The following is a 288,358-nucleotide window of genomic DNA, read 5'->3' on the forward strand; positions in this document are numbered from 1 at the left end:
ACAGTCTGCTCACCAACTTGAATCTAGTCCTGAACGCAAATAAGACTGAACTCCTAATCATCTCCTCGGACCACTCGGCCGTAATCAATCCACCAGCAGGCAACACCCAGATCACGCAAGTAAGGGACCTTGGAGTAATCATTGATAACCGTCTGAATCTTAAGAAAGCCATCAATAACACTACCAAGGACTGCTTTTATAAATTACAAGTCATGAAAAGGCTCAAACCCCTCCTCCACTTCCAAGATTTCAGGACAGTGCTCCAAGTCACACTCTTTTCCAAAACAGATTACTGTAACTCTCTTCTCCTCGGGCTCCCTACTTCATCTATCAAACCACTACAGATGCTCCAAAATGCTGCGGCAAGAATCCTGACTAATACCAACAGAGGAACACACATCACCCCCATACTACAGAACCTGCACTGGCTGCCAATCAAATATAGAATATTACACAAGGCTATCACTATAATTCACAAAGTCATTCACAACCAACAACAACTAGACCTCCAGATTCCCCTCAAATTATACACATCAGACAGACCGATTCGAGAAGCATATAAAGGCACCCTGCAACCCCCTACAACGAAATCTACCCGCCTATCATCTACCAAAGAACGAACCTTCTCTACAGCTGGCCCAGCCATCTGGAACAAGATGCCCACAGAACTCAGATTAGAACCATGCCCGTCTACCTTCCGCAAAAAACTTAAGACATGGCTCTTCATCCAGGCCTTCACTTAACCAACAGTTCCAGCAATTCCTCACTAATTCAGACACTGACTCCTAGCTAAACTCTATGACAAGTGTAGCCTATACACTTACGCCTCTTCTCATCATATTATTGTATTATCTAATTTGTTCAGTTATGCCTTCTATCGCTCCGGCTATTCTAGCCATCCAGGTTAATACCCCCTGTTATATGTAACTTTCATTTCTTGTTATATGATTGACTTTGTTATTCCCCTCATGTTATTTGTAAACCGATCTGATATGAATTTCTTTCATGAAGGTCGGTATATAAAAATGTTAAATAAATAAATAAAATAAACACCGGTTGTCTTTGCCCGGTGGATACGTGGCATGCGATTTTGCTTTTTTGAATCTTTGCATTGCCGACTATCACAATTGAAGCATGTGGTAATTGTGGTATAGAGTAGGGCGATGTTTTCCGCGTACGAAATTTTATATCCGTTTTCTTGGAAACCGCCGATAGAGAATAAGGCGTTTCCCATGACTTCTGTAAGACAGAATGTAATAATTCATGTGGTGGGAGAGATGTTGGTTCTCCCGGAGCATCGAAAATCTTTAGGAGACCAAAGGTTTCTGACCTAGGGTCTGTCTCCTTTTCGACCTCCAGATGTAGTATTGTGCCCAATTTTTCTAAAACTTTTGGGTATGTCAGGCCCTCTGAAGGAGAATATGGTTCCTGTGGTTGTTCCTGTGGATCCGATGGGAATCCAGTAGATGACAATGGGGACGTTTGTGCAGATAGAGAATCTATAGGGGTATCTTGCTGTTGAATTGGTAAAATTGGTCGTTTCGTCATTGGGGAGCCGGAGGCTCCACCGACGGCTCTCTAGAGGTATGTATATTGTGTTCCGGAGAACTCACAGATCGTTAGACATCTTAAAAGATGATTGAAGAGTTTCATAAAACCCTGCCAATGATTGGGATAATTGAAGAAATGCCTCTTTTGTTTGAGGAGGCATTGCTGTACGACCAGATTGTTTTGGTAGTTCACCTGTTTTAGGTGATACTGTAGGAATTTTAGCGGAAGCAGCTGGTACATCATACTTGTTCCTCATCTTGCCCTCTGTGGTCTTAACAGAATTATCTGAGGACGAAGATGCAGCAGAGGAAGTGATTTTATTAATTGTCTACGAGATAAGGAATCTACACTTCGTGGGCGAGATGACCTAGAAGTGGAAGGGCTCACTGTCCATGTATCTCTCATCTTCACAGCTTTTTGATGTGAGTGAAGTGATCACCTATGGTGATGGTGTGACGATGATCCTGTATGGGTTCCATCTCCCGACAGTGATCGTCTGATTCGTTTTGACTTCACATCTGTAGAATTAGAGTCTGAAGAGGTGGAATGAGGTACATCTGGAGACTGATGTCTTCGTTTTACCCCATGTGGTATTGAATGATATATTTGTTTGGACTTTTGTAGTCCACTGTGCGTCGATCTGTGTGTTGTCGAGTACGCCAATGCCTTCGGCGCCATGTGCGCCGATGTTTTTTGTAAGTTATGCGCATATACTGACTTATGCACATAAGTCATCGACGCCGTGCGCTCAGATGGTTTTGGTGCCGAGCTCGCTTCAGACTGCTCTAGCGCTGTACATGCAGAAGTCTTTGGCGCCTTATGCGCATATGCTTCTTGCGTTGTGCATGCCGGTGTCTTGTGCGCCGATGTCGATTCAGGCGCAGAAGTATTATGCGCCAATGGTGATTTGGGCACAGAAGGTACTTCAGGCACATATGTCGTCGGCACCGAAGATTTAGGCGCCGTTGATTCCTGTGCCGATCGCCGAGGCTCTTTCAGTCCTCTTGGATACAAAGGCCTATGTCGGCTCGGTAAGTCCTTACCTCCAAGCCTGGAGGGTTGAGGATCCCACAACGACGCTCTTTTTTATGACGGAGCCGCCGTCAAGGGACCCGGTGAAGAATGAGCCTCCGATGGCTCGGAAAACGTGAAAAGTTCAAACATTTTGTAGGCCCGTTGTTTTTGGGCTCTTGGGGACATTCGAGCACAAAAATCACAATTTTGTGAATTATGCTCTGGTCCCAGGCATCGGTAACATCAGTCATGGCCATCCATGACTGACATTACCTTGCCACAGGCACAGGGTTTAAAACCCGGCTTTTTTGACATTTCAATAAAATAAGAAATGCTGAGGAGAAGTCAGCTCTGCGTGCGATCCCGCTCGTGGAAAAAAATAGACTGAGGAGAATCTGTTACTTTCCTGCGCGGGAACACACGCGCAGCCGCAGAGAGCTAAAATCTAAATCTCTGCTTTGTAAAGCTCCGCCTCCCGGACCTGATTGACAGATCCCAAGACAGCATGGCTAATTCATCCTGCTATTGATGGAAAAAAGCTGTATCTTGCTGTTTGCGTATTTAACCTCCTGTGATTTGTGGAGATTTCATAATTACAGGCTGAGGCCGATCACGATACTGGCCATTAGCACCCAACCTGTGCGTTCTCTCTGCAAGTTTCACCTATTCAGCTACCAACACTTGCAATGCCTCTGGGAACCATTTTTTGCAAAAAGTAAGAAGCTCCTCACCCTGGATCAATTCTGGGACGCCCATAACAGAAAAGTGTGTTTGCAAGAAACTAGCTAAACTTAAAGCGATGGGACCAGATGGGATACATCCAAGAGGTTTAAGGGAACTTAGAAAAGTTCTGGTAGTTCATCTGGCTGACCTTTTCAATGCTTCTTTAGAGTCAAGAGTAATTTGGAGGACCGGAAACAAACAGATGTGGACGCTGTGAACTACAGGTTGGTTACTCTGACCTTCGTGGTAAGAGGATAGTGCAATTTCTGAAATCCAATGGATTACAAGATCTGAGGCAGCATGGTTTTACCAGAGGTAAGTCTGATCATAGAAACATAGAAACATAGAAATGACGGCAGAAGAAGACCAAATGGCCCATCCAGTCTGCCCAGCAAGCTTCACACATTTTTTCTCTCATACTTATCTGTTTCTCTTAGCTCTTGGTTCTATTTCCCTTCCACCCCCAGTTTTAATGTAGAGAGCAGTGATGGAGCTGCATCCAAGTGAAATATCTAGCTTGATTAGTTAGGGGTAGTAGCCGCCGCAATAAGCAAGCTACACCCATGCTTATTTGTTTTACCCAGCCTATGTTATACAGCCCTTATTGGTTGTTTTTCTTCTCCCCTGCCGTTGAAGCAGGGAGCTATGCTGGATACGCGTGAAGTATCAGTCTTCTCCCATGCTGTTGAAGCAGAGAGCCATGCTGGATGTGCATTGAAAGTGAAGTATCAGGCACATTTGGTTTGGGGTAGTAACCGCCGTAACAAGCCAGCTACTCCCTGTTTTGTGAGTGCGAACCCTCATTTTCTCCCCTGCCGTTGAAGCAGAGAGCTCTGCTGGATGTGTGAAGTATCGGTTTTTCTTCTCCCCTGCCGTTGAAGCAGAGAACTATGCTGTATATGCATTGAAAGTGAAGTATCAGACTTATTTGATTTGGGGTAGTAACCGCCGTAACAAGCCAGCTACTCCCCTCTTTGTGAGTGTGAATCCTTTTTTCCACATTTCCTCTTGCTGTTGAAGCTTAGAGCGATGTTGGAGTCACAGTAAGCATGTGTATGTTTATTTAATAAGGGTATTGACTCCAGGCAGTAGCCCTCATTCTGGCGAGTCACCCACTCTTCATTGGCGGCCTCTTGACTTTATGGATCCACAGTGTTTATCCCACGCCCCTTTGAAGTCCTTCACAGTTCTGGTCTTCACCACATCCTCAGGAAGGGCATTCCAGGCATCCACCACCCTCTCCGTGAAGAAATACTTCCTGACATTGGTTCTGAATCTTCCTCCCTGGAGCTTCAAATTGTGACCCCTGGTTCTGGTGATTTTTTTCCTACGGAAAAGGTTTGTCGTTGTCTTTTGATCATTAACACCTTTCAAGTATCTGAAAGTCTGTATCATGTCACCTCTGCTCCTCCTTTCCTCCAGGGTGTACATATTTAGATTCTTCAATCTCTCCTCGTACGTCATCCAATGAAGATCCTCCACCTTCCTGGTTGCCCTTCTCTGTACCGCCTCCATCTTGTCTTTGTCTTTTTGAAGATACGGTCTCCAGAACTGAACACAGTACTCCAGGTGAGGCCTCACCAAGGACCTGTACAAGGGAATATTCACTTCCCTTTTCTTACTCGATATTCCTCTCTCTATGCAACCCAGCATTCTTCTGGCTTTAGCTATCGCCTTGTCGCATTGTTTCGCCGATTTCAGATCATTAGACACCATCACCCCAAGGTCCCTCTCCTGCTCCGTGCACATCAGCCTTTCCCCGCCCATCGAATACAGTTCATTCGGATTTCCACTCCCCATATGCATGACTTTGCACTTCTTGGCATTGAATCTCAGCTGCCATATCTTCGACCAATCTTCCAGTTTCCTTAGATCTCGTCTCATTCTCTCCACTCCTTCCGGCGTGTCCACTCTGTTGCAGATCTTTGTGTCATCCGCAAAAAGACAAACCTTACCTTCTATCCCGTCCGCAATGTCGCTCACAAAGATATTGAACAGGACCGGTCCCAACACCGATCCTTGCGGTACACCACTTAAAACCGCTCTCTCTTCAGAGAAGGTTCCATTTACCATCACACATTGTCTTCTGTCCGTCAACCAATTTGCAATCCAGGTCACCACCTCAGCACTCACTCCCAAGCTTCTCGTTTTATTCACCAGTCTCCTGTGCGGAACCTCGATCCAATTCCTTGGTTACCCAGTCAAAAAAGTCAATCAGGTTTGTCTGACAGGATCTTCCTCTGGTGAATCCATGCTGCCTCTGGTCCATCAATTCTCCCGACTGTAGATAGTTCACTATTCTCTCTTTCAACAGTGACTCCATTACTTTTCCCACCACTGAAGTGACGACTGAAGTGATCACTGAAGTGATCCATTACTTTTCCCACCACTGAAGTGACCACTGAAGTGATCACCACTGAAGTGATCAGTTTCTTTGATTGGATGATCAGAGAGTTGGATAAGGAGAGAGTGTTTGATGTAGTGCACTTGGATTTCAGTAAGGCCTTTGACAAGGTTCACATAGATGACATATAAATAAACTGACCACCCTTGGTGTGGGACTAAAGTGACTGAATTAAAAACTGGATGAGAGGGAGGCAACAAAAGCTAGTGGTAAATGGAGCTCACTCCAAGAAAAAGGCATTACTAGTGGTGTTCAGCAGGGATCGGTCCTTGGACTGGTTCTTTTCAACATTTTCTAAATTGATATTATTAAAGGACTATCAAGAAAGGTTTGTCTTTTTGCGGATAACATATCTTCAACAGGATGGACAACCAGAATGGTGTGCAATACATGAGGAGAGATCTAGAGAAACTTGAGGAATGGTCTAGAGTCTGGCAGCTAAAATGTAATTCTAAAAAATGCAGAGTTATGCATTTGGGCTGCAAAAACCCAAGGGAGCAGTTCAATCTAGTGAGTAAAATTCTTCTATGAATGAAACCAAGAGCAGGATTTAAGGGTGATCAATTTTGATGATCTCAAAGTGGCAAAACAGGTGTATAAGGTGTTGATAAAAGTCAGAAAGATGCTTAGCTGTATAGGGAGAGGTCAACAGAGACATGGAGGTGATATTGCTTTGTATAAGTCATTGGTGAGACTTTATTTGGAATACTGTGTACAGTTCTGGACACCCACCTTCAAAACAATATAAACTAGATGGAGTCAATCCAGAGGGGCTACTAAAATGGACAGTGATCTTCACTGTAAAAAATATGGGGACAGAGTTCAAGATCTAAGGATGTGTACCCTAGAAGAAAGGCGAGATAGGGGAGAGATGATAGAGACATTTAAATATCTCATAGATATAAATGCACAGGAGATGGGTATCTTCCAACAGAAAGAAGATTCTGGAACGAGGAGTCATGGGATGGATGGAATAAATGATAGCTTTATGGAGCAATTGGTTCAGGAACCGACAAGAGAGGGAGCAATTTTAGATCTAATTCTCAGTGGAGCACAGGACTTGGTGAGAGAGGTAACGGTGGTGGGGCCGCTTGGCAATAGTGATCATAATATGATCAAATTTGATTTAATGACTGGAAAAGGAACAGTGTGCAAATCCAAGGCTCTCGTGCTAAACTTTCAAAAGGGAAACTTTGATAAAATGAGAAAAATTGTTAGAAAAAAACTGAAAGGAGCAGCTACAAAAGTAAAAAATGTCCAAGAGGCGTGGTCAATGTTAAAAAATACCATTCTAGAAGCACAGTCCAGATGTATTCCACACATTAAGAAAGGTGGAAAGAAGGCAAAACGATTACCGGCATGGTTAAAAGGGGAGGTGAAAGAAGCTATTTTAGCCAAAAGATCTTCATTCAAAAATTGGAAGAAGGATCCAACAGAAGAAAATAGAATAAAGCATAAACATTGGCAAGTTAAATGTAAGACATTGATAAGACAGGCTAAGAGAGAATTTGAAAAGAAGTTGGCTGTAGAGGCAAAAACTCACAGTAAAAACTTTTTAAAATATATCCGAAACAGAAAGCCTGTGAGGGAGTCAGTTGGACCGTTAGATGATCGAGGGGTTAAAGGGGCACTTAGAGAAGATAAGGCCATCGCGGAAAGATTAAATGATTTCTTTGTTTCGGTGTTTACTGAAGAGGATGTTGGGGAGGTACCCATAATGGAGAAGGTTTCATGGGTAATGATTCAGATGGACTGAATCAAATCACGGTGAACCTAGAAGATGTGGTAGGCCTGATTGACAAACTGAAGAGTAGTAAATCACCTGGATCGGATGGTATACACCCCAGAGTTCTGAAGGAACTAAAAAATGAAATTTCAGACCTATTAGTAAAAATTTGTAACTTATCATTAAAATCATCCATTGTACCTGAAGACTGGAGGATAGCAAATGTAACCCCAATATTTAAGAAGGGCTCCAGGGGCGATCCGGGAAACTACAGACCGGTTAGCCTGACTTCAGTGCCAGGAAAAATAGTGGAAAGTGTTCTAAACATCAAAATCACAGAACATATAGAAAGACATGGTTTAATGGAACAAAGTCAGCATGGCTTTACCCAGGGCAAGTCTTGCCTCACAAATCTGCTTCACTTTTTTGAAGGAGTTAATAAACATGTGGATAAAGGTGAACCAGTAGATATAGTATACTTGGATTTTCAGAAGGCGATTGACAAAGTTCCTCATGAGAGGCTTCTAGGAAAAGTAAAAAGTCATGGGATAGGTGGCGATGTCCTTTCGTGGATTGCAAACTGGCTAAAAGACAGGAAACAGAGAGTAGGATTAAATGGGCAATTTTCTCAGTGGAAGGGAGTGGACAGTGGAGTGCCTCAGGGATCTGTATTGGGACCCTTACTTTTCAATATATTTATAAATGATCTGGAAAGAAATACGACGAGTGAGATAATCAAATTTGCAGATGACACAAAATTGTTCAGATTGTGAAATTGGAAAATTGGGCATCCAAATGGCAGATGAAATTTAATGTGGATAAGTGCAAGGTGATGCATATAGGGAAAAATAACCCATGCTATAATTACACAATGTTGGGTTCCATATTAGGTGCTACAACCCAAGAAAGAGATCTAGGTGTCATAGTGGATAACACATTGAAATCGTCGGTACAGTGTGCTGCGGCAGTCAAAAAAGCAAACAGAATGTTGGGAATTATTAGAAAGGGAAAGGTGAATAAAACGGAAAATGTCATAATGCCTCTGTATTGCTCCATGGTGAGACCGCACCTTGAATACTGTGTACAATTCTGGTCGCCGCATCTCAAAAAAGATATAATTGCGATGGAGAAGGTACAGAGAAGGGCTACCAAAATGATAAGGGGAATGGAACAACTCCCCTATGAGGAAAGACTAAAGAGGTTAGGACTTTTCAGCTTGGAGAAGAGACGACTGAGGGGGGATATGATAGAGGTGTTTAAAATCATGAGAGGTCTAGAACGGGTAGATGTGAATCGGTTATTTACTCTTTCGGATAGTAGAAAGACTAGGGGGCACTCCATGAAGTTAGCATGGGGCACATTTAAAACTAATCGGAGAAAGTTCTTTTTTACTCAACGCACAATTAAACTCTGGAATTTGTTGCCAGAGGATGTGGTTAGTGCAGTTAATGTAGCTGTGTTTAAAAAAGGATTGGATAAGTTCTTGGAGGAGAAGTCCATTACCTGCTATTAAGTTCACTTAGAGAATAGCCACTGCCATTAGCAATGGTAACATGGAATAGACTTAGTTTTTGGGTACTTGCCAGGTTCTTATGGCCTGGATTGGCCACTGTTGGAAACAGGATGCTGGGCTTGATGGACCCTTGGTCTGACCCAGTATGGCATTTTCTTATGTTCTTATGGGATGAGGGTGAAGAGTATTCTAAGGAAGGTTTTTTTTTTTACAAAAAGGGTGATGATGAATGGAACAGCCTCCCATTAGAGTTGGTGGAGATGAGGGTAATATTCAAATTCAAGAAAGCATGGGGGAAGCACAAGGAACCTCTGATTGTACAGCTGAGCAGCTGTGTGGATGGGCAGATTAGATTGATTGCATAACCTTTTTGCCATCATTTTTGTTCAGTGGAGGGAGTGCTTTGCTAGAATCCAGGTTATGTTTCCCTGTGTTAACTCTGATCATGAAAACAGAGCTGAATGATTCACTTCAACAACTTCTTACTTTAATATGCCATGATAGTGATCTGGAATTCAACCCAGAAACAAGGCGTTGAAGGTCCTGTATAGAAACCAGCATCAAAAGATCAAGAATAAAAATTGGGTTTGGCAGGCCAGCCCCACCCCCCCACCCTTCTCCCCCAGTAAGTAACAAAAGTAAAATAGATCAAGTGACTTCCAAGAGTTCTATATTAAAAGATAAGTAACATTAGCCATGGAACTGTCAGCCCCCCCATGAGAAATAATGGAAACTGCTGACAGTTCCAGCTTTACCCAGCTTGACAACCTTACTAAACGTTTGAGTCCTGGCTCAGGGAAAGATGTGTCTCTTGCTAGAAAACCCACTGATGTGATTTACTATTTTTTTTTCATAAAGAAAACATCTTTTGATCACTATTTTTAATTTCTCATGAGGAAATGCAAGACATGTTTTAAACACGTATTTTGGCATGCTGTATTTCTCTATGTGCCTCCTAGGGATGAGGAGTAAGCTAAGGTTAGAACATGAAGCTATAAATCACAAGAACTCATGTCATGAGACTTAACTTCACGTTCCCTCTACTACCGCTTCCCCATCTGACCCTGATTAAGTTATTGGATATCCATGTGGCTCAGGCTGGCCCACTGTAATTTGCTATTGTAAACCTTGTGACTTAAAACAAAAGGAAATCTTGCATTCTAATTGGCTGACACCGAGCATTGCTTCAGAGGTCCATCCTCTCACAGGTAAGAACCTGGAAGTAAACAGAAAGCTTGCTGTGTCAGTCCAGGACAGTTTTTAATATGAAATAATGTGGGGAAAGTGAACCTCAAACCAGTCGATAGATTATTAGTAGCTGGCTTTTGTCCAGAAGAGAGAGAGAGAAAGAGAGTGGCCAGTAGATTAGGAAGGACAAGGACAACTGCTTTTCATGATTCAGACTGATGCGTTTGCAGTTTTAGACAAATAGTTAGAGATGACTCTGAAACAATACTGAATTCAAAATCCCATCCAAAATCCAGGCCTCGCGGTCAGATGGGGTTACATGGATAATAATCTGAGACTGTATAGAAATCAGGGTATAAATAAGTGCCTGATATAATCAATACAATTAAATGGGAGTTCTTAGCATATTCATTTGCTGTATTATATATATTCATTTTTTCTGTATCTAAATTTTGATGTTTTCTCAGTGTAATCATATCAGTGGATATATGAATTCCAATAGTACAAAATTGCATTATATAAAGTTATTTACATATTTGTATAGAAATGAACAGTAATGAAGGTGCCAGATGCATTCTTAGAATGGAACCCAATAAATTCCATCTATACTCTCTAACAGGATTGCTTCCTTTGGAGATAGCTGGCAATGTGGCAAATTTTTCACATCACGTATAATGCACTTGAAAGAAACCACAAACTATTGTCAATTTAGCAGGAGTATTTTTTAATCAGTTTAACCTCCAAGGAACTGATTTTTTTTTTTTTTTTTATAAACAAACATTGTTCCAGTTCCTTGCTTTGAAAATTAAGCAGTTATCTGGAAGGTAAATATCCTTTCACATCCACAGCACAGAGCTCTAATGGAATTCAGCTTTGCAAATGTCAGCTCACACACATCATGGGTTTCAGCACTCATATCTAAATGAGATCTTCAAGTGACAGAGCTCACAGACATGAGACTGGTGACATAGACGATGAATGTATTAGAGGCTTGATATTTAAAAATACAGTGGAAAATTTTTAGAGATTAAGGAGCCTATGCAATAAAATTTAGCATGCATATTAAAGCCCTTGTATGCATGTTAAAATGTAAGGCAGAGTTCATGGATCAGTGCAGAATATATTTTATTTTTCCTTTTTGTTTTCAACTATATCTCTTCATACCAGGTAGGATCTCCACTACTCAAGTGCCACAAACAGGCTTGATTGTCAGAATATCTATGTTGAATATGAATGAGATATACTTGCATGCACTGTCTCCATTGTATGCAAAAATATTGCATGCATACTCATTGTGAATATCCTGAAATCCAGACCTGTTTGTGGCACCCAAGGACTGCAGTTGCCTACCCCTGTTCTATATCAGTGCTTCTCAACCTTTTATTTCATGGCACACTTTCAAGTTTACTCAATCCTCATGGCACACCAAACCAAATTTTGCATGATTGTTACTTCCCCCTTCCATCAGTCGGAAGAGTGCAATACTTTTTATCTGTGTGTGCCTCATTCTGCAGACTTCAGTTTAACATATGAATGTATGGAACCAGTCGGTCCAACAGATTACAGGGCCCCAAACGTTTAAACATCAAATTGAAGCTGGCAGACACCAAATATCAGCTTCACTCGCTGAACTTTACCCACTCTCTCTAGAGCAGTGGCACCCAAGCTGGGGGACCATGGTCCCCCCAGGGATCTGCAAGACCATCCCAGGAAGTCCTCCAGAAAAGATGCCAAAATGTTTAACTAGGGAGAAAATGAGCAGACTGCTGCTACTTGTGATTAGTTGAGCTGTTGCCAGAGGACAGGAGGGTGAGAATGGGCCCTATTATGGCCCCGAAAACTTTAACTGCAGACCAGGAGGAGGAGGAGGGTCAAAAAAAGGGGTTGTTCGCACCCATTAAAGGCCTCAAACTACACGGTACGTATGGAAAAGAGGGGCCAATAGCAGCCCTCAAGAATCATAAACCCCACTGCTGCACTTTGGGAGGATGTGGGGAAGAGAGGGGTTGATTGCAGTTGTTGGAACCTTTGCAGCCTCTGCTGCACACTGAGGAAAGCAGAGGAAAGCTGGGTTATCACAGTGGTGAGACATATTTTCCACTACTGCCACTGGCCTTACATAGAGAGAAGCGGAGAGCTGCACCAAAACATTGAGCAGAATGGCGCAAAGGGAGAAAGGAGAAAATGTGACTGGGGTTAATAGTATGAGGGGAAAGACAGAGAGGAGAAGGAATGAAACAAGAATGGAGGGAGAAATGGATGATAAAGAGGGAGACAGGAATGCATGATTGACCTGGTTAAGGGGAGTGAGCGTGGATACATATGAACATAAGATATGCCATACTGGGTCAGGCCAAGGGTCCATCAAGCCCAGCATCTTGTTTCCAACAGTGACCAATCCAAGTCACAAGTACCTGGCAAGTACCCAAACATTAGATAGATCACAAGCTATTATTGCTTATTAATTACTGTCATAACAGTTTATAGATTTATCCTCTAGGAACTTATCCAAACCTTTTTGGATAAGTCAAAGATAAGTCAAAGAAATTGATCAGATTTGTTTGACACAATCTACCTTTGGTAAAACCATGCTGTCTTGGATTACAGTAGCTGCGCTATCTTCTCTTTTACTTATATCTTTATTTACAGCATTTCTATTTCATTGATACTAATTTCTAATCTCAGTGGATTACTAGCAAAAGGAACATAAAAACAATATAGTTAAAACAAGCAAGCATACAAGCAATAGAATAAAAACAAATCTTGTTAAAATTTAGTTTGCTGAAAAGGCAGGCAAGCAATAAAATGCTTTAAATTTCTTATAAAAAGCCAAATAGTTCTCTTGAGTTTATATTTCAAGATTCCACAAAATAGGTCTCATCTCAAAAAAGCAGTGTTTTAGCAGTGAATTCCATGAATTTACTCAACTAAGCAGTGAATTCCATGACTTTACTCAACTAAGTAGCCTATAGTGCCCAGGCTCCTCCTCCTACATTCATAAACAGGAACCACATCAGCCTGTCTCCAATGCTTTGGAACCATGCTTGACTCTAATGCTTTTTTTTTTTTTTTTTTAAGGTCATATAGTGTAGCTACCTTAACTTCTTTAAGATCCCTCAATACCTTTGGATGTATCCTGTTTGGCCCCATAGCATTATCTGCTTTCACTTTTGCTAGTTTCCCTTGGAACACAGTCTTCTGATAATTTATCTGTAAAGATAAAAATGGATTCTAGAGTACTGCAAGGATCCTCATTATCAGCTAGGCAATTTAATATATATACTATATACACTATATCTATGCTGATGATGTGCAACTGTTAGTGCCTATAAAGGATTTCATTGAGGATACCTTGAAATTAGTTGATGTTTACTTGTCTGCCATTAGGCAACTCTTGACTCATATGAGATTGGTCTTAATAATCAAAAAACTGAGATTGTTCTACTTAACAGAAAATCTTCGTTAAATATGGCAATTTCTTGTAAAACAGATGTTTAACTATTTCAATTTGCATTACAAATGTGTGATCTTGGCAGAATTATTGATAGCGAATTTAATATCTAAACAGAAATTAGTCATAAAATTAGAAATGATTACCGCAAATTACACGTTAAAATGTTTGAAGCCTTTTCTAGGTCATGATGACTTTCGTGCTGACTCCAAATCCTGATTTTTTCTAACCTTGATTATTGCAATGCACTCTTTCTTGGTCTGTCTGTGAGCTTATTGAGAACATTACAACTATTACAGAATGTGACCACCAGAGTTCTACTATAAAATCTTATGTTTATTGCATAAATCAATTAATAACAAAAACATAGAAAGGTTAAATGCCTCCTTATATTTACATATCCCAGAAAGGAATTTAAGATCCGCTATTAAAGGCTTGTTATCTGTTCCATCGGTCAAATCTGCACATTTGACTGAAGTGAGAGAAAGAGCTGTCTCGATTGCAGGCCATAAACTGTGGAACTCTCTCCCTGCTGAGCTGAGATTGCAAAAGGATTTCCCAATTTTCAAGAAAAATTTAAAGACCTGGCTGTTCAAGCAAGCATACGAGAGTTAACTATAACTATTGAAACTGGAGTAAGGCTCACAGTTTACGATGAAGCAGAAATATCATCACTTTATCATTGTTTCTTTTAGAAGCTTCTTTTAATTTTTTTTAGAATTTTAATTTTTAATTGTATTTATATTTGTGTATAGTTGTTGGATTTTGTTTTGTTGTTTATTTTGTAACTGTAAACTGTTATGATTGAGTACAGAATGACAGTATAGAAATTAAATAAATAAATAATTTTTTGAGGTCTACTCACTTCCATTCCTGTTTGCGGCAGTTTTCTGTGATTCTGCTTCAAGCCTTTCCTCCGAGTATGCTGAACAGAAATATTTGTAAGCAGTTCCACTTTCTATGCCTCAGTCTCTGCATATTACCCCTTTTCACTTTTGAGCCTTACAAACCCATTTTTGCACTTCTACCCATCACTAATATATCTAAAAAAAAAAAATCTTGTCCCTCTGTTTAACTGTATTTGCTTTTTATTCTTCCATTGGCTCCTTTGCTTTTCTGATTACTTTCTCTGCTTCTCTCAGCTTTCCTGTCTTCCTTTTTTTTTTTTTTTGCAACCTCTTGTAGTTTCTGAATGCTAACCTTTCCAGCCACTTCTTTTGAAAACCACAATGGCCTCTTCTTTCTCTTACCTCTATTTGCTTTCCTAACAAAACATTTTGGTACCCGTATTTAAAACATGTGAACAGTAGACAAAAAAAAAAAAGAATCTGACAAATAAATCTTTAGCATGTTCTCTTTTCTGGCTACTATAATATTTGGATGTGCCCCTGATGCCAAGGCATCAACATCTTTACGTTTGCTGAAATATTTAGCTAGCGGGCAGGTTTCATCTGGCTACTGCTCTGTTCAAGACCTGAGAATTCATTCTCGGGGTTCTGGAAATGGCAAGGATCTTATGTTTCATTCACTCATCTGTTCATGCCATATTGCATAATGTAAAATGTTATTCAGGTGACTGTTGATGTGACATGGGTATATTCTTAACTGGTAGTGAGATATATATATATATATATCTCACCTGCTCACCTACCTCCAGCAAAGGTGAGCCGCGCAGGGGGGGACAAACAGAGCCAAAACAATACTTAAAAAAAAAATCCAACCCGCACGAGGCCCTGAGAGCCTCGCGAGAAGGGAACCGTGCCCCTAAAAGGAACAACGGGCCAATCAGAGGGCGGCAACAGCCCTTTAAATACCCGGAACTCACCGGCGGCATCGCGCGCACGAAGGAGCGCGACCTAAGGGGCCTGCCCCTTAGTGCGCCCCTTGGTGAGCCCCAGGAAATAGAAATAAGGCCCCCTTCAACAGCCTACCTCACCACAACAGAGACACACTAGAATCACAGCCAACATCCTCGCACCCATCCAGCCTCCTGCAACATCCATCCAGCACCCATTCAGCCTCCTGCAACATCCATCCAGCACCCATCCAGCCTCCTGCAACTTCCATCCAGCACCCTCCAGCATCAACAGTCATCCATCCAGCACCCATTCAGCCTCCTGCAACATCCATCCAGCACCCATTCAGCCTCCTGCAACTTCCATCCAGCACCCTCCAGCATCAACAGTCATCCATCCAGCACCCATTCAGCCTCCTGCAACATCCATCCAGCACCCATTCAGCCTCCTGCAACATCCATCCAGCACCCTCCAGCATCAACAGTCATCCATCCAGCACCCATTCAGCCTCCTGCAACATCCATCCAGCACCCATCCAGCCTCCTGCAACATCCATCCAGCACCCATCCAGCCTCCTGCAACTTCCATCCAGCACCCTCCAGCATCAACAGTCATCCATCCAGCACCCATTCAGCCTCCTGCAACATCCATCCAGCACCCATCCAGCCTCCTGCAACATCCATCCAGCACCCATCCAGCCTCCTGCAACTTCCATCCAGCACCCTCCAGCATCAACAGTCATCCATCCAGCACCCATCCAGCCTCTGCCAATCTACATCCAGCATCCATCCCGTCATTGATAGCACAACTAGACCACCATGCCACCAGAATTCTCAATCCCTATTCTTCACCACAGCTTCCGCAACACAGATAAAGCAACAATGCAACCGCAGCCACGCTCCTCCAAAACCCTCATTCCGATCTTACTCACCCCTTTCAGCCAACTACTAGGTCTCTCGCTATTCACCCTAACTCTCTTCAACGCACAATCTATCACTAAGAAAACTCTGATACTCAATGACTATCTCTTAGACAACAAACCGGACATCTGTGCCATAACAGAAACTTGGCTTAAACCAACAGATATAACCCTAATAAATCAACTACCCACACAGATGTACGACTTCTTCTCCCTCCCCCGATTAAAGAAAAGGGGAGGAGGCCTACTGCTAGCAACCAAAAAAGAACTGAGAGCCTCCCAACTCCCAATAAAATCAGACTCAAAATTGGAAATAGGCCTATTCAAAACCAACGAACTCCAAATCCTCTTAGTCTATGCCCCTCCTGGACTCCTAGACGCAGATGCCTCCATCATAATAGAAGTAATTGCAAAACACATAAACCTGGACTCCCCCGCCTTGATCCTAGGAGATTTCAACCTTCATGTCAATAACACCACACTCACAACCAACTGTGAAACCCTCCTCTCCACACTCTCAGCCTTGGGCTTCCAACAGATTATCAATAAGCCCACCCACAAGGCAGGCCACACTCTGGACCTCATTTTCACAAACTCCGGCATCAAGCACTCATCCCATCCCATTTGCACTCCAGTCCCATGGTCAGATCACTCATTAATCTCCGCCACCTTCTTAATGACAGAAACCCACAAACCTCAATCCCCTCAATCTCCATTCCCTTACAGAAGATCTTGCTCTTCCGATGACCTTAACTTCCACCTGGCTAAAGAACTTCCAAACTTAAACCTTGCAGACCCCAACGCAGCCATATCATCCTGGAGCAATATCACAGAGGAAATAGCAAATAAATTATGTCCTCTTTCAACAAAAACACTCAACCTGAATTCACATAAGAGACAACCATGGTTCACCAAGGACCTATGGAAACTCAAACAAACCCTCAGAAAAAAGGAAAGCCTATGGCGCAAAACCCCTTGTGCCAGTACCCTGTCTACTTACAAATCTGCCCTCAACCATTACAGGAACAACACTCTAAAGGCAAAAAGAGATTTCCACGCTCTCAAGATCCACGACATTATCTTTGACGCAAGAGCCCTCTTCTCCTACGTATCCGAACTCAACCTAACTCTCATTCCTTCCCTAGTGAACAAGCACAAGCTAAAGCAAATGAACTAGCCCTATTTTTCCAAAATAAAATCTCCAATCTCTTAACCCTCCTCCCACCTAACCCCACCCCTCTGACTAACCCCCTACACATCCCCAACAAGACAATCTCACTGGACACGTTTGAACCTACCACCGCCTTAGAGATCCAATCCCTGCTAAAGAAAATGAAACCTTCATCGCATCCCTTCGATCTAATACCGTCAAAACTTCTTCTGTTAATACCCGAAACCATCTCTAAACCACTTGCGGACATTATAAACTGCTCCTTAACACAGGGAATCTTCCCAGAGGCACTAAAAACAGCTTCTCTTAAACCTCTACTAAAGAAACCAGATCTGGACCCCATGAACCCAAACAACTTCCGCCCAATCTCAAATCTACCCTTTGTAGCAAAGATCCTGGAAAAACTGGTCAATTCACAACTCTCTACCTACCTCGAAGATCATGAAATACTTCACCCCACACAATACGGGTTCCGCAAGACCTTAAGCACTGAAACTCTTCTCTTATCACTAACTGACCATCTCACCATGGGCTTGGACAAAGGACAATCGTTCCTACTAATTCTACTGGACTTGTCGGCAGCCTTCGATACGGTCAATCATGCCACCCTCCTCAACCGCCTTTCAGACATTGGAATTACAGGCTCTGCTTACACTTGGTTCAAGTCTTTCCTCTGTAACAGAGGCTACAAAGTTAAAATCAATAATAAAGAATCTCCCCGCTACAATTCCTCACAAGGAGTTCCTCAAGGCTCCTCACTATCCCCAACCCTTTTCAACATATACCTTCTTCCTCTATGCCAACTGTTAACCAACCTACAACTAAAACATTTCTTATACGCCGACGACATACAAATCTTGATACCCATCAAAGAAACCATCTCTAAAACCCTCAAATACTGGGAAAACTGCCTACAAGAGATCAACCAACTCCTCGCTAACCTAAACCTGATTCTAAACTCGGCCAAAACAGAACTCCTCCTCATCTCCCCTGAAAATAGCAACTCCCCACACTCTGCAACAGTTAACACCATTGCTACACATGCAAGAGACCTAGGGGTAGTAATAGACAAACACCTGAACCTAAAAGCATTTATAAACAATACAACCAGGAACTGCTTCTACAAGCTGCAGGTAATCAAGAGAATGAAACCACTACTACACTTTCATGACTTCAGAACAGTCTTGCAATCAGTAATTTTCTCCAAGATGGACTACTGCAATTCAATATTGCTAGGTCTCCCAGCCTCATACATAAAACCACTTCAGATGTTACAGAACGCGGCAGCCAGAATTCTGACAAATTCCAGAAGAAGAGACCACATCTCTCCAATTCTATCTAATCTTCACTGGCTGCCAATACACTACAGAATCCTACACAAGTCCATCACCATCATCCACAAATCCATCCACTCACAGGCCCCTCTCAACCTCCAAATCCCCCTCAGAATGCACTCATCATCCAGACCTATCAGAGACGCCTACAAAGGCTCCCTGACCGTTCCTCCAACTAAATCTACACTCCATAAGGCACTCAGAGACCGGGCCTTTTCTACAGCGGGCCCCTCTCTTTGGAATACCTTACCACCGGACCTTAGACTTGAACCCTGCTTACCAACATTAAAAAAAAAACTTAAGACTTGGCTATTCAGGCAAGCCTTTCCGGAGTCAAATATCCATTGAGAGACCTCACTGCACAATGTTAATATCCATAAAGAGACATCACTGCACAATGTAAATAAGTTACCTCTGTAAATTTTTACGCTACTATCCTTATTTCCTTCCTCTCCCAGTTCTACAACCTTGTTTTATTGTAACTTTTGCTTCCGTTGCACTTGTTAAAAGAACAGTTTTTGCACCCCCTGTTATATGTAAACCGGCATGATATGATCTTATCATGAATGCCGGTATAGAAAAACCTTAAATAAATAAAAAATAAATAAAATATTTTTTTTTTTCCCCCTGTTTTCCTAAGTTATACAAGTTGAAGGCCATTTGAAAAATCCGTTAATGAAGGCAATCTCCCTGTTTGGTACTGGATGGATACCAAAGCAGACTGTGAGCTGTAACGGCTTGCAAGGACACATTTTGAAAAATATAAGGACTTTCACCTCAACACATGGAGCCATTCTATCAGGATAAAAATACGGCAAGCAGAGCCCATTGCTTACCGTCCCTAAAAAAGATCTTCAAAGTTTTTCTGTTTCATTTTCTTTGCTGCGAGTTATTCTTTACAGTGATTTCTGTCCTTTTCCTTTCACTGTCCTCTCATTACTCGCTCTCTTACAGTTCACTTATTGATGTCATTTCTCCTCCTTCCCGCCTCCATCCTTCCTCTGACAGCTTCATGTATTTCAGCCTCCAGTAGTTCCCTGGAATCTGTTATCCTCAGCTCCATCACTCTGCTTTAAGTCAGTACTATGGGTATATTCTCTATCTAAAATCCAGCTAATGTACATGAGATCGAAAGCAAAAACATGACAATAATCTCCAGCAGGAAAGCAAAGCCATTGAAGAATATCCTCTCCCTTCATTACCCCCTCATCTGGCTAGTCATTTCTCTTTTCCTCTAATTTCTACTTGTTCTCCCATTTCTTCCTTCCTATTAGTTGTCTCTTAGCTTCGTGTTGGTCCTCCATCTGCTTTGTTACCCCTTGTCGCTCTCTTATCACTCTCTCCCTGTAGACAGTCCCCTCCATTCTATCATACTGGGAACAAAGGGATTTGCTAGTCCCATGGATCCAGGTTTGCCTTCTGCTTTGGGCTGAGAAAGGAGGGAAGGGTCCCCCTGCTCCTGTATGCCCCTCCATTAGTTGCTGATTCTCTGCTTGAGATTGGTTGAGTTATGCTGGGAGAGAGGATTTATAGGGCAGTACTGGTGATGTGCAGGAATTAGATGTGCTTCAGTAAGGGATTGCTCGATGTGAAAGTTAGCAGCACTCCTAACCTTTCAAATGAGAGACATTTCAGCTCTTTACAAGCTATGGAGTTTTAGTTACCTTGAATTTGTTCCTATATTAAATACAACATTCTTTTACATATAGATAGATGATAGACATGCACACACAGACACACACACATATATATATATATATATATATATATATATATATATATATATATATATATATCTATCTCAGCATCAACAAGTAGGTCACTAAGGAGATGGTTGCAGATTCAGCTCTACACACTCTAGATAATGATGGATGACCTGCCACATACAACTGGTCCCAAGCAGAAATGAAGTAATTGTTGCCTAACATCAGCAGAATCCTGATATTCTAGTACAGCTCTGTAGCATAAAGCAGCTCCGTCATTTATCTTGTTTGACTTTTAATGTGTTTTATTATTAGATCAAAAACCGGGAAAACCGGCACACCAAAACAACCCCTAAACCCACCCCGGCCCTTTAAAACTGATCCCTTACCTTCCCAAACCCCCCCAAAACATTTTAAAATCACCTGGTAGTCCAGTGGAAGCCCCGGGACTGATCGCCCGCTCTTGGGCTGTCGGCTGCCACTAATAAAAATGGCGCCGATGGGTTGGGAGGGTGGAGGAGGCTAAGGGGTCAGTTTTAAAGGGTCAGGGTGGGTTTTTTGTTTATCGGATCAGGTGCAGCCGATAAACAAAAAACCAATCGGGCCGGACAATAAAAATTATAAGATTTGAATCGGAACCGGAACCGAACCGATTCCGGTTCCGATTCACATCTCTAGAATCTACCCCCTTTCACTCTGATCTCATGATCCCTCATTCTAGAGCCTACTTTCCAATGAAAAAGGTTCACCTGCTGTGCATGGAAACCTGTGAGATATTTGAATGTCTCTATCATATCTCCCCTATCTCATCTTTCCTCTAGGGTATACATGTTTAGATCTTTAATTCTACTCTCATATGACTTAGAACAAAGACCACTGAGCATTTTAGTAGCCACCCTCTGGATTGACTCCTTACTATTTATATCCTTTTGAAGATGTGGTCTCCAACATTGTATACAGTATTCCATCTTTAAAAATGGCGCGGGCCATCCAGTGCACCTACCATGTGACAGGGGCCGACCAATGGCACCGATAGCCCCTGTCACATGGTAAGAGCAAAGGGCCATCGGCACCATTTTGATTAGTGGCAGCCGACAGCCCAAGCGCGGGAGAATGCTCCCGGCACCCCCGCTGGACCACCAGGTATTTAAAATTTTTTGGGGGGGTCCGGAGGGTGGAGGGGATACTAACAAACTCATTTTAAAGGGTCAGATTGTGTTTTTAGGTTGTGTCCTTTCTTCCCGCCCCCCCCCCCCCCCCCCATAACAATAAGAAAACCCACTAAATTAATCGTGGGGTTTCCTATCGCTATCGGGGACCCCCTGATATCGGACGATATTTTCAATCGTCAGATAAACGATTCACATCCCTATCAGATACAATCGCACCTAGATCCCACTCTTCCTTTGTGCTTAGAAGAATGTCACCTCTAATACTGTTGTAAAATCACTCCTTGCTTTTTTCCAATCAACGAAATCACCAAAATATTGTAAATTGTACGTCAACTTTTCTTATTTTCGAGAGATCAAAACATTGGCACTATGCAATATATTATACAAGTGATTTATTGACCTTCATAACATCCCGCGATCTCTTTGGGCATCTCTGCTCTTTGTTAAGCCACTACTGGGATCATCTTTAATCATAGGTCATGAATTCACTTGTATGCAAATTAATTTTTTTGTTTTTGCTTTTGCTGTTTTTTCACATTTTCCTTTTGAATAAAACGATTTTACATTTCATTTTTAAGGTGAATAATTAAAAAATACTTTCCTTCCAGGGATAGCGGCGTACAGTTCATGGAGGGTTCTACCCTTCCAATGATGACAGAGTACAGTTCGATGTGTCCATGTTTCGCGTGAAAAGCTGCCTCAGGAACTCCTCTGACTGTATATTACTTCGGTTACACTTTGGTTTATACTTGCGAATGTATACATTGTGTTGTCGCGGTGTGGGAGATGCGATGGGACTCGCTCTCCGCAAATCTAGCTACTCTGCCTCCTCGGACTTCACTAGAGGTACCCGCTCCTCGGGGGCCTCTCTCTCTCTTTTTCATTTCAGGTCACAGTCCGGAACCGGTACTCGCTCCTCGAGGGCCCACGTACCGGATCCGCTCCTGAATACCACTTCTGCTAAGAAGTCGTCGCTGCTTACAACATTAGTGAGTTTCCATCTATCTCTCAGAGCTTTCCCTGGGACCAGAGGGCCTACTGCATTCCAACTCCTGGGCTGCCTCAAGAGACTATTGTGTGAGTGTTACCATCTAGGACTTGTTCCAGAACTCTGAATATCCTATCTACTCACTTTCTTAGTTTCTCTACAGCTCAGCCACCTTGGGATCGCTGTTCCAATACCTGAGGGACTACAGCCCAGCCGGGCGCTTCCATCTCACTACTGCCACCTCTGGTGGTTTAACATATTGTCTAATAAAAGAACTAGTGTGTGTCTGTCTCCTACACTAAGCCTGACCAGTGGTCCCTCTCGGGATTTCCCCGGAGGGCATGGTCACCTGCCACTGGTCCAAGGATCCACCCACAACTATTCTAAATAATAACAGATTGCTATATCCAGCAACTCCGTTAATTTTATTTATTTTATTTATTTATTTTTAATTTTTATATACCGAAGTTCTTGTGGGAATTACAAATCACTCCGGTTTACATAAAACGATGAACTGCCCAACAGCGGATGGGGGCTTTACATAGAACTGTAGAACATAAGGAACAATAAAACCGGATGTCAATTTAACATAGTAATAATAAATATAATATAATATAATATGTACATACAATTTAACTATTTAACGTAGTAGAGATGACCTGTCAAATCTACCATATAGATACAATAAGAGTAATATAGTGAACTTATGGATTCAAAAATTGATTGAGCAGTTGTGGAGTCCTGATAGTAGGAATTGGTGAGATGTCGATAATTTAGGGACAGATAGCAATCTGTTATTAACAGATAGCAATCTGTTAATAACAGATTGCTATCTCTCAGCTTAACAACAGAGCTCTAATAACAAACTGCTAATTTCCAGCTTTAACAACAGAGCTTTAAAAACACATGTCAAGGTGCTGGCACCGATGCATTGGCTGCACTGATGGTGCTGAGAGACCAGTCCAGTTGGGGCACTTCTGCGCCAATGGAGACTGTCAATGGCATTTTGTGCAATGATGGCACCAGATGATCCTGTGACAATGGCGCTTTCTGTGATGTCAGATGCTTGCGCATTGATTGTACTTGTATCAATGGCACCAAAGTTGCCTATGTTGATGATACCAGCAGTTAAAACAACATCAAAACATTTTCTGTTACTGGTCTAACATCTGTCATCTGTTGCTATTTTATGTGTAAGATTAGACAAGCAATTGCTACATGTACACTAAATCTTCCTATAGCGAGATCCTCTTTGCACTGACAGAGGGAAAACATATGCAAAGAATGCAAATATTAGACCAGTGGTACCCAAATCTGTCCTGAGGGACCCCCAGCTAGTCAGGTTTTCAGGATTTTCATATAGAATATACATGAGATAAATTTGCATGCACTGCCTCCATTGTATGCAAATTTATCTCACACATATTCATTGCAGACATCCTGAAAACCTGACTGCCTGGTGGTCTTCCAAGACAGATTTAGGAACCACTGTACTAGACCTTGGAAAATGGTTGATATTATATTACACAAAACTGTGCAGTCTTTCATCAGCATTATCTTATTTTTATGTCTTTATTGCAAAATACATTCTTTACACTTCACTGGAATAAAATTATCTTTATCAGGGCATTTCTGAGCACAGAGTTCACTTTGCAGGTAATGTTGCAACAGTAATCACAAAGTATGAGTTCCAAATCTAAATTACATGGAATGGCATGTTATTCTACCTTATAAATCCAGGCTAGTCTTTAACAAATCAATAGTCATGTGGAGTAAGTTGAATAAATTATTCATGTTTTTCATTAACAGAGAATTTCATTGCTGGATTTGCACCACATACTGTTTCTTTGATGAGACCTGTACTATCGTATGTAAGGTTACCTGAAAATCAAGCAACAGGTCAATGAACCTCAGGACATTTAAAAATGTATTACAGCAGAAATTAAAAGTTTCTAATAATCATTAGAGCAAAGGGAAAGCCTGTCCAGTGAATGTTTTATGCAGAAAGCTTATCTCAAAGTTAATGAATGTGTGGTATAGCATTTGGGACACTGAATTATATGTCTGGAGAGCTCCTGGGATGAAAGTTCAGATCTCCTCAAAAAAAAGTTTTCAATATCAAGCTATTTTATTTCTGATGACTCATTTTACCCAATTCTAATTAACATTTTTCCTTTCTGCCTCTCCCCATTGGAATCTCTTATGTAGAACAGGCATTAGCGTATGATTCTAGGCTAGCAAACAGAGATGGCCGCATCTATGTTTCGGACAAGTTTATTTGTATAAAAGCTATGTAAAAATGAATTATGATTTGTATTTTTCCACAAGTTTTGAGGGCACAGCTATAAGGTAACAGAATCAGTCTATGAGGGTTTAAGTCAGTGTTTCATAAGCAACACTACACAGGATTTGGGGTTTTATTACTTTCTGATAACTTGGAGCAGAATCATAGCAGTCTGTAATGGGTGAAGACTGAGTAGGCAAGATGCAGGCTCTCGAGACTCAGTCTTTATTGCTATTAGATGGAAAGTGAGAGTCATGCTAGAGCAATGCTTGGGAAACTCTCAAAACTGGGAACAGTTTTATTGAATATATATGTACTCTACCATGAGACATCTTTTAATACTTGTCTTAGCTGTGCCAAGATAAAGATATTTAAGCAGCATTATAAATGAGACATTAAATATTTACTTGCCTTGGATGGGGAAACTTGCATGGAGCTCAATATCAATGATCATAGGGAGGCCTTTATTCTTCAAGATTCTCTAATGTCGGTGGTCTTAGAATTATTACAAATCTTGGTAATAAGACATTGGGGATGGGGGAGGGATCTGGGCTTTTAGTTAAAACACTGGTTTCATAAGAAGCAAGCTGATGATGGCAAGGACTGAAATAGCCTACTAGCAGAGGAGGTGAAAGCCTTATTGTAACATATTTTGGGCATGCTTGAAACAAATATGGAAGGTGGCATGGGGAAGGGGCTTCAGAGGCCAGGTAAAAGCCATGGGAGAGGGGTAGTTGGTTTTGAGTTGCATAGGGAATGTATATGCCCATCTACCCAAAGAGGACAAATCTCAACTGGGCAGACTGGATGCATCATTTCATCTTTATCTGACTTCATTTACTATGCAACGCTTGCTTTCTGTTTTAGTCTTATTCACTGATATTTGTCTGAATCTATTTTCAAATTTTGGATTAATAGGTGTACTTTTATAAAGGATAGTCATCCTGGGGGAGTGAGGATTTACTCTTCAGTTGTCTTGATGAGTGTGTATTTACATAGATCAGGGCAATGAAGAACTGAAATAATCCACAAAGCAGCACTCAATAAGGATAGGCATGGCTATGTAGAAGGAACTTTCAAATATTAAGGAGATTAATATCACCTTTATGAATTAAATAAAAAATAATAATTTAAAACAACTTTTCTAGTATTGGTGCTCTAATTCGGGTTGCTTTTAACAGTAAAATTATGATTAATTAATGGACCAGGTTGTGCTGTTAACTTTATAAAACTGTTAAGTTTAAAATAGACAGCAATTACTTATATTTATTTATTTATTTAGGGCTTTTTTTATACCGACACTCATGATACCAATCATATCGTATCGGTTTACAATAAACATTTGTGCAATAACATTAACATCAACGTGAACAATAGGCGAAGAGCGAGAAAGTGAATGAAAGTTACAATAAAACAGGGGCACTTGAACTGGGAGGAGGAAAAGCCAAAGTCATGGCTAACATAGAAATAAATAATATCTAGTCTCAGAAATAAATAATATCTAATCATATACTTAGGACTATAATAATCACTTGTACTCAGGACTGAATATTATCAAATGTGTACTTAGTCTCCTATACTTAGGGCTGTAGACTATCAAATGTTCCTGACTAAAAAAGTATTAGTTCATAAACCTCAGGACTGATTAATATAACGTCAGAAGTCATGTCAGGGATGGGGAGCGTCGACTGGCGGACCAAGGCGAGTTGTATCAGTTGGGGAGGTCATAGATCAGGGAAGGCTTGTAGAAATAGCCAAGTCTTGAGTTTCTTTCTGAATGTCTGCGTGCAAGGTTCCTGTCTAAGGTCTGTGGCCATGTTGTTCCAGATGGTTGGCGCTGCTGTCGAGAAGGCTCGATCTTTGGTGGATGAGAGGTGTGTGAATTTGGCTGGGGGTGTGTGTAGCGTACCTTTGTATGCTTCTCTGATGGGTCTGGAAGAGAAGTGTAGCGTGAGTGGGTAGTGTAAATCGATGGGTGTTCTGTTGTAGATAGCTTTGATACCTGAGTTCTAATGAATCATTGAAAAGCAGAATTCTTGGATAAAATGGTTTGCCAATAAAAATATAAAAAGTTAGATCATCTTCTGAATTTTCAAATGAAAACATAATAAAGACATCCCCATGATCATTGACCTTCAGTTTTCAACCTACTTTTCGCGGACTACAGTATAGTATGCAGCTATCCTTCCTTAAAAAATACAGGTTAAAAAACACAAACACTATGCACATTTGCCAAACCTAAAAAAGGACTTATTGTACACCAAGCAGAAAATGAATTACAAACTCCTACATTTTTCCTTTTCTTTTCTTGCAAAAAGTTTTATCAGGGCATCTAGAACTGCCATAGCTGGAAGGCATTTTTTAAGTTATTCTTGTGTGGCCAGCTGCTTTGCTTTTTCAGAGATTTCATATTGATTTTTTTTAGTACTTCAAATGATCAAAAATGAGGAACAACTCAGTCTTTCTTAAATTCTGTGCTGTACACAGAAATCCAGAGTTCACCCAATCCTCCCCCACATTAAATCATAGCTTTCCAAATCTATCCAAAACCTCCTGGATGCCATTTGTCAGATATCTGCTCTGGATACTTGTTCAAAATGAGTGATAAAGCGAAGTTGCTTACCTCTAATAGGTGCTCTTCATGGACAGAAGAAAAGCCCCACACAATGGGCGATATCTTCCAGTGTGGCCAAGTTGATCATCACTCTCTCCTAGCTCAAAAACCTTTTGTACATCTTCTGAGCATGTGCAGGAGTTCCCATACTAACATTGCCACATGCCTCTTCCTCAACCTATTTGCTAGCCTAACACTGTTAAAAACCTTGGAGTCACATTAGACAACCACCTTAATTTTAAAAAACATATCAACAACATTATTAAAGATGGGTTCTTCAAACTACACACTCTAAAAAAAATTAAGACCATTGCTCTACCAACATGATTTCCGTACTGTACTGCAATCCCTCATTTTTTCGAAAGTTGATTATTGTAATGCCCTTCTCCTAGGCCTGTCCAAAACTACCATTCTACCACTACAAATGCTTCAGAATGCAGCAGCACGCATTCTCACAAACACCAGAAAATCGGAACATATTACTCCCATACTCAGAGATCTGCACTGGCTCCCCATTGCGCAGAGAATCATGTTCAAAACCCTATCTCTAATACACAAGACCCTACACAATGAAAACATGACATGGTTCAATAATGAACTTTACTTCCACAAACACTCCAGAACCCCTAGAATACAACATGCAGCCACCCTACACACCCCCACACATAAAACCACCACTCTTGAGTCAACTAGGAAGCGTGCGATAACCATAGCCGGAACGAACTGTTGGAACAATATGACACCGGAGTTACGGCAAGAAACATGCCCAATAAAATTTAAGCAAAAACTGAAAACATGGCTTTTCCTACAGGCTTATACTTAATCCTTACGCTCTCCTCTCTCCCTTACTCCTACAGCCTTGCCCACTAATGTACTTAAATATACATCCCCTTTTTCTTTCTCACCACACCTAACTTTTTGTTGGCAATTATTCATATCGATTGTATATCGATCGTATATAAAAGACTTCTATCCCATTTCTTTCTCTCATACCCAGCTTTTCTCTTTTCCAATTGTGTTTTATAAAATTCATTCTATTTATTTATAGACTCATAAATTCATTCTATTTATTTATAGACTTATAAATTCAGTGAGATAACAATTTGCTTTGTACCACTATATTATTTTTCCCTTTCATTGTTCTACTGTTCTCTCCCTTCCTCCCCAGTTAACAAGTTTATTGTAAAGCACTATTGCATATGTTCGTTAACAAGTTTATTGTAAAGTTTGTTTATTGTAAAGCACTGTTGCACATGTTCGTTCTATTTGGCACAGCTGCAATGTTTCTGTTAATTGTGAACAGATGTGAGGTTACTAAACAAATGTCGGTATATAAAAACTGCAAATAAATAAAAATAAATAAATAAAATAAATGTATATTTTGTCATAGAACCAGATTCTTTTTGTCCACCAAGTTAGTGAGTCTAGTAGTTCCTCTGTTATTTGTATCTTGATATGGAGTAGTTGGACGATTGATTCAAATTGTTTTTCAGGTGCCACTGTGCATGTCTCATCATGAGCCTTGCTAGGGGTGTTATTTGTTCTGTTGAAGCTATATGTCCTAATACTCTCATATATCTTTGAGCTGTTATCCATTTCTTTTCAAATAATGATTGAGGCAATGTCTATTTTGTTTGCTCTTCGAAATGGAAGATAGGCCTTTCTCTTGACCATATCTAATTTTGCACATTTGATTTCTAGCTTTTGACTTGGAACCAAGCTCGATTTTTTGAAATTCATTATGAATCAGAAATTGTGTTGAGTTTATACCTTCATTTATATATATTTTTTTATAAGTTTTGTATGAGGTATTCTATATTAACCAGTTGTCTAGGTATGGAAACACAAGCAAATTTTGCTTCCTTATGTGAGCAGCTACTATTGCTAGATACTTTGTAAAAACTTTTGGAACTGCCGCTAGACCAAAGGGTAGCATTCTGTACTAATAATCTGATCTTGTAGGGTAAACCTTATGTATTTCCTGTGTTTTTTGTTGATTTGGATATCAGACATATAATCAAAGGAATCTGGAGAATCCTCTCAATTCAAAAGTTAAATATGAAGGTGATAAAATGACAATCTTCTTCTGAAGGCTCCTCAATGCCTTCTTCTAATGTTTTTTTTTTAATATAAAATAAAATGCTGGGAGCTTAGATTGTAGTTGTTTTCTTAAACACTCCAAAATGGGTTTTTTAGAATGTTGGCTTTTTATCAGATATTTCCTTTAAATAAGTTCTTACATAGAAACATGATGGCAGAAAAAGACCATATGGCCCATCCAGTCTGCCCATAAAAAAAAAAAAAAACCTGTCCAGAGTTTTTGGATTACATGACAATCAGGGAGTGGAAACTGAAGTTTTTGGTTCCTTTTTACTGTTTGAAGTAAGCCTTTCTGGCTACAAACATGGGTGTTAATGACATGACATGTCTAGAAACAGATGAATGTGAAATGTCTATGCATTTTTTTTTTTAATTTCACTGAATTTCTTCAGCATGGATTTCTTTGTGCCATTTTCCTTCAGTGCCGATTCTGCATCATGTCCTCTCAGAGGCGCCTGTACCAACACTTTTTGGCATCAATGGCACTGCACCTTTTTTGTACAGCATATATAACCTTGACCTGGGAATTCTTGGCATCAATATTGCTCTTGGCACTAGGAATCTTGTACATTGATCCTTCTGCACTGAAGACCTACCTCATGATCTTTTTGAACCCGAAGAGTCCATTGATGGGGGATCGACTGTTTTTAATGTTTAGATCTTCTCTGCTTTGATGAGCTTTTAAACTCATACCGTAGCTTGATATCTTGTTATACAAGGGTCGTCAGGGACATTCTGCCACAGGAGTCACAAGTTGTCCTGCTGTGATCTGGCCCTAGACAATGAAAGCATAGGCTGTGCTGAGCTGCCAAAACCATTTTATGCCGACATTTTTCACAAGGTTTAAAAGGGTTTTCCCCTGTCTGAAGATCTTCTTGAAACTATTAGAACAGTATTTCCCAACCCTCTCTTGGAGGCACATCTACTCAGTTGGGTTTTCAGGATATCCATAATGAATATGCATAAGACAAATTTACAGATGCGGGGTCTCCAATCTCATGTATATTTATTGTGGTAATCCTGAAAACTCAACTGGTTAGGTGAACTTCCAGGAAAAAGTTGGGAAACATTGATTTAGAAGATGTTCAAACTGACTTCCCAACCTTGTGCTGCTTCATTTTTTTTAATCTAAACATTCACGACTGATGTGAAAGGAGAGAGAAAATTTGATTGTTTGCGAAATAGACTAAATAAGACTAAGGGAGAGGCATGCGGAAACATTAGCATAGGAACTCCCACACATGCTCAGATGATGTACAAAAGGTTTCTGGACTAGGAGAGTCATGACTATGTTGTCAGCCATCTTGTTATGCTTGCTCACAGAGAAACCATATGAACCTGCCACCTTTTCAGCTTTGATTGTTAAAAGGGTTGTTTTAAGGTAGTTTAATGGTTCATAGAACTCAGCTGCTGTCAGTCATGACTATGCCAATCCCAGCATCTCAGGTCTCCTTATGTAATCGCCACCTCTGGCATAGGGCAACCTTTTAAAAATGCAATGGGGAAAAAATGTTTTGTTATTGTATATAGTATGGCACTCAGCTGCATAGTTACTGTTACATTCATAACGAGGGGCCCTTCCCATTGACGTGCTCCTTTAACAAGCTCTCATGTCAGCACTGATTTGGTATTTCATGTATACCTAGATTATTAGATCAATATTGCAAATAATCTCACAAATGATATCTTGTATTACATACTCATTCCACCTCAGGGGACCGAGTTATTTTTAACACCGCTCTCTCTATAATAGTAGCTGCAATTGGAATAGAAGAGTTGGTTAAAAGGTATGGTCCCAAACTACAGATCACAACAGCAAAAGTCTTTACCATTCATTTTATCTCTCAGGCAATATGACAATCTTTTGATGACAAAATAGGAACAGGAAGGTAGTCATTTTGTTTCTAAGAATCTCCAACTCTTCATTGCAGGCGATTATGTCACACTGCACAGAGCTATGGTCAACTTAATACTCCTGGGAGAATTCTACACTACTGTGGAGTACAGAATTTGTATTTTTTGCACAGAATTTGAAGAAAGGCCTGCAGGTTGTTACAGAGCCCATCCCATTCACGGTAAAAGAAGCGAGAAGCCAGCAGGCCCATTCCACTCGTGACAGAAGACAGAGACCCAAGTGGGCTGCAAGTGGAGCCCATCCCATTCGCAGCTGAAGGGAAGCCCCAGTGGGCCATGAGTGGAACCCTTTCCAAGTGCAGCAGAAGAGGGAAGCTGGTGGCTGCAAGTGGAGCCCATCTGGCTCGTGGAAAAAGAGCAGAGAAGCAAGAAAGCCTGGCTTTAGCTATCGCCTTGTCACAATGTTTCGCCGACTTCAGATCATTAGACACTATCACCCCAAGGTCTCTCTCCTGCCCCGTGCACGTCAGCCCTTCTCCCCCCATTGAATACAGTTCTTTCAGATTTCCACACCCCATATGAATGACTCTGCACTTCTTGGCATTGAATCTCAGCTGCCATATCTTCGATCACTCTTCCAGGTTCTTAAATCTCGTCTCATTCTCTCCACTCCTTCCGGTGTGTCCACTCTGTTCCAAATCTTAGTGACATCCGCAAAAAGACAAACCTTACCTTCTATCCCGTCCGCAATGTCGCTCACAAAGATATTGAACAGGACTGGTCCCAACACAGACCCCTGCGGCACTCCGCTCAACACTGCTCTTTCTTCAGAGGAAGTTCCATTTACCATCACACATTGTCTTCTGTCCGTCAACCAGTTTGCAATCCAGGTCACCACCTTGGCACTGACTCCTAAGCTTCTTATTTTATTCACCAGTCTTCCATGTGGAACCGTATCAAAAGCTTTGCTGAAGTCCAAGTAGATGACATTGAGTGCTCTTCCTTGATCCAATTCCTTGGTTACCCAATCGAAAAAGTCAATCAGATTTGTCTGACAGGATCTTCCCCTGGTAAATCCATGCTGCCTTTGGTCCAGAAATTCTTCCGACTGTAGATAGTTCACTATTCCTTCTTTTAACAGTGACTCCATTACTTTTCCCACCACAGAGGTGAGGCTAACTGGTCTGTAGTTACCACCCTCTTCTCTGTTTCCACTCTTGTGAAGCGGGATCACCACCGCTCTTCTCCAATCACTCGGCACCACTCCAGTTTCTAGGGATCTATTGAACAGGTCACACAGTGGACCCGCCAGCACATCTCTGAGCTCCCTCAGTATCCTGGGATGAACCTCATCAGGCCTCATGGCTTTGTCTACTTTCAGTTTCCCCAGCTCTTCCCATACATTCTCTACTGTAAATGGAGTTAAATCTACTCCATTCCCCTCTAGTTTCTTGTTAACTAGTGACCGTCTTCGCCAGGGTCTTCTTTAGTGAATACAGAACTGAAGTATTCGTTTAATATTTCTGCCATTTCTTCGTCTCTCTCCAAACATTGATCCTTTTCACCTTTCAATTTCACTATACCACTTTGAACTTTTCTCCTTTCACTGATGTATCTGAAAAATGTTTTGTCACCTCTCTTTACCTCTTTGGCAATCCTTTCTTCTGCTTGACTTTTTGCCATCTTGATTACTTTCTTTGTCTCCCTCAGTTCTACCAGATATTCTTCTTTGTGCTCCTCCCTTTGGGATCCTTTATACTTCTTGAACACTGTTCTTTTAGCCTTTATTTTGTCAGCCACCTCCTTGGAGAACCAGATAGAAAAGTAAAGAAAAGCAAAAGCTAACATATAGATTAGTTGCCTTGGTAATTGCTCCTTTTAGTTTGGTCCACTGCTCCACATCTCTCTCGTTCTCCCAGCCTACTAGTTCTTCCTCCAGGTACTTCCCCATTTCATCAAAGTCTGTGTTTTTGAACTGCAAAACTCGGGTCCGTGTGCTTCTTTTCCATATCCTTTTTGTGATATTAAACCATACCGTTTGATAATCACTGATGCTGAGGTGGGTGCCCACCTGGACATCAGAGACATTATCTCCATTAGTGAGCACTAAATCGAGTATAGCTCCCTCTCTTGAGGTTTCCATTACCATTTGTTTGAACAAAGCTCCTTGCAGAGCATCCACTATTTCTCTACTATTGTTAAATTCTGCAGATGGGATTCTCCAGTCTACATCAGGCAAATTAAAGTCTCCAACAATCACCACTTCTCCCGTCTTTCCCATCTTTTGGATGTCTTCAACAAGATCTCTGTCAAGCTCTTCCTTTTGGTTTGGAGGCCTGTAAACCACTCCAATAAAAATGGATGTCCCATCTTTTTTTTAGGTTGGCCCATAGTGCTTCTTCATTGCCCTTCATTTATGAGAGAGAAAGAAAGAGCGACCGAGCGCAATATGTCATGGAGGCAGGCTACTTTTCCATGGGCCACCCTGTACCACTGTAAGAGGAGACACTTAACTCAGTGTGGGGTTTGGGGTAGGTTTGTGGGGGCATTTTTACATACACAGTAGGAGGTACGAACAGCAAAGTTGACATCACTGAAGATTTTCTGCTGTTTGAATCGAGGTAAACCCCACACCGAGTTAAAAGTACCCCCTCTTACAATGGTATAAATAATAAAGTGACACATTAGTCTCTCTTTCTCTCTGCAATAAATTTATCACGCCTTGAGGAAATTACTTATGCGATACGGGAGCAGGGAAATTAGCCTAATCACGCCTTTTTTTTTTTTTTTTTTTTTTATTGTGGGCACTATTTCTGCTATAAATATAGCATTTTGATAAATCTAGGGGTCTGTCAGTTGATTTAACCTCATACATAAACATAATCACTAGCTGTATGGAATCAGCCATATTTTCACTTTTCACCTAAGCACCATGCAATCATTACTTATTAGCACAATAAAAAAAAAATAAATAAAATAAAATCAGACTCATTGACACAACCCCCCATATCTTTTTGCTTTAATGCCTTTCTTAATACATCTACTTTAATGCATGTACATTAATGCCCCTCATTTGCATCTCATTATCACAGGCTGTTAACATCAATTGTTAATGTGATATTTATGTGTGCATTAACATTTGTTGGTAATATAACTAAGGGGCTAATGTATGATCTAGTTCTTTAGTCTCCTCCTTTTACATATGTGCAAAAAAAATGCAGCATTCCTGGAACAGTCAATATTCAGTTTTAACAAGAGTGAGGGACAATACACTAAGAACTGCTCCCTGCCAAAAAAAAATCTCTTAGTGGAAAGGGCATGGCCCCACTTGAAATTACTAGTAATCATATTTAGCATAGAGCTTTCCAGTCTAACAATTTTATTGCAAATTGCATGATAGAAAGGACTACTACCCAAGCTTTTAAATATTACTGCAAATGAAGTTAGCACTTACCATAACAGGCAGCAATTTTGGAAAGTATCTTTTTTTTTTTTTTTTTAACAGTCCTTTTTAAAAATATAGTATTGAGATAGTGGGAACTTGGCTTTTAATGTTACTGTATGCCCAAGGCCCTTCACTTTCAGTTTTTATTTTTCCTGAGAATTTATTAGTTTTATTAAAGGAACAAAAATATTTGCCCAGAAAAGCAAGTCATTTTTTTGTTTTTGTTGTAATAAACACTAATAAATTCCTGAGAAAATAATAATAAACTGAAAAGAAATGGTCCCTAAATATGCATGAAATTCTTTGCTGCCACTCCACTTTAGGAACTGGGAATGCATTATCACTAAAAGTCAGGTTTCCACTATCATAGTGTCACATTAAAAAATATAAAAATGTTACTTAAATCAATACAATAATACAAGCAATGTCTGGAGGCACATTTATTTCTTATACCCCTCCTCCCCTCATGATAAACTGTCTCCAACATTTAATATTTCATAAGTATATTACTTTATATCACTGTCTATAGTTCAACATACCCCACAACTATAACAAATTCCTCCCCATAATATCTGTAGCATGTAAAAAAAAAAACAAAAAAACAAAAACCACCCCAAAAAAAAAAAACTTCTTACATTTTTACAAAACCAAACAAATATTTCCCAATGGAGTTTTCATATAATGAAATACTCAGTAGACAAGTAGAAATCTCAGAACAGTTCACCCCAATAACCAAGTTACCTTTAGGGGATTAAAAAAAAAAATTAACATCAGTTGCCAATAACTATGCATACAAGTTACATAAATTTTCAAAGCAGAATTATACGCAGAAATCTACTATGAAAAATTATGCTGGCAAAACTCTGCACACATAGCTACACCTATTTGGTGCGCATACTTTTTTTTTTTTTTTTTAAATCAAAAAAGTATTCATTTAAGTCCCACCCTCGCCCAAATTCCACCCCCTGAAATGTCTCTCATCTATGTATGTAAAAGTATATGTATAGAGTGAGCATGTATGCAATTTTACAGACATCAGTCGCACAATTTTCTAAAGGCTATTTCTGCGAGTAAAGCAATAGTTAACCTGCAGAAGCCCCTTTGAAAATTACCCTTTTAAATGAATACCAGGTACTTCTGACAAAGCTAGAAACTTATGCTTTTGGTACTGTTCTGTTCAAGTAGAAATAGTTGCTCACATAGGCCTAGATTCATCATTTTGCTATAAATACAGCAAAAATAGCACCTATGATTAAAAAAAAAAAAAAGGGTGGGGGTGTGGTTAGGCTAGTTTTTCTGGTACCACATCACATAGCTATTTTTTCACAATGCCATCACACCCACATTATTTTCACATCACAAACTGAGGTCCATCGTATGCTAAGAGAGAGAGAGAGAAAGAGAACCTCTGTAGAGGCTCACAAAAAGTTAACTATTTATACCATTGTAAGAGGGGCCACTAGTAACTTGGGGTGAGTCTTGTGGGATGGAGTGGGTTCTGGGGGCAGTTTTACATGCACAGTCATACATATGAATAAGAAAATTATTCCTTACCTGCTAATTTTCGTTTCTGTAGTACCACGGATCAGTCCAGACAGTGGGTTATGTCCCCCTTCCAGCAGGTGGAGTCAGAGCAAAATTCAAAGGCTGGCCTCTTATAAGCTGGACCACCAGCGTGCACCCCTGAACTCACTCCAGAAGAAAAAGCTGGACCTGAAAGTAATAAAAAGGAACAGCACTTACCCCCAGAAAGAAAAGAAAAGAACTACTGGCTCCACTTGCAAGTTGGAGCCTAGAGCTGAGGGAGAGAATCCCTGAAAATTTGCTGAGTAAAATTTGTTATAAAGTTTTGTTTTTGTTTTTTAATTAAAGAGATCCATCCAAAAAAGAAATACTTCAAGAGAAATAAGAAGGAAAAAAGAGAAGTTCCCCTTTGTAAGCAAGATGGAGGACCAAAGGGACTGCTATCTTTCACCTGCTAGAGTCAGAGAAATACTGGAGGGACAGAGAGGGTGCTCCAGCTTATAAGAAGCCAGCCTTTGAGTTTTGCTTTGACTCCACATGCTGGAAGGGGGGCATAACCCACTGTCTGGACTGATCCGGGTACGTACAGGGAAAGAACAGTTACCATCAGTGAAGATTTAATTTGATTTGGAGGGATGAAAGGTAAAAGAGTAGATTTGTACCATGTCCTCTCTACCTAGCTTGACTAGAGTACTCACCTCACCCAGAGTTCATAAAGCCCCCTCTTACAGTGGTATAAAAAGTTCAAATACAAATGAGCCTCCACAGAGGCTCTCTCTCTCCTTTCTCTCTCTTGGGGATTTGCAATAAATCCCATAATGCACAGCTATTGCAGGCATAACACACAGAAAAAAGGTGGTTACTTCTGGCATTAAATCCTGCAAGTGTGCATTACTTTATCACACGCCACCTTAACTAGCCCTTATTGTCATTTACTCCGCTCAAACTCCTCCCAAATACTAATTTTAAATTTGCATATGCATTTCACGATGCGGTATATCACAGGCCCTAACGTGTGTGATAATGCCGTAACACATTTTGATAAATGACCCTGTTAATTATATACACATCGCATTCCTTCAACTATCTAAGCATAGAGGTGAATTTTAAAAGCCCGGTGAGCGTTATTAGGGGATGCACAAAGAAGTCAGGCTTGCATGTGCCAAGTGGATTTTAAATGCTGCGGAGATACACACATATCTCCCCCAGCGAACACATCTCGAAAGTTTTTTTTAAAAAGGGGGCGGAGTGTGAACCTGAGATGTGCTTGTAAATACTTACAAGCCCTGGGGTGTGCCAAGGTCCCCTGCCGCATAACTTTACTTCTGCTATGAATGACATGCAAGTTAAAAAATAAAGAAAACTGGGCTGATCTGAAGGGTTTTAAGGGTCAGGGCTAACTAGGGGGAGTGAAAGCTATTAAACTAGGGGGGTTTGGATGATCTCTCTTAACTTGGCGAACTGGGGATGAACAGGTAAAACTGGGAATGGTATCAGCCTGTGCCTTTTAAAATCCGATTTACATGGTAGAAGTGGGATTTACGTGCACATGCATACTCCCACTTATAATTATGCACACAGCCAGGCTGTTTGTTAAAATGGCCACCTCCCTAGGTGCAGGCCAATATGTGTGCACAAGCGCCAGTTTGAAAGTTACTGTCATTTATTTATTTATTTATTAATTTCTATACCGGCTTTCACGACCAAAGGTTGCATCAAGTCGGTTTACATTTAACAAGTCGTGTAATAAACATAGAACTAGGGTAATTGAACTGGTGCAGAAAATAATAGTTACAATGAACAAGGAAATTACCAACTGGGATAGGAGGAGAAAAGAGAAAAGGGACAGGAATATTTGCATAGTAAAACGCATTTACAGTGAATATTTACATAGTAAGCAATAAAGGATCTGTGTCAAGAGGATCTGTGTCATAGATTTTACTTAATGTTCCTCTTATCCCTGTCTTCTAGTTTCCCCTTAAAAAATTCTATTATTTTCCAATTGGTCTTGAAATCCTGGCAGAATATACCACAAAAAACTTAGTTTCAACATTTGAAAGAAAAACTAATTTGTAGTTATTTTATTGTAATTATTACCAGCAATTAGAAATGTCTGAGCTATGTACCAATTTTTTACTTCATGCGTTTTGAAAGGCTTCTAACTGCAAGTGACTTATGTTTTTCTTAGATGATATACATGGAAACACTGTACCGCCAAAGCTGTCCCCCCTATTACCACTTCTACTGCTGTTGAGATGCCCTGACCCAGTGAGGAAGTGACTCAGTGTGAAAGATGTCTGCAGATCAACTTCCATAGGAAACAGGTGGCGGAACTGAAGAGAAGAGGTGGCGAGACCGAGAACTACATCAATAAAATGCTTAACGAGGCATCAAAGACTGAGATCTCAAGCAGAAGGAAAGATGTAACTGAACCACAAGATCACAGCTGGCCCAAGATTACTAAAGCTACTAGATCCTACACTCTGACTCCGATTTCCTTTAAACTGAAAAAACAGCATACAGCCTTGGAAGACGAGAAACCATCCCAGGATGAAGAACCAAAACATGCAGACCCCAAAGCTGCGGGCTCAGCAACCATGCACCTAGGAGGTGGAGGGTACTGGTTGTTGGTAATTCGCTTCTGAGGGGGAAGGAAGCATCCATCTGCTGACCAGGAAGTATGCTTCTGCCGGGTCCCAAATTCCAAGACGTTACAGAGAGATTACTGAAAATCCTCAAGCCTACTGACTCCTATCCAATGTTGCTCATATATGTTGACACGAATGATACTGCCAGGTACTACACCAATCATATAAAAAGTGACTTCATGGCTCTGGGAAAAGGTAAAACAGATAGGTGCACAGATATTATTCTCCATCCTCCCAGTCAAGGATAAATACCCAGGCAGGGAAGCTCACATTCTGGAGATAAACGAATGGCTGCACAGACTGTGTCAAAGAGAGCATTTTGGCTTCTTGGCCCAGGGGATGAAGTTTCAAGGACTACAGAGTACAGATGGGGTCCATATGTTGAAAAAGGGGCTCAGCATCTTCCAGCAGACTGGCAAACCTCCTGCATAGGACTTTAAATTAGAATCTTCGGGGATTCTAATGGGGATGGGTGAATAAAAGCCTAAGGTAAGTAAAACACTAAATACTTGTATAGAAATGGGAAAAAATGGCAATATCTGAAAAGCTATGTACATTAATGCTCATAGTATGGGAAATAAAGTCCCAGATCTAGAGGCAATCATTGAAGAAGCTGATTCAGATAGAGTGCCTGTCACAGAGACTTGGTACACAGAAAACTGTCACAGAGACTTGGTACACAGAGACTTGGTACACAGAAAACTGTAGAAGACTGAAAAGACTGTACCAGGCTACAATCTATTCAGGAAGAACCAAATAAGAAGGGAGGAGATGTGACAATATATTTAAAAAATAATATTAAAGCAACAGAATTGCAGGGCTTATGAGGTAAGGAGGCACTATGGATCAATTTAGGAAGAGGAAATGGAACATCTATTTATACTGATGTACTATACAGACATCCATCACAGACAGGAAAGGTGCTATTGTTAGGGAATTTCAATCTGCCAGATGTTGACTGGAACATCCCAGCTGCAGTGCCTTCTAGAAGCAAGGAGATCCTGGATTTTCCACGAGAATTGTTCTGTCAACTGGTAACAGAACCCACATGGGAGGGGGAAATACTGGACCTAGTGCTTACCAATGGGGACAGTATTTCTGATGTTGTGGTTGATCATCTGGGATCTAGTGATCACCGCATAGTGTGGTTCAGTAAGAGCACAAGAAATGAAAATTAATTCAAAGGCAAGGGTCCTAGACTTCAGGAAAACAAGGAGTAGTACCTCAACGAATAGTTAATTGGTTGGGAAACTCTAGGGGAAATAGAAGATCAGTGGGCAAAAGTAAAACGGAGAAATTACTTACCTGATAAATTCGTTTTCCTTAGTGTAGACAGATGGACTCAGGACCAATGGGTATAGTGTGCTACTGATAGCAGTTGGAGACTGAGTCAGATTTCAATCTGACATCAGCCCTAGTACATATACCCCAGCAGGAAGCTCTGCTCTTCAGTATTCTCTTCGAAAAGCAATTGTGGATATATGTGTGACTGAATAACTTGATTAACATGATTAACTTGAACTGGTTGCTGTGGTTATAGCTGGAGACCACCAGTGCACTCAACCAAGAAACATCGGCACCCGGTAAGTATGGGTGTCTTAATTAGAGGGAAGCTTGGCTTACCCATGTTTGTCTTGCTCTCGGGGATTGTCCCTCAAGGTTTCCATGTTTGTCAGCAGCCGTGGGCGGGATGCTGAGTCCATCTGTCTACACTAAGGAAAACAAAATTATCAGGTAAGTAATTTCTCCATTTCCTAGCATGTAGCAGATGGACTCAGGACCAATGGGATGTACAAAAGCTACTCCCGAACTGGGTGGGAGGCTGCCCGTGGCCCACTTATTACTGCCCTTGCGAATGCTGTGTCCTCCTGAGCCTGAACATCCAGGCAGTAGAACCTAGAGGTGTGGATGGAGGACCATGTCGCCGCCCGACAGATCTCGGCGAGTGACAGTATCTTGGTTTCCGCCCAGGACACTGCCTGGGCTCTAGTGGAATAGGCTTTGACTTGTAGAGGTGGAGGCTTGCTGGCCTCTACGTAGGCCATCTTGATAACTTCTTTGATCCAGCGGGTGATGGTTGCCCGTGAGGCCGCTTCCCCTTGTTTCTTCCTGCTGTGAAGGACGAATAGGTGGTCCGTCTTTCGTACGGATTCCGACCTTTCCAGGTATTGGACTAGGAGTCTGCCGACCTTAAGATGGCGAAGGCAGCGAGATTCTTCAGAGTCTTTATGCTCGTCTGGCGATGAAGGCAAGATGGGTTGTTTAGATGAAAGTGGGAAACCACTTTTGGGAGGAAGGAGGGGACCGTGCGTAGCTGTATGGATCCGAGTGTGAACCTGAGGAACGGTTCTCGACAGGACAGGATAGCGCTTGAAGTTCAGAGATAAGATGGACCGAACAGACTGCCACTAGAAAGGCAGTCTTCAATGTTAATAGTCGGAGGGACAGACCGCAGGTGGGTCTGAAGGAGGCACCTGCTAGGAAGTCTAGGACTAGATTGAGATTCCATAAAGGTACCGGATAGAGTCCCGAACTGCTCTATACTGAAGAGCAGAGCTTCCTGCAGGGGTATATGTACTAGGGCTGACGTCAGATTCAAATCTGACTCAGTCTCCATCTGCTATCAGGAGCACACTATACCCATTGGTCCTGAGTCCATCTGCTACACGGTAGGAAAGGAGATATTATAAGAGTAACTTTTTGTTAGGAAAGTAAATAAAGGAAAGAAGAGGCCACTATGGTTTTCTAAAGTAGCAGCTGAAAATGTAAGGGAGAAAAGGTTAGCATTCATAAACTTCAAGAGATCATAGAAAGTTGAAGACAGGCAACAATATTTGGAAAAGTAGTTAGGAATGCAAAAATTAAAATGGAAGAAAACAGCAAATACAGTAAAACAGGAGGACAAGACTTTTTTTTAGATGTGTTAGTGAGACTCAGAGGTGAAGGGGGAATATTTAGAGGCTGATGAGGAAAAAGCAAAATTTAAATATTTGTGAAGTGTTCACTGTGGAAGGACCTGGAACAGAACCAAATAATGCAGCACAAAGGCGGGAAGTGAGGTAAACCTCAATCAGTTTTCAGAACGGTATGTTTGTGAGAAGTTAGCTAAACTTAAAGCAGATAAGGCAATGTGGCTGGATGGGATACAACAGAGGGAATTGAGGGAACTTAGAAAAGTCCTGGCAGCTCCACTGGCTGACCTTTTCAATGTTTCTTTAGTATCAGGAGTATTTCTGGAGGACTGGAGAAAAGTGGATGTGGTTCCTATTTATAAAAATGGAAATATAGGCTAGTTAGTCTGATCTTTGTGGTGAACAAATTAATGCACTCATTGCTAAGAGAGAGGATAATGCAGTTTCTGGAATACATTGGATTGCATGATCTGAGGCAGCATGGTTTTACTAGAAATAAATCTTGTCAGACGAATATGATCAATTTCTTTGATTGGGTGACCAGATAGCTGGATCAAAGGAGAGCACTTAATGTAGTATACTTGGATTTCAATAAGACATTTGACACTGTTCCGCACAGAAGACTTATAATTTGAGTGCCCTCGGTATGGAACCTAGAATAACTGAGTTAGAAACTGGCTGAAAGGGAAGCAACAAAGGGTAGTGGTAAATGGAGTTTACTGTGAGGAGGAAGGTATAGGTTGTTTTCAACATTTTTATGAGCAATATAGTGAAAGGCTTGTAAAGAAATGATCATGTTTGTTGATGATGCCAAAATGTACAACAGAGTAGACCGCTAGGAAAGTGTGGAAAATATGAGGAGGGATCTAGTGAAGCTCGAGGAATAGCTAGACTAGTAACTAAGATGTAATGCTAAAAAAAAATTGCAGAGTAATGCATTTAAGCTGCAAAAACCCAAGGGACAGGTACAGTATTGGAGGTAAAATTGTTCTAAATACAAAAGTGTGGGATCTGGGGGTGACTGTATCTGATAATCGTAAGGTGGCCAAACAGATAAATAAAGTGATGGCAAAAGCCAAAAAGATGCTTGGCTACATAGGGAAAGGAATAGTCAGCAGAAAAAGGAAAGTGATATTGCCCCCGTTTGGTCCCTGGCGATACCTCATTTGGAATATTGTGTACTGTTCTGAAAACCACACCTTCAAAAGGATATAAACTGGTTGGAGTCAGTCCAGAGAGTGGCTATTAAAATGGTCAGTTGTCTTCATTCTAAACCATATGGGGATAGACTTATGGATCTAAACATGTATATTATAAAGGAAAGGCAAGACATGATAGAGACATTTAAATATTTCAAAGGGTTTCATGCACAGAAGGCTAGTCTCTTTCAATGGAAAGGAGGCACTAGGACAAGGTGTCATATGATGAGGGTGAAAGGGGGTAGACTCAGGAATAATCTTAGGAAATATTTCTTTACAGAGAGAGTGGTGGATATGTGGAACAGCCTCCCAAAGGAAGTGATGGAGACAAAAATGGCATCTGAATTCAGGAAAAAGCAAAATTGCTTACCTTGTAATAGGTGTTATCCCAGGACAGCAGGATGTAGTCCTCACATATGGGTGACGTCACTGAACGGAGCCCAGGCGGGAAAGCTTTCTGTCAAAGTTTCTAGAAACTTTTGACTGGCCCTGTGAGGCTACTGAGCATGCCCAGCATGCTATGATATTCTCTGCCACAGGTGTCTCTCTTCAGTCTGGTATATAGCATAAAGCGTTAGCAAAAATAAAATAATAAAGGTCTGAGGCCCAACTCCGCGGGGTGGCAGGTGGGTTCTGTGAGGACTACATCCTGCTGTCCTGGGATAACACCTATTACAAGGTAAGCAATTTTGCTTTATCCCAGGACAAGCAGGATGCTAGTCCTCACATATGGGTGAATAGCGAGCTAGAGGCTGAGTCATGTTGTATTGAGGCAACAGTGAAGTATTGTTGTTGAAATGAGTCAGCCGAAGATCACAGAACATTGGATGTAGAAGGAGTTGGGTTTAAACTGGAAACAAGTTCTTTAAGACAGATTGTCCATAGGCTGAATCTTGTCTTCCTTCTTTGTCCAAGCAGTAGTGGGCTGCAAAAGTGTGAAGAGAACTCCATGTTGCTGCTTTGCATATGTCTAGGATTGGCGCTGAACGAAAATGTGCTACTGAAGTTGACATTGCTCTTACTGAATGTGCCTTTACTCGCCCTTGAAGAGGAAGGCCTGCTTGTTCATAGCAGAACTCTATGCAATCTGCTATCCAATTGGATAGGGTATGTTTACCCACTGCTTTACCCGCTTTGTTTGGATCATAAGAAACAAAAAGCTGAGTGGATTTCCTATGGACTGCAGTACGGTTTAAATAGAAAGCAAGTGTACGTTTACAGTCCAGGGTGTGTAAGGCTGTTTCTCCTGGATGGGAATGAGGCCTTGGAAAAAATGTGGGTAAATTTATGGATTGATTCAAGTGGAATTCCGTAACTACCTTGGGAAGGAATTTTGGATGTGTACGGAGAACCACTCTGTCATGTAGGAACTTTATATAAGGTTCGTATGTGACAAGTGCTTGTAACTCACTAACCCTTCTAGCTGAAGTAATGGCTATGAGGAAGATAGTCTTCCATGTGAGAAATTTAAGATTACAAGAGTCGATGGGTTCGAAAGGAGAGCGCATGAGTCTTGTTAGTACCAAATTCAGGTCCCAGCTTGGGACAGGTTTCCGAATTGGTGGTTTAAGGTGAGTTAAACCTCTCATAAATCTGCTTACGAAAGGTTGTGTGGAAATAGGTGCATCTCCTATCTTGTTGTGGTAAGCAGAGATTGCACTTAAATGTACTCTTACAGATGAAGTCTGGAGACCAGATTCCAAAAGATGGTATAAGTAGTCCAGAAGAGAAGTTGTGGGGCAAGTGAAAGGATTTATATCCTTTGCTGAGCACCACAAAGTGAATCTCTTCCATTTAGAAGAATAGATTTTTTGTGTGGAAGGTTTACGTGAAGCTATAAGCACTTGAGATATATGAGAGGAAAGATTGAGTGGTTGTAATATCAAGCTTTCAACATCCATGCTGTCAGGGATAGGGACTGAAGGTTGGGATGGCGCAACCGACCCTGATCCTGAGTTATGAGAGTGGGAGCTACTCCCAGACGAATTGGATCCCTGACTGAGAGGTCTAGCAGTGTGGGGAACCATACTTGTCGAGGCCAGTATGGGGCTATGAGTATCATGGACCCTTTGTCCTGTTGTAGCTTCACTAGAATTTTGGTTATGAGCGGTATTGGAGGATACGCGTATAGTAGGCCTGAGTTCCAAGGGCGAGCAAAGGCGTCCTTGGCTGGCTGATTGTTCTGTTTGTGTAGAGAACAGAACTTGTCTACTTTGTGGTTCAGATGTGACACAAAGAGGTCTATTGTTGGTTGACCCCAACGTTGAAATATCCTGGTTGCTACTGCAGGATCCAGGGACCATTCGTGTGGTTGGAATTGACGACTGAGTCGATCCGCCATTATATTGTGAATGCCTGCCAGATAAGTGGCTCGTAGGGACATTGAGTGGTTCAGGCCCCATATCTGTGCAGCTTCTTGACAAAGGAGATACGAGCCCGTACCTCCCTGTTTGTTGATGTACCACATGGCTACTGTATTGTCTGTTTGGATGAGAACAGTCTTGTGTGAAAGGCAGTCCTGGAATGCATGCAGTGCATAACGTATCGCTCGAAGCTCCAGAAAATTGATTTGATATGTTGCTTCGAGTTTTGTCCAAGTTCCTTGAGTGTGGAGATGGTCTACATGAGCTCCCCATCCTAAGGTGGATGCATCTGTAGTTAAAGTAATCTCTGGGACTGGTTGTTGGAAAGGTAGGCCTTTGCACAGGTTGTCCTTGTTGGTCCACCAAATTAGAGATGATCTTAGTTGGTGGGTCACTTGAATTGGATAGTGAAGTGGTTGAATGGCTTGAATCCATTGTGATCTTAAAAGTCCATTGGGCAACTCACATGGCTAGCCTTGCCATAGGAGTAACGAACTGTGGAGGCCATGTGATCTAGCAGTATCAGAAACTGGTGAGCTGTGGTTTGAGTCCGTCAGGAAATGGACTTTGCTAGTAGAATGAGGGCCTCTGCCCATTCTATAGGTAGAACGGCCTTTGCTAGGTTTGTGTTCAACTCTGCTCCTATGAATTGAAGCAGATGAGTTGGAGTGAGATGGGATTTTTGATAATTGATGAGAAACCCCATGGAGTGAAGTAGAGCAATTGTCCGGTTGAGAGAAGTTATTGCTCCTTTTTGAGATGGACTCTTTATGAGCCAGTCATCTAGATATGGAAACACATGGACACCTTCCTTGTGTAGTTGTCCTGCTATTACTGCTAGACATTTGGTGAATACTCTGGGAGCAGACGCCAGTCCAAATGGTAGAACCCTGTATTGGAAATGTTGATGGCCTACTGTGAAACACAGGTACTTGCGATGAGGAGGGTATATTGGAATGTGAGCATAAGCATCTTGAAGATCCAGAGAACAAAGCCAATCCCTTGCTTGAAGAAGTGGAAGCATGGTGCCTAGAGAAACCATTCTGAATTTTTCTTTCTTTAGAAATTTGTTGAGATTTCTGAGGTCTAAGATAACATTAACATCAACGTGAATAGGCAAAGGGAGAAAAAGTGAATGAAAGTTACAATAAACAAGGGCACTTGAACTGGGAGGAGGAAAAGCCAGAGTAATGGCTAACATAGTAATAAATAATATTTAGTCTCAGAAATAAATAATATCTAGATATATACTTAGGACTATAATAATCACTTGTACTCAGGACTGAATATTATCAAATATATACACGATATCCTATACCTAGGGCTGTGGAATATCGTATGATTCCTGACTAAATAGTATTAGTTCATAAAACTCAGGACTGATTAATATAACGTCAGAAGCCATGTCGGGGATGGGGAACGTCGACTGGCGGACCAAGGTGAGTTGTAGCAGTAGGGGATGTCATAGATCAGGGAAGGCTTGTAGAAATAGCCAAGTCTTGAGTTTCTTTCTGAATGTCTGCGTGCAAGGTTCTTGTCTAAGGTCTGGGGGCATGTTATTCCAGATGGTTGGTGCTGCTGCCGAGAAGGCTCGATCTTTAGTGGATGAGAGGTGTGTGAATTTGGCTGGGGGCGTGTGTAGCGTACCTTTGTATGCGTCTCTGATGGGTCTGGTAGAGAAGTGTAGCATGAGAGGGTTGTGTAAATCGATGGGTGTTCTGTTGTAGATAGCTTTATGGATGATGGTGAGACACTTGTGTAGAATTCTGAAGTTTACTGGGAGCCAATGTAGGTTTTTCAGGATAGGTGTGATGCCCTTCTATTTGAGTTTGTTAAAATTCTGGCAGCCGAATTTTGTAGCATCTGAAGCGGTTTGGTGGAGGAAGCGGGAAGGCCTAGCAGAATGGAATTGCAGTAATTTAATTTGGAGAATATAATGGCCTGGAGTACCGATCTGAAGTCTTGAAAATACAGTAGCGGTTTGAGTCTTTTTAGTACCTGAAGTTTGAAGAAGCAGTCTTTGGTTGTGTTGGTGATGAACTTTTTTAGATTTAGCTGGTTATCAATTATAACTCTGAGGTCTCTTGCTTGGTTGACCAGGGTGTTGGTGTGACTTGTGTGTAGGCTATCTTTGTGGTTGAGAGATATAAGGAGCATTTCTGTCTTGGACGTGTTGAGCACAAGGTTTAAGGTAGTAAGGAGGTCGTTGATTACTTGGAGGCAGTTGTCCCAGAATTTCAGTGTTTTTGTAAGGGATTCGGTTATAGGGATCAGGATTTGGACATAGTCGGCGTAAAGATAGTGTTTGAGTTTAAGATTCGTAAGCAGCTGGCAAAGGGGGAGAAGGTATAGGTTGAATAGTGTAGGAGACAGAGAAGAGCCCTGTGGAACACCTCTTGTAGTGTTGATGAGCGGAGATTCCTTGTTGTTGATCTTTACTTTGTAGCCTCTGTTCGTGAGAAAGGAGTCGAACCATTTGAAAGCCATACCTGTTATCCCGATGTCCGAAAGTCATTTAAGTAGAGTGGAATGATTCACCGTGTCGAATGCTGCCGAGATGTCGAGGAGTATTAGCAGGAAGGAGTGCCCGGAGTATGGACATGGACCCATGATGAGATGGTCTGTGAGGGAGATGAGGAGGGATTCGGTGCTTAGAGCTTTGCGAAATCCATATTGCGATGAATGAAGAATGTTGTGATCTTCCAGGTATTCTGATAATTGGGTGTTGACTATTTTTTCTATGATCTTTGCTAGAAAAGGTAGGTTGGAAATAGGCCAGAAGTTGTTGGGTTCTCTAGGATCTAGATTTGCTTTCTTAAGAAGGGGTTTGAGGGTGGCAATTTTTAGGACATCCGGGAAGATTCCTTGTGATAGTGAGCAGTTTGTGTCAGCTAGGTACTTGGAGATGCAGTCTGGCACCGACAGAAGGAGCTTGGTTGGGATTTGGTCCAGTGGGTGGTATGAAGGTTTCATTTTCTTTATAAGGGATTCGATTTCGAGGGAGGAGGTGGGTTCAAATGACTCCAGTGAGGGTCCGGAAGTTGAGGGGGGGGGGGGGGGCCTAGAGATGTGAGTGGAGGTAGAATTGACAGGCAGGCCTGTTAGTAAGTTAGAAATTTTGTTGTGGAAAAAAATTGCCAATTCATTTGCCTTTGCTTGTGCCTGTTCGTCTGGGATGCATGGGGTAGTGGTTTTAGTGAGCTCTGTTACATAGGAGAAAAGAGCCTTAGGATCAAAGACGAGGTCATGTATTCTGTGACTGTAGAAATCTTTTTTTTGCTCGGTGGTGAGTGGCGTTTCTGTAAATGTGTAAGGTCGATTTGTAAGCATTTAGTGTGCTCAGGCACGGGGTCTTGCGCCATTTGTTTTCTCTTTGTCTGAGGTTTCGCTTAAGTTCTCTGAGTTCGTCAGAGAACCATGGTTGTTTCCTGTTAGGCGTCCGTTTGATTCTTCTGGTTGCCTGAGGGCATACTTTGTTCGCTATTGATTCTGTGATACTAATCCATGAGCGGAGTGCCGTGTTGGGGTCGGAGACTTCTATATTATGGAGTTCCTTTGTTAGGTGCTAGCTGAGGACTTCTGAGGAGCAGGATCTCTTGTATTGAATTGTTGATTGAGTGGGTTGAGTTTTGGGGTTTTCCTTGCTTGTGAGGGAGATGGTAATCAGGGAGTGGTCGGACCAGGGAACTGGAGTGCATTCCGGGGGGGGTAGAAGGTGAAAAACTGGAGTTGATGAAGATCAGGTCAAGAATATGCCCTGCTTTGTGGGTGGGTTTGTTGATGATTTGTGTGAAGCCCATAGCCTTGAGAGAGGTGAGGAATGCTTCACAGTTAGTAGAGAGCGAGGTCGAATTGACATGGAGGTTGAAGTCCCCTAATATCAATGCGGGGGCATCTAGGTTGATATGTTTGGCTATGGTTTCAATTATGGGAGAGGCATCTGAGTCTAGAAGACCAGGTGGGGCGTATGTAAGGAGGATTTGCAGATGGTCAGATTTAAACAGGCCTAGTTCTAGTTTAGAGGCTGACTTAATTGGTTGGAGGGTAAGTTTAAGTTCCTTTTTGGCTGCTAAAAGCAATCTGCCGCCTTTTTTTTCTGTCTGGGAAGAGAGAAGATGTCATATTGATGAGTGGGTAGTTGGTTAACCAGGGCTGCATCTGTCGGTTTAAGCCAAGTTTCTGTTATGGCGCAGATGTCTGGGTTTGCGTCGAGGAGACAATCATTTAGAATGTGTGATTTTTTTGTGATTTATTAAAAAGGGATACTGAGACTAGTGCAAGACCCAGTAGTTGGGTTAAAGGTGAGACCATGATCGGGATAAGGGATCTGGTGGTGCGTGTCCGGAGAAGTGTGAGAGGTTTTTCCCTGGTAATGGTGCTGTGGTGGAGGATGGGAATTGGGTATCCTTGAGTCATGTTCTGCTTGTGTTCAGACTAGTCCGGGCTTTGGATGGGCATCTGTTTGTAGGAAGGGTGTTTGTTGCTGAAGGGTGAGTGCCTGTCTGCTGATTAAGGGAGGTGAGTGATGGGTGGATGTCAGTCAGTCTATGTTATCTGTCAGTTTGTAGAAAGAGTCCGTTGAGTGCTGGTCTGTAGGGTGAGTCCGTTGAGTGCTGGTCTGTGGAGTGAGTCCGTTGAGTGCTGGTCTGTGGAGTGAGTCCGTTGAGTGCTGGTCTGTGGCGTGTTGATCAGCTGGGTGAAGGAGCACGGATGAATGAATGCAGAATGGTTGTTTGATGGTAAGGTATGGAGTGGCAGAGTCTGGGTGCAAGACTGTGCTGCCGGTTTGAAAAGAAAGGTGCCTAGCTTGGTGTTACTCCGGTGCGCACAAAGGGGCAGGCCCCTTTGTCGCGCTCCTTAGGCGCGCGATGCCTAGCACTGTCAAGCCCTTTAAAGGGCTCCAGGCGCCTGGCTGACATCGGCTTGGGGGCGGGCTTACCGCGGCATTTTCTTTTTTTTTGTTTGTTTAAGTTCCTGCCGGCTCGGGGATTCCAGCGCGGTGTGGCCACTCTCCCTGCCTCAGGTCCACCTCCCCTGACCCCGATGGGTCAGCGCCGAGAGCGCGGGGAGGGCCGACCTGGGTTGCAGCGAGCAGGGAGAGCCGGAAGCGAAAAGGGCGCGTCTCTTCCCGTCGAGACGGGGAGAGACACAATCCCAAGCCAAATCTTCCTCCTACTGGAAGATTTGGCTTGGGATTGCAAGGTTGAATCTGTTCTCTGGTGTTGTCCTCAAAAGCCTGTTGCAGGCCCTGTCTGTGCAGGAGGTTGTGGATGGGCAGGTCTGGATTGTCTGGCCTGAGATCGTTGTGTTGGCCTGGTAGATCTACCCCTAGTTGTTTGTTGGTAGTATCTGCGTGGCCTGTAGTAAGAACGCCTCACCTCTCTACGTGGAGGACGACGAGAAGGTTGATTAGCAGATTCTTGAGGGGTTTGAGACAGTTGTTTGAGTGTCTCAGTGTGATCCTTGAGTTGTTGCACAGCCTCTTGAATTTTATCTCCGAAGAGATTGTCACCCAGACAGGGAAGGTCAACAAGTTTATCTTGTGCCTGAGGTCAGATGCCTTGAGCCAGGCCCACCGGCGAGCAGTGATTCCAGCTGCTGCTGTTCTTGAAGCAGTTTCGAAGTTATCATAAACTGCTCTTACTTCGTGTTTTCCTGCCTCCAGACCTTTTGATATAATTGCTTGAGCAGGCTCTTGGAATTGAGTGGGCAAGGAAGTGATGAATTGTTCCATCTCTTTCCAGAGGTTTCTCTGGTGTTGAGTGATATAGAGTTGATATGCAGAGATTTTTGTGCTCAGCATGGAACTCTGGTAGATCTTCTTACCCATTGTGTCCAGGAACCTGTGCTCCCTGCCTGGTGGGATGGAGGAATGTGGGCGCACACGTTTGACATGAACTCCTCTGAGGAAAATTGAGAGGGTTCATCATCCCAGGAGTCTTCTGAATCTTCTCTGTAAGTTGTTTGAGTTGCTGGTGGGACATGAAGCCCTGAAGGTCCAGGTTGTGGATCATCGATGAAAATATCAGTAGATGTTGTTCTTTGTGGAATAGGTGGCAAATTGTCGATGACATTCTGGTACCTTTGTAGGAGGCGTCGGTAAAAAGCCTCATCTTGTACTTTTGGTGGTTGACCAGGTGGTGGCAGGGATGCTGTCGTTGGGATCATCAATGGAATTTGAGATAACATCGATGTAGATTGTGTTTGTAGCCTCGGTGTGGTGGTTATGAAACCAGTTGAGGATCTCGGAAGGAAAGATGTTGTTGTCATCGGTGTTATCACCGGCAGCGATGTTGAAGGAAAAAACATCGGCATCGATACTGAAGGCATCAATATTGACAGTGGAGGTATCGGCATCGATGTTAGAGTCATCGGCATCGATACGGAGGGTATCGGCATCGACCCGGAGGTCGGCATCGACAGGCCTATCGGAACTTGTTGCTCCTGTAGAGCTTGTAAAACAGCTTGTCTAATAAGCGTAGACAATTCTGGCTGTGGTATGAGTGAAGACACCGATGGTGTATGCGGTGGCGGTGCTGCGATGTCCATCAATGACGTCGTAGGTACTGGTGACTGCGAATGCCCAACCACCGGCATGTCTTGATTTTTAGTCCGCTTCGGCATCGACTCGTCCTGGGACACCGATGCGGACGATGATCGATGTCGGTGTTTAGTTTTAGAACACTCTGCTGACTTTGTGGAGATCACAGACGATGGCGAGGACGGACGATCACCGGATCCATCCGGACGCGGTTTTTTGAGTAAGACCCTTTTTGTTGCTCCAGCCGGAGATGACCTCGGTGCTTTCGAGGGAGAAGGGATTAGCTGAAGAGAAAATAGGTGTTCCATCTTCTCTTGCCTGGCTTTTCGTCCCTTTACAGTCATCTCTGCACATTTGGTGCATGTACTGACATCGTGTTGTTCACTGAGGCACAGTACACACTCCAAATGCGGATTGGTGATAGACATATTTCGGTTGCAGACTGGGCATTTTTTGAAACCCGTCACCATGTTTGAATCGACGGCCGTCGATGAACGAGCGTTGTGTGAGAAAAAAATTTTCGTCCGAAATTTTTAAAAGTACAGTACTCACCAGCCGGCAAGGTAGAGATTTCCTATGATAGAGAATATTCAATTTTTTGACTTTTCAGTCAAGAGAGAGATTCCCAAACGGTAGGGCTATCGGTCTGCGGTGCAAACGGCAGCGCGGAAAAGTGAAGACTGAAGAGAGACACCTGTGGCAGAGAATATCATAGCATGCTGGGCATGCTCAGTGGCCTCACAGGGCCAGTCAAAAGTTTCTAGAAACTTTGACAGAAAGCTTTCCCGCCTGGGCTCCGTTCAGTGACGTCACCCATGTGAGGACTAGCATCCTGCTTGTCCTGGGATAATAGGTGTTATCCCAGGACAGCAGTATGTAGTCCTCACATATGGGTGACATCGGTAATGGGGCTCCATTACCAACGTCACCCATATGTGAGGACTAGCATCCTGCTTGTCCTGGGATAACATGAGATCCCTGAGGGAATGGTGGGAATTGTAAAGGCGAGATAAATTGGATGAAAGGGCAAACTAGATATGCCATATGGTCCCTTTTTCTACTGTCATGTTTCTAAGTATCTATGCATGGTTCAAGCAGAAACATCTAAAATAAGTTGAGCTGGTAGCTTTAGCTGACATTTAGCATTAATGGGAAAACAAACATAAGAACATAAAAGTATGCCATACTGGGTCTGACCAAGGGTCCATCAAGCCCTGCATCCTGTTTCCAACAGTGGCCAACCAAGTCACAAGTACCTGGCAATAACCCAAACATTAAATGAATAGATCCCAAGCTACTATTCCTTATTGATTAATAACAGTTTATGGACTTGCTGTGGTTACACGATGCTCGGCCCCGCATCAGGAATCACCACCCAGGAAAGAGATCCAGGTGCCACAGTGGCCAACACATTGAAATCGTCTGCTCTAGGAACTTATCCAAAACATTTTAAACTCATTTACACTAACTGCCATAACCAAATCCTAGGGCAATGAATTCCAGAGCTTAATTATACACTGAATGAAAAAGAATTTTCTCAGATTTATTTTAAATGAGCTACTTGCTACCTTCATGGACTGCCCCTTAGTCCTTTTATTATCCAAAAGAGTAAATAACTGAGCAACACTTACCTGTTCAAGTCCTTTATGATTTTGTAGACCTCTGTCATATCCCCCCTCAGCAGTCTCTCCTCCAAGCTGAACAGCCCTAACGTCTTTAGCCTTACCTCATAGGGAACCATTTTATCCCCTATACCATTTTGGCCGCCCTTCTCTGCAGCCTATATATAGACTTTATGCTAGCAGCTGGCTGTATTTGCAGCTGAAATAGTTTAATGGGAGTTTTTCAAGGGAACTCATCTCATTCTGCTTTGTGCACTTCAGCAGATGGATCACGAAAGAATAAAATACAATAGTACTATTTAGACAACTCTAAATATTAACTTACCTGTTTTAGATCTATTGAATCCCCTTTTCATCATAATCTGTTTTCCTTTTTTGTCTAATATATTCTTACAGATAGAGATAGGGTCAAACATGAAGCACTGCCCTAAACACAAGGATCTTCTATCACACAAAGTTTATCCAATTGCACTAGGAACCTTTAAAATCATGAGAAAAACAGTGAAGAGCATGAATTGAGGAGACTATAGCATTTTCCCTACTTATTTTAAAGGCTATTTTTAATGAAAGATACTTAAGTACCATGTACCCCTCCTCCCCCAAAATGTTTTTTTTTAGGAAATAATGTGAAATCACAATTTTCCAGCCACTCTCTTATTTTTATACTTGTTCAGAAGAATATATGCCCACTTTATTATGGCAGAAAATGTTCATTCCAAATTTACTCTATTTTTTATGCTATTTGTGATAGTTGTATGGGTTTCTAATGCAAAACCTCAGAGCAGTACCCTACATAATGGTGGTAGAAGCCAAGTAATGCCTTCAATAGCAATAAGATAAAACCTCTTTAAAAAGGTATTGCCTTTAGATTACACTAGAAGTTTCACACTAAACAAATGCAGATTGCATTCCAGAATACATGTATACTATGTGAACATAAATTTGGAAAAAAAAGACCCATGACGGATCCCTTTGACATTTCTTGAATATTCAGTGTGCATTGTACGTGAAATCAAGTCATTCATGTTATATGTGAATCCCCCCCCCCCCCCCAAAAAAAGGTCTTTGTCATGATTTTCGTAAACTCCCTGACATATCCTAAAAATTTAGAGTGCATTTAATAGAAGACCAAAAGATGCTATGTGGCGTAATGAAGGGCAAGTATTTATGAATCTTCCAAATAAATTCCCATTATGATTCGTCTGTATTCCGGCATTTTCTGCAAATTTGGCGTGGATCAGATACAAAACCCAAAAGATAATAGTGTGCAACAAGTATACGTGCATATTCATTGAATACATGGATACAAAAAAATTACCTGTCAGAATCTTCAGTGTGTCCCCCCCCCCAATATGCCCTGAAAATTTGGTATGGAAAGTTATCAGTGGAGGAGACAGACAGATATGTAATCAGGGTGATTGCATAAGCCTTCTTCTCTTTAGAAAGTAGGCTAAAAACCCATTTAAAAAAACCCAGCAAGATCAGTAAAGGAAGTCTTACTGAATGTTTTAACTGCCAACTGAATTATTAAAAAACATAGCTGCTAATATTGCTGCTTTCAGGGATCTCTACACTGTGGTATTACATTTTCTAAAAAAGGCCACTCTGGCAGCAGAAGGGAACCTGTTCTTGAGATTTTAACTATGTGGCTAAACGGAGGCAAACTAATTACTGAAGATCATGAGTACAAACAGGATCAGCTTAACAATTCCATTTTCACTAAGCAGCAACTGAGGTTAAAAATGTATCTGATAATTAATGATCTAAGGAGGGATAAAATAAATGCCATAAAGATAGCAAATATATCACCCAAAAAATGTTTGTAAAGAATATAGAGAATTTAAAACATTGTTTGAATGATTATTATTTTAATAGATCTGGAAAAAAATCATACACAACCTTAGTGAAAACTACCAATTGCCTGATCATTGTGAGGGTACATTTATAATTGCCTACAATGATGAAAAACCTGTGGGTACTTTTACCTGAAGACTTTATGCTAATTTATTCTTTGAAAATTAATCAGAAAAATTACCTGCTTATATGTGTGGATAGATTTTCCAAGAAAAACTAAATGTGTACTTTTGAAAATACAAACACACATGCATAAATGCAAACCCTTCCCCAGTCTTGCTCCCAGGAACACTTCTTCACACTGCAGGCAAAAGAATGCAGAGGCCCCAGATGCATATTTTTTACTGGCGTAGGATGGGCAACTTTCAAAAAGCCCATTTTCATGGATCAAGCATTGTTTTACTGGCAGAAATAATTTTTTAAGTTACTACCCTCTATGCAAAATTTCAGGATGAGGGAAAATCATGAGCTAGAGAAAGCTACGTAACAGAAGGATGTGCCATAGAAAATTGTTAGTGTTTGCTGTAGTGGAGTCATTCACATATTTCTGTAATTTGCACTAATTTTTCTTCTTGCTGTACAATTAAAAACAAGTTATTTCACTGGCCATGTTTTATTTTTCTTTTTTGTTTTGGTTTAAATAGGGGAACCAATGATACAGAGAGTATCCAAATTCAAAGGCAAAACAAACTTTTCAGAAGACTTGAGATGCTACATGCTACATTTAACCTAATTTTATTCATGCTGGCTTGGAAAAAATATCATTCGGTAAAAACATACAGTAAAAACAAAAAGAAAAAGTCTTACCACATACAACTTGTAACCTACAGTAATGTTGTACCTTAATTACTTCCATGCACACAATTCTAACATTACAAAAATGTTTAAAAAATGAACACAATTAAGACTTCTAGGAGCATTTTGTATTAAAGCAGTTCCTAATTTATCTTTGTAGAGAGAGATAGGTCAAGCACCTCCAAAATACAAATTCCTATACACAGTGAGTACTTTCCTTGAAATGAAAGTTTAAAAAAATAAAATAAAAATAAAAATTATTAAGTGGAAAGCCTCCAAAATAAGCTGATGTTATATTCAGCAATGTAGGTAAGAAACCATAGTGCTAGACAAGTTATGTCAATGTATTTCAAAATCAAGTTGACTTTAATTAAATACAGAACATATTTCCTATAATAAATAAAAATACTGCATATTAACACTTCACTACAAAAGAATGCATTACCAGAACATTTGCAAATATTGAGTGATTTTTCTCAAATAGGATTTACTACTACAGTAATGCTGGCTTAACAGAAGTGCATGATGCAAAGCACTATAGGTGGCTAATGGTCTGCCACATACTGCTGTTACCTTGAGGTAGATAACACATGCATACCAAATTCTGCATTCTTCAGTTGCTGCTGGTATCATGTGTCTTAAGAAATGCATCCACTATGAAAACTCCTACAATGCTTGTTGAAAAATGTTTCTACTTATTGGGGGAGGGAAAATAGACACTTTCATGCAATTATGTACTGTCTCACTGTGTAAATTTCAAGGCAAGATTCATTTTGTCTGCAAAACATGGACAAGTGTTTTGAAGATAGAATGTTTTTACTTGGTTTAGTGCATTTTTTTTTCTTTTCCTGTCTCCACCTGCATTGCATTATTTTACTAGATTCTTCAATTTTTGTGTGCAAACGACATGCCAGTTTAAAACAAAAGACTTACTCGTTCTGTATACAAAGTAATTCTGAATCGTAAAAACAATGTAAACTGAAAACTAAATGAAATATGTACTAAAATTACACTGTTTGATTCAAGTAAAAAAAATTACTTACACTCATAGTAAAAAAAAAAAAAAAAAAATCATGAATACAAAAGGAACGGTCTGCTGAGTGTTTTAATTTAGATGTTTCAGAATGCTGCTGTAGGTTTTATGGGGGATCTGCGGGGAAGATTTCATAGCCGAAGGTGTTAATGTGGCTTGAATTGATTTAAGGGGTGAACCAACAGGACTGTGAAACTGAGGAATCCCTATAGACTCCAGCTGCTTGTTGAAGATGATGTCCCCACTAAAACTAATTAAGCCTTCGTCTTTCTCCTTTTCCCCCAGCTTCCTATCTTCTGCTGGCTCTGTTTCTAACATTTCAACATCCTCCTTCTTACTAAAAAATTTATCTAGGTAACTGGTGTATGTGTTTTCCTTCTCTATTTGCTCATCTTTTCTTACTTCACAACAAAATTGATCTATGAGGAAGCACTCATCCCCACTACTTACAAATTGACTATCCCAAGAATTTTGGTTTCGAGCTCCCAATTGTGCCAAATTGGCCATTCCTTTCTCCTGTTTTTCCTGGCTTACTGACTTTGATATCAAACTTTTCAATTCAATTTGAGATACTGAGCTATTCAAGTCATTTAGTTTGTCAATATCAGAAGACTCGTGTTGTAAACTAAGCTGAATGGTGCCTGCTATAAATGAGTCAAAATCAAAGCCTGGATTTTTCTCCCTTTCCTTTTCAACTAGCTGCTGCGAGGCCTCTTCTAGGGCTATTTGAGCTTTCACTAATCCATTCCTTTCACATTTTGACTTGCCCTTCTTATCTGCCTTCTCTTTACTTTGCTCTTTCCAGTTTGAAAGGTCTATGATAAGTTTCGGCTCATAGTAATGGTTAACTTCACTCTCTCTCCAAACTAAATTATCTAGGTAAGAAGTAGATCTCATTTTGTAATTGCAAGTGTGGCTACATTCCAGATCACAGTATTTGTTTTCATGGTGATCTGGATATTGCCAGCAAGGCTCAGTAGAGAAGTGCGGGTCAAAAGCAGGGTCCTCCAGATACTTTTCACGGTCTCCATCCAAGTATTTGCGAGGGTCGACTTGCACTTCCTCCTCTTCTGTGACATCAGAAAGAGCCCTTGGATCACGCTGAACTTCATCAACTTCAAAATTATTATGTATCGACCAGTCATGGTCTGACAATTGGCTTTCTTGATATCTGCAAGAGTTTGTTTGAAAGTATTAATAATAATGCAAAAAAGCAGTTACATGAAAAAGATTCTTTCCCTAACATCACCATAGGACTATAGACAAAAAAACCCAAAAATAAAATAGCTTCACACCTGACTATAATCAAAAGTATATTTAAAACAAATATTTGTTTTATATAAGCTTTGTGTGGTGTGAAAAAGTAAGACTTTTAGCACTGCCACAGCCTTCACCATAAGTCTTATGAGGCTTAGGGACCCAAATATATATATGCCCAAAAGGAAAGGAGGGGGATATGATAAAGACGTTCAAATACCAAAAATATAAATAAAGTATAAGAGGCAAGCATGTTTCAGTGAGAAAATAGTTCTAGAACTACTGGGGCACAGTATGAGATTGATAAACCAGGAGTAAAGGAAATATTTCTTCACAAAATGGTAGTGGATGCATGGATCAACCTCCTAACAGAAGTAGTAGAAGCACAAACATCAGAATTCAAGAAAATATGGGATGAATGCAAGGAATCCCCTTAGTTGCAGGAAAGTGTCAATAATAGTTGACTCCACTTGATCACCAGTCTTATCACACAAAGGAAAAATTGGCAGAATACACATGAGCCTTGTGGTCTTTATCTGTCAGGGGCAGGCAACACTGGTCCTAATCTGGTTTTTAGAACATCCATAATGAATATGCATGAAATATATTTGCATATAACAGAAGCAATGTATGCAAATATACCTCATGCATACTCACTGTGAATATCTGGAAAACCAGACCTATTTGAGATACTCCAGGACTGGAGTTGCTTAACCCTGTTCTAGGTTTCTCTGACTACAGTCACGCATCAGACACTAAAATATGGGCCATTCCCTATTTATTGCAATTCTGCAAGATGTACTGATGTACTTGCCTAAAAGTATTAAAAATATCTTCAAAATCATTTCCTGAATGCGGCAACCTACAATACTGTACAGAAACCCTGAAAAAAAAATCTAAAATCAAGTGTCAGTCCAAACCTATTCAATCCTAATCATCCATTTGCATCTATTGGTAAAAAAAAGAACAAAAAAAAAACCCCTCAAAGCCTAACATGCATATTTATACTAGAAAAATATTACCCAGTTAAAAGGGAGAGTGACCTTCAGAGGTACTATTTCTTCCAGGTTATCCTTTATGCTATGTCTGTTTAGTATTTTAAAATAACTTTGTATATTACTGCCATTACAACTGAAAAGTGCTTCAACACAAATATACTGGATTTCAAACGTCAAAAAAAATATTTCAGAAGGCATTATTTTGGTTGATACATTATTTTAATCAATAAGTTGCTTGGGTACTTGATTAGTTAACTGAATTTTTCATGAACCTTTGATAGCAGAAAGTATATTGAAAATGTCATCCCTATCATAAAAGCACCGTTTGCCATTAAAACAATAGGGTACTTAGGACTCAACCAGAACAAGTCATTTAAACTTAAAAAAAATGTATCAATATGTGAGGCAGCAAATTAAAAAAAAAAAAAAAAAAAAAAAAAGGCCTTTTCTTGGTGGTGTTTTCTAGAGTCAAAATCGCTACTTATCCGGTTAAGTTAACCAGATGAGTAGTGCCATCCTGATCTGCCCACTGCCCACCCACTTTCTAAGCAGCTAAAAGAAAGCTGGATAAGTGACTTATCCGGCTATCTAGCAGCTGCTGAATATATATCCAACTATGAAGAACACTAAGATCAGATCCCAAGTCGGAACCGGAAACCACAGCAGAGGTCTAATATGCTTAATGCTGTGCAAAAACCAAGACACATTTGGATGAGAAGACAGCAGTTTGCCTTGAATGTACCTATAACAAGAGAGAGCAGCAATATGTACCTTTATGATATTAAAAGCGAAGCCCTTAGAAAGGCCTTCCTGCAAAAAATTCAGAAATCAATGGTACTGATATGCTCCCAGAAGCACAATGATGCCCAGAACAACAATCTTCAAAAACTCTTCAAATGCACACATAAGCCCAGGAAGTGGAAAATGTTCTAGCCTTCAGGAACATAGCCACCGTGATCTGAGAGTAGCCTTTCTTCACCAGACATGTCCTCTCTCTCAAGGGCAAAATTGTAAGACAAAATTGATCAGGATCTTCGTGAAACATCAGACCCTGAAACAGTAACTCCTTGTGTAGTGGAAGCTTCAGAGAGCTGTCACACAGCAGACACTTGAAATCCACATACTACAGATGGCAAGGTCAATCCAGAGCCATTAGCTGCACTAAACCTGGGATGATTGGCAATCCGCTGAAATATTCTGCCTATCATGGGCCAAGGAGGAAACACAAAGAATCTCCCCAGCCAATTAGACTTAAACTAGAGAACTGATTCCAGAAGAGCAACAGTGTCATTTTCTATTTAAAAACCTGGATGACTTTGCATTCTGGTTGATTGCCATCAGATTCATCTCTGGCCAACCCCCATCTGGTGACAATGCTAACAAAGGCCCTCTGTGGTACCAGTCCCCTGTGTCCACGACATCGCAACTGACATAATCCGCCTAAACATTGTCCACTCCTGCTACATGAGTCACAGACAAAGCCTGCAAAATTTCTTTTGTCTCAAGGAAGACACAGATCAATCTCTAATGACAACTGAGGACTGCAGGGCCTTCCTTGATTTATGCATGCCACTGTCGTGGCATTGTCAGAGATTACACCGACTGCCTGCCCTACTAACAGAGATGCAAACTGAAGGAAAGCCAGTCAAATTGCCCTGGCTTCCAGCCAGTTGATGGACCAGCTCACCTCCTTGGAAGACCACTGTTCCTGAGCAAGTAGCTCCTACAATGTGCTCCCCCAGCCCGACAGACTGGCATCCAACATTACTATGACCCAGACAGTGATCACCAAATCCACTCCCGATTCCAGATGCTTACAATCCAACTATCATCACAAGCTCTGTCTCGCTGCAAGCAGCAAGGGCAGACTCAAAGGGAATGGGGATTCCAACTGAAAAGCAAGGCTTTTTGAAGAGGATGCATATGTGCCCTTGCCCAGGCACAAGATCCAAAATTGCTGACATGGATTCAGGGGCATGGAGGTAGTATCAGACTGTTGGATTCTTGGTTGCTGCCAAAGCTTGGATATGACTGCATAACTTCTGAACTCTTTGTTATGTCAGATATATCCATCTTATCTTTGTATTGAATCAAGCTCCCAAGTAATAAAGTATCTGGGATGTCTGAAGATTGCTTTTGGGAAAATTGACAATCCATCCCAATTCCTGCAACAGCTGGATCACTTGCTGAGAGGCCAATACACTCTCCTGAACGGACTTCACTCTTACCAGCCAACTGTCCAGATAAGAATGCACCAGAATATCTTTCTTGCGCAGAGTTGCTGCCACCACCAGTTTCACTTTTCAAAAGGTCCTTGGAGCTGTTGCTAATCCAAATGGCAGAGCTTGAAATTGAAAATGACAGCCCCGCACTGAAAACCACAAGAAGTGTTGATGATCCATTCTGTCTGGAATGTGAAGATAAGCTTCCATTACGTGCAAAAAAGGTTAGAAATTCTCTTTTCCACACAGCCATAATCACTGACGTCAGTATTTCCATCCTGAAATGGGTCACGTTTAAGAAGTCACTGATCCATTTCACGTCCAGGATAGGCTGGAATTACCATTCTTTTCTTAGAACCATGAAATAAACAGAGTAGCACCTAGACCTTCCTTATCCTTCAGAACCAGAATTACTGTCTTCAGATCAAGTAGCCTTTGTATAGTTAACAATATAGTCTCTCTTTTGGAGGCCAAGCAACAAGGAGAAACCATAAAGCACTGGATGAATGAATTCCAGAGCATAACCATTTTTTTACAATCTCTAGGATGTACTGGTCCATTGTAATTTTGGCCCACCTCTGATAAAACTGAGACAGATGGCTATCTTTGGTACTGGAGATAGGGCCCTCAAGCACTTATTTTCATTATAGAGGAGCTGGAATAAGGTCTAGACCTCTGCCCTGAAGAGCTCCGATCTTGCCTGAATCTTGATACCTCCCATGAGAACAGTAACTCAGAGATAGGGCCTTGGACTTGTCCTTCGGGAGCCTCAGCACCTTCGAGTCACCCCATTTCTTAGACATTTTTTCTAGCTCTTTGCCAAACAAGAGCCAACCCCTAAATGGCAGCTGAGTCAAATTAGTTTTAGAAATAGTCTGCTGACCAGTTATGCATCTAGAGAAGCCTCTGAGCTGCTATTATGAATGCAATCTCAAGTGGCTGAGGTGCATACCAAATCATAGCCTGCAGATGCAGATAAACCGCTCCCAGTTCTAAAAGGCGGGGAATCCTTCCCCAATTCCTCCTGAGGATCCTGTGCAATGCAAAGCCCAGATCTCACCACGATACAACAGCACACAGATTTGCAGAGCTATGCTCATAGCATCAAAGGCCTGCTTAGGCTCAGATTCTGTCCTGTGTGTCCTTAAGTGCTGCCCCACCTTCCACTGGAATGGTGGTCTTTTTAGTCATCGAGCACACCAAGATGCCAACCCTAGCAAAATGAAACTTTTCTTTCACTTACAGATCCAATGGATACAATTTGGCCAGCGAGAGGATCCCCTTTCAAATTAGACTCTAGGGCCACCCATTCTAAATCAATCAAATCTTGCACTGCCTGGTGAAAAGGGAAGAAAGGCCATGACTTCTACAGTCTGACCATAATAAGATCCATAATATGCAATGCGCATAGAGTGTGAGATATCAGGGACGTCAGCTTGTTCCTATGAAAGAGATGCAGCATTGAAGCATGATACTTGCCCTCAGGAGGAACCTCACTACTTTCTAAATCCCACTCATTATCTCCCAGAGGGATTCTCCTAAAATCCTATAAGGAATCATCCAAAGAAGAAAAATCCCCATCCATCCCTCTGTTATCCACTACTACCTTTTCCCTCTTCTTTCCTCGAAGCTCTGGCAGAGAGGGTGCTGGAAGGGCAGGCATAAAGGGCACAGGAGGGCAAAGAGTCTCTGGAGCTGCACCTTGTCCCCTGTAAAAGGCTTGCAGTCCCTTCAAGATCTCCTGAGAAATCATAGCCTAGGGCAGGGAGACAATATCCAGCAAGGGGGAAGTCACTGCTGCAACATCAGCAGCTTCTCTTGGGCCTCCTGCAGCCTCAAAAGGCTGCTCAGGACTGAGAAGAGGGGTCCCAAACTGCATTTCACTATCCCGCAGCAGTAACATGGATGCCGGGACTGCTACAGCAGGTCTTACTGCAACCTCCCCAGAAAGAGCTCCCCCTGATGCAGATAATGTTACCAGAAAATTCCCCTGGGCCAAGGAAAACACCCAGTACACTAACAGCAATTCTGGCCTGCAACTTGGGAATATGGCAGGCAGAGCATGGTTTTTCTCCTGAGCTCTCCTGCTGGCACCATCTTGTGCTGAGTCCTGCTGCATTGAGCAACACAGCAGTAGCGGCAATCTCCCCCAAAATGTATTCAAGCACTACCCGAATTTGCCATGGCATACAGCTTCCAAAATAACTCCTCTGATCCCCCGAGCTTCTCTATTGAGATTTTTCTTTTTTTTGCTTTATTGAGAATCAGCAAGAGAAGTTTAAAGAAACAGTCCTCTGTAGAGCAGTGAGGTTAAAAAGGAGGAGAATAAGACTCAAGAGGGGCAAGAGGAGAGAGGGGAGAACTCCATCACCCCCTCTGGAAGCCCCCTGAATTTGGCCTGCTCCACAGAGGGAGGGAATGAAGGCTGTCACTTCTGGAGCTGTTTGTCCTCTTTGTGCGCTGCTATTTCCTGGGTAGCAAGGGGCAGTACTCCACTGAGGAAGAGAGAGACCAGTCTTTCACCTCTAAATTTCCAAAAGCTTCCTGTTCAGCCTATTAGATCTGAGTCCACAGCACAGGATATATGCCTACCATCTTCTGGAGAAAGGGAATACTAACAGACTGGTATCAGCATGGAAGTATATAAGAAGTGACATCGGCAAACCTGTTGACCTCTGTCTCCACTTGCTGGTTGGCATACATAAGCCATTCGTCTGGACTAGCTTGACTGGATAAAGAGGAATAAACTCTTTGCCAAATCTGCAATTTGGTTGAACAACTAATGTATCCTCTGGTCTTGCGAAGGTGGTGGGACATCCTCTTCCAAGAACAGGATAGGTTCCTACATGAGAATGGGAGGCCTGTTAGAAGTATAGAGGATACTGGTTTTCTAGTCTTTAGGCAAAGTCCTTCTGCTACTAGTCTAGGTAGGGTGAATGCTCTAGTTAGGACAGGGGCCACCTTACCCTCTTCTCCTAGAGATCTAGGATGGGCTGTGTAAAGCTCTGTTGACAAAGCAGTCTAATAAATCAAAGCCTGAAGTGGATGTGTCAATGGTTTCGATGGCGTAGAATGTTTGGATGCCTTGGATATCTTGGTTTCTTCAACAGATCTTTGGAGAAGTGCATTAAGGAATCTGGTAAAGGTTGATATTATGTCGATTGCAGCAGAGCTGTGTCATGTGTCCTTGCACTGTGCATCATGGGATCATGTACTATAGGATCATGAGCAACACCACAAACCCCTTACTTATCCAAGTTCATTTCTCCCTGGTTCCCCCCCTTTTCCCTCACTCTGATTCACTCCCTCTCCCTGCCACGAGCCCCTCACTCACCCTGGTTGCTTCCCTCCCTCACCTCACTTTTCCAAGTTCATTCATTCCCTGCCCCCCTCCAGAGATCCCCATTATTCCCCTTCCCCAGCAATCCTCAGTTCACTCCCTCACTGCTCCTTTCATATCTCTCTCTCAACTGACTCCTATCATTTTGAAACAGAAAGACGGCAGCTGTGCAACTGCTCTGGCACATACTCCTCCCTCCTCCCCTGCCTGGGGCCCAAGCATCATATATTGAACCATGGGGTTCAAAGCGTGCATTTCAAGCCCCAGCAGGGGAGGCAAGGGGACACTAGAGCAGCTGCAAGGCTACCATTCTGTTCCTCCTGTTTTGAAATGATAGGAACTAGTGAAAAGGGAATACAAGTGGGATGCAAGGAAGGTAGAATGCATCTTCCACTGCCACTAATGTTTTTCTACCTGGGCAAGCAGGCAGGAGAGGGAAAATGTGCCATCCACTGTCACAACTGCTTTCATTTTGAAAGGGTGCCCAGTCTCCTGTAGCAATTTGGCCAAAACTGGCCAATTCTACAGCAAGGGCCAAATTTTGCGGCCCTTACTGTGGCCACACAATTGCAACAGACCGGGGGCCCTGATCAATGTTTCCTCTATCATAATAACATATAGTAACATAGTAATGACGGCAGAAAAGGACGGAATGGTCCATCCAGTCTGCCCAGCAAGTTTCTTATGGAGGTATCTGCCACGCTGTGCAGGTTACTCCCATGTTTCTCTTAAGGGTAAAAACTGTTGTTTCGTGCAGTTATTCCCAAATCTTATGATAACCCATAAAAAATGTATTGATAACATTTTTACTGGGTGATGAGTCTTCTTGAAAATTCAGACAATGCCAACATGGTTTGCTTTTGGACTTGGCTTTTGAAGCAGTTCTATGCTTTTTCACTTATGTCTGCGTATCAGTACCCCAGACCATAAAAGTCAGGACCCGTGTTGGTTGTTGTCTGAATCCAATTCCTCTTCCACCCTCTGCTATGTGCGCAAAAATGTTTCTTCTGTGCAGCTTTTTATAAGCAGAGATCAAATTTGTGCACTTAGGGTCAGTAAAATGCAAATAATATTAAGATTTCTTGTGCACTCTGGGACGGATTTTAGAAGGGCTTACGCGCGCCGGTCTTATTTTCAAAAGGCCCGGCGATGCGCGTAAAGCCCCGGGACGTGTGTAAGTCCCGGGGCCAGAGGTTCCCAGCATAGCGGGAACTGCCGCTGTGCGGGGGATCGCGCACCAGCAGTTGGAAAGGGCAGGGGAGGTAGGGGAAGGGAAGGTGGGGTAGGGAGCGGGGGAAGGCAGCGCAACTCGGAGTGGGCTCGACGCGCGCAAGGTGCACAATTGTGCACCACCTTGGCGCCCAGACCCCCGATTTTATAACATGCGTGCGCCTGCAAGTTATAAAATTGGGCGTACATGTGTGCGTGCCGGGTAGCGAGCGCACATGTACACCCGCGCTCACCTTTTAAAATCTACCCCTCTATATGTTGCCATGTGCATGCGGTTCACAACCTGTATGCATGCGCACAGCTTAGAAGGAACAAAAGCCTTGATAATATATATACATTCTTCATGATGGAGCTATGTATATAACTTAAAATACATTTTTACTATATTTAGAATAACCACGTCTCCTCTTATTCTGGACCTAAAAATTGCCATAATTTACATAAAAACTTCAAAACATAAAAACCTGCCAGTTCTTAATTAGTTTACTGGCTGTGCTTCTCGGTTACCTTTCACAATTATAGATGTGGCTGTGATTTTCATCCATCAACAAAATATCATCAACTTCATCTTCAATGTGAAAGGGATGACTGGAAATGGGTTCATCAAGTGGGAAGGAATAGATACTCATATAGGGATGGGACAAAGCTTCTTCTGCTGTCAATCTGTCCATGGGATTAAAGGTCAAAATTTGTTCCAGGAAGTCCAGTGCTAGAAGAAGAAATCAATTAACAGTAATGATTTATAAAGGCTTTAAAATATGTCCCTTCCATCAGAGAATATAAAATATAAAGCAAAAAAGTATACATAGCAATGCAGTAATTTTAATACTAAAAAGATGTCATGAAAATATTACAATCCAAATCCAGAATTGAAAATGAAAAACTCAGTAGTTTTGTGTTCATTATCGATTAATAATTGAACACTGGAAATATCACCAGGGAAAGTAATTTTCAAAAGAGTCTTTGTAAAGCAGGGCTTTACCCACAGAAATGCCCCTTTAGAAAGCTGTGTGACCAATATACATATACTTTTACGTGCATGGGGGAATATGTTCCAGGAGTGGAGGTTGGATGAGGGCGGGACTTATGTGTATACTTTTTGCTTTTAAAAAATATGCATGTAAATTCTTTTTGAAAAATTATATGCACCAAAAAGCAGGTACAATTGTGTGCCCGTAATTTTGCCAGGATAATTTTTAATGCAGAATTTTGCATACAAGTCCACTTTGAAAACTGGTGTAACTTATGCATATGTTTGCTGGCTAAATTATGTGCAATGTTACAAAATTACCCTCTAAAAGGGTGGTGTAAACACATAAAAAGCAAAATTGCTTACCTTGTAATAGGTGTTATCCCAGGACAGCAGGATGTAGTCCTCACATATGGGTGACATCGGTAATGGAGCCCTATGTACGGAAAACTTCTGTAAAAGTTTCTATGAAACTTTTGACTGGCACCAGAGTGCCTACTGAGCATGCCCAGCATGTCATGATATTCCCTGCCACAGGGGTCTCCCTTTAGTCTTTGTTTGTAGCAAATAGCGTTAGCCAAAAATAAAACAATAAAACGTATCGGACCCAACTCCGCGGGGTGGCGGGTGGGTTTCGTGAGGACTACATCCTGCTGTCCTGGGATAACACCTATTACAAGGTAAGCAATTTTGCTTTATCCCAGGACAAGCAGGATGCTAGTCCTCACATATGGGTGATTAGCAAGCTAGAGGCTGATTCATTTTGTGCTGAAATGACCGTAAGGTATTGTTATTGAAATGAATCAGTCGAAATCACAGCAGGTTGGATGTAGAAGGAGTTGGGATTAAACTGGAAACAAGTTCTTTAAGACGGATTGTCCATATGCTGAATCTTGTCTTCCCTCTTTGTCTAGACAGTAGTGAGCTGCAAAGGTGTGAAGAGAACTCCATGTTGCTGCTTTACAAATGTCCAGAATAGGTACAGAACGAAGGTGTGCTACTGAGGTTGACATTGCTCTGACTGAATGTGCGTTTACTCGCCCTTGGAGAGTAAGGCCTGCTTTTTCATAACAAAATTGTATGCAATCTGCTAGCCAGGTTGACAGAGTATGCTTACCCACTGCTTTACCTGGTTTGTTTGGATCATAGGACACAAACAGCTGATTTGATTTTCTTTGGGCTGCAGTGCGGTTTAAATAGAAAGATAACGCACGCTTACAGTCCAAAGTGTGTAAGGCTCTCTCTCCCTGGTGAGAGTGAGGCCTAGGAAAGAATGTAGGTAAAACTATGGTTTGGTTCAAATGAAATTCCGTGACAACCTTAGGAAGGAATTTTGGATGTGTACGGAGGACTACTCTGTCATGAAGGAACTTCGTGAAGGGTTCGTAAGTTACTAGTGCTTGTAGTTCACTGACCCTTCTAGCTGATGTAATGGCTATAAGAAATACCGTTTTCCAAGTAAGGAATTTAAGGTCACAGGTATTTATGGGTTCAAATGGAGAACGCATAAGCTTGGTTAAAACTACGTTCAGGTCCCATTGAATGCTTGGGGAATGAATTGGAGGTTTAATGTGAGTTAGGCCTCTCATGAATTTACTGACGAGAGGCTGCGTGGAGATCGATGTATCTCCTAGCTTGTTATGATAAGCTGAGATTGCACTTAAGTGTACCCTTACAGATGACGTCTTAAGACCAGAGTCTGAGAGATGGTAAAGGTAATCTAGTAGCGAGGTAGTGGGGCAAGTGAAAGGATCTAAATCTTTCTGAGTGCACCATAAAGTAAACCGTTTCCATTTGTAGGAATAATTCTTTCTAGTGGAAGGTTTACGTGCAGCTATAAGTACCTGAGATATATTAGTTGAAAGGTTGAATGGTTGTAAGATCAGGCTTTCAACATCCATGCTGTCAGGGACAGGGATTGAAGGTTGGGATGGCGCAACTGACCCTGTTCCTGAGTTATGAGATTGGGAGCTACTCCCAGGCGAATTGGATCCCTGACTGAGAGATCTAGCAGTGTGGGGAACCATACTTGTCGAGGCCAATATGGGGCTATGAGTATCATTGTCCCCTTGTCCTGTTGTAGCTTTACTAAGGTTTTGGTTATGAGCGGTATTGGTGGATACGCGTATAACAGGCCTGAGTTCCAATGGCGGGCAAACGCGTCCTTTGGTAAGCTGTTCTGCCGGAAGAGGAGAGAGCAGTAATTGTTCACTTTGTAGTTCAGATGTGACGCAAAGAGATCTATTGTTGGTTGACCCCAGCGTTGAAATATCTTGATTGCTAACGCTGGGTCGAGGGACCACTCGTGTGGTTGAAAGTGACGGCTGAGGCGATCCGCTACTGTGTTGTGGATGCCTGCTAGGTAGGTGGCCCGTAGTAGAATTGAGTGTGCTAGGGCCCAGTCCCATATTTGAGCCGCTTCCTGGCAAAGGAGGTACGAGCCCGTACCACCCTGTTTGTTGATGTACCACATGGCTACTGTATTGTCCGTTTGGATCAGAACAGTCTTGTGTGAAAGGCAGTCCTTGAATGCATATAGAGCATAGCGTATAGCTCGAAGCTCCAGGAAATTTATCTGAAAGGAAGCTTCTTGCTTTGTCCACTTGCCCTGTGTTTTCAGATGAGCAATGTGCGCTCCCCATCCCAAGGTGGACGCATCTGTAGTTAAAGTCACTTGTGAAACTGGTTGTTGAAAAGGTAGGCCTTTGAGCAAGTTGAGTGGTGATGTCCACCAGAGAAGGGAATACTTCAGCTCTGGTGTTATCTGGATGTGAGTGGACAGTGGTTGAATGGCTTGAATCCATTGAGATTTGAGTGTCCATTGCATTAGTCGCATGGTCAGTCTGGCCATGGGAGTGACGTGAACTGTTGAGGCCATGTGTCCGAGTAGGATGAGGCACTGATGAGCTGTGACTGTATATTGATTGCGAATAGAATGTACTAGGAGAACGAGCGATTGAGCCCGGTCTTTCGGAAGAAAAGCCTTTGCTGTGATGGTGTTGAGATCTGCACCTATGAACTGCAACTGGTGAGATGGTGTGAGCTGGGATTTGTCGTAATTGATGAGAAATCCCAAGGAGTGAAGCAATCTTATTGTGAGATGGAGAGAAGTGACAGCTCCGCTCTGTGTATGACTCTTGATGAGCCAATCGTCCAAGTAGGGGAACACATGTACTTGTTGCTTGTGAAGATGTGCCACCGCTACTGCTAGACACTTTGTGAACACTCGAGGTGCTGAGGCAAGGCCGAAAGGTAGCACCCTGTATTGGAAGTGTTGACCTTGTACCAGAAATCGTAGGAACTGTCGATGAGGTGGAAATATGGGAATGTGAGCGTAAGCGTCTTGAAGATCCAGAGAGCAGAGCCAATCTCCTTTTTGAAGAAGAGGTAGCATGGTGCCTAAGGACACCATCCTGAATTTTTCCTTCTTTAAAAATTTGTTGAGATTTCTTAGGTCCAGGATAGGACGTAGACCCCCGGTTTTCTTTGGAATGAGGAAATATCGGGAGTAGAATCCTGTGCCCCACTGAGGCCTGGGAACTCTTTCGATGGCCCTGGCAGTCAGGAGGGTAGATAATTCTGCTTGCAGGATTGTGTAATGATGAGACACTGTCCAAGACGGAATAGGGGGATTGTCTTTTGGTACAGTGAGGAAGTCCAAGTGGTACCCCTGAGATATGATTGAGAGTACCCATTGGTCTGTAGTGATGGAGGTCCAAGTTTGAAGATGGTGAGCAACTCGGCCTCCAACCGGTACTTGTGGATAGGGATTTTGATAATGACTCATGCCCTCTGGTTGAACTTCAAAATCCGGAAGTGGACGCCGCAGGCGGAGGTTGTTGAGGCCTAGCAGGTCTTTGGCGAGGCTGAGGCCGTTGAGCAGGTCTTTGTTGTCTGGGCCTGGCTACTGGCGGATAATACCGCCTAGGGCGGTAATATGGCTTTCTTTGTTCCCTTCTTGGAGGCCTCCTAGAAGGTTGATGTACCTCTTGTGGCAGCTGAGAAAGCTGTTTGAGGGTTTCTGTATGGTCCTTGATGGTGGCTACTGCCTCCTTGACCTTATCGCCAAAGAGGTTCTCCCCTAAGCAGGGCAGGTCCGCCAAGCGCTCCTGTACCTCTGGTCTCAGCTCTGAAGATTTAAGCCAGGCCCATCTTCTCGCTGTTATTCCAGCTGCAGACAATCTGGAGGTTGTCTCGAATGAATCATACGTGGCCCGAACCTCGTGTTTCCCCGCCTCTAGGCCCTTATGTACTAGGTTTTGAAAACCTTCCTGAAGATGGTCAGGTAACTGCTGAGACAGGGATTCAACTTGCTTCCATAGGTCACGCTGGTACTGGTTCATAAAAAGCTGGTATGAATTTATTCTAGCTACCAGCATAGCAGCTTGGAAGATTTTTCGACCAAGATTGTCCAAGAACCTATTATCCTTTCCAGGAGGTATGGAGGCATGTTGCTTTAATCTTTTGGCCTTCTTTTGGGCCGACTCGACCACCACTGACTGATGCGGTAGTTGAGTTTTTTGGAACCCCGGGATGGGTTGTACTAGGTAAGTGGCATCCGCCCGCTTATTAACAGCTGCCACCGACCCAGGGTGTTCCCATATCCTGTACATAAGTTCTTGTAAAACTTCATGAACAGGAATAGCAAGAATTTCCTTGGGAGGGTCTACGAATTGAAGCACCTCCAAGGTTTTTTGTCTGCTGTCCACTTCAGAGATGAGAGAAAAGGGAATTGTTTGAGACATCTCCTTAATAAAGTTGGAGAAAGAGAGATCCTCCGGTGGTGACTTTCTTCTATCTTCTGGGGGAGAAGGCTCAGAAAGGAGGTCTTCATCCGAGGAGAATTCTTCGTCACTATCATCCAGAGGGAGCTCCAACGGCCTAGTAGGCTTAGTTGGCATTTCAGAAAGTGGAGTCTGAGGTCTGAGGGGTGGTGGGACACCCGAAGGACCTGGTATTGGCTCTTGACTGTCATCTACATCTATAGGATGTGGTAGAGATGAGAAGCAATGTATTAATGAGTCCAGTTTGTCCATCAATGGTTGAAAAATGGACTCTTGAGAAGGCATCGAAGGTGCCATCGGGATCGATGGCCGTGGTGGAATCGATGGTACTCGGGGAATCGGCAATGCTGAATCCGGTGGCTGCGGCCTAGGTAGAACCGGCAATGGAATCGGCGCCATCGAGGAGAGCGGTGATTTCCTTGGCATCGGTAGTGAAGGAATCGGTGATGGAACCGGAGATCCTCCTATGACCGGTGTCGATGGCAGAATCGGAGTGGCAGGCCGTGGCATCGCCTCGATAAAGGCATCCTTAACCGCTTGACGTATGTAACTGTCAAGTTCCGCCCGCATGGATGATGTGAACAGAGCACCCATGGGGGGAGGCGGTGGTGGCGACAGTAGTACGACCTCAGGGCCCTGAGGAGGTACGATTCCTTCCGCCGGAATCGGCGAGGGTTGGCCTGTCGGTGGCTCGGAAGCCTTACTTTGGAGCCGGGCTTTCTTACTCGGTGCCCCGTCTTCCGCCGATGGCTCGCCGGGTATCGGAGCGATGGTTGCTGGTTGCGGCCTGCGATGCCGATGGCGATGTTTATCTTTTTCGCGCCCTTTTTCGCTACTCGATGTGGACGCTCTGGACGATGGTGAGGGGGAGGAAAAAGGAGCGTCTCCCGAGTCACCGGAGTGACGTTTCTTCAAGACTACTTTCCTAATCGCCCCAGCCGGAGACGATTGTGTGGAAGTAGATGGAGCAGTAATCAGTTGAATTTTGAATAATTGCTCCATCTTGTCCATCCGTAGACGTCGACCTTTCGAGGTCATCGTAGCGCATAAGGGACAATTTTTTACATCATGACCTTCACCAAGGCAAAGTACACAGTCTTGGTGAGGGTCTGTAATAGACATATTTCTCGCGCATTTCGGACATTTTTTAAAACCTGTAGCCATTTTGTGGCCGGGCAGCCGTCGACGGCCTAAGGCTCAGGTAAATTTTGTTTTTAGTCAAAAAACGGCACGGAACCGCGAGAACGGGAAAAACTCACCGCGATGATCAAACTAAGGGAGACCCTCTGCGTTTGAAGTTTTTTAAAGCTTTCCGTAAGGAAAATATGTGGAGAATCCCACAGGACTCCTGATAACCGCGAGGCTAATTGCTTCGCGGAAAAAAGAAGACTAAAGGGAGACCCCTGTGGCAGGGAATATCATGACATGCTGGGCATGCTCAGTAGGCACTCTGGTGCCAGTCAAAAGTTTCATAGAAACTTTTACAGAAGTTTTCCGTACATAGGGCTCCATTACCGATGTCACCCATATGTGAGGACTAGCATCCTGCTTGTCCTGGGATAATATGCAAAATGTTTTTGGTTTTTTTTTAATTGCAAGAGTTTTGTATATAAAAAGCACTTGCACCAAAATCATTTTTTAAATAGCTGCATTTCTCTAATCAAGGCACTGGTACAGCTGGCAGATAAAAGCGCAAGGATATAGAAGAGAATCAATATGATACATTATTCACGTGAAGCCCCTGCACTGGGATATAAACAGCCAGTTTCGTTCTGTATTCTTCCCTTTGTCAACCTTACCCTTGGGTTATCTTCTTTTTCTTAAAAGATTTAAGGCTCAATTCACTAAAGCTTTTCCCCCTTCTGCGTCAATGGGGAAGAAACCTTGATGAACGAGACCTTTGGAACAAAGAGAAAGAGAGGCCCTTTTTTTTTTATTATTATTATTTTTTTTTTTTTTACAGTCACATCCTTTACTAATGTGTTTTGGGGTTTTTTTATGCCACTCTCCTGCTTATTTATGGTGTGCTTGTGCTTTGCATGTAATCTAGGAGGTACCAAAAATATTCCAGTTGATGAACACCACAACAGAACCTTGACTTCCACAAATACAGAACTGTGGTAGAGACCAAATACGGAGTTGCTTTCAAAACTCGTTATATGCCGCAAGAATGAAATAAAAATCAGAAAGAAAAATGATAAATTTACTTTTGTTTTATATGAAGAATATTAATGTGTGACAGCTTTGTTTTCAGCTATTAACCAATAAATCATTCTGTTTCTGTGTAATCCTTAAAAGCTAGAGGCCTGAAGTACACAGAGGCCTAATGAGTTTTTACAGCAACAGCAGATTTAACAGATGGTAAATTAAGGACAGCCCTAGGTTATCAAAATAAAACTTCTCTCAGAAATCAGGTCTGTATGTGTCAGAGATTTCAAAAGCACTGCCTAAATCTCAGCAAAGCAATTAAGATCAACATAATCAACATAATTCTTAAAGAATGAATATATTAAATACTTTTAGTATCGCTATATTGAAAAACTTGTAAATATTAAAAGAGCTTACATACAACCTTTCAAAGTATATTACACAAAATGGAGTATATATGCCATGAAATGGCACAAATGAGATTACTCTTGTAAGTGTGTATTAACATTTACATGTTAAGTACACAGAACTGTAGGTACCATATCCTTTTCCTAAAGAACTTATAAGCTAGGCTTGAATATAGGGTAGATAAATACATTTAATGTAAACAATGTTTTCCGTAGATAGCAGGATGAATTAGGCATTACATGTGGATGTCATCTGGTGGCACTGGATTTGTCTCTCCAAGCTTTGAGATCTACCAAGTATGTGCAAGAGTACTTGCATGGGCAGTGCCTTGTGAGTTATGTAGCTGACTCTCCAGGGAGGTGGGCAGGTATTCCATGACTAATTCATCTGCTATCTATGGAAAACACTGTTTATGGTAAGAAAACTTGCTTTTTCCGTCAATAAGCAGGCTAAATGGGGAGTCCTAAGCTGAGGGCTGCAGTGAGGTGTTTATTTAGTAGGCAACTTGGCTCACACTGTGGAGAGTGGATCACAGTGAGAACAGATTTTGCAAAACTGCTTGCCCAAATTTACTCTGTCTTTGAGAGATTATCAAAACAGTAGTGGTACATAAAGGTATGAACAGAAGACCATGTTGCAGCTTTGCAGATATCTTCAACAGATACTTCTTAAAGATGAGCAAACTGAAGCAGCCATAGCTCTCACTTGCAGGCCGATACAGTAAGGACTGTAAGAAAGAGTGCGGCAGTGCCGGGCACACCCTCGTTTGCCACGCGCACAGTTTGGATCACATACCGCTCAATACAGTATTCAAATGAGACGCAAATGCAAGCCGCATCCAAAACGGGTCCATGAAGCGGTAGGCGTGCGCAATCCATTTTACTGTATAGAGTACTATACAGCGCCTATACAGTATCCTGGGTGCGCTGGTACCTGTCATTTCAAATGTCATTTGAAATGTCATTCCACCAGGAAAGTGGATGGTTCTCCTACAGACCCCGCTGCCATGAAGGCCCGGCGCCAGCAAGCCCCAGCAGTCGGCGATCGGCAGCAGGGAGCGCAACAAAGCACCTGTATGCGCAGCTCCAATTTTCCACCTCCTTTGGACGGGCAAGAGAGATGAAATTTCACAGGCAAACTTTCCTCCAGCCCCCGCTCACCTGCCCTGGCCGCAGCCATGCAAGCCCCCAGCAGCAGCAGCAGCAGAAGGGCGTCCATGGGTGCCGGTCTCCCATGCGGGCGTGCTGACAGCTCCGGAGCAGCCTCAGTCCTCTCTCCCCTCCTCCCGAGGCGCGCACCGCGGCTTCCCTGCCTCCCGGGGGTAGCCGGCGGTGAGAGCGGCTTCAGCAGCCCCCGCCGGCGAAGGTGCATGAACGCCCGCCTGTACGCCCAATTTTGGCGCTCAAGGCAGCGAAGGTGCATGAACACACGCGGCGACCTGAGCGCCCGGCTGGACGTCCGAGGTCACGGCGTGCGTTCATGCACCTTCGCTGCCTTGAGAGCCCAAATTGGATGTACAGGCGGGCACTCACGGCAGCAGGAAGGTGTTCTGTTTTGGTGCTGTGTTTCAGGCCGAGTGCGTGAGCGAGCCGAAGTCCGGGCTGTAGGCGCCCAGCTGCGGGGAGGGCTGCAGCCTGCTGGCCGGGCTCTGCACCTCCAGCCAGGGCCCCGCCACTGCCTGACCGTGCACATCCCACCAGGAGGAGGCGCCGTTCGCCACCTTCCCCGACAGGCCTGAGTGGAAGCCCGACTTGTATCAGGACTCGTAGGGGTGCACCATGCCCACGCGTGGCTACAGGCCCTCAGCCACCGAGCTGAACACCTTGGAGATGAAGGCCAACTGGCCGTCGGCGTCCTGCAACGAGGAGGTGGAGGAGGAGGCGGCGGCGGCCACCCCGCCGCGTTGGAGAAGAGGCCGTAGTCGCTGCTGAAGGCAGACGACGTGGGCGAGGTGGAGGGCAGGCAAAAGGCGCTGTTGGTGGAGCCTGCCGCGCCCCCGGCCAGTCCGCTGGAGGCCCGGCTGCTGGCCACGGAGAAGCCCCCCAAGCTGGAGCCCAGGTTGCAGCTGGACGTGGAGCGTTTACGGGGACGTCCGTGACCTCGGACGTCCAGCCGAGCGCTCAGGTCGCAGCGTGCGTTCATGCACCTTCGCTGCCTTGAGCGCCCAAATTGGGCATACAGGTGGGCGCTCATGCACCTTCGCCGGCAGGGGCTGCAGGAAGCCGCCTCGCATGGGGAGCGCCCGATCCGCCCCGAGCTGCTTAAGCCACTCTCACCGCCGGCTGCCCCCAGGAGGCAGGGGGGCCCACGGTGCGCGCCTCGGGAGGAGGGGAGAGAGGACTGAGGCTGCTCCGGAGCTGTCAGCGTGCCCACACGGGAGACCGGCACCCATGGACGCCCTTCTGCTGCTGGGGGCTTGCGTGGCCGCGGCCAGGGCAGGTGAGCGGGGGCTGGGGGAAAGTTTGCCCATGAAATTTTGTCTCTCTCTTGCCCGTCCGAAGGAGGCGGAAAATCGGAGCTGCGCGCACAGGTGCTTTGTTGCACTCCCTGCCACCGATCGCCGGCTCCTGGGGCTTGCCTGACTTGTCAAGCTGGCAATCCCCGATGCCCGAGCATAATACAGAAACAATTTTTGCCCTGCGCCTTGCTTTATTTTTTGTAATAATTTTTCCCCCTTGTGCGAGAAGCATTTTTTTCTGTGGATTAGGTTGGTTTGGGACTGGGCGGCTAAGTTCACTCCACTAACGCCAGGGTAAATTTGCAGGTTAAAGACGTGGCAAAATAGCTGGTTAAAAAGGTGATAATCTGGGCGCACGTTACTGTATCGGAGGGAATAGCTAATCCGATCATTAACATATCATATACATGCCGCGGGCGGAAAGGGATACACATCGATTTCAAGAAGCGGTAAGGACGCGTAAAACCGGATACTGAATCACGGGTTAGACATACGCGTCCAAATTGTGAGTACAACGCGGGTTAGAAACAGGGTAACCGCGGCCGCGCTTTACTGTATTGGCCTGTTGGTGAGCTTTCACAAATCTGTGACTTGCAGTCCTGTTAAGGTGTAGCAGTGGTGAATTTACTAAGCCACTTAGCGACCGCTATTCCTAGCCTGCTGGGATCATATAAGATGAACGGTTGGAAGGTTCTATGATGTGGCTGAGTTTGTTTCTTGTAATATGCTATAGACTTTTTGTAGTCCAAACAGGTAGGGCTTTTTCACCTTCATGCGCATGGGACCTAGGAAAGAAGGTAGGCAATATGATGGATTGATTGATATAAAAAGCAGAGACTATCTTCAGCAGAAACTTTGGGTGAATATACAGTTGTGAAAGAACTACAAGTATGGAGGATAGAGGACAAGAGCTTGGAGTTCACAGACTTCTAGCTGAAGTCACTGTGATGAGGAACACCACCTTCCATGTCAATTACTTTTGAGAAGCTGACTCCAATGGCTCAAAGGGAAACTTCATTAGTTGGGAAAGGACCACATTCCAGTCCCACAGAACAGATGGCTTTGATACCAGGGGCTTGACATGCCATAGAATTTTCATGCAACTAGTATCAGTGGATGAGTAGAGATCAGTTTGCTATCAAGTTGAATATGGTAAAGCCACTATAGCGCTGAGGTACAAACACACTGCAGAGGTGGCGAGATCCGAGTGAGAAAGGTGGAGCAAGTATTTCAACAGATGCTTGAATTTGCAAGAAAATGGGTCCAAAGCATTTTGATACCACCATTTGGAGTATCTATCCAAGAAGAAGCTGGTCACCTACAAACATCTCAATGGGCTTAAGAATGGCTGTCTCTGTCCTGGCCTACAGTACCCAACTCTTTCACTGTCATACGTGAGAAAAGCCCGATTCAGACAAATGAAACACTATCCTTAGAAGAAGGAAAATACTGGATGCAGAGATACATTTTCCTTTAATGTTACTAAAGGCCACCAAAGAGACAAACATGATTCAGAGACATTATATGAAACTTGAGCGGAAAGGAGGTCAGATCCTTTCAAATAAAAGCTCAGATTCCAAATCAAGGAGACTTCCTACAGCAGAGGACTTGCGTTCTTGATTCCATGGAAGAAACTATCCCATACGAGCGAGTAGCAGAGAGCTTCCATGACTCTGTCCCTTGCAGCAAGCTAGAGAGGCAGCAAGCTCTGCTTCTGCAAGATTTATGGGTTATGCCTTCACCCCAATCTCTTCTGGTGGAATGACAAGATTGAAGGAATGGATCCCTCAAAGGAAATATCTCTTATGTAAACTGACCTCACAGAGAATACAAATTAAGTCAAGTCTACTATGTGATCCTCTTGTGCCACTGAAGCCTGTAATCCCCAATACTAAGTATCCTTACTATGTAACCTGGTTCTCTCAATAGCCAAGGTTGTAAAAGAGAATGGAAGGGAAAGTTCTTCCAGGGATTAATCCTCAAAACAGGGGAAAGGGTGAAGAAGCACTCCTGCTTGCACTTTCAGAACTTGGTCCAGAGAATTTCCAGTCTCCTAGCTGGAACACATGCACAAGACTAGATGCCAGTCATGGTTTTACCAGGATATCCAAAACCCCAGGCTCCTGTTTGCCTATAAGAACATAAGAAATTGCCATGCTGGGTCAGACCAAGGGTCCATCAAGCCCAGCATCCTGTTTCCAACAGAGGCCAAACCAGGCCACAAGAACCTGGCAATTACCCAAACACTAAGTAGATCCCATGCTACTGATGCAATTAATAGCAGTGGTTATTCCCTAAGTAAACTTGATTAATAGCAGTTAATGGTCTTCTCCAAGAACTTATCCAAACCTTTTTTGAACACAGCTCAAGACCTCTCATGATCTTAAAGACTTCTATCATATCCCCCCTCAGCCGTCTCTTCTCCAAGCTGAACAACCCTAACCTCTTCAGCCTTTCCTCATAAGGGAGCTGTTCCATCCCCTTTATCATTTTGGTTGCCCTTCTCTGTACCTTCTCCATCGCAACTATATATTTTTTGAGATGCAGCAACCGAATTGTACACAGTATTCAAGGTGCGGTCTCACCATGGAGCGATAGAGGCATTATGACATTTTCCGTTTTATTAACCATTCCCTTCCTAATAATTCCTAACATTCTGTTTGCTTTTTTGACTGCTGCAGCACACTGAGCCGACAATTTTAAAGTATTATCCACTATGATGCCTAGATCTTTTTCCTGGGTGGTAGCTCCTAATATGGAACCTAACATCGTGTAACTACAGCAAGGGTTATTTTTCCCTATATGCAACACCTTGCATTTGTCCACATTAAATTTCATCTGCCAATTGGATGCCCAATGTTCTAGTCTTGCAAGGTCCTCCTGTAATGTATCACAATCTGCTTGTGATTTAACTACTCTGAATAATTTTGTGTCATCCGCAAATTTGATAACCTCACTCATCGTAATCCTTTCCAGATCATTTATATATATATATATTGAAAAGTACAGATCCCTGAGGCACTCCACTTTTTACCTTTTCCACTAAGAAAATTGACCATTTAATCCTACTCTCTGTTTCCTGTCTTTTAACCAGTTTGTAATCCACGAAAGGACATCACCTCCTATCTCATGACTTTTTAGTTTTCTTAGAAGCCTCTCATGAGGGACTTTGTCAAACGCCTTCTGAAAATCCAAATACACTACATCTACCGGTTCACCTTTATCCAAATGTTTATTAACCCCTTTAAAAAAAAATGAAGCAGATTTGTTAGGCAAGACTTCCCTTGAGTAAATCCATGTTGACTGTGTTCCATTAAACTATATCTTTCTATATACTCTACGATTTGGATCTTCAGAATAGTTTCCACTATTTTTCCCAGCACTGAAGTCAGACTCACTGGTCTATAGTTACCCGGATCGCCCCTGGAGCCTTTTTTAAATATTGGGGTTACATTGGCCACTCTCCAGTCTTCAGGTACAACGGATGATTTTAATGATAGGTTACAAATTTTAACTAATAGATCAGAAATTTCATTTTTTAGTTCCTTCAGTACCCTAAGATGCATACCATCCGGTCCAGGTGATTTGCTACTCATTTGTTTGTCAATCTGGCCTACTACATCTTCCAGGTTCACAGTGATTTCGTTCAGTTCGTCTGACTCATCACCCCTGAAAACCATCTCCAGAACTGGTATCTCCCCAACATCCTCATTAGTAAACACTGAAGCAAAGAATTCATTTAGTCTTTCTGCAATGGCATTATCTTCCCTAAGAGCCCCTTTAACCCCTCTGTCATTTAATGGTCCAACAGACTCCCTCACAGGTTTCTTGCTTCAGATATATTTTAAAAAGTTTTTATTATGAGTTTTTGCCTCTATGGCCAACTTCATTTCAAATTCTCTCTTCGCCTGTCTTATCAATGTTTTACACTTAGCTTGACAATGCTTATGTTTTATCCTATTTTCTTCAGATAGATCCTTCTTCCAAATTTTGAAGGATTTTTTTTGGCTAAAATCGCCTCTTTCACCTCACCTTTTAACCATGACGGTAATCGTTTTCCTTCCTTCCACCTTTCTTAATGTGTGGAATACATATGGACTGCGCCTCTAGGAGTGTATTTTTAAACAATGTCCATGCCTCTTGAACACTTTTAACCTTTGCAGCTGCACCTTTCAGTTTTTTTCTAACTATTTTCCTCATTTTATCAAAGTTTTCCTTTTGAAAGTTTAGTGTTAGAGCTGCAGATTTACTTATTGTCCCCCTTCCAGTTATTAGCTTAAATTTGATCATGTTATGATCACTGTTGCCAAGTGGCTCCACCACCGTTACCTCTCTCACCAAATCCTGCGTTCCACTAAGAATTAAATCTAAAATAGCTCCCTCTCTTGTTGGCTCCTGAACCAATTGCTCCATGAAGCAGTCATTTATTACATCCAGGAATGTTATGTCCTGATGTTACATCTGAACTGAAGAACTTGTTTAACTTGGATTTTTCTCGGGGCGATCTGTGTTATGGAAATGCGGGTAGCGGTTCCATCTCTGATGTTTTCGTGTGCCCCTAGGCCCCGATACAGCTGCAGAGGAGCTCCAGCAAGCACAGAGGCAGGTGAGAGGTGCCCCAGCATGGGCTGAAGATGCAGAGTGATGACCTCAACCACAGCCACACCTGTACGCAGCAGAAAGAGACCCAAACAACGCAATGTTGGTCTCATGAGTGGTCCTCAGACTACTCCAAGCTTTTTCAGACCTGCCGCACGGAGCAGCAACTGCGACAGGGCGGAAAGTGGTCAGAGGATGAGGACATCAAAGACGAAGACGTGAACACATGAAGAATGCAATCTGGATACGTGGAGTGAAAAGGAACTCTGGTCACGTATAAGAAGAAACTCTGGAAAGGCCATAAGTTGCTTGAAGAAGTCTTGGTCAGTACTGGACGTCACACGCCCTACACAACCTAGCCAGACTGGTCTAAGACCATGCAGGCAGCACGCCGTACACAGCCGGGGTAGGCTGGTCACAGACCACGCTAGTGGTTCCCCACACAAGTTGGCAGAGCTGAGTCGGTACTGCACATCACGCTCCCATATACTCAGCCAATGAAGACAGGTCACGGACAACACTGGTGGTTCCCCACACACAAAAGATGGAGATGAAGTGAAGACTCCGACGAAGCCTGTTCCAAATGCAACCTGCACAGCTGATAAACACCAGGCAGGGCCACGCCGGAACGGATCGGATAGTTTATTCGTGAAGAAAAGGCAGGGTGCAGACTCTGAGGATCCAGACAAGGTTTAGGGTTCGAGAGGATGCCTCTACGATGAAGGTTAAAATAAGAAGCTGGAACCTCTTGGAGACTTGCGCTGTACCGGATAAAGGAGACATCAAGACGAGACATCTGGAGACCTTAAGACGATGAAGACGAAAACGTAGTGTGAGGACATCACGAAGACACAGGATCCTACATATAACAAAGTGCCTTGAGAAGCAGATGATGAGAAGTCCTAAGGAGGAATGGCTCCTTGCGAAGGCAAGGAAGGAATGAAAGCTGGGCCTTTTTATACTGCAGAAGAGGCGGATCCATCGATGACATCAGAGCTGGACTTCCTCCCACGCTGTCCCTTTAAGAAGGGAGAAGAGGCATGGCTTTGCCCCCTAGGAGAGGGGGCAGGACCACGGACAGCGGCCCTGCTGCGATGCAGAGGTGCAGGGCAGGAACCAGGCCGCAAACCAGACCCCAGTGACACAGGCGGCCTCCTGCCGCTGAGGGTGAAGGAAGGACAGCTTCTCGCCGCAAGAGAGCTCAAGGCTTTAGGCCCTCTTTCCCCGGAGGACTCAGGTAAGGTTCGTGGCCTCCGGGCCACATGGAAATGTAGAAGCACGGCTCCTGCCGCTTAGAGCAGTTTCACAGCACGGCTGGTGCCGCACTGTGAGAGCATCAGCGGCCTCCTAGCCAGAGGGGCTATCCGGGTGCAGCTCCTGCAGCGTGTGCAGTCTCGGCACGGCACAAGCAGTGCTGAAAAACGTCAGCAGCCTCCGGGCTGCTGAAGGAGGCAGGGGAAAAAGGGTGGAGAAGCTGCCTGGGAGGGCAGAATCGTAACAATCTGAAATCCACTCTCAAAAGTTCCTCACTTAACCCCTAGTAGGTCAAAGGTTGCTTCTGTCGGTCCTTACACTTGTGGGGTCATAAATGCTGTCTGAAAACATTTGTCTGTACAATGATGGTGTCAGTCATAACAGCTGCTGCTAGGTCCTGAAAAGGAACTCTGTACCAGGCCAAATCAGACTCTCTAGGGTACCTGAGGGCTACTAGATTCCTTCACTTTGTTCACATTTATTTATTTAAAATTGCATGGTACATAAATATATTTTATAAAACACCACCACAGCTAATGACGTCACACTGATACCACCACCCAGGCTGCCTTCTCTCAAGGTAGAGACTAGAATTTCTGGAGGGCTAGACAGCTGACTCTGGCCCTCAGCCTAGACTTGGATCAGTTGCTTCTCCACTAGGAATCCTGTCCGTGCTCCAGCTGTCAAAGATAACTACTCTCTTTAACCTATAAGGCTTACGCCTACTTTGTGGAATCACCATGAAGTAAACTCCAGATATATTCCCTGAAAGAAAAACTATGAAAAGATACCTGCTCAGGCTCCTCCTAATCTCCCAAACAGAGGAAAAGAAGCCTTGCAACACTGGACTACTGGATTTCACCCTGAGAGGAGTGCGATTTGACTGAGACAAATGCGGGTCTACACCCAAGGTACCTGCAGAACAGACCATGTTCAGGATGGACATGGAAACAGGAGATCTGGACACTGGGAGTAAAACTGAGTTCTAAGACCATAAGAACACTTTCTTTGGATATGGAGGGTTTTCCCTATACTCCAAAGACTGTGAAGGTCTAATTGCTATTTGAAATAATCATCGGTAAGAAACTGTAACTTACCTGCAGTGCTGCCCCTCCTATCTTTTTACAGCTATACTAGAAGCAAGCAGAGGGAGAGTCATCACCTCAACTCCCTGACCAAATCCAAATCTGGCACAGCACCATAGAACAGGAGGTAATCCAGGGAAAAGGCTGTGCTGCAAGTCTTTTTTTTTTTCTTTAACTTTACTGCCTCTCTATTGGTCTCCAAGAAGGAGAGTGTGTGCTGTCAGTAGCTCCTGCTGCCGGACCCACCAAGAGAACAAAATCACCTGGGAGCATCTGAAGCTTGACTCATCAGTGTGGGAACTCAGACCCCAATGGAGACTCTCTGCCTATGTGCCTCCAGGAATCTGGGCCTAAAGCCTTTCTGTGAGTGGTCTACTCCTAGCTGCAGTAACCAGGCCACAAGTCTGCACTGTCTTTTGGAGATAGAGAAATACTGAAGAGATGAAGGCAGCACCAGCCTCCTATAGGAGAAATTAAGTCAGCTTTGAGCTTTTTTCTCTCCATCTGCTGGCAGTGGGACATAACCCACTAGTCAGGCATGGGTGATAAGGTGCAATGGTAAGGGTTGGCAAGCGCCAGCTAAAGTGGGATCCCGCTGCATCCAGGGGTGGGTGCATCACTAGCCGATTTCATCCGCTCTAATTTGAACAGTCTTCCCATGGAGGTGGTGGGGACAAGGCCAGTATCCAAATTCAGCAAAGCATAGGATAAACACACAGGATCTCTGAGGTAGCGGTAGGGATTGTACAGCTGAACAGTAGGTGTGATGGGCAGACTAGAGAGGCCATTTGATCTTTCTCTGCCATCATGTTTCTAATTGCTCTTTTCTATTCCAAAAGTTACTGTTTCTGAGTATAAGGGAAAAGTTTTAATTATTTCATACTTATTCCGGGGACTTCCTTTTTTATTTTCAATTTCCAATTATTTAATTTCCTGGAAATTCACCAGTATATTTCAATTTAAAAACCTGAAGGAAAAGATTGGAGCTGGGCAAAGTATTGAAATGAAGAAAGCTGGAATTTTTCATTAATTGTCAGACAGCTCAAGTCCAATGAGAAATGAGCAGAGTCTACCAAGCATCTTATTTAGAAACTGGTATCAAAGGCAAAATACTATCCCAGAGGTGAAGCAGTGCTTTTATCACTTTGAAGTAGTAGTTCCCAAACTTTTTTCACAAAGGATGCTTTTGGTACATGACAATATCTGGGACCCCTTTCATTTTTAAATGGTAGAGGCAGCAGCAGTGGGATCCCTCACACCACCCATGGAGAACACCCAAAAGTCCTGGGACCATCCTTTGGAAAGCACAACTTGAAGGAAAATGTTTGATGTTACCATTAAGCTTCAAGAGAAGTTAGAATCTTAAAGAATGTGGACTTTCTACACAATGTATCTGTTCTAAAGAAATGCAGAAGTAACTTTTTCAGTGGAAACAGCACATTACATTCCCATACAGTCTTTGATAAATTATCAATCCAGAATTATAATGCTAAAATAAAGCATTAGAAGACCTTTAAAAGAATAGAAGTTTTAAATTACACATTTGCTTTACAATTTTGGGGTTTTGCTCAGGATGCCAAGTAGCCAATCTGTCTTTCAGCTATTGCTGAGTAACAAGGCTGCTATGGAAGCACAGAGTAAACAAACAGGCTCAAGAAAATATTGTAATATCATTAGAAATGGAATCCAGTTCACTGAACAAGTACCAATATAGAGAAAGTAATTTTCTATTAACTTGGTGTATAGTGCTTGTCTGAAATACACTTGTAAAAGCTTATATAATACAAATACCATTATTGCAGACACGTACATATTTCAAGCAATGGAGAAAATGTAAAGTGTAGACACAGTGAAAATGCATCAGAAGTAGCAACAATGAAGGCGTTGAAAGTTACAGATTTGTTAGGACAAAAAAGGTTACTGCCAACTGCTATCCAATGCATAGGATTCTTTTAAATTTAACCAGTATACTCAGTTACACATCACATCCTCTTTTGCGTTTCCTAGTCCAGAGCTATTTTAAGCCTCTCCAACTTGTCCATCTGAAGAAGGACCTGTGTATAGTGACAAGAGTTTATGGTGAAACCTCTGATAGCAATTCATGCGAGATTTCAAGAGGGGAAATGTGAGTATGGTGGAAAACTCTAGAAGAATCCAGAAATACTATTACTGGAGCAAATACTGCACTTAACAGTGTTGATATACACACGACAAGTTTTTTTTAAAAATTGTATATTTACATGTGGAGTTGCCAATTTAGAATAATACAATAAATATTTTTAACAGATCAACAAAAAAAAACTTTCTCTGCACTTGTCGTGGTTATAGGAAAACTCTAGAAGGCCATATTCTTATCTGTGTGTCAGGTGACATGCAAAAACCCAGCACTGGGGCAGGCATGTGCATAATGTCAGCACATATAGAGAGCTACAATTACCATAAAAAGGCATTCAGGATGTAATGAGTGGATAACAAAGAAAGATATAAAATAGTAATAAGAGAGGAAATAAAGGACTTGGAATTTTCAATTTGTTATGACAGGCAGAGTTCTCAGTCCCGCAGAAAAAAAAATGCTTTCTAAGCCAATTTTTCTTTTGCTTCCTTACTTCTAATGCAGTTGATACTTCGGATTTAATGGATAAACTGTCTAGGGTATACCCAGATTTGACATCACTTGAAGAAGGAGAACCTAAGGCAGGGAGATTATATCTCAAGGGACAAATAGAGGCAGATTTAGTTTGTGCTGTAGCAGATTTAAAGGATAAGTTGCAGAATATCAGTGATGATGAGGAGGATTCCTCTCGGGTGGGTTCATTTAAGGATGATTCCCTTATTCCCTCTATAAAAACCGAAAAGGTAAAAACGCTAGTACATCATTTCCAAATAATTATTTTGTTGGTCCAATGAAAGGCCTCACAGCTGCAAAAAAATCCAGTACAGTTCTAGAATTCTGCACTACTTGCCCAAGGTCATCATTGTGGGTCTGCATAAAACTGAGGGCTGTACTGTTAGTAATCAAAAATATATGTGTAAATGTAAACTCCACCTTAACTCAACCCCTCCCCAAACACCTTGCATATGTATGTATGTATGTATGTGCAGAATTGGGTCTCATACATACTTTCACGTGCACAATCTCTAGTTAATTTTATAACAAGTCATTTTTGCTCATACACCCATGTTGTATGCTCATAAATGGCTTTGAAAAACCGCCCCTAAAAGGCTAACACACTTTTCCTATTAAATTCTGTATACCTTAAGAGACCTTCTCATAATATTTAACATCCACTCTCTCCCTTACACCAGAAATAGTGGGCAGATAATGTTCTTATTTTTGTATAATTACATTCTCATTTTAGAAGTCTTCTGGAAAGCCTAAGGCTGTCAAATCATTTAAGTTATAAATATTATTTTTGCATTTGGCATCTTTTCATCCAGTTCCAGTTTCCTATACCTTCAGGGCTGATGCCTGGAAGTAGTTGCGTTAAAGGCTTGTGTGGCTCAGACATATCATTTTTGATGTAAACAGGGATTACACTAAGAAGTTCCTGACGGTCTTCCTCATGCACCACTGGGATGGACTCCAGAATCAGCTGCATCTGTTCAAGTTCATGTGCACCTGCACAATTAAAAGGTAGAAAACTGTTAAAAAAGAGGAAAAGTGTGCATGATCCAAAATGTTTAAAAGACATCCTTAATACAAGCATTATAAAACAAATGAATTAAATTCTTCACGCCAGCGCATATAAAGCTTTCAGGCATAAGGAAAAATCAAAAGGACACATACTAGTAAAAATAATTAAATACATAAATTCATTGATTTGATTTATTAGAAGGCAGTTGCTTCAAACCCTAGTGGAATGGGTACAGCACTCAAATGACTAACACTACAAATAATAGTGGTATTGCACAAACTGAATAAAGATTGGTATTTACTGAATATAGCCACAAAAGGCACCACAGCTAAGGGTCAGGAATCAAATTTCTCTTCTTATAGGAACTTTAAAACAGAGTGAGCTCATTTGGGCTGTATAGAAATTGTAAAATTTCTTCACAATTCATAAAGCTTAGGAAATATACACACACAAGAGTGGGAGCAAGATGGCAATCAAGGAACGGGTTGCTCTGACACTAGTTCTTCCCCCCCCCCCCCCCCCATCTTTTTACCGCATTATCATATTCTTTTATCCTGTGTGTGCCGCATTCCTTGAGCTGCCTTCCCCTCTTTTAGCCAATGCCAAAGCATAAACGCTGTGGATGTGTCTTTCTAGCAAAGGTTGCCATGAGCCTAATGGTGTCGGACCCAATGGATACTTTTGTTCATTTGGTTCGGGGCACCTTAGTGGCGTATGAGTCAGAAGACGCAAAATGTTACAGCACCGCCAGCATCTTCAATAGGCTCTAAGGTATCCCTTAGCAAAATGCCGCAGAGATGTCATCTCCTGAAGGAGTGAGTAATAAACAGCTGCAGTGGGTTCCAAGGATATCGCTGGAAGAGGGAACTCTGAAGCAAACATTGTGAAGTGCTGCCGTTTCTGTTATAGACTTGAGAGGTTCCATCCAAAGTAACTGTGGACTGCTGTTATAGATATTAAAAAGGCTCTTGCTGTTTCTATCAGAGAGGTTAAGTTTCTAGATGCCATAAATTATAGTTTCATAATGCAGCTGGTCCTAGAATAGAAAAGAGGGGATGCTACTCTAGATCTAGTCCTCAGTGGAACATAGGACCTGGTACGAGGGGTTATTGTGGTGGAAATGCTAAGCAATAGCGATCACAATGTAATCAAATTTAAAATAATCTGCCCAGAACAGTTGACCTGGCAATAGGCAGAATATCATTTAAATAATCACTGGAGGAAGTACATTAAATGAAATTACTATATTAGCATATAAATTTAAAAAGGAAGACTATGATAGAATGAGGAAATTAGTTTAAAAAAACCTAAAAGGAGCAATTGTTAGGGTTAAAAGTTTACATAAAGGCATGGACATTGTTTAAAAATACCATTTTGAAAGCCCAGATAAAATATATTCCTTGCATTATAAGAGGTCGAAGGAAGACCAAACGACTGCCAGCGTTTTTTTAATAGTGAGGTAAAGGAGGCAGTTAAAGCTAAAAGGGCATCATTCAAAAAATGGAAAACAAACCCAAACAATGAAAATCGGCAATAGCATAAACACTGGCAAGTTAGATGCAAAACAATAGCTAGACAGGCCAAGAGAGACTTTGAGAAAAAGCTTGCCAGTAAAACAAAAACTAATAAAAACTTTTTCACATACATTCAAAGCAAAAAGCCTGTGAGAAACTCAGTTGGGCCACTAGATGACAGAGGCAAAAGGGATATTCAGGGAGGACAAGGAAATAGCAGAAAAACTGAATGAACTTTTTGCCTCAGTCTTCACATAGGAGGATGTACAAAACATACCTGTAACTGAAACATTCTTTAATGGTGGAGATTCAGACTGGCAAACTAACGAGTAATCAATCACTGGGATAAGATGGCATCGACCCCAGTGTTCTAAAAGAACTAAAACATGGAATCACTAACCTGTTACTAAGTAATCTATAACCTATTGTTTAAAACTTCCACAATTTCTGAAGACTGGAAGGTGGCCAATCTGACACTAATTTTTAAAAAGGGCTTCAAGAGTGATATGGGAAACTATAGACCAGTAAAGTTTAATGTCAGTGCCCAGTAAAATGGTAGAAGCTGTTCTTAAAAACAAAATCACTGGCCATATACCGTAGTTAGGCATGGCTTAATGGAGAAGAGTCAATATGGTTTTAGCAAAGGGAAGTCTTGTCTTACCAATCTTCTAGAATTTTTTAAAAGTGTACATAACACATAGATAAAGATGAGCCAATTGATATAATCTATTTGGATTTTCAGAAGGCATTTGACAAAGTCTACCATGAGATTCCTCAGGAAATTACCAAGTCATGGGACAGGAGGCAGTGTTAAAATGTGGACTGATCTCTAGTTATAAGGCTGGAAACAGAGGGTAGGACTAAATGGTCCATTTTCAAAATGGAGAAAGGTTGTTAGAGTGCCACGGCAATCAGTGTTATTTATTTATTTTATTTTTATTCTGCCTTTCAGTTACTTCAAAGTGGTGTAACATTCATAAATGATCTGGAAAAGGGAACGAGTGCAGTAATTAAAGTCTGAGATGACACAAAAGTATTCAAAGTTATTAAAAACATCAGTGAATTGCGAGGAACTGCAGAAGGATCTTGTGAGACTAGAAGACTGGGTAACTGAATGGCAGATGAAATTTAACGTGCAAAGTGATGCAGCTAGGGAAAATAATCCCAACTACGGGTATACAATACTGAGTTCTGTACTGGGATTCACCAACCAGGATAAGGAGTCCTTGCGGAAAATACTTTGAAATCCTCAGTTCAGTATCCAGCAGTGGTCAAACAAGCAAACAGAATGTTAGGAATGATCCAAAAAGGAATGCAAAATGAAAAGGAAAATACCATATTATTAAGCCAGGGTGCAACTGCACCTTATTTTATTTATATATTTTTTTTTAATTCCACTTTTTGGCCTTTCAGAGCGGATTACATTCAGGTACTGTAAGTATTCCCCTATCTCCATTGGACTTATTATCTATTCAGTATTATATGCAAGTATGGTCGCCCCATCTTAATAAATACAAAGCAGAAGAGGTGCAGAGGAGGGCAACAGCAATGATAAAGGGGATGGAACCTCACTCCTATGAGAAGCTACACAGGCTAGGGCTCTTCAGCTTGGAAAAGAGACAGCTAAAGGGACATCATAGACATTTATAAAATCATGAGTGAGGTTGAATGGGTAAAAAAATGATAGTTATTTACCCTTTCGCATAATACTAAAGCAAAGGGATACTCAAGTAGATTCAAAAGACTACAGAAAGTACTTTTTCACTCAGCGCACTATTAAGCCCTGGAATATGTTGCTAGAGGATGTGATGAAGGTGACTAGCATAGCGAGGTTTAAAAGAAGTTTGGACAAATTCTTGGAGGAAAGTCCACAACAGATTATTAACCAGGTAGATTAAAGATAACTCTTGCTATCTCTGGAATTAGACCACTTTATGGGATCTTCCAGGTACTTGCAATTTGGGATTAACCACTGATGGAGACAGGATGATGGGCTCAAATGGACTTTGGTATCACCCAGCATGGCAATTCTTATATTCTAAGTTTTAAGCCCTGAAGAAGAAAGGCAAAACAAACACTGGAGCAAATTCCTTGGGCTACAGGAAAAGATGTCCAGAGAGCTAAACTAAATAAATAAAGAGACTGAAACCAGGATAACCTCTTCCACTTCGAGCTGTAGAACCATACAGTTGAAGGTTTTCCGACCAAAACAGAGGGCATCTTTCATACCTTTTGGAAGGAACAGAGAAAAGATCATCACACAATCAACATCCATGCCACAGATTTGGGAGGCAGAACCTAACCAGTGAGGGACTGAGAAGTCCCCAATGAAACTGGAGACCATACTGATAATCATATGAGGTATGGAAATCACATTTGCCAAGGCCATGCTGGAGCAATGAGGATCATCTGTGCACGATCCCAAAGTACCTTCTGAACTGTTCTTGCAATTAACAGGATCCATGGACATTCATAAAGTAGACAGATGTCCACGTTTAACAGATAAGCATCAGGATCTGAACTGTACTTGCTCAGAGGCATGGATCAAAACATCCTGAATTTTCTGTTGCTTTTTAAAGCAAGTAGATCAATTATAGGGTGTCCCGAGAAATCGAATAAATTGTCTGCCACTCTGCTAAGAAGGTCCATTAGTGTATTTATGGATTTTGGAAGGAAGTTCGCATTCAGATGTGACAGAGCTCACAGCAAATCCAGACAGACTCCTGGCACAGAATGAAGGGGCCTGTGCCTCTTGCTTTTTTTATGTAGAACATGGCCATCTGATTATCCATCTGGATCAAGATTCTCTTTCCTACAGCAGGTGGGAAAAGGCTTTTAAAATGTAGTAAACGGCATACAGCTCTAGTAGGTTGTTCTGAAGGCAAATCTCTGTAAAGAACCATGCTACCTGGTATGAGCCCCCCACCCCAGGTTGGAAGCGTCAAGAGAGTCATCTGATGAGGCAGATTCTGCAGAGGAGGGCCTATACTCATGACAGATAACTCCAAACACTACTGCCGGGACGATTTCATTGCAACAATCATCGATATCAGGTAGGACACTGATATTGCTGGAGTTCAGTCCTGCTGCAGTAGGGTCCCCTGCACTGCGGCCCCTTCATCTGTGAGGAATGTTTGCTCCTCTATTGAGCCTATACATGCTCCTATTAAATTAAACCTCTCAACAGAGGTTAGGTTCAACTTGGCAAAGTTGATCAGAGACCCAAGGGATTAAAGGAGCCAAAACATTCTTCTCAAGGGACTCCGGAACTCCAGACTGGGCAGAGAAGGCTGGTCTCCTCCAACAATCATAATGATGTTCCTTAATTTGAACCTCCATCTCCTTAAACTTTGTCTCCAAACAAGTCTTCCCCATTACATAGGATATCCATGAGATGATCATGCACAGCTTCACACAGACTTCTAGCCCACAACCAAGCTAGTCCTCATACTCTAAAGGCCACCACTGAAGTCCTGGTCACAATACCTAACATTTTATAAACTGAGTGGATTAGATATTTCTCACATTCTTCCATAGTCTTACGAACATTAACCTGCTTCATGATTAGAAACTCCATCAAGGGCTTCAGATTTTTTAAGCATTTTTGCGGATATTGTATACGATACAACTAAGATGCCAAAATCAGAGCACTCAACATAGAACTCTGGAAAACATTTTTGTTAAATGTATCCAGGAGATTTTGGATCTTTCCCCAATGGTGTACTAGGGTACTCCCAAGTCCTTTAGGTGTGCTTGAGGGCTTCCTCTACCACCACAGAGTGATGAGGAAGCTGAGCTATTCTAAATTCAGGAGCCAGGTGCACTCCATACTTCAAGTCAGGCTTTTTAGAAGGCATAAGGTAGGAGACTGCTACATTCTTGAGATAAAATTGCGCACCAGGATTTCTGCAGAGTCACCTGGAGGTTGTAGGAGTTGTAGAAGATCAATGACCTCCTTTCTTGGATTAGCTAACTTGTCCAGAAATCGGAGTAGCAGAGATTCTCTGGAGATAAGTCAGGAAAGGGGTCCGATGAAATCCCCATTGAATCCTCCTCTGCCCCTAACCAAGGTAGAATGCTGACCCATGACCCTGATGTTGAAGATGGCAACCTAGAGACCTCTGGTATCCCAGATGGGACATGCCCAGGAAGGAAGATGACTGAGCCAAAGCTCCTTCCTCATCCTCTGATCTCATGGTGGGACTCCCCCGGCAGGGGAGAAATCTTGCCAGACTGCTGGGAACAGAAGTCTATAGCCAGCAACTCTTGTGGTAAGGTGCGACCTGTTATTGGAACTAGGCAGAACTCCACTCTGCAGGAACACTTCCCTGATCTTGGGTGAGTGGGGGGAGGCTCCAGTGCTCCTCTCTCCTGTCCTCAGGAGTGAAAGAGAAAAATTCTTCATCATCAACTCCATGAGCTGGTCCATAGATGAAGGTGCCTTCTGAGCCAGGGTTGAAGAAGATCCTTTTCAGAGACCCAAAATGAAAAGAATCCACAACAAATGTATTTATGAGACCATCAAAGAACAAAGCCCACTCATGTTCACTTAATAGTGGTTAACCAGTGTTTTAAGTAACACACCACCAAAAAATGATAATAATCTCTGTAGCGGGCCCTATCCTGTGGAATTCATTGCCAGACTTTCTCCGTCTTATACCATCTAAACAACAATTAAAGACATCATTAAAAACATATTTATTCCAGAAAGCTTTCAATTCCCTTGCTAGTACTGGTTCTTAATTATTGCTGTGTCTCCCATCCTAACCTACTCACCTAGTGGCACTTTCTGTATTTCTTTTGTAGCAGAGTTGTGTTTTGTGTTATTTCTGTTTTAGCCCTATGTTTTATGCCTTTTATTATTTTACAAAGATTACTGTATTTTTCGCTCCATAAGACGCACTTTTTTTCCCCAAAAGTGGGGGGAAAATGTCTGTGCGTCTTATGGAGCGAATAAAAAAAACAACAACAAAAAAACTAACTACAACCCCCCACCCTCCTGGACCTCCCCCCCCCCCAAGACCTGCCTAAAGTCCCCGGTGGTCCAGGAGAGATCTCCTACACGTGGGCCGTCAGCTGCCAGTAATCAAAATGGCGCAGACGGCCCTTTGCCCTTACTATGTCACAGGGGTTACCGGTACCATTGGTCGGCCCCTGTGACATAGTAAGGGCAAAGGGCCGTCGGCGCCATTTTGATTACTGGCAGCCGCCAGCCCAAGTGCAGGAAATCGCTCCCGGACCCCCGCTGGACCACCAGGGACTTTTGGCAGGTCTTGGGGGGGGGGGGGGGGGGTCAGGAGGGTGGGGGGTTGTAGTTAATTAAATTTAAAGGGTTGGGATGGGTTCCCACAGAAAGAGAACGATAAAAAAGTTTTCTGATCTGGGGAGTGGACCGACATGGCCCTCCCCAGACCCAAAAACGAAATGGGGACCAAAAAAATTTTTATGCACTCCCCTAATTTGCTCCATAAGACGCACAGGCGCCCAGGAACAGAGCCGGTTTAGCACACCATTTTTTTTTTTTGGTTAATTTTCCCCCTCTGAATCCTAGGTGCGTCTTATGGAGCGAAAAATACGGTATGTATGTTTTAATATTGTGAACCATTTTGATTAATTTTCAATTGTAAAAGCGGTATACAAACACTTAAATAAATAAATAAATAGGGCTTTAACATTTAATCATAGGTGTCTAGAATATTGGAAATGTTTTTCAAAACTTTTTTGTGAATGTTGGCATACAAAAATGTCTGTTAGTTGAAAAAAAAAAAGTCACTTATCTTTTAAAGTATTGCATCAAAGGTTCATGAAGAAAACCAAATGCAAATGCCCATACTGAACCCTACACGATTGGTGTTTCGTTTAACGTCTTCCTCGGGGGAGATCTATTCAGGCAGTCGTAACGCTCTAAAAGTCAAAAAGCTCTTTCAGTAACTTATGCATAATAACCGTATGAAGTCAGAAGGATTAACTGCTCTGGCAAAAAGTTACTGAAAGAGCTTTTTAGAGCATTACGACTGCCTGAATAGATCTCCCCTGAGGAAGAAGTTTAAATGAAACAACAATCGTGTAGGGTTCGGTATGGGCATTTGCATTAGGTTTTCTTCATGAACTTTTGATGCAATACTTTAAAAGATAAGTGACTTTTTCAACTAACGCAAAGACATTTTTATACGCAAACATTCACAAACAAAAGTTTTGAAAATGTTTCCAATGTTCTAGAGACCTATGATTAAATGTTTGAGTCTTGTATCATTTAAGTGGTAGTGAGTTACTTGAAATGTTGGTTATATTAAGTGAACATGAGTGGGCTTTGTTCTATGAGGTCTCATAAATATACTGGTTGTGGTTGCTTTTCATTTTGGTGTTTGTGTGAAGTACATTGTGTTTATAAACCATTTGTTAGGGTTTTTTTGAAGTCTGATTTTAAAAATACCTATAGAACCCTGTCATAGTATTCAAAGTAACCAGTTTTACTAGGACTATTGTACATGTAGCTTTTCCAGCAATTCCATCACACAAGAAGGAAACAGCCATCTCATGTGAAATCACTTTCCCCACAAACAGAATGCTATACCTATGTATATCTGACTTTCTGGCCCTTAACCAGGGTGCACAAAAGCATTGCATAATTAAATACCTCTTTATTGAGTTTATAAAATAACCTTAAGCAATTCATATAATCTATTCCCCAAAAGTTTGTAAAATATGAAATGTCATATAATGGACAGAAAAGGTATCTTGGAGCAAAACCAAAAGTAGCAGCAGCAAAGCCAAGAAAGAAAAAAGTTGATATTTGAAGGAATCTAGACAGTACTACCGCTTTAAGTTTTTATGTCTCTCAACCTAGTTTGACTTGCTCTTCACACTGTTCTATTGAGTTTCTTCCCTTTAGGAAACTTGCTTTTCATGATCAGGATTCCCAAGGGACAACTCAGCACCAGCAGCACTCAGGGACGTAAGAGAGGGCACAGCTAAGGGGCACATTAGAAACAAACAACATGTATATATAATGCAAGTGGTATAAACCCTTACACTACAGCATGGATTTCATAAAAGCATGCATCAGACTATTTGGCTATCAAATTTCTCAACACCTTTTTGAAGGATTAGAAGTTTACCTGTCCTCTTATCCAGGAAATTAAGCTGATAATAAATTTATGTCCTTGGTTGGGTTTCAAATTGTGAATCAGTTCGCTCGTTTCCTCTGTGTCCAAGGCGACAGTTGATCTCAGTCCACAGCCTTGATCTTAGGATAGCCACTAAAACTGATCAAAATCTCTGAAAATCTGGATGATAAACATAACTTCCAGATGTGCATGCATAAGAATCTAGCCCTGTGTTCAAACATCGCATGCCAAGAAAATTTATCCTCAATAGTAGATATAGTTTCAGACATGAAAATAAAGATATCCAAAACCACAAAGGAAAGGCAAAAGCTAGCGCTCATTATGAGACAACACTCACATATATACATACATTTTAACATTAAAATATTAAAAATATATCTAAATTTGCAAATAAAAATGTAATTATATTTAAAATGTTTTAAAAAGTGGAAACCTATAAACATGCAACATATAACCTAATAAGTATTCTAAACATAAAGAAAGGTACAACAACACTTATTTTCATCTCTATAACAATGTTCCTTCTATTGAGCCTACATGTGCAGTCTAGCCCACAGTGCAATACAAGGTGGTTTTAAAATATTTTTTCAAACAATAGCTTTAGTCAGTTTTGCTTTATGTCAGCTGTAGTAGCTTATTTCCTCTATTTTACCTTAAAAAACTGCAAATTTTTGTAATGTGTAGTTAGTCAATTTTTTCTCTTTCATTTTGCTTTTTTTTTTTTTTTTTTTTTTTTTTTAACTATTTCTATCACTGTTTTTTTGTGTTTTATCTCATTTTCCCTTAACTCCCAGAACCTTTTACTCCCATTTTTAAACATATTATCCAATTCTCCTGCATTTGGTCATGTCTGACATTTTAAGCATCTTCACCACTCCAACTCTCCTCTCTTGCCATCTTCCTCCCTAAACCTCTCTAATGCTTCCCCTTGCACTCAACTTATTTTCCCTTCCCACCATGCTTCAATTAACTTTTATATCACTGTACATTTATTTCATATTTCTATTCCACTTTTTGAGGCCAGGTAGCCACTTCAAGGGCAATTATTTATGAATAGTATTAGTCACTTATGTGCATCTCTATAGAAAAGTGCTTAACAAGAACACATCTCTGAAACTTTTTATATCTGCTAGATTCACTGGCATTCGTAATGACTCAAATCTGCCACGTTCCATGAAAACAGTCCCAGAGGTTTCATCGTCTGAGAAAAATGATGAAATGATAATATCTCTCCCACAACTCCCATATATACACATTTTGGACAATGGCTTGCATCTAGTTTCTCTGCTTTCAGGAGTAAAAAGACCAAAGATCAAGCACTCATGACCTGGAAGAATGTTTTTTTCTGTGCCTATTCTTTGAGAATTTAGAACAGAGTTTATCTCTGGTTTTACATCATTTTAATTCTGATACTTTTGAGAAGAATGTTGAAATTTCCTCTCAAACTATTAAGACTAAATATAAATACCTTTTATTTACAATTTTTGCATAGAATTCTCCAAATGTTCTTGTTGCAGGATGAACATTTTTCTGAATATTTAGTTATTTATAAGCTAATATTTTATGAAAACCTGATCAAGATGTTAAAAGTTAAATACTGATAAAAGGTATGATTTTTAATAGTTTAAGCACAATCTGATACATTAAGCTCCAATGTATTTTATATACTTTATGCTGGTATGAAGTTGATCCCCATGATTTTTTTTTTTTTTAAGATTGTCATATACACCTTGCTGTTTTTGTCACTGTATAAGGAGGTACATTTCAAAGGCATTTATGTGCATAAAATCCAGTTTTATGCACATAAATGGCTTTTTGAAAACAGCCCCAGCAGGTATGTATATAAAAGTATATACAGAACACAATTCTGCATGTTGTTTTAGGCACATACTTAATGGGCGTTCCAGGGGCAGAGTTGGAAAGGGATCAGGAATGACGTGCATAGTTTTACAAAGGATGTGTGTAAATCCACATATAAACACCTGTGCTCGAGCAGGTATAAAGCAAGTCTGCTTACCATAAACGTTTTCCGTATACAGCAGGATGAATTAGCCATTACATGTGTGTGATGTCATCCAGTGGCACTCAATATACTCATTTCTCCTAACTAGTAGAGCTTTGAGCTGTATTGTGCATGTGCAGTAGTTCCCACATGGGCGTTGACTCATAAGCCTCCTCAGTCGATATCAGAGCTAATTCCAAAAAGCAGTCAACTCTCCAGGGAGGCGGGTGGGCATTCCATGACTGCTATCTATGGAAAACACAGTTTAGGGTAAGCAAACTTGCTTTTTCTGTCCATAAGCAGGCTGAATTAGCTATTACATGAGGGGAGTCCCAAGCTGAGGGTTAAAGCGAAGTGTTTACAGAGTCACAACTGGACAGTAGACTACTGTGGACAGTAGACTACTGTGAGAACAGGTTGAACAAAACTGCTTGCCTAAATTTTCAGTACTTGGGAGTCCGTCCAGACAGTAATGGGATATAAAGGTGTGAACAGACGATCAAGTTGCAACTTTGCAGACGTCTTCAAGGAGAAGGTCTCGCAAATGGGCAATGGAAGAGGCCATACCTCTCACTTGATGAGCTTTGACAGCATCTCTGATTTGCAAGCCTGCTATATAATAGCAGTGCTGAATGCATTCTGATATCCAATTGGACAATGAATGTTTGGCGACTGCTGCTCCAAGTCTGTTTGGGTCATATGAGACAAAGTTGTGACGTTTTACGATGTGGTCGAGTTCTCTTCTTGTAATAGGCAAGAGCTCTTTTGCAATCTAAGGTGTGGGGAGTTTTTCATTTTCATGTGCATGCAGTTACGAAAAGAATGTAGGCAATACCATAGACTGATTGATATGGAAGGCAGAGACCATCTTTGGGAGAAACTTTGGGTCAATGCGAAGGACCACCCCGAAATGGAAGAATTGTATATACAGTGGGCAATGAATGAGAGCTTGATATTCACTGACTCTTCCAGCAAAAGTTACTGCCACCAGAAAAACTACTTTCCACATCAAGAACTTAAGAGAAGCCATTTCTAAAGATGCAAAAGGCAGCTTCATTAATTGAGAAAGGATGTTCAGTTCCCATGGAACTGGAGGTTTCTGCATCAGAGATTTACATGCCATAAACCTTTCATAACTAGATACCAGTCGATGAGTAGAGATGGGCTTGCTGTCTATTGTGACATAAGCCCTTATTTATTTATTAAAATATTTATCATTCATCTAAAACATAATTGAGCTAAGCGATGTACAGCAAATTGCAATGGCACAGAGATGAACTCTGAGGGCATAGCAAGGCTGAATCAAAAAGGAAAATCAAGTAGGACAACAAATGCTTGGGTTTGCAAATGAAATGATCCAAGGCATTCCAACACCACCACCTGGAATATCTATTCCATTGAAAAGCATAGTTTCACCTAGTTGAGGGTTTCCTAGCCAAAAGCACTATATCTTCAATGTCTCTGGGCAAAGAAAGATCTGCGATTAATGCATGTTCAACATCCATCCATCAGTTTGAGGGATGGATGATTTGGATGATATGGCACTCCTCCATCCTGAATTAGCAATGCAGGGTCTGCCCTGAGATGTATTGGAGGACTGCTGAACGAGATACGCAAACCTCACTTTTCTGGGCCATGCTGAAGCTAAAAGGATTAAGCTGGCACGATCTTGTAGCAGCTTCTGTACTGTTTTGGCGATCAGTGGTATTGGCAGAAACATGTACATGAGGCTTGCTCCCAATTGAGCAGAAAAGCATCCTAAGCTAATCTCCAATTACTGGATAGAACTCAGCAAAACTGGTTGAGCTTTCTGTTCTCCTACAATGCAAATAGGTTGACTGATAGCAGACCCCATAAGTTGAAGAACCTGGCAGCTGTGGACTGCTGTAGATATCACTCATGTGGGCGAAATACCTGGCTGATGCAATTTGCCAGTGTGTTGGATATCACTGGAAAATATATGGCCTGTAGAACAGCTCAGTTCTTGACCATCCACTGCCAAATCGTTAACACTTCCTAGCAGAGGGCCCACAACCCGATGCCTTTCTGTTTGTTGACGTAAAACATTGTGACTTTGTTGACGGTTGGAATCAAGATCTTCTTCCCTTGAAGAAAATGTATGAATGGCAGAGTGTAGGGATGTGAATCGTTTTTTGACGATTTAAAACAATCGTCAGATATATTTTAAATCGTCAAAAATCGTTAGAGCCGCGATACAACAACAATTCCCCCGATTTATCGTCAAAAATCGTAAATCGGGGGAGGGCGGGAAAACCGGCACACCAAAACAACCCTAAAACCCACCCCGACCCTTTAAAAGAAAAATACCCCACCCTCCCGAACCTCCCCAAAATGTTTTAAATTACCTGGGGTCCAGTGGGGGGGTCCCGGCGCGATCTCCCACTCTCGGGCCACGGCTGCGTTAAGAGAAATGGCGCCGGTGGCCCTTTGCCCTTATCATATCACAGGGCAAAAGGTAGCGCCGGCGCCATTTTGGTTCCTGTGACCCGACGTCACGAGTGCAGGAGATCGCTCCCGGACCCCCGCTGGACCCCCAAGGACTTTTGGCCAGCTTGGGGGGGGCCTCCTGACCCCCACAAGAACATAAGAACATAAGAAATTGCCATGCTGGGTCAGACCAAGGGTCCATCAAGCCCAGCATCCTGTTTCCAACAGAGGCCAAACCAGGCTACAAGAACCTGGCAAGTACCCAAACACTAAGAAGATCTCATGCTACTGATACAAACTTGATTAATAGCAGTTAATGGACTTCTCCTCTAAGAACTTATCTAAACCTTTTTTGAACCCAGCTACACTAACTGCACTAACCACATCCTCTGGCAACAAATTCTAGAGCTTTATTGTGCGTTGAGTGAAAAAGAATTTTCTCCGATTAGTCTTAAATGTGCTACTTGCTAACTTCATGGAATACCCCCTAGTCCTTCTATTATTTGAAAGTGTAAATAACCGATTCACATCTACTCGTTCAAGACCTCTCATTATCTTAAAGATCTCTGTCATATCCCCCCTCAGTCATCTCTTCTCCAAGCTTAACAGCCCCAACCTCTTCAGCCTTTCCTCATAGGGGAGCCGTTCCATCCCCTTTATCATTTTGGTTGCCAAAAGTCCAGCGGGGGTCCGGGAGCGACCTTCTGCACTCGGGCCATATTGCCCATATTCAAAATGGCGCCGGTGCTACCTTTGCCCTCACTATGTCGACATAGTGAGGGCAAAGGTAGCACCGGCGCCATTTTGAATATGGGCAATATGGCCCGAGTGCAGAAGGTAAATAAATAATTCACATCTACCCGTTCCAGACCTCTCATAATTTTAAACATATCTATCATATCCCCCCTCAGCCGTCTCTTCTCCAAGCTGAAAAGTCCTAACCTCTTTAGTCTTTCCTCATAGGGGAGTTGTTCCATTCCCCTTATCATTTTGGTAGCCCTTCTCTGTACCTTCTCCATCGCAATTATATCTTTTTTGAGATGCAGCGACCAGAATTGTACACAGTATTCAAGGAGCGGTCTCACCATGGAGTGATACAGAGGCATTATGACATTTTCCGTTTTATTCACCATTCCCTTTCTAATAATTCCCAACATTCTGTTTGCTTTTTTGACTGCCGCAGCACACTGAACTGACGATTTCAATGTGTTATCCACTATGACGCCTAGATCTCTTTCTTGGGTTGTAGCACCTAATATGGAACCCAACACTGTGTAATTATAGCATGGGTTATTTTTCCCTATATGCATCACCTTGCACTTATCCACATTAAATTTCATCTGCCATTTGGATGCCCAATTTTCCAGTCTCACAAGGTCTTCCTGCAATTTATCACAATCTGCTTGTGATTTAACTACTCTGAACAATTTTGTATCATCTGTAAATATGATTACCTCACTCGTCGTATTTCTTTCCAGATCATTTATAAATATATTGAAAAGTAAGGGTCCCAATACAGATCCCTGAGGCACTCCACTGTCCACTCCCTTCCACTGAGAAAATTGTCCATTTAATCCTACTCTCTGTTTCCTGTCTTTTAGCCAGTTTGCAATCCACAAAAGGACATCGCCACCTATCCCATAACTTTTTACTTTTCCTAGAAGCCTCTCATGAGGAACTTTGTCAAACGCCTTCTGAAAATCCAAGTATACTATATCTACCAGTTCACCTTTATCCACATGTTTATTAACTCCTTCAAAAAATGAAGCAGATCTGTGAGGCAAGACTTACCTTGGGTAAAGCCATGCTGACTTTGTTCCATTAAACCATGTCTTTCTATATGTTCTGTGATTTTGATGTTTAGAATACTTTCCACTATTTTTCCTGGCACTGAAGTCAGGCTAACCGGTCTGTAGTTTCCCGGATCGCCCCTGGAGCCCTTTTTAAATATTGGGGTTACATTTGCTATTCTCCAGTCTTCAGGTACAATGGATGATTTTAATGATAGGTTACAAATTTTTACTAATAGGTCTGAAATTTCATTTTTTAGTTCCTTCAGAACTCTGGGGTGTATACCATCCAGTCCAGGTGATTTACTACTCTTCAGTTTGTCAATCAGGCCTACCACATCTTCTAGGTTTACCGTGATTTGATTCAGTCCATCTGAATCATTACCCATGAAAACCTTCTCCATTACGGGTACCTCCCCAACCTCCTCTTCAGTAAACACCGAAGCAAAGAAATCATTTAATCTTTCTGCGATGGCCTTATCTTCTCTAAGTGCCCCTTTAAACCCTCGCTCATCTAACGGTCCAACTGACTCCCTCACAGGCTTTCTGCTTCGGATACATTTTAAAAAGTTTTTACTGTGAGTTTTTGCCTCTACAGCCAACTTCTTTTCAAATTCTCTCTTAGCCTGTCTTATCAATGTCTTACATTTAACTTGCCAACATTTATGCTTTATCCTATTTTCTTCAATTGGATCCTTCTTCCAATTTTTGAATGAAGATCTTTTGGCTAAAATAGCTTCTTTCACCGCCCCTTTTAACCATGCCGGTAATCGTTTTGCCTTCTTTCCAAAGAGAAAGGTTGCTGAGGTGTCATCGAAAAAGAATGAACAGCCTCATTCTGTTCCTTTATTTGAGTAACCTTTTCTCTGAGTTTTTCGCCAAACAAGTTGTCTCCTAGATAAGAGAGATCTGCTAAATTGTCCTATACATCCTCTCGGATGCTTCTTGTCCTAAGCCTTGCCATGCAACAAGATACAATGGAAGCTGCTGAGGTACAAGATACGGAACTCAACAATTCATAGACAGAACACAGAAGCAGGCCGAACCAGAACGGTACGCTCAGCCGAGCGCACTGTTTACCACACAATTGGCTGCGCGTTTCTGACCCTTACTATAAGGGGTAATAGCACGTCGAAAATGTGCAGCCAACCCTCAGAAAACTAATAGTGCTCATCACATGCAAATGCATGTTAATGAGCCTATTAGTTAGTTGCCTGGGATACTGAAAGTAAAAGGTGGCACATCCTCTTCAGAGACCAAAAATAGGAGATCTATTGGTCAGTGGTGCTAAGGAGCTTATCTGATCTGGAGCCTCTAAACAGAAACTCTCCACCAGTAATCTTGAAGGAGTGAGGGCTCTTGTAATTGGAGAGGGCAGGGATAAATCCCATTCTGCAACTGTTCAAAGGCGACTGGCATGCAGCTGTGTATGTAACAAGAATCTGCTCTGAGGCTGGACACATTGATTGAGGCTGTAGAGAGGCCCGGTGCTTCAATGGAGTTGAATGCCTGGAAGCTGTGGTGGAATGATTCTTCCAAGTGCTTTGTGGGACAGGAGGTGAGTCGAAGATGGCGGCAGAGAGTTGTGATGTCTCTTCGATGTAAGTGGGAGCATTAAGAAGGTTCGTGTTCTGTGCTGATGGGTTGTGTGGTGCACTGCGAACATATGTTAAATACATTGACACATCATGCATCAATGATTGCTGTGTCAACAATGCTGAAGTGCCATACATTGACTGTCCAATGCACCTTGCTTCAACATAGGCTCAGACAGTTCCAGGGAGTGATGCCACTTGGTCTTCGATGCAGGGTGGCTCATTCCACTTAACGTTGAAGCTTTGGCTTGTGCCAACTGGGGAGTTTTGGAGGAGCACCTACTCAACTCCTTATCTGGTGAGGCAGACGACATTGCACAACAGGAATAGGATTTGCTGAGACACTGACATTTATGCAATTCCTCAATTTTACTGGCTCTTGAACACTGGGATTGCAGGGACATCCATCCACAAATGTTGCAGCTTGCCTGATTTGTTCCCAGGTATCAATAGCACAGCTCATGACCATTAGTGAGGGACATTATCTTACTAGAGATGCAGCTCTTGAAGCCACTGACGGTAGATTTTTTTTTGACAGACATGTTGAGGAGGGGGTTTTTTTCCCCCTTTTTAGCACTTTAAAGTATTGTTGTGGGTGCTGCAAAAGCAGCAAAGCAACTAAACAAATATGAAGAAAATGTAGAAAAGAAAGAGAAAAATCAAAGATTTAAGATTTTAGAGCAAAAATATCTGGAAAAACTGAGTACACATCATGCTTAGCTCAGAATTTAAGCCAAAAAAAAAAAGGGGGGACCAAGGAGGCTCAAGAGGCAACTTACGCATATGTTCAGTAAAGCTCAAAGCTCTACTAGCTAAGAGAGATGAGTCCATTCTGTGCTGCCGAATGACGTCACCCACATGTAATGGCTAATTCAGCCTGCTTATTGATGGAAAACAATGTATATGCCACAGGGGGTTTCATGCATATCCACGAATATTCACAACAGATCTACATATATAAATCTGGTTTGAAAATTCTGGCTAATGTTTGAGGGGAAAAAAGTACCCACAGACTTTAGCTTATGCAGGCTATTTAAAAATTACTCTTTAAATGTCTTCACTTACAAATGGAAAAATTACTTACCTGATAATTTTGTTTTCCTTAGTGTAGACAAATGGACTCAGGACCAATGGGTTATGCTCCCCTGCCAGCAGATGGAGACAGAGTCAGATTTCAAAGCTGATGTCATCCTACATACACCCCTGCAATGACCTCAGCCCTCCAGTATTCTCTTCAAAAGCCACTGTGGACCTACTAGTGAAAAAAAACGATAACCTTAACTGTACTCAACCAATCATAAATACTGAACCCCAGTAAGAATATAGGTGCCCTGATCTAGGAAGTGGATGAAGGCTTACCGTAATCTCTTGGATTCGATATCCACTCCACGGGCAAATTCTTGGCACAGTTCTTGGGCAGATGAGGGCAGGATGCTGATTCCATCTGTCTACATTAAGGAAAATGAAATTGTCAGGTAAGTAATTTCTCCATTTCCTAGCATGTAGCCAGATGGCCTCAGGACCAATGGGATGTACATAAGCTACTCCCGATTGGGGCAGGAGGCTGCCCGCGATCTGGTTAACATCGTCCTTGCAAAGGCTGCGTCCTCTCGGGCCTATACATCCAGGTGATAGAACCTGGAGGAGGTGTGCAAGGAGAAGTATGTTGCTGCTCTACAGATGTCGACGGGAGACAGCAGTCTAATTTCCGCCCGAGCTCTAGTGGAATGAGCTTTAACCTAAGAAGGTTATGGCTTTCCTGCCACCACATAGTCTCCCGAGCCCATCTCCTTAATCCAGCGAGCTATGGTAGCCCGTGAAGCTGGTTCGCCCTGCTTCCTTCCACTATGAAGGACAAACAGGCAGTCCGTCTTCCGAACTGGTTCTGAAACATCCAGATACTGCACCAAAAGTCTACTGACATTCAAATGACGGAGGAGACGGGATTCCTCCACGTCCTTGTGCTTATCTAAGGATGGCAACGAAATGGACAGATTCAAATGAAACTCAAGAGACTGTCTTGGGCAAGAAGGATGGAACGGTACGAAGCTATAACGTTCCTGGAGTCATCCAGAGGAATGGTTCCAGACAAGGCAATACCTGCAGTTTAGAGATGTGATGTGCCGAGCTTACAGCCACCAGAAACACTGGTTTTCAAGGTTAATAAACGCAAGGAAAGACTGTGCAGCGGTCAAAAGGAAGGCCCTGCCAAAAATTCCAATACTAGATTAAGATTCCACACGGGAACCGGGCATCATAGGGATGGCTGAGAAGGTGCTTCACCCCTTTCAGAAAATGGGCAATGTCTGGACAGGAGGGTTACGTTCACCTCGTCCCTGAAACAGGAGAGACCCGCTACCTGCACCTTCAAGGAGTTAAGGGCCAAACCTTTATTCAGGCCGCCTGTAAAAATTCCAGAATTAGTGGGATTTTGACCACCAGAGGGGGAACACCACATTCCTCACATCAGGCCTCAAATACTCTCCAGGCCCACACATATGCTAGGGATGTAGAGAACACCTGAGTAAGGTGGCAATTACCACTGCAGAATATCTTCACTTCAATAGGCGAGCCCTCTCAAGGGCCAGACCATAAGACAGAATAGAGTCAGATCCTCTTGAAGGACTGGTCCCTGCTGTATCAGTGGGAGGCAGAGGCAGGGGGATCTCCACCAGTCTCCCATATCCACATACCATGGATGCCTGGGCCAATCTGGAGCTACTAGTAGGACTAATCCTCTGTGGTGCTCGATTCTGCGAATGACCCTGCCCAGCAGGGGCCACGGAGGGAAGGCATGTAGCAACTCTTCTTCTGGCCAGGTCTGAACAAGAGCATTGATCCCCAAGGACCACGGATCTCTTCTGTGACTGAACAAACGGGGAACCTTCGCATTGTGAGATGTGGCCAGCAGGTCAATGAATGGGAGGCTTCAGCGATCTACTATCAGTTGAAAAGCTTTGGCTGGCAACACCCACTCTCCCTGCTTAGAAAGTCTTCTCTGACATTGTCTTTTCCTGCGATGTGGGAAGCTGAAATATCTGTGATGAATTTCTGCCCATTCCATAAGGAGGTCTATCTCCTGTGACACTTGCTGGCTCTTGGTTCCATTCTGGCGGTTGATGTAGGCTACCATTGTTGCATTGCCCGACATCACGCGGACTGCTCGACTGCATCACTGGCAGTCGGATTGGCTGAATTGTAGACACGCCAATCCGACTGCCTGGGTTTCCAGGTAGTTGATGTTCCAGAGGGGATCTTCTTCAGTTCAATGACCCTGGGCCAACAGTTCCCGACAACGAGCTCCCCAGCCTCGGAGACTCGCGTCTGTAGTGAGGACCAGCCAGTTCGGTGAGGACAGGGGCACACCCTGCTCAGATGAGCTTCCTCAGCCACCACTGGAGTCGAGAGCACACACCCATTGGCAAGTGGAGGTGAATCGAAGCGTCTTGAGACTGCGGGTTCCAAAATGAAGTAGTGAGCGTTGAAGTGGTCGCATGTGTGCCCTAGCCCATGGCACCACTTCCAGGGTTGCCGCCATCATACCGAGAACTTGGAGATAGCTCCACACCGTCAGCGTATCGAGCTCATCAACTGATGCCCCTGGGACATCAACTTCCTTCTCTGCGTGGTCGGAAGGAAGACCTTGCCCTGTTTGGTGTCGAACCAGACTCCCATATATTCCGAGGACTGGGAAGGCTTGAGACTGCTCTTGTCCAGGTTAACTACCCAACTGAGTACTTGAAGAAAGGAGGTTACTCTGCTGGTCACCCGGAGACTCTCTTCCATGAATATGGCCCAGATCAACCAGCTGTCCAAGTACAGGTGCACCAGGATTCCCTCTTTTCTCAATGCTGCCGCTACGATCTTGGAACATGTTCTGGGTGCGGTGGCTAGGCCACAGGGCAGAGCCTGGAACTGATAATGGTGACCCAGTACCGCAAAACGTAGGAAACATTGGTGTTCTTGATGGACTGGAACATGTAGGTAGGTCCAGGGAGGTTAAGAACTCTCCCGATTGTACAGCCATTATCACGGAGCGTTAATATTTCCATGCGGAAATGATTTACTCATAGATGTCGGTTAACACTCTTGAGGTCCAGGATGGGATGAAAGGAACCTTCCTTCTTGGGTACGATGAAATAAATGGAATAACACCCCATATTTTCCAGGGGCACAGATACTGGGATTATAGCCCTCATCCTGAAGAGCCTTAAAATAATAATCTCCACTGCCTGCTTCTTGTGCTGGTAGTGGCTAGGAGACATGAATACATCCTGAAGAGTGCTGTGAAATTCTAGCACATATCCTTCTCATTGAATCTCGTATGACTTCCAGTACCCATGTCCGAAGTTGTGTCGACCCATCACTAGTAGAAAAGGGACAGTTTACCCCCTATCTCCTCGTTCCGAGGGTGGGTCGGCAAAATTTCATTGGGGGGTTTGGGATGAACCTGAACCCAAGCCTGCCCCTCTCTTGGGCCAACTATTATGAAAGGTCAGAGACCTCTGAAATGTCAAGTTTCTGTAGGGGCAAAAACGTTGGGAGCCCCTGGATCGGCCCCTCATAGGTGAGAGATGTTGTAACTGCTTCCTCTTTTCTTCCAGTAGCCGGGGGACCGGAGATTCACCCATTTAACTGGCCAGCTTTTCCAATTTGCTTCCGAAAAGGAGAGATCCTTTAAAGGGCATCTTTGTAAGACTGGCCTTGGACGTTGCATCTGCTGACCAATTCCGCAGCCATAGCTGTCTTTTGGCCACCATCACTGAGGCCGCTCCTCTGGCTGAAGTACAAACTAGATCTGAGCCCGCGTCCGCTAAAAAGGCAGTGGCGGGTTCCATAACCACTCTGGAATTCACCCCCAAGTCATCCACCTCCTGAGAGAGAAGTAGGCACAAATGAGCTACCTGGGCACAACAAGAAGCAATCTGCAAGGTCATTGCTACCGTGTCAAATGCTTGTTTAAAGATGGGCTCCATCCATCTATTTTGTGCATCCTTTAAGACCACTCCTCCCTCCACTGGGATAGATGTTCGCTTGGATATAGCACAGACCAGCGCATCAGTTTATGGAAACACAAATGCTCTCTTCACTGCCAGATCCAGTGGGTATAGAGCTTCTAACATTTGCGCCCTCCCCCCCCCCTAAAACTTGCTTCCAGGGCATCCCATTCCAGGTCAATCAACTCCTGGATGGCTTCCAGTACTGGAAAGTAGCAAGAGGCTTTCTGTAGGGAGATCAAAATAGGATTCTTCTTTGGTTCCATCTTAGAATCCTATCCAGGGACTCCCAGCGTCTTCAGGGTCTGGGAAATCAAGGCCAGCAATTTGTCTCTATGAAAAAATAAATCGCAACCCAGGGGGAAATTCCCCTTCTTCCAAGGGGTCTGGATCATCCTCTTTGTCTGAGCCATATGAGGCCCTACCAAGGGTGCCCTTGGTAAGGCAAGGCCAACTCTCCTTGGTCTTCCTCACAGTGCTAATATAAGTTGGAATCCTGAAGCCCTAATATGACACGCAGCAGAGAGAAAGGTGTATGTTTCTTGGATGCCAGAGCCATTGGTGGCAGTAACTGTGTGTTCTATCGGCTCGCGTCTAAAAATTTCTATGTGCACAGATTTCATGCACCTAGGTGGGGTGCGGCGAGGCGCACGCACATCCTGTGCGCTTGGCTGTTCCTGGTTCTGCGCTTAGAAGTTGTGCGCGTATGTACGCACGCAGAGCCGACACACTACACGTACCGACGTTCTATGAGTGCGATACGGTATGCACAAAGATGTGCGCAAGATGGCGCTGCCACGGCGTACCACTAGGTGTGCTGACCAAGCCTAAAGCGGGGCCTAGCCCACTCAGAAGCCCACTTCCTCTTATCCCAATGAGATCGGGAAAGACATTGGTACTGCACTCCAAGCAAGAAGACCGAAAGGAATCTTACCGAACTCCTCCAAACGTCTCTGAAATCGGGAGGTAAATCCTCTTCTTCTCTTTCTTTTTTTTGTTTAAACCTACCTGGACTCCGCGTTTACCAGCTGAGTACAGAGATGGTCTCCGGCTGTGGGGGGGGGGGGGGAGAGAGCTTTGGCAGTCACCGCCATGCTCGGCTTTCTGCACCCGCTGCCTTTCAGATGCTTAAGAAGCAAAGTCCGCACTGGAAACCAGCTACCGAACCAAGGTACACCTCTTAAGGGATCTCGGAAATTGCCTCAGGAATTCTCAACTGGGGAAAGGACCTTCAGGTATCACCGCAGGAGAGCAGGGCTCAATGTTCCTTCAACTGAAATGTAGGATTTCTCCTTCCAAAAAGTATAGCAATCTCATAGGGATAGGCATGTCCACTATCTGCTGGAGAAAACTAGAATGAGGTCACACTGAGGGGTGTATGTAAGGTGATGTCAGCTTTGAAATCTGACTTCACCTCCATCTGCCGATAGGGTAGCATAATCCATTGAGCCCATCTGGCTACACGTTAGGAAACTGTACTTGTTAAATGATCCCCATTCATCATTGCAAATATGCATTCTCCTCCCCCCATAATCCGGATATGAATAGTTAAGATGGATTTCCTTAGTCACCACATGTTGCAAAACAATTTAAAAAAAAAATTTCAAGAAAACTGCTTTAAAATCTATCTGTAACATAATATATGATTGTGGCATTTCAATTATTACAAAACACAGCTGCACGTTTAATCATCAGGTCAATTTTTAAAGTGTTATTCATGCAAAAATGGCCACATATGTGCATATTTTGAATGCACACAAGTGACACATTTTTAAAAAAACTACAAAATATGTATATTTACTTGTACACGCATGAAGAATAAGGGGGTAGAAAAGGGGCAGGGTATGAGCATTCCGGAGTGAGGCCAAGACTTATGCGCATAACTCCGCATTTTAAAAACGGAACCCCCAGCTCGCATATGCTAGAAATCCGTGTAACTTTACTGCTGCTCCTGAGGAGAAGTCTACAGATCAAGTTTTATGGCTTATTAGATAGGGTGAGGGGTCCAGGTCAATTGGGCAGCATTCAGAATGAAGAACCAGAGGGTCTGAAAGACCTAGCTATTAAATGTAGAAACTGGTGGACTAATTGGAAAACTAGGAATGTCCCTCGCACAAGCATATTTTAAAATTTGCTGACATACACGCATAAAAACCGACATGGTCCTATTGAAATCATATGCGCACTAGGTGTGCTTGAGTAACCTCTTAAAATTAGGAGCATACTTATGTGCAGTTGGTGCATTTTAAAACTGACACATATAACTGCGTGCATGATTAAAACTTCTAGTGTATCCTCGCTTATGTGCCGATTCGCACGTGTATGAGTACACGCGCACTCGTTATAAAATCAACGCCTTAGGGAGCATATCTCCCCTGCACTCTGCCAAGCTCATTGGCTTCCTGTTAAATGCAGGATTCATCAAGAAAGATGAACAGCCCCCTTATGTAACGTCCGAAATAGAGCAATCTCCCTTGCAGGCCCCAAAATTTGGAATTCACTACCATTATGTCTGCGTACTCAACCCAATTCCAAACTATTCAGATCAAATCTAAAAACTTGGCTATTTACTAAAGCCTTTGAGGAAGCACTACAAGACAAAAATTAACTCTATTTACCCCCCTTTCTCTTAATTGATCATTTTTAGCCATATTTTAATTCTATGCAAATGTTTTCATTTTCTATTTTGTTTTACAAATGTATCTTTTTTCATTATTTTATTACTATTTATGAATGTATCTTTTAGCACTGTAAATTTGAAAACTTGTGATGGTTTGACCGATTGACGGTATATAAAAATCAATCAATAAATAAAATAAATAAATTTTAAGGTCATGACCTTGTCTATAAAGCCCTGTATGCCGAAGGTCCTGCCTTTTTGGCTAACAAATTGGTGAGGTAGGTTTCCCAACGTTTAAGATCTGCAGACTCTAAGGCCTACTTATTGTGCCCCACTGTGGAGACCTGTCTTCTCCAGACCGTTTGTACTAGGGTTTTTGCTGTCACTGGTTCCTCTCAGTGGAACAAGCTACCCATGGAGCTGAGAAATCTCACTGATTAAAAATTCCTTCAGAAAGCAGCTTAAAGAGCACTTCATTTGGCCTTTTACTGAAGTTCTAGGTTTTATTCTTTTTACAGATGGACATGTGTTATTTTGTCTTATGTGATGATGCTTGTTGTACTTTGACATTGTATTACACGTGTTAACCACTTAGTTTTTCTGCTATAAGCAGAATATAAAAGCCTTTGATCCACAAAAGAGATTCAACACCAAGTGAACACTTCAATCCTACAACAAATACTTGGTGATAATGTTTAAATTAGATGTTCACTGAAAAGCAATTCAATTTTTTTTATATATATTTTATAATTTAATAAAAAAAATTTGTAGGAGATGGGAATGGTTTCATACAATGTATACGGCAACCCCCTTGGTGCCTTTAACTCTTTAATCATAAACACATCCTCCAACCTCCATTTTTTATTTTATTTTAACAAATTGTGTTCAAAAAAATTTTTAGAATTAGATTTCAGTGAAAATCACTTTTTTTATATATGTTATTAGTTATTATTAATTTTTTTCATCTTCTTCTCTCTGTACATACGTACTATTGAATACTCATGCAAACCGTCAGAAGTAACTATGCTGTACTTAGCTTTAGGAAAGTTCTGAATTAATCCCGACTTGCGCAAGTTTCGACATAAAAATGTCTTCATCAGGGTTCATTCATGTCCTTTTTCTTTTTGCCAAGACTCTCTGTCCATTATATTCTCCGGTGCTCCAACAAGCCTCCGTCTAACGCTCTTCCCGACGGCGTTCTGCGTTACTCAACTTCCGGTCAAAATTTAAAACCCTTCCCTGGATACCAATTAGTTTTACTATTAGATTTTAAGTTAAAGAGAACCAATCTAGCTGATCATTCAATCCTGCAGGTTGTTCAGACCTTAATCTGAAGATCCATGCTTGCTCGCGATAATTTAACAAAGACTGATTGTCCTGTTTATCCTCTAAACTATCTATTACTGTCCATTGCAACTGTGCAAATGTATGGCTTTGTTCCATGCAGTGTTGTACAATTGGCGCAGATATAGTAGCATTGTTGATACGAGATCGATGTTCTGCTATTCGTATCTTAATGGCTCTCTTTGTACGGCCAACATATACCTTCGGACAAGGACAAACTATAACGTATATGACTAATTTAGATGTACAATCCGTGATCTTCTTCCTATATATTTGATATCTCGTTACTGGGTCCATCCAAACATTCCCTTCGATCGTATTGTGATATACTGAGCAATGCCCGCATTTGTTGTGAGAACCCTCGTTATTATTTTCTCTTTTTTTATTATTTGTTTGCTTTGCATGTACTACTTGATCTTTCACATTCCTTCCTCTTCTAGTCACTATGAGGGGGTTCTTCTGCCAACGTACTATGAAGGGCTACTATGTGCCAATGTTTTTTAATAGAAGATCGAATGACTGTTGTGGATGTACTTTGAGGCAAAATGCATACTAGTTGTTTTTCTTCTTTAAGCGGAAAGCCTATAAGAGGGCTCGGTACAGCGAGAGGGAATCCTTACTCCAATACAGACCTGCTAAAGAAGAAAAACAACTAGTATGCATTTTGCCTCAAAGTACATCCACAACAGTCATTCGATCTTCTATTAAAAAACATTGGCACATAGTAGCCCTTCATAGTACGTTGGCAGAAGAACCCCTCATAGTGACTAGAAGAGGAAGGAATGTGAAAGATCAAGTAGTACATGCAAAGCAAACAAATAATAAAAAAAGAGAAAATAATAACGAGGGTTCTCACAACAAATGCGGGCATTGCTCAGTATGTCACAATACGATCGAAGGGAATGTTTGGATGGACCCAGTAACGAGATATCAAATATATAGGAAGAAGATCACGGATTGTACATCTAAATTAGTCATATACGTTATAGTTTGTCCTTGTCCGAAGGTATATGTTGGCCGTACAAAGAGAGCCATTTAGATACGAATAGCAGAACATCGATCTCGCATCAACAATGCTACTATATCTGCGCCAATTGTACAACACTGCATGGAACAAAGCCATACATTTGCACAGTTGCAATGGACAGTAATAGATAGTTTAGAGGATAAACAGGACAATCAGTCTTTGTTAAATTATCGCGAGCAAGCATGGATCTTCAGATTAAGGTCGGAACAACCTGCAGGATTGAATGATCAGCTAGATTGGTTCTCTTTAACTTAAAATCTAATAGTAAAACTAATTGGTATCCAGGGAAGGGTTTTAAATTTTGACCGGAAGTTGAGTAACGCAGAACGCCGTCGGGAAGAGCGTTAGACGGAGGCTTGTTGGAGCACCGGAGAATATAATGGACAGAGAGTCTTGGCAAAAAGAAAAAGGACATGAATGAACCCTGATGAAGACATTTTTATGTCGAAACTTGCGCAAGTCGGGATTAATTCAGAACTTTCCTAAAGCTAAGTACAGCATAGTTACTTCTGACGGTTTGCATGAGTATTCAATAGTACGTATGTACAGAGAGAAGAAGATGAAAAAAATTAATAATAACTAATAACATATATAAAAAAAGTGATTTTCACTGAAATCTAATTCTAAAAATTTTTTTAAACACAATTTGTTAAAATAAAATAAAAAATGGAGGTTGGAGGATGTGTTTATGATTAAAGAGTTAAAGGCACCAAGGGGGTTGCCGTATACATTGTATGAAACCATTCCCATCTCCTACAAAAATTTTTTATTAAATTATAAAATATATATAAAAAAAATTGAATTGCTTTTCAGTGAACATCTAATTTAAACATTATCACCAAGTATTTGTTGTAGGATTAGAATATAAAAGCCAGCAAATAAATAATTAATTAAATAGAGCTGATAAAATCCTGGATGTACACATTGCAAAATTTACAAAAAATTTTCCCCAACTATTTTATTGCAACATATGATCACCACAAAGAAAACCTTGATAGTCCACCAATACACAATCTGGAACAGCAGCACTCGATTTACAGATGTCTTCTGTTAGTGTGCATGGTGTTTTGGATTGTAATCATTATTAGCAATATTTCTGTTCCATTCCATTACATACTAAACATAAATAAATAAAACACATATGCAAATTTTAAATGTCTATTACCTTGCCCACACAACAATGTGCTATCAGGGGCAGACTTTAGGCTGAATGCTTAGTATTTTGTTGACAGGTGAGAGATTTGGATTCTGTTGCTGATTTACCAGGTATCTTTCCCAGCCCTTTAACGTAGGACTGAGCTAAGTACTGCCCCTATGACAAAAAAAACCCAAACACAAAAAGCATAGCAGAGCATAGCATGTGCGAGAATACAAAGGAAATGGAGGTCTTTATACACCATGATTGTAATGAGACCCCAAAGGGAAAATGAAAGAATCGCTTTGCATGGAAGGAAATACTGTTATCAGCATTCTTAACATTTATTTTTTCACTAACCTGCAAAAAGAGTTTTCCCAGTAAGCATTTCGGCAAAGATGCAACCTGCAGCCCACATGTCAATGGCTTTAGTATAGTTATTCGGAGAAAGTAAAAGGCGAGGAGATCTGTACCATTTGGTAACCAGTCCTTCAGAAAGATGGCCCTGGAGATGAAAATAATTAATAATGAAAAACAAAACACCACAAAAATCTAAGCATAAACCAACTTTATTATAGTATTTGAACAAAAGCAAAAAAAAAAAAAAAAAAGGCATTCCTGGCAGAATAGTTGACCAGGAAAATCATTTATATGCATATTTTCGATTTTCAGAAAAGTATAAAAGTGTAAATATTTAATGAATATTTACCCTTGCTCACTAGCAGGTGTAAATGTGCCTATGTTGTGCAAAGGCATGCATAGTCCTGTTAATTTTCACTTTGAAAATTCAAGCTGAAGTCAGTACACACTGACTTCAATCCTAGCATTTTCACACTGAAAACTGGGTTTTGCATGTGTAAATGCACTTTACCTATGTCAGTGGGCTTTTGAAAATTGCTACAATATATGCCATTGAATTCTCCATAGGATATTTACACGTAAGTGCACCTTTTTAAAATTGCTACTTATATGCCATTTATATGTGTAATTCCTTTTAAAATTATCTCCTAAGTGCACTGTTATAAAATTGGGCTCAAATGAGTTACAGAGATACTATTAAACATAAATATTGATCAAAATAATCTTAGTCAAGCTTAAAACAGAGCACATAACTGGATTAATTACTTTCTAACAGAACATTGTATAAGTTATGGATTACACTTACAACTAAATACAGTTATCGGCATAACAGTAATTGTATGGCAAGCTGTGGCTGCTAAAGGTTACTCAATTTCAAACCGTCAAATTAAGAGAAGACATAAAGTAAATCCCAATGGAGGTGTTCCATTAAGTGATGTGCAAAACAGGAAGAGCACACTGCTGCTAATAAATCCCAGAGGATTACATCTGTTCTCTGGTAAGGTACAGAAAAGCATAACTTTGTATCTTAAGGTAATCTTGAAAAAAGTTCTGCCATTGGCTAGGTTACTCCACCTGGATTTATAGAAATAAAGGTCAATAAACAAGTTGTGGATGACATCTTTTTCTTGGACTAACTTAACACGTCTGACTAGCTTTCAAGAGCTATGCTCATTTCATTACGTCAAAGCAAAAAAAAAAAAGCAGGTTAATGCAAAAGAATGATGTTGCCCAAATATAGATAAGTAAACAAGTATGGAAAATCTCGACTTTAGGAACCAGTCAAATTTTTGGAGTCAGGAAAATATACTTTATTTTGTGCGTATCTCTTTATTTTAACAAATTCATTTTAGCTTTTCTTTTTTCCTCCACTCCTTATAACGCCTTCCTCCTGATGCAAGTCAGCGGAAGGGTTTTCCTTTAGGTCATGGAGACAACTCCTCCTATGTGCATTCCAGCAAAATAGGGCTCACCATGACCACGGCTACTCCTCTGTGCAACCCAATGGCAAGGGGCTGCTGTAGCAGCAACTCCTTTGTTCAGCATGGAGCTGACCCAAATCCCGTGCAAGAGAATTTGGTGCCCCAGGCCAAATTTCGGTCAAGCACCCGCCTACTATTGACAACTCCAGCACAGCACTCCCTTCTTTGGTAGTATTGTGCTGGTGAGATTTTGGTGCTCTAGGTAACCACCTAGTTTGCCTAATGGAAGCACCAGTCCTGAGCTGATCCCGGGCTGCAGCTTCTCCTCCATGCAGCCTGGTAGCAGTGGACTGGTCCTGGCTGTGCCTCCCTCCTCCATGCTGCCTGGCTTCTGTGGCAGACTAATCCCACCTACAACTCCTCCACTGTGTAACCTGGCAGCAGGGGGCCAATCCCAGGTGAAGCTCTTCCTCTATGCAGTTCAGTGGCAAGGGACAGATTTGTTGTAGCTCCTTTTGTGTGGCCCAGCAGCGGGGGTGGGAGGGGGTTGCTGCAGCACCTGGTAGCAGCCCATTGCCACATGGCCCACCAGCATGGGGTTAACCAAGGCTATGGCAGCTCTTCCAAGCCGCTTAGCGGCAGAAGGCTGATCAAGCTGAGGTAGGTCCACTTGAGCTCAGGCCAGTGCAGCATCTTCTTTCAGCCCAGGCTTCAGTTAGCAGTGGCTTCGGCTCTAGTTGAGTGCGTTTTAATTGAATAGGCAATCTAACACCCGAGACTTTTCCATCCCTGCGAGCAAATCACAGGTTGCTGTATAATGGTGGTGGAAGGGAAAGGGGATTTTTACCCTTCCCACCATTTCAATATAATCTTTGATTTGCTTACATATTTGGACATCATCATCCTTTGCATTAATCTGCTCATTCAACTGTGAACTGAAGTACAGCTATTTCTAAGTTATCCTAATAAAAAAGTATCACAACTTTTGTTTGCCTTTATTTCTACGTATTTAAAGTAATCTTAAAATCTAACAGACATCTGAACACTGACTTTTAAAATGAAATGATAGTATTTCTTTGAGTCACTGTCCAAGAGACTGATTCACTAAAGCGTGGTAACCATTAATGCAGGTTAATGTCTTATTTAATGAATCATGCCCACTGCAAATAATGGGGCCCACGCCAATTAATATGCACAATAACCCATGTTAACAGTAACATGGGTTACCGTGCTTTAGTGAATTAGTCTCTAAAGCCTGTTTTCAAGAATAAAAATCTACCCTTATTTTTATCAAAAAAGGAAAAAACATTTTAAATTACTTAGTATGTTTCATAAATCTCATTGTACATGTTCAGAGTTCGATATTAAATTATTATGAATCAGCCCAATACATGCTAAAATGTGCTATTTATATTAGGTATCTGATATGGATTAGCTCTTGGATTTCCACAAATTAGCTATGTCAAAAGCAGATATGCCTAGCCTCCTAAGGGAAAAAGCACAGCACATACAAGATCATCCTTCGGTAGCTATTTTTAGAAACACAGACTTTTCATATGAAAATGCTAGTTCTCTAGGTCACCAAATGCAGTATGTGTGCCTAGAATAAATGAAGAAAAAGAGTCAGATAAGAGAAATATATGTTGTTGTATTTACGTTGTTACACAATAAAAAATATCAAATTAAAAAAAAAAAAAAAAAGAGAATGGTGACATATTTAAATCAAGAATTAATGATTCATAGCCCATACTCAGACTGACACTAAATGTCTAGAGCACTGGTTTACAGAAGGGAGGGTCCACCTTACGACAGGTTGAACATAGATATGAATAATCAAAATAATAATTCTGGATTTTTAAGCTCGCCTTTCCAAATGATGTTTAAGGCAGTTTACAGTATTATTAGAATACAATAAGTCCTTTCCCCAAAGAGCTTACAATATAAGTAGGTATCTGAGGTAATGGGAGAAAGAGTGACTTATCCAGGGTCAGAGGGTGTGTCAATGGGGGAAGTGGGATTTGAACCACTAGTGGGCTAGTGGTTAGAGCCCACTGCTCTAACCACTAGCCCACTGCTCTAACCACTAGCCCACTGCTCCCCAGATGCATTGATTCCCTGAAGTAAAAAGATACGTTTGGAAAGTGAAAACCACCGCTGGGTATTTAGAGAAAAATAGTATATTAAAAAAAGTGGAAAGTAATAAAGTGAAACATAAAAAAGGGATTATATAGCACACATTGCCACGGTTGTGCACGCCAGTTTTGGGCACCCCTGGTCAAACACTATGTTTCAATTAATTATTAAGTCAATAGCCCGTAGAGGTAATTTTCAAAGGAATTTCACGAGTAAATGTAATTACCATTGTAGCAATTTTCAAAAGCCATTTATGTGCGTAAAGTGCACTTACATGCGAATATCCTATGGACAATTCAATGGCATATATTATAGCAATTTTCAAAAGCCCACTTGCAGGTGTAAAGTGCATTTACATTTGTAAAATCCATTTTTAAGTGTGTAAATAAACCCTTTTGAAAATTAACCCCTATATATATATAACAAAGTTAAAACATCTTTCTGCAATTTTTATTGCAAACTTGCTATTTGTTGATTTTAATGGACTGAAAATAAAACAGCAAATATGGTAGATGCAGAAATTTGGTAACCCTTCTAGTTGACTCATTATTACATTTTTTGGAAATAAGACCCAAAAGACTGATTGACTCATTAGGCCTTCAAGTAGTCAGATGAAGGCAATCCCACAGCTAAACAAATACTCTTGACCTGTCTAACCTCTCAGGTTGTGTCTATTATTCTGTCAACTTTAACAACCATTGGCTCCTCTAAGCTGCAGCTGTTAAAAATCAAAAAATATAGTAATTTACATTAAAAATTGCAGAAAAAAGTTTAACTCTTCAACATGTAGAGATTGTGTTAGCTTCCATTTATGTAGAGATTTATTAAAATGCAAATTTTGATCAGGGGTGCATAAACCTTTGTTTACAACTGTAACTGACTTGTATCCCCGGGTGCCAACACTTTCCTTAAGTCTGAAAAAATAAAAAATAAAATCATTGTGAATCGGTTATTTACTCTTTCGCATAATAGAAAAACTGGGAGGCACTCCATGAAGTTAGCATGGAGCACATTTAAAACTAATCGGAGAAAGTTCTTTTTTACTCACCGCACAATTAAACTCTGGAATTTGTTGCCAGAGGATGTGGTTCGTGCAGTTAGTATAGCTGTGTTTAAAAAAGGATTGGACAAGTTCTTGGAGGAGAAGTCCATTACCTGCTATTAAGTTCACTTAGAGAATAGCCACTGCCATTAGCAATGGGTACTTGCCTGGATTGGCCACTGTTGGAAACAGGATGCTGGGCTTGATGGACCCATGGTCTGACCCAGTATGGCATTTTCTTATGTTCTTATCAAGAAATATACAGTTCTAAGAATTAATAGGCACACTTGTTTTATACATGACCCCCTCTACATCAAAATTATAACAGCAATTTATGCTATTTTTGTTGTTTGTTCCATGCTGGAAAATCTTATGATCATCTGTCTCATGGTCCTATGGTTAATGCTCCAAAGAGAAACGTGAAAATGAGAAGATTAAAAAAACATGAGCAAACGTAATCATGCCCCAAAATGCATGTCATTCAGCTCCTTTCATACCTTATGTGAATAGTGGGGATCCATAATACGTGCAAGACCAAAGTCACCAATTTTCACCACGAGGTCTTCAGTGTTAATGAACAGATTGGCTGGTTTGAGATCTCTGTGTAGGACATTTGCAGAATGGATATACTTGAGCCCACGCAGCAGCTGGTACATGAAAAGCCTGGCATGTTCTTCTCGTAAAGGCCCTTGTTCTAGCAGGTTAGCCAGATCTGTCTCCATGTACTCCTGAACAATGTAAACACAGTTCAGCTCTGTTAGAGAGCCCACATCTTCTGTTAACAGGCTTCCACTGGGACCAAGGATTTCAAATACTTTTACAATGTTATCATGGTCAAGTCTTCGGATAATTTTGATCTCCCGAAGTGCATGTTTTACACTTTGAGGGTCAGTAAGGACAATTTTCTTAACAGCTACTCTCTTGTCACAGTCATTGTCAACAGCAGAAAAAACTAAGCCATTTCCACCATAACCAAGTGGTTTTAAGTCCATGTACCGAGAGCCCAAATCAAAACCATGAATGTTCATGAGACTTTCAAATTTTTCAGCCATTCTGAAATCTGTATGCTTTCTTTTTCTCTTAAATTTTTAGAATGAAATAAGGACTTGGAGTTGCTCCTTAGCTGGTATATGAAGAAAAGAGCTTTCATAAAGAGAGAAGAAAACTTCTGCCTTCAGTAAGAGATGGTTTCTTGACACTCATTGCATAAATCAGCCTGCCAGGCCTGGTGTGTCCCATTCACGAAAGAGCCTAAAAGCTCTAGAATGCAACAAACTGAATCTCATACAGTGATATTACAGTACTCATAGTTCACAAAAGGTGCAGCATCCCTGCAGACATCAAAGAAAACAAAAACTGAAAAGGATGAAATGGCATACTATGCACTTGGCTCTAGTGTGTGAAACTGGTTAACATTTAACAAAAATGTGAATAAATATGCACATAATAGGCTTCTATTAACATCCTCCTCACAGTGCAGATACATTCAGTGTTGGACTGGTCCTGAGCAGCAACATCCTATGGTGTTCATAGACAAAATAATTTTATCTCTTCTTTGTTTTGAGTATAGTTAAATGGGAAACTGGGGCAGCTCTCAATTTACAGAAGATTTCTTCTGTTAATGATCAGGTGGCTCCAGCTCACCACAATCACAATCAAAGCTACCATCCATTTTATTCCTCGACAATCTGAAAAAAGGAGAGAAAGAACAGGTCAGTAGATCTAAGCAGCAAGCTTATTTCACTCTACAAATAATTTCAATTCCTTATTACATCAAAAGATTCTAAGAAAAGAAAGAAATGAAAAGAAATTCATATTAATCTTCACTTTTGTGCTCCAATGCATAACAGCAGACAACTGACCTCCCAGTTCTCAGCAGGTGTTAAGTAGGACTATAAATTAGTAAGTACTTTTGTGAGGTGCCTTTAATAGTAGAGTGAAAAAAAAATTAAGTAACAATCATGAAGTAATTCTGTTGCTCCATACTGCATTTAATATCATAAAGGGGTAGCCAACAATAATATCTCATGAGGGGAGATGTGTGCCAGAAAAAAAATTAATTGGCTAATCAAAATAGCAAAATCAGCTTCTTCATGTTTGTATCTCCCCTCTCTTTAGTGGGAAGTACGCACTGACAGATGGAATCTGTACCAAACTGAATAGCAACTAATTTATTCTAATAATAGAAGTCCAAGCAGAAATGCAGGATCTCCCGTAGCTAGGTCTGTCTGGCAGGCTTCTGGTGTGGTAATAATTATAAATCTTAGTAGAAATGCGGCACTTCCATTGCTGTGTCTAACAGCCTACTGTTCCTCATGGTGACTTGGTCAATGGTAATGGGATGGGAGCCATCCAAAGAGGCCATTGGACCTTTGCGTATCAGATGTTCGGGAAGCAGAAATGCTAGTGTTTATGGCTGGATTGCTATGGGACCCTGTGCTTGGATATGGGAGGGGTGCTGGTGTAAACTAAAAGGAAGCTCTTGTACTTTACCTTTTCAGGTAGCTGGGCATGCAATGGAAGAAGTTGATAAAAACTAATCTTGAATAAAAAGCAATATCCTACAGGCAGTGATGCTCTATGTGGTTGGTAGCTGAGATAACACTCTGGCAGTGTGAACAAGAATACTGGACAGACTAGAAGGATCAGTTGGTCTTTTTCTGCTGTCATCAACTATGTTACTGCTAGAACTTTGCTGCTGAAAGTGGTTAGAAAAAAGTAGTAACAAAAATTACAACTCACTTTTTAATCCATGTTTTAAAGGCGATTGTCCCCTCGGTGATGCGCTCTACTGCCTTAAAATTACCCTGAGCCTTCAGTAGATACCCTTGATTTGGGTCAACCCCAGCTCAGGTCACTGACAAGTATCAGACAACAGAATTGCTACCAAGGAGACTATTACTCCAACTCTAACAAAGCACCTATAAAATGTTATAGTCACACCTGCTTTTCAATCCATTTCTGATCTAATTTATGAAAAACAAAATCCCCCACATAGTAGGATAGGCTATTGCTGTTCTAATGCAAGTTGAGTACAAAGAGTAAAAGAAACAGAATCTTTAGGTAATGAAGTACGCTAAGCAGATGACATCCAGTAGTAAAAGTTAAAAAGTTTATTTTTGATATACCACTTTTCACTAAAATCAAAGCAGTGCACAGCATAAAACATCAAATACATAACTAAGCACATAATCACATGCAACGACCAATAACCAACAAAATAAAAATAAAGTCATACAACCATAAAATAAAAATGAAAATATCAAAATATAATAAAAACCCTCAATTAAAAGCCCGAGTAAAAAGTCATATCTTTTGACATACTTCCTAAATTCTATATAAATTTGCTTCTAAGGGTACAGCATTCCACAGCGCAGGTGTCTGATATTTAAATATGGACTGTCTAGTACATTCCAACCTTATTTCATGAGAAGAAGGAAGTCTCAGTAGATCTTGTTGTAAAGATCACAGTACTACAAAACTTCATGTTTACAATCTTCCTGCTAAAAGAACTTATACTGTAAGTTTGCATACAAGAAGATTAAAAGAGTATTTTAACATAAAGTATCTATTCTAAAATATGTGAGTGAAGCCTCTATACAAGATAGTTCAGTACTAGATTGCATAATAACAGTATTGAAAAAGACTTCTGGAAGAGAAAAAAACAAAAAACAGTTGACAAACAATGTTTCAGTTTGGGGTTAGTTACAGGGAGAGAGTTACCCATACCCTTTTCTAAAGAAAAAAGTGTCAGCCAATTTTATAAGCAATAGCACAACAACTTTTAACAAGATTTTCAATAGCTACATATTTAGAAAGTCACACATCAACATGAAGTGTTATTTTTTCAAGGTCAAAGAAAGCAGAGTTGCTTACCTGTAACAGGTGTTCTCCTAAGACAGCAGGATGTTAGTCCTCACAAGTGGGTGACATCATCAGATGGAGCCAGGCAAGGAAAACTTTTGTCTAAAGTTTCTAGAAACTTTGACTGGCACACTGAGCATGCCAATATCCACAAGTCCACGTGGGGTACCTCTTCAGTCTTGTAATATAGAATTAAAAAAAATAAAATAAACTAGGAAAAAAAATCCAACTCTGCGGTGTGGTGGGCAGGTTTCCTGAGGACTAACATCCTGCTATCCTAGGAGAACACCTGTTACAGGTAAGCAACTCTGCTTTCTCCTAGGACAAGCAGGATGGTAGTCTTTACAAGTGGGTGAATTCCTAGCTACAGGCTGTTCCTGAACAAGGGGACCAACAATCACCTAACCAGGTGCCAACGGGCACAACTGAGGTGCTGTTGATAACACAGGGAGACAGCCTGAACCCGAATAAAGGGCCTGAGGTAGGAAGAGTTGGGTTTCACAGCTGAAAGATATTCTGGAGGAGAGACTAGCCGAAATTGCTGTCATGTGACACGAACTCCATGTTGCAGCTTTACAGATCTCATCCATGGAGACTACTCACAAGTGGGCCACTGAAGCTGCCATGGCTCTGATAGAATGAGTTAATATGGCCCCCAAGCTGCAGTCCCGCCTGAGCATAGCAGGAGATAAAATCTGCTAACCAGTTGGACAGAGTCTGCTTAGCAACCTCGACTCCCAATCTGTTCCTGTCAAAAGAAATGAAGAGTTGCATGGGCTGCCTATGGAAGAAGGCTAAGGCTCTCTTACAATCCATACTGTGCAGAGCCCGTTTGCCCTGGTGCGAATGAGGCTTTGGAAAAAAGGTGGGTAGGACGATTGAATGGTTTAGACGGAAATCCGTCATCTCCTTAGGTTGGAACTTAGGATGTATGCAGAGGACCACTATTGTCGAAGAATTTCATGTAAGGTGGGTACGACACCAAGGCCTGAAGTTCGCCAACCCAGCGCGCCGATGTGACTGCCACTAAGAAGATAACCTTCCAGGTAAGGTACTTCAGGTCACAGGAGCGCAAAGGCTCAAAGGGAGCCTTCATAAGCTGGGCAAGACCACAGTGAGGGGCCTTAGGGGAGGCTTCAGCTGAAGCAGACCCTCATAAAAGCACCCTTCTATGAGCTGCATTGAGATGGGTGAACCATTCACCTCTTGGTGTTAGACCCCAATAGCACTGAGATGCACCCGGATGAGATTGGTCTTTAGGCCAGGCTCCAAGAGGTGCAGGAGGTAATCAAGTAGTTTCGGAGTGGAGCAAGTGAACAGATCCAAGCTGTGATGCTCAAACCAAACTGAAAACATCCTCCACTTCAGGCCATAAGACTTCCTAGAGGAAGGCTTCTTGGACAACACCAGATCCCAAGACACATCATCCGAGAGGTCTAGGGGCTGCAAAATCACCCTCTCAACATACAAGCCATTAGGGACAAGGCCTAAGGGTTGGGATGGCACAGTCTGCCCTGATCCTGCATGATGATATCTGGGGAGATTCCCAGACTGATCGGCTCCCGAAGGGAGAGATCCTGCAGGAGGGAGAACCAGATCTGCCACAGTCAATACAAAACGATAAGGATCATGGTTCCCTGGTCCTGTTGGAGCTTCAGAAGAGAGTCTTCGACACTAGCGGAAGCAGAGGATACGCATACAGGAGACCCGTGCCCCAATGTCAGGCGAAGGCAGACGATGCTGTTTTGCCGTTCTCTCTGAACAGGGTGCAGAACCGATCTACCTTCCTGTTGCAGGGGGAAGTGAATAGGTCCATGTCTAGGGTTCCCCAAAGACAGAAGATCCAATCCGCAACCTCCTGCTTCAGGGACCACTCATGGCGGTGGAAGGAACAACTCAGGTCGTCTGCCACCACATTCTCCATCCCTGGCAGGTACATGGCTCATGGAAGAATGCCCTGAGACAGAGCCCAAGACCAGATCTGGACCGCTTCCTGGCAGAGGATGAATGATCTCATGCCTCGCTGCTTGCTGAGGTACCACATCGCCACCTGATTGTTGGATGAGGACCACCTCTCATTGGCCAGGCGATCTCGAAACGCCCAAACAATGTATTGGATCGCACGGATTTCCAGGAAGTTTCTCTCACACCTTGCTTCTGAACGGACCATCGACCCTGGGTGCGGAGATCCTCCATATGGGCACTCCAACCCAGGTTGGAAGCATTCGTGGTGAGCACAATTTGAGCAGGGGAAGCCTGGAAGGGCACCCCAATCACCAAATTAGACAGATTCTCCCAACACAAAAAGGAGTCCCGGAATAGTGCAATAATACAGATGCATACCCTAAGGTCTTGGAAGGCCTGGTGCCAATGGGACTGCAGAATCCACTTTGCCTTGCACATGTGCAGACAAGCGAAGGGAGTGACATGGATGGTTGCAGCCATTTGACCCAACAGGCGAAGCATATGGTGCGCCAAAACCTGGCGACTACGAGATCACTCTCACCAGGAACACTATGGTGTGTGCTTGATCCCGTGGCAGAAAAGCCCTGGCTTGAGCTGTGTCAAATCTGGCACCAATAAACTCCAGCTGAGGCGACGGGATGAGCTGTGACTTTGGGTAGTTGACCAGAAACCCCAAGGTCTCCAACACCTGAATGGTGTAGTGCAGGGACCGCCTCCTAGGTGGCGCTCTTGTTAAGCCAGTTTTCCAGGTAGGGAAAAACTTGCACTCGCAGCTGCTACAGGGAGGCCCTTACCATGGTCAGGCACTTGGTGCAGACTCCAGGCTGAAAGGAAGCACCCTGTACTGGAAGTGTTTCTCACCCACTATGAAGCGAAGATATTCCCTGTGTGCTTGGGAAATCTCGATGTGGATGTAGGCGTCTTTTAGATTGAGGGAGCAAAGCCAATCCCCTATTCATAGGAGAGGAACTAGGGATGCCCAGTGAGACCATCTTGAACTTTTCCCGCTTCAAGAATTTGTTCAAGGCTCTCAGGTCCAGCATAAGCTGGAGTCCCCCTCTTCTCTTTGGAATCAGGAAATACCTGCTCCCCCACTGTGGCGGGATGGACTCAAAAGCCCTGGCTATTATGAGGACCGAGAGCTCTGTCAAGAGTACCTCCTGATTCACTGAAGGGCCCCAAAAGGGACATGGGGGAGAGTCCAGAGGGATGCTTCAAATGTTCAACCTGTACCCGCAACAAATTTATTTATTTATTTATTTAACACTTTTTTATACCGACCTTCATAGTAGATAAACCATATCGGATCGGTTTACATAAAACAAGGGTATAACAGAAGCAATAAATAAAAGTAATTAACAAGAGAAGAGAATAAGATAAAGTTACATTTAACAAGGAGTAAAAAACTTGGGAAGCTTAAGAGCTGGAAGGAAGTTAAAGGCCAAAAAATAATTAAAGAAGCATAGTCCAAAAGGAATTTGGATTAAAGCAAATGATGCTTTAATCAGTAAGTGCCAGAGTTCTTCGTTTGAATGGTTGTAAGACTTTAATCTTCTATGTCCAAGAGTGGATAAAGAAGACTAAGGGTTGTCTGGAGGATCATCGAAGGCTTGGTGGAACAGCCACGTCTTAAGTTTTTTTCTGAATGTAATGAGACAGGGTTCTAGTCGGAGGCTTGAAGGAATGTTGTTCCAAATAGATGGACCTGTTATTGAAAAAGCTCGGTCATCAGTCCGAGGTGACAGACGGCCAGCGGTCTGTAAAGAATTGCAGCCAACCTCTGACCGGAGGGCCTCCCGTCGAAGGCACAAGCGGCTGGTTTACACTCCCTCTCAGTCAGTCAAAACCCCATGGTGGGGCTTTGCTGGGGCGCCAGCTGAGTTCTTGGGGCCCATTGTTGCCTTAGGTGAGCCCTGGGGTCAGCCCACTGAGACCTCGCCCTGGTCGCCAGCGGGTAGTACCTGAGCGGCTGGTAAAAGGAGTGCCTCGGCCCCTGCCATGAGGGCTTCTTCCTGAGGAATGTGGGTCAGAGGTGCTGGCCAAAAGATGCTGGAGGTTCTCATGATGATTCTTCAGCTGTGCTATTGCCTCCTTAATCCTCTCCCCGAAGAGATTCTCTTCAATACAGGGCAAGTCCGCAAGGCGCTCCTGAACCTTTGGACAGAGGTCAGAGGCTCACAGCAAGGCCATGTAGCGGGCTCCAATGCCCGCTACGGCCACTCTCGCCAACATCTCACAAATGTCGTATGTGGACCGGACCTCATGCTTATCACATTCCAATCCTTGTTGAAGCACTTTCAAGAAGTCCTCCTGCAGTTGCTGAGACAGGCCCTCAACCAGATCTTGAACCTGCTTCCAGAGGTTCCTGGAATACCAGCTCATATACAACCGGTAGCAGGCAACGCAGGCCACCAGCATGGCACCCTGGAAGACTTTCCTCCCCCAGGGAATCCAGAGACCTGTGTTCCTGCCCCAGGGGAGCCGAGGCATGGGTGCAAGAACGCTTTGCCTTCCATAAGGCAGACTCCACCACGGACTGGGGCGGCAGCTGACGGCATTCAAACTCTGTTGTAGGCTAAACGAGATACACCACATCAGTCTTCCTGTTCACAGGAGGTACCGAGATAGGGTGCTCCCAGAGCCAGATACATTCTCTGAAAATGTCATGGACTGGGTCAGCCACCACCTCCTTAGGTGTATCCATGAACTGGAGGACTTCCAGCATCTTGTGCCTGGAGTCCACCTCAGTCAGGAGCTGGAAGGGGATGTATTCCACCTTGGCCTGCACAAAGCCCACAAACGTCAAGTCCTTGGGATGGGGGATTTACACCTCTCCGGAGGAGGAGATGGCTCAGAGTGTAAGTCCTCAGATTCAGCAGAAGACGACTCAGAGACATCATCATCCCATGGGTCGAATGAGGCATCCTCCTCACAGAGATCGCCCGGGGACACTGGTGGGGGGAACCCTCACTACGCTGTTGGTGCTGAGGGCACCGGGAGCCCGAAAGACACTGAGGGCACCAGAGGTCTTCGATGGCCCCAATAGGGGCTCAGGTAATGCCGGCCACAGAGTCGGCCACGGAAGAGGTGCCACCGGGCCCGACGTTACTCACTCATCCGAAGAATCAGCGATGGGAATGATCTCAGTCAGAGGCAGCTTCATGCTCTTCCCCCACCCCCCACCCCCCGAGGCATCAAGGGTGCCAGGGGCACCGGCAGCAGTTGCATTGGCAGGGCTCCGAGGAGCATATCCAAGTCCGAGGAGCATATCCAAGTGTTCCAGCAATGGTGCCAGCATCGACAGCGCTGGCTCTTGGCTTCAGTGGTGGCCCCAACAGGACCGGCGGCTCGATGCCTTGTAGGGCTCGGCCGATCACCAACAGTACTCTACGTTTTAACTCCTTCTCGAACGCTACCGAAGCCAGGAAGCTGAAGGAGGAGGAAGAGTTATGTGGTCTCCACTCGGAGCCCCAAGAAAGACCAATGTCTGGCACCGGTATCAGTAGGGACCACCTTGGGCCCTCGGCCTCGATGGAGGACAATGTCTCCTCAGCCCGGGGCTGCTTAGGGGCATCTCGGACGATGCCAGTGCCTTCCCGAGCTTGGTCTTGTGCGAAGACGGAAAGAGATGACTGTGCTTCTTCACCTTTCAATAGTGCTTGGCCCAGTCTTTCCCCATGGCCAAGGGAGACAGTAACGATTCGACCTGGAAAGAGATGTAGGCTGGTCCCCAGCACCCAATTCAACCTGGACAGTCAGCAATGGAGAAGACAGCATGGCTCCAGCAGCCACCGGATCCTCCTTCCCAAAGGGCGTTGTCGACCCTGACGCCGAAGGACCAGACCAGCTGGAGCTGAACAGTGTCTTATCTAGGGGTCATCTTGGCACAGAGGGGGCACCCCCTGATGTTGTGCAGTTCCCTGAGGCAGAAGACACAGACCTCGTGGGACTCAGTAATGGATATCATCCAAGAGCACTGGGGGCAGCGGCAAAAACCCGACGCTGCCATGTCAAAAAAGAACCGACGAGCGGTCGATGGTCAGCGGTTACCGGGGAATGGTACAGTCGGGAATCGACCAAGAAGAACACAAAACTCACCACGACACCCACTAACTAGGGCCCGGACGATGTCGAGGGACCCAGCACAGGAAAAAAAAAAACGAGAAAAGAACTCTAACATAGAAGTTTTCCAAGAAAAACAGTGCAAGCTCCACATCCATGAGACAATAGCTCCACAGAAAAGAAGAGACTGAAGAGGGACCCCGTGTGGACATCCATCTGATGTCACCCACTTGGGAGGACTACCATCCTGCTTATCTTAGGAGAATGACTAAATTGTTCCATTACTCTAAGAGTCTCCATGTTTGTAGCTTGGTGTTGTACCCACTATGCCAGTCTACGCTAACAATGTAACCAAGGCTCAAAGTAATTTTTCTCCACTGAAAAACACTGCATTCACTTAAAGCTACAGTATTAACTATATTACTCAACCTACCATACTCCTGTTTCTGGCTTCCATTGATTCCTCTTTAGGTCTTGTTCTAAAATCTCATTTCTTTTGTTTTGCCTTTTGGATTTTTTTGATTTCAGTGAGTGAGTCAATAAAAATGTAGTGTAAAATGTAAAGATAAATATTTTAGCATAGTCTATTCATTGGTTGTCTAAAGTCAGATTCCCTTGCAGGAGTGTGTATATATGTATGCGTACCTATTTATTCATAGCCTTTTTTTTAATGGACCATGATGATAGACAGATATATATATATATATATACATACACACACACTCACACATATCTGCAAAGGAATCAGACCTTACACAAACTAATGAACAGGCTATGCTAAAATATTCAGTCTTACATTCACACTAGCTTTATCCACTCACTCACTCAAAACAAAAAAATACAAACAAAATGAGAATATCTTTTAAAACTAATTTCATCCATGATAGCTGGCAACAATTTTAAAATAACAAGATTATATAAAACACAGGCAATCCTTCTAAAAAGACTAAACACTTAAGATTTTAAACTAAAGTTCTACTACCCTACTTTCAGGCCAATACAGTAAAGTGCGGCCGCGGTTACCCTGCTTCTAACCCGCTTTGTACCCACAATTTGGCCGCGTAAGTCCAACCCGCGATTCACTATTCCTTTTAACCCATCCTTACCGCTTCTTGAAATCAACGGGTAACCCTTTCCGCCCGCGGCATGTATATGATATGGAAACGATCGGATTAGCTATTCCCTCCGATCCAGTAACGTGCGCCCCGATTATCGCCTTTTTAACCTGCAGTTTTGCCGCGTGTTTAACCTGCTAACTTACCGCCTACCCTTACCCCTGCGTTAGTGTGGAGCGTCAGGCAAGCCCCAGCAGAGAGAGACGAAATTTCACGGGCAAACTTTCCTGTGAAGCTTCAGCAGCCCGGGGCGGATCGGACTCTCCCCATGCGAGGCGGCTTCCAGCAGCCCCCGCCAGCAAAGGTGCATGAGCGCATGCAAATGATTACTTCACTGCCTGACCCCCTCACCCCCGGGACAAGACCTTTAGAGGAGCCAGGATCGGGCAAACTTTCCCCCAGCCCCCGCTCACCTGCCCTGGTCGCGTCCATGGGTGCCGGTCTCCCGTGCGGGCGCGCTGACAGCTCCGGAGCAGCCCCAGTCCTCTCTCCCCTCCTCCTGGGGGCAGCCGGCGGCACGAGCGGCTTCAGCAGCCCTGGGCGGATCGGGCGCTCCCCATGCGAGGCAGCTTCCAGCAGCCCTTGCCGGCGAAGGTGCATGAACGCACGCCGTGACCTGAGCGCCTGGCTGGACGTCCGAGGTCATGGCATGCGCTCATGCACGTACAAGTGAGTGTTCATGCACCTTCGCTGGCGGGGGCTGCTGGAAGCCGAGCCTCGTATGGGGAGCGCCCAATCCGACCCGGGCTGCTGCTGAAGACGCTCGGGAGGAGGGGAGAGAGGACTGGGGCTGCTCCGGAGCTGTCAGCGCGCCTGCACGGGAGACCGGCACCCATGGACGCGGCCAGGGCAGGTGAGCAGGGGCTGGGGGAAAGTTTGCGCGATCCTGGCTCCTTTAAAGGTCTTGTCCCGGGGGGTGAGGGGGTCAGGCAGTGAAGCAATCATTTGCACAGACAACAAAACAAACTGCACCAGCCCTTCTCCCGTATCCACTTCCTGGTACCTGTCATTTCAAATGTCAGGTACCAGCGCACCCAGGATACTGTATAGAGCGCTGTATAGCGCTCTATACAGTAAAATGGATTGCGCTTCATGGACGCGCTTTGGACGCGGCTTGCATTTGCATGCCATTTAAATACTGTATCGAGCGGTATGTGATCCGGACTGTGCGTGAAGCAAACGAGGGTGCGCCCGGCACTACCGCACTCTTTCTTCCGCGTCCATACTGTATCAGCCTGATTATAAGCTAGTGAAAATTTAGGTCAGCATAAAACGCACTCAAGATCAATAATCATGGTCCACTAAAAAGAAACAAAAAACAACCCAAAAGTCAGCTTTTAGTGGACATGAAGTTTTAGACACAAACATGTAGGAATTACAGTGCTTTCAGAAGCATCCATTTTTTGCCAAAAGCAGTAAAAGGATCAGGGATGACATGATTAAATCACTAGAATAGTTGCTGCCCTTCCCCCTTTTCCTCCCCTTCCCTCCATCCACAGCAGTATGATCTTCACAGTCAAGGTAAAATTACAAGTCTTTAAAACATATTATCCAGCTGGACAGGCACTTTTACCTAACTGAACAATAAACATTTTCTTTATCTTGCCATGATAGTTACCAGTTAAGAGCATTACTAGATACTGGTAAGTTTGAAACTCATCAGCATACTTTTCCCTAGGGATGTGAATCGTTTTTTGACGATTTACAATATCGTCCGATATATTTTAAATCGTCAAAAATCCTTAGAGTCGATATTTAATAGGAATTCCCCCGATTTATCGTCAAAAATCGTAAATCGGGGGAAGGGGGGAGGGCGGGAAAACCGGCACACTAAAACATCCCTAAACCCCACCCCGACCCTTTAAAATAAATCCCCCACCCTCCCGAACCCCCCCCCCAAATGTCTTAAATTACCTGGGGTCCAGTGGGGGGGGTCCCGTTGTGATCTTCCACTCTCGGGCCACGGGTGCGTTGATAGAAAATGGCGCCGGCGCCATTTTGGTTCCTATCCCCCGACGTCACGAGCGTAGGAGATCGCTCCCGGACCCCCGCTGGACCCCCAGGGACTTTTGGCCAGCTTGGGGGGGCCTCCTGACCCCCACAAGACTTGCCAAAAGTCCAGCGGGGGTCCGGGAACGACCTCCTGCACTCGAATCGTGTTACTGTATGGCCGGCGCCATTTTGCCATACGGCAATATGGTCGGCGCCATTTTGCAAAATGGCGCCGGCCAAACAAAAGTACGCTGGATTTTATAAGATACGCGTGGCTATGCGCGTATCTTATAAAATCCAGCGTACTTTTGTTTGCGCCTGGTGCGCCAACAAAAGTACGCGATCGCGCTTTTTTTAAAGATCTACCTCAATGTGAATCGGAACCGGAATCAGAACCGATTCCGGTTCCGATTCACATCTCTATTACCGGTACCTCCTTCTCTGCCTCTCGGATCTCGCACATGCACGTCTGCGCCGCTTCACTGCAGTCCTCAGGAGCGAGATCTGAGAGGCAGAGAAGGAGGTACCGGTAATAGGATACAAGGGTGGGCCAGAGGGATGCGTTACCGCTCTGATAGTCTTGGAGACAGGGAGGGCTGGGCAAGCAGGGAGAGCTGACCAATCCAAGCAGGATTTGTATACAACAACCAGCCAATTGCCGGTAAGAACATAAGAACATAAGAACATGCCATACTGGGTCAGACCAAGGGTCCATCAAGCCCAGCATCCTGTTTCCAACAGTGGCCAATCCAGGCCATAAGAACCTGGCAAGTACCCAAAAACTAAGTCTATCCCATGTTACCATTGCTAATGGCAGTGGCTATTCTCTAAGTGAACTTAATAGCAGGTAATGGACTTCTCCTCCAAGAACTTATCCAATCCTTTTTTAAACACAGCTATACTAACTGCACTAACCACATCCTCTGGCAACAAATTCCAGAGTTTAATTGTGCATTGAGTAAAAAAGAACTTTCTCCGATTAGTTTTAAATGTGCCCCATGCTAACTTCATGGAGTGCCCCCTAGTCTTTCTACTATCCGAAAGAATAAATAACCGATTCACATCTACCCATTCTAGACCTCTCATGATTTTAAACACCTCTATCATATCCCCCCTTGCCGTCATTGGCTGGTTGTTGTATACTGGGTACCACATACAGTATGGTTATGTAGTGACACAGAAGGGTAGTCTTATATGGCAAGTATATCCCAAACTTTATATTTTAACTGGAAAAGTTGGGGGTCGTCATACGCCCAGTCATCTTATACGCCGGAAAATACGGTAAATAGCCAAATCTACATGGAATTTACATGTGACGAGTGCTATTAGCTACATGCCCATTTGGACACGTTAATCCCCGTATTGCATCAGGAGTTATTTTAGCATGTCCAAAACGCGCATCAAATTGCATGTTAAATAGTGTGCTAGCCCGAGCACACAGTATTGCATTGGCCTATTACAGTGGCTCCTAGTCTTAGTGCTGTTCAAAAGGGCAATTGCTTATCCCTGGGAGTGAGCAACAAGAAATAAGATTCACTCTTTGGTATCTGCTGGGCACTTTTAAACCAGGATGATGAGCTTGATGGATCTTTGGTGTGACTCAGCAAGGAATATCTTATGTTTTTTCCCCACTGTGACTGTTCCTGCTGCCTTCAAACATATTTTGATCCTACCACACCTCAAACACACTCCACTAGACATTACCTGTCCTAACTATCTTGCCACCTGCCTCCTCTTTTTCGTACCCAAACTACTTGAATGTGTCATTTACCTTTAATCCTGACTTTCTTACATCTCAAGCCATTCTCTCTACTGCCCTTAAATGCTCTAAAGACAGCCCTTGCCAAAGTCTCCAGTCACCTTTTCATGGCCAAGGCCAGGGCCCTTTACTCAATTTTCACCCTCAGTGACCTCTCCATTGCTTTTGACACCATTGCGCACCATCTATTTCTCAACACTATGTCATTACTTGAATCTAGAGACCCTATTCCATGTTTGTTCCTCTTCCATTACACATTTACAGGCCGTCTCTTCTGCAAGCTGAACAGTCCTAACCTCTTTAGGCTTTCCTCATAGGGGAGCTGTTCATCCCCTTTATCATTTTGGTCACCCTTCTCTGTACCTTCTCCATCGCAACTATATCTTTTTTGAGATGCAGCGACCAGAATTGTACACAGTATTCAAGGTGCGGTCTCACCATGGAGAGATACAGATGCATTATGACATCTTCCATTTTATTCACCATTCCCTTTCTAATAATTCCCAACATTGTTTGCTTTTTTTGACTGCCGCAGCACACTGAACCAACGATTTCAATGTGTTATCGACTATGACGCCTAGATCTCTTTCTTGGGTGGTAGCTCCTAATATGGAACCTAACATTGTGTAACTATAGCATGGGTTATTTTTCCCTATATGCATCACCTTGCACTTATCCACATTAAATTTCATCTGCCACATTCTCAGCTGACTACTCTGTGCTGCGATGATCATAGGACAGGCAAACAGCTGAGTGCCTCCTTCTTACCACTGTGGGGCCTTGGGAAATCTTGGCACACAATTTCTGCATCTGCAGCAACAGCAACATGGCCCTTTCTTCTTCCTGCGTGCCTGGTAAACAACACTTCCTCTTCCGGGCGGGAGGAGCAGGAAGAAGAGAAGGTCATGTTGCTGTTGGCCGTTTCCACAAACACTGCTGTCATTCTTCTCCGGGCTTGAATGTGCTGACAGCAAGGGCAGAAACGGCAGCAGTTTTCGTTGAAGAATTCTTTGCGTCTTGCTGGGGTGAGGAGAGAGAGGGAAGAGCAGCAGGAGACGAGGATGTGTGCCGGTGGCTGCTGGTGCTTGGCGACACACCGTTTGAGAACCGCTGCCTTAGAGAGCTGGGAATTTACATGCCGGAAGAACCCCAGGAGAATCCCACTAAGCCACAGCCCAAAAGCATGGAAGATCAGACCAGATGGCAGAGAGTTTCAGGGACAAGCAAATGCCTCCAGAGACACCCAGACAACCCTCCTCCTACGGAAGTGGCGAGTGGGTGACGGCGCCATTGGTGATAATTGTAAAACATATGAAGTATCAGAGGTGATATGATACAAATTTTCAGATACTTGAAAGGTTTTAATGATCCAAGGACAACGACAAACCTTTTCCGTCAGAAAAAAAAATCAGCAGAACCAGGGGTCACGATTTGAAGCTCCAGGGAGGAAGACTCAGAACCAATGTCAGGAAGTATTTCTTCACGGAGAGGGTGGTGGATACCTGGAATGCCCTTCCAGAGGAAGTGGTGAAGACCAGAACTGTGAAGGACTTCAAAGGGGCGTGGGATAAACACTGTGGATCCATAAAGTCTAGAGGATGTGAATGAAGAGTGGGTGGCTCGCAGGAATGACGGCTACTACCTGGAGATAATACCCTTATTCAATAAACATACACATGGTTAATGCGACTTCAACATTGCTCTAAGCTTCAATGGCAAGAGAAAATATGGAAAAGAGGATTTGCATTCACAAAAAAAAATGGGGAGTAGCTTGCTTGTTACGGCGGTTACTACCCCAAACCAAATAAGCCTGATACTTCACTTTCAATGCATATCCAGCATAGCTCTCTGCTTCAATGGCAGGGGAGAGAGACTGATACTTCACGCATTTCCAGCATAACTCTCTGCTTCAACGACAGGGGGAATGAAGAAAAGTGGATCTATATACAGACAACAACCAACAAGGACTGAATTACATAGTCTGGGTAAACAAATAAGCATGGGTGTAGCTTGCTTATTGCGGCCTAATTAGCCTAATTAGTTAGGGGTTACTACCCCTAACTAATTATCTAGCCCTAACTAAATATCTAGCCTAATTAGTTAGGGGTTACTACCCCTAACTAATTAGGCTAGATATTTCACTTAGATGCAGTTCCAACACCACTCTCTACATTGATGGTGGGGGTGGAAGGGAAATAGAACCAAAGGGTTGCTAAGAGCCAGGAGTAACAGATAAGTATTAGAAAAAAAAATAAAACTGCAAAACTTGCTGGGCAGACTGGATGGGCCGTTTGGTCTTCTTCTGCCGTCATTTCTATGTTTCTATGTATTACTTTCACCAGTATAACAGATATACGTAAAATTAGATATGTCTCCACACAGTGGAGATGACCTATAAATATGGTGGGTGGGTGTTGTTTTAAGCTTTACGGTAGAGCCAGGGAGTAGGCTCTTTTGCTTGGATAAAATCATTCCTCCAAAAAGGGAGGAAGGTCTCCGTACGGAGTCCTGGTATATGGGGAGGGAGAGGGGGGAACAGAGAAGAGGGACGAGTGCCTATTTACTTGTATATAATTGCCGAAAATCGAAGAGGCGTGGGTGTACCACAGTGCCTAATTTATCAGGGGTCTATTGCCCAAGTAACCCAGGGATGCCAGGAAAAGGGAAGTTGAGAGAGAGTAGGCCTTAAAATGTGAGGGCTAAAAATATGATCACTAAATGTGAAAGGCTTAAACACAGCGAGGAAGTGTAAATCACAGTTTAAAGAAGCCGAGTCAAAAAACCGCTAACATTTTCTGTCAAGAAATCCATCTCAAGGCACAACACTATGCAGAAAATACAGAAAATACCCAACACAATATTTCTCCTCAGCAACTAAGGAGTGCAAATATGGAAGAGTAGGTATTCTGTTTGCCAGTAATTTAATAGTTAACGTTAAAGCTATTATTAGAGACATACACAGGAGATTTCTGATTCTATAGGTACTAATATATGGTGAATTATTCACACTGATTAATATTTATGTCCCAAATTATGAACAAAGAAACTATTTAGACTCTTTATCCACCACACTGTCAGGCAGGGCAGAAGGACACATCATAGTCAAGGGTGACTTTAACCTGACACGTTACCCTTTCCTGGACAATTTCGCAGGGAGCAAGGTACTTCAAAGACGCACAGACGTAGCTTGAAAGTCCTGATAGACACCTGGGACCTAGTAGATGCATGGCAATTAAGAACCCCCACAGCAAGGGACTACACCTTTTCTCACAACCCCACAAATCCTTCTCCAGAATAGACTTTCTAATAGGTAAAGGAAAAGCATGCAAGATACGTGATATGGACATTGGAAACAACCTGGACCAATCACACTCCCCTATGGGTAGAACTGAAGGTAGGCAGGGAAGACTGGAGACTTAATGAAAACCTAGACACTAACAAGACCTTCACTGACAACTTATTAGAAGACAGTGAAGACTACCTTACTATCAATGAGACAGGGGAAGTTAGCCCTATAGTGATTTGGGAGGGACTAAAAGTGGTTATCAGGGGAAAATTGATTTCTAGGGTCTCATATCTAAAACAAGAAAAAGAAAAAGACCAGAAGAGTGCAGCTACTGAGACACATCGGGAAACTGGAAATCAAACATAAAAGATCAGGAGATAGCACCACCCTTTCTCTTCTTGAAGAGACAAGACGAGAGCTGAGGGACTTAGATATGGCAGAATCAGCTTTTCAATTAGAAAGGACTAAACAAAAATTCTTGAATTTGGTAATAAAGCTAGCAGACTATTGGCTAGGCGACTCAAAAAACAGTGCTTGCAAAATCAGATTCTCAAATCAAGAACAAAGAAGGGAATTTCCTATATGACAGTACACAAATCTCTAACAGATTCGTCCAGTTATATGAAGAACTGTATTCTGCTGAAAACTCCATCAGGGAGGATGACAGAGCTGGAATGCAGATCTCTCTCTCTCCCATACCTCCCTGTGGAGGCAAGGGCATGCCTCAATGCCAAAATAAGTGAAAAAAAAGGTACTAGAAGCTATTACAGAACTCAAAGTGGGGAAAGCCCCAGGACTAGACACAGCTAGATTTTATAAATCCTGTAAACAGGCAATTGTTAGAGCCCTCATGTCAATGTTCAACTATCTGAGAGAGGGAAGCCACCTGACCACCGGCTCCAATGTAGCTGGCATCACTGTGATAGCCAAATATCTCATGATATTAGCTAAAATCCTAGCACAGCGTTTAAGCTTAATGGCCCCTATTCTTATCCATGGGGATCAGTCGGAATTTATTCCAGGAAGACAGGGCGCAGACAATGTTCATAGAGTCTTAAATACTATGTGGTGGGTACAGAAATCGAACATGCCAGCAGTCTCACTGATGGTCGATGCAGGAAAAGCATATGATAGGGTGCACTGGGCCTACTTATTTCAAGTCCTCCACAAGTTTGGCTTGAGGCCACACTTAACGTGGGTGAAGGCTTTATACCCAAAAGCAAGCATTCGTGTCAATGGGAAGTACTCGGAGCTATTCGAGGTTAGCCGGGGAACGAGACAGGGATGCCCGTTGTCCCCCCTGCTTTTTGCACTCTCATTAGAACCTTTTGCTGCACAAATTACAGCCAACGACAAGATCGCCGCGGCCCACATAGGCTCACACATACAAGATGAACCTATTTGCAGATGACCTGTTATTCACAATCACAGACCCAACACGATTCCCTCCCCCTTTTATTAAAGGAGATATGGAAAAATTTCGGAGAAGTCCGAATTTTTTAATCTAACCCTGGGGATTGAGGCGGTGTTGGACATTAAATCGAAGCTACCCCTTAAATGGCCAAGTGAAAATATAAAATATCTAGGGATAAGACTGGGATCAGACTTGAGGAAGACATTTGATATTAACTATGGGCCTCTCATAAGAGAAGTAACTGCAGATCTGGACAAATGGGAACAGCAAATCGGAAGCCGATCCAGTTGGCTGTGATACAGTAAAGACAATGAGAATCGGACGATCAGAAGAAGCCCTTTATTTCAATGCCCGACATTGACTCTGACATTCCTTCTGCTAGTGTCAACACTAGCAGAAGGAATGTCAGAGTGTTTTGCAGACACTAATGATATTGTGACATTGTGACAGTGTGACAGCAGCCCTGCAGGCATATTTTAAGTCCTGCTAATTGAATTGCCCCTGAGGCAGCTCTATGAGCGAAACTCGGCCAGAGTCGGGCATTGAAATAAAGGGCTTCTTCTGATCGTCCGATTCTCATTGCCTTTACTGTATCACAGCCAAATGGGAACAGCTACAGTTATCCTGGTTGGGCAGGATACATACCATCACGATGAACACTCTGCCCTGATTCTGTTATCTTTTCCAGACACACCCTATAAACATATATCCCAAAACTTTAATGTACTGGCAGAGGAAGCTATTCCAATTCACCTGGAAATGGCAACCACAGAGAGTAGCAAGAGTAGTCCTTTTCTGTCCTAAATAACAGGGGGGACTTGGCGTACCTGACCTGGCCCGTTACTATGCTGCATCTCAATTGCGAGCAATAATATCCTGGCATGGAAAATCCACCCGTAAGCTGTGGACGGTGATGGAACAGGACTTTATAGGACTCACCCCCATGGAAGAGCTTGTCTGGTCAGCAGACATCCCCCTAATTATCTCACAAAAATTATCTCCATTCTCTCAAATCACTCTTACAATATGAACACAACACAGAACACTATTGATAGGAGAACAGACCCTATGGCCCCGCTCATTGTTCCTATTTAATAAGCTCTTCCTCCCATGTTTGGAGAATGCTACCATAGCATTTTGGAGGTGAGTAGGTAAAGTAAGGCTACAGCAGCTATGGGATGGGAAATCCATACACTCATTTGAGAACGCATCTCAGCTATATCCGCTAGAAGAGTGAGACAGGTTCGCCTATACTTAACTTTACTCATTTTTAAGACTGAGGGGAATCCCACAAATGCTCCAAAGGAGAAAACCTATATTTGAAGTCATCTGCTCTAAAGCAGATATTTTTTTTGACCATGTTATCTAAATTATACAAACTCTTGGATTGGTGAAGTGATCTCAAAATCATGACACTTTCTGTTATAGGAAAGGGATACGAATATAGAATTAGATTTATCGGACTGGGACCTTTGCTATAAAATGACAGGGAAAAGTCTGGTGTCATCAGGAGTCATTGAGAATGGCTATAAACTGCTATATCGGTGATACCTCACCCCCCCCCCCTCCATAAACTATGCAAGATGTTCCCAGGCTCAGAAAGGCAATGCTGGCGCCAATGTGGGAAGGAGGGACACTTCTTCCATATATGGTGGGATTGTACCAAAGTAGTAGAATACTGGCATATGGTCCTATCATTTATTTTAGAAGTCACAGGGTGTAAGATCGAAAGAAACCCAAAATGATTTCTGCTCTCCATAGATATATGCACTCTAGGCAAGAGAACTTGCCAATTAATACAAATCATTATAGTGGCAACGAGCTGCGAACTTGCGGCCTGGTGGAGTAAACCTGAGACACCTCAGAAAGCTCACATTAAAACCAGGCTAACTAAACTTTAAACTCTAATTTACTGCTCAAATACATGATACACTCCCAAAATTCGAAAGGACATGGACACCATATATTGAATGGAAAAAGACCTAGACTGAGGTATCAAAACCTACTGAGCTAAACCTACACATCCATAAGACCAACTGATTGAAAAGTAGATACCCCAATAGGCACCTCATGGTGGGGGGGGGGGGGGGGGGAGACGGACATTATCACGGAGGTGGGACATAGAAGGATAAATAACAAACACCACAACTGAATACAATATTTCACTTTTTGTCACACATTTTATTATAAACTCATATTTGTTACAATAATGTAACTGTTATAATCAGGTTGATACTAACTCAAATAATTCATGAAACTTGGAAAAACAATGATTGCTTTGTAACACTGTAATACTCTCATTGTGTATTAAACATTTAATACAAAAAAAAAGAGTCCTAGTGGAAACGCAGGTACTCCCAAACTCAGGTCTTTCTGGTAGGCTATGTGTTGACTGGGTCCGTGCAGTGGTTGGGCTAGTAGTGGTGGATACCATGCAGAATGGATTTATGGACCTAGTTGGTTGGATGTTTAGGCCACAGCCATGCTAGTATTAGTGGCTATTTAGATTACAAAGCGTTGTGATTTGGCATAAAAAGGAAGGGGTACTGGGTATGAACTAAATAGGGGACCTTTCATGCTTATCAATCCAAGAAGGTAGAATTCAAAGGAGGAGGAAGACAAAAATAGTCCTGAATAACGAGTGATATTTTACAAGTTGTCACTCATGTTCTATGGCTGGCAGCAAGAAAATATCCTTAACAGAGTGAACAATTGGTCTTTTTCTGCCATCATTTACTATGTTGTCTGTGTGTTGACTAATTTGTAAACGCCACAGAAAAAGGACTCTCTCTTATGTGTCTCTTTACGGTGCTGTCTACATCTACCTGTGCTAGAAGATTGATAAATAACAGTATTAACTTCAGCAGACATCAATTTTTAATCACATCTAGAAGAAAAAAAAAAAAGAGGCACCAAATTGCAGAAGATTCACTTTGGTAACAGAAGTCAGCTTCCTAAAGCAATTTTCACACTCCTTTAGTTTACTATATAATCTTTCCTATTATATATAGAGAGAAATAAAAGGCTTGTGTCAGTTGGTCGAGGTCACAGTCATGTCTGTCTGTGGCCACCAGGTGGCACCTAAAACAGTGAAAGATGCTACATATATGCAAAGACAATATGCTTTGTTTGTAAAGCACTGATGCAAACATACTCAGGCACGCACACACACATGCAAAGATACACACACAGAGGCAGACATGCACAAATAAATACACAGGATGTTATTGACCAGACAACCCAAGCAATGCCAAGTAATGTTTGCTAATATGCTCTGTCTATGAAGCCTAGTCTCATGCTCCCACATACAGTGACAGGCAGGCACAGACATGCACACATGGGCGCAAGCAAGGTAATGCAAATGCAAAGAAGCGCACATAAGCTTATGGAAGAGTATACAAAACACGCAAGCTCACTAACGCACACAAGCTCCCATATGCACACACACACACACTCAAGCAGACACAGGCCCCCACAAATACAGACTCCCCCAAAACATACACATATGCACACAAGTACATACCCCTACACACAGGATGTTATAGACCAGACTACCAGTGTAAAGTCGGATGCTTTTCACTATTTAAACATATTTGTGTTTAAAAGAGCTATTTTCTTAAAACCCCTACCTCATCTTTCATTTATTATTATTACTTTATATGCCACTTTAAAGCATGCAAAAGAGGATAAAAAAGATAAAAACAAGGGGAATAAAAATAACAATAAAAAACAGTTCTTAAAAGTCCTGAAGTAAAATCATAAACTAGTATTTATGACGTTGCTGTCTAACAATGCAAAAAAATCTAGTAAATTGAGTTTTGAAAAACCTTACTGCAACCTCTAGCAGGAAAACAGCTTTTGATTATTAAAAAAAAAAAAAAAAATCATCTGTCTGATCATTTGCAAGGATGATTAGGAAAATTATGAAAATGGAATAAGGAAGAGTGATCCAGACTGAATTTATATTTGTAAAGCACTTTTCTGACTCAGTAAGTACAAAAAAAAAAAAAACAAACAAACAAACTACATCCTGCTTCATGTAGAAACCAAGTTCAGAACACTTGCTTCCGGGGCTGGGAGTTTCTCAAAAATGACATTCTAGAGTGATTTCACTTTGAATCATATTTTCACACCCTCTAACCCTTTCAAAGTTTCCAGTTTGGCACCAATTCACCTCAAACAAGTATGACTAGATCAATTTTTACAATATTGGTTTAAGTCTTAGAAAATGTATGGAATTTCAAGGAAGCTGGGGAATAAGGCAACAATGAAAGAAACCCTTAGAATTCTTTCAGAGATGAGATAATGAACCCAAAGTACAAGGAACCTTCGGAACCATATGTATTTCCATATATCTCCTTCCCTAATACTACTACACCCTCCACACACACAAACTTTTAACCTTAACTAAATATTCAAATATGCAATTTCAGTAGTATTTTGCCTCATCGCTATTTTGATAGTTTATCTTCTTTCTCCCAAAGTTCTAGAGAAAATCCTGCAACACTATTTCAAACCTATTTTTAGGCTCTTCTGTGAAGAAACACCAGTGTTTGCTTTAATTTAAAGCTATATGTCTATTATGCTTGCTTTCCGAATATTTTAGAATGACAATACATAAAAAAACCTAAAGTTAATCTAAATTTCCAACTATTCTATGTTTACATATGAGAGTTCAACAATGGTGTCAGAGGAGTATCAAATATTGAAAAAATAGCAGAATAAAAAATACTAAATTTATATACAAAACAAAGCATTCAAAGGATCAACAGAAACACTATGGTGAACATATCTCTCTATATATCAGACTCGCTATGATCTCAAAAATCAGTTTTGTGATAACGCGTAAAATAACGATTCTTACCCAAAAGAGGAATGCGGACGTGCATATCTAATGACCAAACATCGCAGATATTTATCTTCCTATTGATAAGGATGCAATTTACAGTAGATATCCTTTATTAAATTGATCAGCAGCAGGTTCCAGGCTCCCTAGAAACTCCTGTATCCACAGTACGGCTAACGTCATCGCCAGTGACGTCGCCTGCTCCAATAAAGTGTTTTTAAATACCTTTTCAACTGCCAAGCATTGAACTGATATTCAAATCCTAATGCTAATTTCTCAGAGGCGGCGAAAACGTGTACATGTTAACAGCATTACTCAGTAAGGATTCTCCGCCTCGAAACACACAAGTCACTTCATGCAGAACACAATGCATACGACAGCTTAAATAAATCCCACATCTCTAGGGACAAACAGTCCATTTTGCATATATGATTTAAGATTAAAATCATCATAACTCGCTTGTTAGTATTGTCTCTAGTTATAGTATTCTGTTCCATGCATGAATAATGAGAATAAGCCACGTTGCACTCCATTCTATGGCCAAGGTGAGTCATGATAAAAGTCACTAAACGCGTTACTTTTCATAACCCTCCCACCGGCGTACAAAATTAGCACACACGACAAGAGACAGCTATGCAAATAGTGTATGAAGTCTCAGAACAACGGAATACAATTTATTGCATTAATGGCTGGAAACCCAGTAACGTAGAGCGGAGGATCAGATAGGAAATCATTAAGTGCCACAGTGACTAAAGTCATTTACTTTAAACAGATCAAACGTGTAACACGTCACGGCAGCTCTAGACCATTCAGATTGGCTGAAAAACGGACTACACAAACATTACATACAAAGTAAGGGTTTCAAATATTACAACATGAGAGACGGGTGAATTTATAGATTCTTGACACATAACAGCGTTTTCTCTCGCATCAGTGGTGATCTGCAATTCACAATGCTAAACATTAACACATCCCGAGGTGATCGGAATTTGCCATTCGTCACAACCTAGTAGGGAGGGGTTCCCAAACCACTCACCAATTGGCCACATCCCCAGCAATATCCGCCCCTTCACCTCCTTCGATCGTCTCAAGAGATGACCCATTGGCTCGCACGCCGCGTCAATCATTTTTTCTTGACCTTCCCCCATCGCCTGCCAGGCGCTGCGATTCTCAGAAGTGGTTACGCCAGTTATGGCTGGCGCTGTTAGGAAAGTCTCGGGGCTGCCGCAATCCGCTGTAACTCTACCCTAGCCGGCAAAGCGGCCGAGACTGCACCAAGAACACTGCCAACAAAACACAAAAAAACAACGCTGCGAGTTCCCCAAAGGGATAATGAGCGCGTTTTCAGTCACAATACCCGCATCAACTTTCTGGACGGAAAGAGCAAGCAGCCCAGTGAGGACTCGGCGTACGTCAGAATTTATTTATAAAACCGTTTCCTCCACAGTCTGGGCAACAATAAACGCCGGCATAAAAAGAGGCGGCCTGCCAAAGTCAAGCAGTTTTGCTAAGAGTTGATGAAAAGCTGAACTGCCTCGACCCCCCCTCCCCCCCCAAATAGATACCGGGGCTACTTTCCAGCGCAGTAAACAGAAATGCCGGGGGGGAAATACCTTAGCTCGCTGAAACTATCTTTTTTTTCACACCGTTAACTTGTTGCCGAGTCTTACCCACTTCACCGGCTGAAACATTCGTGAGCGGTTTTAAGAAATATTTAGAAATCTGCCCTGGAGATCAAGGTTAGTCCTGAGCGGGGCGAGCACCCACCAAAAGCGTCCTTTGTTGAGTTACCACGACGCGGTTAGTCAGCGCTCACACAATGCAGAGAGATGAGGAGGAAAGACCAGCACAAAGAAAAGCCGCCGCCGCGGCGGCGGGGCAAAAGTCCTCCCCCACCCTCAAAGCCGGCCGCGCCGCTCCCACGGTACTTACAGCTCTTTTCCGATTCATGGGGGGGGGGGGAAATAAAACACCGTCTGCCGGTAATTTTCAGGCCCCAATCCGCCGCTCCTGGCCCCCTTCTCCTCGCCTGCTCTTTGCCGCAGTCGCCATGTAGTCGAGCTGAGCCGCCGCCGCCTGCGTCACAGACTCATTCAGTGGAACCGCCACGTCATTCGGGCGGGACTTTTCGAAGCGGCGGCCGTTTGCTCTCGGTGGGGCGGGGGCTGCTGCCGCCGCGGCACGGCCGGGCTTTTTGACTTGTTTTTAACCCGATGCCGTTTCCTCGGTGTGTGGAGTTTGGGCGAGCTCGGAGCTTTAGTGCCGGCGCAGGCCGCAGAAACACCCGTTCTCCTGCTCGTGGGCATACTGGCAAAGAAATAATCTGTGATATCTGGAAGCCAAAGAAGAAATAAGGACCAAGGATTTTTTTTTTAAATATAGATATATATTGCCTGTTAAAACGATGGCTACTATTATTTTTATAGAGCAACAGAAGAAATGGTATTTAAAAAATTATAAGGATGACCTCTTGATATCAGTTAGGCTGAAGATGAAATGTACTAAACATTTTTCCAATAGATAATGGAAAAATCCGTTTAGTACAGCGGGAATACTGGTTAAACAATAAATCCAGCGGTAGCAAGCAAGCTTGGTCGCCAGATAGAAAATAGAAGGTTTGCAACAGGCAGAAACCCCATAGATCAGGCCAGTGATGGATTTAAAAGATTAAAAAATATATAGTTTTGTTTTAATAAAAAATAATGCAGTTTGATAGTGTAACCTGCTACTAAAGTGACCTTTAAAACAGCAGGATTTCTCAAGGGAGTAAGCTTTGGGTGTACTTTCCTGTTCCTCAACCACCTATGCACGTCTCCAATTCCAAAATAATACGGCAAGATTCAGTGCAATTGAGTCCAACCACCTTGTTTATTTTTCTTGCGCACGCATATCATAGCAGTCAAAGGTTCCATTTTAAAGGAGGCAGAGTACAATTAAAAACTCATTACCAGTACAATGCATATTATCTGATGCAATTTGATAATCCACATCAGGCAATGCTGCTGAGATTTCACTAACCAAGCAACTAATGCAACCCCATGGGACTCAGATAACAATGGTTTGCCCCATGCCTCAGCAAGAGGAGTCCCAATAAATAGTTGGTATTTTCCTTTCTGGAGCTTACAAATGCTATACGAGGAGCCTGGGCTCTCCAGAGATGTATGTTGGAGAGCCTGTTCCAGTGCTCTCCAAGGAGTGGCTAAACTAAAAGTATGCACTGATAAAGCAAAACAAAAACATTTTTCAATGCCACAAAAAGTGCTTGAATGCCATTTTAACTAGTAACATGGGTTACATAGTTTCTCCCCCTCCCCCCCCCCCCCCCTCGAAACCTGGCATTTGTAACAGGTATATAACACACATTTAACAAGTTATTTAAATTGATGATAGACAACTCAATACATGTAGCTGTAATTCAATTAAGACAGCATAATATTATATGGCCTAATCCAGTGGTTCTCAACCAGTGTGTTGGGACACACTGGTGTGTCACCAAAGGATGGAAGGTGCGTCACCAAAAATTTGACATAGCAAGCCTATGCTTTCTATAACAGCCACATGTGCGTGCTGCTTGCGGAGAGTGCGGAGTAAGGAGCCTGGTACTTAAAATTCCCCATCATCACTCCCTTTTCCTGCTTTTCCCTGTTTTTCTCTGTATCTTTGTGTATGGTCTTTTGTTCTGTATTAGATAAGGGTCAGTCTGCATTCTGCATGTTTAACAGAGGTGAGGGATTTGGGTGGATGTGAATGGGAGCCTGCCTGGGGTATGGGTGTAAATGGGAGCTTGTCTGGAGTGTGAGAGAGAATGGGAGCTGCCTGGGTTGTGTGTGTGTGTGAGAGAGAGGGAATGGGGGCTGCAGGTGGATTCCAACCTGCCAACAGCTGAAATGAAGATGAGGGCCTGGGACTGCTGGTAGATCTCAACTTAAGAAGAGCTGGAGATGCTTGTCTGAGAAGGAGTGTGTGTGTATATAAAAAAGAGAGGAGTGAATTTGTGCATCCCACTAATCCATGACAATCTCAGGGTGACAGAAAATCAAAAGGTATAGAAAGTGTGAATTTTTCAAATCCTTCTTACTTTTATTTTTTAGGTGTTATTTCATGTGCCTGCTGTTTTGAAATATTTTATTAGTGTTTGGGACATTTAAAAAATGGTATATTATTTTTTAATTATTTGATTATTCATCAGCTTTTTTTTTTAATAGTATGTTTTTAGTATTATGTAATTTTTTCTTGATTTTATTGTTTGATGTTTGAGGAATGGTGATGGTTCTGGTTTTTCATTGTTGCACTGCATGGAGAGTTTGGCTTCTTGCAGTTTCCAGTTGTTTTTGTCTGCATGTTTGTATTTCTGCCTTGTTTGCTTTATTCTGTCTTTGGTGAGAGTCTGTTTATGTTCTGCATGTGTGACTGAGGTGAGGCATTTTTCCCAATAGGGAAAATGGGCAGAGGGTCAAGCCCACATCCTACACGTCATAATAGGCCTAATACCATATGGGTTCCAAATCTACTTGGATGATATTCAATTCATTATTCCATTCTCTGATTCCTGGAAAAAAACATTTTCACTTCAACTTTACTTAACATCAATAAAAACTTGGTTGTCTCATAATAGATTAAAATTAAATACCTCAAAGACAGTTAATTTTTCTATCTACAGAACCTGATTCAAGTCATCAACCCCCGAAGAACTTCACGTTTGAAGGTCAAGCAATACCATTAAAATCCTATGCTAAAAACCTTGGCACACTCATTGATTCCAGACTATCCATGTCTAATAATATATCAGCTCTAGTAAAGAAATCCTTTTTTAAACTTCAAATGCTAAGAAAATTAAAACCTTTGTTGTTTCCATCGGACTTTCGATTGGTCACTCAGGCACTAACACTGACAAATCTAGATTACTGCAACTCTCTATATTTAGGTTTACCCACATCCACCATTCATCCACTTCAACTTATTCAAAACACTACAGCTCGGATATTGTTTAATTTATCTCACAGGGACCATATTACACCAATTTTACAACATCTCCACTTAATTGTTCATGTACACCTCTAATAGAAAACAACTCTTTTGCTTTAAAGTACAGTAAATAGATATATTTTTGTAGGAATTAGCGCTGTAAATGTGATGTATTTTATGATTTTGATTTTAATGTTATTTTAATTATGTATGTTGTATTACAAACCACCTAGACGGTCAGGTCCCTGCCCAATTTGCGGTATATAAAATCTTTTAAATAAATAAATGCCTTTTTTTTTTTTTTTGCAGGTGTTTCTAGTTGGCATCACAGCCGTGCATGTAAATATAATGTAAGTGATATTTTTACCTCAGACATTTTGCATGTAAAATATAAAAAACATAACTCTAACTGTGTGTGTGGAATGGGCCGGGGGGGGCGGCGGGCGTTGTGCAAGGCTATAAGGTTCACCTAGGGTACCTAATACCCTTGCACCAGCCATGGGTTCGGGGGGGGGGGGCGCAGTGGTGTCCTTTTTTAAAGTTTGTATCACTAAAGGGGGCTGAGCTTTTTTTTTTTGGTGGGCCTGGGACAAAACCTGAATGAACGGGGAGGGGGGCAGCACAGTAACTGTTCGCACAGGGCAGCAAAAAGGTTAGCATTGGCCCTGAAATCTATGTTCCTTCATGAGCCCTGCGATCAGATGATCAGGATCTTTTGGAAGTTCCCTCACCATGGGCTGCCCATTTCACTGAGACCCTGTGACAGAGCATTCTCTGTGGCAGGTGCATTTTTCCTGAATTCCTTTTCTGAGCTATTACATATTACTATCTGTGCTCAATCATTTAAAAAAAAGCTCTGATAACTTTCCTCTTCAATGATGAAGTTGTTATGGGTGCTCTTCTGTTACCCAACAGGTGTCTCTACGGGGCGGCCAGTAAAATGACCTGGCAAGGATTCTAGAGCATGAATATTTTCCTGCCCTTCAAGTATCCAGCTTCCAACCTGGTCAGTATTTAGCTTGCATCTGATAATTCCTGGTGGATTGGTCATATGTGCAAAGTCATTTTACTGGCCACCTCGTAGAGACACTTGTTGGGTTCCATGAGACCATGTTATTGCTACCCTTGATGCACCCATAACAACCTCATCAGGCAGGCAGTACATTTAATCACAAGCTACTTTGTCACACATTAATGGGACATTCAAAAGCATGTGCAAGGCAGGAAAAAAGACTGAATTTTTGTGAAATCTGCAGTTTAAGCAATTCTCGTATGTGGTGTCTTGCCTTTTCTTGTTTTGTGCTTAAATAAAAGCTTGGAAACCTCTGGTTGGTACCTTGTCTGGCTGTCTGGAGTGGCCCCTAGGCGATGGGGTTGTCAATTGGCACCACTGACCAATGCAAGGTAACTAATCAGCATATAAAGTTTTGCACTGACTTTGATGACTAATTTATGAAAGTATCTATAAACAAATGTGTCAAAAGCTAACAGTATGGTAAGCACAATAAACTGAGCTGCATTGTAAAGTTTCACATCTCTAGCTCATTTGCATGTTTCACGGTTGGGTACCAGAGATGGCTCTTTTTAACGTAGTACATTCACGCATGCAAATGATGCTTGTCTTTGGGACTGTAATTCTGACCAAAGCAAAGCTTGGTCCAAGACTAAACAGGGTGACTTTTGTAGCAAAAAAGGTACTCTAGCAAGAGACATTAGAAAGAAAAAAATTAAAAACTACACAGTAGAGAGATTTGCACCCAACAAATGATGAACATTTGCATAAAATGGTGACATCATGTCTTTATGTAACTATATCTTTGCTTTCAGTTGACTGCAAAGCCTCCATACACCGTGACTACAGATCCAGTTATGGCCTGAATCGAAGTATACATCAGGAACAATGAGGAGTCAAAGTAGGCCTTAAATTTCTTTTGTAAAATTTTTCATGTAGTTTGCTGGCCCATAAGAAGAGTGGCAAGCTCATGTTAGGTTCCAAACTTTGCATAGGATCTTAGCACCAGAGGTTGAAATCTACAAAATTTCAGGCCCCTAACAGTGCGCGGACAAAATGGTCATTTTGTGTTGCACAGAGCACAGTATTCCAAGAGTGACCTTCATTCAGCTGCCTCTAACTCTTGAACCAATAGAGATCGAGCCGAAAAATGTTGCATAGTTTTGTTTGAGGCCCTAGCAAACATCCATACAAAATTGTATTCAATTTGAAGGAGGTTGAGCATGGATGATTTTCTAAATTGGTCCACTTGATATGGAATGTCCCAATACTTCTATTTTGGTTCATTTTCCCATTAATTTTTTCTCTTGACATTTTGTGTTATGATATTTCATTTTTCATTTCATTTAATAAAATTTATTAATCGCCTAACACTGAAAGGCCTAGGCGATATACATAATAAACATACATAATAATAATAAAAACCAAAACATAAATATTATACTCATGTATATAGGTTTCATAGAAACCATATCAAATTATTCCAATCTAACATTAGGGACTTATCCCTATAAGAATTCACTAAATGACATACCTGAAGTATATCTAACAGGGAGATTCAATAATTAACACTCCATGAGTTCACAATAATATTGTAAAACATAATTATACAATATTAAATGCACGGGTAAGCAAATAGCTCTTGAATGCCATCTTGAATTTTTTAACATCTTCCAGCACACGGATTTCAAAAGGGATGAGGTTCCATTGAACTGGAGCCGCAATGGAAAAAGAAGTTTCTCTAGTATTAAAGAGTCATGCCTGTCGGACTGTAGGAATTTCTAATAAATTCAATTGTGAAGATCTTAGGGATCTGACAGGTTTGTAAATTTGTAAAAGTGCATTAAACCAAACATTTGACTCAGAAACACGTAGTTTAAACACTATCATACCTATCTTGAATATTATGCGCTCATGAACAGGTAGCCAATTATGATTTTTGGTCTAAGCAATATATCAGGTGTTAGCCCTCATTGGCCTGCTTAACTGGCTAGCATCTTATTTTTTCCATCTGAAGCTATGTTTTCTGTCTTTTGTTGTGTGTATTTAATTTTGTGCATTCTAATTGTGTTACCTGCCTCAAACAGTGGATGAGGCAGGATACAACGATTTTTAGATAAATCATCTTTTTAGGGAGGGCTTTTATTATCTAGACCAGTGGTTCTCAACCTTTTTTCTGTCGGGACACACCTGACAGATGGTTCTCACATGCGTGACACACTGACCCATGATCGTCACGGGGCTAGATGTAAAAGTTCAGTTTGCATCCACGGGAACCCCCCTGACCCACAATAATGGATGTAAAGCAGAATTATGACATTCCCCATACAACTCACCCTACAAAAAAGATATTCTGGTTCTGGTGTCATCTCAGTAACAGCAACTCAAACTCCTTCTACTTCCAGGCTCAATAGCCCTACTTATGAAAAGACAGCAGTTTACCACCAATGCATGTCCTCTTGAGAAAACACAACAAATAAGACTGATAAAACTCTTACATGCTAGTAAAATATTTCATCTCGGTAACAGACACAGAACCGACCTAACATACTCCCAGGATCTGTAGTAATGCACATAAACTAATCCACACACATTTACACTTGTATTATGGAATACACTCAAATAGGAGCAACCCTATCTATGAAAAGGCAACAATATAAATATTAAATCAGGCCCTAAAAACCAATACACCTCTTATTAGGAAAACAGAACTAGCAAGCAGCTATAGATCCCCACACAGAAATAATTGTAAAACTATACTAATAAGCAGAATAAATGTTTCTAAATAGCTATGAACAGAATAACATCGAACAATTAAAAACTATTAAAAAATTCTCCAAACACCAATAAAATATTTCAAAAAAAGCAGACACATCACATAATATTAAATAATTAAAATGGCAGTCAATCAAGAAAAATAAACTTAAAAAGCCACCTCTACTTACCCCCTCCAGCAGCTCTCCTGCTCCTCTTCCATGCAGGCCATAGCACACAGCAGAAGCAGCAGTAGAGGCTAAGCTCTATACTCATGGTCTTCTTCCTTTAATGCCCATGTCTCTCACACACACACACCATACCAGTCATGCCCCCATGACCAGTTTCTGTCTCTCACATACTAATCATCTCCCAGTCTTTGACACACACACCAGTCACCTTCCTGAACAGTTTCTCTCATGCCATACACACACACAGGCTTCCCACTCCCGTGTTCTACTTACATATACGGGCTTCTCACTCTCATAATCACTTTCTCTGTCTCACACACACTCACCAGTCTCCCATGCTTGTTCTCTCCACATGCACAGGCTTCTCATTTCTATAATCACTTTCTTTCTCTCTCTCTCTCACACACACACACACACACACACACACCAGTCACCTGATCTCTCTCATGCATACACACACACAGGCTTCCCACTCCCATGTTCTTTCAGATATACAGGCTTCTCACTCCCATGCTGTGTCTCACACACACCCAGGTTTCTCACTCCCATGCTCACTCTTCACATGCACAGGTTTCTCATTCCCATAATCACTTTCTTTCACACACACACACACCAATCACCTGATCTCTCTCATGCATACACACAGGCTTCCCACTTCCATGTTCTGTCTTACATATACAGGCTTCTCCCTCACATGCTGTGTCTCACACACACCCAGGTTCCTCACTCCCATGTTCACTCTCTTCACATGCACAGGCTTCTCATTCCCATAATCACTTTCTCTCTGTTACACACACATACATACACACACACACACCAGTCTCTCTCTCATTTCCATGCTCGCTCTCCACTGCACAGGCTTCTCATTCCCTGAATCACATTCTTTCTCTCATATTCACACACACCAGTCTCTTTCTCTCACACACCCCGTCACCTTACCAACCAGTCTCTCGCTCTCATGCATGCACACACACACAGGCTTCCCACTCCCATGCTCTTTCTCTCACATAATCAGGCTTCTCACTCCCATGCTTTTTTTCACACACACACACACACACACACACACACCCCCTCCCTCCAACACCAGGCTTCTTACGCCCTTGCTTTCTCACATACCCAGATTTCTCACTTCCATGCTTTTTCTCTCTCACACACTCACATACACATCAGTCATCTCCCTGAGCAGTCACTTTCATTGTCTCTCACATATACACCACATCAGCTCTCTGACCAGTTTCTCTCACTCACACACATGCTCTCAATCACACGCAGGCTGGCTGCTTCTTTCTCTCACTCACTTCCTTCCCCCCCCCGGAGCACAAATGGAAACTGCAGCAGCCTCCTCCTCCAGCCCCCGCAAGCCAAGAAAGTAGAATTCCATCGACCGCGGGAGGCTCCTGCTGCTCTCTCCTTTCTTGATTACCGGCTGCTTCGATTGCCCGGGGGCCGATGACGCTGCTGCTGACGCTGCTACTTTATCACGCGGCACGGGCCGGCTCTTTCTCCTTCCCGCGCACCACTTCCTGTTCCGGGTCACGGGGGGGGGGGGGGGGGCGCGGGAAGAAGAAAAGGCCCAGCCAGAAGTGCCACAGCTTCTTTTAGCGCCGCTGCCGTTCCCGCTGGGCTTGAACGTGCTGATAGCCCGGCGGCAACGGCAGCAAGGAAGAAAGAGCAGCGGGAGAGACCCGGAGCACGCGACACACTACCCGGTGCTTGGCGACACACTAGTGTGTCGCGACACACTGGTTGAGAACCGCTGATCTAGACAGTTGGGAGGTAATTTTCAAAGGAGTTAAGTGTGTAAATGTAACATACTTTTTAGGACTTTTCAAAAGCCACTTACTTGCATTAAATACACTTAATGCGGGTAAAACCTATTGGCAATTCAATGGCATATATTTTAGTAATTTTCAAAAGCCCTCTTACACCAGTAAAGTGCATTTACATGTGTAAAACAGTTTTAAAAGTGTAATCCTTTTGGAAATTACCTCCTTGGTGAACAGGATGTCAGGAAGAATTTAATTTAGATGATAACATATTTATAAAAAATACTAATACACTGTGGATAATTGCACCTTAGGATAGCCCAGCGTCTTATGCCAGCTTTCTTTTACTCTTCAGTGCTATCCTATCAGACCTGAAGGAAAGAGGATATTGGTAAATGACACCGGAAGCAGGGGCCAGCTGTGAAAGAGTTTGACGTTCTATGGCTACATAGAGCAAACAGGTCGATCCTTAAGAAAAAGAATAAATGGACATAAATCTGACACTGGAAATGGAAACAATCAGAAACCAGTAGGAGAACATTTCAACCTTCCAGGATATTCGCTTTCCTATCTTAAGGTTGCCATGTTCTTAAGGAACTTCAAAGGGATATTCCAGCAAGAAATTGCTGAATTGGAACTCATCATAAAACTTAACACCATCACCCCAGGTCTGAACAGAAACAATGGCTTCATTGCTCACTACAATATCTATGAACTTAAGCGTTTTCAGATCATCCTGTCTTTTCACACTTAAGTAGGCTGAACTAAAAGCCTATTCACATGCTTTCCACACCTTGTCCTGCCTTATTCAGTGCTTCTCTGTCTTCTGTATCCTTCTCCCTCCCTCCCTTCCCCACCCACCCACCATCATGTATATTTTACCCGTCTCCTATACTAAACATTCAGTCATCTGATGATGTAGATTCTGTCCTCGAAAGATCATGCTTCGATAAATTGTTTAGTCTATAAGGTCTGATAAAGTACTATCATTTTTTTGAACACAGTGCATTACGATGAGCAAGTAGAACTGCAATGGACTGCATGGCTGGGGGTTTAAAATGCGTGACTGTTTTGCTGGTTTGGCAAGATTATTTTTCTAATGCAGTCAAAAAAGAAATACATTTGGTAGAAAGGTTAAGATTAAAAGGCAGTAAGGTCAAGATTGATTTAGTTTATGAAGAATAACAATGAAAGTTGTTTTTTGATTTTTTGGTTTTGTTTTTTTTTTTTACCAGTGATGGCAGTATAATAGAGGCATGTTAAGCGAAGAATAAAAAAGATCTTGGTGTTGTGCTGTCTGAGGTTTTCCCTTTCTAGAGTAATAGTAGCCTAAGCAGTCATGGTTAAAAGTTTTTTCATGCATGGAAATGGAATCTATTGAAGTGTAAACAATGATGCAATAAAAAAAATAATAATACTTCAAATAATAAGTTATCCAATGAGCATTTTTGTATGTTTTTGAGATAGTCTATAAAGTGCCATTCACCTCTTCTCATTGCCACACTAACATGGCTAATTCTCTGAAGATTTATATCATTTTGGTAGCCCTTGTCTGAACTGCATCTTATCTATATTCTTTTGTCTTCCAGAACTGGTCACAGTACTTTAAATGAGGGTCTCACCGGTTATTTGTACAGAGGCATTTTCACCTCCACTTTAGGCGTGTTCTGTACAAGGGAAAATGTGCCTATCTGCGTTGCTTCGAGTAGGTGGCAGCAGCAATGCAATAAGAGCTGTGTCTGTGTGATGGCAGTAGCAGAGAATGCAGCGGTAATGCTGGTGGCAGTGCCATGGGACCCCTCCTGCCTCAGAGCAGCTGGGGTTCATGGGCTTCAGCTGGCAGTGGCTTGGTGCTGCTTTGCATGTTCTGCAAATTCATTCCCTTTCTGCGCTAGAATATACCTAATTTGTGGTAGATAGCAGCATGCTCTACCCAACTTGTTTCTACCAGTTCTATTTTTCTCCATATACGTTACTATACTTGTGGCGGTTGTCTTGTTATACTGATCCCCACCTGTGATAATTAGCTATTCACCAAAGGATCGCATCATTCTGATGCTTTGGGAGCCAGTACTAGAGCTATTCCTTAGCAGTTTAGCCTTTTGGAACCAGATGTGCCAAGCATTTTTCCCATAGATGAAGGGAACATAGCTCAAAGCTATTCATAGCTATATTAAGTTAGTCCAATAAAAAGGTACCAACTACAACTTGCTTTTTTAGGCCCATTTCGCTATTAGTAGTTATGATTTTTTTGTTGTAAAATACGTAAATACATTATAACTCAGGTTAAAAAAAAGTCAAATACCTTTAAAAAGAATGTAAATATGGCTGCTAGTACATTCATCAGATTTTTCCAATGTATAGCAATACTCTGTCTTCTTTACTAACTAAGCAACAAGAAGGGTATAAAGAATGTTCTAGATGCTCTGTAGAAAATCAGAAAAAGAAATTAAACCCAGACCCTAACAAACTGACCACAAAGAGAAAAAGACTTTATATCAGAGAGAGAATGAAGGAATGCCTGAAGTGGTATAATGAAATTGAAAGGTGACAAGGAGCAATGTGTAGAAAGAGATGAAGAAATGGCAGAAATATTAAACAAATAATTGTTTAAAGAATGACCTTTGCTGGTTGGGAAGGCCGTAGATGGGGGCGGGGTAGACAAAACTCCATTTACAGAAGAGAATATAGGGGAAGAGCTAGAAAAACAAAGTGGACAAAGTCATGGTGCCAGATGAGGTATGTCCTAGGATACTGAGAGAGCTCAGAGATGTGCTGGCGGGTCCGCTGAAAGACCTGATCAATAGATTCTGCGAGACTGGAGAAGAGCGGTTGTGGTCCCTCTTCACAAGGGGAAGGTCCTATTAGACAAATCTGATTGGGTGACTAGAGAACTGGATCAAGGAAGAGTGCTCGATGTGATTTACTTGGATTTCAGCAAAGCTTTTTGATACAGTCCTGCATAAGAGGCTTGTGAATTACATGAGAAGCTTGAGAGAGGAGCCAAGGTGGTGAAGTGGATTGCAGACTGGTTGACTGACAGGAGATGGCATGTAATGGTGAATGGAACCTCCTCTGATGAGAGAACGGTGTTACATGGAGTGCCTCGGAGATCAGTTTTAGGTCCGTTGCTGTTCAATATATTTTGGAGCAACATTACGGAAGAGATAGAACGTGAAGTTTGTCAATTTGCAGATAATACTAAGATCTGCAACAGAGTGAATATGCCTGAAGGATCAGAGAGAATGAAAAGTGATCTAGGAAAGCTTAAAGAGTGGTCGAAGATTTGGCAGACTTGATTCAATGCCAAGAAATGCAGAGTCATGCATCTGGGGTGCAGTAATCCAAAAGAGCTGTATGTGATGGGGAGGTGAAGGACTAATGTGCACGGAGTGGGAGAGGTACCTTGAGATGATAAGAGTCTGGCAATCTGAAGGTGGCAAAGCAACGTGACAAGGCAGTAGCTAAAGCCAGAAGAATCCTGGGCTGCATGGAGGAATAACCAGCAAAAAAAAAAAAGGAGGTGATAATGCCTTTGTACAGGTCTTTGGTGAGGCCTCACCTGGAGTACTGTGTTCAGTTCTGGAGCCCGTATCTCAAAAAGGATACAGACAGAGAAGGGCAACCAAATTGGTGTGGGTACTGTATCAGAAAAATTATGAGGCTGAAGGATTTGAATATGTATATGTAAGGATTTGAATATGCCTATGGAAAAGAGGAGGTGCACAGGAGATCTGATATCAACTTTCAGATAGCTGAAACATTTACACAATGCATGAACTTCGAACCTTTTCCGCTGGAAAGGAAACAGTAGAACTGAGGATCATGAAATGAAACTTCAGGGAGAGATGACTCAGATCCAACGTCAGGAAATATTTCTTTATGGAGAGGGAGGTGGATCTCTGGAATGCCTTTCTGGAGGAGGTGGTGAGAATGAAAATAGTAAATGAATTCAAGAGGGCATAGGATAACCACTGTGGTTCCCTAAAGAAGTTGGAAATGAAGAAAAAGGTGCATGGGGGTAACCTGCATGCGGAACTTATTAGCCTTGATGCTTTTGATGCAACTATAACATTGCTCTCTGCTTCAACGGCAGAGAATGGCAATTGGATTCAGACGACAGCCAACACTGGGCCCAGACTTTTACAGACTGATACACAGACATTAGGGAAAAAGCACAAGACTGCTTCTATGGCCAAGACCAAAAGCAAAGCATGTTCAAGCAGCATTGTCTAATTGCAAATATTACTACCCTTAAGATAAAGCCTGGGTGTAACCAGCATGGAGTGGCAGTTACTTCCCTAAACAGAGATATGGGGGTAGCCTGCACAGAGCAGCATTTACTACCATAAGAAACTTGCTGGGCAGACTGGATGGAGCAGTTGGTCTTTTTCTGCTGTCATTACTATGTTAGGTATGTTACAAGGAAAAAAGAATGTGTCAAAAAATCCATAAAAACCATCTTCTGGGAGTGAATGAAGTCAATTAATTTTTTCCCTCGATGTGCTTCCATGCGATATTGTCTTTAAGAAATAGACTAGACACATGAAGATCACAATTGTCCAAGAAGCTCCACAACTTCAACAGAACCATTTCGATATCAAATCAGGTTTGTTTTTTTTTTTTTTTTAGCAATACTTTATTTATTTATTTATTTAACATTTTTTTTCTATACCGAACTTCATGACAAGCTTCATATCAGGCCGGTTTACATAAAACTAGGGGTTAACTGAAACATAACCATATAACAGGAAGGCCGAAGCGCAGATACAAATAACAGGGAGATAGAACTTGGGGGCTAGATTAGCCAGGAAATAAAGGACAGAATCAACTGGAGAATGAGAACATATTATAAGCAACATTGTTGCTTATAATAACACCATGCTTAAAAAACATACAATAAATCCTGAGAGTTTTGCTTTTTCTTTGAGTTTCTGGAGCCCCTTTAGCATGCATTTTGCTGCTTTCTGCCATTTTCTTTGGTTTGGAATCTGCACTCAGTATGGCTGATCTTAAGCACTATTCTCTTTATTGTTGTGGCTCTCTAGAGTTTGAAAGGAAAAGATGCCTCTGTAAGAGATGAGGAATTGCAACTTACAGAGTGGTAATTATGTTCTTTCAGCTTTCAAAAGTTCTCCCAGTCTCTACCTTTTGGTTAACAAAACTCTCAAGATAGCTAGAAAATCTTCTCATCTATCTGTACAGAGACTGCAGAACTCCAATAAAATCAGGTTTCCAGCACAATTTCTCTAACTAGCTAGGCTCTGAAAGTTCTTGAAGATAAGAGTATGCTAGCATCCAATCATTTAGGCTTTACTACCTTGATTATAACAATGACACTTGAAAAGTGCCTTATTGTAATCAGCTGTTCGCAGTTCCAGTTTCTAAAATTAGGTACAATTGAGAACTGAGAATTCAAGGCTTTGAGGGGTGACCAAGTCAAACAAATCTGATCAATTTCTTTGGGTGAACAAAGAATTAGATCAGTGGGAGCACTGGATGTGATTTACTTGGATGTCAGTAAAGTTTTTGATAGGCCCATACAGAAGGCTCATAAACAAACTAAGCAGTCTAAGAGTGGACAAGAAGATGGTTAAATTAGAAATTGGTTGAGTGACAGACAATAGAGGGTAGTAGTAAATAGAGTTCATGCAGAGATTTTAGCAAAAAACCTGGCTTTTGGCAGATATTAATATCTGCAACAGCATGCACACTTCTGATGGAGCAGACAAAATGAGAAGATATCTAAGAAAGCTTGAGGAGTGAGTCAAGTGACTGGCAACTAAGATTCAATGCAAAAATGTGTAGCCATGTATCTGGAATGCAGAAATCTAAGGGAGCAGTACAAGATGTAGGGAAATGAGATACTGACATGCACAAAATGGAGGGAAATCAGTGTAACAAGGCAACAGCGCGATCCTGGAGGTTCTGGATTTCAATTTCCTCCCTAAAATCCTACATTTAGCCTCCAGAATCACTGTCCTGCATTTTCTATGTCATTGGAACTTGCATGCACCACATCAGCCAGCTTCTTCCCAGCACTCTCTAAAATCTTATCTAAGTGATGCATGAGGTCCGACACCTTTGAATCACACAAGCAAGTTACCAAAGATCCTCATGCCCACCAGCCAGCCAGTTATTTACATCCCTAATGATTGAATCATCAACTCCAAGGGCAGTCCTAGTCCCTCCCTGGAGAGACATCCTTGGTGTGAGAAGATAAGGCATCAACAGGAGAGTAGGGCCTAGCTATAGGATCACTTCCTCCCCCACCAAGGTGATGATCTTCCAGGTGACTTTCTTCTTCCAAAGCAGCACAGGAGGTACCAGACTGGAGTTTGGACTGGTCTACTGTGTCCTTGAAGGTCTTCTCTCTATATTTTTGTCTGCCTCATATTCTCCAGACACTGGGTTCATTCTCGGAGAGCCAGGAATTCTTTGCACCGGGTGCACATATACAACCTCTCACCAACAGGTAGATTATCATTCTTGGGGTACCCAGTACAAAAGACTAGATAAGTTTCACCTTGCTACTAGACCTCTGTCTGCATCTTAATGTGCTTGAGTTGTTAAAGTTATTTAAATCTGTTTAAGGAGTGGGTAAACTTATTCAAATTAAAGTGTGTTTTATGTTAGCTTGTCAGTGACCAGACATAGGACTAAAATTAATAAATTACTAAAATTGCCACTGATTACAGGCCTAGGAACCAGTTCTCACGCTTTGGGGCAAGGTACATAGAATTAACTCTCAAACTACTTTCTCAGCCCACAAAGATATACACAGATTATGCCTAGGATTAATTCAAACTTGCAAACTACTTTGCCAGCCCACAATATTTATACACTGTAATAGTTAAACCCTCAAACAAATGAGTTTTTAAAATTTAAATACAAACTTTCCCCAGCAAGCCCCACTACTCAGAAGTCTTGCTTGCACATCAGCAGATACAGCGTCTGCCATCAGCACTCCCTCAGGACTTAGTGTTCTAACATTTTATACTAAGATCCATGTGGAAGAGATCAAGGGTTCTCTTCTTTTCTCATTCTACTCTCATTTGTCTTCCACACCTTCTTTCTCTTTCCCTCCCCCCCCCCTCCCCCAATAATATGTTCCTCTTGACTGTAGACTGTGGTTAGACGCCACTACCCGTAAGCTTTGTTTCCTTTGACTCATCTTTGTCTCTTCCTTCTCATTTAAGATCTGTAGTTTTCACCCCAGGATTCATCACTCTGCTAAAAATCTAGCGGAATGATGGCCCGCGGGGAAATAAAGGGGCAGGGAGGGCGAAATTATGCAGCCAGCCACATCGTTTTCACCCGCTGCAGTTGTGGCCGGGCCGCACCCTTTCGCCCCATAGCGCCACGGGAAAAGGTGGTGTTATTTCTAGCAGTACTGCCGGCGACAATGTGGAAAAACATTATCGCTTGCAGCACTGCCGGGCCATAACCCCGCTCACGCTCCTCCCCTTCCCCGATTTAAATTGTGCCGCCGCAATAATGGCACATCGCAGCTTAAAGAATGACCCTGTTAATTTGTAATTCATATGCAGTGTTATTTTTACATCTCCGAGACCCATTTTGTCTTTTCGTTGGAATTTTCAGACTTCTCGTAATTGTCGAGATTAAGTGAAGAAATGATCTAACAAGCCTGGCTGAATCATAGATTTAAGAGTCATGGACTGCTGACACTTGTGATATAGTCAAAATTCAGATAGTAACTGCATGATCTTGAATATTTGAGCTGCTTCGGTCTCCAATTTTAATCAGATAATGAAAAGCTCATAGAATTGAGATTTTGTAACATTTACTAAGGTACAAGTACAAACATGACAACAGTCAATGTGCTCTCTAGATATTAGGGAAAATCAAGGTTCTACCATAATATTGTAACAATATTATCTTAGTCCCTTTACTGGCATAGTTGCAGAAAGCTACAAATTTATTGTAGTGTCCTTTTGACTGATGGCTCCGTCTTGTGGCCTAGTTATCCTATATGTTTCCCAAACTGACACTTTAAAAGTTAATTGCACAGTCTTTTGCCATGCTGACACTCATTATCCAGTGAATGTCAAGCTTGTTAGGTGAAAACTCAGCAGATACCATTTTCAAAGTATTTCAGCTTGGCTTGCTACTGCAGATCACTGTAAAACTACTGATGCCTACTGAAATAATGGAGGCCATAGCTTTTCAGGTTTAGCAGCAGCTTTTGATCTCTTTTTTTTTTTAAGTTGTTTAATAACATCTGCCCAAATATGAGATATCTGGCGCTGTGAGTCAGATAGTATTAAACATTCAATTATAAAGCTTAGTAAAATAACACTAGAATAATAGTTAGTGCCTGCATTCTTTTGCAATGTATGACATGCCAAGACCTTTTCTACCCTGTGATAAAAATAGCCGTCCAATGCCTGCTGATTGGATAGCCAGGCCTTTCAGGATTGTGAAATTAACAGCACCGCTAGAGAGAGCATTATTTTAATTGCAATTTAATATCAAATTTGTTTTTATGTGAAAAAAATGGTAATTCTTTGTATTGAATCCTAGAAAATACATTTTCCCTTAATTGTTGAGAGAGAAACAGTAATGATGTTTAACTTATCAGAACTTAAATATACTAATTAGAGGGCCAAGCCCTGTGCAAATCACATAACTATCACCTACATATTTAAATACATATATATGAGAGCCTAATTACCATGTTTTGCATGGTTTGACTAAAATCCCCAAACTGGTCAATCAGATTGGCTGATTGGATTTTCCAGCTATGCAAACTTAATACAATTGGTGTGCAAATGAACCCATGGGTATGGATAGAGAGCCCTGAGGAAATGTTTGGCAAACACAATTGCCACAAAATAGGATGTGCAAGGGATTTGCAGTCCCTGTATTTAATTTACTGTGTTTAAAATTTCTAACTTTTATTGACTCAATGAGCTCATCAGACTTAGTAAGTGAAGCCGGTTGGTTTTTGTTTAATATTTTCCATTAGTTACAGATGTCTCAGATGACATTCTCAATTTTCCAAATTTTAAGTGATGTCATTAAGGGAATGTGACACCTAACATACAGAAGTAACACTAGAAAACATGTCTAATGTGTCTGTGCAGTTGGTTTTACTTATAGCTTTGACTGCACTTTGCACTCTAATTTCCAATCTCATGAACCACTGCAAAAAAAGGTAGTGACTACAGCAGGTAAAATTTTTATATCATAACCTACTGTGCATATAACATTTAGTCAGTCATCTCATTCTTCTAAAAGTGCGTGAGGCTTTGTTTATTGAAAGGTTCGCACCAGCATTAATAAATACAACACAGCATTTCTAGACACTATTTGGAAACCGTTATAATCCGTAACAGTTTCCTAAATGCTCTTTATGCAAACAGTGTGGCTGCATGGAGCTGACTGGTTAGCTGAGTGATTAGAACACTAAAGCCTGTAGATCCATGTTTGAATCCTTCCATTATCACTCACTTTGTGACCTTGAACAAGTTATTTAGCCTTCTAATCAAACGTGGATTGTAAGCTTCACGGGGAAGAGTTTTTCAACTCATGTCCTTAACATTGCAAAATTCCTGAGTCCTGCACATGGTCAAATTCAACCTGCAGCATTTTTTCAAATGCTTCTTGGCCAAGATCCAAATGTCAGATCTGAGGGTTGTGAAGAATGGTCTTTTCTTAGCTTTTTGGCTGAGACTGAGAACCTGTTTAGTGAGGGTCGGAGGGAGTAAATGCCCAGCCACCCAACCTTGCTGGGGACACAAAACTGTTTGGATCCTTGCCGAACTTGGAGGATTAAACCTGTAAAAAATGTTTTTTTTTTAATGCTGCAAGAAAGATGTCAAAGGACATTTAGCTCATGTATAATTTTTGAATTTTTCAAATTTTACAGAATTGAGGCCCCTATGAATTATTGTGTACTTCGATGACACTATAAATATTATTAGCATCCAGCAGTTCAGGGGTGGCCAACTCCAGTGCTCGAGAGCCACAAGCAAACCAGTTTTTCAAGATATCCATGATTAATATGCATGAGATGGATTTGCATGCACTGTATCAGTTGTATGTAGATCTATCTCATGCATTTTCGTTGTGGATGTCCTGTAAACCAGGCCTGTTTGTGGCTTTCGAGGAACAGAGTTGGCCACCCCTGCAATAGTTTATTCAAAATTTTATCTTTGCTAGATTGTTAATTGACTTTTTGGTTTTATTCTTGGCTCTTATTTTATCCTGTTTTTATTTCATTTCCTATATATCAACACTTTTTTGAATAAAAGTGCACCTGTAATTATGGAAATGGCTCCCATTTTTTTAAATCTCTTTCCAAGAGTCAGATCTTCAATGTTTATGTTCCTGCTTTACATATCTCTGTTTAATCCCTGCTTGGTATCCCAATATGTGTCAGCACAACAGTATCCCAGTTCCGAGCGCTAAAAGTTGCTAAGTATGGGAAGCTTCCAAACATTTTAAGCACTTAACATCTCCTCAGAAATGAAATAAAAATCTAAGAGATTGATATTCAAAAGCTACTTAGTTGGAATATGCGGTTATGTTCAGCAGCTGCCACCTAGACGGATAAATCACCTATCTGGCTGTTTTTAGCCAGATAACATACGGGTGGGCAGTGGATGTATTGAGCTGGCACTGCTTAGCCAGATAAGTATTTCGGCTAAGTAGCGATATTCAGACTTAGCCAGATAAGTTATCCATCTTAAGTTAGCAGGTCTAAACTTAGATGGATAAGACTTATCTGGCTATGTAGGAGTTTATCCAGGAATATTCATCTGCAAGGCTGTGCTGCTGAATAGCCAGACTTAGATATCTGGCTATATTTTGAATATTGACCCCAAGTATAAAAGGAAAATCCTAATTAATTTAAATACAATCTATTTAAAACATTGCTGCTACTATTACTATTTTAAAATGTGCAAGTATCCTTGGACTTTTCTAATATATTTGTGATTAGCTTTTGAGAATTATACTCTCTGATTTGATGAGGACTTTAGCTCTTAAAATTTGTCACAAATGTATTAGATTAGTCCAATAAAAATATCACCTGCAGCATGTTTGCTGACTTTCATTTTGATGAATTTAATTGGAGTAACATGGATTACTGAAATACATTGGGATTATAGGAAGGATGTGATGTAAGAGGCTTTATGCACGAGGTTAAGAATTTAAGAAAGTTGACCAGTTAAGGGGCTGGATGGGATTGTTCTAGGATATTAAGAGAGCTTAGAATAGTTCTGGCAGCCCCAATGATCAATCAAATGTTGGTTATGGGTGTGGTTCCAGGAGACAGATGTCATCTTGCTTCATGAAAAAGCGAACAGTGAGGAGGTTAGCAACTCCAGACTAGTTAGTCTGACTTTAGTTGGTGAGGGGGAAGGAGGTGGTAGATTAATGGTGACTAGTAAAGGAAGGAATAGTGTAGTATCTTGAGTACATCAAGTTACAGGATCCAAGGCAGTGTAGCTTTACCAGTGACAGGTTGTGTCAAACAAATCTGATCAATTAGTTTGGGCAATCAAAGAATTAAAACAAGAGCATGCTCTGGATGTTTACACTTGAAATTCAGCAAATCTTTTGATACTTTGCCGCATGGGAGATTCATCAATAAGCTGAGCATCCTACATATGGCTCTAGATTGATTGACCTGATTAGCAACTGGCTCGGTGATAGACAAAAGAGGGCAGTGTGTTTAGTTTGTTTATCATTTTTGAAATTCTGGATAGAACAAGCTTAGAAAATAATGGTATTTAGTAAATATGTTTGAGGGAAAATGTTGGTTATTAACAAACACCTTATAACATTTCACGCTTTTCATAAAAGACTAGAATATTTTGAATTCTAATTCATTGCTTGCTAAGTAAAATGGAATATATAGATAGAATTTTTTGCACAGGATGTTATTCAGTCATAACAGGAAATAGTCTAGCTATAACTATTCTCTTAAGTGGTTGGGGGTGGGGGTAGGGTGTCTTTATAAATACTAGCAGAGTTCATCCTGGCAGGGTTTGCTTTTGGAGTATGGACTTTATGTCTATAGATCATCTTCATTTGCTAGAAACATATATAAAATATAGTACCTGCTTTGCTGTGTTTGTGCTAATGTTTATTGCTGTAAACGGGGGTCCCCACAGTTGGCTCTTGAGAGCTGCAATCTCATTGGATTTTAAAGCTTTCCACAATGAATATGCATACAACCGATTTGTATGCAATGGAGTCATCTTCAGCTATCAAAGTATTCATAGCTCCAACTCAAATTGTCTTTCTGATTTAGGGCATGATGATTACTAAGTCTTTTAGTCAGGAAATCAGACCATTAGTCTGCTGCTGAGTGAGTGCCACCATGTTCTCTTCTCTCCCTCTTTCTAACTAAACACATTTGCTCTTCTTCCTGGAGCTCTTTCTCTCCTGGTATCTGGACCTCCAAGAGGCTAACACCCTGGCTAGCTTATGGTCCAAACTGAAAATGCTTTTTTTTCTTCCCACCCCCCAATAAAAAACCTGACTTTTCCCCATTTTCCATTGATCTTTGTACCATTATATCTTGTAATTTTATTTATTGTGAGACACCACAGGCAGGGCAGAATACAAAAACCAAAACAGATGGATGTTATTTCAATATATGACAAAACAAAACAAATCTACTAGGGGTTCAGAAACCCTAAATATTGCTTTAATCATGGCTTACAGGTGGGTTTTAATTATGTACTAATCTACATAAGTGTTCTAATATATTTTCCCTACATAAGGCTTTATAAAGATTACAGAATTGCCCTTTAAAGTGTAATCAGATCTTCCTGTATAACAAAGCAACGTAAAGAATCACGATAAATCTTTAACTGACTTCACATGAGCCCTGAAAACTTGTTCTTTTGAATACCAGCGTACTAGGAAATATGTGTTTAATCTCAGCATTGTAGGTCTTCCAGTAGTTCTAGCTCTCTCAGTTTAAATTTATTACTTTAACACTTGATGTATTTTCACTTCTCTGCCTGATGCATTAATACTGTGGGACAGAAAAGGACATCACTTAAAAAACCTGTCCTCGGAGGAAGTGACGTCACTTCCCATGCTGGACGCTTGAGAGTGGAGCTCCTCACCCGTCGGTGTTTTTCGGTGCATCTTTTGCGTTCATCGCGGCGCTTTTATTAACCACTGCACACTTTCGATAGCGGAACGTGGGGGCTTCATGGCGGCGAAAAAACCTCCCCCTGATTTACATCACTTCTCTTATAACAAGCTAGGGGAAGCTGCGGCGCTCGCGGCGCACAAAATGGCGGCGGATACGGGACAACGGCAGCCGGAGGAGCCGGAGTGCGCAACGCCTAGCACGCATGAGGATTCTTCGTTTCGTGCGGAAATGCGCTCGTGGTTCACAGAGCTCCGCACGGATATCAAATCTTTTCAAGCTGAAATTGCAAACACCTTGCAGGAGATAAGGGAGGAGCATGCTACTATGGCACGCCAGCTGGCGGAGGTGGACACGCGCTTGGACGACCATGATGAGCGCTGGACTGCGCACCAGAAAGATCTCTCCACCTTGCAGGCCCGACAGACGGAGCTTAGCTGACAAGCTTGAGGACATCGAGAATAGAAACCGACGCTGTAACCTGCGCTTCAAAGGGGTGCCGGAGGGTGAGGCTATAACCAGGACTGTGCTTCGGTCATTCAGCGGATCTGTGCCATGATCTTGGGGGAGCAGGCACAGGAAGGTGGGGAGTCCACTCATAACACTCAGATTGAGAGAGCCCACCGGTCGTTGGGGCCCAGGGTGGGCAATACCCCCAGAGACATAATAGTCTGCTTCCACTCATTCCGATATAAGGACAAACTTGCTACTGCAGCACGCAGGCAGCGCTTTTGGCGGTGGGAAGACCACGATATTGCAGTGTATGCGGACCTGGCTGCCACTACCTTGCGGAAGCGTTTCGCTTTTAAGCCAATTACTATGGCCCTCACTGCGGCGAAAGTGCGGTACAGATGGCTCTTCCCCTTTGGCATTTGGTTCCAGGTGGAGGGGGAAGTCTTATAAAGCTCACACTTTTGAGGATGGAGTACAAGCGGCATTGGCGGCGGGCATGACGGTGGAGGTCCCCACCTCGGACCCCAAGGTTCCCAAGGGTCGACGTACTGAACCCCCCAGATGGCAGCGGGTTCCCAAGGGGGGCAAACGCCTGAGAAGAAACCCCAGTGACGTCCGCGTGGAGGAAGTGCCGCCATGACTTTTGGGACTCTATATCTAAGCTTTTCTCTTTTTCAGGTCACTTTGCCCTAGTTCTGGCTGCTGGTGGACATTTCTGTGGTATTATTTTATTGGCTGAGCAGAGGTTCTACAAGTTGTTTGGATTTTCTATTTTGCTTCCTTCTCTCCGATCATGTTACTTAGCCGCGATAGCAATAGTGATTTTTTTGATATCTAAAGGGTGGGAGGCTTCATCCTTGCTTCAGGATGGGTTTTTCCTCCAGTAGTTGCTGGGAACGATTGTATCCTTCCCAGGAGGTTCAAAGGGGGCGGGGGAGGGAGGGGGGGTTTCAATTTCTTCATAGGTATCATGGTGGTTTCAAACTGGGGACTAGTTGGTATGCTGCTTTTTATGTCTGCCTTGGCTTCCTTCGCTTAGGGGGGAAATGCTCCAGTCTGCTTTTTGGGTCGGGCCCTCTACTATCAATAAGACCCTATAATTATCATGGCTCCTATTAAATTTGTTTCTCTTAATGTCAAGGGCCTCAATTCTGGGCGGAAGCGTAAGCTTCTTTTTCAGGAAATGGGTCGCTTACAGGCGGATGTGATCTATCTACAGGAGACACACCTCAGAAAACGGTATGAGGCCTTATTAAAAAATGCCCAATATCCACATCAATACTGGGCTGCGGCCACTAAAGATAACAAATATGCAGGGGTGGGGATCCTTCTCAAAAAGGATTTACAATATGAGTTACTGAATATTCATGCTGACTCAAGGGCACTATTTATTATTGAATATTAGGGTGGGATCTGAGCTGTATTCCCTTATGTCAATCTATGGCCCGACTTCTCATAAGGAAGTTTTTTACTCTCAACTGTATGATACTCTAGCTCATAAAGCAGAAGGGAGTGTAATACTTGGTGGTGACTTCAACACGACCCTGAACCCGGTCCTGGATAATTCTACGGGGCGTAGCGCTGACTCCACTTTGGTTCGGAAAGCTTTAAAGCGTATCCAATCCCTGATTTCTGGGATTGACATTTGGCGCTCTAGATATCCCAAGTCTCGCTGCTATTCATTTTACTCACACCCTCACAGCAGTTACTCTCGACTGGATATGTTCTTGGTGGATAGGTTGCGAGTAAATATGGTAAGGGCTGTGGATATCGAACCGATCGTCTGGTCTGATCATTCTCCCATTTGGTTCACCCTTCAAATTAAAAATTATGATAAAGGGCAACGCTTCTGGCGGCTGAATGATTCCTTACTGGAAGATAGCGAGTTCCAACGTCAGATTGCTAGGGATATTCAGGACTACATGCACACCAATGATACTGAGGGGATGGATCCAGGGTTTCTCTGGGAGTGTCTAAAATGTGTCCTACGAGGCTCGTTTATTTCCCGAGCCGCATTTGTTAAAAAACAAACTGAGGGGGAACGGCAGGGGTTGTTACTGCATCTTATGGATTTAGAGCATTCTCATATGGTTGACCCCACTGATCTTAAGATTTCACAGGCAATCCAAGAGACAAAAGATCAGATAGCGCAACTGGATTCAGCTAGGATTGCTCATCAGTTAACTCTGGCGCAACAGCGGTTCTTTGAGGGGGGGAATAAAGCCGGGAAGTATTTAGCTCAAACGCTGAAACGTAAGCAAGCCCAAGCCACTATACAAAAAATTAAGGGAACGGATGGAGTCTTGTTGACTGATAATACCACAATTAGACAGCGATTCCTTCAATTTTATGCTCAATTGTACAGTATGGACTCCCAGGTTTCGGTAGAGGATATCTCTCAGTATTTAGCAGATGTTTCTCTACCAGAACTCACAGCTATCCAGCGGCAATTTCTGGATAAAGAAATTACTTTATTGGAAGTCACGGAAGCTATCAAAACCCTTAAAGCGGATAAATCCCCTGGGTTAGATGGCTTTACACCTAGATTTTATAAGCAATTTGCCACGATCCTGGCACCCATTCTTCTCACTTTTTTTAATTCTTTGAGAGAGGGTTCCGCTTTATCCCCCCAGACTAATACGGCCGGGATCACCCTGTTATTGAAGCCTGGGAGAGATCCCTCCCTTTGTGGTTCGTATCGACCTATCTCTTTACTTAATATCGATGTGAAGCTCTTGGCAAAAATTTTAGCTACACGGTTAAATTGCTTTATCTCACAGCTTGTTCATACGGACCAGTCGGGGTTCATCCCGGGGAGGACAACTGCGGATAATGTTCACAAGGAGCTTCAGTGAGGTTTGAATTCTTGCTTCCTTGAGTCTCAACTTGCCACTCTAACCACCAGGCTGCTGGCACACTGAAATATCTTTTTACACTTCATTTATTTATTTAATGTTTTTATATACCGGTATTCGTGGTGACATCATATCGGTTTACTTATAACAAGAGAGAAAATACATTGAACAGGGGGAATGCAACTAGGAGGGAGAATAGCAGGGCTTAAAATCGAACAATGTAACAAGGTGAGAAGTATTTACACATACTGTCTGTGTCTTTAACTCTCACCTGCTCAGTCTTGTCTGCTGATCAAGATGTGTTTTGCACCTTGATCCTTGTTCTTTATTAGAAGAGAGCTGGCAGCCCACGTTCTGTTTTTGGAGTGAGAAGAAGGGATGTGGCCATTGTTCTGCTGGTTCTTGTTACAGATATTTTAAGAGACAGAACTGCAGAAGAGCAACAGCTGAGCATAAAGCTCACTTTACTTTGTGGGCTCTAAGAATTGCCCTGTTGTGCCAGTGTAGCATACAGAGGTCACAAAGAACTGGCGCCGTAGTCCATTGTGATTTTTTTAATACAGTACCTGCTAATTTTGGAAAGCTGTTTTATTGATCCAAAAATAAAGTGCCCAAGATTGTAACTGGCTAATTCCACAGTTTCACACGGAGTCTGCTTTTTGGCACAAAACATGGGAGTCCGTGGAACGTTATTGTGTTCCTATAAAGTGAGACTCAGCATGCCCATGCTGTACATTGTATTAGGAAAGGGATTTTTGCTTTAAAAGAAGAAAAGAAATCCAGTAGCACTGGTAGGGCAAGAGGAGAGTGGTATCAATTTCCTACATTTTAAAATGGTGGGAATCTTAGTGGACCTGAGTGTCACTTGAGGAAAGATGCAGAGAGAACGGAAAGGGTTGATGTAATTCCTTCTGCAATTTTCTGGTGCTTCTGCTTAACTCATCATATATTCTCTCTGCGCTGAAGTAGAAGTTGTACATTCAGTGCTAACTGAAATTAGAAAAGTAAATATACACTCAGAAACGTCCCTGTGCAAGAAGTCAGGAAAAAGGGGATTCTAACTGGAGTGTAGAAATAAGGTTTAACAAGCAAGTTGTAGGCGATGCCTTTTTTTTATTGGGCTAGCTGAATACATTTGTGGCTAGCTTTCGAGATCTATGCCCTCTTCATCAGATCAATGAAAATCTGAATTCTGTCAGCTGGAACAGTTTTCAATTACACTGGAAGTCCAAGGTATCAGGAGAAAACTAGCAGGGGAGGAAGGATCCTTTATGTTTGCTTATGCTCACTCCTTATATATTCTTTTTTTTTGTCTCACTGGGAGGCTTCATACATTCTCCACTTTTGTTGTAAAGAAAAGTGGCCTTAGATTGCTTCCTTCCAGCCTCATTTGGCAACTCCTTGTTCTAAGAATATTTCAATTAAAAAATAAAGATTATTATTGTATTCACATTTAGACCTTTTCATTAATAGCTCAAGGCAAGTTACATTCAGGTACAGCAGTACTTCTCTGTCCCAATAGGTTGATATATTAAGCTGTTCATTAAAACTGTATGCTGAATTCAATGCACGGTTTTGTAACGCATTCAGTAAAAAATTTTAACTCCTGATGCTGTAACCTAATGTTATGCCAATGCATCAGAAGATTTAAAAGAAAAAAAAGTGCGCTAACTAGAAAACATGCATAAAAACACTTAGGATAGATTTTTAAAAAATATGTGTGCCAGTGCGCACATGTTATAAAATTGCGCGCACAAGGGGGGACAGACACACACAAAAATCATGCGGCGATGCATTGTCTGTCTTCCCCATTTCCCTCCCAGTCCTAACCTCCCTTCCCCTTCCCCTCTTCTACCCACCCCCTATCCCTACCCTAGGTCCCTCTGTTTTTTAAAATTACCTTTTGCTCCTTTGAAGGAGAAGTAGCAAGTTGCGCGCGCTGGCACAGTAGCAAATGGCCACTGTACCAGGCGCCTTAATTGGAGTGGACTGGGAGGGAACGGGGGAAGGCCCGATTGCGTCGCAGCATGTAACTTACTAAAATCCCCCCCCTGTGTGCACCGCCCACACATGCGTGCTTGCTGGGAACCGCACGCACCTTTTAAAATCTTCCCGTAAGTGAGATGGATGAATCATTGCTCATAGGTAGACATCTCAGAACTCATTTCACTTTTGACCCTAAGCATATCACCAGGGGACTGTCATTTATCCAAGGTTTTACCCATAAGTACAAAAGGGGGAAAAGCCATGTAGAATCCATGCTCCAGATGTGAAATCTGACCCTACATTTAAAGAGGTAAAAGCTAATTTATTACCTATTGCACTACGTATTGATTAAGAAAATGTTATCAAAGATAAAAAATAAATTCCCTGTGTAATTAAAAAATTGTACAGTACATGGAGCAAAGTACATAGAAAACCTCTAGTGTATATAGTTTCTGATCAAAGTTCCATTTTGAAAATCCATATCAAGTGATGTTTTTGTTAAGCTTTCTAAGTAACACTTCTTAATGATGCAAATATGTTGTAAAAGGACTGGTAAGTTTCCTTATTTATTTCCATCTAGCTACAAAACCACCAAGCTCTGCTATAGGGTGATAGTTAATATTGCATTACGTTCTTTCCAACAGATAAAAACATTTCATTGTGTGTTTGTGTGTATATATATTTTCATACATGACTTCAAACAAGAGCCTCTGGTACAGGTACTTAGACAGACATGGGTCTTGTTGCTGCTTGCTAGTAAATCCTCCATAGTTGTTTGGGTTTTTTTTGCATTATTTTAGACTATTGAAATGAAGGTTAGCTAGGCTGAAATGCCACCCAAGGATTTAGAGTATTAAAATACAGCAATAAAATCTGAAGTTGAAAAAAATAACTAATAGTTTTCTCTTTGCTGTGTATTTGCTTGCGGGTGTCCGGCATCCTAATAGGCCTCTAACCTTCAGCAAATATGTGAAGACACTTAATTGGCTTTGTGAGGGCTTGAACTGAGATGGTAAAAGCTCTCTCAGCATGTCAACTAACATGTCATATCTATAATAGCTTTGAATTTATTTGAGAATGTATTATTTTGATTGGGGAATACTGTACTTTAATACAGGTGTTTTCACAAAAATATTTTTGGTGGACTCAGAATGTGGCCACCAATTCGCTTTGACTGTTTTTCCCCAATGTCCTCACCTCTTCACCTACTTCCCTTCCCTTCTGCCGGTCAGGGAGAGAGGAGGGATCAAATCGATAAATGCATCAGGAGGGTTGGGAAGGAGGATGGTAGGAATTGCATTGGGACTTGCTCTCCTGTATCTTCTGCTGTTGGGGCCTTGCCAGCTGCTACTATCCAGATCTCTGCCCACTGGTTCCCTCCCCAACCACTGCTGCTTCTCTGGTTCTGTGCAGCTCTGAGTTGGAGCTGCCTGATGCCCATACTCCTTCGCTGATCTTTTTCTCACAAAAAAAAGCAGGATGATGGGTAACATGTGGCTCAAACTCACAGAGCTGCTCAGAGAGGCATAGAAGCAGCAGTGGCTGGACACGGAGCTGACAAATGCTTGTTGCCACAAAAAGAAAATTCATTAATGACTGCATTTGAGAAACATTGCTCTAATTCTACCTACTCATGGTGGAGAAGTGCAAAAAAGTTATTGCACTCTGCGGTAATACCTATGCGAAGCGCTAAGATAGTGCACTTTGCGATAAACAGGCTATTATCATAAAACACACCCCTTTTCCTATCACATGCGATATTTAGTGCATTTTGATAAATCTATGCCATAGAAAGGTAGTGTCAATTTAAATAAATAAAAATAAAGCAAAGGTACCAACAATTATAAAATATCTGAGCTTCTGAGAGCAGTTGCCAATTATAGAGTTCTACTATCATTGAAACCAGATATGCTTTCTTCTCTCTTGGTAGCTCTCTGACCTTTACTTGTCTTTTAAATTACTCTTAACTGGATTTTGATAGGGCCTGTAGAAATGCAAGTGTCAAAAGTAGAGCAACCAGAACGAAGATGCAAATTATAGGGGGAAAAAATATTTTTTAAATTTTTTACCCAAAGGCTATGTCTAAGACCAGAAGAGGTGAATAACTACGTACATTTTACTAATATTACAATTCTTATAGAATAACGTTATTCAGAGCACTTTTATAGATACAAAATATAACAAAGTTAGAATTATTTTTTTTTATGATCTGGCAGGTTCTTCTTGCACTTTTGTAATTCCAGCTCAGTCAGAACCAGGGCTGGGTTCTGGTGCAATGACACATTTTATGAAACTGTCCAGGGATTTCCCCCCTGTGTTATATTTCTCTGACCCACCCACTGATGGTCTTCAGCCAGAGACCCTAAATGAGGACTTCTTCCTGAACCCTGTAATCATGGGTCCCTGAGCAATGGCTGTGACTCCCTCTCTTCTGGATGCTGTGACAGCTGCCACCTCAGCATTCCCAGGCAACTAATTCAGAGATGGAACTGGGGACCTTCCACATGGCAGTGCACACCACTGCCACTGAGTCACCAAGCTGGCCTACCAAGTTAGAATTTTCATCATTTTATCTGTCTCAGATCTATACTGGAATGTGAACCAGGGAAGCACAAGTTTATACAGAGGTTTCAGGAAAATGCTCTTTGCTCAGCTTACCAATGTGAATTTTCCTGCAGGACTGTGAAGCACCAGTGAGGGAGCAGAGCAAATATGGGAATAAATTGTGCATGCAATGTATAGTCCTGATGATTTGATACACATACATATCTTTGAAACAAACTTGGATTATCACAGTGCACTGCAATACAACTATAAGATTTCACCTTCTGATGCTGGCTTCCACCCTATGGTATGTGGGAAATTTTCAAAACTGTCTGCATTGGTGCTTAGAACTTGGTCAACTGACAGACAATAGCGGGTAGTGGTAAATGAAACTCACTCTAAGAAAGGAAGGGTGATTAGTGGAGTGCCTCAGTACCAGTCTCAGCCTAAGACTGGTACTGTGCAATGTCTTTGGGCGAGATATTGCAGTGGTGTTAGGAGGAAAGTTTGTCTTTTTGTGGATGACACTAAGATCTGCAACAGATTGGACATCCCTGAAGGAATAGAGAGAATGAGGTGATTAAGAAAGCTTGAGAAGCAGTTAAAGATTTGACAACTAGGATTCAACGCCAAAAAGATCAATCATATATTTAGGGTGCAGAAATCCAAAGGAGCTGTACCTGATTGGGGGGGGGGGGGGGGGCAAGGAGATGATGTGCATGGACTGGGATGGGGACTGCAGGGTCTGATGATGAGAAGGTAGTGAAGTAATGTGATAAGGTGGTGACCACAGCCAGAGGGATGCTGAGCTGCGTAGAGAAAAGCCAGCAGGATAAAAGAGATGATAAAACCCTCAGATAGGTCATTGATGAGGTCTCACCTAGAGCAGTGTGTTCAGTTCTGCAAACCATATCTCAAAAAGGATAGAGATAGGTTAGAAACAGTCCATATAGAGGCAACTAAAACCATGTGAGGTTTGTACCGAAAGTTATATGAGATGGCGCCGAAGGACCTAAATATGTATACCTTAGATGAGAGGAGAGACAAGGAGGTATGATACAGGCTTTTAAATACCTGGAAGGTATTAATGACAGGAATCAAACCTTTTCTGATTAAAAGGAAGCTGCATGGCCCGAGAGGACCTAAGATGGCCGATGGGTAAAGACGCTGGGAAAACCTCTCGTGGCGATTTTCCTCTTGCTATTTGAATTTCGACGCTTTATAACTATGCCACATACAAAACATAAGGCGAAATTAAGAGGGGTAACGACAAGCTCACCCTCAAACCATCTTCAGCCACGCATCGAGGGTTTTTTTTTTACAAGCGACATGATACAAATGCTGGGAGGCTCGGTCGCTGAAGCGAGAGATGAGGAGCAGAATCTCTCCCCTCTGACCCTTGATACAACCTTAAGCCCCGGCGCACTGTCCAGACCCGTTCCCCCTGGACAGACATTGCAGCAGCTTGTGGAATCAGCAGCGGCTTCTCCTGTTAATCTACAGGAGAATGCCGAGGTACTGCAAAATCTGGAGACCCCGGGAGAAAAGACAGGGCCCCAGTATCTGGACAGCACAAGACCTGGAGGAGAAAGAGAGGAAGAGCAAAATCCTTGTGAAGTGAGGGACTTTTCTACCCCCAGAACATCTGAACAAGGTAGGGGAACGGGCACAAGGGTGAGCTGGGGAAAGGAAGTTCCAAAAGCTTTGGCTTCAGAAACTGTAAGTTTTAATTCTTCTCCGACCACTAAGGAAGACATATGTGGAGCATTAAAATCTATTGAATCTTCCTTGATTTCATTGTCACAAATAACAATGGACACTAAAAACCAAGTTTTAATAAATACCAGTTTATTGTTGACATACAATCAAAAAATGGAAGAAATGGATAAAAGAATTACTACAACAGAAAAAATCTCTCAGAATTTAGTAAAATCAAATTGATAGTTAACAGACGATTAGAAAGTTTGGAAAACGCTTTAAGAGTCCACAATCTGAGTGTTAACATATTAATCAATGGAAAGTTTATCACCTATGGAACTCTTTAAAATATATATGCAAAAGATATTAAAAATTCCAGAATCAGCATTTCCTGTTATAACCAAGATTTACTATCTTCCACAAGCTGCCTCAGGAGATCAAACAGAGAGAAATCAACCTGCGCCGGTTATTTCAGAATTGTTGGAACTTTCAATTCATACAGAAGTTACCCAGAGGAGACCAATTTTGGTATCATTTGCATTTATATCAGAACATAATATCTTGAAATTATTCTTTCGAAACAGGCTATCTCTGTTTTATGGCTATAAGATCTGGATTTATCCAGATCTGATTAGACCTACACAAATAAAAAGGAAACATTTTCTAATGTTAAGATCAGAAGTACTGGAGCTAGGAGCGAAATTTATATTACGCTATCCTTGTAAATGCTCCATAAATTACAACACTACCAATTATGTTTTCTTTTTAAGATCTTTTTTGGAATCTCAAACCCAGAAATGACACCCTTGTGGTTCGCATTAGAGATATGTCTCATGTTCTAAACCCGGCGACTTTATTAATAAGTTTATGGTTTTCTTCTGTTTAATTCGCTCTGATATTTCTGTCCTCCCCAACATTTCCTATATTTTGCTACAAGCAATTAATGAGAAATTTGTATTTCCTAAATACCGTTTAATGATTGTACTGCATTACCCTAGCAAGATGTATACGCTTGTTATATTGTTAAAAATTTTGAAAATTAAAAAAGGAAGCTGTAGGACTTAGGGCTCCTCGTGCATAGGCTCAGGAAGAACGTCAGGAAATACTTGTTCAGAGAAAGGATGATGGATGCCTGGATTACCCTCTTGGAGGACATGGTGAGATCAAGAGTTCAAAAGGATAAACACAGAGGCTCCATAATGGTTGGAGGAAGGAAATGAAGAACCGAGATAACGGGTGGTGATTTTGGTGTAACATTTCTGCATGGGGATAACCTGCATAGAATGGCAGGTACAACCTTAAACACCTTGCTGAGCAAACTGGATGGACCTATTCGGTTTTTATCTGCCATCATTTACTAAGCTACAATGTTACCTGCAGGCTTTGTACCAGTTTTCAATAGGAAAATATTTCCCTTTGAATTGCCTCGGGAAAAAAGTAGCTGTGGTGATTTGCACCTGCTTTTTCTTTGGGTAGCCTTTGTGAGGAAAACAGGGATGGTAACTTTAAAACATGCCCGCAGGCACCCATACGCTGGAATTTTAAATCATGGGGCGCAGTTGCATTGTATGATTTAAAATATGCCTACTGTGCATATGTGTGCTCCTAATTTTAAGCCATTGCTCAAGCAAATGTACTTCGCATATCTTCCTTAGGACTTTGTTGGCTTTAATGCGTGCAGGTAAGCGGATTTTAAAACATGCTCATGTGAAGGCCATTCCCAGTTTTACCAATTAGTCTACCAGTTTGCCCAGTCTATCTCAAGATAACACAGACCCCCTCTGGTTCTTCAGCCTGCACTCCCCCCCCCCCCCCCCCCCCCCCCGGTTGACCGAGACCCCTCACCCTATCATATTAGCCATAAAAAGTGATTGCAGATTTATACCTCCATCAGGAGTAGCAGTAAATATACACGGCTCTCAGGCTGCCATGTGCTGCAGCCGCCGGATTTAAACGTTGGCGGGAACACCCCCGAATGCCCTAGCTCTGCTCTCCCGCCCCCTCTTTTTTTTTTACTTGCAGCTTTTAATATGTGCATTGCTCGCATGGGGCTCAGATACTTGCACCAGGGGCCTTTTAGCACAAGCAATGCTTTTTTAAATTCACAAAGCTAACTATGTCCCGGGAATGCCCCCAAAATGATGCAAATAAACTTCTGTGCGTTGCAGGACAATGTGCGTTCTTTCACCCACTTTGAGGCTGTGGGCAATTTTCTGAGAGCCCCTTTCTGCAGATAAAATGCTGTTTTACCTGTGGAAATCGCTGTGAAGACTGTGGTCAAATACATCCCACTACTCCACTGTCTAAGCATAGCTTAAGGATCTCATTGAAATCCCACCATATGAGCCATCTGATACAGTTTTTATCTTACCTAAAGATTCAGGCTCCTCGTTTGCTATTTTCAAAATCCAATTTTTACCTTCGTCCTCTTAGGAGAAGAACATTTTGCTAAAAGTTCAAATATGGATGCATTTGTGTTAAGTATTTGTTGATTTCAGTTAGAAGTTTCTGATGCCTGCAGGATAGCAAGATCGCTGAGAAGGTTCATTTGTGATCGATTCAGATAATAATTACCTGCAAGGTCTGCTTGTAATGAGATCACATCTACAGCTAAGCTTCAAGTTCAATCATGCATTTAATACATTAAAATACATTGCTTTAATTTTTATTCCCCAGGATAGTTTTCATTTTTCATCAGGAAGAACAAAAGCATCCTGGGATCTATAAATTAAATAAAGTGAGCTTTTTCATGGTCCTTAATCATGAGAAACAATTGCCTCATTACCTCTACTTGTGCAGCAGTATTTCTCACAAAAGAGGCAAAAATTGTGAGATTTGTTCATGAATTAAACTCAGGCAAATTTGTTGCATTGTCAGAAATAACTCATTAATTTCTTGCAGAAAAATGTTTGAATAATTCAAAAGGCAAATCTATTTGTCTAGACAAACATCTATTTTCAACCCTTAATTTTATGCTGAATGGAAAAAAAAATCTTTGAAAATAAAGCCCTTAATATTAAGCTTTGTAATCTACAAAATGAAGTTTGGTGTGATATTCTACTCACTGAAACACTTCTTTTAAGACATAACTGCTGTAAACTGCACAGAATTTTCAGAAAACACGTGTGCACAGATACTAAGTTAAGACCATGCGCTGGGACTTTATTCTTTAACAGTGCAAGATCACAGCTGCAAACATCCTGTAACTCAGGACACCTTACATGTGCACTTTTGATGGTTTAATCAGCTACGTAAATAAGAACATGACGTGCTATACTTCCAAACTTAATGCTTTCTTAAGCATTCTCTATAAGGGGAACTATGCTCTCACTTTTCCAGGCAAACCCAAGCTTCCCACTATTAACTCCTTTGCGTTTTCTCAGCGGGTCCTGAAATCCTGTGTAGTAAGTTACCAGACGTGCTTTAATAGAATGCAAGTCTCTTAGTCTTTGAAGGCAAGAAAACATATCAATCAGCAATTTACTTTATTCCATTTGTTTAAAGCCATGCAACGCCTGTCACTTTTCTAAAGCAGGCCAACTTATCTCCATAGCTTTTTTTAAATAAAATATTTTCTTGAACCTGCCTTGCTCATTTTAAAAAGTTAAAGCACATAGAACTTACCATAGTTTCAACTCCCCTATGACTTTTGTCAGTTCTTTCACTATTTACTTTGTCCTGAAATATTTCTCTTAAGAATATGCAGATAACATTTTAAAATCCACCGGAGTGAGTGAAAAGGTCAACCAGAAGAGTGCCGATCAGAAATAGAAGTGATCTGATGAGAAGGGGATGTTATGTTCTTCTGATATATGTACCAAGTACAGCTGTTACTGGAGTAATAATTCATCATATTAATATTCATTGAGAGGAGGCCTGTCTGAGATTGTGTGTGTAGGGCTCTTTGGTGACACTAAGAAACTGCATAGCCCTCCATAGAGAACACCTTTGAACTTCCATTGAACACATTTGTTTTCTTAACACGCAAATAGGGCTGTAGTCAGGGTGTATCTCTTACTGTTAAAGCTAACTGACCGCACTGACCTAGATTTTGTCAAAACTTGTTTTAAATTTGCTAACCATTTAACATAGTAGCATCGTAAAATGACAGCAGATAAAGAGCAATTGGTTCATCAAGCTTGGTTAGTTGTCTTCCCCACTTGTTCTCTACCAGTCTAGACAGAGGAGCACACAGATTCCCAATTCCCAAACCAACACCAGGTTCTCTACCTGACCTCTTAACCCCGTTTCCAGCCCTGCCCTTCATCTCTGCCTAAATCATGCTTGTGGTTAGTATTGTAACCAAAGCTGTCCTGTACTGGTTACTCCAAACTTCTTGGAAGCTAATACTGCTGTACCACTCAAGAAGTTGTAACCATAACTGCTTTATACTAATTAGGGAGGAGGAATAGCCTAGTGGTTAGAGCAGTGGACTATGAACCAGGAGACCAAGGTTCAAATCCCACTGTCACTCCTTGTGACCTTGGGCAAGTCACTTTACCCTACATTGCCTCAGGTACAAAAACTTAGATTGTAAGCCCTCTGGGTATAGAGAAATACCTACAGTACCTGAATGTAAACTGGTGTGATATCTCAATTGAGATGAATGTCAGTATATAAAAATAATAAATAAATAAATAGACCTGCCTTCTTGGAAGACTGAAACAATTGTACCAACACTCTCTGCACATTAGCTTGTATTTTCCCTTCTTTGGCATCCTAAACATTAGGTAGGATAGAACAGCAGCTGACGACCATTAATCCAATCTAATCTGCCCAGTTTCATTTCTGGTGCAATTCCATAGACCCCCCCCCCCCCCCAGGTGATTTCTGGTTCACCCTTCATTTCCTCGCAATTCGAGCTCATCTGTGCTAATATGGGCAGCCAGCACTGATGGTCCCCTCCCATCAGCTCCTTACAACCTTATAATATAAATAACACTCAAAGACAGCATTCTGAAATTCAAACAAGGCCGCAGCTTTATTGTTACAAAAAACCACCAACTTATCACTCTAAATTCCCACCCCGGGATCATCTGCCACGCCCCAGCACAATGACCCCTCTGCAGGTCACCAAACCTGCACAAACCAGAAGCATCCCGCTGCTAACTGGGACCCCCCACCACAGCCCCCCAGCAAGGGGTCCCCAGCATGAGACAACCCAGTCCCACGCAGCTGAAGGCAGAGTCGAGAAAGCCCGCCACCTAGCAGGTTCCATGCTCTAAACCCCATCCAAATGAGTCCTGGTTCTCGGGATGTGAATCGTGTGATCGATCATCTTAACGATCGATTTCGGCTGGGGGGGGGAGGGAATCGGATCGTCGCGGTTTTGTTTTTTTAAATATCGTGTAAATCGTAAATCGGGGAGGGCGGGAAAACCGGCACACTAAAACATCCCTAAAACCCACCCCGACCCTTTAAAATAAATCCCCCACCCTCCCGAACCCCCCCAAAATGCCTTAAATTACCTGGGGTCCAGAGGGGGGGTCCCGGTGTGATCTTTTACTCTCGGGCCTCCGGTGCGTTGTAGAAATGGCGCCGGCACTACCTTTGCCCTGTCATATGACAGGATACAATACTTCTGGCAATTATCTAATATATCACACAACAGCAGTATTCAATAATTCATAGTGACATATAAATATCTTTCTCAATCTTTATTAATGAAAAATCATTAAAAATTACCCCAACCAATAATAATCCAAAATTACCCCGGATCACCACACCTTTTAAAAACTCACCATTATCATACTCATTCAAATCCCACACATTCTACACTCTCACACACATAAACTTATACAAAAAATCTTTTAAATCAATTCACATTAGATACAACAAATATCTTTTCACAGTGTAAATCCTTAATCATATTTCTTTGATAAGCAGAAAGAGTCCAATTCCACCAAGGTTCTTCTTCGTTCCCAGAACGCCACAATTTCAATACATCTTCATCCTCTCAACATGTTTCGCCTTTCCTTAGGCTTCTTCAGGAGAGCTTCTGAAAAGTCTCCTATTGCTTATATCCTCAACTGTTATCCAAAGGAATTGTTTATCTAAAAACATTTCACAAATTTAATTAATATTCATTAAAAAAAATTTTTACTCTCAACATCTTATTCTAAATATCTTTATCAAACATTTCACCATAAGCTATTATACCTGAACGTCCCAGCTAACTTCTCTCAGACGTACAAAAGATATCCCCGACTCTTAATTCACATCATCTTACAAGAGCTTGAATATATTTTTTTCACTTTTCTTCACCTAAAGTAAAGTAAATCAGGAAACATAAATTTTCAAAGTTCCAATCATTCCACACAAGCATAGCTTGCGAAAGAAAGAATCTTACCTTTTCGCATTTCAACAAAAGAACGCCATCACCAAACCTCCAAGAGACGCCAGCATCAAATGAATCAGCGGAAGTATAACCATCGATTTCCTCCAGCCCTTTAAATTCCCTTAAACCAATCAAAACGGACTATTCATCATAACTCCACCCCCCTATTCACCCGCCAAATTCAAACCAATCAACACTATTCTCCTTAATACTACAACTTTCTGCATCCTAAAAAAATCAGAGACATGCCGCCCAATCTATTTTGTCGTTTAATCCCTTTGGCCACATAGTGCCTAATGTGTAAATCCATCGCTGTTCCGTTCGCAATAATGTTTTGTTGACATTCCCTCCACGTCTACTACGTATCTCCTGTAAAACGAAAAAACGAAGATCTTCTACTGAATGTTGATAATCGCGCCAATGTTTTACAAGCGGCGCTGTCTCTACTTCGTTCCTAATCCTACTGCAATGTTCAAGTATCCGGAGTTTAATTACTCTCGATGTCTTCCCCACATAAAAAAGCCCACATGGGCATTGTATTATGTATATCACTGACCGTGTCTGACACGTTGTAAAATTTCTCAAAAAGAAATTCTTCCCCGAAATTGGATGAATAAAGGATTGAATCGATAAGGACAATTTGCATACACTACACCTGGAACAGGGATAATGACCACCTATACTCATATCTTCCTTCTTCTCAACTCCTAAATCCGAGTGTACCAAAATATCTTTAAGATTCCTAGATCGTTTAAATGAAAACATTGGAGGATCCTTCATACCTTCAAAACCATTTACAAGATGCCAATGATCCTTAATTACCTGTATCAAATCCCCTACTCTATTCGAATAGGGCAACACACATACTAACGACAGTGTCTTTTGATCTCTCTTAGGATTCAATAACAGATCTCTATTAATATTACGGGCTCTTTTATATGCCCGATGCACTATGCGTTTAGGATAACCCCTTGCATTAAACCTCTCCTGTAAATCTTTCGCATGAGTTTTAAATGTTGTTATATCAGAACAAATCCTCCTAAAGAACTGTCCTACTGGGATGTTCTCCCTAATATGTTTGGGATGAAAACTACTAAAGTGTAATAACCCATTCCTATCAATCTCCTTTCGGTACAACTCGGTAACCAAAACCCCATCCTTCTTACCCACCTTCATATCCAAGAATGGGACCCATCATGTCTGGATATCACAGGTGAACCTAAGATTACTATCTTGAACATTTAGATATTGAAAAAAATCTTTAAATTCACTCTCAGTACCAGACCAAATTACAAGAATGTCGTCAATATACCGACACCATAACCTTACATGTCTGTACCATCTGGAGGGATAAACAAATCGTTCTTCGAAAGCTGTCACGTACAGACAGGCAAGGTCTGGTGCCATCGTAGCACCCATAGCGGTTCCATGAACCTGCTGGTAAAAATCTTCCTGAAACAAAAAATAATTCTGTGTAAGTGCAATGGTTGCTAATTCAACCAAAAAATGTGTTGGAACTCTCTTATCAATTCTTGTATCCAAAACTTTCTCTATCAATTGAATGGTTGCCCTCTGAGGGATATTTGAATACAATGATTCTATATCCATCGATATTAGCAGAGTAGACTCTGCTATATTGGAAAGAGACTTCAATACCGTTATCAAATGTGATGAATCTCTTATATAGGATCTAGCTATAGACACAAAGGGTCGTAAAAAATGGTCTATATAAATTGATAAAGGTTCCAGCACAGAGCCAATTCCTGCCACTATAGGTCTCCCAGGGGGAGACTGTAAAGATTTATGTACTTTTGGCAATATATAGAACACAGGAATTTGAGGGTTCCGATTCATCAAAAAAGCTGCTTCTTTAATTGTTACCCACCCCACACTGAGGGCTTCTGTAATCACTTCAGCTATCTGAGAAGCTAATGCTTCAGTCGGATCTATTTCTAATCGTCTATAGAATCTTTCATCCCCCAATTGTCGATGTACCTCTTGAATATATTGTTGCCTGTCCAAAATTACCAAAGAACCACCCTTATCAGCAGGTTTGAATACCAAACTTGAATCATGACTCAAATTTTCCAATGCCACATATTCATCTTTTTTCAAATTCCAAAAAGGAAATCGTTGTTCCGCCTCTTTTTGTTTCAAATCCCGTTCAACAACCTCCTCAAATGCTACCATCAATGGGTGTACCGGACCTGGAGGTATCCAAACAGATGGATTCTTAACTATTGAGCTATCAATACTTAAGTTCTCTTGTCCCTGAAAAAAATATCCTTAATTTCATCACTCTAAAGAATTTTTGTAAGGCCAATCTAGTCTCAAATAGGTCATACTTCGGAGTTGGTGAGAAAGATAACCCTCGATTCAAAACCTTTAATTCCAGTGCAGTTAATACACGAGATGATAAATTTATAACCAAATTATTCAACTCTGTTGATTGCGTTCTCGTAGACGCACAGGACTGCGATTCCGCGGAGGATGACCCCCTCGTCCCCCCCGCCGATCCGAACCCTGTTTCGTTTTTATATTTTGATCTAAAAAAGTCACTCGTGTACCCTCTTCTCCCGAAGACTCACTTGATGATGACGTCTCAAAATTGGAAGATCTCTTATGTCTAACCCGATTCTTATTACACCATGGGTACACATAACCCTGAGTGTAATCTTTTTCATCTCTTTGAAATTTAGTCAATTTGGTCTCTTTTATTTTATCACGCATACCACTAATTTCCTGATTTAGTTCACTCAACTTTTCTTCAAACCTCTCTGGAGGCATATTTTCTTTCAAAGCGGCACTCAAGGTATCAATCTCTCTCTGTGTTTCTACCAATAATTTTTGTGTTGTCTCTACTATCAAAATCATAATGTGTTGTCTCTACTATCAAAATCATAAGATCCATTGCACATTTATTTAGAATAGAGTTCCACTTAGCCACGAATTCCTTGTCATCAGAAAATAAATGAGGTTCTTTATACAACCGTAACCCTCGTGGAATCCTCTTAATTCTCAAATACTCCACCAAAGTAGAGGAATGCAAATCAGATCGAACAAAGCGTTTTTTTAACTGAGAGAGATCTGACCATTGAGCCTCACTTACTGCATCTGCTTTTTGATCAAATAAAGGAGTACCTCGCAATAAAGAGTCAAGGATAGTATCTGAATAGCTAAACACTGAATCAATCTGAAATGCCATTTTCTATCTACAAGATACAATACTTCTGGCAATTATCTAATATATCACACAACAGCAGTATTCAATAATTCATAGTGACATATAAATATCTTTCTCAATCTTTATTAATGAAAAATCATTAAAAATTACCCCAACCAATAATAATCCAAAATTACCCCGGATCACCACACCTTTTAAAAACTCACCATTATCATACTCATTCAAATCCCACACATTCTACACTCTCACACACATAAACTTATACAAAAAATCTTTTAAATCAATTCACATTAGATACAACAAATATCTTTTCACAGTGTAAATCCTTAATCATATTTCTTTGATAAGCAGAAAGAGTCCAATTCCACCAAGGTTCTTCTTCGTTCCCAGAATTCCACAATTTCAATACATCTTCATCCTCTCAACATGTTTCGCCTTTCCTTAGGCTTCTTCAGGAGAGCTTCTGAAAAGTCTCCTACTGCTTATATCCTCAACTGTTATCCAAAGGAATTGTTTATCTAAAAACATTTCACAAATTTAATTAATATTAATTAATATTAATACCCCAACCAATAATTTTGGATTATTATTGGTTGGGGTAATTTTTAATGATTTTTCATTAATAAAGATTGAGAAAGATATTTATGTCACTATGAATTATTGAATACTGTCATATGACAGGGCAAAGGTAGCGCCGGCGCCATTTTGTTTTTTGTCCCCCGACGTCAGGAGCGTAGGAGATCGCTCCCGGACCCCTGCTGGACCCCCAGGGACTTTTGGCCAGCTTGGGGGGGCCTCCTGACCCCCACAAGACTTGCCAAAAGTCCAGCGGGGGTCCGGGAGCGACCTCCTGCACTCGAATCGTTTTGCCGGCAAAACGACGTCAGGAGCATAGGAGATCGCTCCTGGACCCCCGCTGGACCCCCAGGGACTTTTGGACAGCTTGGGGGGGGCCTCCTGACCCCCACAAGACTTGCCAAAAGTCCAGCGGGGGACCGGGAGCAATCTCCTACGCTCCTGACGTCGTTTTGCCGTACAAAATGGCGCCGGCCATACACCGTATGGCCGGCGCCATTTTGTACGGCAAAACGATTCAAGTGCAGGAAGTCACTCCCGGACCCCCGCTGGACTTTTGGCAAGTCTTGTGGGGGTCAGGAGGCCCCCCAAGCTGGCCAAAAGTCCCTGGGGGTCCAGCGGAGGTCCAGGAGCAATCTCCTACGCTCCTGACGTCGGGGGACAAAAAACAAAATGGCGCCGGCGCTACCTTTGCCCTGTCATATAACAGGGCAAAGGTAGCGCCGGCGCCATTTCTACAACGCACCGGAGGCCCGAGAGTAAAAGATCACATTGGGACCCCCCCCCCCCACTGGACCCCCAGGTAATTTAAGGCATTTTGGGGGGGTTCGGGAGGGTGGGGGATTTATTTTAAAGGGTCGGGGTGGGTTTTAGGGATGTTTTAGTGTGCCGGTTTTCCCGCCCTCCACCTCCCCCTTCCCCCGATTTACGATTTTTGACGACAAATCGGGGGAATTCCTATTAAATATCGCCTCTAATGAATTTTGACGATTTAAAATATATCGGACGATATTTTAAATCGTCAAAAAACGATTCACATCCCTACCTGGTTCTGGTCACTCTGCTTAACCCCCAAGCTGCGACAAACAAGCCCCATAGCACACAGAAACAAGGGGAGGGAGGGAGGGGATCAGGCCGGCTATGCGCATCAAAAAGGGGTGGGCACAAAGACTCCACCCCTTTTTAAGCCCATTTGAATTATGATGACAATGCGCAGCCGACCAACCAAAATCATATGGTCGGCTGGTCAGCTCTGCCACATCATGGCTGCGTCAGCATGGGGGGGGGCGGGCCAGGATGCGCGTCCCGACTCCCCCCTTGCCCCGCCCCCCCCCCCCCCCCCCCCCCCCCCACTCGTGCATCCGACCGGAGGAGCCCGGCTGGTGCCCACATTATCTTGGGCTCCTCGAGACAGGCTCCCCCGGCCCTTCCATTATCCTAGGCTTTTTTTTTAATTCAGTTATAGTCTCTGTTTTTACCATCTCCACCAGGAAGCCTTTCCATGAAGAAATGTTTTCTAAGGTTATTTTAGAGTTTGCCCCCATGGAACCTCATATCATGACTTGTTTTGGAGAACTTTGTCCTATGGAAAATGCTTGCATCTTGTGCATTATTTATATCATTGAAGTATTTAAATGTATCTTTCATATCCCTCCTGTCTCTCTTTCCTTCTAAGGTATATATATTTCAGTCCTTAAGTCTCATCTTTTAGGACTTGGGCAACCAGCAACCTTCTCTGTCCTTTTGGTTGCCGAGTTTACCCTTCCTTTGCCCTGTGGCCTGCCTAGTGCTGACATCTTGACCATGACAATGAACTGCCTTTGATGATGCCACCCCTCCTACTGGCATTCTCTCAGCTCGATGTAAACGTCATGGACAGCTGTGGGGGCAGAGCACTCATGAAGAGGCGTCGCAAAAAGATTCATCTATGGGAGCAATTTGGGGACTGGGTATTTTTCTTAATTATTTGGGGATGCAGGGTGGGTTTATGGGTAGTTAGAGGGTTTGTTTGGTTTTTTTTATTAATCAATTTCTGTTTGAATGGTTGATTTATTAGTTCTGTCCTTCCTCAGTGAAAGTGGGGAAGTCCAAGCTATGGCCTTAGCTATTAATGCCTTTTGTATTTTTAAGTATTTGTATTATTTTTAGGATGTATTACTTTCACAATATATTGCTATTTAATATGTTTCAAAAGCTGCTTTTGTTTGGACTGTCTAAAAAAAGTGATATAGAAATATAATATAATATACTGTTACATAAGAATTGCCATACTGGGTCAGACCAAGGGTCCATCAAGCCCAGTGTCCTATTTCCAACAATGACCAATCCTGGTAGGATCCCAAACAATAGATAGATTCCATGCTGCTTATGCCCAGGGATAAGCAATGGCTTTCCCTAAGTCTATCTGGTTAATAATTGTTTATGGACTTTTTCTCCAGGAAATTGTCCAAACCTCTTTTAAACCCAGCTACATTAACCACCTTTACCACATTCTCTGGCAATGAATTCTAGGTGCAGTCTCTCCAATGACATGTACAGAGGCATTATTACCTTATTTCTACTGGTTATACTTCCTATGCACCCTAGCAACCATCTGGCTAGTAGCTACTGCCTTATCTCACAGTATTTTGCAATACAAGCATAAGAAGTGCCATGCTAGGTCAGATTAATGTTCCATTGAGCCCAGCATTCTGTTGCCAACTGTGGCCAATCGGTCAACTGGAAGCATCCAACAGATTCCCTTCCTGCCATCCACTCCCAGACAGAACAGATGGCAATCCCCATGCCTGCCTAATAATTGTTAATGAATCTGTCCTTCAGAAGCTTGGCAAATCCTTTTTTAAACATAGCTGTACTGTTAGCCTTGGCCACATAGTCCAGCAACAAATTCCATAGCTTAACTGTGCAATCATGAGGTCATCAACTAGGATTGCCCCCAAAGCATCTTTCCAGATTAGTGCACATCAGTATCTGTCCCCTTCCCCTCCCCCAATCATGTACTGCTTCCTTGTATTTCTGCAAGCATATGATTGGGAATATGAGTGTTATAGAGAAGTTATGTAGTGAACAAAATTATTATAAGGTTAATGGAGATAAAGAGCTCAATGCAAGTTACAACAAATTAGAATCTGACATGATCCATGCATTCAATAATGCAACATGCTCAATATCTGAAAAAGATACGATTAGGTGAAGGCATAAAGAGCACAGGGCTTCAGTGATTAAATGTCTGAGATTTAGCAGCAATAAGGTGGGCAAAAGGACAAAGTGACATGAAGGCATTTCTGCACAATTAAATATTTGAACTAAAGCAGGGTCTTGCACTGTGGGGAGTGTTTTACTTACAGACATTTAGGAGGCAATTAAAAAATGCTCAGTCCCTAAATTAGATCCTACATTTAGTAGGATTTTCAGCTAAACTTAGGGACCTAAGTTTTCAGCTGAAAATTTACCTAAATTTAGACACCTGAAACTTAGGGATATAAATTTAAGCCTGCAATTCATTTTTCTAGATTTAGGCACTTAGGTTAGGTGTTTAGCGCTGAAAATCAGTGCTAAGCGTCTTAATTTTTTTTCCCTGAGCTAATGTTGCCCCTGTAGTTCTTTTTTTACTCAACGCACAATTAAACTCTGGAATTTGTTGCCAGAGGATGTGGTTAGTGCAGTTAGTATAGCTGTGTTTAAAAAAGGATTGGAGAAGTTCTTGGAGGAGAAGTCCATTACCTGCTATTAATTAATTTGGCTTAGAAATTAGCCACTGCTATTACTAGCAACGGTAACATGGAATATCCTGTTTTTGGGTACTTGCCAGGTTCTTATGGCCTGGATTGGCCACTGTTGGAAACAGGATGCTGGGCTTGATGGACCCTTGGTCTGACCCAGTACGGCATGTTCTTATCTACCTTTAGGGACTCAATCTTAGTTTTCAAAAAAGATGCTTTAGGTCCATAACTCCCAAAGTAAACCTACAAGGATGTATAAAAAATATATCACCGAACATCCTTGAGATTGGTGCCATCTTGATGGTGCGTGTTAAGGATTATGGCAGAGCAGGAGCAATTGTGTATCCCTCCTGCCCCTTTCTTGAGCCTGGGCCCCCATGGAAGAGGTAAATGGAAGCCAGGGAGGTCCCTGATTCTGTCAGATTTCCTGGGGGGAGGGAGTGGGATGAAGCTTGGGGAGACACCAGCAGGGCTCGGCCAGGGCCATGTTGTTTTGGCAGGAGTGGGGAACCCGGAGAGCCTCTGGGAAGTGGCGATGAGGGCCCGGGAAGGCCCCATTTCACCTTATTTTTTTATTTGGGGGTTTTAAAAATGTTTATTTTAGTTCAGCAAACAAATCAAACCAAAATAAACATAAAATCAAAACGAGACGCCCTCCTTCCCTCCCCACAATGTGTGAGGCTTGCTGGGCAGACTGGATGGGCTTGCTGGGCAGACTGGATGGGCCATTCGGTCTTCTTCTGCCGTCATTTCTATGTTTCTATGTTTCTATGTTTCTATGTTTCTATGTTTTGGCTGCACATTCCTACTATTTATTAAGTCCTATTAAAATTGGCCATTAATCTGTTATTATTTTTCCTAAAAAAGGATTACGAGGCAGTTTTAGTTTCCCCATGGAGAATGCAAAGAACCTGCCGCACCTGCAAGCTCCCTTTTTAAAAGGGAAACTCCCTGCAGAGTTTCCTGTTGTAATTTTCTTGCTCAGCAGGGACTGCAGGTACAAAGTCCCTGCCAGGAAGTACAAGCAAAGAGATAAGATGAAACGTGAATTTTGCTGGTGCAGCCTTGGCACCACTCTTTTTCTCCACATACCCATAAAGAATCCCTTCAAAAATGACCCCCTAAATGACTCAGCAAGGTCTTGACTATAGAATTTTAAGAACCAAGTCAAATCGCACAGTCTTGGCCTTTCCCTCTGCTTCTGTCCGTTTGACAGGTAGGGTCCTCACTGCTCTTGTAACCCGCTTGGGATGCCTGACATCACTTTTCTTACTTGCTCTGTATAGTGTCCTGGCTCCTGCTTTATCTCTACTGTGTCAAGTGGTCTTAGGTTGTCTGGATCAGGATCTACCGGCAGGACAATTTGGTCTCTGGATGTGCCCACAAGCTACATCAAGCTACACTTTATTGAGGGCTGTTGGGAGGAAATTCTGGGATATGCAAATGTAATGCAGTTGTATTAACCAAGAGTCCCTAAAATAACACCTTGCCTGTTTCTTAGCTCTATGTCTTCATCGTTTGATTTTGTTTCTAATCCTCTTCTTTGTCCTCATATTTTTTACTTTTTATATTTTTATACTGTTTTCCCTATACTCCATATTTTAAAAAGAAAACGCCTTTAAATCCACACTTTAGCTGTTCATACCATATTTCTATGTTTTGAGGCAATTTTCTGTAGCCCACAACTACTTCAGATTTGAAGAGGATTTTTCTCTGCAAGTCAATTGCACTGCATGGGCTCCACAATACACCAACCTTTTCATGGAGGACTTAGAACAACATTTCCTCAACTTCTCCATCCAGAAGCCACTCCTCTAACTAAGAAACATTGATGACATCTTCATCATCTGGATTTTTGGACTTGAAGCACTTAAAGAATTCAACAACCTCCACCCCACTATCAACCTGAGCCTAGAACAATCCACTCAGCAAGTCCACTTTCTGGTAGGGTTGCCAATTGGCTCCAGGTATTCTGGACAGGTTGATCCAGTCCTGGTTTTACCCCAATGCATGCTGGGACTTATTCTGATTTCCCTATTGCATTCCCTAAGAAAAGCAGGACTGGATCAACCTGTCCTAAAAATCTGGAGCCAGTTGACAACCCTACTTTCTGGACACCACTGTCCAAATACATGAAGGATACATAAGAACCACATTGTACTGAAAACCCACTGACTGTCATACATATCTACATGCCTCCAACTTCCACTCACTTCCTATCACCAGGTCTATTGTCTACAACCAAGCCCTATGGTACAATCGCATATGTTCTGACCCCTCAGAGGGTGACTCCCATCTGGAGAAATTACAACAGATATTTGTGGAATTTCAGTATCCACCCAATGAGATAAGAAAACAAATCAACAGACCAGACAAATACTCTACTACAGGATCATCTCAAAAAAGAAAATAACAGAACACATCTGGTTGTTACCTATAGCTCCCAGTTGAAACCACTGAAACATATCATGAAGAATCTACAACCCATCCTGGACAATAACACCACCCTCTCACAGGCCGTAGGTGGCAAGCCTATCCTGATTTACCGGCAGCCTCCCAACCTCAAACAGATACTCACCAGCAACCACAAATTGTACAATGACACCAACTCAGGAACCATACCCTTCCAGAAACCTCTTCACATATTAATATCAACTATCAACAATATCAACTACAACATCCAGGGCTCATTCACCTACCAATGTAATATATGCCAATACCTGCCAGCAATGTGCCTCTGCTGTTTACAAGGACAAACAGGTCAATCCCTAAGGAAAAGAATAAATTAACATAAGTCTGACATTAGAAATGACAACATCCAGAAATCAATAGAACATTTCAACCTTCCAGGACATTATCTGACCTTAAGATTGCCATACTCCTACATAAGAACTTCAAAGTAACAGTCTAGTGTGAAACTCCAAAATTGGAACTCATCAAAAAAATTAACACAATCACCTTACTACTGAACAGAGACAATGGCTTCATGACTCACTACAAGTATCTATGCACTTATCTGTTATCAGATCATTCTGTCTTTTCACACTTACTTCAGTTGTCAGTAGGCTATACTATAATCCTATTTGCACTCTCTCCACATCGTGTCCTGCCTAATCCAATGCCTTCTCCTTATTCTGTTTATATTTCATTCATCTCCTGTACATCACTTCATGCATCTGACAAAGTGGACACTGTCCTCAAAAGTTCATGCCACCCAACTCCTGTCTTTTTCTCTCCAACAATTATTCTAAATCAAATGCGATGACAAGTGCTTTAAATGTATAAATATATGTTAAGGGATCATCATAACGGAGGGCTCTGTTCCACTCTTGTTAAACAAATAGGGGTGGATTTTAAAAGGGTTATGGGCGTAACCGCGAAAACCTGCTCCTGCGCGCGCTGAGCCTATTTTGCATAGGCTCGGTGATGCGCCCAAGCCCTGGGACACGCATATGTCCTGGGGCTTGAAAAAGGGGCGGAGAATGGGCAGGGTGGGGCGGGGACAGGATCCGATATCGGAGCGGCCTCGGAGGGAACAGGGAAAGCCATCGGAGCTCCCCTAGGGCTCGGCGTGCACAAGGTGCGCATGCATGTTATAAAATCAGGCGTAGATTTGTGCGTGCCGGGTTGGGCGCACAAATCTACGCCCTCACGTACCTCTTAAAATCCGGCCCATATTGTTCTTGTGTATGCCCTGATATAATCATAGGTCTCTGATTTTTGTCTAGAATTTTTTTTGTTAATGCATATAAAACCAAGACCATCTTTTCAATAAAATATAGCATAACTTAGCTTTTAAATTTTGTTGATGGTCCCCTGACACAGTCCGTGTATCAGATAGCTACTCCTATTCCCAGGGGAGTCACTTCTGCATCAGGGGGATCTTTCGAGCGGATGAAAAATGCAGTATTTTTGAGGCATTGAAATTCCTCTGCTTCTGGCGCTCCAATGTAATTGCTATCGAAAGCTTCACTGGAAGCATAAACTCACTTCCAGCAGGGATTTTTTTTTGTTTTGGGTGAACAGCCCCGTAGCAGACTTGGGACTTTTTTTAGGGGATGTGTGTGGCAGGGGGTTGCATAGTCCAATATGGCATCTATGATATTTGGAGGGTGGGAAGCAGGGAATTGAGCTTCAGCTTCTTTACTACTTTTTTTTTTTAATAACACATCGCCACTTAAAGATATCCGGTTAAATTGGAAGTTATCTGGCCACACAAGGCCGAATAAAGTTATCTGGCTAACTTAGCCGGTTACAAATGAAAATAGGCTAAGTTAGCCAGATAAGTCACACCCTGGAATGCCTCTTTTTTATCTGGCTAAATTATAGTCAGATAATGACTTATCTGGCTTTTATTCAGCTAGATTAGTAACCAAATATTTTAAAAAATTGACATTTAGTTGGATAACTTGTGTGTTATCCTTCTAAATGGCTTTGAATATTGACCAGTAAAGCAGCAGCACTAGAAAAGCTACAGTTGGAAGTTAAAAAAAAATGAAAACATAGGGAGGGTAATTGTATAACTACCCACATGGGGCTAAAGCGTTCAAGTGCTTTTTACTTGTAGACTTCATCCTGAATGCTTCTTTGCTGTATGTGTATAGGAAAGGTTAATCACACCTCTTTAAAAATGGAATTTTAGTTTAAGGTGAAAATCTTCTGCAGTGATGAATACCAAGCACTGGTTCTACAAGCAAATAAGAGTCAAGTAATAGCTTTAATAATCTGAAGTAAAACACCAGTATTGCAAAAGCTTTTTATTGCATTCTTCAACGAAACATAGCTATTCCTGTTCAAGGACACAGAGCTATTCCTCAGTGAGGAGTTTTGAAAGCAGGGTTGGGAAACACTCCATTTCTTGCCAGCTTCTGCAGCTGCTTCCAAATGCCTGCAACTTATAAAGTATTTTGAAATGTGTGCTCCCATGTCATTTGTAGAAGTAACACCTGTGTGGAGGCTGGTGCTTCTTGGAAGGACATGATAGGACGAGACAAACAGCATTTTCCTTCATGTTGGCAGCATTTTGTAACAGCTGCGTATGATGTGGCACATGTTCTCTTATGTGTACTAGCCCCTGAATACCTCTAATCTCGCATATTTTTTCAAATCTCTTCAATCCATGTATGTTTTAGAGTTTTGATTTCTCCATTCACAAGTAGGCATGAGTTAGCCATTAGATGTGGGAGAAGTCATCCCTTGGCACCGACATAGAGCCCAGCGATCAGAGCTCAGGAGTTCCGGTGCACACACAATGCCTTGTGCGCCCCTTGGTTTTTAATTCATCCAAGCTGCCACAAGGATGTGCCCCAGTCCCAGTCTTAGAGTTTTTCTTGGGTCCTAGTGCCCTTATCTGCTTTGTTGCTTTCTAATATTTTCTGCCGCTGCCTTGGCAGCCCCTCAAAAAGAACTGAGTTCTAAATAAATCTTAAAAAAAAAACAAACCCCATAGAACATGTTGAAGACCATAGCGAGGACCAAGAAGCCTGTGGTAAATGGGTTTGAGGCCTGCATCTGTGAGTATTGGATATTCATCACAGATACATGCTCCATCTGCTATCGTTGCTTGGGCTCGAACCACAACTCCTCCTGCTGAGATGGTATGTCCCTCAGGGTGCAACAGCACTGTGCGTATTTTAATGCTGGAAATGTAATGCTTGGTTCAGTGCTAGAATGAAGTTAACTTTAAATTCTGGTGGCTACTGTTAGTCTATGGCAGCATGGTCCCAGACCTGCAGGGGTCCTGGACTCAGATTTCCCCCTGTATCCAGGAACCCCAGGTCTCAGATCACACTAGCACAGCATTGTAGACTAACACTAGCCCCAGAAATATAAGTTAATGTTTATTCCAGTATGCTGAGATCCCGAGCGCATCTAGCAAGATCATATTTTTTACTTATTTACTTTGGGGGGGGGGGCAGGGAGGGGAGGGCAAGGGCTGGCAGTGAGAATCTCTTTATTTTTTTTCCTTTGAAGGTTTTTGGGGGGTGGGGGCTCATCCAGCAGAGATCTTAAAAATTTATGCTGGGAGTGGGAATTGGGTCAGGAGGTCCGCAATCAAACTTAAAAAAACAAACAAACCGAAGAGTGCCACTTAACCAGATATCTTCTGAGTGGAGGATGATGGCGGTCAAAAGGGTAGACCTAAGTGTAAAGATGCATGGTATTGATGCTTTTTAATTGCAAAAGATGTGCTCCTCTAAAGGTAGTTTAACACATCAGAGACACTCTCAAATATTGAGTTACCTTAAACTGATCCAAATTACCCAGCAACTGTTTTTAACTATTTTAATGACTGAATGCATAATTTTAACTTACTGCCTTGGGTAGCCTTGGGTAGCCTTAAGTGTGCATGACCTAAGTTTTGCTGTTTGTAAATTAATTTTCACTGTACGTAGGCAAACACAAACCAAGAGCCTGGTTGGAAAGTTTTAAACTATTTTCTTCAGCTTTGACAGAGTCCATCAGGGCAGCTTGTGACCCATCTCAGATCATGACTTGCTTTGCACTTTAAACATAGTAAGCTAGTGAAGTTCACTTTTTTAATGCCTTGTAAAGAGTACCAGTTACTGCTGATTTACACTAAGTTACTAAATTTGAATTCAAGCCTGTCTAAGGGCACTGGGATTTCATCTCATGACTTTCAGACAGAGAATGTGGGGAACTTTGCCAGGTTGCATACTCACAGCCAAAAGGAATGTGTACATATGAATTTTCCCACACAGGTCTTGTTGACTTGATGATTCTAGATGAGACAGGAAAAGATAGAATAAGAGTTCAGGGACTGCTTAGCTGAAGGCCATCATGAAATCTATGCAGGTAGCATTTGAATGAGCCCAGGTTTGGGGCCAGTGCTTGCATGATTAAAGAAATAAGCAGGGAGGAAGGGAGAGGAGAGGAGGGGACAGAGTCATTGCCTGTGGCAGCCCGAATTTTTAATATATTCCGGATGTAAGAATGAACTGTTTTAAACCACACAATCTTATCCTTAACCAACCAAGCCATCTCTGTCGCCTGTATTCCCATTTCATAAGAACTTAAGACTTGCCATACTGGGTCAGACCAAGGGTCCATCAAGCCCAGCATCCTGTTTCCAACACTGGCCAAGCCAGATCACAGGTACCTAGCAGGATCCCAAGGGGTAGATAGATTCCATGCTGCTTATTCCAAGAATATCTGTAACTCGGTACCTTAATAATGGTTTATAGACTTTTCCTTCAGGAATTTGTCCAAAACCTTTTTAAACGCAGGTACACTCAGAGCTTTCACCACATCCTCTGGCAACGAATTTCAGAGTTTAATTATGTGTTGAGTAAAGAAATATTTTCTCTTATTAGTTTTAAATGTGTTACCTAGGAACTTCATTGTGTGTACCTTAGTCTTTGTACTTTTTGAAATAGTAAACAACTGAATAACATTCACTGGTTCCATTCTACTCGTTATTTTATAAACCTCTATCATCTCTCCCCTCAGCAGTTTCTTTTCCAAGCTGAAGCGTCCTAACCTCTTTAGCCTTTCCTCATTGGGGAATCGTTCCATCCCCTTTATCATCTTGGTCGCCCTTCTCTGTACTTTTTCTAATTTTGCTATATCTTTCTTGAGATGTGGTGACCAGAAATGCACCCTATACTCAAGATGTCTTCCCCCTGATTAAATGTGCTCTCGCAAAGGCATTTTTTGTCAGCCACATTTCCAGACCAAATTCCTTTATTGACCATATCACTAATCTTCTATGCAGGTCTCGATCTTGAATTGCCTCCAGAAATCCTACAAAACTCAGGTTACTCTTTTGTAATCTGTTTTCTAGGTTGTCAATATTCACTTTTGATAACGTAGAATTTGAGTCTGTCAAATTTTTAGTGTCTTCTATAGTGAATATCTGTTTCTCACTACTATCAAGTTGGCGCTTTACCTCAGCTATTCTGATACTTATTTTATCTAATTTTTCATAAACTTTTCAAATTTTCCTTCCTTCCTTTCCTTCCAAAACTCTAGCAACTTCGACAAAAACAGCTGCAACCAATACGTCATTCATCATTGCAGGAGACTGAATGCATAATTTTAACTTACTGCCTTGGGTAGCCCCCCCCATCTTTTCTTCAGGCTTCCTGTGTTCTTTATCCCTTTTAAAAACTTTTGGCAGCCATTGGTCTCTCTTTCTATTACAAACTTAGCCATAAACCCTTTTCACCATATATTGGGGGATTTGTTTCTCTTCATTCAGGTTTTACTTACAGAGTTTGCTGAGGGAGAGGAGGACGTCTGAACCACCTTGCTCACCGCATCAGGAGGTCTTAACTTGCAGCAGGTTTAAGGCCACTGCTGCGAATCACATATCACTGTCAGGCCGATGCAATATAGTGCCCTCAGGCTAGTGCACTGGTTAACTCGCAGTTGGATGCATATCCATAACCCCTTAGCGTGCACATTTTTACTCTAAAACAAATTAACGCCTGCCCCAGAGCAGGCGTTAAGTTGAGGAGCCCCTAAAGTTAACAGAAAAGCAGAAAATACATCAGTCCCTCTGTCACGTTTAAATTGAATTTCCCTGACATTCATACCATTATCAGGTATTTAAACATATCCTTTTTTGTTATATATCATATGAAATAGATGTTTCAGGAATCTCCAAGTTGAGAATTAAACTAACAGTATGAAGTTCATTTACTTTTTTAATTAAATGAACTAGAAAATGAAAGTGAATTAGTTAATCCTCTTTCTAGAAATACTCCTGTATCTTATTTATTTACCCACGCATTCAATTGAAGCACCACCCATTCATAAAGATTGCAGGCTAGTTTACAAAATGCATACAACACAAAATACATGGCAAGACAAGAAATACATTATTAAAAACAACAACACACTTAGGGGGTTATTCTCTAACCCTACCTAGATCGGGGCGGAGTTGGGGCAGCGTCAGCACCGGAAGAGGAGGAGTCGGGGTGGCGGCGGGGCGGATGCCGTGGAAACTTCGCTGACGGCAAAAAGGTAAGGCCCCTTATCGCCGCCAGTGGCGCGCCCAATAGCACCACCTTTTACGATGGCGCTATTGGGTGCGAAAGCCGGCCCGCCCCTCGCTTCACCCCCCCCCCGCCCCCCGTTAGCGCCGGGATTCACAAACCAGTGCAAAGATAGAAAATCCAGGCCTTAGTTAGGCCAACAATATAATAATAAAAACACAGCAATCAGTAGCCACTTAATAAAACCCCTATGTCTTCTAACCTCAATTACTCAAAAGCTAGTCTAAATACCCATACCTTGCTTTGTTTTTATAAACTTAAATATTCTAATATAAATTTAATTTCATTAGATATTGAATTCCATAGAATTGAGCCCCTAAAAGAGATTTTTTTAAGTGTCTCCACTAACCTCACCTACTTTGGCAAAGAAACATGCAACCTAATCTCCTGTGAAGACCTTAGGAGTCTGTGACATATAATGTCGTGAACCTGGACAAATGAAGCATTTCACATTCACGTAGTTAGAAAATATAGGTTAGGCCAGCCCGATGGCTCATTGGCAGTGCCCATGTGGAAGGTCACTGGTTCCATCCTTGAGCTAGATCATTCAACTGCCCAGGTTGGCTGGTGTTGGGGATGCTGCGGGGGAGGAAGGGAGTCAGATTTAGAGGTCATGACTGCAGGATTTCGAAGGAAGCACTGGTGCATGGCTCTTGGCCAAGTAAAGTCATTGTCATGTTTGGATTAAAGTTGGGAGGGGATAAAAAAATGTGAAAAAAAAAAAATCCCAGTTGCAAACGAAGGCTCATGGTGCCAAATCTCAGCCTTGGTTCTGAATGAGCTGAAAGTATAAACGAGCAGGAGGAAACTATTGGGTCCAAAGAAAACATAGGCTAGAGCGGGGGTGGGGAGTGGGGCAGCTCCGGCCCTTGAGAGCCAAAAATGGGCCTGGTTTTCAGGACGTCCACAATGAATATGCATGAGATAGATCTTCATGTACTGCCTCCATTCTATACAAATCTAACTCATGCAAATTCTTTTTTGGACATCCTGATCATCGTGCCTGTTAGTGGCTCTAAAGGACGGAAGTTGGCCACCCCTGGTCTGGAGCATCTCTGTTTTCCAAAGAATGTATGCAGACTTTTTCCTTCATAAATGAGAGCCTTATAGAGCAGATGGAATTCCAAGTTCGTATCTGCACATACAAAACTTGCAGTCATTTTTTCACAAAGAGGAGCTCTTACTGTTCCACAACTTCTTTTGTTGCTGCTGCAGCTTTTGTGAGGCTCCATCAGGCTTCTTGCTCTGTGAGCAGTGCCTTGGGTGGTCACCCTATTGCCTCGTTACTCGAGTCTATAGCATCTGGCCTCGAATTGCTATGGCACTGCCATTTCCCACAGCTCTGACCTTGTTTTCCTCCTTTCAGAAGTCTTCAGTCCTAACAGAGGGCCTATTTTGAGTATTGCCTGTCTGCAGTGCCTCTGTTCCTTATCTGCCACTAAAGTAGAGCAGTGCTGCAAATCTAGGACGCTCAGCAGTTTGATTCCATTTATGCAGGGCTTCCGGAGTCTTTCTAATAGCTCTCCCTGAGGAAAGAGAAAGCTGTGACAGTTCAGCAGCCTTCTGTTGCTCCGACGCAGTTCCACAATACACAGTAATCACTTTCGCTGAACACATCTGTTTCAAGCCTCCTTGTCTTCCACCGCATTTTGTTCCAAACTTCCGACAAAATTAAACTTTGTGACCTTTGGGTGAAAGGTCAGGTTTTGACCTCCGTCCTCAGCAAATGGCAGAAATGATTTTGACATTTATTGCAAATTGCATTTTTGCCTGATTCAATCAGAGTAATGTACAGCATCTAGAGCCAGCCTTGATCTGGTCCTGAGTCATTTCTTTGCCTTAACTCTTTGACACCTCATGAACTATATTTTTTAGACTTTTTTCTGATAACCTCTTTCAGAATTGGGGAGGCTAATATTTAGCACTACTTGGCCAGATAAATAGGGACTTATCCGGCTAAGTGGCAACCGCTGAATATCCAACTATGTTCAGCGGCTGCCACATAGCCAGATAAGTATTTATCTGGCCGAGTTCATAGCCAGATATTTTGAGGGCAGGCAATGGACAAATCGGGGCTGGGCTACTCATCCAGTTACTTTAACCGGATAACTGCCGATATTCAGACTTATCCGTTTAAATTAACCGAATAAGTTAGACCTGTTCGATAGCAAGTTTACAGTTAGCTGGATATAACTTATCCGGCTAATTAGAATTTATCCGGGTATATTCAGCAGCATAGCCATGCTGCTGAATGTCCCTTCTAAGTCAGCCAGATAAGTTATATCCAACTTGTTTAGATAACCAGATATCTTTGAATATTGGACCCATAGTTTTTTTTCTTTTAATTTATTTATTTATTTAGAAACTTTTATATACCGGCATTAGTGGGTACATCATACCGGTTCACATAATAACTTAAAGCTTGGAAAATACATTTCAACAAGGAGAATGTAACTGGGCATGGGGGTAAAATAAATAGGCAGTAGGAAGGATAGATAAAACAAGAAAGTCATAACCAGAGAATACAATTTATAATTTACAATGGTAGTCTCCTTAATATAAGGAGAGGGCAGTCCCCTGGAGGGGGGGGACTACGAGAGGAGATGGAAGAGTTATTCTGGGTAAGCATGGTTGAACAGAAGTGTTTTTAGTTTCTTTTTGAATTTAATTGCACACGGTTTTAATGTATTTACAAATCTATAGATAATCTCAGAAGGCAAAAAAGTGGATTTATCAGCGAGCGTCCAGGTTTAGTGCCTTTGGGTCAGCCCTGTCCTGCTCTCCTCTCTTGAGCAGTTCTACTGTAGATTGTGATCTGGAAATTTTCTTAACGATACCCAACACTTTATTGCTGCATTTTATCATATTTACCAAAAGTTAATCTCTACTGGTATAGTATGTGCTACACTTCTTCCTACTGAAGTCTGTCTTTTAGATGAAGTATTTTAACTATTCTTTCTAGAGTCTTTTTAAGCCTGAGGATAAGATCTGTTCTCCCTCTGTAATTTTTCTTGCCTTCACTCTATTTTAAATACAATTTTGCTGTGTTTCCCAACACTTTCCTTTTTCAGATGTATCTAAATTTCACAAATGTGCTTGAGTTCCAGGTATAATTAGCAGTCAGTACACCTTAGATTGTACTTGCACTATCCCCAGTCTGAGTGTCTGATAACGAGTTTGAAATTTGTGCTAATTCAACCTCTTTTTAAGGTGAATTTTAACAGTTGCGTGTGCAAAGATGAACACATGCTCATGAAAGTAGCACATATTTGTGTACGTGCTATTTTGTAAACCTTAGACATACATGCACAGGCTAGAGATGGGCCAGTGGTGTTCCAGGGCAGGGCCAACATATACACATATAAAGTATATTTTAAAACTGCGAGTACAATGCGTGCATGGCTGTAACCTGCACATATTATTTACACCTGCTAATTATCATGTGTAAGTCAGAATGTAGGCAAATACTGACTGGATAAGAGGTTTGGATAAGCCTTCAAATGTTAGTTATCCATTTATCTTATTTATCTGCCTACGTAACACTTTTCTTTTATTTATCTGGCTATCTTACATAGCCAGTTAAGTCTTAAACAGCTCTGCTTAGCTGAATAAGTCACTACAGTGCTACTTAGCTGGATATTTGTCACCACTTAGCTGGATATTTGTCACCACTTAGCCGGATAAGTCAAAACTTATGCAGCTATGTTTAAAATACATGCTGCATATTTTCTGATACATGCACATGTTGTTAGGTAGACTTATGCTTATTTTTTATAGTGTGCATGCATTTGCACACATGATATAATGTACGTGTGCATGCACATGCGTGTCCATATAGTTGTGTATATGGGCATATTTGCTCATGTTTTATAGTTACCCTTCCCGTGTCTATTACCAATTGTCCAAAATATGTGCACACATTTTTCTTGTTTCTTTTAAAACTTGAAACCTTCATAACAACTAACTCCTGATTAATTTTCTTCATATGTTCATCCTTCTGATCTCGCAAAATGAACAGTGTTTTCCATGGCTTGCTTATCATACGATGCTAGGAAGGCTGGTTCTGGGATTGTCACAACACAAAACACCTCAAATATTTGTATTTTTATCTTCATCTATATCTTTGTCATTGGAGGATTTTAAGGATCCTCGAGATATATATTTTGATTGAGACACATACGATTGGTACATGTTCTCCCCCACCCCTTCCTAATGCTTTTTTAAAAATGTAATAATGCTTTATTAAGAAGCAAGACAAAATAAAAGGTTCAAAATGTATTAGCACGTTGACATTCAACTATACTCTTTCATCTGTGCTGGCCGAAAGCATCAAAACGTATTTAAGAGATCACCCTACAGTAAATTTCATGTTTTGGTTTAAACTTGAGCTTACCCTAGCCTTGGGGAGGTGCGTGCATTAGTAAGAGTAAAGCGTGAAGCAAGTGGGAATGTTATTTATTTTTTGAATAAGAAATTTGTACTTTTCTTTAGGGTTAGCTTTCTGTTTGCTTTACAGTATAGATCTGTATTCCCCCAGATCTATACGGTCCAATTTACTTGCATGTCTACGAGAGCAGTATCCTGGATAAAGTGTGGTGTTTGATTATCACATGTCATGGAAGACTTAAGATTTCATCCCACGCATGTACGTCAACCTCAAAGGAGTGCTACTGGCAGCGGGCAGATGCGACATCCAGGAGTTTTAATCCATGGTTTTGTAAAACTCTATTCACATAAAGACATTTCTAAATGTGATTTTGCTCTTGAAGATAATTTTGTTCCCCTGTTTTATGCGATCAGTGAAAGTGAAATGAAACAATTTCGGGAAAAAGAATTCTTGGGAATGAAACAGAATGGTCATGTGGTAGAGACAGCAAGAGACCCAGTTTTCTTTCTATAAGCCCTTGATAGATGCAAAATCCCCAAAAGACAATATTGCTCATGAAGACAGCAACAGACTGAGCCGTTCGTAGGTAAATAGTGCACTGGAAAAGCTGTACCACAAATGAGTTATTGTGCTAAGGGAAAAGTTTATTGCATCAGGGACCCAAGCCTTCTGCCTAAACTGGCTGTGTACTTTGTTCTACCCAGGATAGTGATGCAAATAATCCAGGAAATGCTTTATTTTGATACTCTCCCCATGAGAACACAGCAAGGATAGTTTTGGTGTTTCCACCAGAGACTGCCATGGGAACATCCTGGAAAGGACAGGTCTTGAGGGTTGACTTGTTCAGTCATCGAGAAGGGGTGTTGGTGAACCGATAGCCAAGGGTCATCCTTCAAACTAGACAACAAGGGGTTAACATTCCCCAGCTGTGTCCACAATCCTGCATGGGAAGAGGTGAGACTGTAAGGATTACTTAGATAAAGAATAACCTGTATTTGTGAGTTTGAGTCTTCATCTTACTCCCTGCCTACCGTGTCTGGTCATACTAGCACAACCCCTATATATAAAACCATGCAATCATGTATATAATGTTTATTATTTTTCTATCTCAGTTTCTATCCTTGCATGCTGTCACAGAAGAGTACTGAGTTATTTTTGCTTCACAATAACTGTTTCTCCTAGAGGTGTGGGTGTCCCTGTGGCACACATCCAGTTCTGACACTGAGCAACGAGATTGGGCCAGACAGATACCACCAAAACAACAATAAGCTTTCAAGAGATGTAAGCAAGCATGACTTAAAAAGGCCTTAAAAGATTAGATGCAATTATGCTTTCGTGGTATATTGGTAAACGATCTTTGTTTTCAAATAGATATATATTTTTTTCTCATTCTTTCAGAAGCTCATTAATAAATAACATCTCCATATGGACTAGTGCTTCATTGTGAATAAATAAGTAGTGACATCCGGCTACGGGGTGGCTGCTGAATATCCAGCTACCTTCAGTGGCTGCCACTTAGCTGGTCACTTATCCAGCTAAATGGATAGCCGGATAAGTTTTGGGCGAGCAAGGCAGTAAATGGATCAGGGCAGCATTACTAATTTGGTCAACTTAGCTAGGTAAGTAGCAATATTTGTACTTATCCAGTTCTGTTAACCAAATAAGTTAAACCTGCCATAGTGCACATCTGAACTTAGCCAGATATAACTTATCCGGCTAAGTGGTGATTTTAATGGGGCTTTTCAGCGGCATAACTGTGCTGCTGAATATCCCATGTAAGATAGCTGAATAAGTTTTGTCAGGCAAATTTACACAAACATTTATCTTTGAATATTGGGCCCTTACTTGCTAAAAGTGTAAGGGGTTTCTCTTGTTTTGTTTCTGTTGTGGGAAAGCACTTGGAAAATGAGACCATAACATTTGTTTTGAGAGATCTGAAGTTTTAAAATATTTAAGTTAAACACTGTACAATAAATTTACGAACAAAACTGAAATAAAGATGTCTGTCTCTTTTTATGTGACAGACTGTCCTTTTCAGACTTCAACATTATTTACACACTGGAAAGTGTTAGGCACAGGTTGCAATAGCTTATTACAGGTAGAAAGATTTGAAATTACATTTCAGGATTTTTAGATGAGTACAGAAATTGGTGTAATCAGTTATAGGTCCTAATTTGTAGACTTCAGAGAGAAAACCATGATTTTAGTGAGGGTTTGATATGATCATCAGAATGATTTCAGAGACTAGCTAGGGAAATTACCAGGGACATGCCCAGAGTTCCTTATTTGTTTTAATCCTTTTTATTAGCCAAACACAACTTTACCCTGTTGTACAAGTCATATTCAAGGAGCCTGCAACCTCTCATCATTGTAAAGTGTAAGAGTTTGAACTCTAGTAAAACAGAGAGAGCACAATTTCATGTTGCTGCTTTTATGGATCACTGAACATGAAGTAGAACTGAGCATCTCAACAAATGGGCATTTTAGCAGCATCATTAGGGCTGTATAGTGATCTATGTATGATGAATAATGGAAAAATGTGGAGTGCCCCAGGGATCTGTTCTGGGACTGTTGGTTTTTAATATATTTATAAATGACCTGGAAATGTGAACAAGTGAGGTGATCAAATTTGCCGATGACACAAAATTATTCAAAGTTGTGAAATCACAAGAGGATTGTGAGAAAATGCAAGAGGACATTGCAAAACTGGAGACTGGGCATGCAAAGGGCAAATGAAATTTAATGCAGACAAGTGCAAAGTGATGCACTTAGGGAACAGTAACCCTAATTATAGCTTCAAAATGCAAGGTTCCATATTAGGAGTCACCACTCAGGAAAAGGCTCTAGGGGTCATCGTTGAAAATACGTTGAAATCTTCTGCTCAGTGAGCAGCAGTAGCCAAGAAAGCAAATAGAATGCTAGGGATTATTAGGAAAGGAATGGAGAATAAAACAGAGAATATCATAAATCTTCTGTATCACTTCATGGTGCGACCTCTTGAGTATTGTGATCTGTTCTGGTCATCACACCTCAAGAAAAATATAGCAGAATTAGAAAAGGTACAGAGAAGGGCAACCAAGATGATAAAAGAGATGGAACAATTTCCCTATAAAGAAAGGCAAAAGAGGTTAGGACTCTTCAGCTTGGAGAAGAGACGGCTGAGGGGAGATATGATAGAGGTCTATAAAATAATGAGTGGAATGGAACGAGTAAACGTTAATCAGTTGTTTACTCTTTCGAAAAGTACAAGGACGAGGAGACACACAATGAAGTTATTGGGTGATACGTTTAAAACTAATAAGAGAAAATATTTTTTTACTCAATGCATAATTAAGCTGTGGAATTCACTGCAAGAGGATGTGGTGAAAGCTGTTAGTATAAGTTCCTGGAGGAAAAGTCCATTAACAATTATTAAAGGAGAGTTGCAGAAATCCACTACTTATTCTTGGGATAAGCAGCTTGGAATCTATCTACACGTGGGTTCTTGCCAAGTACTTGTGACCTGGCTTGGCCACTGTTGGAAACAGGATACTGGGCTTGAAGGACCTTTGGTCTGACCCAATATGGCATGTTCTTATGTTCTCCTCGTTAGATATAGTTTTATTTTAAAAAGATGATTGAATTATGAATATATATTATGTGCGAATGGTTGAAGCCTTGATGATTGGCACTACTGCTCACAAGTTTCAGACTTGTGTTACTTCAATCCTTTTTCTGTCTGCTACCATGTGTCCAGAATATGCGCAAGCACTTTTCTGTGTAATTACAGAATTTACATATGTCCCAAGGATATGGTCTTTACAGATCCAAGGAAACAGATCCCCCATGAAGCTGGGAGTATACCAGGAGTACTTTTAAACTGGACAGTCTAAAAGCCTGAAAAGAATTAAGTTTTAAAAGAAGATGAGGATTGTGGCAGGCAGAATCAGTGGTGATGTGTGCTTCTTGCTGTATTTTTGAATATTTTAGTTACATTCCATAAGATAGCTTCCTAGCTACTTTTTAAAACACCTGCTTCTTTCCCAGTCCCCCTTCTTTCCGGGACAATCGCACTCGCCAACAAACTGTTCATCTATTGATATTTAAATTGCCCAAGGCAACTGCTTAAGAGTTTCAGTCTGCATGCTGTCCAGCCGTTTGTGATCCAGGCTTGAGGTAAGAAAATGTGCTCTGCTACACTCTCCACTTCAGATATATTTTAAAAATGATTGAATTATGAATGTATGCAAAAGATGTGCAAATGGACAGTGGCCAGGGCTGAAGCACTGATGATTGCTACTGCTCACAAGTTTCAAACGCGCTAATTCAGCCCCTTTTTCTGTCTGTTCCCATGTGTCCGATATATGCACACATGCTTTTCTGTGCAATGCCGGATGCCTTGAACTGTTTTCCTGCTCTTGCTTTCCTTAGTGAAGTTGTCTCATTAGTAGATATGGAATACCTAACAGCTAAGAGAGAATAAGTGCTACAGTGCTAGCAGTTATTATCAAATACAAAGTCATAATAGAACAGAAACAGTGAGTGGCCATACAGATTCGCTCAACTTCCTCATTTCTATGAAAAATGGCCAAAAAAAAGAGAAATGATATAAAGCTAGACTATAATGAACAAAGGAAAGACCAGTAGTGTGAAGAGCCTCTCCATCTGCGGTAGATGATTCTTGTTGTTACACTTTCCGCCTCCTCGCCATTAGACACTTCTTGGATGAGTCAGTGGAATATATTTATGGTGGATCAAAAGTAACTTTTAGCACATAGCTTCTCTGTTTCTAACAGAAAGAGTAAAGACATTTCTATTCAACCTGATGCTTAAAAGATAAATAACTATGTATTCCCACAAGACACCACTCAAATGGCATGCTTATTATTGAGCATGGTTTATCATAGTGCACTGCTGGTGTTCTGATCCCTGGAACTAGCGTGGGGCTGGATGCTGGTGAGACTGGTTGGAACAAGACAGGAATCTGGTATCATCTGCCTGTTCCAGCCACCTTCCCCGTAGGTTGAGCCCTCAAGTGCTGGTGGCCGGTAGGACTTGGATAGGAGCAGTCATACACACTTGGGGCAGAGACTAAACAGCGCCCACAAAAGCAAGACTGAACTGTGGAACCAAGACAGGGTACAGAAAGACCTTCACTAAAATAGACAAGACTGGAACCAAACAAACAAGAAAAGGATTGAACAAACTAAGACCAGAAGGCCAATGACCAATGGGGCCACAACTAGGACTGAAACTTGGACCAAGCTAAAGCAAGGCACTAACTGTGAGGCTGGCTTATGAATGTGAAGCAGCACTAAATATGGCTGCCAGCAGGTTCTCCAAGCCATAAACCTTGGAGGACTAAGTAGCTGGCATCCAAGGCCCAGTGAGAACCCCTGCTGGCAGAAGGCAAGAACTGACTGCAGACCCTCACATGGTTAAATTTGCAATTATATAAATAAAATTACAACCCCCCAGAAATAAGCAAGGCTACTGCAGCAGATTGGTGGTAGGGTACCATCTGGAAATGCCACAGGGACATAGGAGGCCAGATGTTTGGGCAACAGCTATTCTAGTATTGGTAGCTATTTAGATTACTATAAACCTTTGTGATTAGACATGGGAAGGGAAGGGTGCTGGGTATGACATAAATAGGGGATTTTGTATGCTTATCTCCCCAAGATGATAGAATACCAAGGAGGAAAATGACACAAACTGTCCTAGATGAGACGTGACATCTTACAAGTGGTCACACTCTATGGCTGGCAGCTGAGATATATACTTAGCAATATGGTCAGGAATAACTGGGGCAGACTGTATAGGGCAATTGGTCTTTTTCTGCTGTTATTTACTAGGTTACTAAGGCACCTTAGCAACTTCCCAAATAAAAAAACTAATTCTGTGGAAGGAGCTACACACATGAGATGGCTGTTTGACTTTGATGGGGTTGCCTGGAGAGAGATTGGGAAAGCTAGAATCACGATGTTTCTGCCATATGGATGGAACGTGGTAGGATTTTGTTTAGAAAATGCTTTTCCCTTGCCTGTAGGCTATGTAGGAATTCAGTATTCCTCACAAGTTTGTGATTGAGCACAGCCCCAAAGCAAAATACCTGTGCTGGTAGCAGCACAAAGGGAACCTGAGTTTTGGGGACAAAATTATATTTCAAATAAATCACAACTGCCTGTGTCACCTCCTACTGGAGGGATTTAGTGTCCAGAGTGAATTTCTGAACTCTTGTAAGGGCATACGATGAACAGGGACATGACAGCTTGTTACAGAAAAACAGTAACACCCTTTGGAGTGCCTGGTTATCGATATTTCAGAGCATCTTAATAGATGAATATCCTTGGCCACTCATTTACCTCCTGAAACGTCACGTTCCCTTAGGAGTTGGTTTTTCTAATCACAAGATAATGTTGCAGTATATGCACAGTAAAATATTTCAGTTTTGAATATTTAGATTAAACATTGTACTACATATTTAACTTAATTTGAATATCAATGTACCTCAGAAAAAATGACTACCCAAACAACGAAATTTCCTTGCTGCTTTGGGTATTGTGGAACTTGTTTTCAAGACAGCTTGGTCCTAGAAACTCTTGTAAACAGAGCCTCATGAATGCAGAACTGCATCAGTCAGACACTGATACTACTAGTGGCTTGGTGGTGGTGATCACTGTAACAGATTTTAGGCATGCCCAGGACAGAAATGGAAAATAGTCGTAGCGGGTAAAAGACATGGAGGAGTGGAAGTGTTGGTGTTGGATTCCATATGGGAATTTATATGTGAATCTATGCAAAATAGATTAATTTTAACTGGGCAGACTCATGGGTTATTTTGTTCTTTTTCTGCCATTATTTAATATGTCACAAAGCTGCTGTACCTGGTTTGCTGACATAAATGAGTGTAACTAGGCCCCCACCAAAATGGCCACATGAGGAGACATGTCATCGGAGGGCTCCTGAATTGATTTCCTACTTAAGATTTCCTAAGACGAAAATGCCTCACACAAAGAGAAAGGCGAGAGTGAGGGGAACAGGGGTGAGCTACTCTCCGTTAGAGACCACCCATCCTCGTATTGGAACCTTCTTTGTAGTGGCAGCACTTGAGACGCCAAGTGAGCTGGTTGCTAAGGGGACGGTGGCAGGGTGTGCGCTGTCCCCTTTGACCCTAGATGTTTCGCTGAACCCCGGCTTTCCAAGCAGACCTATCCCACCATGCCAAGAAGGAGTTGGAGAGCAGATGGTGACCACGGCTCCTCTGGAAGATGTCCGGGGAAGAGAGGCCGAGGCATTATAAAGAGCAACCTCGCAGGAGATCTGTGCAAGTGAAGTCAACATCCAGGTACAGCCCCATGGGGAGAGAAGAGGAGGGGACTCTTTGCTGGACTCCATGAGACCATCTGGCATTGAGAACGGGACAGACGCTACAATGGGAGGAGGTGGTGATAGTCAAGGATTGCCTGGTTTAGGAGTCACTATACAAACTCCTTTAGAGATATCCTTAACTACTATCTGGATAGCGATAAAATCTTTGGAAACCTCTATTATTGCCCTCACTAAAGTGACTCTGGAAGCTAAAAATCAAGCCCTACTAACAGTGTGCTAAAATTGAGGCTCTGGAAGTACGAATGTCTGAAGTTGAAAAAGTACAACAAAATCTCTTAAAAGGAGAAATGGTTCAAATTAAAAAATTGGAGAATATTGAAAATAGTTTAAGGGCACATAATCTGATATTCTTCAATTTCCCCGTGATAAATACAACTTCCCCAAATGGAACTTTTTAGAATATATGTTTCTCAGATATTGAAACTTCCAGATGCTGCCAAACCTGTCATAATGAAAACTTATTATCTACCCCAAGTAGCCGATACTCGGGAACTTGTGAATGAACCAGTATCTTCTTTAGATATTACCGAATTATTGGAGATGTCCCAGGAGACAACTGTGACTAGAAGGAGATCCCTTCTAGTATCCTTTGCATTTATGATGGACAGAAATATTGTATTCAGGCATTTTTTTCATAATAGGCAAACTTTATTTTTTGGGCAAAAGGTTTGGTGCTATCCAGATAGTACGAGATTTCCTTGGCTTATGTAGAATATCCTGAAGGAAAAAATACCAGAGGCCTCAAAATGAATTAAGGCTCTGAAGAAAGAAGAAGAAGCTATGGTGAACTATGGCCTAGTTCTGCAAAGCAACATATGAACTATGGCCTAGTTTTGCAAAGCAAAACACACATTAGCAGAATCCAGGTGAAACGTCAACAAGTGAAGTCACAGGATGAGCATAAGATAAGAAGATGACAGGTCTGAGAAAGGGTATCTGTGAAGATAACAGATATGAGAAAGGGTATCTGTGAAGAAAGTTTGTACATATGAAGTAAGATAAGATCAAACGGGAACAAAGAACAGCTGTATTTGCAGCAAGGTTAACTGAAATCTTGTGGTTTGGAGTAAATAGTAGTTATCAATTAGCTTATTGAAAATGTATATAAAAAGAGTTTGCAAAAAGAAAAAATTAAGCAAATGTTCCAGACCATAGATGTGCTATGTACATTGTTGTAAGTATACCTTTGCTTCCTGCGTATACCATTGCTTATACTCAGTATAATAAATATATTATTGTGTGATTTAAGACTTGGTCAGAGTTGTTTATTTGCAAACAATCAGAGTTGTTATTACAAACAATTGGTGGAGAATGCGGGCATTCGTCACATGTTTGTGGAAGCAGCTCTGATTGTTTCTTGGGAAGAGTAGAAGATTTACGTTCTCCTGGTGTGATCCCCTAGGGCCCAGCTTGATCAACTGGTCCAGGAGTGATCGGTAATTAAAGCCAGGAGTCCTGTGTAAATCGTGGTGATAGTTTTGAGAAAAGGCGCCTGAGGTTTTAACGCTGCAGCAATTGTTGTTTTTCTTGTATTTACTGTGTGGGTTGATATTAGCGTGTATATATTTTGTGTTCTTATTTTGTTTTGGTTACTATATACAGTTATATGTGCGTAGCCTAAGTAAACGACAGTTTAAAATGGTTAACACACACCCAACCCCTAAAAGGGTCCCAGAAGGACAATTAGGAAAGCCTAACACGGTACGTACATTATATGTTAACAGTGATGATACATGTACGGCTGTCCAGCATGTAATTAATTTATTTCCATTTGAAAAAGACCTTATTAAGAAAACAAATGACAAATGGGGTAAATACTCTGCTAAAGATTCCTTTCTTTCCTGGCCCATGGAAGGATCTTTGAAACTTAGTCATTTATTGCCATTGTTAACATTCCTACAAGATAATAAAAAGAAAAATAGTCTAAAGAAACACCTGCATGTCTGGAATTTATTTTCAGTGACAGGTGACTTATATACAGCTGATAAAGAAATGAAAAAGAAAAATAAGGTTATAGGTGAGATAGGATCAAAATCCCTAAATCCGCCCCCATATGTGACTACATGTCCCCTGCTGGAAGACAGTGATCACGAAATTTTAATGCCTATACCAGCAGGCTATGGTCCGTTGAAAGGTCCTGTACAAAAGCCTAAACCCTTATATCCGGACTTAGAACAAGCAGCTAAATTTGAACGGGAAGCTGCTGAGCTTTTCCCTGGAACAGATAACTTTAAAATTAAGGGATTAGTGCACCTGACACCTGCCGATGGCAAGGACTGTCAGCAATTACGGGTTAATGTGTTATCAGAAACCCCACAGAGTCGGTCAACAGAAACGGCTCAAGGGTCATCCTTGACACCAGAGATGATTAAAGAAAGGATTAAAACGAATGAGGAAGGTTCATATGGGGCTCCATGGTGGACCACTGTTAAGACAGAATTAGGCAATGCAAATATAAACACTCCTTGCCACCCGGAAGGGCCAGTAACTGAAGCACAGCTTTCAGAAATAAGGGAATTAGTCAACAAATATTGCAAGGAGTCAGAAGATTTGGAATTTATCCATAAAGGTCTAGACATATGGTTAAAATGTATACAAGATTTAAACTCGCCACCTTCTAAGGGAGTAAGAAACAAGAAAGATAATGTGGAATTGAAAGAATTTCCTATCTTCCTAAGAGATAATGGGCAACAGCCACCCATTGCAGCTTATAAACCATATACACCAGTAGATATTAGTACGATTATACAAAAATTGCCTAGTATACATAAAGGAGCAAGGCTCTGGCTCGAGGCAATAGATACTAATACGGCCGGAACACATTTAGCCATAGGGGATTTTAAGGCGCTATGTGCAGCTTGCGGCATTAGTTTACCACAACTCTCAGCAGTAAGCGCACGTCCAAGGCTTATCACCCATATTGCTGACGGAATTCCTTTCCAAGGCCAAGATAGGATAGATTTGGTAAATGCTTTAAATGTCCTGTATCCTACAAGCATAGATTTTACGGCCATCACTGCAACCAAATGGGATGGCTTAACTGATTTTGCAATGCACTTGACAAAATGTATGGACATGTATAAGGCACAAACCGGGCAGGATGCTGATATACAGCCAAACATCCCTGTATTTTTACATTTATTCTATGCTACTTTGCCTGCAAATATGCAGACTAATTTGAATAATGTTGTGGCACTTTCAACAAAAACATGGCCAGAGGTGAGAAACACTTTAATGCATTTCGCCTCAGTGCATTGCAAAATGATAAGAACTTCTAATAAAGAGCAACAGAAAATGGCTAGCAAATTAATGACATTACAGATAGCGGACTTAGAAGAGAAAAAGAATATGAAAACACAAAGAAATCAGGATACAGTAAACCTACAAGGCAGTGATATACAGGATTGTTATGTGATACAGGGTCCTCCGCGTACCCCGTATGAAGGAATATATCAGGGAGCATATCCCTCCTATATCCCCCGAGGTCGAGGGATGAGAAGGGGAAGGGGAGGAAGAGGTTTTGCACAAGGGATAATGAATAGACCGTCCCCTGATAGAAGAGCTCATGTGCAGTGCTGGAATTGCCAGTCATTTGGACACTATGCAACTGAATGCAGGCGATCAGGAGTCCCTGATCAACAAACATTTTTACAGACACCGCCGCCGCTTAACCAAACATTACAGACACCGCCGCCGCTTAACCAAACATTGCAGACATCGCCGTTATCAGCACCAGCTCAGTTACAGGCTGGCCAACAGCCCTCACAATTCCCTGTGTGGGACCAAGGTAATTATTGACAGACTGCAGGGAATAGAGGAATGATCCAGGGAGATACTGTATTCTTACATAATTCAGAGCCGTTTATTCAATTATTAGTAGGTCCTCAGCAGGTTCCAATGCAATTTTTGATTGATACAGGCGCTACATCATCTGTTATTTGTGTTAAACCAAGCGCTGTAAAAAGATCCATTGAAACAAACACCACTATTGGCTTTGATGGCAAGCCCAGTAAAAAACATTTAACTGAATTAACCCCAGTAGTAATTAACACTACACAAGGTAAAAGAGAAGCTTCAGTTAAATTCTTAATTGCTGAGCATTGCCCTGTAAATTTACTAGGACGAGACTTACTTACTCAATTTGGATTAACTCTCACCTTTAAAATCCCAACAAACTGCTATAGTATGGACGCCAGCACATACTGGACATATGAGCTTTGAGGCACAAGGAAATGACCTAGCAGATAAAGCTGCTGCAGAAGTGCTTACCGTGAACCTAATGACTATGCAAACACGGTTTAGCTCAGAATTAATGCATACTCCATATCCCATGCCACTTGACATACTCCATGAACAACCTAGTGGTGAGGAATTACAGAAATGGGTGACAATTGGATGTTATAAAAAAGGGAAAGAATGGCTACACCCTAATGGAAAAAAATGTCTGACAACATCAGAAGTGTTGCGATACTTCTTGGCATGGCATGCAACCATGCATCTGTCTGCCACTGCACTATTAGCAGGCATACAAAGTAATCATTGGAACCAGAATCTTTATGCTTTAGCTGTACAGATAATTCATAACTGTTTAGTCTGTTCTACTCATATAGCTCGTCGAGGCCCAGCTGTGAGTCCTGGGAACTTGCCTATCCCCCAGGGACCAGGTTTGGAATGGCACATTGATTACACTGATATGATTGAAGCAGTTAAAGGAAAACGGTATGTATTGGTATGGGTGGATAGCTTTTCACATTGGATAGAAGCTTTCCCATGTACAAAAGAAACAGCTCATGTAGTTATTGATACCTTTTTACATAGAATTTTACCAGCCCATGGATGTCCAATCAAAATTGTATCTGATAATGGGACACACTTTAATAATCAAATTATGAATGAATTACAAGAGATCTGTAATATTATCCATCGACGTGTGTCAGTCTATAAGCCAACCTCGAATGGTTTGGTAGAACGATATAATGGAATATTGAAAACCAAATTGAGGGTATTGCTAGCAGCATTAAATAAAAACAAAACAAACAAATTATATACCTGGTTGGATGTATTACCATTGGCCTTAATGAATATACGGAATACGCCAGGTACAATCCATGAGATTACTCCATTTCAATTACAGACAGGACGGATTATGAATCCGGTGAGAATAAGACAAACTGATACTCAAGTAGAGTATTGGAAAAAAGTTCAGCCCCTAGTAGCCATGGCAGCAGATCTAATACAGACTGAATCGAAAAAGGTTCCTAAACAATCTTTTTGCGCTTCCTTTTCAGTAGGTGATCAAGTACTACGAAAGAATTACACCCACAAGACTTGGAAGGATCCGATATACGTTGGACCTTTCACTATCACAGACCTCAGCCATACTGCTGCTAAACTATCTGAACATTCCACTTGGGTACATTTGTCGGATATACGGACATTTAATCCGATACTATAATTGGACTGTTGCATTATCTTTTCTCTCTGAAGTAGACTGACGACTGAAGGAAAAGAAAATGTTATGTTTACTAACCTGTTTATATGTACTAACGTATACATGGCCACTTGTTATTTCTTTCCCTCTCCAACAGGCCCCTGTTTCAGGTTTAACAAATTTGTGGGTACAGACAATACAAGAATTAGTAAAGACTCTTCCAGCAGATGTTACTGATTGTATCGTCTGTACTCCACATCAAAAAGCCCATTCACATGTCCCAGCCATTTCCTTTCCAGTTCCATTACACCATATTTTAGGATTTAAAGATAATGGACCACACAATATGACCATAGATCCATTAGCAGGACAAACATGGACACAATATTTGGGTAATGCCAAACCTCCCCCACTTACAGCTGATTTACCAAAAAATGGTTTTCTTTGCCTTAGTAATGTTACTTCCCCGAACCCTATTCCTTGCAACTATACTTACTCCACATACAATACAACATGGATTATTCGTAAGGGAACCATCTTACCCAGCACCCCTTTCACTGACATTGTAATAAGCTGTAATTGCACATTTTCACATATTACTGCATCTCCTCCACCAGGTTGCCTCCCATGTATAGCAAATCTGTCCAAGATTGTACATGTAGCCACCGACACCCAATACATACGCACTTTCAATTCTACATACACTGTCTGTCCACGTCTGTGTGACCTCTTCAACATAGCAGACAATAACTGTTCATCTGAAAATGACTTATCTTTGGTTCCTTGTAGTGTATTAGGAAAATATAAATCTCCTTTTGTTTATGGCCCTTATGACAATAGCAATGATACCGTAATACAAAACTTTGCAAATCTTTATGTTGGACATTATTGGTTGTGTGATGGAATAGTTTTCCTCAAACTCCCTACATACTATGAATTTTGTGTGTTAGTTACATTTAACTATTTTTCTCGAATTATTCCATTAAATCACCCTATGCATACCCGCTCCCGAAGGAGTGTTCCCTCAGCTGTCCCTGAAGATCAAGCAATCCAACTCTCATTGGATTATATTAACACAACCTACCCTTTAACTAAAACTAGATTAGACGCATTAAGCTATACCTCATGGTTACCATTTGCCCAACCTGCAGTTGCAGCTGAATTGGGAATGGCCATTCGGCGACTACAATCTGTTCTCCATGTAGTCACGCATGAATTAGAGATCGCCCTTAAAGCCCTTCAAGACACGGTAGATGAATTAACTACGGTTTCTACATATAATCGACATGGTCTGGACTATATATTGGCTGCCCAAGGAGGATTGTGTACGGTACTTAATAGCTCTGAATGTTGTACAGTAGTGGTTAATCGCTCTCATATAGTTTACAACGCAATGCAAAAGATACAAGAACTGGCTAGACTTCAAGTTAGCGATTTTGAGGGAGGAATCTCAGTAACTTGGTGGGATTCCATAACCTCCTGGTTTTCTAACTTATCTAGTCATTTGAAGGGGATAGTAGGAGTTTTTCTTGGATTACTAGTTTTAGGTATAATGTTATGTTTTTGTATTCCATGTATTTGTTCAGTATTACAATATTGTCGACCAAAGATGCCAACACCAAAACCAGTAACCAATATGATAGCGTATAGCAATATAAACTTGAGAACTACTAGAATGGTCCAAACCACAATCAGTACAGATGATAGCTGGGAAACGGAAAGTGAGAGCAGTTAAAAAAGGGAGGTCCTAGGGAGGTGTCCACAGATACAAAGAAGAAAACCCTAGTCTCTATGCTGTTCCCCTGTGTGAAGAATGAAGACACCTAATGTGAGCCAGAGTCAATCTGGCTCAAGGGAGGATTGTAGAATATCCTGAAGGAAAAAATACCAGAGGCCTCAAAATGAATTAAGGCTCTGAAGAAAGAAGAAGAAGCTATGGTGAACTATGGCCTAGTTCTGCAAAGCAACATATGAACTATGGCCTAGTTTTGCAAAGCAAAACACACATTAGCAGAATCCAGGTGAAACGTCAACAAGTGAAGTCACAGGATGAGCATAAGATAAGAAGATGACAGGTCTGAGAAAGGGTATCTGTGAAGATAACAGATATGAGAAAGGGTATCTGTGAAGAAAGTTTGTACATATGAAGTAAGATAAGATCAAACGGGAACAAAGAACAGCTGTATTTGCAGCAAGGTTAACTGAAATCTTGTGGTTTGGAGTAAATAGTAGTTATCAATTAGCTTATTGAAAATGTATATAAAAAGAGTTTGCAAAAAGAAAAAATTAAGCAAATGTTCCAGACCATAGATGTGCTATGTACATTGTTGTAAGTATACCTTTGCTTCCTGCGTATACCATTGCTTATACTCAGTATAATAAATATATTATTGTGTGATTTAAGACTTGGTCAGAGTTGTTTATTTGCAAACAATCAGAGTTGTTATTACAAACACTTACTGATCCTCTTTCCTATAAATTCATATCCTTTGCTGAACCAGCAGTCTTCAAATTAGCACTTGAGTTTGGAACTCACGTTATTGTGATGAATAAAAACGCTTAAATGCTGAAAAGTGGCACTTTGCATCAAAATAGATTGATATGCATCTTAGTTTTCTGTTGCCCCTGATCTTGTGAAACTCTCCTTTAAAGGTCTTGAGAGTTAGTCTTGCAAGGATAGCAAAATGAATATATGAGGAATGTGACTGCAAACCTTCTTGTATATATTTCTTCCGGGCTTCTGTTATCCATTGCCCTAGATGAATCAAAAGGCTGAAGTTTTAAAAATGATTTAGGAAGGTGTTAGTTGCAGCCTATTACCAGCTTGATAAGAAATTGTGAATATTCCAGTTGCTTTGCATTTGCCCCACTTCAAAAAAAGACATTGCAGAACTAGACAAAGCATAGATGAGGTGACAAAAATGATAAAGAGAATGGACCTGCTCTCTTATGATGAAAGGAAACACAGGTTGAAATGGCTGAGAAGGAACATGATAGAAGTTTATAAAATCAGGAGTGGGGCGAAATGGAAAAATAAAGACAAGGGGACACTTCAGGAAACTAACAAGCAGCAGATTCAAAACAGATCATAGAAAGTAGTTTTCCACTCAGTGCACTGTCAAGCTGTGGAATCTCTTGCCACAGGATGTGGTCAAGGCGACTTACGCAGCGGGGTTTGAAAAGAGGTTTGGCCAAGTTCCTGGAGGAAAAGTCCAGAATACATTATTAGGCAGGGAGACTAAAGAAAGCTATTGCTATCCCTGAGAGCGAGCAACAGGAAATAGATCTACTTTACGAGATCTGCCGGGTACTGGTGATGCATTAGGGCCACTGTTAGGAGACAGGATACTGGACTCAATGGACCTTGGTCTGACCCAGCACAGCATTTCTTATGTTCTTAATCATGGAAGCAATCTGCAGCAGTCAGAGGCAAATTTTAAAAGCCCGGTGTGCGCCAAAATCAGAAATGCATGCATGTAGGACATGCATGCACCCAGCAGATTTTAAAAGCTGCTTACATGCGTTCAAATCTCCCGATGCACGAATATCATGGCGTGGATGCATGCTGGTTATAAAATACCTCCACTTGCACAGCTCTTACTTGGATGTGTGCAGCTGTGTGCGCCCAGTTGCAAAATAGCGCACACGCATACATGGTCAAGTTATTTTACAACATACAAGCGTATGTGTGCATATGTTATAAAACTGCAACATCCCTGGGCACGCACCAACGCGCATGCATCAACGTGCGTCTGCGCGCCCCTTGGAAAGTTGTCATCCCTGTGAGCTCAGTCCTATTTATTTATTTAAAAATTTTTATATACTACCTACTCCAAGGTTCAAGGCAGTTTCCATGACTACAAAGATAATTAGTGCAAAGAACCAAAGAACACAAAAATAAATACATACTCAAAAATAAGGCTTAAAAATATAAAAAGCAAACTAAAAACATTAAATCAAGCCTCCCAATGGAAATCACTATTTATAAATTCTCAGTAAAAAAAAAAAAAAACCCCAAGAGTGCTGTTGCACCTTGAATATCAAAAAATTGCAATTTCAAGAATGCTGTTGTGCATCAAGATCAAATGCAAGTTGAAATAGATAGGTTTACAACAGTTTTCTGAAGCTCTTTGTACATGCTGTCTGTTTGAGATGTTTTGGTAAAGTGTTATAGAAGGTGGTACCTGCTATAGAAAAAGCATGTTCCCGAGTTTCAGACAGGCACGCCATCTTCAATGATGGCATCGTGAGGGGCTTAGCCTGAGAGGAACATAAGTGTCTTGATGAACATATATCTTTGATAAGGCATCAATCCAACCCGGATTCTCTGGTAATTTATGGATTGTCATAGCTATTTTATATTTAATGCATTGTAAGATTGCTAACCAGTGTAATCTCTGGAGAACTGGCATATGTTGCCTTCGGCCCCACCAGCTAGCCACAGAGGTAGGGACTCCAAAGTATAATGCATTACAGTAGTCAAAGCTTGAAAATAGTATGTCTTGCAATACTGTCCAAAACTCAAAACTCCGAGTAAAGGCCTTAGATATCTCAAGAGGTTTTTTTTTCTTTTAATGCCCCTTTAATAACTGAGTTGATCTGCAGCTTCAATGACAGGTTGGAATCTAAGAGGAATTCCAGTTTTGTAACTTGATCAACTATTGGAATCTGGTGTCCGTTGAATAGAAAAGTAGATGTCTTATCCTGCAAGGGCATACATTCCAGGATCATTATTTCAGTTTTCTCTATGTTTAGAGCCAATTTGTTGTGGAAAACCAAGCTTTAGTTGTGGATGACCATAAAGATGAAATAGGTAGAAAAAACTGGATATCATCTGCATATGTCTTCCTCTAATATACACCTAGGCAGGAAAACAGTACCCCCATGTTCCTGTGATTCTACAGTGAGGGAGAAACCACATAATTAGTCTATTGCTGCATAATTTACCACTTGCAGAACAATCAACAAACTTGAAGCTTCCTCTATGCTAATTCTTTCATCTGAAGGAAGCTACAGAGTGCCTGCAGGACTGATCCAAAAGCCTTCTGCTTCAGCTCTTTTCAACTATTGCTCTGCTTCCTCCAGATATCTTGCAGAGGGAGAGGAGGCTGAGGCTAGAGCAGTCAAGAGCTAAGCCACTCTGTCTTGAAGGGAGCAGGAGGTGAGGAGGGGAAGTTGCAGTGAAGAGAGTAAGCAGTCAAAGTGTTTGATCCCTCAAGATTTAGTTTATAAGTCATACCAAAGATAATTTTGATATAATTCCTGGATGGAGTGAAGTCCCTTTAAAAGGATTTCATCTTTATACATAAATTCTCACACCTGTATATGTAGCCAATTGTACAGCAGCTGAAAATGACCTTCTGCCCCACAGCTGGCAGAGATGGAATTAGTTTCAATTAACAGCATGACAGACTCTGCTGTTCAGTGCAGTTTCTGCATAAACTCAGAAAGAGGACTAGGATTTTCTCAAGCAAATATACCAAGAAGGGTTGTATTATATTTCAGTCCAAAAGAGGAGCAGCAGAATGCCCTTATGATTATGAGGGCCAAGGCAACATTTTATAATGTATTTTTTTGGGGGGGAGGGGTTCCTATTTGATTTTTTTTTACTGATTTATTTTTTTATGTGATTTATGATGGTTTATTGTATATTATGGTTTTATTGTCACAAGCCTATATTTGATGATTGACTGGCATGCAATTACATTTGAATAAATTAAAATAAAATGCAGTCTAGAATGTTGGTAGTATTCAAGCAAGTGTATACCAGGGGTGTCAAATCTACAATCCCAGAGGGCTATAAATTGGTCTGGTTTTCAGGAAAACCTTAAAGAAAATGCATGAGATATATCTGCATGTACTGCCTTCATTATATGAATATATATCTCATCCATATTCACTACAGATATCCTGAAAACCTAATCAGTTTGCAACCCTGCAAGACTGCAGTCTGAAACTTAGGCAGTACATCATTTTTTCAGGAACATCTCATTATTTGAAAGAACAAGGAAATGAAAAAGCATCCCTGCTGGACCAACCTTACTCTCTCTGATTGCAAACAATAGCTACTAGTTTGACAGCCTAGTTACCTGTGATTGAGCAGAAATTGCTTTGAAAGTTAATTTAATGTACCAGAAAACCATGTGGTAGAAAAATTCTGTAATAAATCTGTTTTCTTTTCCCAGTCTGAACGGAACCATTCTATACATGTACAATGCAAATGACACTGTCAGACAGACCAAGCTTTTTTTTTTTTCCTCTGAATATCTTGCAGAGTAAGATAACAAGCAAGAAAGTCAGACTTTTAAGTGGTTTCTTATCTGCCATGCATACTGTGGAAAAATGTACACACTCAGCCAAATTATAAAACTAAGAGGCCATCATCACGTAAACATGTGGGATTAATTACAGACTGCCATGCTTACAGTCCTTTGGGGCTGGAGTCACCCCGTCTTTTAGGCCTCTGGAGGGCAAATAGCAAGGAATATTCAAGTTTTGCCAATTGCTGTTAACATAGTATAAAGGACATTAGAAAAAGATGAAATTGGTCTGTCCATCCAGTCTGCCCAGTTGGGGTAGCTGGGTATTGATTTGAAAAGGGTGAGGTCTGCGCCATTTTGTTGTATCACCGTATGCTGTACAACCATACAACAAAATGGCGCCAGCCTCAGGGCCAGTCAGAAGCATTTTCAAATTGAGATCCAGCAGGGAAGGAGCGATTGGGAATTGCTCAACGCTATTAGGACTTTGAAGACCAAATGCGAGGGTTAAGAGGGCTCCAGAAAGGTGTGGGGGGGGGGGGGAGAGAGGATTATTTTCAAATGTTGATGGTACTGAGTTTTGTTTTACTCAGGAGAGGAGGACCCTGGTCCCTTAGTTTCCTTTTATTTTCCTTTTGATTTTTTTTTCTACTTTACTATCCTATTCCTTTCGATGTTTCTTTTTTCATTTCAAATAAACAAAAAGAACAGAAATAAACATGAAATGAAATGAAAAACCCTGCCAAAAACACTCAAAAATGAAAACAAAAAAACAAATTTTTTTTTTAATGTAGACCCCTGTCCTACATCTGTCTGCAAGCTCAGAAGAGTGTGTTAATCGTGCCCATGAAGTCTACCAGGGCAGATCTTGAAAACCTGCTTTTACTCTGTGAACTTTTCTGTCACAAGGCAGTTACTGAAATCTTTGGCCTTCCTGCAGAGTCCCCACGGGAGAGTGGGATCGAGGTAAAAGTGTAAACGCGATGTGTGTGTGTGTGAGAGGGTGTTATACAAGAAATGAAAGATTTCTCTTTTTCTTTTATTTACTCTTCTTTCCCTACTGACTTGTATGGGGAAAGGCCACATACAGTAGCTGTTTTTAATCATACTTTCTGTAAATGAAGCAGTGTGGTAACTGAATTGTGGGTAAGCATTTTAGGCTCCTTACATTTAGCCCGCGATGCCATCATGACGGAAGCATGCTCAGTCTCCATTCTCTACCCAATGCCAGATGTTGGCGGCCACAGGGAAGCGACCGCTTATCAGGAAACGGAGAATGAAGCTGATAATATTTTATGTGATTTGGAGCAGAGGCTGGCCTAATTAGCTTAAACAAATATATTGACCATGCCTGCCACTAAATCTCTCTGTCTGTAATTTATTTACATGAAATGTTACCCTATAGTGTGTTAGATGGACAAATGCACAGGAATACAGCTACGGAAAACAAACAAACATGAGGCAGTCAATTCCACTAAGATTATTGTGGTAGGCACTTATACACCAGGGTCAGAGTTGCCTACTCTTTGTTAAAATCATCAGGGGCCTGATTTGCTAAGAATTTATCCCATACAGACAGCATAGGAGAAAAACCTTAGTGAAGCAGGCCTTAAGAGATCAATTTTCCAAGGCTTTAGCTGCCCAACGTTATGCACCCAAATCAACCCCTTTGAAAATTACCTACACCTGAGCATCAGTGGCAGATTTAATCTTTCAGCCAAACCTAAACACAGACAGAAAGCCACCTCCCCCTGAATTTGAAATCAAGGTGGTGATGGGGGGGAGGGGGGTGCTCCCTCTATAATTGCAAATTGTCAACCATCCTAACGTAATGACAGAGAAGTCTAGGGGTAAGTGCTGGAGCTGCCTTCATTGAAGAAAGGGTGTCTGGAAGTAGGGTTGTCGCCTTGAGGCCATTGCCTACTGTGCCTATTGGAAGTCTGACCTTGCTGAGCACTGAAAATTAGGAGCCTAAAAAGTCCTATGATGGGGCAGAGGTAGGGCAGGGAAAAGAAAATGATTCACTTAACACCGATTTTCAGCACTATGCATTTAACTTAGCCTCCTAAATCTAGGAAAATGAATTGGAAGTCTAAATTTAGGCCCCTAAGTTTCAGGCACCCAAATTTGGGTGACTTTCAACTGAAAATCTCCCCATAATTAGGTGCTTAAAATTTATGCACCTTATTTAAAATTTTCAAAAGCAGTTCCATGGGTTAAACTGACTTTCATGTGAAAATGAGGTCTCCAAAAGTCACCTCCCCTTTGTGCGTAAAAACACGCATGTAGTACCAGTACATGCATGCCTTTTACATACAGAGGAGGCATTCCTGAGGGCAGAGTTGGGAAGGGGACAGCACTTGTGCGCGTAGCAATGTACACATTTTTACGTGTGTAATTGTACTGGAAAAAGTAGCCCACACAAATAGGTTCAGGTCTGTGCATGCACTTTTACTGACTACACTTTCAAAGGGAAAGCTCTCCCTTTAAAAACTGTTGTAGAGTTTGCAGGAAAAAAGTAGTGGCAGACTTTACACTCCTGAGCACGGTTTGAAAGTTGCCCTCTAAGGGGGAAATTTTCCAAAGGATTTATGTACATAGATTCCGGTTTATGCATGTAAATTGGCCTTTGAAAATAATTAGGGGGATGGGGGATTGTGTGTACTTATTCCCGTAGTCATGGTTGGCATTCCAGGGGTGAAATTGGGGTGCGGAAAGCATTTATACACATACTTTTGATTTTTCAAAGTATGACGGTAACTTTCAAGCTGGTGCACGGGCACGCATTCGTCAGCCCACGCCCAGGGACGCAGCTGTTTTATAACATACACTCGTATATATGTGCATGTTATAAAATATTTTGGCCGTGTGCACAAGTGTGCCCAGTTTTAAGCGGGCATGCTCCTGTGAGTGCAAAAGCCGCTTCTACTGCGTAAGTGGAGAAATTTTAAAAGGGATGCGCACCGATGCCATTGACAGTTTTACCAGTTCCTTCCCAGTTCACCCAGTTAACAGATAGGTCCTCCAAACCCCCCTGGTTTGATAGCCTGTACACCCCCCAGTTACCCCAGACCCTTTACACACCTCCAAAATGGATCGTTAATTTTTTTTTTTTTTTACTTACACGCCATCCATAGCAGAAGTAAAGTTACGCAACAGGGAATCTCGGCGCACTTTGCAGCGTGTAAGTATTTATGTGCATATTTTGGGTTGGTCTCGCCCATGCCCCACCCAGACAACACCCACACCCCACCCCTTTTTTTTAGAAGTTCCACGATGTGTGCACAGTGGCATTTACATGCGTATCCGGGCGGCTTTAAAAATCTGCTCTGCACGTGCCAGCCCAACATATTCCCACGTCCCCTAATTAATGCAAGCTTCAGGGTTTTAAAATTCACCTTTAAGCATGTAAATGTACACACAGAAAGCTACACATGCTTGGGTGCAAATATACCTTCCTGCGTGTATGTTTATACATGTATCGAGGACACCCGCACGTTTTCAAAGCAGACTTGTGCACAGACGTCCTCTGAAAATTCAAGTCTGCAGAAAATTACTCCCTAAGACAGTAACTTTAAAACAAGCACGCAGGCACCCATACACGCACATATGGGCATGCGAGCAGACATATGTTGGAATTTTAAATCATGCGTGCAGTTGCGTACATATGATTTATAATATGCCTATCACGCGTAAGTATGCTCCTAATTTGAAGGCGTTATTTGAGCAAACGTACATTGCGTATTCTGTCGGCTTTAATGCGCGCAGGTAAGCAGATTTTAAAATATGCTCACGTGAAGGCTATTCCCAGTTTTACCAATTAATCCACCAGTTTGCCCAGTCTATCTCAAAATCATCCAGACCCATCTTCTTCAGCCTGCATTCCTCCCAGTTGACCTGGACCCCTCACCCTGTTGTATTAGGCCTAAAAAGCAGTTTCTGCAGATTTACACCTCATCAGGAGCAGAAGTAAATATACACACTAATAAGCTCACCCACCAGATTTTTTTGTTTTTAAGCAAGTTTTGATGTCAGCTTTTGAATGACATCAATATTTATAAGACCTCTGGGAAAAGGTTTCTCCAGCTTTCACGAGAGTTCTTGAAATATTCAGAGCAAGAGGGATAGCCGAGGTAAGCTCTCTCCGGTACTCTTTTTCTTCTATTTAGATTTTCTTAACAATGCTATTTTTAATTGTCTTTGATTAAATATTGTTTTTAGACAAAGCAACACACTGAAGCAATATCACAAGCCCTTTTCTTATATTACCGTGAATCTACTACGACTTGATATTGATGGAAACTTGTTTGTAAGTATATTTAACATTCAGCAGTTAGACCTGTAGTATTTTAGTTTAAAGTTTTTGAAAAGCAGATCTATGTAATAAGTTTTTTATATTATATGTACATTATTTTATTTTATGGGTTAGCCGTGTTCTGCAGTGGTAAAATAAATATTATCTCCCCCTGAAGAAGCTGATAGCAGTGAAACAATTGGATCCTTGGGGGCAGGAAGATCCATTGCGATTCTTGGTTATTAAGGATCTAGAAGGCTGTTGGTTTGCCACCTGTGTCGTGTGATTGGGAAGGACAAGTTATGCACTGATGATACCAGTAGACTATATGTTACATATCCTTTTGTAAAGACTCTTATGAAAGCAAGAGGCAGGAAGAAACGCGGTTCTCGGTCGTCAAGGATGACTGTTGGTTTCCACCTGTGTCATGTGATTGGGAAGTACAAAGGGGCAGGAAGGACCGTTGCAGTTCTCGGTCGTCAAGGATGACTGTTGGTTTGCCACCTGTGTCGTGTGATTGGGAAGGACAAGTTATGCAGTGATGAGACCAGTAGACTATATGTTACATATCCTTTTGTAAAGACTCTTATGAAAGCAAGAGGCAGGAAGAAACGCGGTTCTCGGTCGTCAAGGATGACTGTTGGTTTCCACCTGTGTCATGTGATTGGGAAGTACAAAGGGGCAGGAAGGACCGTTGCAGTTCTCGGTCGTCAAGGATGACTGTTGGTTTGCCACCTGTGTCGTGTGATTGGGAAGGACAAGTTATGCAGTGATGAGACCAGTAGACTATATGTTACATATCCTTTTGTAAAGACTCTTATGAAAGAAAAGTCTTGAGTTCTTCATAGCTTCAATAGTTCCTTAGGATATTAGAACATTCAGGATGTCTTTTATTGTCTAAGTTACATACACTTCATTTTATTTGTTTTTTCTATTGACATGTAAAAAACTGTGTCACAAACAGTGATTTTATTTTAGATAGATAATAATGTTTTAGGGCTTAACTGTGTTTACATATGTAACACCCCCTTGACTGCTTACCTAACGGGGCATTCTTGGGTCCAGGACCAACCTGGCGGGGGCCCCCCCTTGGGCAGATTCCGTCAGTCCTCATGTTCTTGGCGCCTGGTGCCTTCACCTGGGGAAGAAGGTGTTAGTGGATGAGATTTCCCTCCCTTCACTCCAGGAAAACAAATGGGACTGTGAAAAAGGCTGGCAGTATGTACAAATATATATAGGTAGCAAGATCATTTAATATTTTGGCAATTTGGGGTTGTTGGCCCCCACACTATACCACCATATAGAACAGAAGGGACCTCTTGAGTTCCTGCTTAATCAATTGTTATTATTATCCTCCCCCTTTTTTTCCCAAGTCTTACCCATATGAAAAGATGCAACTGGGCTGGTGGGCAGTGTTGTCCTTGGGGGTCCATTGTATTTAAACCACTTCCATCTCCTCAGTGCCGCTTCCACCTCTGCTGAAAGGTCTGTGCCAACGCTAGAGTCCATGCCCTCATGGGGACCTAACTCTGCTTCCTGGTCTGTCACTGGCATCCACATCCTCCTGGGGGACCTGCCTATGCCTCCTGGAATGGGGGAGATATTGTGGTCCCCACCCTCCTGGGGAACCCAACTGTGCCTCTGGATCTGTCACTGGGGTCCCCTACTTTTGAGGGACCACTCAATCTGCCACTGGGGTCCCCCTCCTCCTGGGGGACTGCTTGATCTGCCACTGGGATCTCCTTGCTCAAGTGGGACCCAAGGTCACCTCTTTTGGTAGGAGGGTTTTTCTTGGTTTGAGCTCCACTAGGCCCATGGCCTGTTTATCATTCGGTGATTCAGGCCTGCCACAGTCTCAGCCTTCAGTAATTTTACCTCTGCTAAGCTCATGGGCAGTCATTCGCTGTTACTCAGCCTGGATGGGTCACCTCTCAGCCAAAAGGCCAAGACCTAGGCAGGACCATGGAAAGAGAATGGGGCAGATTTTAAAAGCCATTCACATGTAAATCCAGCTGGATTTATGCGCGCGCCAGCCCCGGGGCTTTGCTTGGGGAGCATGCTGGGAGGGCGCGGCATTTGGAGGAGTTCTGGGGGTGGGGCCGTGGGCGTGGTGCCGGCCTGGGGGCAGGGCCGAAGCCTCCGAACCAGCTCCCGGGCCAGGGAATGGCGCGCTGGCAGCCCGCTGGCGCGCTCGAGTTAGGCCTGCCTGAAGGTGGGGGGGGGGGGGGGGATTTAGTTAGGGCTGGGGGGTGGGTTAGGTAGGGGGAAGGTGGGGGGGGGGGGCCAGAAAAAAAGTTCCCTCCGAGGCCACTTTGATTTCGGAGCGGCCTCAGAGGGAACGGAGGCAGGCTGCTCGGCTCAGCGTGCGCAGGTTGCACAATTGTGCAACCCCCTGCGCGCGCCAACCTTGCATTTTATAACATGCGCACGGCAGCGCACGCATGTTATAAAATCGGGCGTAGATTTGTTCGCACCGGGTTGCGCAAACAAATCTACGACAGCACATAACTTTAAAAATCTACCCCAATATGTGCACACCCTTCCATCCTGCCTGTTTTTTTCTTCTCTTGTCTGATTGGGTACCCAAGGCTCTGACTCCCCTTGTTAGTCAGGGTGAGACTGTTTTTCAGTACATTTTTCTCACAAATCCCTCTCTCATTCAGAATTCTCCAATGCAGGATTTTTCCAGTCATAGTTCTGTAATTTAGGATTTTGCTATCCTTTGATTTAAATTGATATTTCACTGCAAGTTTCTAACAGTAATCCAGGGGGCTGTGACATGGAAATCCCCTACCTGAGTCTCTGACTCATCTATTCAATGGTCATTTAAGCACCTTCACAGTAAGGGGTCTGGCAACCTTTTCAATCTCATTCTGGGTTTTCTGGGCTGGCAACTCATGTTAGGTAGCTGCATTGTCCTCTTTTTTTTTTCTCTGCTGCAATTCACTTAAATGGTAGCTTGCTCTTTAACCTCCATCTCCCTTGGGAGGTGGGTTCATATATAAATCAATTAATATTTGACATATTTTTGTATGTATACAGAGTAACATATTGTCTCTCTCTCCCCCCCCCCCCCCCCCAGGTGTTCAGAAGGTAAAACGTTATGCAGGCAACATGGCGCACATTTGGGGGTTACATGTGTAAGTGGTGGCCCACTCTGGAACGCCCATGTCCCGCCCCTTTTCTGCCTCCTTATTCTTAACATGCACACAGGTATGTACGCGTGTACTTCCCGGCTTCTTAAAATTTGCATTGCTCACATGCGGCCATTTTTGCACGAGCAATGCTTTTAACATTTTTTGCAATTTGATTTACCTGCATATTCAGCCAGAAATTTAGCCAGTTAGTTAAAATTAACCAGTTAAATCTGCTGCTCAGCAGAGGCTCTTTGAATATCGAGCCCTAAGTGAGCAGCTCGTATGTTGGCTTATGCTTTATGTGTAAGTGCACTCACTTTCAAGGTTTTTATTTGCATTGTACTTTAATATCAAAAATGCACTGTGCAATAAGGGAAATATAAATATTATCCAAGATACAACGCTGAGAGCAAACATAAATGGAAATATCAATCAGTGACTGAGGAACATTTATTAATTATCTTCCCTCTGGTAGTTAAGATTTGATTTTTACTTACAGTTGAGCCATGAAAAAGGAAATGCTTCACAGCAGGCAGCTTACCAAAAGATCTTTTGATAACCACCCCTTTTCTATGTCTAGGTGGCCATGACAGTTCTGGCCAACTCATGCTTTTCTTTTTGGCAATGTGAAATTCCAGAGAGAGAGAGAGAGAGAGATTTTTAGCTTTGCAGTTAAAAAGAAAAAAAGATCTTTCCAGAGAAATGTGACCCTATTAGCTGGAAGCCAGCACTATCCACCTCTGGTTAACAGTCACTTTGCTCTATTGATGACATCACATTAAGGGAGACAATATTTTAATTAATTAATTATTTGTCTATAGCTAATCCCAGGGTCTCAGTTGCTGAAATCCAAACTAGCCACTGACCAGCAGTGAATTGAGAACTAATGAGATCTATTAGCCAAGCACAGCTTTCTTCAAATGAGAGATAAAGGCAGAGTGAGACAGAGAGTTAACCATGAAGTGAGACTTTACCTGCTTGTGACTGCTTAGAACAAAAGAAAAAAAACAAAATATTTTCTTCATGCAGGGAGTTTTGAAACGTGAAAGACTTTTTTTTTTTTTTTTTTTAAACCAAGCGAGATGTTTTAAGTGATTAATAAGGGAAATAGGTTAGTATTTTGTGAACATTAATTTTGTGTGTTTTATAAAGAGATTTTAGCAAAGTTAACTTTAGGAGGACCATATTCAAGTTATATGGCTAAATGGAAAGTTTTTCGAATATTGGGCCACTTATCCAGATAAAATCTAGCCAGATTAAAAAAAAAAAAAGAGATGTCCTGGGCAGTCCTAAATTATCCAGCTAATTTAGCCAATTTTCATTAGCTTAGCTAGTCAGATTTTAGGCCTGCCTCAGAGCAGGTGTAACATTATATGGCCTTGAGCCAGATAACATAAGACTTAACAGGCTATATTGAACAGAATAAAAAAGGTGCCCCGCGGGTCTGCGTTCCAATACCAAGTGTCCCCCCCTTCCCCATATGTCATGTAAAGAACTCTGTGGGTTCCTACTAATAGGAGAGTTCTGTTGTTATTGGAGAGGACAGAATTAGTATTTTGCTTGGCTTTACATGAGGGGGACTGAAATGTAAACTTTTCTTGTTGTTATTATGTGTGTTTGTGGATCCTTGGGTGCTGTGGAGGTGACCACGCCCATGGGGAGGAGCCCCATGAGGAGCCACAGCACTGGGCTAGACTCGTACTACACAAACACAAGAGTTCTTTTATTAAACAGCTGAATGGAACCACCAGAGGTGGCAGTAGTGAGGCAGTCTCGTAGTTGCAGTCTCAGGGACCTCGGCAGAGGGAGCCCTTCTCTCCTAGATGACGTCAGGATGTTCCGCAGCAGGTTTCCCAGCGAGGAGATACTGTGGATGAGATAGACTGAGAGTTAGCATACTCACTAAGGTGTTTGCTGTTGATATGCGATTCCACCAGGTCGTTGAAGAAGGTACAGGCACCGAGGCAGGGAGAGCAGGCCCTCGAGGAGCAAGTACCTGTTCCCTGTAAGGCACCTGAAATAAAGCAGAGGGCCCGCAAGGAGCAGGTACCCAGGTTAGCATATACCCTGAAGGGCAGAGAGAGAAGAGAGCTTCCTGCGGTAGCACGGAAGCGGCAGAGTAGCATAGACAAGAACGGATTCGAGTCCTTGCTAACTCGGGGAGCTAGCAAATGAGTGAAGGTAATAAGGTAATATACCCGGATGGCGTGACGTCAGCATGAGAGAACGCCCTCGAGGTTCGCGCCAAGGGTGGTACAAAGACGTGGGTTGCGCACGTGTGCACACCCTAGTAGGTACCTGGGAGGAGCAATGGTGGGAGGCTGCACCATAGCCGTTCTGGGGACGCCGGAGAAGTCGGCTTGTAGACGCGGTGATAGCCATCTTGCCCAGGTAAGCGGGAGGAGCCATGAATAAGGTGAGGCAAACGGGGCGAAGCTGTCGAGGACCGACAGATGCAATACGTGGTATCTTCAGAATATAAAACTCAGTGCCATTTTCGGGTGTGGATTTTGAGTTAGCCCTTTCAGAAGACAGGATGTCTGTCTGCCTGCTTCTGCTTCTTTTCTTGGGGAAAGGGTTGGCTTGGGCTTCTAGGGCATGGAAAAAAGCACAGGATGCCTTTTCCCATTTTGTCAAATGTCATTTTTGCCCTTCCTTCCTCCCTCCTGGGTTTTCTTGTTTTTTTCCCAAACTTTTATTTTTGCAAGCTACCTGAGTCTCTTAGGATCCAGGGAGAGAAGTAACATCCTAAGGATCTGGGAGTCTCTTACTGAGAGATATCCAATGATCTATTAGAAGTCCTGCAGGAAAATGAATTTTCATTCATTCCTGAGGAGAAGAAAGAACATTTTCGGACCAGACTGATGGCCTAAGCAGGAGCTGTGTGTGTGGCTATATAAGAGAACCAGGTTTGATTCCCTGTCTCAGATCCTGATGCTTAGCCTCTGAGGCAGCATTTACAGCCTCTATGAGGGTGGATGTCCCAGCTGACTCAAGGGTTCCAGACGGGACTGGGTTCACGGCTCTCAGTCAGAAGACTGTCCTTATGACAGCTGGCTCATATGAGACTGGAAATAAAATGGAGCGGAAAAAAACCCCGAACAATTGTGAATGAAAGCTCCTTTCCCTTACAGGGAAGGGTGGGTTCAGCTGGAAGCCCAAAGGAGCAGGAGGAAGCTATCTGGCCAAAAATAATAATAATTTTGAGCAGGTAAAACTCACTGGTTTCTCTGTCATCTGCAAGGGCAGCACATAAGGGGTCATTTAGTCAGAGTCCTCCACTGCTACAAAATTGCAGGTCTGAGGCTTTGCTGTCTCTGCAGAGTCATTCAAGACCAGATCTGCGAAATCAGCTCTGATTTTAGTTTCTTTCTTTCTATGTGAACTAACAGCCAGCAATTAAACTCCTTGTAAGAGATACTGAGGTCAATACTGTACAAGCCCCTTGCATGCAAAGCCTCAGCTGACTGTGAGTCAGTAAGAGAGCTCTCAGAGCATGTCATGGGCTGCCCTGAGCGTCCCACAAAGGAGAGAGTCACGTTTCTTGCTTCAGACATGTGCAATCTCTTTGCTTCGGTTAACTTCAGGTGAGACAGGCAGCTCATGTGCTACAATAAAAGCCAATTTGCCAAAGCAACGTGAGGCTTGGTGCCACCCTGAGTACAGGCCAAAGAAGTTTCTGTTCTTTACAGAAGAGAGCAATCTAATTATCTGCAAACAATGGGCATTTACCGGAGCTGTAATATAACTCCTCTGTGGGTGTGGTGGTGTGGGGTGACAGAAAATGCTGCGCCAGCTGTGGTGGGAAGGCTGCATTGACAGGTTTGTAAACACAAGCCCTGGATAGTCTGAAATGTCACAATATCGTGGGATTTTCTGCTTCACAATTCTTGGGTTTGGCTGTAGCTTCAAGGCCTCATTCATTTTAAATGGTGCCATTGTAGGCAGATTAAGGGAATGAAAAAAAAATCCCTATCAGACTATCATAAGCATAGTATTGTGGCTTGGTAGAGAATGAACCTTACAGACATGAGATAAACTGTCTGTAATTCAATCCAGGGCTTTTGATAGCAGAAAACTGTAGTTGTAATTGCTTTTGCTGGAGCCATGGGGCAGAATTATGACGGGGTCTGTCCATGTTCTGCAAGTGTGACCGAAGTGAGGTATTCTGTTCCTGGGTGGTTTCTGTGTAGGGATCATAGCAGCTTGGCTTCCTCTGTTTTCCCAATGAGTGGATGTTCTAGGATCACCCCCCACCCTAAAGGATGGGGAGGGTGACTCTAGACTAAAAAGCACTATATAAGCATTGTGTACATATAGATAGATACACACAGTGTTTTCTTCTTCTTTTTGTTAGAGTACAAAAAAAGAAGACAAACATAGGTAACGTTCAACAAAGTGAAGCCCTCAAAAACAAAAATAAGAAAAACAATCTGAAATATCGTACAGGCAAGATGGACATAGTAGTCCTACTCTCAATCTATAGGGCAAAAGAGTCACCTTAAAAATAAAAAAAATGACCAAAATAAAATAACTGCAGCACACATAATATAAACAAAAAAATTCATATTTTATATATAAATACTAGCCGTTAAGCCCGTAACAATGGGCTACATTTAAAAAAAAATTTTCAGTCCATTTCCTTCCCCCTCATTCTCATTCTCCCTTCCACCTTCCCCTCCCTCTCATTCTCCCTTCCACCTTCCCCTCATTCTCCCTTCCACCTTCCCCTCCCTCTCATTCTCCCTTCCACCTTCCCCTCCCTCTCATTCTCCTTTCCACCTCCCCCTCCCCTCACCTCACTCTCTCCTCCCTCCCCTCCTCATTTACAACCCCTTCAGAAGGTGCGCGCGCCGCCGCTACGGGTCCTGGTCCTCGCCACTGCCGCTACGGGCCCTCGCCGCCGCTGCCGCTACGGGTCCTGGTCCTCGCCGCCGCTGCGGGTCCTGGTCCTCGCCGCCGCTGCCGCTGCGGGCCCTCGCCGCCGCTATGGGTCCTGGTCCTCGCCACCGCTGCGGGTCCTGGTCCTCGCCACCGCCGCCGCCGCTACAGGTCCTCCCAGCACCATTTTTGTAAATAGGCAAACCTGGCCGACGTGCTCGCCCGCGCATGCGCGGTACAGCTGCTCTCTACTGCGCATTTGCGGCACGTCGGTCAGGGCTCCCTTATCTAGTAGATAGCTATGATCTGAATGCCACTGTGTATATATCTATCTATATATAAATACATACACACACAAAACCATTTTTATCATACCTTAAATGGATCATCTTGAGGTTGATATTCAAAAGCCATTTAGACGGATAACTGACTATATTGAGAGCTGTATGCGGCTAAATTCTAGCCTCATAAGTTGGGGATGTTGCGGGGGCGGGCAGGAGGTGTTACTGGGCGAAGAAGAGTTAACTGTATAAGTTATGTGGCTAACTCATGTGATGGATCCTACAGTCACGTCACCATTAAGACCTGGGTGAGCCCTTAGTTCAGCTAGAGAGAGTGCAGGTTAGTGTGAGGGGAGGTACCATTCAAATGCAGCCCCTCCCTTTGAGGGGTCTGGAATGGCCAACCCCCTATTTAAGCAGCTCTCCACAGAGAGCTCAGGAGGCAGTCCTTTTAGGGTGAGCAAGAGTTCAGAGGTAGATAGGAGCTTATCTTTTGTGGTTTTACAGGCCCAGTCAGAGGAGCCAAGCAAGTCCTGTTTGGAGGTCCTGACCAGAGTCAGGAGGGGTTTTTCCTTTCCAGTCCACTCTTTGGCTGGTTTGGATTTTTCTCTCTGGGTACATTTTTTGGATTTAACCTTTTAAGTGGTAGGAGCCTTATTGGAGCCTGTACATCTCCTAGGCCCAGGGAACAGGAAACCCTAGGTCTGGGGCTATGCAGGTTAGGGAAGACCCATTGAGGAAGGAGGGGTGCCAGTGACCTGCTGTAAGGATACAGTCCAGTGTTATCTTCACTTTGGTTAAAGATTTGGTTTTAAGATCCAGAAGGAGGCTCTGATTGCCCTTCCTTCCTGACTGGAGCACAGAGTGTCCTACTTCAGGGTACATCAGGGATCACATCAGAGCAAAGAGAGGAAAAGGACTGCATCAGTTACGACATTGGGAAATCAAGTAACCGTGAGTAATGACAAAGCCTAACATCTTTTGAAGACACTCATCCGGTACTTTCAAACCCCTCGGGAGAGAGAGAGGGTTTCTCTCTCTGTGCAGAGATAGGAACTTTGTACCTTGCCAGCTGGAAGGGTGTTCTGCCCATCTTAAGGACGCCCTACCCACCTGGGGACTCTTTTTCCAAAGCCCTAGAGGGTAGAAGTTCCCCTGGTTCTGGCGGCTGATATTACCGCACAAATTGAGGAAGATATTGTAAAAAAAATATTCTGTGATGCTGTGGATCAGTGTTGTGCCATTTTCACTCATTTGAACGGTAAAGATTTATTTGGATACTAACTCAGTGTCTCCATTGACCTTATTTGGCACTTCCAGCTCACACTGGAACATATAACCACTCCCTCCCTAGGGACAAGGAAGAGGACACCCTTAACACTCGAGGCCTTGGGAGTAATCCCCCTACCCCCACTCGACAAAGAATCTAGGTCCTGAGAAGAAGAGTCATTGATCAAGCCAGCCTGAGAAGATACCAGCCCTGAAGAGAGAAAGCAAATATTTTTATGGCCTCATTGGGTAACAGTCCACACCTGGGGATGGTGTTCCACTCCAATAGTCAGAGTTAGCTGCTTAACCTATGCGGCTAAATCTGGTTGGGCTGTAGGGCTGTCCTAAAGTTAGCTGGTTAGACATAACTGGTTAACTTTAAGATAGCTGAATATATTTGCGCCACTGAATATACCCTGCTACTTAGCTGGATATACTTATCCGGCTAACTAGCCGAGCTGCATAGCAGCTGAAAATGAACCTCATTGGTTCCAAGGTGACCACCTGGCTGAGCTGAGAGAGGTTTTCTTTGCCGGAAACGAACACCGTTTACTATTGAATATGCTGACATACTGAAACGCATTTTTAGCTGTTTGAAGAAGGACTTTCGTCCGAAACACGGTCCCATGTTGGGCATTGGCGGCAATAATTGGAGGGGATATCCGGCACGACATTGCAGTGGCCATAGATTTTCCAGGGAGAACTATGAAACACTTCAGAAGAGAACATATGAGATTGAATACATAACAATCTTTCAGATAAGTCTAAACACGACATGTCAAATTGCCTACAAATTATTGAAGTAGTGTGAATGCCTATTTTTACTTGCAACAAAAAATAACCAAAAAAATGTGTATATTAGTTTATTGTGGGACACTTTCACCATTTAAATGACCTATGATTAAATATAAGGCAGAACAGTAAAGTGGTCATATAATGCCTATTATGATGGTCATTTTCAAGTTATTGATAACTAGAGGTGTGGTGATTTATTTTCTTTTACACATTGGCTACTTTTCCACTTTTCCTCGCTAAGACTCTTGGATGTTTGCAGAGTTTTTGGTTGTTTGAGTATCTCCACTTGTCCAGACATAGAGGTATCTGTGCTCATTACTTCATTTAAAACCTTCTACTTCCCAGTTTTTGCCATTGGTGGGTGACACCACATTCTTGCTCGGTTCCTAGTCTCAAAATTTTAAAAGCTGGGTGGAGCAGGGATTGCAAGTGATTTCACAATTTCTGGATAAAGAAGGGCATAGTAAGACCTTCCAAACAATGCACACAGAATTTGATCTAGAAAATAAACATTTCTTTGCTTATTTGCAAACGCGACATAACATGTATTCAGTCTGGATTGGCCACTGTTGGAAACAGGATGCTGGGTTTGATGGACCTTTAGTCTGACCCAGTATGGCATGTTCTTATATAATCTCTGGGGTGGGGAATTGGACACATGAAAACTAGGGATGTGAATCGTTTTAGGACGATTAAAATTATCGTCCGATAATTTTAATATCGTCTTAAACCGTTATGGAACACAATACAATAGAGATTCTAACGATTTATCGTTATAAATCGTTAGAATCGTGAGCCGGCACACTAAAACCCCCTAAAACCCACCCCCGACCCTTTAAATTAAATCCCCCACCCTCCCGAACCCCCCCCCCAAATGACTTAAATAACCTGCGGGTCCAGCGGCGGTCCGGAACGGCAGCGGTCCGGAACGGGCTCCTGCTCCTGAATCTTGTTGTCTTCAGCCGGCGCCATTTTCCAAAATGGCGCCGAAAAATGGCGGCGGCCATAGACGAACACGATTGGACGGCAGGAGGTCCTTCCGGACCCCCGCTGGACTTTTGGCAAGTCTCGTGGGGGTCAGGAGGCCCCCCACAAGCTGGCCAAAAGTTCCTGGAGGTCCAGCGGGGGTCAGGGAGCGATTTCCCGCCGCAAATCGTTTTCGTACGGAAAATGGCGCCGGTAGGAGATCGACTGCAGGAGGTTGTTCAGCGAGGCGCCGGAACCCTCGCTGAACGACCTCCTGCAGTCGATCTCCTGCCGGCGCCATTTTCCGTACGAAAACGATTCGCGGCGGGAAATCGCTCCCTGACCCCCGCTGGACCTCCAGGAACTTTTGGCCAGCTTGTGGGGGGCCTCCTGACCCCCACGAGACTTGCCAAAAGTCCAGCGGGGGTCCAGAAGGACCTCCTGCCGTCCAATCGTGTTCGTCTATGGCCGCCGCCATTTTTCGGCGCCATTTTGGAAAATGGCGCCGGCTGAAGACAACAAGATTCAGGAGCAGGAGCCCGTTCCGGACCGCTGCCATTCCGGACCGCCGCTGGACCCGCAGGTTATTTAAGTCATTTGGGGGGGGTTCGGGAGGGTGGGGGATTTAATTTAAAAGGTCGGGGGTGGGTTTTAGGGGGGTTTTAATGTGCCGGTTTTGCGATTTTTCGATTTTTCACGATTTTTCACGATATTTTACCCCCCCAAACGGCAACAATACAATTCCCTCCCCCTCCCAGCCGAAATCGATCGTTAAGACGATCGAGGACACGATTCACATCCCTAATGAAAACAGAGAATTCCTCTCTGACATGTTTGATGTGGAAGATCAAGATCACCATGTGATATCCTTTTTTGTACTGTAGATTGATGGGGACTAAGAGCTTAAGGGAATATGAGGACATTCTAGGTTGGAGGAATGAACTCAAGTGCCACATCACAGCTGAGCATTATGCGCAATGTTTTAGATGAATACGCCTCATTTTTTGTAATAGAGAATTGCGAGAGATGCAGTAAAAATTCTTAATGCGATTTAGTGTCTCACAGAAGAGGGCTTGTAAAATGAAGATTACAATCTCTGAGTTATGTATTACGTGCAACTTGGTCCCAGGTACATTGGGGCATCAGTTTTGGAGGCGAGTTATTGCATACATTCGACAAGTGTCACAGATACAGTTTCCTTTTCAGACTGTGGAGCTACTTTTTGACAATTTGAGGGGCATTGCAGTGGGTCAGAGATATTTGAAACCTCAGCTCCTTAAAGCCTTACTGTTGGCAAAGAAAGTCATTTTGCAGTGTTGGTTGCGAGAAGACCCACCAACTGTAACCCAGTGGAGGAATCAGCTATATACTATGTGTATGTTTGAAAAACAGGTAGAAAAAGCTGACATTGCAGAAAAGGAAAATATTTTTGTGAATATGGGAAGTATATATACAATTGTTGCCACCTAAAGTCCATAGTAATATTCTTAATACCTTAGAGACTGGTCCAGGTACTTAAGCTGAATATGTATGCCAGATGATAATGGTTAAGAGGTGATATAACCCTGCAGGGGGGAAGGGAGGATTCTGTTTATGCAAATACTGGTCAGAACGCAGCAGTGCATCCGGTATGTTCAGTGTAATATTGAATATGTTTCGTTGTTTTTCTTGTTACAAATTTAATAAAAATGATTTAAACATAAAAACACATAAAAGAGCATCCAGAAAATACACATTAAATAAGATTATAAGAAATGATATAAAAGAACAAAGCTGTTAAAACTGAAAAAAAAAAAATTAAGCAAGTTAAAATGGTGAGAAAAGATTAGCAAACGTGATATTCCCTTTAATTGTCGAATGCTTGTAAAAACAGAAAAGTCTTTAAGTTTTTCCTTAACTTGATAAAATCTCTTTCTAGATGTAGGTTAGGATCCAGGAAGGAAAAAGTCATCTTGTGAGTTTTCTCCAACCAGATTTCTTTGAGTAATTCATGCTGGGAAGATGAAAGAGAACAGCCAGGACAGTAGGGGATTAAGAGAATTGCTAGGTAAGGAGGGGGTACCTCAATGAAGTGCCTTAAAAGTGACACAACTGATTTTGAATTGGATACGGTAGGAAACTGGAAGCTGTTTCAACAAAGGTGTAACATGGTCAAATTTAGGCCATGATAAAGGGCATTACAATAATCCAGGTAGTATAAAACCAAAGACTAGGTCAGCGTTTTCAAATCATCTATAACTAAAAAAGATCTTGAGCGGTAAATAAAATGTAAGTAGAAATGAGAGTACTGGACTAGATTGGAGACTTGGGAGGGAAACTTAAGCAAGGCAGGTCCAGCTTGAACCAGAGGTGGTGACTATTTCTTTAAATCGAATCTGAGAGCCAGGCATCAGGGGGGAAGGAGGGAGATTTTTAACATCAATATTCCTAGCAAACCACATGGCTTCGGACGTATCTGGGTTAACTTTCAGTTTGGAAGAGTAAAGCAATTTTGCCACCTTCAGTTATTACAATTCTTCAGGAGATCTGACACATTTTAAGTCACAGCTAGCTACCATCTGGATGTCATCTGCATAGAAATAACAACCAAAATCAAGGCTCTGGATTAAGGTGGCAAGAGGTAGAGGTTAACAAAATGTGAGTGAAAGGCTTGAACCCTGAGGGACTCCACATGGAAGATTCTGAGGCTTGTGACTCATTGTGTTTCACTGTCCGGAAGATGACTCCATGCAGTGAAATACAATGAGTCACAAGCTTTGCAGCTCTTATGTGGCCTTTAATTAATAAACAGGTTTGAAGAGTTTCAGGAAAGGGGAAGAATGACGAGCAAACTGCTTGGAAGGTTGAAATACTTTTACCTGCCGTTCTCTAGATGCAGTTAATGAGAAATTAAAAAGGGAGTTGAATGCTGCTCCAGGGATTTCCTTTAATCATGTGAGGAAATTATTTTCCCATTATTATTAATTACAGTAGTGAAGCATCTGATGTTGAGTAGTACAAACTTCCTATAAGACCCGATTCAGTCCTTTTAAAGACAAAGCTTTCTACTACATTAGTCAAAATTACAGCTGCTGTTGGGAGTGGCTCTACTAGAAACAACATCACTTGAGAAAAAAAAAAGATCTTGAACCAAGGATTGAAAACATTACACACAAACAGATACTTTATTGGGGGAGCCTAGACCTAAGGGCAAGGCGAAATAGGAATGGGAGGGCGAGATAGAATATACATCTACCCAACATCATTTTAAGTGATGGACATTATGGGGCTTATGTACTAAAACATGTGCTAAAATTATTTTAATATACATGTCAAGTTTAACATAATTCTAAAACCAAACAATGTGGAATGCACTACATTTCTTTTATGCCTGTTAAAAAGCAGCCTTTTTAGCAAGCATGCCAAAACAGGAGGTGCATTATTGTTTTAGGGCCTGGTGTAATATTTGTAGTATTTTCTTTTCTGTGTGAATGCTGTTTTCAATGTCTACAATACTGTAATCCAAAGGCTGTATTTAAGTGGGAGGTGCTATGCTGTTCTGTGCTTGGATCCTTTAACCAGCTGTGAGAACATCTTAAGAAATGATCAGTGACGGGTTTGAATGATTGATGCACCCACAATATTTCAATAACATTGGGAAACATAAGCAATGCACTACAATACACCCGCGCACACACAATTAATGGAATGCATACATTTATGCAGATTATGCTGTGTCAAGTTGATTCATAAGTGCATCACTCAACATTGATGGCCCTGTTGCTTCTATTGATTGATCCATTGGTAGCTTGTTCATTGCCACTGTCCTGGGGATGCTAGAATAAAAGGGACAGAGGAATGGAGAAGGCAGTCAAGTTCAGAGTCAATGATGGCAAATAATTTATGCATATTATGAGAGGGTCAGGTTCCCCCCCCCCCCCCCTCCCCTCTGCTTGGTCCTCAAGTATCCAGTCCTGGTGTATGGAAAAGTTGGCAACCTGATAGGACCTATAGGCCCGGGCCCTCGATCTTTCATGTACCTAGTAACGCCCCGGATCCAAACCTATAAATTACCTTTACTGACAAGCAGAAGACATATAGCAACTACTATACAGAAGACGCTGTTTCAGGTGATGAGTGTTTTCAGTTTACACAGTAAACATACTGGAGAGGTTGCAACATTCTAACATGTGGCTTAGTACCTTTCTTCCTCACACCTGTTTTTCTCAAATATCAAGACATGCTAATAATCTCTAGCAAAAACGGAATGATTACATACAGGTTCAGGCACATGTAAGCAGACACACTGCATCCTCACAATTATTCACAAAAGCATACACCATCAGACCCCTCTTGACCTGCTACACCCACTCAAAATTTCACTCTACGACCAGACCCTTAAGGGAAGCTTACAAAGGATCCTTACATGTCCCTCCAATCAAAGCAGTGCACCAATCTAACGTCAGAGACCGGGCATTCTCAACAATAGGTTCCTCCATCTGGAACACCATGCCACCAGACCTCAGGCAGGAAACTTGTCTCATAACTTTTAAAAAGAAACTCAAGACTTGGCTTTTCTGTCGAGCCTTTCCCTGTTCCTAAACCATTAGCTTGACTTAGAATTGTTCCCAACTCTACTGTGATTAAACAAACACTAAGTACTCATACGTTATAATGTGATGGGCTCCTTTGCCTCCCTCCCACACCTTCTTCTGTAAAAAGTTAATTATCTCTGTTCTCCCCCCTATATTTCCTATCCCCAGTTTTGCGCCCCTGTTACAATGTAACTTTTTGCTTCTTCAATCTGTGTCTCTTGTTGTTTGGTTATGGTTAACCGCTTTGTTCGATGTAAACAGAGTTGATTTGATTTGTATCAAGAAAGTCGGTATATAAAAGCCTTACATAAATAAATAAATAAATAAGTAAGTGAGCACAGCTATCATTAGAACTTTATGTGGAGGGACATACATTTTCACTCTTTTTTTTTTCCCACTGACAATGACTTTCTTGCATTTTTGTTGTAGTAATCACTGATAAATTCCTGGGAAAACTAAAATAAAAACTGAAAATTAAGGTCCCTATTTATATGTGGTAAGAGCAACCTTGAAATCATGCTATGGTTGGAGAGGAAACAAATACATTTTTTCTGGATTTCCATTTGGGAGTTTCTAAGGCTTTGACACCTTTCGAAGGACCATAAAAAAAAAAAGGTTGAGATACAGAAGCCTTTGAAACCACTCAGGTTCCTTCTCCAGCTGTGATTATTGGTCTGGAAGAAGGATGTTTTTATATCTAGAATATTGTGGGGTAGGAACTTTTGCAATAGAGGTCATCAGGAGGTGTTGAGTGGAGATTGGATTAGTATCAGTTAGAAACAATTTGCAGAAGCTTAGTCACTGGATGTGTTAGAATCGTTGTGAACAGGATGTTAGGGTAACACCTCATCTATACTGAGAACAGCGCACATTAATTGCTCCCATAAGGCATCATGAGTTCCATTCATTATTTTTGTAATATAATAGATTAATATATTTAAATTCATATTTCCTTCTTTCCTGTGTGTTTGTAAAGTTGCCCTTAAGGTCTGGCAAGGATAAGTGAGAGACTGAGGGGTAGGTTTTAAAACCCCTGCGCGCGTAAATCCTCCCGGATTTATGCGTGCGCCGGCGCCGACCCTGGATTTTATAAGATACGCGTGTATCTTATAAAATCTGGTGCACATTTGTTCGCGCACGCGTATTTTTTTAAGATCTACCTCTGAATGTTTTGATTGGGAAGAGTGATGTCCTACAAGTATGTTGGTGTTAGGGTCAAAGATAATTTATCAGTGGTGGCTTATCCAAGTTTGGAGAGTTTGTTTAGTCTGCCCCATCTCTTGCTTGATGTAGTGCATGAGCTTTTTTTTTTTATTTTATATTTTTGAAATTATAACATTTACATAGAAATGATATAATCAAGCATTATAATAATAATTACATTTTCACTAATTTTGAGGAAATCAAATACAATTCCAGCCCACATCTAGGAGGAAAGAAGAGAAATTAGATCCATTTCGCTACGACATTCTCTTACAATCAAAAATTCCCTTTTACCCTAACTCAATTTTCCTTAGGATTTATCAGAAATAAAACGCTGCAAATGGAACGGGTCAAGAAAAATAAACTTGTTATTCTGAAACAATACTTGGCATTTACAAGGAAATTTTAAAAAGAAACTTGCTCCCATATCTAGCACAGATTGTTTCAATAACAAAAATTGTTTCCTCCGTGCTTGTGTCGCACGGGAAACATCTGGGAAGATTTGTATTTTTTGACCACAAAAAATGTGGTCTTTATTCTGGAAATATTTAAGGAAAAACAAATCTTTCTCCCGTTTCAATCCAAAAGAAACTAATAAAGTAGACCTTGAGTTTATCAAGTCTGAGTCTTCCAAAAAAGTGGAGACTCCTGGACTATCCAAAACATCTATTCCACCCTCCACTTTTTGCAAGATTTTTTTCTTTGGCAAGTAATATATTTTTGAAACTATTGGTATTTTCCCTTCATCATACAGCAAAACCTCCATTGCATATTTTCTATATAATTCATCAGGAGATAATAGTCTTGAAATCGGGAAATTAAGTAATCTAAGATTACTTGATCTTATCTCATTCTCCAATATTTCAATCCTATTATGTATCATCATGTTATCTTTGATGGAGGATATATTAACAGCTTGTAGTTTATCTACTACTGGGTTCAAATTTGCAACATTTGTTTCTAATTTCTCTGTTCTTATTTCTAAATCTTCAAATTTATCTTTGGTTTCCACAGAAAACGTGTGCACTTTGGATATAAACCCAGACATTTTCTTATCAATTTTAACTGAAAGTTTCCATACATCCAACAAAGTCACATTTTCTGGTTCAGCAATTTCACCCTCTTCATCTCTTATCTCCGAAATTACTGATGGACATTTAATCTTTTTACTTTCCTTTTCAGTTGCCTCGCTACCCAGATCCAAAACACCCACTTGAGCTAACCGTGCTGTTGGGGATACAAGTCCTCTCTCGGTCTGCATCTCTCCAACTGCCGAGCTTGTCTCTTCACTTGCTGCCAATCTAGTTTCCACAACCGGGTGTAAGGGAGATTGTATGGCCAAGGGGTTCTGGACGGGGCATACAGAAGTATGACCCTCCATGATTCCACCAACGGCGGACTCCCCCACATAAACAATGTGGGAGTCCATTGGGCCAATTCTTTTTGTCACAGGGGTAGAAGGAGAGGAGGCATAAGTCTTACTTTTTCTTTTTCTACCCATAAATTTTTCCCAAGGGGCGCACCCCTTTGGCGCGCGGCTTTGGCAGCGCGCAGGCGGCTGCGCGCCGCAGTGCCCTTACTTTTATGCTGTCCCGGGGCACTCAATGATGACGTCACCAGCAGGGGATCCGCCCCTCAAATCCGGGCTTCCCCTCTCTCGACCGGGACTAGGTGTTTCGTCTCAATACTGCAAGCAGGTAATACGGTCAAGGTCCCCAGCAAAAAGACCCTCTCTCCACTCCTCGGTCTGTTTGCCGCAGTGCCCTTACTTTTATGCTGTCCCCGGGCACTCAATGATGACGTCACCAGCAGGGGATCCGCCCCTCAAATACGGGCTTCCCCTCTCTCGACCGGGACTAGGTGTTTCATCTCAATACTGCAAGCAGGTAATATGGTCAAGGTCCCCAGCGAAAAGACCCTCTCTCCACTCCTCGGTCTGTTCGCCGCAGTGCCCTTACTTTTATGCTGTCCCGGGGCACTCAATGATGACGTCACCAGCAGGGGATCTGCCCCTCAAATCCGGGCTTCCCCTCTCTCGACCGGGACTAGGTGTTTCGTCTCAATACTGCAAGCAGGTAATACGGTCAAGGTCCCCAGCGAAAAGACCCTCTCTCCACTCCTCCTAGTGCATGAGCTTTTAAAACCAGATAGGTCCTTTTGAAAATTCATGGACTACAACACCTTTTCTGTTGGTCCTTTGAAAGGTATCATAACTTATTAAAAGCCCAGTTTGCTCCAGGACCAATATGGCTACTAGAATGCTATCATTTCACTGACTATCTACTATAATAACAACAATAAGTTTTATTTATATAGGAAATGATCTAAGAAGAAACCCTGAAAATGTACAGATTTCTTTTAGAGCAATCTTGCACATAAATCTGCCTCCAATCTGGTTATTCACACCTGGCTGGGGTTTATTAGATCATAATCATTAATTCCAATGATAGGATCTCAACAAATCAGATCATTTCAGGGACTTGGTAATTTTTACCGTCACTTATTGAATTTGTATTATCATGATTAGTGTTCATGATCCATTAAAGAAATATCCTGATTAGAGATTAAGTTTAAGACCACAATCTCAGATCATTATTATTTTGCCCCATTTATAATGACAAACAGAAGAAATACATCTTTAATATAATTGGTCACTTTGAATTCAGAACCTCAAAATTGTAGAGTTTATGGGGACCTAGATGGCCCCTAAACTTTCAGCCTTTTGTTTTACCGCCTGTCAAATACAAAATCATGGTACCAGCATCTCTAGATTATTTACCAGTGATTCATTAGGGTCAAATTAATCTAGTGATGCTTTTTTTATCTCCTGTTTAAAAGCAAACTTATGGGCACAGTCAAAATGAAACACAAGAAGTAACAGTTTTTGGTAATCAGATGCAAGAATTGAGTCAAATTAACTGAAACCGTGCACGCATGGCAATGTCCACATTTGCGATGACCTCTCAGTGTTTGGCTTCTCCCTTTCTTGTGGTTGATAAAAAGCTGGACACAATTTTTTCACGTTCTTATTCCTTGTATATGCAAAACAGATATCTTTATGATCAAATTATTTATGCAAATATAAAATATTGAGATATTATTTTTAAGTATTCTTCTAATAGCTCCAGATCCAGCATTATACCGCAAAAAAAAAAGTCTTTTTATACCTCAGAGTCTGTTATGTTGCTCGCCACTAGAACAACATCTCTAGCTTACTGCGTTATGCAGTGAATCTCTTCCAGTTACACCCATGTTACCCCCATGTTACCCTCAGTTACCCCCATGTTAATCCCCCATGTTTAAACCATGTTACTTGTTCCAAGTTAGCTCATCCTTGTTTTAATGTAATGCATTCTCTTGCCAGGCTTTTTGTTATAATGTAAACCGACGTGATTTGTAACTTGTTACAAGAATATCGGTATATAAGAGACCTAAATAAATAAATAAAACAAAATTCAATGCTTTTTCCTCTTGATCATTGTTCTTAATTACACCTGACAAGAAACATTCTCTTGGGTAACAGCACGTTTCTGAGCTCGACGAATAACATTGGCCAGATATCCCCACTGTAAAAATATCCTCTTTCATATTCTTAGACTGTTTTTATTAAATCAGATATAGAAATACAAATTCTCTTTATCCTCAAAAATTTGAAAATGGTAAATTGTTCCTTAGAAGCTGTGGATGAAAACTATTGTAATGTAGATACGTGTTCCAATCCATTGATTTTTCTGTACAGAGTTGTTACAAACAACTAGCCCTACAATCACTCCCAGACACTGATATAGATGGAGGCTAACACAGCACTTCACTCATCCAGACACACACAGACCCACAGAATCTGTTCTGACATTGTTTTGTACAGACTAAGTCCAGCACATAGTTTACCTATCCATTCCCAACTAGGATGTTCCTGGCTTGTTCATCATCAGCCATCAATGGTATCTGTGCCGAGCTTATCCCTACCGGCTAATGAGGTCGTCTGAGTCAGTTCTTACAGAATATTATTTACACCTGGCAGCATGGCAGACATCTGTCAGAAGCATATATGATAACTCAAATAATTGAGTCATAGACATGGGCCCCTCCTGCCCTCAGGTGGGTCTAAATGCTTGTCTTTCGACATAACAACCCTGAACGTAAACAAGCTATAAGACCTACCGGCGAGCCTAGTGGCTCTGACTCAGATGCTGGAACTTCCCTAAGAGTTTGAACTTTCCTTGCCTGTTGCTGTCGTTGCCGGCGAGCAGCCCAAAACAGCCAGTATCCCACTACGATTAAACTTCCCCCTAACACTGTAGCTTTAGGAAGATAGGTCAGGTAAGAAAAGCTGTTTTTATTGGCCCAGGAGTTTTTGTTAGGTGTGTCTAAGAGAAGGCCTCATTTTAATCGAGCCCGATAATAGCCACTGTTTTGCGATAACAACCTTTTTTGGCCCTCTTCCACAAAAAAGGTATTGTTATTTCCAACATTGAAACCCGCATTATTGTGCATTATTTCACCACTAAATGCGGTAGGAATACCTAATTTGCATAATTTTCTAGCTTTTGCATGTTCATTATCATATTTGCATACTAATGCGCCACGTGCTAAATATCACGCATCTAATGCACCATACGGCCCTAACGCAATTTGATGATTGACCCAGTAAGTTTGACTGGTATTCATCCTAAAACTTAGGCTTCTAAATATGGCTGAAATTTCACCAAACCTTAGGTGCCTGAAACTGAGATGCCACTCAGCTTCCTTTGAAAATTGGCCTCTTAATATCTTCAGGGGCAATTTTCAAACTGTACACGTTGGGACAACATTTGCAGGCACTTTTTACCCATGCACTTTCCACCAGTTGTTAAAAGGAAAGCATGTGCATGCTTTCACTTTGTAATGTACCTGCAGATATTTGCACCTGCTTTTGGTGCAGGTACTTTTTCCATGGAAAATAACTCAGGTAGAATTGAAAATGCAATCCGTGTAACATTATTATTTTCCTCTCCCAACCTAAACACGCCCTCAGAAGCGCCACCTTCAAATGTGGCTTAAAGTACGCATGTGTTCCATGAGGAGCAGACGCATAGCTGCACTTTTCAGACAGTCTGTTTATCATTGCATAAATTGCTATTTACACAAGCCTCTCAATCTAACCATATTTAGCCCAGTGATAACTAGGGTGATCAACCTGATTCCCAGTCACAGTGCTGGCTAAATTCAAGGCCTGTATATTAAGAAGGGGCTAGAATGCTTTGAAACAGGAGCTTGGGGGGAAGGGGGGGAGGATTGGCCTAATTCTTATGACCCAGAATTAGGTTGTCATCCTAATGACAACACATATGTGAACTTAGTGGGTACTGAGATGAAGTGAAATTTCACTTCCTGCGGGCAGATAAAGAACTTTGCACATATGCAACTAGTTGTTTGTGAAACACTAATATCCGCAACAGAGTGGACATGTCTGAAGGAGTAGAGAGAATGAGACGTGATCTAAGAAAGCTCAAGGAATGCTCGAACGTTTGGCACTTAGGATTCAATTCTAAGAAGTGCAGAATCAGGTATTTGGGGTGCAGTAATTCAAATGAGATGTAGATATTCTGGGACAGAGACTGGGAGAGAGACCTTGGAGTAATAATGTCTAACAATCTGAACGTGGTGAAGCAATGTGACAAAGGTGATGGCTAAGGCCTGAGAGATGCTAGAATGCATAGGCATGACCAGGAGAAAGGAAGTGATAATGCCTTTGTACAGGTCTTTGATGAGGCCTCACCTGATGTATTATGTTCAGTTCTTGAGACCATATCTCAAAAATGATAAGAACAGAATGGAAACCATCCTGAGAAAGGCAACCAAAATGGTGAGGGGTCTGGAGGACAGAAGAGGCACGATATAGACTTTTAAATACCTGAAAGGTTGAAACTTTTCCGATGGAAAGTAACTAGAGATCATGACATAAAACTCCAAGGTGGTAAACTCAGGAACAACAACAGGAAATATTTCTTCATGGAAAGGGTGGTGGATGCATGGAATGCTCTTCTGAAAGAAGGTAGTGAAGGCAAGAATGGTCATGGAATTCAAAAAGGCATGGGATAAACATAGAGGATCCCTAGTGGCTAAAGGATGGAAATGAAGAAACAGGGTAACTTGTGTTACACTTTAGGTGTATCGTTTCTTCATGGGAGTAACTTGCATGGAGCAACAGTTACTACCTTAAATAACTTGCTGGGCAGACTGGATGGGCCATTTGGTCCTTATCTGACGTCATTTGCTAAGTAACCGTGTTACCTGGCTGAACATGGGTAATCTCAGTGAAACTGGAGTTCTGCTAAAACCTGCTGAAGGGTTACAGAAAGTGACAGACAGAGTCTGCCACAACTCTTTCATTCCAGTCATAAAATCTGCTGTGCCCAGAAATACTGAAAGCAGAGTGGGACCATTCATGGGCTTTTCTGCAGGGACCCAGTTCCCAAGTCTGAGGTGTCGCTGAACTAGAATTGAAGAGAACAGTTTGTGGCACTGAAGCTAGTAAAGTTCTTTATAACCTATATAAAATGGGTTAATTACATAAGAAGGCCACCTCTGGAGCTGTCTGTACTTCTTATTCTTACTTTGTGTTTGAGGTGAGGGAGACATTGTCTTTCTTGCGCCTCCCTATTATTGTATCTGCGTGCAGCACCTGTTCTTGCAACTTCTCCAAGACTGAAACGCCAATGATACTCGCAGACACTTTTGAATCATTGTCAGAGAGGGCACTCCTGAATTTAGTAACTTAATAACTAACATCTGTTGTACATGATTCATGTGGAAAAAATTGCAAATATTTTTCATTTTAAAAAAAAGTGAATTTTTGTCTGCTTTCTAATTACTTACCTAGGATTTTTCTTTTTCATTTCTCTTTCTAATTGCAAGGATTTCCTTCCTGGAACTGGTTGTCTGCATGAAAACAATCCAGGAATTATATCCATTTTCATCTACAGCAGTGCCTAGTCTTTGCCAAGTTGTGTTCCCTTCCCAGCTCAACTGCTTTCAAGTTTGGAGGTTGAAATCTGGTCCTGTTTCAGTGTCTTTCAAAACTGAATTAAAAAAAAAAGGGGGGGGGGGTTTGAGCAGTGCTCATAGTTCAAGATATGTTAAGACACATAAAAAAAAATGGGTCACCTGGTTACGTGAGGAGTCTGATGGACCTGCAGCAAAATTAAGCTCTGCAGATTACCCTTGTCCAGGATCAGCTGCTGATTGCTTTCTTGCTAGTGTCAACCTCACTCAAAGTTTCTATGCTTAAAAAAAACAACGGACTGGCAAAGCTATGGGTAGCATCGCTAATATTAGAATTCTCAGGGGTTTCTGGATAATGGTGATCCTGTGGCTTAATGACATGAAAATCCTGGTATAACATTACTATATATTATTCAACTGCTATTCTCTGTTTTACATTAACACTGCTTACTAATGGCAAGGAATGAGCATGCTCTTAAGGAAGAGACAGTAAAGCTGCCGTAGAGGGTCAAATCCCTATCCTTTCCCTCTTAATGCTATGGGAGATGCTTTTGAAAGCACAGTGGCTGTTCAAGGTCCTCTCTACCACTATACAAGGCAATCAAAGGCTCACTTCCTGCCCCTATGCAGTTCTATTGAATGTTCCTTGACCTTAGGATATCTGATTAAGATATCCTAAGGTCCTAATCCTATAGATAGCATTTGAGTTAACAATAATCCATAAGCACATGATTCTTTCAGTTTATTGCTTTTGCATTCACCCTCTGGTTATATAAGCAGGTTACATTTAAACTTAAAATAATGCAGGTTTTACCCATTCCGCATTCATTCTGTACAAATTTATATGCGAACAGGCCATATGCGCTCAGGTTTTACCCGAATAGGGAAGGCAATTTTGTAAAAGGCCACTTCTGCAAGTATGTCACTGTTTTACCTGCATACATACCTCTGAATATTACCCTCCCTAATTCTTTGCTAATCCAAATTTTTGAACTGACGTTTCATTTTCCTTCTGCAGTGATTTTCAAAGTAACCACATTATGCCAAAGAAAGGGATATACCCTGCAAAAGAAACTGCTACCTTAGAGTCCTCCTAAGTTGGTTCTGTGGTTTGCAGCAGATTCGTCCATTTCTGAAATGACTGGCACCAGTGACCGGGCATGAAAAGTGTAGCAGCTGCTCTAGGCTAGATGACAGTCGTGCCTTGGTTACTTGTAAAGACACTACACAGAATGAAGATTCGAAGAAAGCAGGCTGCAGCTAGACCTCTCACAGGGTTCGGGAAAGCAGCACGCAACACCTGTATTATCTCATCTGCCTCGACCATTGATTCTCCTGTAAATGGGATTCTAGATCTTCTGACCTATATTCATGTATTATAATGGACCATTCTGTCTCTGAAATAGTCCGAGCTCTGTTTTGATAAAAGATCTGCAGGACTGGTAGGGCCTGCATGCTTCTCTTTAATCTGGTGCAGCCAGATGCTATGGCCTTCTCTGCAGAGGATCTTATGACTTTGGCATACCCTTGACAAGGAATTGCAGAACTGCAGTTACCTTCAGGTTCAGGCCCCAAGGACTTGTTTTGCTAGTGTTTTTGCAGTTTTCATCCTTATCTGGAAAGACTGTTGTTTATTTGATTGTTTTTTTTTTTTTTTGTAAGGCACAATGAAACCTTCAGATATTTGTTGTCAAAAAAGTTAAATAATTGAAGGTGAAGCAGGCTCTCCACAAGGTATTTTCAAAACAGAATTGGTATGCAATGAAGTCTGCATTAAATGAGGCTGCATGCTTCAAAAGAATGAGGGGGCAGAGTGGTTTGGTTGGGGATGTGAGTATGGGTTCTGTACCAGGTATGAAAGGGGGGGAGTTTTTCTTGGATTGTTTGGAGAGGGAGAATGATTCACTAAATCTGCTTAGGTTTAAAGGAAAATAAACAGGAAACCTGAGTTTTCGGCAGTATTGTTAATATGTACTGTAATAACCATGATATCTGTATGTCTTAATTAGGAAGGAAGCAAGAAACACAGAACTGTACTATTGTTCATATGGTTTGGCTGTATGTTTGATTTTTTTTCTGAAATTTCAAAAAGAATTAAAACTAAAAGAAATTAAATAATAGAGCTTCAAATGTTCACATTTAAACCAAACTAAAAATATTAAAAAGCAAGAAAACTAACCTTACAGAAATACATTTGTCTTGCTTTGAGAGTTTAAAAATGTGTTTAAAGGCAATGGGGCAAGATGGCCGCCTGATAGGACATGTAGGAAGCGAGCTCCTCCACGGGGTTTTTCCTTATTGAAATAATACCTATTGAAAATGCCGCACACTAAAAGAAAAGGAAAGGTTTGGGGAACACTTACTAGTTCCCCGATGCTAAGTCCTTCTCAGCCGCGGATTGAGGGCTTCCTAACGGGAGTATCCACTACGCCATACGGGCTGGTCGCTGGGGGAACGCCGGAGGAGCATGCGTATTCCCCCTTGACCTTGGATGTTACACTGAGCCCTGGTGAGCCGTTACGGCCGACACCTCCCGCGCAGAGTGTTCTCTCCTTCTCTGACTTGACCCGAAGCGGTGCACATCTCGAGACTTCGGGGGGAGTTCAGGCTACAACCAGGACTGTAAGTGTGGAAACTACCGTCCCGAGAGGGGTAGAACCCGGCGGTGTATTGGAGGAGAAAACTGGAGAGCAAGACACTATCCCTGAAGGGAGTCCAGGAGAACAACGAACGGCAGCTTCTGAAGTGCAGGAAGAACCACGACAAGAAACCACAGAGGTTAATGTCAATCTGGGACAGCCTGAGGATATTACTCTTGGGAAGGTATGGTATGCTTTAAAAGCTATTGATTCAGCGTTGAAGTCTATTGCACAGTCGAATTTTGAAGTAAAAAACCAGATTAAAGAAAATAAAGAAACTGTTAAAGTTTTTGAAGGGAAACTGCAGAGCCACGAGGAACGTTTGCAGAAAATGGAGACTTTACAGAAAAATGTTGTAACTTCTGAAATAGCCATGGAAAGGAAGATAGAGAAACTTGAGAACAATTTAAAATTATTAAATCTGCGAGTTCTAAACTTCCCGGTGGTTAGAATGATATCACCTATCGAAATGTTTAAAACATATTCATTGCCCCAGCAATTAAATCCACTTTAAATAAACGAACTCTGTCCAAAGCAGGCCCACAACAATGGAACTCGTTACCCGCTGCACTCCGACTGGAACTATGCTCAATCACCTTCAAAAAGAGACTCAAAACTTGGCTGTTCGAACAAGCTTTCAATCTAGGCCAATAATCTACCACCACTCTTTGCCTTCCTTAGTTATTATGTCTTCCTCAGAATACTCCAACACCGTCTCTCCAGTTAGCATTAGCAGCTGATCTTCTTGCAGATTGTCTAGTTTCCGATCACTATCTGTTCTTGTTTAGATGTTTCAAGGACATTATGTCTTGCCGGTTTCACAAAATACCACTCGTTTTATTGTTCATTTATATGGTAATAACAGCCTCCCAGTTTATTTGTTCCAAGTTATATTCTCCTTGTTATATGTAACAGCATTCTTACATGCAAGTTAATGTTAATATGTAAACCGAATTGATTTGTAACTCTGCTACATGAATTTCGGTATATAAAAATGCCAAATAAATAAATAAATAAATGAAAGAAACACTCAAGATTCCAGAGGCGGCTCTTCCAGTATGTACAAAAGCTTACTACCTCCCAGGAACGACACCTCAGGCAGTAAGAGAAGAGTTACCTTCGTTGGATATATCTCAAGTATTAGAACTTTCGATAGATACTGAAATAAAGGAAAGGAAATCAATGCTAATATCCTTTGCGTTCTTATCCGAACGTAATTATGTTTTGAAATTGTTTTTGCGGAATAGGCAAGCCCTATTTTATGGGGCAAAGATTTGGTTATATCCTGACCTTACTAGATCAACACAGCTGCGCAGGAAAGAATTTCTTGCTTTAAGGGAAAGGGTCACAAGTATGGGGGCCTGTTTCGTATTAAAATTTCCCTGTAAAGGTTGTGTTCGGTATCAAGGTAATAATTATATTTTCTTTGATCCCAAACAACTGCGAGATTTCTTGCTGGGACATCCTAATATCACCCCAGAAGTGTAATTGACTAAAGAAATAGGGTACTCTCCTATCTATTTCCTAAGTAAATTTTGCAATTATTTGCTCCTTATGTTTAACTTGCCCCTAAATTTCCTATATTAAGGTATAATTCCTTTTTTGTTTATTAGTCTTTAAAATTAAGGAAAGGTGTGTAACCTTGTTTCATGTTATGATACCGCTATTTCATTTTGTTTTATTTCATATATTGTATGTGAAAATTTGAGAAATAAAAATTTAAAAAATGTGTTTAAAAAGATTTAGCGACTACAAATTCAAACTACATGCTAACGATCTAAAAAATAATCTTAAAATAAAGGAACATTTCTTCTCTTCCCTCTCCAACTTAAACTTCCAAGTCACTAGTCTCATCCTGAAGCCTGAAAAAATAGTAGAGGTCTATTTTCATATGGCACCATTGTATATTAGAGTGCAAAGCATGGGCCCAGAACCTTATCAGGGTGCAATGGGGGGAATCAGTGCTATGGTAGGAAGATTTGTCCTTTGTAATCTATCAAAGCAGCTAGAATTTTACAGAATCAGGCAAAATGTGAATCCTTTGTGTGTGTTACAACTCCAAAGAGACATAAAACTCATTTTTCACATTGCCTATCAATGCACAGCAAGACAAATGGTTGATATTGGATTGAATCTCCTGGGAATTTTGATGTGGTTAGTGTTCAGAAAAGAACGCCTCTTCCATTCCACTGTTCATCAAATAATTTCTGATGTTTCATATGATCATAATGTGATTTCCTTAGAGAAATCAGTCAGCCGGCAGATTTTTCTTACATTCTCAAAAGGGAAGCCAGACTGTTTTATTTTTGTTGTATATGCTTTTGCATGTTTTATCTGCTGTACACTGTCTTGGGCATTTGTTGACTGGGAAGGCAGCCTAAAAGTGTTTGCAAATAAATAAATATTCTCTGAAATAATTGAATATTACAGTAACTCTAGCATTACTCCTCACATTGTGCTTGGAGAAAACTGGTTTATTTGCAGCTTGTGAAACGTTTCTGTTATTATTTGTGATAATTGTGGGTGGATCCTTGGGCCGGTGGCAGATGACTACGCCCATGGGGGAAGATCCCGAGAGGGACCACCGGTCAGGCTCAAGAGTTGGGAGACAGACACACACTTAGTTCTTTTATTAAACTGTTTTTAGAGAACCACCAGAGGTGGCAGTAGTGAGCTGGAAGAGCCCAGCTGGGCTGTAGTCCCTCTGGCACTGGAACAGCGATCCCAGGATGGCTAAGCTGTAGAGAAACTGAGATAGTGAGTAGGCAGAGTATGCAGAGTTCAGGAACAGAACCTTGATGGTAACACTCACACAATAGTTTCTTGGAACAGCCCAGGAGCTGGAATGAAGTAGGCCCTCGAGGAGCGAGTACCTGGTTCCAGGGAAAGCTCTGAGAGAGAGATGGTAACTCACTGGTGTTGTAGGCAGTGGTGACTTCCTGGCAGAAGTTATATTCAGTAGCAGGTCCGGGAACGTGGGCCCTCGAGGAGCGAGTACCGGTTCCAGACTGCGACCTGAAAAGCAAAAGAGAGAGCGAGGCCCCCGAGGAGCGGGTACCCCTGGTAAAGGCCGAGGAGGCAGAGTAGCAAGGTAAGCGGAGAGGGAATCCCATCCGCAGCGATACCTGGAGGCAGCTAGGTAGGAAACCCTTTGCTAACTCGATTAGCTTGCAAAACAAGAGACCTTAAATATCTGGCGATGATGATGTCATCTCAGGGGGACGTCCCTGAGGTTCGCACCACAGCTGGTACTTGAGTCAGGGCTGCGCCACGCGCGAGCCCTTAGACCTCAGGAGCACATGGCGGAAGGCAGCGTCTAGCCGGTCCGGGGACGCCGGAGGTCGGCAAAATGATGCTGCGGCAGCCAAATTTCCATCAACCAAAGAGGGGAGTCACCATAGAGGTAAGGTGGGCGGAGTGGAGACGTTGGGCAGCGACAGTCGCAACAGTTTCACTGAACCAACAGAGAAATTATCCAGAGATGATGGGCATGAGCTCTGGAGAGCAGATTGGTTCCTTCTGTGGTCGCATCTAAAGAAGGGACCTACATGGTCTTGGACATTCACATCCATTCTCCTCTTTGGATAATTCTTAATTTGGGCCAATAAAAAGCATCCTGAACTGGAAAGAATGCAGTTGAACATTACAATACATACATAAAATGATTGGAAAATGGCTTTGAACAAAAATAGAACTCTATTACCTATTGTGATACCCAAGAAAACATGTCACTTTTTTCCTCCTCATTCATTTAATAATTTAAGTTTGTAGTAAAGAGAAGATAAAGCAGGTAAGGCACTGCTGGGAGATTATAAGCTTTCTCAGGTGGCTGAAAACACATGGCCAAAAGATACAACTGCGGTGTGCAATAATCCTCCAGAAACACACTGCCAGACAGTCACATTTTATTTCTTAAAAGGAAGAAGTAACCCAGATTAAATGCAAAAGCTGTTTGGTTATGCAATCCAAATGCAAACTACTCAAAGAAAAGATTTAACAAGGTTGAATTATTCTGTTACTGAACACTATAATTTGTAATGTGTACAGCCGCTATGTTTTCTTCTTTGTCCTTCATATGGAACAACGCTCCTCCTTCATTTGGAAGAACAACAGCAGGAGCTTGATTACAACAACAAACTCATAAATCTATAGCAATTAGCAGAAGCATACATAACACACAGGAATCATCACCAGCACTTGCTTTCAATCTACATTTATTCCAACAGGCTACAACCTCATCTGCCTCTCAGCCTGATATATTTGAATGGTAGGTCTCAAACCTAGCAGCTGCACGACAGCCAATGCAGCCTCACTTAACCCTACCCGATGGGCCTAATATTACCAGCACCTGCTATTCTGCCCAGGGCCTCTGTGCAAGTCCCAGCTCTAACTGATCTACAACAGCTGTTATTGTCTCATTTAAGTTTATTATCATGAGTTCAACTCCAACTCCCCCATTAGATTTGGTATGCACCTGCTATGTTCATCATTCATTTAAGAAACCAGTATTTTGTAGCACCACACAGCAACCCTAGCGAAAATTTCTGCCACTAACATGACAACTTACTTGTTCATTTAACCCTGAAATTCACATCTATCTATACATCTTCAAAGCTTGCCACCCACCTTTGTATTCTAGTGCCCATTCTAAGACATCTTGTAAGTTAAAATTGACAACATCTGACAAATGCCTCCTGTCTGTTTTATAGAAGCCAGCAAAAGATCTCCACAAGTTCACTATGGCTGATCACTCTACCGCCAAAGACTGATGCCTACTATCCACTTCTTCCTTTTTCTACATTCTTCTGGGATCAAGCAAACCGGGTCATTCACCGCACCTCGAGTACTATGTGCAATTCTGGTCGCCGCATCTCAAAAAAGATATAGTTGCACTGGAAAAGGTACAGAGAAGGGTGACCAAAATGAGAAAGGGGATGGAACAGCTCCCCTATGAGGAAAGACTAAAGAGGTTAGAGCTGTTCAGCTTGAAGAAGAGACGATTGAGGGGGGCTATGATAGAGGTCTTTAAGATCATGAGAGGTCTAGAATGAGTAAATGTGAATCAGTTATTTATTCTTTCAGAATTATAGAATCAGTTATAGAATTATATATATATATATATATATATCAGTTATAGAATTATAGAATTAGTTAATTATAGAATTATAGAATCAGTTATTTAATTCTTTCAGAATTATAGAAGAACTACGGGGCACTCCATGAAGTTAGCAAGTAGCAAATTTAAAACTAATCGGAGAAAATTATTTTTCATTCAACGTACAATTAAGCTGTGGAATTTGTTGCCAGAGGATGTGGTTACAGCAGATAGTGTAGCTGGGTTTAAAAAAAAAGTATGGATAAGTTCTTGGAAAAATTAATTAACGGCTGTTAATCAAGTTGTCTTAGGGAATAGCCACTGCTATTACTGACATCATTAGCATGGGATCTACTTAGTTTTTGGATAGCTGACAGGTACTTGTAGCCTGGATTGGCCACTGTTGGAAACAGGATCCTGAGCTTGATGGACCCTTGGTCTGGCAATTTATGTTCTTAACCACTTACCCTATTAATATGGTCAGTAATTGTTCCTACATGAACCTCCACTTTTCCATCTAGTGTACTGTAACATCTTGAAACATGAGTCCCAATTAGTCATCCCTCTTTTGTTCTAGTGTCCTCTTCATAGCCTGATAAACATTTCTCCACAGGTATAGTTAGTTTTCCGGGCTGCCTGTGACCCTTTTTTGAAGGAGATATATAGGACATTCTGATATGCAAATGTGTATGTACATAGTAAAGGACAAACAACCAGTTCTTTTAATTTCCTGTACTGTTAAGTTCAGCAGAGCAATTATTGAGACAGACCAAATGTGTACTGAATTTAGTGATCTTATTTGAAGTTGAGATTGGTAAGGAAGTTACATCCTTTTCTTGCAATGAATACACTAAAACTATTGTTTATGCCCTAGTCATCTCACAGATCAATTATTGCAATGCTCTGTATACAGTACTATCAGCTAAGACTACACGTAGACTTAACATAAAGGTTAAAATTGCAGCAAGAATTGTGATGGGCAACTTGAGGTGAACTCCTACTATGCTTATGCTTCTTAGGCTGCACTGGTTGCCCATTGTGGTTAGGAATACATTTAAAATATTGGTGTTGGCATTTTGTTTTACAGAGGAAGTATCCTCCACATCTGAAGGACAGACTAGCATGGTATCATGCAGCTAGGAATCTGAGATCTAGTCAGGCTGGTTTGCTGTGCATTCCTACATTGCAAGTAATCCATTGGATGAGAGTGAGGTCCAGAACCTTCTCTATGGCTGCTCCACAGCAGAAGAGTATTTGTGTGGAAATTCAGTAATTTATTTATTTGCAAATGTTTCTGTACCTCCTCCCAGATTAAAAAATGGCTCAAAGCGGTGTACTGCAATTAAAAAACATACACAATACAAACACATTAGAAATATAATTAATCAATTATATAAAAAACAATCATATAATAAGTTAAAATAAACATAATAAACCAATTAAAATAAACACAATAAATTGCCCTATATCAGCCATTGTCTTAGCCAACAAAGATGTCAAAATTTAACAATGCAATCAGACAACAGAACTCAGGAACCAAAGGGTCTTTACCAGATTTTTGGAAAAATACAATTACAAACTGATTGTCTTTACCAGTGATCTTATCTTCTGTCATCCAATAATCAAACATTTTACCTAGGGGTAAATACATTTCACTGTCCAAGAGTTTAAAAAACTCAGTTAGCATGCTATCTATTCCTGGAGCCTTTAGCTTCCATAACACCAGAAAGTAAGGGCATATTTAAAATCTTCCCCTGAAATCTTTGGTAAAACAATTCAATTCAAATATCTCCACATATCCTCTTTATCCCTATGCCCAGCTTTATATAATTTACTGTAATACTGATAAAAAAAAAATTCACATTAACCTTGACTAGTATTCTCTATTATCCCCATGGCAGTTCTCATAGATGTCATAAAATTCGAATTAGACCAATTTTTTGTTAAATTGGCAAAATGATCACTTTTATAAGTTCAGACATCCCAAAGATAAAAGGCAACTCCTGCAATCTAGTCAACAGTAAATTTGCCCCAGTAATAATGTTTCTTATTATTAAGATTCTACATTATCTGGTGATAGCTAGACAACTTAATTCCAAAATAAACAAAAAAGGAAAATTATCATTCCACCTATGTGGCAATGATTCGTCAATGGGGTAGGCAAAAGATTTTACATGCAACTCTGAGAACAATATGAACTGTAAGATATGTTGTATCTCTACCAGGATAGCCACCCTAGGATTTCCCCCAGAAAGCAGCAGGTCATATGCAAACATACAGGCCGATACAGTACAGTGCGCTCTGGCGGAGCCCACTGTTATCCCGCGTTTGGACGCGCTAGCTTTACCCCTTATTCAGTAAGGGGTAATAGCGCGTCGAAAAAGCGCGTCCAACCCACCCCCCCCCCCCCCCCCCCCCGAAACTAATAGGGCCATCAACATGCAAATGCATGTTGATGGCCCTATTAGTTATTCCCGCGCGATTCACTAAGTAAAATGTGCAGCAAAGCCGCACATTTTACTTTCAGAAATTAGCGCCTACCCAAAGGTAGGCGTTAATTTCTGCTGGCACCAGGAAAGTGCACAGAAAAGCAGTAAAAACTGCTTTCCTGTACACCCTCCGACTTAATATCATGGCGATATTAAGTCGGAGGTCGTCCGGTTTCCGAACCCTTGGCTGTCAGTGGGTTTGAGAACCGATGCCGGCGAAATTGAGCATCGGCTGTCAAACTCACTGACAGCCGCCGCTCCTGTCCAAAAAGAGGCGCTAGGGACCCGCTAGTGTCCCTAGCACCTCTTTTTACTGTGGGCCCTAATTTAAATAATTTGTTTTAGTGAATCACGCGCACAGGAGAGCGGGCGCTCTCCCGCGAACTTTACTGTATCGGCCTGATACATTGTTAACTTCCTATTCCTTCACATCAATGCCTTGAAACTCAGATAGCCCCATAATCAAATTGCTAGCGGTTTCAAAAACCAAAACAGGAGAGAATGGGTAACCTGGCCTGGTACCCCTACAAAGAGAGAGAGTGACTGTTAACCAAACACTGGGCACTAGGTGATGCATACAATGCAAAAAAAATAAATAAAAACATATAACCCATACTTGGGAAGCAACCAAAAAAGATAAGACCAGGCTACCTTATCAAAAGCCTTTTTCTGCATCTAAGCTCAAGAAAAGAGCCTCTGATTACTTAGATGCAAGGGCCAAAAGAGCCCTAACAATCGGGCCAATACAGTAAAGTCCGCTCTCCCGGCGCGCGCACAGGCCACTCTCCTGTGCGTGCTATTCAGTATGCAAATTAGGCCCGGCGGTAAAAACAGTTAAAAGGAGTCGCTAGGGACACTAGCGCATCCCTAGTGCCTCCTTTTGGACCGGAGCGGCAGCTCTCAGCGGGTTTGACAGCTGATGCTCAATTTTGCCGTCGTCTGTTCTCGAGCTCGCTGACAGCCACGTGTTCGGAAACCGAACGCCAGCAAAATTGAGCGTCCGGTTTTCGACCCACGGGCCGACTTCAAATTTATTTATTTTTTTTTTTACTTTTGGTAACTTTCGGGACCTCCGACTGAATATCCCCAAGATATTCAGTCGGAGGGTGCACAGAAAAGCAGTTTTTACTGTTTTTACTGCACTGTACTGTATCGGCCCGAATGTTAATAATGGAATCCTATTTTTCACAAAGCCCACTTGATACGCAGCAATTAAAGGAAGAACCCTCACTAAGCCTGCTCGCCAAAATAGGGGCAAAAATGTTAACATCTGAATTAAGTAAAGAGATGGGATGGAAAGATTCAGGCAGCTCAGGCTCTTTCCCCTTCAGCAAAATACAGCTAAGTACTGTTTTGAATATTGGGCTTGCTGTGTTCGTCATATTATAGAGTAATGCCATTATGATTTTCAGCTGTGATTTGTGCTAGCTTTGTGTCCGATTTAAAATAGAACATGCTCTTTTCCATTTTTTTAAAGTGAAAATAGTGGCCAATATGTCAGATTTGTTCACAGAGGAAATAATAGTTGCTATATATTAGTATTACTATAATATAATAATAGTAATAATATTACTATATATTAGTATTTATTCAATTTTTCTCCAAGTTCATTTTCCTGTTCCATGTAAGACACACTTGTTAAGTCACTCCAATGTTATATGTAAACCGAAGTGATTAGCAACATTGTTGCTAGAACTTCGGTATATAAAAAATGTTAAATAAATAAATAAATAAATAAATATATAAATAAATATAGCAGTGGCAGTGATCTGGTCCAAAATCAGTACTGCCTCAGGCTCAAAACCTCAGTTCTTCTTTTTAATGTTTTGTATTAAGATTTTGTTCTTCCAGATCCTTGTAGGGCATTATGATAGAAGACTTAGCAGTGTTTTATGGAAAAAAAAAAGTAATAGATTTTTAATATACTGTGCATAGCAGCACAGTACAAATATTCTTCAGTATTAATAAACCAAACCCTAATTGCATGTGTGCCAACTTTAAATGTGTTTGCTACCCAAAACATGATTGCTATATATTTAGTCAGTCATCACAGAACTGAAACAATTTTCTCAGGAGTCCCATTATCTTTTTCCTTTTAATTTCTCTTGGATACAAACCACAGTGTAGCATTGCCTGATGTAGCTTCTAGTTTTAAAATTATCTATTTGCAATTATTTGTTTTAGTATAAGAAACTTTTTGTGCATCTATAAATATACCTATACAGTTCACATTTACTGTAAGTAGAGCTGTGAGACCTTTGCAAGCAATAGCATCTATAAGGAACGAGAATTTGATACTATCTACTAAAAATATTTGCTAGTAGATTAATTTTAGCCTTGCCACAGTCTTGCAGGAGCACAGTTGAAGGACTGTGACTCTGAAGTTGGAACCTCACACGTGGAAGCTGGGAAACCAGAGAAGCAGTGCCATATGACCTTCTCCATTTTCAGCAAAGGATAGTCTTTGCTATTGCTAAATTACAGGTTTGTCAAAAGGAAATAGACATCTGATTATTAGGGATCTGCATTTGTTTGAAAAGAAGGGGTAAAATACAACAAATAAGTCCATTTTTGTTTCATTTATGGACCCCCAAAACAAATGGAGGATGCCCTCAAATGAAATTAAAATTTTTGTCTCATTTGTTTGTTTCCCACAGCCCATTCAAGTCTATGGCTGTGCTGAGCAAACATTAGATACAGGCAGGGTCTACCTTGTAACTATAGCTGCCACTCTGCCCAGTTGTCATGCCCCACCTTGGGGGTCCGACACTCTATATGTCATGCTCCAGATGTGCCACTTTGGAGGTCTTGCTAACTCTCTGCCTAGCTGACATGCCCCAGATGTACCACCTTGGGGGTCTTGCTCCACCCCGCAGCCCTCAGTCATCTAGTTGGCTAAATAATATAGGTCCTTTCCCAGCAATCCCTTTTAGGCTCCTCAAGGACCAATTTGAATCCTTAAACCATTCTGTCACCTCATCAGCAGGCCACCAGCCCTTGAGATTGATATTGAAATTTTTAAATATATATATATATATATATATATATATATACACACACACTCACAGACTATAACAAAACCCTCAGAAGGAAGAAATGCAAACAATAGAAAACATGTACAGGAGAGATCTTTTGCATGTTCTGATTGAGGGAACATTTTCAGTAGGAAGAAAGAACTAATGCAACACTAGAAAATCAATAAAATGAAAGTGTTCAGCTACAGAATATGAGAAAATCTTTCTTAATAAAGCAAATCTCAACAAATTATCAGGAAAACTACAGTGATGAGAGACCAAAGTTTCAATCAGAAAGTAAATTTCACAAGAAACCAAAAATTCCACCCAGCAGAAAGATCAATTTCAAGTAGGAAATATAATAACAGCTTATGTCACAAAAATTATACTGGCGACAGATCATTCTCTTGTATTAAATCTGAGGTAGCAAGTGCTTGAACAGGAAGACACACAACTCCCATGTCCCTCTGCCTTGCTGCTATAAACCTTATCCTACACCTTAGGGGTCTTTCTTTCACTCAGCATTGCTGCTATACCAGACTTTGCATCTTGAGGATCTTACTGTCATTCTCCTGTTGAATCACCTTGGGTGGTTTTGATGCCACTCTGTCTTGCTGCCGTACCCCAGATTCTACACCTTGGGGTGTTCTTTGTCACTTTTGGTACTGCTTTCCCCTCTCTAACATGGTAACTTTAAAACAGCCGTGCTGGCAGACATGAATGCACGTATGCGGCTCACGTCCATGGTTGTGGCCATTTTATAACATGCGCACATATATGCACACATCTTATAAAATCGGCTGGTTGCACGTAAATCAGTGCGCTATTTTATATGGATGCACACATGTGCCGTTTCTACCACATAAGTGTGTGGGGGGGGGGGGGGGGATTTTAATATACATGCGCACCGACGCAATTACCAGTTAAACCAGTTCATTCCCACTTTGCCCAGTTGCAGGATATGACTTCCTAACCTCCCCCCCCCCCCAGCTAACTAACCTCTCTTTTACCTTACCTGCTGCAACCCTTAAAATCCCACTGACTAACCTAGGTTTTTTTTGTTGTTTTATAACTTGCATGCCATCTATAGCAGAAGTAAAGTTACGTGGTAGGGGACCCTGGTGTGCGCTTGTTCTCGTAAATACTTACGTGCTGGTTTCCATTTAAATTCCCAGAATGCCCAAGTCCTGCCCAGACCATGCCCATGCCTCACCCCTTTTTTGGACTTTTTCTTTTGTGTGCATGCCAGAAGATACACGCGTCCATGGATGCTTCTTAAAATACACGCGCCGGCCTAGAGACGCACTTATCTCCCTGATTTGGCACACGTAGAACTTTTAAAATCTCCCCCTTAGTGTCTTGGATTCTTCATGCTACACGTTGTGCTGCTTTGTCTATCTGTGCTTGTTTGTTTTCTGCCACCTTTACTGCTTTGTTGCCCCTCAATAGTGCCTTATGATAGCTCATGCCACTCCTGGTACCACTTTGCCCCTCTCATGCTGCCTTTGGGAGTTCATGCCACTTATTAGTTCATGCCTCTTTTGAAGTCTTGAGTGTTATTGACACTCTTGGTGCTGCTTTGTTCCTCTTGACAGTGCCTTGGAGAATGCCTATCACTGCTGGCACCATAAAGGAGCAAAATGGTGCCTTAAGCTAGTCATGCCGCTTTTGGTGCTACTTTGCAACAGTCTTGGTGCCTTAGAGTTCTCTTCCCCTTATAATGTTGATACCCACAAGTTTCTTTAAAATTGTAGGATGGGTATTAATACCCCTGGAGAGATTAGACCAGAGCTTCTCAAACCTGTCCTGGGGACCCACAGCCAGTCAGGTTTTCAGGATATCCACAATGAATATGCATGAGATAAATTTGCATACACCAAATCTACGTGCTATGCAAATTTATCTCATGCATATTCATTGTGGATATCCTGAAAATCCAACTGGCTGTGGGGTCCTCATGACAGGTTTGGGAAGCCCTGCATTAGAGAGAGCAGAGTTGTAGGGAATACTTAGGAGGGAACTCCAGGTAAAAGAGGGACTGGAATAGGACAAAGACTTCATCCCAGAAAACATAGGGGCTCTGGAAGGGGGAGGTTCTAAAAGCAGAAAGAGAGAAAACTTCCAGGTCAGCCTCTGGTTAGAGAGGAAACTCAGTTGCGGTGGGATGAGAGAAAGGGTTTGCTGGAAGAAGGGGAGAGGCAGCAGGAGGAAGGAGCTTTAATGCCAGTGGGAACTAGAGAGGAGATTGAGGAGGAGGAGGTTAAAAAGTCCTGAGGATGTCCAGGAACCAATGAATATGGAAGACCAATGTTGGAGACCCCCTCCAGTAGAAGCTATGAGGGACAGATGGTAGTTTAGCTCCATGCTGTTGTAAGTGTTTATAGCGGTGGCTTTAGACAAGAGCAAGTTCTAACTCTAGCTGCCAGCTGTGGTTGAGAGGTGGTAGTGGGACCTGGGTTCCCAGGACCAAGCCTGACAGACAAAGCCTTAGGAGGGCTACTAACGAGGCTTGTTGCCTTAACAGGAGACACTCTGTGTTACTCTAAAAGAGAATGTTCTGAGGCTCAAGGAATCTCGTCTTGCTGGGGGTAAACATATACTGGAGAGATTCTAAGATACTGAATTATCCTGGAACTTCAACTTTGCAATCTGGATTTACCAATCAATCAATGTTTTCCCTAAAACACTACACTGGCACTCCAAGAAAGGAACAGCGAAAATGTGGAGATAAAGAGCATGGGGCCACTGGGGTCTGGAGGAAACCACTTTTGAGGTCCTAACTAGTGTTCCAGTCTCCCCAGTTATGCAAAAGAATTGAGCAGATTTGGCAGCTGGAGAAGGAACAGAGATTTTCAGTGTTCGGCTTGAGAGGAGGACACCATTGAAGACCAGTGCAGTGTGACAATTGATTAGAATACCCCAGTTTTGAAGCTCAAAATAAGCTTCAATGCTTCACTGAAAATGTGTTTTTCCTTTGAAACTAATGAAATAAATGGAGGTGACCTACAAAATGAATAGATTTACCAAAACAAAAATTTTGACTCTGCACATGCCTACTGGTTAAGTCATCTCAACAGCTGTCTCAGAAAATGTCAAAGAAATTTTGATGGATGCTTAATGATACTCTTCCATGGACACAACCCAAAAATCTAGTGAAGAGAATGCAATGATCAATACCTCTAAGCCATGCACAATAGCTGTGAAGAAAAAACCTTTGCAAAAAGGTCCATCTATTATCACAAAACACCTTACATTCTAGGCTGAGCTTTCAAAGTTTGGGTTGCAAAATAAAAGGAGATTCATTTACTGGAGCTTAGAACCGAGAATTAGAACTGGGTCTGGCACTGGAGTTGCACTTGGATACCTCCACTCAGAGATTTGACATATCACTGTGACCCTGGGTAAATCTCTATTGTCTCTGTCCCTAAGTATACACTTGAAAACAATAGTGGGGGAGGGGTGTATCCCTTTCAAAAAAGAAGTTGGCCCTATCCTAGCCAACATACCTATAGAGCATAGTTTTTAGGTTTTGTTAAACCTTTCCATCAATTTGTCAGTGTCTAGGTTAGAAACCATGGATACCTGGCTCTACAGTAGCTAGCTGCAGAGTTTTCTAGGTAAAATTAGTTCCTTCCTCAGTTTGGATATTCTTAGGCATTCCAACTCTAGTAAGTGATCAGATTAACATTGCAACTACTTAACCACAGCATTTTACATTTTTTCTGGTTTTGCGTATACTACAATTTGACTTATGCTGTATTCCCATTTGGTATAAATCTTTGCCATTTGGACACAACTTCCTAAATCCCAGTGTCCAAGATGTACTGCTAATGTGAGAATTCCCTATTGAAATGCACTGAGATGATGATTAACGTCAGTGAATCCCAGGCTATAAGGAGCTAATTTAAGAATCTGGATTCTGATCATGTCAACATATGTTGTTTTAATTATGTATTTATTAAAGCAAACTAGAGGAGCTGCCAAATAATGGGGTATTCAGTGCATATTTATTGTAGGGAAGCAACAGTATAAATTCATATGAAATAAACATTTAAATAAGGTAGTCAAATCCTTTTGCGTGAAACTGGTTTTCAACTAGACTTTTAAAATGTCAGCTAACATCATTGTCAAGTTTGACAGGTAAGCTACAATTTTGAGCATGCACCAGAGACGACTATTGGTGTTGCTTAATGCACAATAACAAAATCATCCAACGCAACAGTGAGGTCAAACCAGGAACACAAAATCCTGCAGCGAATGGGAAAGGAACTGGAAGGGAGGGGATTTAAATGCTGGCTCTGTTGACTCGGCTCTTTCCTACATGTACTGTCTCTCCATGTAGGAAACACCCTGGCAGAAATGTTCAAATCAGGTCCAGAAGTCATTTACTTGGGAACCTGAATACAACAAAATGTGGCGATTATGTCCAGGCACCAGAACAGCACAAACTCCAACATGAACTGCTGTGTCAGGACATACTTCCTATTTTAGATATAAAGATTATTCTCCATTAATTCTGCCCATTGGTGTGCCCTCACTGTTGTTTTAGATAACACTGGTTCTGACCTGAAAACAAACCCATATGAGCCTCAATGGAAACTTTTGTTTGATTCCTGTAAGGCCATATATTTTCATTGATAGGTTTGCTAGAATAGTTATGCCACAGGAGGAAACAAAGGGCCAGATCTTAAAAGATACGCACGGGCGTAGATTTGTTCTCGCAACCCGGTGCGAACAAATCTGTGCCTGATTTTATAACATGCGCGTTATAAAATCCGGGCTCGGCGAGCGCAAAGGGGTGCACACATGTGCACCTTGCGCATGCTGAGCCCGAGGGGAGCCCCAATGGCTTTCCCCGTTCCCTCCAAGGCCGCTTCGAAATCGGAGCGGCCTTGGAGGGACCTTTTTTTCCAGCCCCCCACCTTCCCCTCCCTTCCTCTATCTAACCCACCCCCCATCCCTAACTAAATCCCCCCCCCTACCTATACTCCAAAAGTTACGCCTGCCCGGCCAGCTGCTGGCGCACCATGCCCCGGCACAGGCCGCTGTGCCAGAGCACTCGACCCTGCCCCAGGACCGCCCCAGCCCCCTGGCCATGCCCCCAAACCACCATCACATCCCTGGACCCCCATTTTGGAAAGCCCCGGGACATACACGCTCAGCGCGCGCAGGGGCAGCTTTTCGGGGGTTACGCGCATAATCCTTTGAAAATCTGCCCCAAAGTGTTTTAGTATTTTCCCCAGGCTGGTTAAAACTCTGACAGGAGCACATAAATTTCTTCTCTATCCAGAAGTCTATATTAAAAAAAAAAAATTCGGACTTCCATTAGGGGCACAGGGCAGCTCAAAAGAACAAGTAACTTGACTAGCAAACAAGGCTAACTGTTTCCCATAACCTTGCTTTATTTTGATGTAGAGCAAGGGTTCCCAAACCTGTCCTGCAGGACCCCCAGCCAGTCTGGTTTTCAAGATATCCTTAATGAATATGCATGAGATAAAATCTGCTGGTTTGGAGACCTCTGATGTAGATAGTTAAACAATAGGGTAGCAAATTCAGTCTCTGCATCAATATAGTAACAACAAGGTTGAAAACTTCCAACTGCAGATTCAGATAATATAAGTGCAATCCCATCTTGAACCCACAGCCTTGGGATTTTTCAATTTAGAGTCTCATACAATGATTTGTTTTTCAACATTATAAAAACTTTTATTCTTCTGGGGTACTAGCAGTCAATTAACATTCAAAATCACAAACAGATGAGTCAGAGGATTCCACAGTAGAGACCACAGCAGCAACACAAATACAATTTATTCTTCCTCCAGCGGTGCATCTAGATCTCTAGTGCATTAGTCATGATTCCTGCATAAATTCATCAGCACTTACATCATATCACTGAGTGCTTTGCAGAAGGAATCACATCAATAAGGCCACAGGATCTACCATAACAGAGTTGTGGTCCATACATTCTCTGAGATACCTCTTGGCCAGGAGCATTCCCTTGGCACATCAGCATCCATGGTGAGAGAGGGCCCTGTTGGACTGGAAGAACCAGCAGGCCTGCCAGGATTCCTCAGACTCACTTTAGTCTTTTTTCCTAAATTCCACTGCAGATTGACCAAAATCATGCTCTCCCACTCTGAGCTTAAGCTTATATACACAGGGCACTCTCCCTTTAGAGGTCATCTTTCCATACAATGCCTTCTGTATCACCATAATCCCATTACAACCAAAAGTAGAGATTAAGTGAACATGTTGGACCAAGGTAAAAAGACACATTACAAGTGGTTTAGCACCAGAATTTAAGGTCTGGGCTACACCATCAATTAATGTCCAGTCTGGTTTCACTATGAAAAGTCTAAAGACTCAGATGCTGCAGTTGACTCTGATTCCACATTGTAAAAATATCTGACCCATTGTTGAATAAGTGTTCTCCAACAATATCAAATCTAAGCAGTTAACTCTAGTAACTGATCATAGCTGTGACAACCACACAGATTTCTAGGATTTTTACCTTCATTCCGGACAACCATAGTTATAGATTTTATTATTTATATACAGACATTCGATCTGAGATAAGTAGAATCCATTTACAGGAGGAGAATGAACTATCTGAGCTCCTCACTGGTTGTAGCAAAGGATGACAGCAATAGCAATTATTCTCAGATACAACCTCCAGAGCCCTCAGACATGATCCTAGCATTCAAAACAATTGGAGAAAATTATTTTTCACTCAACTCACAGTTAATCTCTGGAATTAATTACTGGAGGATGTGGTTAAAACAATTAGCGTAGCTAGATTTTAAAAAAAGGTTTGGACAAATTCCTGGAAGAGAAGTCAATAACTGTTATTAACCAAGTAGACTTAAGAAATAGCCACTATTTATCACTGCGCGATAGCAGCATGGGATCTATTTACTGTGTGGGATCTTGCCAGGTACTTGTGACCTGGATTGGAAACAGGATACTGGGCTTGATGGACCCTCGGTCTGACCCAGTATGGCAAGTTCTTATGGCAAGTGCCTTCTTGCCAGCTAACAGGTTTCAGTTCCAATTTGGATCCACTATAAAATGTGAGTTCAAACAGCAGATCTATATTTAAACCAAACTGCTCTCTCTCAGCTACAGTGAATAGAAGATCTGACAATATTTACCCTCTTCATCACAAGAGATCACTTGGGCCATATTACTTTTCCAGCTTTTGGAAAAGATTATGTTACTAATAGAGAATGTCCTACTTTCTTCCATATTAGGGACCCCCCCCCCCCCTTCAAAAGGAAAAAAAGAAAATAAAAATGAGATGCTGAAGAAAGCAGGCCAGCTTAAAAACAAAAAGTCAGTAATAAACAGTATGTCACAAAAATCTGGGGAAAAAAACCAAACAAACCCTGATGTTGCATTCCCATCTGTAAAAACTGACCAATGCAAATAAAATTCAGGTTACAAACAGAAAGTAAGATCAAAAGAACTGATATGGCATTGACATTTGTTGTAGAACAAATAACTATTTGAAGTTCTGTTTTCCCTAGTTTTTAATGGAATCATATTTCTCCCTATAGCCACATTGTGTGCATAGGGTTTAAGATGTAGACAGACATAATCAGCACCCATACATGAGCAGATGGCTGTTCTTCCTTTAAGAAATATTTCCTGAGCTCTTTGGTACCTGGCCTAAACACAAGATATGCCACAAGACCCCTCTGTCTCAATCAATGATAGTATGCCTTCTCCAAACCGATAGATGCACCTCGAAGCTGTCACTATTTACTTACTATGAAACACACAGATTTCACATTTATGGACAAACATTGCAATCATTGTCTTTCACTCCTTCCAAGTTGTGACACCTTTTAAAGATCAACAAAAAAAGATATTGTAATACACGTGCCTCAACTTCAGATGCCATAGAAGCCCGTGAGTCTGATAAGCTCATGTATACAACTTATACATTTTTTTTTTACCTCTGAGTGGTAGAGAGGGGCAAGAAGCTAAATATTTTAGAGTACAGCTTATAATCATTCTCTTTTATAATGAACAACAGGCCCATAAAAGCTGGATTATGGAACAAGTCTACCCTTGGTCTAATGTCTGGCACATCATCTTCATTGACTAGTTCATCCCACCCATGAAGACACAAAAATCACATTTCCCAGATAAAGTAAATTAAGAATCACATCTGTTTTTTTAATGACTCAATGGAAACTTGTCATACATTACTATGCCTTCCATTCATAAGGACATTTTCTTCCCTGAACAGGACACAATATTGGAAAGAGCACAAACAGTTTGAGGCTAAATGTCTGTCTATCCCTGTGATCTACATGCTAACAAACAGAGCAGCACCAACCAAGCAACAGATGCCATGTAATATGCTGCTTTGCTTGATCTGCTGCCTCAGCCCTCCTTCTTGTTTCTAATCCCGGCAACAAGACAGGGCAGAGCGCCAGAGGCTGTTCAGCTGGGGAGCAGGCCCTGTGTGCATGACCAGACTGGCACCACACCAACTCTTGAACAGACAGCAACAGTTTTCAACCGAGTAATACGGCCCTTAATACAGAAATTATTTAGAAAGCAAGCAAACCACACTCATCAGTTTTAAGCCAAGCTGAATATTTACTTACTATGGAAACGGTCATAAGAACCAAAAATACATTACCAAGGCAAGCACTTCTTGTACTGCATTTCTAATCTCTCACCCTGCTATTTTCCTGAACCTGTACATATATTCACTAACAAGGGCACAGGCTAGTTGCAACAGGCCCTGGTGAATGGCTTGCACTTCTTCAGATCAGAGATAGCTCACAAATATCCAGTTCACGCTGAACCTAGCAACATTGTCATGACGGCAGAAAAAGACCAAATGGTTCCTCCGGTCTGCCCAGCAAGTTTCTTATGGTAGTAGCTAACCCTCCGTGCAGGTTACCCCCATGTTCCTGTTAAGAGTACCGTAGTGTGGCACTGTGAGCAGTCAGAATGGCCAGAGAATAGATGCAGACTAGGCTCTGACTGGATATTCATAAACTTTTTATTAATTCACAACAGAACTACAACTCTGCATAACAATGTACAGTCTCTCAGTGGGGCCTTTCCTAAGGTTCCTCCAGTTCCTGGGGCCTCCTGTTCCTACCTGGGCCTACCTAGAAATACACCTTCCCAGGAACTTCCTCCCAGACCAGGATTCCCTGTTGTCTGGGGTTTAAGGTGGATAGAGCCAGATCTCTAGATCTGGTCCTTTAAGGTATTTGGTGATTTTCTTGTGGGTACCCCTTCACAGATAGTAACTGCAGCTCCGTGCTGATTACCCCCAAGCCTTATGCTAAGGGTAGTAACTGCTACTCCATGCCGGTTCCCCCAAAAGCTTTATGTTTAGAGTAGTAATATTTAAAAAAAAACCCCACCCATAATAAAATTACTGCTAGCAACATTTTCATGGGGTGAGCAGCTTTCTTGATAATTCAGACAGTGCTGCTTCAACATGCTTTGCTCTTGGACTTGGCCATAGAAGCAGTCCTGTGCTTTTTCCCCTAATGTCTGCGTATCAGAACCCCAGACCATAAAAGTCAGGGCCCCGCGTGGGCTGTCTCTGAATCCAATTCCCCTTATCACCCCCCCCGCTGTCAAAATGGAGAGCGATGTTGCAGTTACATCAAATGCATCAAGGCTGACTGAGCCTCTTGCAAGTGCGCAAGAGGCTCATAAATAATTGCTCCGTGCCACAACCTAGCCATGAATTTGTGGCCTCAATTGTGTGAGCTGGCCACCCCATTCCTATGCTAGTCACCCCAAGCCTTATGCTAAAGGTAGTATCTGCTGCTCCATGCAGTTTACTTCAATTTGAAATGTTACATTTAAAGTTAATATAGATTACCCTACATCTTCATTTCCATCCTCTAACCTTTAAGGAGCCACAGTACTTATCCCATGCCCTTTTGAATTCCATCATCACTTTCATCTTCACCATCTCTTCTGGGAAGGCATCCACCACCCTCTCTGTGATGAAATAACTTCTGATGTTGGTTCTCAGTCATCCTTCTTGGAGTTTCATATTGTGACCCCTAGTTCTACAGTTTTCTTTCCAGTGGAAAAGATTTGATGTCTGTGCATCATTAAAGCCTTTCAGATACAAACTCTTTCCTCCCACTCCTCCATGTCATGAGATCAGAGTAATAAGACTGCGTTCTTATTTATCAAAGGTTTTTCCCCACTAGCACACAACGGGACAAAACTTCAACAATCAGACCCCAAGACCATGAAGCAATGTTGAATGTCAAGTGAAGAGTGTATTTTTATGTTTGCAATCAGAAACTAAAATACATAATTTAACATACTTTTTGGTGGCGTGCTTAAGCACTAGATAAATAAGAAGCCTATTAAAAAGTATATGTTTTCCAAAAGAAAAGATGAAATGGGATGAAACTCCTTCAACTACTTAACCCTTTGCCTGCTAAGTCCCTAGGGAGAATTATATCTTGATTTAACTTTAAATATCTGATTCCAAAGAACACATATGTCAGCAAGATTTTGCAATAGGCACAAAATAAGAGTCTTTTGAAATGTATCAAACAGGTTTCCTCCGGACTTTTCAAAGAGAGAGGCAGAGTAGCCCAGTTTGCATATTAGTAATAAATATTCCGATAGGATCACAGGTGCTAAACATTTTTGACCAATCTTCTTCGCTATCCATCCAAAGGGTCTTCCACTTTTCTACATAAAAATAATAGGACGTGTTTTCAAATGCTCTATTTAATCTGGTTTATTTTCTCTTAACCACTCTGTGGGACAGCCGAGTAAATTCTTAGGCTGGAGGTAAGTACCACATTGACTCCATCCTTCTTTCTTAACAGATTCCACTTTATTAATCGCACCAGCACTCACAATATGTAGATTGCTTTACCTCTAGCAGTATACTCCCAGGACAGTTATGTTTCAGGAGCTGCTTTCTCCTGGAGACATGGGGCCTCCCTCTACACACCTGGGCCCACAGTCTTATCCCTGCTCAACTGGGTCCCACCCACAGAGCTCTCACTCTCTCTGGCACTTAAGATGGACCAGGCTAAATGCCTGGTCCCACCCAGGTTACAGAGGGGATTTGCAGGACCACTCCTTTACACTCCACATGTCTCTGTGCTGCCCAAACTTTTTAACATTTTCTTTGTGAAAATGTAACCCAGAGGCTCAGCATAGTGCTGTGCCCTGCAGGGAAGCCCTGCTCAGGAAAGATGTTGCTTTATGGGCCAGAGTAGACCAAGGATAGCAGTGGCCTCATTATCTAGACCTGAGAAGGTTCTGTGATTTAAATTGCAACTGTGCTGGGTGCCTCTCTGCTTTTCTTTTTGATTGCTCAGAATATTATGGTGCTCGCCACATCAGACATTAGTAAGAAATTCTTGTCAATATACAAAATCTAATCAAAACTGTAAAAGATTTGGAATTTATTTGTTCTCTTCCATTACATGCATGAAAATTAATGGAGATGCTGCTGAAGGAAAGGATGGTGAACTATCTACAATCCGGTGGGTTGCTGGACCAGAGGCAGCCTGGATTCACTAAGGGGAAGATCCTGTCAGACAAATTTGATGGATTTTTTTTGATTGGGTGATTAGACAATAGGATCAAAAAAGAGCGCTTGAGGTGATTTACTTGAATTTTACTTGAATTTTCAAGTTTTTGATATGGTCCTGCATAGGAGGCTCATGAGAAACATGGAACTCGGAGCCAAGGAGGTGGAGGGGAACAACCTGTAAAAGTAAATGGAACCTACTCTGAAGAAAGAACAGTGTTAAATGGAGTGCCACAGGGATAGGTTTTGGAATCGGTTCTGCTCAATATCTTTGCCAGCAACATTACAGAAGGGAGAAAAGGTAAAGTTTGTCTATTTGCGCATGATAGTAAGATCTGCAACAGAGTGGACACAACTGGAGGAGTAGAGAGAATGAAAGTTTGAAGAGTGGTCAAAAACTTGGCAGCTGGTATTCAAGGCCAAGAAGTGCAGATTCATACATCTGGGGTGCAGTAATTCAAAAGTAGTATATATAATGGGGGGGTGAAAGACTAATGTGCTCAGTCTGGGAGAGGAACCTTGGGGTGATAGTGTCTGGTGATCTGAAGCAATGTCTTAGCTAAAGCCAGAAGAATGCTGGGCTGCACAGAGAGAAGAATAACCAGTAAGAAAAGGGAGGTGATAATCCCCTTGGCAAGGTCCTTGGTTAGGCCTCATCTGGAATACTGTGTTCAGTTCTGGAGACCAAACCATATCTCAAAAAGAATAGACAGGCACAGGCGGTCCAGAGAAGGTTGACCAAAATGGTGTGGGGTCTGTATTGGAGACTTATGAGAAGAGAGGAGGTGCAGGGGAGATATGATACAGACCCTCAGACACCCGAAAGGTTTAATGATGCATGAACTTTGAACCTTTTCCATTGGAAAGCAAACAATAGAACTTGGGGTCACAATATGAAGCTTCAGAGGGGATGACTCAGAACCAACATCAGGAAATATTTTTTCATGGAGAGGGTGGTGGATGCCTGGAATGCCCTTCCAGAAGAGGTAGTGAAGATGAAAACAGTAAACGAATTCAAAAAGGCATAGGATAAACACTTCGGATCTCTAAAGGCTAAAGCTGGAAATTAAAAAAAGATTGCAGGAGGGTAACCAGCATGGAGTGGCAGGCAGCTATTACCACTAACAGAAGGCATGGGGATTACTACCTTTAATCAATTAGTTTACATGATTTTGACACAACTGCAGCCTCGATCTCCAACAGCGGAGGGAGAAAAAGGGAAATTGGAGTCAGATAACAGCCAACATTGGACCTTGACTTTTATAATCCAGGATACTGATGCGTAGACATTAGGGAAAAAGCACAGGACTACTTCTATGGTCAAGTCTAAAAGCAAAGCATGTTCAAGCAGCAGCATTTTATGAATTATCAAGAAGGCTGCTCACCCTGCAAAAATGTTGCTAGTAGTAATTTTGTTGTGGTTTGATAATTGCTTGGTTTTTATTATTAATATTACTACCCTTAACATAAGGCTTGGGGGTAACCTTCAATGAGCAGTTACTACCCTTAACAGAAACATGGGGGTATCTTGTATAGAGCAGCAGTTACTACCATAAGAAACTTGCTGGGCTGACTGGATGGACTATTTGGTCTTTTTCTGCCATCTTTACTATATTCCTATGAAATACAGTTTATGGAACGATAGTACTTTAAGACCACCACTGAGTACTGTAAATGTTTCTGATCCACTTTTCTGACATTTAGACACAACGATTGGGATGGAAATGATTCCGCTTATGTTCTGAATATTTGTGATAAATGATAAGAATGCCACATTGTATAGTAATAGTGGAACAGAAAGCATATACAAAAAACAAGTAAGAATTGCAGCACAGTTTGTATAAGCACTTTAAAACAAACAAACAAAAGCAATAGCTGTAAAACATGTTATAAGTTGATTTAAGTGTGGTCCCACCACTACCCTTGGCAGGGTTGTCATTAGGGGAATGGGGCAATCACAGCTTCCTGGGTTGCTGCAGTAGCCTTGCCCCCCAATGTCTAATATCACTTCCTGTTCCATGGGAGTACCAGTGGGTGCAGGAGCTGCAGCAACCCATGCTTGGAGATATCTGCACTGGGTCAGAAAATACACTGCCTCCCCACATCCCTCTTGCTGTTCAATATTTCAAGTGGGACCCCAGGCCCCGCATCTACCTAAGGTTATCCCTATCTTCAGAACATAGTCCTAGTCCAGAACTAAAGTGACATAAATTATGTAAGAAATGTCCTGAATAAACAGTCACTATAGAGGAATTCTAGTTTTATATACTAATTCATGAAGTTCACTAATGTTAGTTAAGTTGAGAAACTGTTGAATGCGAAGGTTGATAATTCTCTGTTTTATACGCAATCCCTGGTCCACTCTGGGTCACCTTCCCAGCCTTGGGGAGCATTGGGGGGTCACTCTCCCAAGGAGGGGGAAAACTTCTCTGGGGCCGTGGGCTGGAGGCAGGATAACCTTCAGGGCTAGTGCTAGGTCAGGATCACTCTCAAGAAATAAACCATAGTCTACGCAGTAATTGTGTGCCAATATTAAAAGAGTTTACTACTGTAACTTCAAATAAAACATAATGAAACAGCATAGGAAGTAGCAATAGCAAAAACAAAAATCACAGTTCTTAATCAAAATCTTCTCTTCTCTCAGCAAAAGTTACTTCTTTCTCTTTACACAGTATCTTCTTCGGCCTACTCTAATTCTCTTTTCCTGTCCATAATCAAAATTAGTTACTCACAATGTCCTGATTAGCTCAAGGAAGGAATCCACCGAGCCCTGCTTGGTGGATTTGCTTGGACCAAGAATTGCTTCTTGGTCCAAGCAAGTTCCCATCACAGTTAAGTACAGGTTTCTTTAATTCTTCAAAACAGTACTGCAAAAATCTTCATTTCCTTTCCTTCAGGCTTCCTGATCTGGTTGAGAATCTCTGCCTTAACTCCTTACTTCTCCCTTGTAATTCTTGGGAGAGTGTCACTGCTACATCCTCCTTTTAGATCTGCACCCCTGGAGAAGCCCCAGGCAGAGTATAGTCAGGCTTAAACCAAGCCCTTAAGGGCTGTGATGTCAGACAGAGCGCCATCTGGAACACCCTCTGACCAAAATATGACCTTTAAGCTCTGGAACCTTCTCACTTCCCCTCAATGCAATCTTTATCTCTTGCAACCCTTGCAGACTTCCGATAAGGGGAAAATCTCCACTTTAACATAACACCTCCTTAGGTTATCAGCATTTACACTCTCTGTGGCACACAGGAGCTGCATATATTTTCTTTACCTTTTAATTATTTTTACATTTTGGGCTAGATCCATAAGTTTTATGGGAAAACATTTAATTTCCTAGATATAGATAGATATATCTGATCTTAAAATGTGATTGCTGTAAGTTGAATAGTTCTGGAGATAAAGTGAATATAAAACAAAAAATATATATTTTTTTTTTAAAGAACGAAAATGCTTTGAAAATGTTGGGCAAACTCATAACAGAGGAGAACTGCATGGCAATGATGTTCAAGAATAACTGGCTGTTATTTTTATGAGTTACCAACAAAATATTAGAAGTAACATTTCTACAGACTTTATCCACGCAAGACATGCATTCATATGTAATTTTTCTCAGCAACTTTAGAAGATGAGTTATATAGAAAGATAAAAGCTTTATTCAATCAGTTGTGACCACTGTTAATGACAGTTTCTGTTAGATGTAAAAAAAAATCCTTTCCAGTTAAATTGTGCGCTTGTCTGGACTAGAAAAAGCCTCATACTAATTCCTTAAAACTCTAATCACAGAGCACAGATTTTTTCATACTTAATACTGTATTAAATACAGCTTGTTGTAACTGGATGAACCTTGTTACCTGAGATGCTACATGACCCAAGTCTGATCTTTATAATTAGAAATATAAATATTCCCACTGACATTGTTACCCTGGACTACAGTTAACACGAAATGTATTCTAACTTGATCATTTCCTTTCCTTGAATTCAGTTAGACCAGTCCAAATTAATGGGTTATGCTCACCGACCAGCAGATGGAGACAGAGAACAAAAGGCTCACTGATATCACCCCTTATAGGCATCTGTGCTGATCTTAGCCTGTCAGTATTACCAGTCATAAGCTAAATCTGAAAATATTTTGAAAAGAACCTAAGAGGGCTACTAGAAAAAGAAAAAGGAGTAAGAACAAACATAGAACTATATACAGATACACAAAGATACAAATCAGAGCTTACCAGAAGGAATGTCCATAAAGAATCATACCCATCGGAAATGTGCAAGAATTAAATACATTGCTGGCAGAATAGCACAAATATGGATGGGTTCCTTTCAAGGAAAGGAAATTATCAAGTAAGAATAAATCTCACCTTCCTCTTCACCTAGTCAGAGCAGTCTAGAAGAATGGAGTATACCCAAGTTGATCCTGAAATGGGCTGGATTCTGCCAACCCTGCTCTTAACACTTCTGCAGTGAAAGAGGCCTCCTCTTTAGCACGCACGTCTAAATGATAATGCTTTGAAATGAATGCAGAGAATACCAAGTTGCTGCCTTACAGATCTCCTGAGACGAAACCAAATACAACTTCATCCATGAAACTGCCTGTGCTCTAGTGAAATGTGCTCTAACCATAAGCCACCATAATGGCCTCCTTAATTCAGTGTGCAATGGAAGCCTTCGTTGCAGCTTGTCCTTTCCACATGTCCCTGAAGAAAACAAACAGATGATCTGAAGTATGAAACTCAATTGTAACCTTCAAATACCGCAACATAGCTCTCCTCACATCTAAGGAATGAAGTGCATTAAAATCCTTTTCCTCTGTTTGTTTAGAAAAGGAAGGCAGACTTATATTTGATTCAAATGAAAGGCAGATACTACCTTAGGAAAAAAAAGAAGAAACCATTCAAAAAGTGACCATATCAATATCACCAAAAAGGTTCCCTGCATGACCCTTGCAACTCTGGGATCCTCCTGGCCAAACAAATAGCTACCAGAAACTCCACCTTTAAGGTTAATAACTAAATGACAGGGTCTTAATAGACTCAAAACCTGACAAAAAGGACAATACTAGATTGAGATCCTAAGGAGGAACAGGATCTCTGACTGGAAGCCTAAAATGCTTAACTCATTTCACGAAGCGAATCAATGGCCTTCCTAAAACTTGATCCTGTAGTACACTATAGTTGCCACCTGTACCTTTACAGAATTCAGAGCTAAGCCCTTAGCCAAGCTATCTTGTAAGAAATCCAGAACACAAGACACTGTCATTTTCCTAGCCACAACCTGCCGTGCAGAGCACCAATGCTCAAAGATGGTAACTTTAGTATTGGCGCGCGGTCACACGTGTGCACATTCGCCAGCCCATGTTCAGAAACGCGTTCATTTTCTAACATATGCACGTTTATGCAATTTTAAGGAGGCATGCGCCTGTACATATATGCAGTTTTAAGTAGGCATGCACCTCTGCACACAAATCTCGCTTCTACCATGTAAGTGGGGAGATTTTAAAAGGCGCGTCCACACCATTGCCAGTTTCACCAGTTCATTCCTAGTTCACCTAGGCAAGGAATAGGATTTCCAAACTTCCCCCTCCCCCAATTTAATAGCCTTCCTTTACCCTTGTTAACCCCGACCCTTAAAACTCCACTGACATGCCCATATTTTTTGTTTTATGACTTTCATGTCAGAAGTCACATGACAGGGGACACCAGTGCACGCTTGTGCGCGTAAGTATATACATGCTGGTTTAATTGAGAAATCCAAGAACACCCCTGCCCTGCCCAGACCACACCCCCACTCCACCACCTCTTTTAGAAAAAAAATAATTTTGTGTGTGTACGCAGCAGGAGATACACGCGTATCCGGGCAGCTTTTAAAATCCACTTGGCGTGTGTCAGACCGACATATTCGTATATCTCCAGGTTTTGGCACATGCTAGGCTTTTAAAATTCACCTGTAAGGTTCTCCAAACTCTCACGTAGACTATGGAAGTAGAAGCCTTCCTTGCCTTCAACAATGTGGCTACCATATCAGGAGAATATCCTTTCTTAATCAAATTAGTCCTTTCAAGGGCCAAGCCATAAGACAAAACCAATCTGGATCCTTGTAAAAAATGGGGCCCTGTGAGAGCAGATCTCTGCACCAGGAAAACCAGAACGGCTCTCAATCCAACAACCTGATAAGATCCACATACCAAAGATGCCTTGGCCAATCTGGAGCTACCTGAATCATCAGGCCTTGGTGAAAAGCAATTTTCTGAACTACTCTCCCCACCAATGGCACCGGAAAGAACTCGAACAATAATGCCTCCTCTGCTCAATGTTGTATCAAGGCATCCAGAGCAGACAACTGTTCTTGCTTCCTTTGACTGAAAAACCTGAGCATTTTCACATTCTTGTCCATAGTCATCAGATCTAACAGAGGAATCCCCCACCTGCTTATTTATCAAATCAAGCCTTTCACATTGAAGTTTTTCATGTAGGCTTTCTCTATTTTGTGCCTATGACATAGATCCCTATACTATAATAGCAATACCAAAACATTATAAAGAACCACTCTGTGTAACCCTTTGTGTAATGGAGTGGGGAGGAGTAGCCTAGTGGTTAGAGCAGCAGGCTATGAACCAGGAGACCAGCGTTCAAGTCACTCCTTGTGACCTTGGGCAAGTGACTTTACCATCCATTGTAACAGGTACAAACTTAGATTGTGAGCCCTCTGGGGAGAGGGAAATACCTACAGTATCTGAATGTAATCCACTTTGAAGTGCTGAAAAAATTGCAAAAAGCAGAATATAAAAATTAAAATAACCCAAGATCTATAAACCATCATACTTAATTATTTATTTTGTATTATTTTCCAGTTCAGCCCAAAGCTTCAAGATAAAATTCCCTAAATTATGAAGGTTATTTAAAATTAATCTATAATAGCTTTGATAAAATATGGAATGTTACATGCTATTCGATAAATAGGAGGCATTATCACTGCTGCACTGAAAGGGCCAGATTTAGGGAATGCGTTCCAAACTCTGCCAAATCCCACGATACTGAGCAGGATCTGAGGGTGATTGTATCTGATGACCTTAAGTTGGCCAAACAGGTGGATAAAGCAACAGTAAAAGCCAGAAAGATGCTTGGCTGTATAGGGAAAGGAATGGTCAGCAGAAAAAAAAGGAGATGATACTGCCCTTGGTGAGACCTCACTTGGAATATTGTGTACAATTTTGGAGTCCGCACCTTCAAAAGGATATAAATAGTAAGGAGTCAGGCCAGAGGATGCAAACTAAAATGGTCAGCGGTCATCATTCTAAAGCATATGGGAATAGACTTAAAGATATAAACATATGCATCCTGGAGGAAAGGCGAGATAGGGGAGATATGACAGAGACATTCAAGTATCTCAAAGTTTTCCATGCACAGGTGGTGAGCCTCTTTCAATGGAAAGGAGACTAGAACGAGGGATCATTCAATGAGGTTGTAGGGGGTAGACTCAGGAGTAATCTTAGGAAATATTTCTTTACAGAGAGGGTAGTGGATGAATGGAACAGCCTCCCAGTGGAGGTGCTGGAGACAAAAACGTATCCGAATTCAAGAAAGCATGGGATAAATACAGGGGATCACTAAGGAAGTTATGAGAATTATCATGATTAATTGGACATATGGGCAGACTTGATAGGCAATATGGTCTTTTTCTACTGTCATGTTTCTGTTTTTTGAGGAGTGGTGTGATCACATCATGTTTGAAGGCTTTGGGAACAATAGCAGTGTAGATTTTTACACATTCATGCCCAAACATACTGTATTAAAATTCAGAGTAGATGATGATTTTTCTGGACTATATTTAAATATAGCTGTACGTATATAATAAATATGGATAATATTTTCAAATTTTATTAAGAATGTAAGACATGGCATGCTGAGTCACACCAAAGGTCCAATGAGCTCAGCATTCTGTCTCTGACAGTGGCCAATCAGGTCACAACAAGTACCTGGCAGATACCACCATTTTCTCTTTTGAAATATTTATAGCACTGTATTCTCTCAGGCATTTTAACTAACAAGATTATAGTCAGGCAAGTTAAAATATGTTCATAAGGGTTGCATTCAGGATAGATGTATCACATGTCTGGAACCGTCCCAAGGTTTTGGCTGTGTTACTGGCAGCCATACATAGCAATTACATTTTGTTAGGTATTTTCTCAGAAGATGAATGATGAAATTTGCAAGATAGAAATACAGTTCCATATTGGTTTTTACATTTGGGGCATGAACCCCAGGATTCATGACAGTTTATCACCCATACCACTTTTCTATTTCCTACTATACCTGCCTCCTAGACAGCTGGGGAAGCTATTCTCACTTTTTAAGTTATGAAGCTGAGCAGTTGCAGATTTCTTTTCACATGGTACTGCTCCTTTCTTTTATTCTCATTGGTGGTAACGAGATGGTGCAAACACATTAAAAAAAAAAAAACGAACTATGGTAAAAAGCAGCTATATGTATTATGTTGTAAAATATATATATACAGTATGATTTGTTTTGTCTAATTTTTTTTTTTAATCATTTTCAAAACGGAATACCCCAGTAATACAGTCTTGCACAGAAAATAGAGATAAACAGACAGAAACATAACTAAGGTAAAAACACAATTCCAAACACTGACTTATAACTTCTTACCCTCTATTCAGCCTTCTCTAATAAAAGGCTGCGGGAGGGGGAACCACACAGAAATTAGGGAATAAATATACCTTTTCTAGATGTCACGTACCAAGAGAACTTATGTTCCTTTCCAAATGGTGAGCAATCAGGGTGAGCAAACCCATCTCTATTTTAAGAGAATTTCCTAGAATCCCTGAATATTTTAAGACTAGAAGTTTAAATTGAAAATATACATTGTTTTTAAATTCACTCGCATACTTCCTTCTTTACTGCACTGCAACATTTTCTGCATGTTTCCCCCTCCCCTTTATTATAGAGGGCTGGATAGAGTGTAAGCTGTTTCTATTTACATAGAAACATAGAAATGAAGGCAGAAAAAGACCAAACGGCCCATCCAGTCTGCCCAGCAAGCTCCCACACTTATTTTCTCATACTTATCTGTTTTACTGACCACCAAGTTCAGAGCCCTTGTTGGTAACTGTTTGATTCGAATTTCCTGCCACCCCCTGCCGTTGATGCAGAGAGTAATGTTGGAGTTGCATCAAAGGTGAATCATAAGGCTTAATAGTTAAGGGTAGTAACCGCCGCTTGTTTTCCCAGACTGCACAGATCAATGCCTTGTTGGATGTTGTCTGAATGTAAATCCTTTTTTCCACATTTCCCCTGCCGTTGAAGCAGACAGCAACACTGCATATGCATTCAAAGAGAAGTATCAGGCTTAACTGGTTTAAGGTAATAACCGCCGCAATAAGCAAGCTACCCCCACGCTTATTTGTTTACCCAGACTGTGTAGTTCAGTCTTTGTTGGTTGTTGTCTGAATGCAAATCATCTTTTTCACATTTCCCCTTGCCGTTGATACAGAGAGCAATGTTGGAGTTGCATTAACCATGTGAAAGCTTATTGAGAGGGTAATAATCATCAGGTAGTAGCCACCATTCCAGCAAGCCACCCCCAGGGCTCTTCTCCATTCCCATCCTCTAGCCCAGCGCGTCTCAACCGGTGGGTCGCGACATACCAGTGTGTCGCCAAACACCGGCAGGTGTGTCAAGTTTCCCGGTGTACTTTCCTTCTCCCTTTTTCCAGCCCCCACGGGCCAATTAGAAGCCTCCTTTCTTCCTTCCCCCACTGCCCAATGGGAAGCCTCCTTCATTCTGCCTTGCCCCCGTGCAGGCCAATGGGAAGCCTCCTCCCTTCTACCTGCCAGTGGGAGTAGTAAGAAGGGAGGAAGCCTTTGATTGGCTGGTGAGGCAGGTATTGCATAGCCTGGGGGTAGGGTGGGAGGAATGGCAGTGTTGAACCCCGACGAAGCAAGGCCTCCATGGGAGCCCATTCCCATGGCGGCAAAGAGGAAACCTGACCCTGACCGAGGCTACCACGGGAGCCCATCCCCGTGGCAGCAAAAAAAAGGTGGTCCGCCGGAGTAAAGCCGCAGCAGAACTGGAGCCCATCACTGCAGTGAAGGAAGAAGAAGTTTTTGATGAGAGTTTGTGTGTGTGAGTGTGAATGGGTGCCTGGGTGAGAGCTTGTGTCTGGGGGTGTGAATGGGTGCCAGGGTGACAGCTGGTGTGAATGGGTCCTTGGGTAAGAGCTTGTGGGTGTGAATCAGTGCCAGGGTGAGAGCTGGTGTGAATGGGTGCGAGAGCATTTGTGTGTGATTAAGAGCTTGTATATAAGAGAGCATGAGTGTGATTGAGAGAGAGACTGGTCAGGGAGGTGATGTGTTTCTGTGTGAGAGAGACTGGTTAGGAATATGGCTTGTGTGAGAGAAACCGAGACTAGTCGTGTGGTCTAATTGGAGGTATGTGAGTGACTGGTTGTGGGCACTAAGGAAGAGGACGGTGAGGGCAGAGCTTCAGCAACCCTTGCTGCTTCTGGTGAGTGCTATTGGCCTGGAAGGGAAAGGAGTAGGAGAGTTGCTGGAGAGGGTAAGTAAAGGTGGCTTTTTAAGTTTATTTTTCTTCATTGACTGCCATTTTAATTATTGGGTGTTATGCGATGTCTGCTGTTTTGAAATATTTATTGATATTTGGACATGATTTAATAATTTTTATGAGTTTTTAATTGTTGGATATTATTCTGTTCAGCAGCTGTTTTGTAACATTTTTAGTATAACTTTAGTTATTTCTGTGTGGGGCTCTGTAGCAGCTTGGCTTATTCTGTTTTCCCAATAGGAAATGTATTAGTGTTTAGGGCCTGGTTTAAT

General features: G+C 41.9%; 1 protein-coding gene and 1 long non-coding RNA gene across 10 annotated transcripts; one reads left to right on the forward strand and one right to left on the reverse strand.

Moving 5' to 3' along the window:
* Nucleotides 1-56,331: 56,331 nt before the first annotated feature.
* On the reverse strand, nucleotides 56,332-181,817 carry MAPK6 (mitogen-activated protein kinase 6). 3 transcript variants are annotated; one of them, XM_029574491.1, is made up of 6 exons: nucleotides 181,674-181,817; nucleotides 120,882-122,072; nucleotides 115,789-115,933; nucleotides 87,649-87,813; nucleotides 66,996-67,197; nucleotides 56,332-58,612 (listed from the first exon to the last, which is right to left on the reverse strand). In XM_029574491.1, the coding sequence occupies exons 2-6, from the start codon at nucleotides 121,434-121,436 to the stop codon at nucleotides 57,514-57,516; spliced, it is 2,166 nt and encodes a 721-aa protein (XP_029430351.1). In that variant the 5' UTR covers nucleotides 121,437-122,072; nucleotides 181,674-181,817; the 3' UTR covers nucleotides 56,332-57,513. The 3 variants fall into 3 exon arrangements, with proteins under 3 accessions (XP_029430351.1, XP_029430350.1, XP_029430352.1); XM_029574490.1 differs by lacking the exon at nucleotides 181,674-181,817 and adding an exon at nucleotides 146,620-146,748; XM_029574492.1 differs by lacking the exon at nucleotides 181,674-181,817 and adding an exon at nucleotides 146,301-146,383.
* Nucleotides 145,862-156,945, forward strand: LOC115074725. Of its 7 annotated transcripts, none has more exons than XR_003852333.1 (6): nucleotides 145,862-146,095; nucleotides 149,962-150,002; nucleotides 150,568-150,658; nucleotides 150,967-151,056; nucleotides 151,480-151,565; nucleotides 155,731-156,945. It is a non-coding gene; the product is annotated as an uncharacterized LOC115074725 (long non-coding RNA). The 7 variants fall into 7 exon arrangements; XR_003852331.1 differs by lacking the exon at nucleotides 145,862-146,095 and adding an exon at nucleotides 146,292-146,426; XR_003852327.1 differs by lacking the exon at nucleotides 145,862-146,095 and adding an exon at nucleotides 146,492-146,611.
* Nucleotides 181,818-288,358: the final 106,541 nt, after the last annotated feature.

This window comes from Rhinatrema bivittatum, chromosome 13 (genome assembly GCF_901001135.1).
Source record: "Rhinatrema bivittatum chromosome 13, aRhiBiv1.1, whole genome shotgun sequence".
NCBI lineage: Eukaryota > Metazoa > Chordata > Amphibia > Gymnophiona > Rhinatrematidae > Rhinatrema > Rhinatrema bivittatum.

Coding starts and splice junctions, on each gene's coding strand:
- MAPK6 (XM_029574491.1), bottom strand. CDS start 121,436: ATGGCTGAAAAATTTGAAAGTCTCATGAACATTCATGGTTTTGATTTG. Junction 115,934..120,881: donor ATCCCCACTATTCACATAAG/GTATGAAAGGAG, acceptor TTTCATCTCCAG/GGCCATCTTTCTGAAGGACT. Junction 87,814..115,788: donor TGGGAAAACTCTTTTTGCAG/GTTAGTGAAAAA, acceptor TTAATTGTGCAG/GTGCACATGAACTTGAACAG.